This window comes from Passer domesticus, chromosome 5 (genome assembly GCF_036417665.1).
Source record: "Passer domesticus isolate bPasDom1 chromosome 5, bPasDom1.hap1, whole genome shotgun sequence".
NCBI lineage: Eukaryota > Metazoa > Chordata > Aves > Passeriformes > Passeridae > Passer > Passer domesticus.
The window spans coordinates 27,617,500-27,905,857 of record NC_087478.1 but is presented as its reverse complement, the minus strand read 5'-3'; the positions used below and the strand labels follow the sequence as shown (position 1 = coordinate 27,905,857).

Here is a 288,358-nt window from a genome sequence, read left to right as displayed (position 1 = left end):
TAGACCTGAGGAAATAAATTTATACATATCTACCTCTGAGGGCAGCAAAAAAAACCACAAAAAACCCCAGCTTAAACAGCTCTACAGATGTGGTTTTGATTCAAGCATATTTTCAGGCCAACAAAAATCGTGTGTTTAGTGAATAATCTATTTGTTGGAAATAAATGCCTAGAGCCAACTCTTTTCCTGCTGCTGAAATAAACAATTCCCCTTTTTCCCTGGGGTAGGATCACACCCACATGCTTTCAGGCTTCCTTCCTGAATTGCTTCCTCAGACAGCATCCATCTCTGATGAGAGAGGCCACACCTGAGAGTGGTATCTGTAAATATGCCAAGAAACACCCACTTCCACATCCACAGAGTGTCCCTTGTTGCACTCTGATCCCTAACCTGTGACCTGCCATGGTCTGTGCCAGCCACAGTTTGCAGCTCTCACTGCCTGTAAAGCTTCTGGACCAAACTTACGGGGCTAAAAGAAACCACAATCCCTGGAAACATCTTGCAGGAGTAACATGAAACAGCTATCATGACCACTTCTGCATGTTTGTTTTTTAAGATTAGGAAGTGCATTTTCAGAGGCCCAGCTACGCTCTTTTTGTGTTCTGCCTCTCTGAAGTCTGCTTAAGATTTCCTTACTAGGTGTCTTAATTTTTCAGCTTCCTAACTCACAAAATATGCAGCTACCCCATCTCAAATAGGAATTCTGAAAATTAATAAATGTGTATACCCTTTCCTATTCCCCAAAGATATTCCAGGAGCAGTGTTTTCTATGTAAAACTGTGAGATCTTTAGGGAAAACAAATAGAAATTGCAGAAACAGAATGAGTCCTGTGGACAAAAATTTAAAAAAATTTCCTTTATTGTGCTACTAAGATGTCAGATTAGCAAAATTTATTCTCTTTGATAGCAGCTGAGAAGCATTGGGACAACCAGGAACAACACCCTCTTCTTGAGGCTGTGGATGTAAATCACAGCAAACCTCAATGGATTTGCACCCATAACATCAGACTCTCATCCTCTTACAGCAAGTCAGTGCTAACAGATCATCCAGGACAGGGGTAAGGGATTTCTGCAGCAAATCACTCAGCATATGAATTTTCAGGGGGAGAAAGAGTTTAGTTCTCTGAAGTTAGTTTACATTTGTTGCTCCCTTAATTAAAGCAGGGTGTTATTTTCCCAGACTGAAGTGGATTAGAAATACAATGGCTTCAGTGAAAGCTGAGAATAACTTCTCTGTGATGCATTAGTAGGATGAAAGGTTTAGTAGGGGTGATTCTCAGAATTACTTTACACATGTAAGAGTAAAACATCAAAAACAGAAATTAAAAAATCTATTGCCCGATAGAAAATTATGTTCCCAAACATATTTTTCCCACAATGACAGTTAACCAAATACTGTATGACTTCCCACCCTTGGACGTAGAAAAGAAACAAAAATTCTCTAAGTTCTCCATGAGGACATTTTTTGCTGTTATTATTTTTTATTGCAGCAGAGAGAATAGTTTTGAAATGGTACTTTTTTCCCACAGAAAATAGCACTGTCTGAGGACCATCCTTGCTCTGGAAGTATCTGTAGCAGTACCTATAGAACATATGGCCAAACTTAAGACAACTTAGTGTAAAAGAAAAGTCAATTAAATGTTTAATTTGGCACTTGTGTCTAAAATAAATGCCATGGCTATGCTTCAGTGGAATATATACAGGAATTGGCTCAGAACAGCTTCTGTTAAGCAGCCACCTTTGCCAGGTTTAGTGACTCAATATTACTTATTTCCTGGCTAAGATTAACTTCTGATTTTATGGGCATTTTTTATTTCTCTTCTGTAATCAGCACAGATAAACAATTTCAATAACACAATCCTTTAGACCCTCCTCAGGCAAGACGACCACTTAAGAAAACTGATATTTTAGTGCAGTGGGGACTTAGTCCATGCTGATATAACACTGGTGCAAAGAGTAGAAGTTAAAATAATGGCTAATTGTATTCAGGAAAATAGGCTGGAAAGTAGGACATAGAATATTTTATATATTTATTTTCTACACTTCAACCCCATAAATACAAGGATTTGAACAAGGCTAGTGAGATGTAAAAGATTAATACCAATCCATCCTTGCTTGTGCAAATTTGAATGTGTTACTACACCAGTGTTTTCTGATGGCCAGGAAACAGATTCTGCAGGACAGCTTCCTTTTTGGTGGCTAGCAGGAAATAATAGAATATTTTTATTGCTGCTGTGTTAAAATCTGAGACACTCTAAGAGGGGAGCCAGACAAGAATGATCTTTTTCCCGTCTTTCCAATGTCTTTATTTCTAAGTTTACTATGACGTGACTGAAAACTCATTTCAATAATTTGTGAAAAGACTACTAGGACTGCAATTACAAGCAGTTTCATACTGAACAGAGATTTTTTTGAAAATCAAAATTAGATCAGCTGCCTGGGGAAATTTTCCACTATGTTATTTGTAACAGATTCAAGTTCTTCCTGTTAGTGCCTTCCCTAGTAAGGAGCCTTATTATTCTTAGGCTGGAATGTGCACAGAAAGAAAGGCACTTATTACAGAAGATATCTGGTTGATTCTCATTTTTAAAAGTGAATAGTTAAGTACTTTAATAGTCTCAGTCTCTCACGTTTGCAGCTGAGGTTGAACTGCTTTCTTACAGTGACTATTGAACCCCGCTTACTTTATGACCAGCAGTATGAAACAGACATCAGTCTTTTTTTCCATAGTGGCATGATGAGACGTATTAAAGCATATAATGTGGAGGAAAGTGAGTGAATATCCACTCATTATTGTTAGAGAGCAGATTTGAGTTTGCTTGCACAGAACATAAGCTCATTTTGAACACGTGGCTTCAGCTCTCCTCTTCAGCCATGCTGTGCTCTCCTTGTGCAGGAGATTAAGTGCCCATTTCATCTGCAATGCTTACACAAGGTGTTAAAGCCTTCCTGACAAAGAGATAAAGCCTTCTTTCAAACAGAATCATAGAATGGTTTGGGTGGGAAGGGACCCTAAAAATCATCTAGTTTCAACCTCTTGCCTTGGGTAGAGGCACCAGGAGCATATCAGTACCTCTCTTCCCCCTCCAAACTAGGTATTTTGCTCATACAGCCCTGAGCTCTTCCTTAGCTGGGCTTAGGAACCAGTCAGATGCTGCCATATTATCCTAGGACTTGCATAAAAAGACTCAGATTGTTTTGTATATCTCAAGCCTTTTTCTTCTCCTGCCTACTCTGTTCATCCAAATTTTAATCCCTTAATCCCCAAGCTCCTGACAGACCAGATCCAGATAGATTTTTACCTCTTCCAAGTCTTCCTGATCTCCCTTGGGCCTTTCCCACAGCAACCTCCCAACCTTCCCAGTTTGCTCAGCTAAGCTTGGAAAGAGCTTGCATCATGTCTTCTCCAAGCCCTGGTCTATCTTCAGCTGAGGAAGGAGTTTGTCTTAGAAAATCCTTATTGCATTTCCTATCAGGGCTTGCACACTTTGAGCTGCCTTCCAGGAAAAAAACAGCTACTGGTTGCTCAGTGGGTGTTTTTGTCCTCTTCTAGGACACATAGCCACAAGTTGCCCTCACTAGTCTGAGAATCATCTCAGTAAGGAAATTTAAAAGTGTATTATTCAAAAGCTGTGGCTAGAGCAGATTTTAATTCAGTTCAATTCATATTGCAATTTTAGGAAGCCTTGCAGAAACCTTATAGTGAGGTTCATGTCTTTTAGTTAATGAATTTGAAAGTTAGATATATGGTTTGGATTAGGACAAAACTCCTAGCCCTGTACTCCTTGGACAGTCACTGAGAGAAGCAGGCAACTCCTGATGGTGAGCCACTGCATGTGAAGAGAGGAGCCCAAAACTGGTCTCAAAAACTGCCTTTCCTCCATACATAATCTCAGGCACCAAAGGTGACTGGTAAGGATCTTGCAGAATAGTTTGGGAATATCCTTAGTTCATTGATACAAGTCCTCTGTGGTTTTCCTGTGTCATCACAGAAAGCAGACGTGGGAGTGGTCAAGTTAAGAGTAGATGTGAGTGCAGCCATTCCTGGGTAGGTTGAATTCTCCACGTTTCTGGCAGCAAGCCTGGCTGTAGTGCCAGGTGACAGGATGGCATCCCTAGCCAAGTGTGGCTAGCCAAGGAAAGCTGAGTGATGAGCCCATGTCAGGCCCTGGCAGAGCCCAGCTCTGCAAAGACACTTGGAGACATGAGCTGTGGTACACTTCTATGGAAACCAGATATTTAAATACAAAATTTTGTCCTAATTGAGGATCTGTCCAGAAATGTATTTCTAGGCATGAATGTAAAGAGAAGCAACACCACCTCTTATCAATCTATTGGTATCCCATGTTAATAGCTGCAGTGTTCATCAGCCTGCCTGAAATTGCCATCAGCAGCAAATCTGCACACACTGCATTTTTCACCTGCCTTAGTCAGGGACAGCACTGGTAATTTTCCACTTGCAGAGAGGAAACCAGACCCTAGAAAACAAGAAAATAATGGTACACAATCACACTTGAAATTTTCACAGACTTTGTCCACTCTTACTATAGACTAAAATGAGGACATGTTAAAAAATAATTTCTAAATTTTCACTGCATCCAGAATACTCATATACAATTCCTAGCATCTGCAATGGTCTGATTTTTGCATTTTCCTATTTTTGCCTCATAAATGCCTGTGCTATAAAAAAATGGTGGTATGCGCTTAACAGTAGACATAGTTTCAGTCTTTGGATCTGTATTAATCCTTTGAGTTTCTCTCTCACGGTTTATTATGTCATCCAGATTTCACTCTGAACCATCTACTCTTTTCCATATGTTCTTAGCAGGAAATGTGCATGAATTTAGAAACACAGCAAGACATATGATATTCAATAATAAGAACATTTTGAAGACACACAAAAGAAAAAATCCAAATGAAAGTTGTCTCTGGCTTCCACCCTCATTCAGTCAAACAAGATATCCAATATTCCTTAATTTGAAACTTTTAGTTACAGTAAAATATGTTTTGCTTTTCCTTTATTTAGCTGAGACTTTACTGTGGATAGAGACGTAGAGACTGTTGTCTTATGTTTACTCATATTTAAGTTTTGTAATAATATCTAATATCTAGAATCATACGAGGTTTTTCTTAAGTCTTATGCAGACAAAAGTAAACAATGTTTTAAAAGACAAGACTTCATATTTTAAAATTCAGTTAATATACGGCTATATGAGATGCTACAGCTTGGTTTAAGAATAACATTGCAGATGCTATATAAATATATATATCAAATAACATGATGTAACTGCCTGAAAAACTAAATGTTATACACATGTCATATCAACAAGAAAACTGTAAATGATGTACAGGTAATTGTCTCAACTCAGAAAAATTATTCCCATGTACATTTTTCCCATTAAGACTGAACTAAATAAACTGCCACAGACCTTGAGCATTCCTCTCTTGTGACCCTGTATCTAGAAAGGTCATAGAAGAGTAAGAAAACAAGAGTTTGCTACTGCAGGAAAAGCAAGAAAAACCTAGTCTCCAGAGCACTGAAGGTTCATGAAGCAGGGGTGAAGACAATGGAGAAGGGTGTGGAAAAAGCAGGACAGATCATGGAAGATATACAAACCAGAACTGCACACTGGGTCAACCAGGGATGTTCTGTAAGTCTATTTAGTCCCATAAAACTTGGTTAAAAACTGTTTATTTGATCTCCATAAGAAAAAAAATGCAACAGGAAATTACTGGGTTTTCTAGGGGAAAACACTCTTTTTTTTTTTCCTATTCTTTTTTGTTTATTTACTTGTATGCAATGTTTTATTTTATACCCTTCTTCTTCAATGTGACCGCTGTGTAGATTTATCCCCTCCAGAGATATCAGTCCAGGGACATAGTGCTAGCAGTGTGTTTTTGTCTTTGCTTGGTGGTGGTGGGTCTCCAGGCAGGCAAAAAATGCCCACTGAATGGGACAATCTGCTCCAGGGTGTCTGCAGGATTCAGAGTCTGAAGGGAACAGGGAGTCTGGGGCAGGAAGAGGGAATGGATCTTCTGCATTCTTCTCCTCTAACCCAAAGAAATAAGTGGGAATTAGTTTTTGTCGCATCATTTAAGGATTTACCATGGCCATTAATGGTGCTACAGCCCTTCAGCTTGTAGGGCCTGAAGTTAGCCTGGGTGTTGTCAGCAGTGTTGGGCTGCACATCCCATATCCACTTCAGTCCTAGCCCTGCCTGACATGCTGTCACCAATATGAGATCCACAGGTCAGCCTCCCCATAGGAGAGAAAACAGCCAAGGGTGAACACCTCTAGAGTCTGCTAAGAACACTAGAAGCAAAACTTAACTATTCAGGCTGGAGAAAGTAGAATTTAAAGTTATTTACAGAAAATTACAATAATTAATTAATATTTCACAGAATTATTTAAGGTAATTAGTAATTAAGGTTAAAATTTTTCACAGAAGGGGTAAAGGTATTGTTTAAGACCATACACAGACACTATTTATGAGTGGGATCAGCAGTTCCCAGACAGTCTTCTGCAGACAGTCTTTTGTGGGGCATGAATCAGCAGCAGGCAGCAGATTGGCTGTACCCTGTCACTGTTACAATGCTGCAATCTCATGAACCATGTTCTGAGTGCTCTGCCAGAGATTTTAAAAAGGTTTTTCTGTCACTTTCTTTCCTGATTTGAAGTGGGTTTAAGCCTCAGAAGGATGAGTCTCTGTTAGCTGCAAATCAGAACCACATTCACTATTCCAAAATATTTCTTTTTTTCCCCCTTTAATTAAATAAGTCTTATATTGCAGAGAAGATGGATTTCAAGTACATGCCTGTACAAAAACATGATGTGAGCTGAAACTCCTGCTCTGTAAAGTCATTTGGACTGTGGTATGTAGAAAATTCAATTTTTTTCTGTGGATACTTTTAGTATTGTAACTGTGTAGTCTATGTGCACCAGATCTGTAATTTTAAGCTAGCCATAGGCAAACATGGCAAGTCAGTACATGTATAAATCACTGGCTGTGACAGGTGTGGGCCATTGTAACAAATCTTCTATAACTTAAATTAGTCATAAATACATGCCTTTCACTAAGCAGGGTCTCATTCTTATAAAAAAGGTGACCATAGAAATCAATTGTGAGTTAATTTGGTATTTTAAAATGAAAGACATATGTGAAGCCAACAACATCCATTGGTGAATTCACCAAAACCATGTTTTTTTAATTGTTATTAAAAGAACAAAAGGTTTGCATCTCAGGGATGCAACCTCCTTTGTTAAACTTATTCGTTTGTTTGGGATTTTTTCTTTTCCTTTGCACAGGGAGAATTTAAAGTTCAACTATTGCTCCGCATATGTCCTGGCAAGGCTGCTGAGCAGCAAACACCCCCAAGTTCGGCCAGTGCTCCATTCCTCCGTTCCTCAGGGAGTTCTTGTTTCATGTGTTTTTCATTTTAAGTTCTGCCTCCTCAAATGCTATTTCCTCTCTTTCAGTTTTCACCAAGGTCAAAGAAATCTTTTAGCAAATAAAAAAAGTGAAGATCCAGTCATCTACTGGAATGGTGCCCATCCAGTGTCTAAACAATAAGTTAATAGGTTCATGGAGCAGTCCTCCCCACACTAAGTGTAGCGCAGCTGAAACCTTCATCTGAGCACTTCTTCACAGCTAAATAGAGTACTTCTCAAATAGAGGGCTCTTTTGTCTTTATTATGAACTGCAGAGAAATCAGTTTAGCAGAAATCACAGTTCCAGCAAACAAGACTCTCCCAAGGTTCTGAAGAACGTGGCAGAGCACAGACCTTCCCCATTGGCTTTTGCTCATCTGCAGGCCAGAGCTGCAGAGGCTCCTACATAGAGGAAAAATTATGGTAAGCTGTTGGAAAGCCCAGCTACTGAAAATATGTGTCACATTTTGATAACACTACATGAAAATCACAGAGATTAAGAGTCTATAGAACATATTCATCGTATGGTGTATATATTGGGAAAATTACTTCTAAAAAGAGAAAAATGTGATTTAATAATACTTGCTAACTGCTGCCAGATGCACTGCTGAAGCTGTCTGAAAGTCAAGAGTCACTAGCTAACAGGATTTGTTACAGGAGATACAGTATTCATGGGGATCATATGCCTCTGCAGAGACAAGAATGTATTTGGAGGTTGAGCTAGTCAAGCAATTAACAGCTACTGATATTTCTTAGAAATCTGGACTTACTTTTCATAAAAAGTAGGATTCAAGCTCATTCTAGTCTGTGGGAGACTCTACACCAAGCTGAGTGTCTGAGCTGTGCATGAAAGGAAAGGAAATCAGACCCAGAAGAGCTCTTCTAGACTGCTGCCTCTATCTCCTCCAAACACCTTGCTGTACCAGCTTACACAAACTAATAAGGTTCTGTCCTGAGAGCATTTTCAGCTTTACAGATGGATGTTCCAGAAACACAGAACTCTTCTGGTTAGAAACCTTCCTGCTGTCATTTGAAGTAATCTGTGTCACAAAATGGCACCCATGCTGATCTTTGCTGCAGGTTCCCCGCATGATACATCTGATCACATTTATGTTCTCCATGGGAACATCACATATTGTGTCATCTGGTAATCAAATGGTCCATTCCTAAGTCTTGTTTCATAGCTTCCTGCTTGGGGAAAAACTGTGAGTCCTAAAGTGCCTGACCTCACCTTTTGGGTTATTTAAATTCATCCTATTTCTATTATTTTAGTTCTGAAACTTATCCAATTCTTCCTGTACACTACACTCCTCCACATTCACACTACATATTGCATTATCAGAAAATTTCATGAGCACAGTACTACTTTTTCTGCCAAAGTTGTTAAAAATGTTAAATAGGATCAGTCCCTAGACACATCTTGGAAGAACTCCACTGGTAACTTCCTTTCAGTTTGGTATTTTTCCTTTCAACATGATCTTTCATTTTTTTTCCACCTCACAATTCTTCTGCTAATCCAAATTTTCTACAGCTTAATGAGCAATTTCCTATGCAGCACTGAGTCAAGCATTTTCCTGGTAACTGAGTTGTATCTCATTCTCTTAAAAATGAAAATAATTTTTCAGGTTATTCAGACATGATCTACTTTTGTAATTTCATTTCCATTTTTGCGTCCTTATTTGCTTATATCCAACATGTATTTTGAAATTTCACATATTTTTGAAGCCAGACCTGTGGTTGACGAGACTATTCTTCTTTTTTAGCTTAAATTAGATCCAACGCTTTCTTTTGCAAGGAAGAGCTTTCATCTCCAATAAACACATTCAAAATCTTTGTTAGCAGACTTGCAGTTTCTATAACCAGTTCTTTTTTCCAGGATGTGTCTCTGCTGCAAGCTGACTCAGTCACATTAATCTCTTCAGATTTTGGCGTCCACCTCAGATGTGGTTAATTCCATTTCCATTCACATATTCCCATTAGCAACACAGCCTTGTTTAACATCATCATCCCTGTTGAAATCTGAGCCAAGATATTCATCTTGGGGCCATATCTGCATTATCCTCAACTTCACCATCTTCGCTGAGCAGTGCTTATAAATCATCTTTTTGTTTGTGTGGCTAAAAAAATCTGTATTTGGTTTAGTTGTGTTTGAAAAATTCAACCAAGTTTGTCTTTTGGCAATTCTTATTTAATCCATACACCTCCTGACCTCTAAGACTTAATCCTGTTAGCTGAACATTACTCTCTTTTTCCATTCTATGTAGGATGTCTTCTTGTTCTGAATAGGTTATTTCTGAGCTGGATAATTATCCAACTAAGCCTAGATCCCTTCCCTTGATTTCAGTTGAGGCCCCAGAGAAAAGCTGCACCTTTTTCATTCAGAAATTCCAGGTCCCTATAACACTCAAGTTCATGGGTTTCCTAGTTCAGTGAACTGCATATTTGAAACTGAAAATGGTTGTTTCATTTTCAACTAGAACTATCTAGTTTTACCTGGTTTAAATTAGTCAAGTCAAAATGTCCAGATCTGGTACAACCAGTTCTTTTCCAGTGTCCAAAGATGTAATCCAAACTGCATCTAATTGAATGATCTTATCTGGTTTAAAGTTTACTTCCTTAAAAGACTATCAGCTATCCCAAATATTAAAGTCCGAAGCCAAATTTCTGGTAGTCCTTCCAACTGGAGTGGGTATGCAGAGACTTCTATCCAGAATCTGAGTTGGTATAAATCTGTGTTTCTCTGAGGAAACTAGTTGAGCTGCAAAAATTTAAGCACACTCTTTGTCATGACAAACCGGATCAGACACATGACAAACACAGCACACTTTGGTTTAAAGAGCTTCCTCATTCTCTGCGAGCTTTCACAACCCAGAAGGATTTTTTATGGCACCATTTATAAGCCTTATCCCCTACAGCATCAAATAAGGACACTCCTATCACTCCTGCTGCCATTGAAAAAGCATCTCACTAATTTATTGTCTTTCATTTGCTTGCAAAAGAAGCAAGGAAGTTTCATTAAGTAGGTGGGAGAAGCTCAAGGCCCTTTTCACACTCACATGTTTTCTCTTTGTTGCTGTTTGTACAGGTGCAGTGAAAAAGACTCAGAGGGCGTATTCATAAAGACAGGACTTGAGAAATGCCACTTTAAATTGTTTGAAATCAAAGGTTTTGGTAGCTCATAAACATAGAGCTGTTTTTTTTTTCCCTAGGACTCCAAATCTAAATATAAGGAGCTCCCTTCATGTACAAATACATTTCACATACACATAGAAATACCATTAACACAGTCTGTCCTTGTGGACTGTGGGAACAGGACTTTTTCATTTATGCTTACTGAGAATTTCAATACCCAAAAAAAAAAAAAAAAAAAAAAAAAAAGAGATTCTCACAATCAACCAGCTCATTTTGTATGTTGAAATAAAAGTATCCAATGAGGATGTCAGGAAGCCTGTACTCCATCCAAACTGACCCATTTAATGCGTGCTCTAAGCATACTTCCAGACTAGCATCTGGAAATCTTAAATGAACAGAGATAGACATAGACACCCTTACACTCTGGGAAATAATTAAAGTTGGAATAAGAGCACGTTTGTGGACCAGATCATCAGCTGGTATAAATCAGCACAGCTCCAGTCATTCCAAAAAAGTAATGCCAGTTTATGTTAAAGTGCTAGCTGGCTCCTGTAGCTTTCCTTTGTGATTAATTTCAGTGCAATCATTTGCTGGAACATGTTTTTGGACCAAGTTTCCTGAAGCATTACTTTTACAAATCTCTTGTGTGCTCTTGGACCACTGCCTGTAGCACGCCCTTCTGTATTAGGTCTGCTTTTCTCCAAACAGAAAGCTCAAGGTTTAGGATTTTTTTTTAAAGATATCTTAAAAATAAGATGAAACCCAAATTTATGCCAAGCAGTTACTTTATACTTATCACTTTTGGATCTTCTGTGAATCAATGGCATCTGATTTTTCATTCTTTGCCACTCTTCAATTAAATTTTCCCTAGGACAATTAATGTGGGTTCCATTCCCTGTGTACTGCAGAACCCCACTGGATTTAAGAGTGGAAATCCATCCCCATGGTAGTCCAGAAGCATCCACAGGCTGCTGTGAGGTGCCTCCAGTTGCTGATGCAGTTCTGCCCTGGCTGGCATCATTTCACACAAGGCTCTATAAGTGCCTGGCACTCAAGGAGCAACCACAACACAGGTCATCACAGCCAAAGCTCCTGCACCTTCCTTTTTGCCAACTGCTCTAGGAGGTCCGCAGAGAAGGAATCTTTTGCCATGGGAGTGTGTACAGGTGGCCCTGTCAGCTTTCCACTGATGTGTTAGACCTGCCAGATTTCCCTGCCTGAACCCAGCAGTGCTGATGAGTACCCTGCTGCCTGGACTTCAGGCACCACACCTGGCCCCCTGTCTGCCTTGGAAAAGCCTGCATCACCCAGCTTGGGGCACCGGAAGAGAGAAGCCACAGCACTGTCCTGTGGCTGGGGAAGTGCCACCATGAGAGGCTGTGCACTCAAAGCCCCTCACTGGAGCATACAGTTCCACCTTGCAGCCTCATCCCAAGCAGTCTGTGGTGAAATGCAGCCAGGTCTGCTCTCATGGCAAACAATCCCTGAAAAACCAGTCTAAGAGCAAGACTCACAGTTGTCATGCAGCTCCCCAGCCAGGGCTGGCACATTTTCTTTTTTATGTATTTACCACAGAAAAATAAAAAGGGGCAAAATACCTAAAATATTGCATGTTCATTCATACATTTCAGTTAAGCAGTCTTTGAAAAAACACAGACACTTGTGAGTTAACTCATCACAGTTTGTGTTCCCTTTACCTTCTTCCCCAGCTCTCTCATCTCTTCCTCCAGGCCAACCAGAACCTAGAAGCACATGAAGAAATGTAAGGAACCTATGTGTACAAGGTCATGAGTTTTTAAAGGCCATGGTAACTCTTAAAATATTTCACAACAGTGTCTCTCTCAGAATGTGGGAAGCCATTGCTCCTGCAGGAAGGAAGGCTCACAGTAGCGTTCAGGATGACGGCAGTAGTTCAGTTGTCCTTGGTCACCCACAGACAGCTCATATTCCCCATTACAAGGGATAAGTACAAGGCTGTACAGTCTACAAGTGTTCAAAGACACAAAAGACTTACTAAAAGCCTTTAAGTGTAGACAGAGACTCATTTCCTTCAGGGCACAGGACTAAATGCAGATATGTGCAGTCTTCTGATTATGAGAAACTGAGCTGACGCAATATTAAGGATGATGCCTCAAGAAATGAGCCAAAAGTGTACTTCCCCACACAACACCTACCAGAAGCACAAGATGTGATTTTCAGCTGTCAGAAAGACATGGAAGATTGTTCCTTCAGTGTTATCCATGCTTCCTCTATGACAGCAACTTGTAGAATTACTTTTTCTGGGTGCTCTGGGTTTGTGTTTCCAGGTCCTGATTTGCAGAAGTATTAAGTATTCATATAGAAATCTCCATCTGGAATATCCCAAATTTGACTAGATATGACCCTGAAAGACCTGATCTGATTTCAAAGTTGGGTATAACTTCAAAATTGGCCCTGCTTTAAGTAGGGGGGTGGATCAGATGGTGCCTTCTAACCAGAACTATTCTCAGACTTCAGCTGCCACTGCAGTCACTCGGAGCTCTGCCTTCAACAGACGGGCTCCAAAAAATCAGAGATTTTCTGCTCAGCACCCAAAATTATTTGGGACTTTTGAAAATATTGCATATAAACACCGCATCTATAAAATGGAGCAAATAACGCCAGCACAATTCATAAAGAAGGATTAAGGATTGCTTTTGAATCTCTCAGCTATTCTTTTGCAAGCATTACAAAAGACTGCAAGGAAATCAGGATTTACTGCTGAGACCAGGGCTGGGGTAATGTAAAGAGACAGAGCCCTTCATGGAACCGTGATTCTTAAACACAAGACTGAAAACTCATTTGTTAAACCCTGTCTGTTCAGGGTTGTTTCTCTGAAGCACGGCTTCTGTGCAGCAGGTAGTATGTCTCCATGGAATTGAAAACTGTAGCAGGCTTTCATTTTTTATTTTGTGCCCAACAGCATTTATCTTTTGAAAATTAAGTTTCAACAGGCCATTCCAATCGACTAGATACAATTTTACATCAATATTGAAACGGCTTTTTTTTTTTTTTTATTGCCCTGTTAAACTTCCAAGTATGAAAATGGAGGTCTGGATGCTTACAGCTACAGTAGCTGCCTTGAGTTTGAGTCAGAGTCAGTGACTAGTATTAACAGGGTACTATGGAAGCAGAAGGAAATGCTCTGGAGTGTAGACACATGTATGTATCTAAGTGAAATCTACTTCACTCAGCAATTAATCAGATGAAGAAGATGAAGTCTACTGAAGTAACTGAGATTTTGTTTAACACATTTCTCTTGGGTAACTACTACCAGTGATAGCAGAAATAAGCCTTCAAGACTAAAAATATAAAGCATCCCTATTATGAGTTTTACTTGAAGCTCAAAAATGAAAATGCTGTGAGAAGAAGGGAATGGGAGCCTAATACAAACATCCCTCTTTGCCTCTCTCTCTCTCCTAAATGCCATGTTGAGAAGAAGCACTTTCTTTCTCCGACACACAGAAATCTTTGTGCCTGACAGATAGAGCAGGAGATAAAAAGGATACAAAGCATCCAGCTTTCTAAAACTTACTTGGGTTGATGATTTAAATTACAAAGTTTGAAGAATTTGGCACTTAGCAAGCTTGAACTTTGCCCAGGCTTTTTTTTCCTCCTCAATAATAAGTTTAGAAAAATTTGAAAAAAGAAATATTTTCCCTGTAAGACAACAAATAAAGAACATCTGCACTTTGAATGAGTTTTTGGAATGAAAGGTTTTTCCCTTCCAGCGTGCTTCAGTGAAGGAAAAGTCTCACAGAGATTGAGCTGCCTGGTTTCATTGTAAGGCTGCTGGAAGAGACTGCTGGCAGGATTGACATTGCATTAACCACCAGGACCATGGGCCCTCCTACCCCACTCCACCATGAGACATACTGGCAATGGATCTGAGCAATATTGGTGTTATCTCAGTCCGGAGACCTTTAGGCAGGGTCTCGCCTAAACTGCAGGTGAAGTGAAACATTTCACTTCACTAATAAAATACACATTTCTCTGGCATTCAGACTGTCTGGGAGACAACTATTTCATGTATTGCAAACTCTGTTGCTAATACCTGAATTTAACAAACATGACTACAGAAAAGACAGACTTACTGAGGTATTTCGGTTTGTTAATATTCATAATACTATTTTAATGATAGAGATATATTATCAGATATGAATTTGTCGAACAGGGGCCTCAGTCTTATTTATGCTTCTTCCACAGGTGAAAATAGCATCAATACAAGAGGCATGCAGACCAAATTGATGCTGGGCTATGCTCCACATGAACTTTATTGGGCTTCCAGGGTAAAGAGAGAATAGTGCATCACAGTTCTATCACCTGGCACTTTTTAGCAACTGGTCCTTCCTGGTGCTTTATTTCAGCTGACTAAATTGCACTGCATCAGCTTGCAGAAATTTGAAGGCCTAGCATGATCAATTCTGTGCAAATTCTTTAAGCCTGTGCCAGTTTGCATGCTAAAAAGTTAAATACTCCCTTCAACATGATCACAATCTAACTGATTAGTTCCTGTCTTGTTTGATTGCATTCCCATTTTAACTCAAAATCAGACATAACAGCTAAGATGGGAACCATCAAATTACTTTTTAACCAGCCCCTGTTCATTTGGTTATCAACTTTGACTACAAAAGCAGTGACAGTCAAAGCTGTAAGACTCTGTATTGGTCTTCTTTATGAACAGGAAGAGCTGCTGAATTTGGCATCACCTCAATATCAACACTTGAATGAGAGATGAGATACCTTAAGTCCAAAGAAATGTTGTTTGCAAACAATAAGCAACAGTAAAAACAAAACTTTGAGCTCAGTCTATATATAGTTCTTCAATCCAGGTGGATTTTAAACCAATATTTGGCCTTGACACATATTCCCACAGAGTGATTGTGCAAGTATTACAGATTTTTACAATGTTTATATAAACAACATGAAATGTGAGATAAAGAACTTGATAATTACATATCACTTTTAAAGATACAAGTGAACTGTTTAAGTCTTTCAAATCAAAGTCATAATGGATTACAGTCAAAACAGAGATTTGTGGAATATGGAGTTTTATGGCTTCTAGATCTATTTTTAAATATTTTTAAAAATAAAGCATCCCATCATTAGTTCTTTCAATTACTGCATCACATAGTGTTTTTTACAGGCTCTAATTATATCTTAGACCAAAATTCAAAACACCTGCTCTTGTGGATTACACTAATTTCAGCCTTGAGTATTTTCATACAAAGAGCTATAATCAGAGAGAACCAAGTGATTTCCTATTCTCTGTACCACTCCTTCTCAGCAGTGTACAGCTAGAGATCTCTATTTCCTTCTTATTTTTTGTGCTATGATTATTACATCTTTTATTTTAAGATGACTTTTTATTGCTGAAAGATGTAGTATTTTTACTTTGATTTAAATCAGATGAAGCATTTAATGCAGATATTAGATTTTAAAATAACAGTAATTTTTATTTTAAATAGCAGATGAATAGCACAGCTTTCTTCTGTTAGTTCCCCTTTTCATTTCTATGTAGCTAATATAAATACTTTGTTCCTGGCTTTTAAGAAAATTGGTCTTCAAAAAACCTGTAATTTGAGTTCAGGGATTTAAATGGGAATACATATTTACTTGAAAGATAGTTTTTGATGTGCTTGGTTTGCTATCATTATTCATGCATTTCTCTACACTTTAAGGGTGTGAGCCAAAGTCCATGGAGCCAATGGGAAGACACACAGGTTTCTCTGGATTGTGGGTCAAGCTCTAAATGCTGTATGAAGAAAAGGAATGGTTGAAATGTCCATGGTAAAATAGGGATATCTTTAAAAGTACTTATTCTTTGATGAGCATAAATCAAGATCCAACCCTTTGCCCAGCTACACTGGTTTTAAGCTAATAGGACAACACTATAGGCCTCAATAGGACAATGAAGAGTAGGGTAGGGCACTGAATCAGGTGCACCACAGCCCTCCAAGGCCCTCCAGAACAACTCAGATACTCTAAATTTTATGCAATGATCTCTTTTCAAATAACACTGCCTGCTGAAGCTGTGGGGGTGGCCAGCAGTTCTGCACCAGAGCTGCTTATGTCATTCCTCCTCCATGCTGTGCTGGAACTTGCCACTTTGCTCTGATGCAGTGGGCAGGTTTCTGAAGGCCCATGAAAAGGCCCCTGGCTCTTGCTCCAGAGTATATTAATGCAATTTACCCAATTTCTGAAAAGATTGTTTTAAGTCTGATGCCATTATATCTATTGGCATCAGACTTAAAACAATCTTTTCAGAAATTGGGTACATTTACCCTCTATGCTCCTCACTGTGAGGAGCTGTGAAAGCATGCATTGGTATTTTGCTTCCCTTTTTCATGTCATGCATTAGAGACGTAAGGAAAGTAAGCTCTTTGTGGAAAAATTCAAGCCCTCCACATGATAAAATGCCATATGCCACTGGCATGCACCAAACCCCTCCAGTTTTTCCCAAACATTCAAAGAAATGTGCGCCTGAGTGTTGTACAGTGAGCTTTCCATCACTTGCAGACAGCTGTTCTGTTTTAAGATAAATAGTAACATGGGCCAGAGATATCCACTAGAATCTCACAGACAAGTCTAGTAACTCTGATTTACCATAAGGTCTTTGCTGCATTCAGGGTTTTCCAGTGGCACTTCCAGCTCTGTTCACATGCACAAAGCCAGCTCAGCTCTGTGACTGCTGCGGGAGAAGAACACCTTCCTGAATGGGCAAGAGGCATGCAAGGTTATGTGAAGGAACTGGGACAGCTCTGTGACATGGGCCCCACACTCCCCTGCCTCTGGGAGTCCCTCACCAGCTCACACAATTTAATTTAAACTGGTCTTATGAAGGGTAAGTTTGGATCAAGGACCAGATTTGTTTTCTGTTGTGCAGAGTTTCCAGTCTTGCAGGTATCTCAGGACAATTGAAGCTGGCTGGTAACCTCCTGCCAGCTGGCAGCAGGGCAGAGCCCAGCAGCCACCAGCACACAGAAACCCAGAAGGAGAAAAATAATTATCAGTGGCACCTTGAACAAAACAAGTAATGCAAATTTTTGCATAGAGCGCAGGGCTTTGTTTCACAAAGTCTCACCTCTGTGCATGAAACTTGATGTCTGCCTACAGGAGCTGAAAGACTGAGTCAACCATGCTGAGATTTAAGCCGGTGGTTCCAGAGAGTCTAGGTGTATCAGATGTGGTGCTTACATGACTAAACTACTTCTTCAGCTTTATTTAGCTGTGGCTACCGCCATCAAAATAAACCATATGTTGCAAATCTATTCATTATGCATTTGTGGTGGGTTGACCATGGCTGGAAGGCAAGTGCCCACTAAAATCACTCTATCATTTCCCTCCTCAGATGGACAGGGAAGACAAAATAGAGCAAAAGGCTCATAGGTCAAAATAATGAGAGGGAGACATCACTGACCAGTTACTGTTGCAAGCAAAACAGGCTTGACTTGGGAAAAATAAGTTTAAATTATTAACAATCAAACCAGAGTAGGGTAATGAGAAATAAATACTTAATAATCATCTTTTTATATATAAGTTAATAAAACTTAGAACACCTTCCCCTCACCCCTCTCTTCTTCCAGGCTCAACTTCACCCCCAAATTCTCTCCCTGTTCCTCCCCACTGGCTCCCTTCCCTGGGAGATGGGGAATGGGTTCTGTGGTCAGTTCATCACATGCTGTCTCTATTGCCCCTTCCTCCCCAGGCAAGAGCTCCTCAGACTCTTCCCCTGTTCCAGCTTGGGTCCCTCCCATGGGAGAAAATCCTCCATGAACTTCTTCAATGTGGGTCCTTCCCCATGGGCTTCAGTTCTTCAGGAACTACTAGAAGCTTCTCACAGAAGCCACCTCTCTACAAAAACATGTCCATGCAAACATAATACACGGTTCATGCTTCATTTCATGGGAAAGTCTTTTAAAAAACAAGACAAAACTGCCTTAATGTTTTAGCTAGACAGCTTAAAAAACACCAATTTTTTATTGTAGAAATTAAAATGAAACTGATGTTTATAATTTGGAATTTACTGCCACAAAGAAAGACTGCCTACCAACTAGTAACTGGAAACATTAGTAGATTAAAAAGATAACACAAAGGATATTAAAAGAAATAAATAAATCAAAGCTGTGCACAAGTAGTAACTGTCTTCTGTGTGACAGGAGTCCTTAGAGAGCAATACTGTGGCATTTTCCAGAATTAAATTGCATTATTATAAGAGCTTTAAATTAAGCTCCTGCCCGTGACCTTTAAACACGGTGATTGCCATTATGCCTGCTGAGGAGGTTGTGGAGGGTTTGGAAACCCTGTGTAAGATGGATGGGTTATAATACATAATCAACTATAGCTTCATTTAGCACAGCTGTTGAACAGAGGGTCTAACACCAGGTTATCACAGGGAGTGCCCTGTCTTTTCTTCCAGACAAATCAGTGTAAGCAGTGGGAGGCAGGCTTGTTAGTGCAATGGAAAACAACACAGGGTCTTCCTGATGAAAGAAGATGAGGAGTTTAACAGACATGCTCCTCCTTTAGAGAATGACAAGGAATAAAAAATTTTCCCCCAGCACTCATGCAGAACCACAGGTTGACTAAAAAAGCAACTGATGTGTAGCTTTGGTCTCAAAGTATTTCTCTAGGACAATCCAGAAAAAAAGCAGTCTAGAAGACAGTAAAACATAAAAAGCCAAATATGCTGTGGAAGTATGCTCACTTAGGTGAGATAAGACCTCATGCAATGCATACTTAAAATAAAAATACTAAAATATATTTTTTAAAAGTCAGTAAAATTTTTAAACAAAGGCACAGAGGTAAAAAAGAAATTTTCTTGCTCTCCATTACATTTTATTCCCAAGTGTACCTACTGACATTTATTCACCTATCTTATGCCTTTGTGCTGGTTTTATCACCAACAGGAAATTAAACTCCAAATAAGCCACTTACCTTCCTTCACTCCTTCTGGTAAGGAGAGATTGTGGGTTGAGGTAAGAATTTACTAAAAACACAAAGCAATGGAGTAAGGCACGCACAATAACAGCAGTATTAATAGCAAAAGTATACAAAAAGAGAAGGTGTTTTAACCACAAAAGGATGCTCACCCCTAGGAACAAAGCCAGGAGGGCAGTCACTCCCTGTAGGTCATGTCCATGTATTCCCAGACAAAGGCACTATGGTGACCCTTCCCATGTGTTGCCCACATGATCTTTGGGAAACAACGTCAGGAAGGCAGGGGAGCTCCTGCAGATAAGGTTTCCTGCCTCCCAGCCTGAAAACAATGAAAAATCATGACATGCCAGCTCCCCAGAAGCTGGTTGTCCAAGCAGGGGTTGTCAGCCACTCTGCTGGTGCCTCTGGTGTGCTTCTAATGAACTGGTCCTGTGGAGTCTCCCCAGGGGTTTTCCCACCACTCTGCTCTGCTCCTTTTGGCTCTGCTCAGCTGCACTGGGTTCAGTTTGACTGCTTTCCTGGGTTGGGGTGGCTCCCACCACCATTCCATTCTCTGCTGGCCGCCTCCCTGCTGGCACTACCAGTTCAGCACTATGGTCAATTTGCATTTTTGTCACTCTTCCATTCAGCTCCATGGCCCCTAGCCATGCTCCAGAGACAAATGGGAGGGGGGACAGAAGGATTGAGTCCTCAGGGGTTGATGTCAGTGCCTTCCCAATGGGAGGCAAAATGGCCAAATACAGGTGGGGGCACCTGGGTGTTCATCCTGAAACCATGTGCCCCTGTGAAAATGTGAGTGGTGCAGGATAACAGCCTGGTCATGTTTGCTCCACCCCTGCCTGCAGCCACAACAGCCTTACATCTTACACACCTCCATGTATAAAACCCTATCTTATGTGTTACAGAATTCTCTTCAAGAGCCAAAAAAGGGAAACACTTTGGAGAAATAAACAAGGCCCCAGTGCACTGTATTGTTATGAGAAGCCAGTTCTGTAAATGTGCTATACAACCTATCCCAAAGGCTGTTAGTTCTTATCATAGAAACCAAAGCTTTGGGTGAGTACAGGAAACAGAGATCTGAGAGGGGTTGACTTGTCTCATTAAAGTCCCAACTATTCTAGTGGCCCAGATAGGAGAGACAGCATCCTGACTTGTCTGACTCCCCAAAGAAGGAGTAAAGCAAGTCAAGGCACAAATAATCTGTTTTGTACTATTCACACTGAAAGCAAACTGCACGGACTGTAAAACCTCCTTCTGGCATGCAGAGAGCATTTTTCTGGAGTATCTGAGTCTTCAGGTGTGCTACCACTTATGCTCTGCTTCAGAAACCCCAGCTGTGGGTTCAGAGCACAGTGTCATGCCTGAAGACTTCCCCCTGTCCAGCTCTGCCAGTGCCCTTGTCCAGTCCCAGGCTCAGAATGACCCAGTCCTTGCTGTCAGTTTCGCTCATCAAACACAAGTGAACCTGAGCTCACAGGTTATTAAATACACCAAAAATTCTACTGATACCTCACATGTTGTGTCAAAGGCAGAAATTTAAGCATACAAGATGTGGCGTGGTGGCTGCTTTTGGTGTTTGTGTGACAGGTTTTCAACAGGCATAACCAGGACAATGTACTCCGCTGATAATATTGTGCATATTGTGTCAATAATAATTATTGTACATTTTTTATCAGTTCATTTTCTAACCAATCAAGTAAATGTAGACAAAACCTGAAGCATCACTTTCACACTTTAACACTATACTAGGCAAAAAATTCCAAATTGTTCACTGAGTCTTTTGACTAAAAAAAGTATGCACTCCAAATTCACATGGGCTACCATCCCACATAAGCTCTGCTTCCTACTTATCCAAGCTTCTTTGAAGGATGAAAACCAGACAGTGAAATAATGTGGGATTTCTGTGAATCTGGGTTTCTGTGAAGATTACAGAAATAGGAAATAAAAATAATAATATGTGAAGTTATACCTGTCAGTGGTCACATTGACAAAAAGGGATCTCAGGGATGGTTAAGCAGAAGATGCTTTCCCCAAACCCCTGAACCCCTGGTTGTCCTCTATGTGGCACATGATGGCACTCAAGATGATCTGCTCCATGATCTCCCCTGGCACTGAGGCTGACAGGTCTGTAGTTCCCTGGATCCTCCTTCTGACCCTTCTTGTAAATGGGCATCGCATTTGCCAACTTCAGTAACGTGGGATGTTTCCCAGTGACCAGAGCTGCTGGTGAGTGATTGGAAGTGGCCTGGTGAGCTCTTCTGTCAGCTCCCTCAGTACCCTTGGATGAATCCAACCCAGTCCCATGGACTTGTGAGGGTCTAAGTTGCTTAGCAGATACCTGACCATTCCCTCTTGGAATACAGGAACTCAGTGGCCAGATTAAGTTCTAGCCAGGCTTTGGCCCTTCTAGTTTTCCCCCTGCATGACTTCACAGATCCTTGTATATCCCTGATCATTCTGCCCCTTTCTCCAGAGGTTATTAACTCTTTTTTTCTCCCCGAGTTCCAGCCAAAGCTCTTGGTTCAGCCAGACCAGTCTTCTTCCCCATTGGCTCATCTTTCAACATATTTAGCATATTTTGTCTTCTGGTTTCTCACAGTTGAGGGAAAAAGTAAGTTTTTCTTTCCTATAAGAATTCACTATAGTATTGGTAACAACATGTATAAAACCCTATGCCAGTTTTGGCTGCTATCACTCTTTTCCTCTATGATCAGTCATGATCAGACAGAGATCTTGTGGTCATCTACTCCCAACCATATGGGATAACTTTCAGGAAACCTAGATATACTTTTTCCACCTATCCCACCGACCTCTGTTGGCCATAGAAGAATGAATTTGCTTCTGTAATGGTGTTCTGCTGGAAGAGTTCTGCACAGATTCTTCACTTCTCATTCCCCTATGGCTAACATTTTGTCACAGTATTTTTCTCTCACAGTCTTTTCTGGTTTAATTTTTTTTTCTAACTTTCTTGTTTTAATAATATTTCAATAGATATGTAAACTGACATATTAAACCTGAAGTCTGTTTAGTTGCATATCTAAGTCAAGCTTAAAGAAGAACACTGCAATCTTCTTCCTGCTCCTTTCTGCATCTCACAACAGCTTGCTTGATGTGCAGCCAAGTTTTATTTGTCTCTTGGGTTTTGTAGGTGAAGGTGGAGTACATTCCCCTTCAGTCACTGGACTGTTGTTAATTTCTCTGATGAACCAAAATTGTCCTAGCACTGGAATTAACACTTATACAGAGCTGCTTCTGTTCTTTGCGTGGGATGCAAGATTTTTTTTCTCTTTATGTTGCATCCATACGCAGTGCTTTCTTGTTCTGAGGAGGTTTGTCTTCCCTTTACACTGGGAGGAGGAAAAAAGTGCATAAAAAATACATCAGTCTTCCAAATCCTAAAACGTGTTCCCTTGGCCAACTTGGGTCAGAAGAAAAAAATATTTGGCAGTTTTATTCACCTTTCCAGAGCAAGAAAGCATGTACTTGTGTAGCAGAAGCAGTACTTGATATGCACTGCTATTAGTAACAGCACAAAGCAGCTTTGTAGGCATTCATATCCAAGTCAGCTACCCAACAGTTTCTCCTTGTAGACATCTGATTGAACTGAATGATTTATGCCTATCTGCTCTGAAAATCTGTACTATATTCTCATTGTCTGTTTTCCTCACACTCTTTTGGTGTTGCCTTTTTCTGTTCTTCCCATCACAATAGTCTACTTACAATATATTGATGTGCAGTCTTTTGTGAGTGTCCTGTCCATCCTTATTTGGATGTCCACTAGCTGATATCAAGTAATCAACAGATAGCCAATTGGGGAGAAAAGATCCCCTCTAGATGAGATTTCCAGATGAAAGTCATGAAGCTGAAGGGTCCTAAGTGTCTATAAAACTTGTGATGTTCCACAGAGAGTCATTTGAAATTCAGTTTATGATTCTGCTGAAGGTAACCCTAGGTTGGGGATCCAGCTGCTACTTTTGCTTCAGAGGACTGTGAACCAGCTTTGTGGGACAGTATACATATGAAGCCCAGCAGCTGTCTGCTGTCCTTTGGTGGGGTTGTCAGCCTCTGAGACATGCCCACACGGATAGTGGCAGTGGGTTTGGAGGATTCTGGAACGCCATCTAGATTCTTGGGCCTTGTGCACCTGATTTAGCACCTTAGAGGGGGATGTCTCCTGGCCTCCCACCCACCTACCCACCCTTTTTCATGACAGTAGACTAAGACTTCTGGGAATAAGTATACAGAAGTGTGTCTATCCCACTGGGGACATTAAGTCTGAAGTCCCAGAACTGAATGCATCCTGCATTTTTTGTTAACAATCAAATGTAGGAATTGCCAGGTCTTTAGGGCCTGCAAGAACAGATCCAAGCATCTACTGCTCCACCTCCCAATGTCATATGTGTTATCAGAATGCCCAGATCTACTTTGTCTCATCTCATTTAAATTCAGAAGCATTAGAAATTATCTTTTCCTTCATTGAGAAAAAAAAAAGACAAGGCACCTGCAGTTCAAGAAAGTTGTTTTTGGAAATAATTTATGTTTATGTCTCAAATATAAGGTTGAGATTTCAAATACTTTATCACTTTCCTATTTGTTATATCCTTATGTTATTTTCATAAGAAAGAAATTATCATTCTCCCATTGACAGTCAAGCTTCAAAGTGAACGGTATAAGACTTCATAGTCTGGATTTTGAGTACTTGAAGGCATACAGGTGGAAAAAGTGATGAAACAGTTTCACAGAAGGAAAAAAATCAAGAACTGATAATAAAAAACTACCATGTCTTCCTGGAAAAGTGCTAACTATTTGACTGCTGAAAGATGGCAATATACTAGAACAAAATATCACCATGGACTCCTGAATTTGACAACCTCTTCTCTTCTGATTTCTGTAGAAAATTATCACAAATGAGACACTGTTATGGATGAACCTTTGCTCTGTCTGGTAAAGCTGATCTTAAATCCCTGTGACTCCTTTACGCTGATGTCATGCTGAGGAACCACCACTGTACCACTATTAATTCAGTGCATTTACAGTGTCATAAAGCTGACCTAGTGAAATGCAGAATTAAGCCTGACAATGGCAGAACAGTAACTTTCTGAACTGAGTTTGTAGAGTGACTGTACATGTTTTTATATGGCAAATTTACAGGCCATAACTGTATGCTACCCCTCTTTTAGCGCAATACAACCTCTTCTTTGTAACTGCAGGAGCTCTTTAAGAATTTCCCTACAAAACAGAACTCATTTCTTGGTCAATGGTTGCAGATTATTTATTACTTACTTAAGAATAATTACCCCTGAACACAGTTAAATGTTTCTAGACTAAAAAGCAAAATAAATGTAGATTGAAAGCCATTATGCACAGATACAAAAGACTTTTTGTGAGTAAACGTTTCATACAGCCATCCAAAATAAATTGAAAGGGTCTGATCGAGAGACTTCAATCTGCACAAAACCCCTTATTCCTTTTGGGCTATTGCACTCCAGGAATTTTGGTAAGGAACAGTTTTGGGCAGATCTACCTTAAAGAGATATTTTGATCCAAAAACACAGGCATGAAATTGTCTTCCCTCTTCCTGTCTCATGTGAAAGCACTACCTGGAGGAAAGGAACAGTGCTGATTTTGAATAACCCAGCTTGGAGAGGTGCCAGGCCTTGAGCGGGCCTCAGTGCAGTGAGGACTTCCAAAGGCTGCTCTGCTGCCAGAAGTGCCAAAATGGATCAGCACATTGGCTTCAGCCAGAAATGGAGTCAAAGTAGCTCTTGTTACTTCTCTCCCGGGAGAGCTTTCAGAGGAATGCCTCAGAGGCTAGGGCTGAGGTTCCCAAGAACGGCCAGACTCATGCTGGGAAGGACTGGAGCATATCCATTTGCTAAATGCTCTATAAAGGATAATATTCTTTAGACACTTTTTGGATAAATCCCACTCCACTTCTGACTGAATGGTTACAGACAGCATCTCCTGAGTATGCTGCAAGTGACTGACACAGATACACATGGATTTTGTTTATTCTTGTCTGCCCTTGTTTTAAATTTTATACATGTCCTCTAGGCATGACTTTGATGCTGACTCTTCTAGGGAAATAAAACTGAATACATAAACAAAGAAGTTATACATACGTAAAGTAATAAAACATAAATCAAAGTGAGGCCATGTTTTGGGGGGGTTTTTTCTGGGTGTTTTTTTTTGGGGGGGGGTGTTGTTGGTTTGGAGGGGAGGTGGTGTTTGGTGTTTGCTTCTTTTTTTTTTTTTAATACCAAATACTTTAAGTAGCAAGATTCTGTTTCAATGGCTGTCTTGCCTTAGTTCTTGTCTAATTCAGTTTAAGGGGCTCTTAGTTCTGCATTATGACCTCCTCAGGAATTAAGTTACACTGTTAAATTTTATAACAGTAAAGTCAGAAAGCTAAGAGTTGTAAAACAGTTTCACAGCACCAGTATTTTGTCTTTTTCCCATGTGCATATTAAAACAAGAGGTCAGGTCTCTATCTGACCTGATGCTCCGGCCTCAGAGAGGTTTAATGTGTCACCTGCTGGTGTGACAAATCTCTCTCACATCCCTTTTCCTGATGTGCTCACACAGAAGGTGGTGGGTGGGAAGCTGTTCACGGACTTTTTTTTAATGTCTGTGCTTATGTTTTTCCTCCATTGCTGATTTTTGTGTACCAGGTGGGTGGCATTGGCTTTACAAGGCTCTTACCAAGGAGCAGCCAAGAGCACTTTGACTGTGGAAGTCAGATCTCATACTCCAGATCCCTGAAGAGTTGTGACACTACCAAGGATAGTGACACCTGTAAAACTCCCGAGCAAGTGCTGCTTACATTAGGGAGGTCTGCCTGCACACAATTTTATTTGCGCATCAAATTTTTCCAAAAGTCCAGAACATGTGATTCATTGACATATTTCTTGTGTTTCATCAATGCTTACCCCCATCCTTCCCCATAACTTCTCGGCTTTCACAAAATGGCTCTGGGTCACTCCTGTAGTGCTTGCTGACTTTTCTTTGAAGAGGGGGTGCCAGATTTCTTTGAAATAGTTGAGCACTATGTAGATGAGCTATAGAACAGCACATTCATCTGAAAAGCCCCACACTGACACTTTTTTTGACCTTACCTATGAATCCCAAGCAAATATAACAGCTAGACTTGACTGTATTCAAACCACATTTGTCCCGGTTACATCAAATCAGTTCAGAAGCTGGGCTGTAGTCTGGGATCACATGTATCCAAGGTATGATTTCCGCTTTTAAATGTCCAGAATTACTGGATTGATTATTTCCTGTGTTTTATTACATGTGTTCAGTAGCTAACATGAGACCTCTGACTGGGAAAACATCACAATGCAAAGGCTCTGCTGAAATAGCTCCCTGCCCACACATCTTTCTACAGCACTTCAGAATATGCACTTCCTGCACAAACTATAATTAGGCTCTTTCATTCTCCCTGCTGTAGCTATCAAAATGCTCATTATCTACTACAAAACTCTTGTATTATGCTGGTTTTTATAACCCTCTTGTTACTTCAGGATGCAAATAGAGATATTTTATGGACTTAGTTCTAACCAGGGAAATTCCAGGATTTCTTCACCATGACAATGGGACACAAGCATCAATCTAGCAACTTCACTATGGATCAGTGCAACTGCTAAAGGATTTGAGGCTGGCTTGCAGCCACAGACAACATCCACAGGACTACCTGCACCTCACCAAGCTGCACAGGCAGATGCTAAACTTGAGTCTAATTCAAAATATGTTGGACGGATTAATAGCCCTTGGCATCTCAATCAGGGAACAAGAAATGAAGAAGTAGGGAGGCAAGAGAAGCTTCTTTAGATATTGGTAGTTTGTCGTTTTGGTAAAAATTTCCACTAAAACCTGTGTCCTCCAGAGCTTCTGTCTCAGGACTGTGCTTTACTGTCAGAGAAAACATCTTGCAAACTCAAAAAGACCAGAGTTTAAGCCTGTCCTGCTTCTCTGAGTTACCACTTGCAGTTTCACACCTGATGAAACAGAAAGACGCAATGTCATTGTCTGCTGCATTATCATTAATTATCATTAGCCAGCTGCTGGAACTACACTGAGTGCTTGAGCAGCATGTTCCATCCACAGCTGAAAATGATCCAAAGGGTTTAAAAATGGGGTTTGAAATATTTGACTCAAACAGCTTTTGAAGGGGAGAGGAATTCTCAGACACAATATGGCTTTTAGTCTGATGTACAATGTTCCTGCTTATGGATATTTTCAAACTAAGGTGTGCCCTTTCACTGTTGCTAATCTGATCTAGAAAGTGCAAATTAGGCTGTAAGAAGGATAATAGGAATATACTCTGGAGAAACAGTATTTCAGTGCAGTATTGGATAATCTGGTGAAATATATTCAGCAATAGATAATCTGAAGCAATATATTATTTATAGAGATACATAAATCTCACATATTAATTATGACTAAATATTAGAAAGAAATCCTCTCATGACCCAGGCCTACAATAATGGAGCAGTTATAATTTCCATTTCAGCTAAGTCAAAGCAAAATCTTAAAATTACATTTTTTATCTATAAGCTGAACTTGCTTTGACTTTTCCCAGAGGACATGTGCAGTGTAGTTTGAACTTTTTATTTATCCCCAAACAGGATCAAACGTGTAAGGAATATGAATATGTTTAAAGTGCACAGTTAGGCAGAAATGCACTTCCTGTTTGAGCAAAGAGTTGAATAATTGTCTCTGGTTCAACAGCAAGTAGTCATTATATTGGAAGAAAGGTAACATGAGGAACATAGTTTCATCTAACTTTGAAGTGCTCTCAAGAAAGAGTCTGGTGGTAACAGGCCCAAAAATCAAGATAAAAGATCAAAGATGCATATGTAAGGTGTCAAAGCCTTAATTGCATAGCTGAATGTGCATGTAGACTGTGCTTCTTCCAAATTATTTTGCAGCTGTGTTCATTTTATACAAGTCATCTTAGACATAAGATCCTGTAAACAGTGTTTTGCTGCACATACACTGTTTTAAATAATGTTGATTTACCTAAGTACCACAGAGTGAAATGAGTTCATCTTGAGGGAGATATTGATAATGCACAGCAAATGAGTAGTCTAGTTCATTACAAATTCTCTTTTCATTTCCTCTGAACTCTGTCAGTCCTGAGATTTGTCCCTAATCATTAGGCACCTCTATCCTCATCATGCTTTGTTTCAAGCTATACAGAAAAGATTTGAAGCATGCAGTCTTACAGAATCACCACCCATTGTTTTATGCATTGCATCCTTTCCCCTCTATGGTCTATTGGCCATGGTTTGGGAAAAGCTGCCTTGTTTCCAACTTGAGTATAATTGTTGATTGCTAAAAGCATATCACTCTCCTTAACCTGTGACAGGCCCAACCATGCTTTTAAAACAGACTTTGAAAAATGGAAATGTCAGTGGCTGTTGGTGTGAAACAGAGGTGGTTAAAAATCAAAGAAAAAATAATTAAAACATATAAATAAGAAGACAAGAGGCAGCTTGAGATAAAGCAAACATCTCCCAGAGATGGGATTCCATCCTCAGGAAAGACCTCAGGAGTCAAACTCCAACTGGCTTGGAGCTGTAAATTGCTAACACATTTGTCTCAGAAGCATATCCATGCACTATTATGACAAATCTGTGTCATGATCTGTTCCTGGCATTCAGTGCTTGCTAGTTTCTACATAGCTGTCTAACATGAATGTATATGAGCAACATCAATCATATCAAATTATAAAGCAATATCTTCCTGTGTAAGGGTTGAAGCTTTTTTTATTTTATTCACAAGACCACGCAAAAGCCTGTCTAATTAAATCTTCTCCACTTTTCCTCTCTCAGAATCCAAAGATTTTTGTTATTGTTGTGGCGGACATTCATTTCTGCTGAAGACTGGATGACTTGAAACTTTGCCTAATACACAGCAAATGCTAAAACAGACGTTTTTAATTACTAGCACAAAGTCTACGGAGATATGTTTTGTAATGAGGAATGTGGTTAAACAGCAAAATAGTCCCATTTGCCTTTGCAGAAGACTGCTAACATTTAATTTTGACCTATCCTTATACTACAGTTCTGTTTTCTTTCTAAAAATTTACAGTTTCTTGCTAAGTCAGGGAAATACAAATGGACAAATGCTGCCCTGCCAAAGCAACACTGAAGCCAATGGATCTCTGCCTACTCATATCTACTCAGGATATTGCACAAACACATTTAAATTCCATTAGGTTAGTAACACATATCAACAAAAAAAAAAGGAAATATTATTATACTAATGCTATATCTTAAACACAGTGGGAAAGAACAATGGGCATTTAAGAAAAGGTCTTCTGTTCCCTGGATAGTTGCACATCAATAATTTCCTTATAATACCATGTTTTCTCTTATAGTGGTGGTGTTTAAAAAAATCAGTATGAAACAAAGGATAAACAAATTATTTGAAAAGTTTCTTAAAAGACCATTTAAGGTTAGACACTGTTATAGTAATGATGGATCAAATTCATGAAACCAAACTTCCATTGTATGCAGAAGGCATTGTGGGCCTTTATTTAAGTACTAATCTAGTTTTAAGGCACAGGTAGGAAAGGAAGGCAAAGAGGACCTATACCAGTCCTTGCTGCACATCAATGGAGGAACACTGTGATCTGTTAGCCCTTGCTAGGCAGAAATGACCACAAGAATAAAACCTGTCACTAATCTCACACCAAAATGTGCATTTAAGTCACATGCATTTCTCTGCAAAGGTTGTTTCTTCTCTCCACTGATTAAAAGAAGAGTGAAGAGTCATTAATTTTGATTTAGAAATCCAATTTTTAGACATATGAATCTGAGTTAGATGAGCTCCTGCCTATGGACCGTGGCACAGACAGCAGTTGTTGAAAAGTGCTTTGGCTCTCTTAGACCCCATCTGGCAGAGGTCACCAAGAAAGGTGATATAGAAAATATTTAACTCATCTAAGTGGAACAAAGATTGATGTAAGCTCAATTTTGCCTCATATCATTTAGAAAAAATACATAACAATATATAATAGAACTTTTAGGCTTTCAGCATTTAATGTATCTCAGATTTAGATCACCATCTAAGCCAACTATATGCTTAAGCAGACCTCTACCAAGCTTCCGCCTTTCTTTCTTTCTTTTCTTTCTTTCTTTCTTTCTTTCTTTCTTTCTTTCTTTCTTTCTTTCTTTCTTTCTTTCTTTCTTTCTTTCTTTCTTTCTTTCTTTCTTTCTTTCTTTCTTTCTTTCTTTCTTTCTTTCTTTCTTTCTTTCTTTCTTTCTTTCTTTCTTTCTTTCTTTCTTTCTTTCTTCTTTCTTTCTTTTCTTTCCCCCTGAAGTGATGTCTGAGAAGGAAAGACCAGATAGTGAAAATGAGAAGCATTTGAGTGAAAAATTGGAGAGTATGAAAATTGGAGGTTGGAGGAAAATAGAGGAATTTCAGTTTTATTTTGCCTACTTCTTACTTTACAGTACGTTTCAAACAGCTAATGTCTGAGAAAAAAAAATAACATCATTGCAACATTCAGAGACCATTAAGTCAGGCAAAAAAAGCTGAAATTCTGAAGAGAAGAAGAAAACATAATTCAATTCTTCAAAGCAATAGTTTCAAACAGAAAACCCTTCCTACATCTATAATCTGGCACCTATGAATTCAAGATGGAACAAGGCAAAAGCCATTGTCAAAATCTTGTTCCCAGTATAATGGACATTTTTTTTCTCAGAGCTGTAAACTCAGAAGGAGGTACCAAATTGAAAACAGAGCTATTGTCAGACAACAGTGCTTCCTGCTCCATGAGACATGGCTGCAGCTGTCTGTGAGCAAGTCTTTCAAAACTCAAGAAACCTGACAGCTTCAGAAATCAGACAGTTTTGCTAATGTGTTGCAGCTCTCTTTCTGAGGTATGCTAAATGATGCACTCAGTGGGTGAGGCTAGCTCTGTACAAGTCTCAGCACTCAGGAGATACCAGATAAACTTAGTTTTGCTCATATTACATATATGATATCTAAACCTGTATTTCATGCCTAATAATTCCATGCCATAATACATACTTTCTGTTTATGTGTGAGAATAAAGACTGCACACATATGTAGACACACTCTGTGTGTGTGTGCATGTGTGTGTGTCCATACACATATTTGCATACAATCTATCTGTGAATGCACAAATATCTCCAGATAACATCCAACAATAAGTATATATTTCTCCTCAGGAAGAGAAGCTGGCTAGAGTTGCCCACATACCACATTTACCATAGTTTTTACAATGGAGGCACTGAACTGAGCAGATGTATAGTAATCTAAAATAAAGAAAGAAGACAAATAATTTATGTGAAGCAGTAGCAAAAGATTTATGAAGTAATTTTCAGTAGCAGATGGTGACCCTTGTAGATCCCACCACAAGAGCAACAGAGGACAGTGGTGCTGTGGTTGGAGGGCACAGCAACATTGCCTGATCCCAACCTCTGCCAGAGCCCCAGGAGGCTGCAGTGCTGTGGGTGCACCTACAGGCTTGGGCTGTGGTCCCACCACCTCCAGCCACCCCCCTTTCAAACCAGAGTGAGACCAGGCTTCCCTGCTGGTCAGAAACCTGTCTGCAGGTACACCCCCCAGAGCTGCTCTCCAGGGCACAGTGCCTTGGAGCTTCCAGGCTTTTGGCTCTGGCAGAATCCAACCTACCTGCCTTGGAAAAGTGTGGCTGCTGTGTCTGTGCACTCTTAACAGGGCAGGGGGACTGGACTTCCAGGGGGACTGGACTTCCAGACTGAGGGAGGAAAGCTGTTCCTCTCCCTTTTGCAGGGGGAGTGAGCAGCAGGTGAAAAACTGATGGATACCCATAGATGGGCTAAAAGCCACAAGGCCCTGCATCCCTGCTTCCCTTGTCCCCACCAAAGGAAACCTAAGGAATTTATTGAGGTGTTCTTAGAGGGGTACACAGCCACGGCTGCTGCAAAACATACAGGTAGATATTTTTTCAGGATTAGTAACAGAACAGACTTTCACTGGTGACCTCAGATGCCAAAACAAATCTCAGGGCAAGAGTCCTCTTGCTGAGCTGTGCACACCATGGAGGTCCTCAGGCTTCCCTTCAAGACCCATTCCATGGGAGCTGCAGGTCAAAGCAAGCTCTTGCCTCTCCTCTGGCGACAGACTAGTCTCAGTTTCTTCAGCCTAAAGCAGTAGCACTAGTCAGTTCCCATGAAGATGACCTTATGTGAAGTCTGTGGCTCCTTTCTGATACTGCTGCTGGAGAATCCATTAGTGGCAATGCTATGGTCCTTGCAGAGGTTGACCAAAGCCCCCATACACTGGAGACCTCTTGGCATGGTTGGTTGGAAGCTCATGCGAGTGAGAGGGCTCCCATGAGCCACCATGCATTCCAGAAATCTGCTCTCACAGTGCACGGCTGTGGTAGGACATGGGGTGTGAGCTCCTGGGTCTCCCCACACCTGTACCTGGCATTGTTTTGGTATGCCAAGCTTGTAGTGCTCATGGTCTGGCCTCTACCATCTTTGAGCCTTCAACCAGAGGGACTAAGATAGGAGCACAAAACCCTAACTGTGCTCCCATGACAGTGTAGATAGAGCATCCAGGAGCTAGAAGGTGTTCACTTATGGTTGGAGACTCTGGGAACACAAAGAAGCAATTCATGGAAAATAAGGACAGAATTCCAAACCATGAAGTAAAATGCTTAAGACAATGTAAGAAGCCTGTCTGGGGTTATGTGTGCTATATGTGTCTTGGTTCTTCCTCTCTGATATGCTGACTGCTGCCCAGTGTGCTCTCTTTCTATCAAGGACAATTTTGACAAAGAGAAAATTATTGCTCCATAGTATTTGAAATGTTTTTTTTTAATTATTTTCCATTAGGAATGATGCTCTGTGTGTTATTTGGGGTCAGATTAGGGTCTGTAGACCTGTGAACTATGGCAGTGGCAGGGAGTTTAGGTAGAGGAGGCAGAAGGGGTAACTGCAGTGTCCTGAGCTGATTGCCACCAGCAGCATGAGGAGGGCACAACACAGCAGGCTGGTGCCTTGGTAGAAAAATACAGAGCTAAGTGGAAATGAAACAGCAGTGGTTCATCTGAGGGTTTGGAGAAGAGAGTCTTTAATAAGGCTAGTTAATCATGGGTTGGGAAATCCATCAGGCTTTCATCTAATCCTGATTGTACAGATCTCCTCTCTCACTTTCTACATCCTATGCACTGTAATCTGAACTTTCTGTGTCAAGTAACACATTCTTTACAAAATGAAATAACACGGTAATTCTCCTCCTAATTCGTGGTTTTCGTTTTAACACTCTGACTACCATAAGAAACAAGTAGAAAATGTTCACACTCCCACTTCACATATAGTATGCTTTTGCCTGCCAAAGCAACAGCAGCCCAAGGGTTAATTTTTTTACATTCTAAACATATGCATGCAACGAAATCTATCCTAGGGCTATGATTCATTTGATGAGTTCATAGGGATTGAAATGCTCTTGAATTCTAGCAGTTAAGCCTTTTTTGGGGCTTGCATGTTTAGCTGGTGAATATTTGTATTAAAATGCATTTTATGTTTTTTTCTTTATATAGCAGAGAATCTCTGCAAGAAATACACTGAAGCTTTATTCTTTTGATTAACTGATCTAGTCTTGTCTTGTATTCAGGCATGAGGAGCGAATTTCTGAATGCAGTGTACACCATTTGGGTCATTCTAAAAAGGGAAAAATTTCCTGAGAGTCAGACCTTTACATCCTTTCTTTGATTACATTCTCCCCACAATCAATGGAATAAGAACTGTTTGACATTAACCATCAGTTAGTGCTGATGTTAATTAATTCTGGTTTATAAATAATCAAGCTTGTGGGTGATGAAGTTTGGCTTTTTTGGGACTCCCAGCTGTTACCACAGTGAAAGACAAGATCTCTCACCAGTGCTTTCGTGTCCCTGCATTTCTCCTGAAGCACCTGCATTTCTCCTGAGGCACAGCTCTCTGCCTCCCAGCCTGCTGTGGTGCATGCTCCAGGGAAGTGGCTGCTGAGGGTGCCTGTCTGGTCAGTCTCCCCTCTGCCAAAATTCTTCCCAGTTGCCAAAGACAGAATGTCACACTACTCTCAAGCAGTTGTGGATGTGAAAAATGTGAAAGCCAAGACTTTGCTTCAGCTCCAGGAGCAGCTTTTAGAGCTGGCATAACTTTGGTAGATTCAAAACAAGACTGAAGAAAAGTTTGTGTCTTACTGCCAGAACATGTCTGGGAATTTACTTTGAGCTCTGGTAAACTTTTAAAGAAAATCACTGGACCTGGCAAGAGTTACCTTTGCTTAATGGACTGACAATGACCTTTAGCATCCCAAAATTATTCCTCTCCCTCAGAAAAAATCCAGGCTAACTCCCATCTACCAACCCCTGATCATGGGATGAAAATAATACAGTTCCCAGCAACTCTGTCCTGTTGTTTCTGTAAATTCTGACTACATCAGGCTGGCTTGGGGAGGGGGTGTTGGTGCAGTGAGGAAGGGAAGAACAAAATGTGGGCTACAGACTCAGGGCTGCTGCAGGAGCTGTATGCCCTGGTATACAGCAGAGAGGAGGATGCCCACATGCTGGTCCCATTTGTTCAGGAGTACTCTTGCAGGATTGATAGGAAATTATGACACACATGGATAGACTGTGGCTCTGGGAGACCAGGAAAAAGAAATAATTGCTTTAATTATCAGGTAGTAAAGAACATCTAACCCCTCCCAGCTGCATTAAATTTCTGTCCTCAGCTGTAGTCACACCTGGCTTGAAAGACATAGCAATGGGAACTGTGTAGGTCCCTTTGGACTGGACATCCTCTGTCTCAGTTTGCTGTGGGCCAGTGATTCCTGGTTTGCTGGACAGCCCCTGTAAGATAGGACCTTCCCAGGACTGTTGTCATCCATGTGCTGCTGCACAGCTATCCCAGTCATCAAACCTGCCCTGAGAAATGTGTCCATGTCTCTGAGTGCTCACAAGTGTCCCAGAATCCAGTGTTAGGATCACTGTACCCCGAGAAATGGAGCTGTGGGCTGAGCAGCCGGCCATTGAGTCTGAGTCAGAGGGAGATAAAAATGAGGAACAGCATGCATAGCCAACACTCTCAACTGACAGGAGAGCTGTAAAGAAAAATTACGTGATATTGATGACCAAGAGCAAACACGGAGGTATTCAGCTGAGGTGCTGTGGGCTCTCACCACCCCAAGAATCTTAATAAAACCCTGCCATGATAGAAGCAACTATTGAATACAACAGCAAAGTCTTCCTGTGCCTCTGTTCACAGACATTATAAACTGGCATGGCCCAAAGCATATTTCTGCAGGAAGTCACTATTGAAATGCAATCCCTCAACCAAAATACAAGTGTATGAAATGAGGGAGTTTATAAAACCCTCTTTGGTGCTGAAACACTTATCTACAACCTTTAATATGCACATTTTTAATTAAAGGCATTTTTCTATAGATTTCTAACACAGAACCAAACACTCTTATTTTGATTTAAAAACCACCACCTAGAAACTATTTTTGGTGTGTCTGGAAATAGTAACTTGATCAAGAATACACAGCACATGAATCCCATCAGCTTCCATTCAATTTAAGAATGTTCTAGAGTAGTTTTCAGAGTAGATTCAACAATGCCCAAATGTTGGAAACACTTGAGCAGAAACTCTGCTCCTAGTTTCCCTCTCATTATTTGGAATTATTCAGCATAAGTGTGTTTTAAGCTCCTGTTTGTAACATGGAGCTCTTAATAAATACATATTTTAAAAGACAAATATTTTAATTGCTGTGCAGGGGGTTATATTTCCCTGATATTCATCCTTCACTGAGGAAGGTTAACTCTGTACACTGGCTGTTCACAAATTGTTGTCAATCCATTAGCAATTTGGGGAAAAAATTATTTCAATTTTCACTTATGGCACTTTTTCCATACAGGAAAAGAATTTTGTAAATCAATGGCCTTCAGTGTTGTTTTATTTCAAAAAAAAGTGGCACACCATGAAAAACATCATAAAATAGTGCCAAAATATATTTTAATTTACTCAATAAAAGAAAATTGTGAAAGGTAAGGCATATGGCTATTACTTTTGTGAAAAAATAAAAAAAAAATAGAAAACTATTTTTTTGTTGCTTTTACTTAAGAATTTCCTGTAAGTCAGATTTATTCTATTCCTAGAATGTAGAATCAAGCAATGCATCTCGAGCACCTTAGCCAATCCAGCTAGGCCTTGAATGGCTACTCCTTTTTCTGGAATTGCCATTTTGAGAAGAAAGAAGTTCTGAGAAGGTAGGTAAGGTCACAAGTAACTAATAAAAATGAGCCAACACCTGGAAGCAATGATATACTTGATGGATCCATCATGATCTCTTTGCTGCCCAGTAAGAACATTCCCACACACCATTTTAGTGGCTGAATTCCTCAAATGAAAGGTTGTAAATTGCACAAGGTATTTAAAGATTCAGCTAGAAACCTTGAGAGATGACACCATTGTGTTATTTTCCCAAAAACCAAGTAAAATTATGAAGCTTCTGAATAAAAATCTGGTTTTAACTTTGCATTACCAGCCCTCTCAATCTTCTTCTTATCATGTCTGAAAACTCCTTTGTATGGCTGGAAATTCAAAGGAATGCTGAAGATTTTGTTATTGATATTGGAGAGAAGAGTGTGCTCCCTTCATGTGAAAGCTTATGAGTTTGAGAAATACCTTTACATCTTAAAAGATAAATGGAGGAGAAAGTAATGTAAAGTGAGAACGAACCATAATATCATTTTTCTGTGCCTGGAGGGTTAGATTTTTAGAAAAGAGTTTGTACTTTAATGGGTCTGATTTAAAATGAATCCATAAGAGGAAAAAAAATCACCTACATCTTCCAGCAAAATGGAATGGTTTATCATATGTGTACCAGGCAGTGCAATATGTTCTCACCTCCATTAACCACAAGAGATTTTCTTTGGAAAGTAGTTATCTATGTGGTTTTATATTGTTGTGTTGGGTTTTTTTAGTTGGTGTGAGAATATGAATAAAGCATTCATTTCCCTCACCTTTTTTCAAAGACTGTTTGTACTATTTGACTATCTCTCCTATTTCTTTCTAATACTTGACAAAATAATTATGCTGGTGGCTCTTTTGGCATCCAGATTGTGTATTTAGCTGCATTATAGTTGAATGCAGTTGGAATTAAAAGCCACCCTTCTCTCTGTACCACACATGTTAACAGTCATAGTAAGAGCTTGCTCTGAAACTGTTTATAGCCTGCACTAAGAAAGCAGACTGGGGAAAAACACAAACACAAAAGGGAGGAAGGAGTTCAGTCTTGTCAGGGTGTGTGGGAGACCTAGGGCCACTCTCTGATGCATAGCTGCCAGGCAGAACGCCATGATGCTCAAGGATTTGTAGCACTTTACTAACCCTGAAGAATGAAAAATACTACCACCAATAGAGATATTCTTCCATTGAAATCACTGAGTTCACACTGATTTCAGGTGGAATGGACTCTCCATCCAAAGAGTATCAGATATGGTCAGCACACAAAATTTCCAACCTCTCTCTGTGGATCTCCAAGGGACACGCTAACTTCCTTTTAAATGTGCATCAGTGCTTTATACAGACTTTGCAAAATTTTGACATCCCCTCCTTTTGTGAATGCCTGGGAAACCAGCCACACCTCTGGAGAATCTACTGGCAATTGGTGGAAAACGACACTATCCATGGTAGAAAGTGTCCATTGGCATAGCTAGTCTAGATACCTCAGGACTCTACATCCCGTCCAGCCATGTAATATCAGCAAGTTCCTGCTCCAGACATGCCTGGTAACAGCAGGCTGGTTTTGTCCCGTCATTGGCATTGTTGGAAGAGAGAGGGTGCAGGTCTCAGTGCTGGCTGCTGCCAAGGCTCACACCTTCATTGCAGGGCTTCTTCTCACAGGGGCTCTGCACCACGGGTAAGCAACATGAGGTAGTAAGGTCTGATCACCAAAAAAGCAATATACTATGCTCGATATTAACCACAGAGCCATGAAAGTATTCCTATTATCCATTTGTAATGGATTTTCAGAGCATGGGGCAGTTTAAAATGAAGGTAAGAGCTAATTACAGGCTGTGATAACACCCTGTGGAGGGGAACCAACCATTTGCCATGCTGAACCCAGGACCTGGTAGTAAGGTGAGGTGTTGCTTGTTTGCTCTCTGGAGTTGGGAAGAAATGGAAGGAAGGACTGTTGCCCAGCTTAGAAATATCACCTGCTAGGTGTTGAGAGAGAAGCAAGGAGGAGGAAAAAGGTTCTTTATCATTCTGCATCTGTAGTGATTTTGGTGTCCTTTGTGATCCATTTTTGTCTGTGGCTGTCAAGATAAAATGGGATGAATAAATCAGCAAACCCCTGTGATCTGTCTCTCCAGTTCTGGATGTTCTTGACACCTCAGCTGGAGACATACTTTGCTGTTCCATGTCACAAATATTCTTCATGTGTGTGGGGCCAATAAGCCACAAAACTGCTAAGGGATTTCTTCAAAATATCACTTACAAGAAGAGACATCAAACAAAGCTCGGAGTTTGTTTCCAAAAGTGCAGTCTTAATGAAATCCTTCTGCAGCATTCATGATATTTATTAGCTGCTATTTTCCAACCTATTTTGGAGGGTAATTATGTGGATAGCCTGCCACACGCCCCATTTTTTTGAAAAGGTGATGTACTTTGCAAGCCCTAAGCATTCCTGAAGACCAATGCAAAAAGCGAGTTCAGCAGAGCACTGCCCTCAGCTTAACTGGGCTGACAGAAACAGGGCAGGGTTGAAAAGGCCAGGAATGTCTCCAGAGGCTCTGAGAGGGAGTGTGGGGAGTGTCAGCAGCCTGGCGTTCCCCTGCAGCCCTGGAGCCCCTGGCTAGAGAGTCATGCCAGCTCAGTGGGAGTCAACAAAAGGGAAGTGGGATCCAGGGAGCAGACAATTTCCACAACATGTTCCCTGCCTAAACTGGTGGTGATAATTGTGCCAGAAAACAAAAATAATTAAAATACATCTTTGATTTCTGTTGTTATGGAGTTTATTCTTGCAATGCAGCCAATGGAAGGAAAAGAGCCAGTGAATGCACAGTTTTAATAGTGACTTAGTCCTTGTTGTGAAGGGCTTGGAACTTGTTATTGTGAAAGCCCCATGGGTCCCCAGTCCTGAGAGATGTGTACCAGATGTTAGAGCATCTTCCTGAGAAAACTAGTCCTTGCTGCAAACAACTGGCAGGGATGGGGGGGAGCAGGGACCTGCCGGGCCCTGCCTGCCATGGTTAGCATGGCAGAGTGAACAGCTTTCCATTTTTAAACACTTTCCTAAGCCGAATGAATTGTACAAAAAAACAAGTTTTTCCAACTTCTGTACATTATTCTAAATGTCAGAAATGCGATCCAAATGTTGTGGTGCTAATTGCCTGTAACCCATAAGGGAAATGAGCTTTCTCATTTAAATGTGCTTTCTCTGGGGCTAACAACACAGTCTTTCAAGTGACAGAAAAATAAGTACCTCTTACAAGAATCTGACTACTCAAATGATTTTCAGGCATCTCCTTGCCACAGTGCTCATGAGAGATGTGACTGCCCATGAATGGATTTGGATGACTTGAGGCTTTTTTTTTTCCCTAGGATTTTACATTCACAATATTTATTTCAACTGGGAAGGAAAAACAGTCCCCATGTTATATCAAATTGAAGTCCCAAGTGTGTGTCTTTGCCTGAGTTATTAACCCCTAGTAATGAAGGTTTGAATTGAGATATTAACTGCTGGAGGGGCAAATGAAGTTGCTTTAATAGGTCTAATTACTCTGCACCTGCAGTGAGCCTGGATGTGGCTGCAAGTCACCAGCAGCTGGGCTCCTGGAGTCTTATCAGTGTCAAGCAGCAGTTTCTGCAGCAGGGCTCACTCCAGGACCACAGCCAGGACCTCAAAGAGACATTTATCCAAAGGCAAAGCCATCACAGACAGAAGAGACCCAAGCACAGCCATGTGTGCTCAGCCCTGCTGAGGCTTTAGTCTTGCAGCTTTGATGCTGAAGGCCAACACAGCAGTGGCACGGCAGCAGCATGCTGCTTACAGCAGCACTTGGTCCATGCACAGCAGCTGTTGTCTTACCCAGGCATTATCAGCCTGATTTACATATTAATTGTAGAACCATGTTTAGTACTTTTATCTCGTCCTCCTATTTTTTTTTCTCTTTTCTTCCTAGAGCTGGGAAATATTTCAATCCATGAATAGTCAATTTTGAGATACAGGAAAAGAAATAGAAAGGGAAAAAGCCAAGATTTTTCATTTCAGTTTTGGAATTGACTGACATGTTAAGAAGATTGAGACTTTCTCTAACAAAAGCATCTGCATAAGACTTAGACTCTTTATTTGATCCTCTTGTGCTGTTTTGCTTTTACCAACTGACAGGTTAATCCAAGCATAAACAATTACATTATCATCCTGAAAATTATTTTCTATATAGTCGATATTCTTCTTTAAAGAGTGAAAATAAAAAGTGAATCCATAAGTCTTTGAATATTGAAAATAGTTTAATTGACTTAAAAGTATTCAGCCACCTCCAGAAAACAATCTCAAATGGACTAATTACTAATACACCATATGGAGGAAAAGCAGAGGTGTGGTGCAGTCTGTTGATGGATCAATTAGCACACAAGGCAGAGGATTGTGTCATCGTTGCTGTTACCATCAAAACAAAATCCTATTTTGCATGTGTCTGTAATATCATACAAATTATATTGTTGGGGTTTTTTTCCATTTGCACAGCAACTCCTTCAAAATTAGTATTTCAAAACACTTTAAAAACATTGAATTAGATTATCTCTGCCTTTACTTTATTCTCCACAGGTTAGAAAGGTGTAAATGACAACCTGGTGCAGCTGCTGTATAAAAGTAAATAATTTCTAGAGCAGCCAGTTTCTTCATACTGGCTGATAACTCCCAGCACTTTTACAAAGTAATGGAAAAACTGCTGAGAGTGAAGATGCTGTCTCTGTGGGTACAAACTGGTGAAGGGCTTTTACCTTCACAGCATAGGAGGGGGACCCCCCCAGGTGCCTACTATCTTCAGGACTTTAGCAAGGCACTGAGAAATTGCAGTGCAGTGCAAATCTCTCCACTGCTTTTATCAGTATAATACACATTGTGCTTTGAGGGGAAAGGTTAAAGTGTGAATTCTTTTACCCCCAAACATAATGTAACAAATTACAGCAAGCAGTTTATGCTGTTGCAATTAAGAGAAGTAGGTTCTAGTACCCTCTGTTTTTAGTCTTGGATCAAGCACCCATAAAGTTTCTGAGAAGGCTCCTAGAAAAAGCATATAGCTAAAATTTAAAATTAACAGGCTGCAGTTTAAACAGGAGAGAAAAAAATGTCACATTTTGAGAAGTAACTTGACAAAATTAACTGCTTTTAAATGTGGAAATTTCATCTCTTTGGTAATGCTTAGAAAATGCAGGAGCACAGCCGAGCTCAGCAACAGGGCTGCTGCTCTTCCTTTAAAAAGCTACTGCCCTAACTGGCTAATTTGATAACTGTAGGTCACCTGCATCATTCACATAATCCTCTTCTACCAAAATTGCAGGTGTCTGGGATTTCTGCATTAGGCACCCTAATACCCCAGTACTGAAGGAGGAGTCCATCCTCCATTTACACTGTGATGGGACCATTCTGTGGAGCAGCCACCTTTCCTTCTGTATATACACTTGACTGTGCAGGAGAAGGCTTGGTTCCTGATAGAGTGTCTGTGAAGGTGAACCATTTTGTCACACCCAAATACTCTATTTTATATGGGCTCTACTTGCGTACACAAGTCAACTTTTGAAAAGGTCACTGCTCTCCTAATAGAAGTGCTACATTTAATCAAATACTTTGACATCTCTTTTGTTCTTTAATGAGTCTGCTTTTCATGTTTTCACTCATGTTCTGCTAAGTAACATGGGAAAATGTGTCTTGTACACAATTACTGTTTTGTTCTTCCAGGTGTCATCTTACATGCATTTTAGCCAAGGAATCTGCTTTTCAGCTTTCTTACTTAGGGCCCAATCTAATCCTCCGCTTGCATTATCACTGAAAAAAAAGTTATCCATTTCTGAAAATTTAAATAGGGAAAGCAACACTGTAAGGACACTTTGCTCCTGGAAGGATTTGAGATCAGTATCCATCTAGCTGTTTCCACTGCTGTCCCTTTGTAATAATCTTTTGTGATTTTGAAGTTAAATCTCAGACAAAACCACTGTTTATTGAGTTCAAGTTATTTGAATGTGCCTAAGAAGTCTGGGCACCTCTGTCTGTAGGGTTCCTTTAGTTGCTTGGAAGCAATACAGATAGGAAAGCCAGGTTCCTAGCAATTGTCTCAAAATGAGTAAAAGTTAGACAAATCTCGAAACACTCAAAATCGTGCATTTCTTCTGAAAATCTAGGTCTAGCATTTTACATTCTTCTGAAGAGACTTAGACAGGAATCAGTTTGTCTCAAGATGTCAGTATAAAGATGACATAAGGTTTCATTCACCTTTCACCTACCTATACAAGCAAGACTTCCAGGAGGCTCTCTAGTGCCGAGGCTGTAGACAGAGGAACCCTCTCTTCCTGAAGTAACAGTACAACACAGCAGTGAAGGAAGGCCACTACTCTGGGTGCTTTTAGACATGCAATAATTATTGCAATGGAATATGCGTTGCTAATTCCCATTAAAATTACTACAGTAAATTTTAAGAGCAATCTAAAAATGACTGATGGCTTCCATTGTACCCAGAGAATGGGAGCTATCTGAGGCTTCGAGGTTACCTGCTACCAATGATAATCTTCCTGTGGAAAATTGTTTATTATTGGACTGTCTCTCTTTGTATGGTAGGCACAGTGCGGGAAAAGATACCTCACTCCTCTTGGACTGGCTCCCTGCCCAGCCTCCTCCTCCTCCTCCCACCATCCATGTGTCCAGGCACCCTTACAGGAACACTGCATAATGCTAAAACTTTTAGGGGAACCATATGTCTAGAAAATGAAGTGGGCTTGCAAAATGAGATGGTCTCCAGTCGGAGTTGGTTTTATTTAGAAATGCCTGAACACAGTGATTCTTGTATGAGTTCTATTGAGAAACTCTTGGCCAGGATGGAAATTGGACATGAGGAAAGATGATGTGAACACTCCTTGACTGCACATCCAGTCAGGGGTGAGAGCTGAAGTTACATGACTCTGTCCAAATGGGCCTTGCAGCCATGTGATGAAGTGCACACATTATGTCACATTTTATTCCTGTGCTGTGATAGGTTTCCCTCAAGTATGATTTCTCTTCTTGTCTTTTCTTATGCTGCACTTGGACAATATGGCATCAGTAATTTATACAGTGATTCCTTACTAAATTTTTGAAAATTCAAATATCTTTATTTTCTGTGAAAGGTGAAATTTGCATAAACCCAAGAGGCATTCAGTTAGGCTATCTATAGACTTCTAGCAGTTTGAGCAGTAGCTGCCCAGTAACACAGTTATTTATGAGCGGGGATCACTGAAAGTGTCACGAAAACAGGAGCCCCAAGCTCAACAATTCACTTTTGGGATGTCAATACTGTTTTTCAGTACACATCATTGGGTACCACTCCACCCACAGAAACATTATCCTTCAGAAACAGGAAAGAAAATAATCACTAAATAATTTCTTCTCAGTAGAAGAGCAGGTAAAAACTGAAACGGCAGTTCAGCAGAGAAATACTTCTACCTTTTGAAACTCCTACTACTGCACAGGAAACGCTGTAACTGTAAGACAAAACTCATTATTCAGGTATAATACCACCCACTCAAATCCATCCAGAAATGCTAATGGATTATCTGTATCAAGCAGACCTCAGCTTACACCAGGTACTGTTGCTCCACACCACTAACTTAGGCTGTACTGAAAGTCATTTATCCTCCCCCAGCTGGTGTAAAGCCAACATAAACTCCATGACAGTTCTGTATGGTGTGTTCTGGCTAATTTGACAGAAATGTGATCATGTGCCTGTTCTTGAGCCAGATCAAATTTGTCCTTCTGGGAGATCAGTCAGCACATAGCCCTCCAACTAATGGCAATGGAGCCACAGTGTGGGCACGAGCAGCACACAGGTTCCTGTGACTGAGGCTACTGGGGCTTGAACAGCATCCAACAAGCTCCCCAAACTCCCAGGCCCTCAAACCAGCTACTTTTCATTTCCTTATATTTGTTTTCTGCTACATACAGACTCATCTAAATCAAACAGGAACACAACACCATTGCATACCATGTTGCTTTTCTCCAAATATTGCTCTTTTTTGTGGAGAATTTGCAATGGTCTGTGCCATTTGAACTGACAACCCCAGCTCTCTAAGTCGTGGCACTTTTGTATAAAAGCAGGGGAATGTTCATCTGTAACATGTTAGTTAAAAGAGAAGGAAAAACCCAGACCTGATTTATTCAACATTTGCATACCATCACTCTCTGAACATGCCATTTTATGGTTTTCAGCAGTAGCTCTTGTGCTCTTTACTGTGTAAATGTGTTTAGCAAGGTCACAGCTGTTGTATCCTGCTTTGGGCTAAGAAGGCATTCTAAATTAACCAAGCTGTCTTCACATGAAATTGTAGTTTTATGTCCAGTTTGGTTGCAGTTGATACCAACTAACAAACAGTATACCTTTCATCATGTCAGGAAAGCAGCAATGTTTATCTCCTTGTGCCTGGTCTTGAAACTTTTTACAGATGTTGACTTCAAAAATGTAGCCAGATACAATCAATATCTCCATTGATGCCATTTAGATTTCTATACCTCGTACTTTCTCATTGAAATGTTCTTAAATATGTAAATTTTTCTCAAAGGCAGAAGGTTTGTAGAATACTCTTTTTTTTGTGATCTTTCCTTTTGAGTTATACCTTAAGAGTAAAATACCATATGGCAGACACACACACTGTGTAACAGAAAAATGAAATCCCACAGAAATTACATACTGTTTCCCACAGGCAACAGTTCTGCCTGTACTTCACATAACCAGTTTTATACAGCTATTTCCCTCTAAGACAGCTTACAAATTTTACTTAAAGGGGTGAATTCCTCTGACAATTGTACTAGAGTAAACCTAGAGCAATTTTCCTAAAGGCATTTAAATTACTTAAGAATTATGCTGGCATAACAAGGCTCTGAATGTGATCAATATATTGTTATTTGGTGCTTGTAATATGAAACCTGAAAAACATGGTTACCAAAATAGAATTTATCCTGAATTTGCTATCCATTCCAACATCAGTGCTCACAACATCAGCAAAGAACAACATCATTAAATGAAAACTATGTTAAATGTAACTTTCCTAAATTTAAAGTCACTGTGTGACTGAGGTACCGGGAACAAATTATGACAATATTGGATCTGAGGTAAATACAGGTTTTAGTACAGCCAAGCATAAAGCAAGAATTTAAAAAAACTAATTTCTTTTGATAGCATTTAGTTTCCAAAATGATCATAAATCATACATTGGTAATGTAACTTCATTTTTCAAAGAATAAACAAAATTACATGGTTTTTTTCTGCATTGAGGATGGTCTTTTAATTCCATATGTAGGAGACATGTAAGACATGAATGCAAGCTGAATTTCAACCATAATAGACTCTGCATGTTGCCACTCCAATGACCTTTTAATCCCTTGGAGTTTAACCATTTCCTAATGTCTCCTAACAGCCATGTTCTTGTTGGGAAAGCCCTTTCTAACTGATAACATCTAAACAAGCTCATACCTTAATTAGAAAAATTTTCCCATAAATATTTATGTTGCTGTGATTAGGCCATTTACTGAATCCAGCTACCCATTATGAGCTAAAATAGAGCGCCTTGTTTTGAGAAGCCTGGGGCATGACATAGTTTATACTACAGGACTTTAAGTTGTAAGTCATCTAATCAACTGTCTGACCCCTTGCCTCCAAAGTAGCCAGTAGTCATTCAGGGAAAATAACCTTCTGCTGAGCATAGCATCCTTCAGTCTGCATTTTTGTATGCTGGAAATAAATTGGATGCATATCTAGGCAATTACTTAACCATAGAAAGCCTCATGCAGCCCTCTTTTTTTGCTTCAACATTCAACATGAGAAAACTCTGAGAGAGAAAGTGGGCAATCTCTCTTTTCCAGGAGGAAATACAGAAAGTCACAGGAATACCAGAGGGGTACTTCCCCCGGAGCACAGTGCTCCTGCCTAATGAGACTGCCGTGCCTCACGGGGCTGGGGCACCGCGGCCAGCGCGGGTTGCGCCAGGCTGCCCGCTGTGCTGGGATGGCTCCCGTTAAGAGAGTGATGAGAGATTTAGGCAGCCTGTTCTCAGGGGCTCTCTGGCTCCTGAGGTGCAGGAAGCACTGGAATGGGGCAGTGCATGCAGTGCACGTTTGCCTAATTTAACTGAGTGTGGAGCCTGCAGGCATGCTGCCATTCTTTCAGTTGGCTAAGGCCATTGAGTGCTCAGACTGGGCTTCTGAATGAGGTTTTGGGCAACCTCCATGGGTCTGTACAAGGAAATTGAACTGTGCCTGTGAGCTGGAACCCACCCATCACACTGCTGATACCCCTCCCCGTCACACTTTTGGCTGTCTTGTTCTGTCACGCATTTCCAAGACAGTCCTGGCAACAAAATTTTCTAAAGCTGATTCCTGGGAGGAATTTTGTGCATGGTGCTCCCATTCTGGTGGCTGGGGAGACACAGAACAGACACGGCTGCTCCTGGCCAGCTGGCTCATGTGCGTGAGAGCACTGCTGTGAATGTTCCATTTACCAGCATTTCTGATGTCATTTGTGACATCTCATGTGCTAATTCCATGTCTAAGCAGAGACCCAAGAGTCCTTCCAGAATTCCAACTCCTTCAACATCAAATGGAAGAACATGTTTCTTTTCAAAGAGATTTTAAAATAAATTTTCACATTATTTATCAAAAATGTTGTTCGTTTTAGAAAGATAATCCCCAGATATTTGAGCCCAGCTTGGAGTAACATTTTTAAAATTATAAGACTCCTCATTTTTCTGCTTCCCACCACTTATGCTATCCTCATTTGGAAGGATACATTTCTAGAACTCATACCTATTTCAAAGCCAAAATTGTTTTCCTACCTCTTCCAGCTGCAGATTTCTGTCCTTCCATTTCCTTTCCCGGGATTCAATTAATTCACATGCAAAGTAAGAAAATTCTCCTTCCTCTACATGTTACCTTTACAGCCATAGTTACTAAAATCTATTTAAATTCTTTTTTAATCTAAATCTTTAATTTCATTTAAAATCACATCTACCTTGTTAATTGATCTGGGCACTTTAACACAGTGAATTTGAAACTGTTAACAAGTAAGGAAGTCTGAAAATAAAAGACATCATTAACAAATGTCCACTTAATGTATTTTCTTCTTGGTTACTCTATTTCCTCTCTTTACAAAAAAAAATCCCAAAACAAAATAAAACAAAAGAAACCAAACAAGCAAACAAAACTAAAATAAAAACCCAAACAAACAAAAACTAAAACTGACCAACAAAATAAAACAAAAAGAAACCCAAGCCAGCAATGGGATTTTCTGTGGTTTCAGTGTTTATTTATTTATTGTAAATAGACTCAAATTTAAGTTACATATTCTTAAAAGATGAAAGTACTTATATTTTAGTAGTATAATTTATTATCCTGGTTTGGATAACAATTTTTTTGTGTAAATGTGGCAATTTTTTTCTTTAGTGTCAATTCTAGACTTCCTAAATTGTTTCATGATTACCATATCATGATACTGACCTTGAAATAATAAGATTAGAAAAACAATCATTTGAAGTCTTCTTATGTCTAGTCTGGTTTCTGAAACATGAGGGGTCACATTTTTGAGATTTTTCTTTCCAACCACACCAAGAATTTTCTCCAACAAAAGATAAAAACAAATCTGAGGCACTCTGCTGTTTGAAAAAAATGACTGCGAACTGTTTCTTGAACAGCAACAAAAACAATCATGAGAGTCAGATTTAAAATCACAGAGGTTGGCTGCACTGATTTGCCTGAGCTGGGAGCCTTACTGCAGGCTTGACAATCATAAGCACCTACCAAATTCAGTTTTATTGATATGCAGAGATACTGAGCAGCACGAGCTCCCCTTGTCAACACTTAACAATGCCTTTAAAAATATTCTGTTTAAATAAACTGGGCACCATTACTCTTGTATGAAGGCCTGCTAAGACAGTAGAAGTGCTGCAAGTAAATTCTCTTTTAAGGCAGGAGTGAAAATGGGATGAATGCAAGTTATGTGAATTCTTTCTCTTCCATTTGCACTGTAATTGGTATTGATTATCAGCAGCTAAATCCCTTCCAAAATATATTTTCATTTCAAATTATGTTTCCTGCTCCTAATGGGATTTGTCAGATTTATTCTTTCCTCTCCAGGAAAGTTCCAGGTTCTGATGTGGATAAACAAAATAGTATTTGCTTGAAAATTCACAAGTCAGACTATTTTGTTATTTATAATTCTCTCCTGAACACTCTTTCTGTCTACCTAGCTCAACTCTCCTGTCACACCACTGTTGACTGCATGAGATGCTTGTAAATGTGTGTTACAAAGAGGATTTTAAAGCCTTTTACCCATATAATATTTCAAACTTCCTCAACCAAAACTATTTTCTCTATACTTCTTCCAAGATACTTATCATTCAGCCAGCAGTTTTCACCTCAGACTTGGCAGCAGGACCGTCTGTATCACCCAGCAAGCCATCAGCTTCTATTGCCCCAGCTTACTCTGGGAAGTCACTGATGGCCATCAGCAGCAGATGCCTATGACTCACTATTCCAGTCTTCAATAAACAATGAAAATGAGAAAACTGATGTTAAGCAGGCAAAAACCACTTACAGTCTCATTCAAGAAGATGTTTTTTGTAAGAGCAGTGAAACACATCTAGGGATTGAATAAGACAGAGCATCTACCATGTCGGCTATTTGTTCAGTTGAGGTATTGAGAAGAAACTTTCAATGGCAATTTTCAGCAACAGGACATTTTGCTGAAACAACCAGAAAATATTGCTCTGGCTGAAAAAGATGGTAGGAACTCAGCATACTTCAGCTGAGTGTACACTGGGGTTCTAGAGCAAAGACAGATGAAGACTAAATATGCCAAAAGATCAGTTTTTGGTAAGAAACCATACACATATGAGCAGAGGTTCCAGCAGTCAATTTGACAAAGGAGAGGAAGCATGAAGGGTTTCCTGAACTTCATCATATTTATGAGAGTCTATGGGGCTAGTTGAAATCAGCTGCAAAATCCTAGAGAAATGGGTCCTTCAAAATTCAAGCTCTTCACCCCTTCCAGTCAGGCCAGAAAAGCACTGTCAGGATTATCAAATTTCCAGGAAATATTTTAGCTTTTCTGTGTACATCAAATGGTTGAAGAACACTCAAAAAAATCTTTCATGCTGCTTAAAGTCTTTCACGCTTTTGTTTTTCAAACAAAAATATTCAAGAATGCTTTGGCTCAGATGTATAGAGTGTGATTTGGGGTACAGTCAGAGCTTGGCTTATGTCTGATTTTATCCAGCATTACCTTGCAGTGAAATTATATTCTGATTTTTTATTGTGGGCAACCTCCTTCCCTGAGGGCTAAATATATTTGTCTGAATGAAACTCCAGTGTCAAACACTTTGACAAACCCTGATTATAAGCTGGGCTCACAGGTCTCAGCAAGGTCCAGAAAGGTCTCTGTAGCCACGAGTCACCAGATGGGCAGCAAGCCATGCTGGCAGCCTAATTCAGATTCTATGTAATCCCAACAGGAGACTGATTTAGGAGGACCTGTTCTCTTCTGAATTGGGTGTTCACACACCAGGAAAGCAATCCCAAATGACACAATTCTTGTATTTGAAGACCCAGTATTTTTGTCCTCTGTGGTAAAGACTCTAACTGGCTGTGGCCTCAACAGGTGCTCCATTCTGTAAACCTCTGTAGCAGTCCCACACTGACCAAGAGACCAGTCCTTAGTTCTTCCATGTGTTAAGAGGACCAATTTGATGATTTTCCCCTTTGTCATCTGTGCATATCATGTGCTATCTTCTCTGTGGAATAGAAAAATGGAATGCCATCACCAAGTTCAGCACATTGTTGAAAACAGTGAATCATCTCCATGACATTTCACACATTCATGACTCTGAATAGTCACTGAATTTAAGCGCCAACTGTCCCAAACTCCTGTGGTACTAAAGCAGTGCAGCAGATCACATCTGTTAATCACCAGGGGCTCTGACATTTTAAAAGTAAATTGTTCATTCTCTCCATATGTAACTTAACTAAGCCCATTGGGAATTTCCTGGCTGACCATTTGAGACTACATGTACACAGGGTTAATTTCAGAAGGTTTGTATGATGATGCTTAGCAACAAGGACTCATTTTCACAATTATTTTTTTTCTGGTGATAACTGTGAGTTATCCCCCCCAAAGGGACTGGCTCTTTTTCAGTGCTGCAACTATAAAAGGAATGAAACAGGTGCAGAAGACCATGCTCCAGATTTGGCAGTGACAGCCATGAAGTCTAACAGCAGGAAATGAAAGGCAGTATTCCCACTGTATATTTTTTGGGTGCCAAGGCTGACATGAGAGTGTCATTACATGGAGAAAGACTTGAGATTTGACACTTGTAAGGTCCTTGCCCTATTTTATTTTCATTTGTGACACACAGAGAAGGGGTCAGAGTACTTTTCCTTGCAATTTCTTTTACAGTTATCTATGGATCAGTGTCTCAGTTTAGCCTACTCTTTGTCAACAAAGGGAATTTTTCTCTATTTCTGTTGTGCTGAAGGCCTCTGTGGTTCATCATGAGTGCTTTACTGCTGACGTTTCTGGCTGATCTGCTTCAACTTTCCAGAATTCTTGCCTGATAAAAGCCATGGCGATAGTCCAGCAGGAAAATTGTGTAGACATCACAAATTCATTGAAGAGCAATGAATTTTGCTATTTAGGACTATTTGTATCCCTGGCCTTCTGCAGGTAAGGAACCCACAAGAGATATCCCAGCCATGGACAGGATCTCCTCTGTCATCCCCTGAGCTTTTGCTGGTGACCAGATGAGCAGGCACTCATCCATTCCCAGGGAGATCCTGGACTGACACAGTATGGTCCGACTGCCGCACCAGGACCTTCTCATTTGGTACATGTCCTGCACAGCATTTCCAACAGCAAGGGGGAGCAGATGGAGGAAGAACAGGAAATGGAGCCTTGCTAAAGCTGCTACAGCCACCATTCTCTGCGTGGCTCTCACTTCCCTGTGAGTCTTAGAAGGAGAATGCTTGGACAAACTACTGGCAAAGTTTATTCCACTGGTCACAGTCAGCACAGGCTCTTGAGGGGAAAGTCCTGTGTGACAAACTTAGTTTCATTTTACAGCAAGGTTACCCACATAGTTGACCAGGAGATGTAATCTTTTTTATTTCAGTCAAGTTTTTGATATTCTCTCTCTCATTATTCTTCTAGACAAACTGGCACATAGCTGGTAGTTAACTAACGGAGTTCTGCAGGACTGCATTTTACAAGCAGTTTTCTTCAGCATTTTCGTAAACAACTTAGAGACAGAACCAAGTAAATTTGCTGATTATACTAAATTGCAAGGAGTTGTGGATCCCTTCAGGGGCAGCCTTCCTACCAAGCATGTGGAGTTCAGCAAGGGCAAGTGATGGATTCTGCACCTGGGACAAGACAACCCTGGATGTACAGATTGGGGAATGAGATGCTGGAAAGCAGAGCTGCCAAGAGGGACCTGGGAGTTCTGGCTGAGGAAAACCTGAATGTGAGTCAGCAGTGCCCTGGCAGCCACGAGGGCCAACCCTGTCCTGGGGTGCATCAGGCAGAGCATCACCAGCCAGGCAAGGGAGGGGCTTGTCCTGCTCTGCTCTGCACTGAGGCAGCCTCACCTTGAGTGTTGGGGGCAGTTCTGGGTGCCACAATATAAGAGGGGTGTTGAGCTGTTAGAGCCCAAAAAAGTGCTACAAAGATGGTGAAAGGCCTTGAAGGGAAGTCATACACAGAGCAGCTGAGGTCACTTGGTCTGTTTAGCCTGGAGAAGAGGAGCCCAAGGGGAGATCTCATTGCACTCTACAGCTCCTTCTCACAGGGAAGTAGAAGGGCAGACACTGTTCTCTTCCCTAGTGACCAGTGACAGAAACCAAGGGAATGGTGTAAAGTCATGTCAAGAGAGGTTTAGGTTGGGTATCAGGAAAAGGTTCCTCAGCCAGAGGATGGTTGGGCACTGGAACAGGACCCCAGGGAAGTGGCCACAGCACCAAGCTTGACAAGAGTTCAAGAAACATTTCAAAATTTCTCTTGGGCTCTTGGGGTTGTCAAGTGCAGGACCAGGAGCTAGACGTCATCGATCCTTGTGGATCCCTTCCAAGTCAGGATATTCTATGACTCTATGACTCAAAACCTCTGCCTGAGGCTTGCTGTGTAGTGAAATTGATACTTTCAAACAGTTTGATGCATAATGTCATATGTATAATCTCTTGGTTCCAGTCTCACTTTCTGCAATTGTCTCTGCTGCCAGCCAAGGTCTGCAGTCCTCAACAGCCCTTCCCAAAGAGCAGTATTTCCTTTATTCCCCCACTGTAGCTTAAGGACTCCTTTCCTCAGCAGCTCCTGGCATCCTAAGCTTAAAGGAGCTATTGTAGTTTTTTTTCTCAGAAATATTGGTGGATGCCTAACCTGGTGAGTGAAGGAAACCTGTAAAGGAGAGAAAAAAAAAAGGCTGAAAATTCATTTTGGGAGCAAGAATGCACAGCTATTTACAGAGGTTTCAATTACAGGGATGAGGTAGCCAGGATTGGTGTGCAGTCTCTAGGCTCAGCAGGTCTGTGCTTGGCTTTAAAGTGCTCCTTGTTTCCTGCCCTTGGATCATTGGGAGGCTGGCTGGAGGGCACCTGGCTGGCACGTGGAAAATGGATATGTCTATGTAGTGCATAGTCCAAAGAGGCTGTAAATAGCCCCTGGCTGCTCTCAGCAGCCTGTACCAACTCTCACAGTGCTCAGCTCTTGTCCCTCTGGCATGGCCACAGAGCGGGCTGGCTTCAGGAGCCCGGCAGTGCTCGGCTGCATGCCACACTGGCTGCCTCACCCCTCCTCCTCCTCCTACTTCTGCACACTGGCAGTTTGCAGCAGCTCTTTGAAAGCTGTCAACCTCCTTTCCCGCTTCCCTGTTTATACTGGATCATATTCACCATCCTCTTGGCTCTGGCAGGCAGTCATGTCACGGACAGTCTGGATTCACCCACAGGTGTTGTAACTCCGAGCACAGGGAAATGAAAGCAGTCTCTGTTCCCTTCATCTGTGGAGGGACAGGAGCTTCTCTTCCTGATTTTTAAGCCCTCTCTTCTAGCATGACTCCACCTTCCTGTTCACAGGGTAGGGATCTCTTATTCAGGAGGGGAAAAAAACTTCTATATTAATTGACATCCAAAAGAGAAGGACATGATGTGGGAGGAGAAGGTTGTGTGCTCATGGTGGTAAGAGCTATGTCTGTACCACCTGGGGTGTTTTTGAAAGATGAGGATAACATAGGAGCAAATATAATGAGGGATATCTGTTCTGTGGAAAGCCCAAGCTGAGCCTGGGACGAGTGCTGTTCAAGAACAGTGTCTGGTTGCCCTGTTATGGGAGGCTCTGGCTTTCTCATGCTGGATTAGATTGTTTTATTCCAGCTCATCAAACGTGTTTCTCTACCTAAGCAGCAGGAAGCCAAAAAGGCCTGGATGATGGAAAGCCAGAGCCAGTGAGGCACTGCAGGACAATGTTAAGAGAAAGCTGGGGCCAAAGTGTGAGACCACTAGGAGGTGTTATTGGTGGGGCCATGTCAGAGCTCTTGGCCCACCACAGGTTATTGTATCTTGAATGTAAGATTTCAAGACAGAGTGATTTAGCCCACCAAGAAGAGGTCTGAGCCCTGTGAGCCATCAAGTGAAAATGCATGTCTAGAGGAGATTCACACAATAAGATTCACACCTGCAGACTCTGAGGCACTGGGAGCCTGAGGGGTCTGCTGGAAAGACCTGAAAAGAGGGCCAAGACAGGCACAGTACAAGAATTGTGCAGCTAACTGGACAGGAAATGCATTTATACATTTTTAAATCCATCACTCAGATCTATAAAACCAAACCTCCAATCACGCAGCTGGTGGCGAGGGGGCACAGTCACAGCAGCAGAAAGCAGACAAGGACACAGCAAAGCTTTCAGGCATATTTGTCTTGATTTTACAGACCTGGGAGCAGACACACATCTGCTGACATGCCTGTTATATTTGGGAAAGAAGAACTCTGATCTCAGCCATGCATTCTGCAGAAGCTGAGAGAGATATGTCATGTGCAGGGAAATCTGCTTTGGCCTCCCCTCTGGAATGGACTGGGTGGAGGTCTCCTGAGCTGTCCCACTGCTTTCCTTCCCACCATGTCTCTCCACCACTCTCTGAGGGTATGTTTAGAAGACAGTGCTTTACTTTTTGGCACTGCTTATACTTGCTCATTCAGTGTAAATAACTGTATTAACTTTATAGGCAGCCCCGGTTTGAACTGACTGAGGTTCATGTAGCAAACTGGAACTATGCCAGGCCCACCAGAGCAGCGTCCTGTTACTGCAAGGTGGAGACTGAGCAGCTCTCAGGTTGGGAGGTCTTTCCAAATGAATGTGATCCCTCCTTGTTCTTACAGATTAGTTTTAACACTGACACAATGGCTGCCAAATACTGAATCTGCCAGAAATGTTAACAAAAGGCACTTTGATCTGGTTCACTTGCTCTCGTTAAGTATGTATTGTATTATTTTGCCTTCTTTGTGGTCAGAAGAAAAATGTTTTGCCCTTGCATATCACTTGTGTTCAATAATCTATGTAGTGTGTTACACAGGGCTTCTTGCTTTTCTCTGCTCCTTCATTTTGAGTTGCCTACTTTAGCAGTTGTTGCATGCTATACATTCGCTTAAATACTTTAGGAAGATTTTATATTTTTATATAAAAGACTGAGATTTGTGGATACGTGTTGACATTCTCATCTAAACAGCTGCAGAATTTATTTTTTATTATATGGGTAAAAACTACTTAAAAGTCAGTTTGAACTTTCATGCTAGTTATTAAGCTCTTGGCTTCATTTTTAACACAGCTCACATATCTCTTCTTGGCACAAAGTTTACATTTTTCTAACCACATATATTATATGTGAGCAAATAAGCTAATATTCAGTAATAAAATTATACGTTGACAATTATCTAGCAACATTATTTCTCACAACGCATTGACCTCACATTGCACTGTAACAAATACAGTATATAAGGCAAACACCGCAACTTACATCTTCAAACACAACAGAAGTTTATGAAAAATGTAATCCCCACTAGTCAATAAGGCAAAAAAAAGAAACTGTTGATGAGGAATTTTTGTGCCAAATCAAAGTGCTACATTTGTTTACATATAAAACTGAAGAATAAGATGAAACATGTTAAACCTTTTGCCACGAGGCATGGAGAATACTCTGATAGTTTAGCATGATAATACAATCAACAATTATACCAGAGGAGATTCAGATAAACTTGCAAAATGGAACAAATATGCATCATTATTGCTGTTTCTTGATATTCTAAAATCAGTGATTGTAGTTTTTGTATTTCAGAAACAACCACACCGAAAATATGTATTTTCAAAATGCAAAGAACATTCTGTTCTTAAAACAAATTGACTATTTGTGCTGTATATCACACTGTAGTTAATCAACTCTCAATCTCATTTTTGAGGCTAAAGTTCCAACATGTGATCAGGTAAAACAAAAATATATTGTCCTCTTCCTCCAAATTCTGGAAGTCAGAAAAAATGCATACACATTTATGCATAAGCATATTTTTCTTTTCACAAAGAGAATTTTTTTTGACACCTGGATTATTGAACTCCTAATGGAGTAATGTCACTGTGCCATTTCTAGGTGCTCAGTTTTTATTAGGAAGAGCTGGTATCTGCTTTCTTGTTTTCCTTCCCTACTAGTCACATGGGATAGTTTCATGAAGAGTCATGTTCCTTCTCCATGTCAAAAGGAGTATTTCTTTATGATGAGATTTATTATCGTGTTGACTAAGTATGAGGGTCAGCACATTGTTGAAAATTAGTAATCCTGACTCTGACATGACAAGAAATATATATTTTGGGCAGTGAACAAAATGCAATACAAAACTTAGCACAATTTAGGAAAATTTTGTAATTTCAGTCCATAAAACTGTTATGTAACCCACACTACACATTACCAAGTGCTCTTTGAAGCTATTGACCTGCAAAGCTGCTGCTCCAGTAAAATTGTGACATGATAGGTGCCCCTAAATTGGTGTCTCTTTCTGTAAATTTTAGGATCAACCAAACACCAGTTGACTAGGGCAAACCCCTTTGCCTCTGTGCAGTCCATATAATGGCAGATACATCTTTCGGACTTCAAGATTTTGGGCCATTTCAGTCTTATTATCTGCAGCATACATTCACGCAAAAACTTATCTGTCATCCATTGGATAGATGTATTGTTATTCTGTAGGTATAATTGCACTTTTTAAGACATTGCCACTGAGGATACAGAATTTCATGCAGATGCCTGTAATATTGGACTTGAACAGCACAGTTTAACATTTTAACAACAAAGTTTACCATTTCAGTGTCAATTCATTGTCTGAGAGATAAAATGACAGGACTTGGGAAGAATACTTATCTGTAAGGAATTCACCAGTAGAGTTATCTGGGACTACTCAGACCATGCACACTTGAGTATTGACCTCCATAGATACTGGTTTTTTGGCCTGCAGGTTGGGTTCTTGCTTGTTCTCAGTGATTCTCTCCAAAGCACTTTTGCAGTTCTCTGGCAATGACACTCATTAGCAACACCACTGTCCACCTACTCACTTCAGGTGCAAGGGTCAGTTACAACTAGCAGCAGCAGAAATTGACCTATCAGCACAGTGGGGAGGAAATAGAGGCAATAGAAGGGTAAGGGAACACACATTTTCCTCCCAAAAATCCTTCAAAACCCAGACACCTTTGAACAGTAATCTATAAATTTCCAGTATGTGTCACATAGTGTCTCTGTTCACGTTGTCAAAAACTCTCTGACAGCTGACAAAATTTAAAGCAAGTGGTAGATGCTGTGCACTACTTTTTCAAAACAACAAAGTGTGAAAATAATACCAGTGCAGGAATTAATTGGGGAAAAAGCCACTCTGCTGTTCTTGAACTCTGTTAAGTAAAATTTGAAAAAAAAAGAAAACCAAAATGTGGCTAGACACATTTAGTAACTAGAAACTACAGATAGATAACTCACAAATAGTTTTGTACAAACTCAGTCTCATTCAAGCATTTCTGGAAAGATTTTATAGTAAAGCTGAACTGGCATTGCCCTTTCTGCTGGTGGTCTCTGATGGAGTAGTAAACCTCTCACCCATCTGCTTTGGAGGGATTCATAGTGGGTACCACTCCAGAAAAATTCATGTGCTGCTTACAGATTGTTCCTGCTTTTAGCTTTCAACCATGCTGGTGTCCTGCAAGCTGACAGCTAAGGTCACCATTGTTCCATGGCAAATATTTAAGACCAATGTAATTTGTAATGTTCAGGTGACATCTAACTTTAATACTCTCTTTTGTGTACTGTCTTCCAAGAATAAAGTGGAGAATCTTCTGCAGGAGTATGCAGAAGCAACCTAAAAAAATCTGGTTTAAAATTTTTTAAGCTTCCTCAAGCAATTCCTGTTTACACACATACTGGGTGTTGTATGTGGGTTAACCCACAGAGTATCAAGAAGTGGCACAACAATCAGTTGTAACCCAATAGCTGAATGGTGCTTTAGGTAGTGTCCTGGGTGACAGGGAGGTACTTTGAGTTAATCTGCCAGAGGAAGACCAGCTGGGAGAAGAGGTGAAAACACTGAAAGAGGAGTAACTATGCCTCTTACTGAGTAAATACTATTGTGTTTACTGTATGAGCTCCTTTCTCGCTTCTTTATATCAAAAATTTTTGACAGGATGGTTGTTATTCTAAAACCAAGACCAGAAGATGTGGCTACAAGGAATTCAGGTAAAAATTGCTATAATTAAAAATGTCTGATTCTTAACATTTTAAAATGCTTTAATAATTTGGTCAGCTTTGATTCACAAAATCACAAAATAGGCTGAGTTGGAAGGGATCCACAAAGAACATTGAGTCTCTCTCCTGGTTCTGCACAGCACCATCCCCAAGAGTCACACCATGTGCCCAAGGGTATTGTTAGAACAGAGCCTAGAAACATCTACCACAGGCTGAATTTTAGATTGAAAGGATTCACCCATTTTTCAGAATGACATTAAGGTGAGAATGTTATTTTACCCAAGTTAAAAATAGCATTATTTATCCAAGAGGTTCCAATGTCTTACTGTTTTGGGGCAGGACTGTGAAATGTGTCAGGCTGTGTGTATGGGATCCTGTTTTAAAACTCTTCCTTAGTCATTCCTTGTGAAGTTTGCCCAAACTTGGTTTAAAGTATAAAATTGTGAAAGTTGACAGTTACCTCTGACAAGACATCACATGTTAGAGGCTGACACTTGCCTTTCCCCAAGAATTTCTGTCTGTTTACCATGCCCCATCATGGGGTGAAAAGGCACAAGAATCTATCCCTCTGGCACCCAAGGATGTGTCACCCATTGACTAAAACCACGTACAAGGAAACTCCTTTCCTGGGGGCCTCCAGCTCTCTGAAGGAGAAGGAAGAAGCTACATCATGTCAGAAGAGCTTGCAAGGAGTGCTGGGAGGAATGGGGAAGTGGTGGAGGGAACAGGGAGAGGTCAGGAACTGGAGAATGGGGTTCTATAGGAATGCAGGAGCATAGCACCTCCAAACTTCAAGTTGTGCTCAAGACCACTGAGCTGCTGCAGGCTCCAGTGTTGTGCACTTGGCTAATGGGATCTGATACAGCTCCTTCAATGCCCAGCCCTTGTGGAGCCTTATATCTGTTACCTTTGATAACTTAAGGAGCCAATACCATCACCTCCTGGTCTGAATGCCATCAATAGCTAAAAGGGAGCCAATAATTCAATTCCACTCACAGAACTGCTGCATCATGTACTGTATGTGTATGTACATGTTTACCTTTTAGTTTACAATTACATTAAAAGAAAACCTGTTTTAAATAAATTGAGACTGAGGGTTCACCTACGTAGATCTGTGCACTTGTGTAAGACACTGTGCTAAGACAAGTATAGTTTCTGTTTCCCAGTGTTGTTGGTTTCTCATTGCATCAGGAGAATGAAATGTGAAATAAGGGAAACACTTAAGACTTCCAATTAACTTTTGAAAGCTTGATGAGTGCTAAATATATCATGTGGAGCAGGAAATAGACCAACAGACCCAGAATTCATTGATGTGTTTGTTTTAGTCTTTTGTGTGTTTTCTAAAGATCCACTGATTGCTCTGCTATATTTATTTGAAAATGCTACAAAAGAGGAGGGAAAAGTGGATGCCACAGCAGAAAAATATATTTTCCCATAGTTGAGTGGGAAAATAAAATTATTATCATAAAGACATGCAGAATTTATGCATTAATTTTACAGTGAAAAAACTATTTAAGGAAAGCTGAAGCATAACACTTTTTAAAAATAGCTTGTGCATAATTAACTATTTCACCTAGATTGGTATTAAACACTTCTTGATTATGAAAATGGTAAGACTTTTTTCCTCAGATATTAATAAAATTTGAAATGTCAGCTTTAATCTCATTTCCATGAGGTGGTTAAAGAAATATAGAATAATATGAGAAATGTGCATCTCATTAAGAAGATTTTTGAAAGACCAGGGGATTTATTTCCGAACCACAGATATTCATTTTATGCATATGTAATTCTTCTGAGTAATACAGAATTAAACCTGTTCAATGCAGCTGGCAGAGGAATCAGTAATGGCAAACCAGGTATTTAACTGCTTAGTCTCCATTCAGCCTGTAGCTTAAGCTGCTGCATTTCTGATCCCACAAAAAGCAGTCAAGCAGGAGTGCACAGCTGAAGCTATTGCTCTGAGAAGATGTTGTACACATAGGCTCTGAAATCATGGATTGCAATCTATTGTGCAACGTTAAGAAGTACTTTCATTTAGCAGAAAATGGACTATTCCTCCTCTTGTCCCCATGAGTGGTGATTGACATCTATGGGTGCTGCCAGATATGTGAGATCTGAGGCTCTCTGATCAACAGCTCCAGGGCAACGCAACCAAACCAAACTTAAGGCTGATGGAAATCATCACAGTGGATGCAGAAAAAGCAAATGCAGAAGGTGCAGCTCAGCTGTGAATGTCATGTCCTGGCCCCAACTCAATGATCAAAGACATTCCAAAACAAGCACTAAGTTTCTGCAAGCTGCCAAAGAATTTGGGTGCAGTACTAAGGAAGAAGATGAAGAACAGATTATACATCAGTAGCAGCTACTCCCTAGTTTGATGAGGATGGATTTAAAAAAAAATAGCTAGATATATTTACAAGCCTATTACATGTTCATGAAGATCCTCAAGAACTGGGATATAAAATATATTGTGTTGTAGTTCTCCAAGTTACTCTTTAAAAAAAATATAGCAATCAGGGGTTATGGGCTGGAGTCAGAGAGTGATGAAAGAAATGGTGAAGTAAAAATGGAGATCAGAGACTAGACTAATCATGATACAAGGGTAGCTTTGAAATTGGGAATCTCCCGCTCTCAACCTAAAAATATATTGCCATATGGCTAGAAAGCCGCATTACAAGAATTAAAACTTTTGGCACCTCTTTCCTGCAATGACACCAGGAGGGAAGGGGACACAAACCTCACAAAGTGGCTTTCATGTTTGTCATGAACAAACATGGTTTTGAATAGCAAAACACAGTATGTGCATTTCACATAGGCCAGAGCTGTAACTTTGTCCATCCTCTCTCTGTGCCCACCTATCTCCTCGGCATGAAAACAAGCTATTAAAAAGAAAACAAGCTTTGCATGACTGGTTTGAAACAGCATCTGGTGTCTTGGAAACTGCTTCTTCAGCCAGTTCTCTTGGCTTCTTTGGAGATGCAGTGATGCTCAGCTGCAATATGGTTAGGCTTGCTTCCCAGATCGTATCTGCATTGGCCTGTGGAGCCTGGGCCTCTGAGTACTGCAAGTAGATGGAGAAACTGCTCAGAGCGTGTACGTGGCTGGAACAAACTCACGCCAGATGGCCATTCAAAATAGCAGTCAGGAGAAAAGTGTCACACAGAGCAGATGCAAGTCTCATCCTTGAGAAAAGTCCTCACAGCTGCCATTTTCCTCTGACTCATCTTCTAGACGAACTGTTTATTTCAATTGCAGCCGGTTTTGAGTCACAGATGCTGCATTTCAGACCAGTTCAATGGGGGTCCTTTGTGGCTGAGGTGAGGAGGGTACCTTAGGCAACTAAACTTTTTTGGTTAGTACATGCAAATTCTCAGCTTTCTCTTATTTTCAGTTTCACTGTTGATAGAACTGTGCGACAACTTCAGAAACGCTAATGCAAACGCAGACAAAAATGTACCAGACAGAGATTTCTAACAATGATAAATAGAACCCTCTTGATTTTAAGGAACATTGTATCAGCCTTTCATTAAACGAGAACTTTGGCTTTCAGTGCTGGATGATAAAAAGATATTTTAAACACAAAGTGTCTGAGATCTTTATAGATTTAATTATGTGAAGCAAAAAGTTCCTCTGAACACCTGCACCTGTATGAAATGTTCTTTGAGATTTACTGCTCTTGAAAAAGATTTTTTTTTTCCCTGATATCTCAAGCACTACCTTATTCAATACTTAAGCCACGATTTCTTTGTACTAAATCTGGATAGTACAATGTAATGACATGAAAGGTAAAAATAGACTTGGAGGAGGTTTTTCTAATTTTCTGCTAATTTCCCCAGCAAATTCTGAAAGGTTTGCATTCATTTCACCAAACACCAGTACTGTCTGCACTAAACATTTGGTCTATTTTGATCTTCTTTCAGTTCCCAAAATAAAAAGTTAAGGGTCTTTTATGAACATATTTCCTCCCCAGCTAGAAAACTTGTGAATGCAGCTCTGTCACTCCTCTTTCTAAGCTTAAGTCAACCTGAGCATGGAGGAACAAGTTTCAGCTCCCGCCTTAGGCTAACCTACAAAATTCTTAATATTTCCTTGCTCAAGAGGAACTCTGCCTCTATCCTTTCCTGCTGCTCTCCTGCCATTTATTCAATCAGATTCTCCCATTTATTGAGGCAGGAGATTTAATTTACCACTTTCTTATATCTCTTTTTTTTTCCTGCAAATAATGTCTTTATGCTACTCAGAATTGTGGGTTCGAGCCAGTACTGTTCAGTCAGTGGACCAATTCCAGCAATTTCCTTAGAATCCATTAAACCACAAGGAAGCTCAAAGGTATTTGCATTTCTTCAGAGATGCTGGGATCCCAAGATTTTCTAAGTTAATTATTCACCACATAGACTTTTCCACAGAGTCATAAAATAAACAAACAACAGATCAAGAAAGGTGGTTTCATAAAGCTTCAATAGCACATACAAGGACAAAACTCTTTGTCTCATTTTTTATTAATTTGATGTATTTTCCATGGCATTGGACCAAGTTATGCAACAAAAGGAAGACTGTCAGCATTTAAAATTTTGGACTACTGCATTGCCTTGATTCTTTGGCATAAATCAGTAAAACCTGCATGGTTTTCATACAAGGAGAAAACATCCTCCTTTTAGGTGATCAAACACTTTCTACCCAAGCTAGAAAGACAACAGCTGTTGTCCTAGTTGTGCCTGATTTGAGTGCCTGAAAAGTAGGATGTTGTCTACATATTTTCACAATGTCATTTATAAGGCATGTTTGTGGCTTGCTACCATATGAATTATGTGCTTTGACAGAAGAAACTAAATTTTTATACAAGACTTTGACAGAAATACTCAAAAAGCTTTTTTTTCTTTTTTGAAGCACAGGCTGAAGAAGTCAACTGCTTTGAAAAACTGAATAAATTCTGTCCCTACAGGTGCTTTGCTGCTCTCTAGAACAGAAATTCCAGGAGACTGTAAGAAAGTCCAGCTTCTTCCACCCACAGACAGTGGCTCTGCCATGGTTAAGTATTCTGTATTTCTGTTGAAAAATCAACTCTGTTTCATCTGGTTGGATGGAGTACAGTACATCAGCATATTCAGATGTCAGGATGTTTGGATTCTGTAAGGAGGCTCATCTGGAAGCAATGTATCTGTTTCAGTTCTTTGTATAAAAAATTTAATTCTAAATTTTCACAAAAGCCCTTTCCCTTAAAAGAGCTCATCTGCTCAAAATTAGGCATGTACTTGTTTGTCTTGCTGACTTGAGGCTATACAACATACAGACTTCTGATGCTAAGTAATTTGTATGCCTGCATAAATCAGTGGGCAGCCAACAGAGGACAGACTGGATTTAACAAATTCATATATGCATTCTTCTTTTATGGTCAAAAGATCATGGAAATAATCTCATATGTCATGCCTTTGAAAGTTCGTTCCTTCTTCTGTCATGTCTGGAAAATGCAATGAGTTATGATTATTTACAAGATTTTTAGTGAATTATTTACAATCCTCAGCAAAGAAAAAATGTGGACTTTGCTATCTTCTCCAGGATTTGGAATGAAGGCTACAAAGGTGACCACAGCCTGTAACAGTTCCTTCTCTCCTTCCACCCCTTTGAAAGATTTAAATGAGTGACGGCTGCATAATTCCTAAAGTTATAGTCCTGTAGGAGAGTTGGAGACTAACAAGAAAGCCATGTATCTTGTCTTAAGCAGCAGAAATTATTCTGAATAAAGAGAGATCCAGGTAGGCAACTGCACATTTCCAGCTCCCTCTGAGGAGTAAAATGGAGTGTGTTGAATGAGGATGCTCTTAGAAATATATCTTGTTGGTCTTTTTGAGTTATGGATGGACATTCACACTAAAAGCAGCTGAGCTATCTTGTCCTTTTAGCATACAGAACGAATTTTTCATATCTGTACAGAAAGTGTAAGCACGTATCCTTGCTGAATCACAGAACAAACCTGATTAATACAGTTACATATCCAGAATAGAGTACTTGCATAGATGTAAATAATGTAAATAATGTAATAGAGAAGAGGTAAAAAATAATAAATACGGCTTACTCCAGACTGGTAAATTCCTATTTCCAGCCCTGGTTTGCTTCCTTGCCACGCACCAAAGCTTATGGGCTATCTTCAGGGAAAGGAGATATACTTTGCTTGGTAAAGCACACACTGAGGGCTATTTTAGCAGCAATCATCAGCTTTGAGCAGACCATCCTGTAGCACACTGAGAGCCATGAAGTCCCAGGGGTTGAATCCAGTGTAGTTCCCTTGCAGAGTCTGGGGTGGCACAGGGAGGTTTTCAGAGGGACAGGGGGACTCGCCATCCCACCAAGGGGGAGACCGAGACCCCATGCAGGATAATGGCAGAGGGCAGGGTGCCTGAGCAGGGTGCACAGGCCCATGCTGGGCAGCAAGGGCTGCCAAGCACAGGGAGAGCAGCCACAAGCAGCCTCTGCCTTGGCAGCTACGGCAACACCAACGCAGCAGCGAGGTGGGTGAATGAACATATTGGCAGGATTTGTTAAAAAATGAATTGCCTCCAAGTGATTGCATGTATTATGCCAGACTCAGATGAGTTTTAAATCCTATTAAGCTTTTAAGTCATAATTCATTGCTATTTTCCACCTCATGTTCACTAATGGTGGAGACCATTCATGTGCATTTAAGGCTCTTCCAATAAAATGCATGCAAAACATTTAATTCTTGAATTACCTCTTAAAGCCAAAGGAGTAAGAAAGAGGCAGGATGTAGTGACCCTTTCTAATTTAGATGAGGGAAACAGAATTGTTGCTAAACCCAGAAATAACTGAAAACATCATAAGATTTATGAAAAAGACTCCATTTTCTTATACCAACCAGGATAAGAAAGGGCAAAATTTCATTGCATTTTCCTATCTACAGTGACGGACAGCCATATGAATTGAAAAAATGCAGCAAGTGAAAAATTCTTTCTTCCCCTTGGAGCCCCTTCCACATACGGTACAGGCTTTGTGTGACATTAATACGTTAATGCCTTTATGTGCCTCTGGTCATGAGCAAAATCTCTAACATGGCAGGCAGGAGAACATCTGAACTAGGCTGACATCTCACCAGACCACAGTATTTGAGTTTTATGAGTGTGAGTAGAACAGACAATCCCATCTACCCTTGCTTTAATAGTTTCCTTCAAGTCTGGGAAACTACAGAGAATGTAAACAGCAAGGTAATTAAAATGTGTATTACTTAATTCATTGCTATGTGTGGCTGAGAGTTTTTTGGATAAAGTATTTTTCCTTTAGGAAAAATTTGTACTTTGAAAAGAAAAACACATGTTGCAAAAATTATTTTTTCTCAAATTACTCCAAAGTCTATTTAAAAGACTATCAAAATTTTCAGTTTCAACATTATTAGGATAAAAATTCATATTTGGTTCAAACAATCTTTCAGAACTTCAAAGTATCTATAGCAGAAACTGTAAATGGGAGTCTGAATCTAAATGAAAAGTCTATAAATATTGAAATGTTTTAATTTACTCAAATCAAAATGTCTTCTTTAATAGACTGTTGGAATGAACATGTGTAAGAGTTTGATTTTTCATCCTCCTTCAAGCTAAAAACTTTTTTCAAATGTCAGCTTCCCCAAGAAAGATATAATTTCCTCATTGGTCCTATTTCTTGTGAATCTAAATTTAACAAGTGCACGATACACTGATTTCTGTCAGCAGATCACAGTGAGAATATACTGTGGTAGAAATTAACTCCATCTTCTTTTCTGAACTATCTTAAGCAGCTCTGTTAATATAATAGGCTTGTGGGCATATATTATACAGTGACATGAGGCCTAACCTTTCCCTTTCAAGCAGTTTCTCATTTCCTGACTTCAACAAACATAAGAGAATATCACATGGTGAAAGAATGCTGTGAAAAGTATATTGAATCATCTGGCAGTATTTAAACCATGAGATGACATTTTATTTTGCTTATTCTACATGGAAATTCCTAACATCAGCCCTTGCTTAAATACATCAGGCCAGGCTCTGCTGTTTCTTTTCAAACACTCTTTATTCTCCTCTTCTGCTTTTTGTTATATCTCTTTATCTTTTAGCTTGAATATTGATTTCTGTAGATCTCTAAAAGGAGATAAACACGCAAAGTCTGAGATTTTCTTTTTTTTTTTCCTGAAAAAATCTGAATACAGAATTATTTAACAAGATTTTTTTTCCCACCTCCCCTTTTCTGATTTCTCTGGACCTCTTTGGAGTCATGGGTATTCAATAGGGTGTTAACAGCAAGTGCTCAATGGCTGCCCTAATGCTTCAGGGATGCTCTAAGGGAACCTTCAATACTAAATGGTCAAAATAATGACATTTTATATGTTTAAATCAATTGATTTCTGGCAAAGTGGCTACTATGCTCCAAGGGCTCCATTTAAAAGCACGGTGCTTCTCAGCCCAGACTGCTCATACACCTAAAGCTGATCTTTCTCTAAGAGTTTTCTTGGAGATGGTCCAGAGTTCTCAACACCTTGAACAGCTGAAGCTCAAACACAGGGTTATTTCCCAGAAGAGGTAGCACTTAGTGAAGCTATAAAAGTAAGAATTCAGGAAAAAAAGGTATGTGGCATCATGAAAAGGAAAGAAAATTAACAAAGCACAATAAGACACCAATTGCATACCTCTAGAGACAAGTAAACAATGCATTACAGCCAGCAAGTAGCAACTGATTGGTGCCTTTGGAACCAAAGGGAAAAGGCTGTGCTGTTAGCAGGGAGGATCTTATAACACCACATATGTTTTTATGGATTTGAAATCCAAAAAGGGCTGTTAGATCTTCTGGTTAAACTTGCTTAATAACACAGGCCGTAAAAACTCACGCTCTTCCTTCCATTCAGTAATGACTTGTGTCCTGGCAAAAGCAGTCTGCCCCTCCCGGGAAACCTTAACCTGAAAACTTCAACAAGGGAAGAAGAATCTCTTGGCCCATACATTCTTCTTACAGCCCATCCATTCCAACAAAGGTTCACCAGCCCACCTGCACTCCAACAGCAACACTGTATTACCCAGAGAAATGAAATCTTGGGATTTCAATGGGGATCAATTGTGCAACCTTTGGTCCAAGTCCCTGCACTTCACGGCATCCCATGCCTTTTGATGGCTTTCACTTTGGCAAAGATTTTTTTTTCAGTGTCCGTGACATGTCACTCAGATCTTCCCTTCAAAGTGGTGTCTTCCTCCCTGATTTTTTCCCCTGCTTTTGCAGCCTTTCTGTGGTAACTTTTGGCATGTTTTGATCATTTGCACTGCACCTTATTTCCACCTAGACCATTTTCTTGGAGTCACTAAATGTCCCAATTTTCTGGGTTTTTTGGAGTTTTTTTCAGTTGCATTTCATTAGATCATATCTCCTTTCCAGATTGTTTCTAAGCCTTTCTTTTCTGTTGCGCAAGATTTCGTTTCCCTTCCCAAAAAGAAATTTCATATTTATAATAATGACACATTATTATAGATGACAGGCCATGGTTCATTGTTTGCTTTAGGTTTCCCCAAATGTGTCTTGGCTACTTGTCAGTGCAGGCACTGGCAGCAGCTCTCAGCTGGACAGGACAGTCCAGCAATGTGCTACATCGCTCTGGTGCACATGCTGCAGTTTAGGAAGACCAGGCCTGGCTGAAAATTAGGTTGTGGCAGCTACTGCACCTTCATTGTTATCTAGAGCAAGGTAGAGACATTTGAATGTCACAGAAAACTTCTGTATGTCTCAAACTGATTTCAAATTCTCCATGGTCACGAGGGAAATTACTGCCTACTTCAGCTGACTCCATGGAAGACATGGACTTTAGGGGCAGGCTTACTCAAGAAAAGGGAGAATATGAGATTATACTATTAGATATGGTATTAGAAAGGCTGGAGCACTGTGACCTTACTGTGCTCCTTTGAGCAGTTCCCAGAAAACTTGGGAATTGCTTCTCCATGTAAGAAAAAATACCTTTTTATGAGTGTAAGTGTTATGCCAGTCAATTTCCAATAAAACAAAAAAGGTCTCAGAGAAGAGGGCATAACCATATTTATCCTACGCTAGAGCTTTGCTGTAATAATATATGCAATCTTTCTGGAATTAGTTTTCTTTTTTTTCTTTTTTTTTTTCTTTTTTTGTGTTTTTTTGGGGTTTTTTTGTTTGTTTGTTTTTTGGGGTTGTTTTGTTTTGTTTTGTTTTGTTTTGTTTTGTTTTTTGTTTTTTGTTAATAGTAACATCGAAACCTATAAAAGACATGAACAGATTTCAGTTTCTTTCTGGGCAATATGAACTAGAATCCTCAAAATGCATTTGTTCCTCAGCTTATGAATAGCTTCTCCTAAGGTCCATAACAATGTTGAATTTTTGTTGTACAGGGATTCTGTTTATTCTTTTCTAGTAATACTTTGTTCTCTCCTATCACAACTGTACCTTAAAAAGTGTTCTGGTTTTTAGAGATACAGAGGTACTTGCAACTGAAGAGGAAAAGTCTCATGGTGACACCACAGAGGAAAATAGTTTTTAAAAAATTCCTTGGACTACAACACTGGTACCCATTCCACACAAAACCCTGGCATGGTACAGGCACATGTACCTCACTCCCCCTCCAAGACTGTGGTCAACCTATTCCGTGTTTTTGCGGTAGGGCAAATTCAGAATTTATTCCATTATTTAACTAATGTTGATGAGATCTGTGTATGCATAATATGAAATTGTAAGTGGCAAATAAAATAATGTTAGCAGCAAAAGAAGTCCAGGTCCCTGGAGAACGTTCATGAAAGTTGAACAAGAGGTTTCATTGTTCTTATGCAGCATCTATCAGAGTAAATACTAGGAAAAAGTCCTTCAGCTCTCAGAGAACAAATGCAGTTATTTTCAAAGGGCAAAAGGAAGAAAATATGGAGGGGAAGAAAATACATTTACTAGATTAATTCAAGACACAGTTAGATATTTTGGCTACAAAGAAGAAATGATCAGTCTCAAATCTCAATCTTCTCTGTTGCTCAGCTTTTATTGAGTTACACGGATGCCCCGCACTTTGCAGCAGTTACATTGTCTGCTTTAATCGTACAAAGAAAGTTGGAAACTTAGGTAACCCTGCCTGACTTCCAGTCATCCTAGTAACAGCCCAACAACAGCCATGCAGTGTCTGCGAAACATCCAGGAGATGCCAGACAAATTATCTCCAAGGTTTTTCCAAAACAAAAGAGAATCTTTAAAGACTTTTTATTATCCATAAACAGTTCTCAGACAGATAGCAATTTAAGGAAGACATGCAACTTCAAAAAGAGTGGAAATTCTGAATTCATGCCTAAAATTAAAATAACTTTTTAATAGCCTTGCCCTTAAAGAGGAATTAATGAATGTTCTTTCACATCTTTACATAAAGCCAGACTCTGGCAGATGTGAGATAGATTACTACACGCAACATAAACAATATTTGGTCTTTTATCCTGACAGCCAGGAGCGTGCATAGCTGTACTTGAACAAAAGACCATTTCTAGCTCAGCAGAGGATGTAAACAACCCCGGTCACTAGTTGCACTCCAGGAACCCAGAGGAATACCTGGGCAATGTTCCCACCAAACCCTGAAAGCCAAGCTAAGAGGGAGGCAAAGGGAAGCACAGCAGCATGCCTGGAGCAGGATTTGGCCTGAACAGCAGGATTCATGAGAATAGTTTGCTTTTGTGCAGGATGAGGACTGCCAGCCCCTGCCCAGCTGAGCTCTTCAAGCTGTAGCTAGGAGACTGCCTCCAACATGCTAAAAATATATCACCTGCACCATCAGCGACAGCCCGTTTGCAAGAGCCAGGGGTGACCTTGGATGGTGCTGGACCACCCTTCAGGAAAGCAGGGAGGCTGGCTGACAGCTCAGGCACTCGGCAGCAGAGTATGCTGGCCCACTCACAGTGCCCCACCTGGGCCAGGGCTGGCTGGGCTGGTCCCCCTCGTGCCACACGCACCGCTGCCCTCACACAGGCGCTGGCTGGTGGCACCCTGTCCTGCTGAGAGCCACCTCTCCTCCTGAACTCCAGGTCAAGGGGACAGGGAGACATCATGATCCCATGCACCCACCTGTCAGGAGGAGGAGTGTGAGGCAGGACCTAAGGCCTGTTCCTCATGGGGAGTGCAGAGGAGGGACACAAGACAATCAGAGGGATGGAACACCTCTCCTATGAAGACAGGTTGAGAGAGCTGGGATTGTTCAGCCTGGAGAAGACCCTGGGGAAATCTTTCAGAGGAGCTTTTCAGTACTGAACAGGGGCCTGTAAAAAAGATGGGGATACATGTTTTAGTAGGGCCTGTTGCCATAGGGCGTTGGGTAATGGTTTTAAACTAAAAGATAGTAGATTCAGACTAGACATAAGGGACAAATTTTTTATGGCAATGTACACTGGCTCACATTGCTCAGAGGGGAGGTGGTTGTCCCATCCCTGGAAACACTGAAGGTCAGGTTTGATGGAGCTCTGAGCAACCTGATCTTGTTCTAGATGTCCCTGTTCACTACGAAAGGGTTGGACTAGATGATATCTAAAGATCTCTGCACCCATTGAACAATTCTATGAAAATTCACTTGTTGGTGCCAACCAATATTTCCACAGAACCCTAGCTTTGCTCCTCATAAAGCCAGTCCCCAGTTCTCTTTGCTGAGCTCAGGGTCACCCGGGCTGAATACTGGGAGAGTACAGGGGACGTCCATCCCTGCCATCACCACCTCCAGCAGGCTTCAGGCAATACAGAATCTCTGTCCTTCCCCTAGTAGGCTAGAAACAGTGCCCTGGGGAGCCCTGGGGCAACCATACATCCTGTTTCCAGACAGTTTAAAATGTGGTTGAATAGGTGGTTGAAGCCGACATTTGTCTTCAAACTTGAGCAAAGCAGTATGGTGCTGGGAGTCAGACAATGTGTGGTCAGGAGTGGGAAGGTTGGTTCATCTGAGTCATCAGCTGGTGAGATGTACCTTGCTCACACAGAAAACACAGCTCTGGGGTGAAAACAGTGCTAAAATGTACAGCAGAAGAGAGAGGTCTTTTAATACCAATTATTTCCTGTAGCGCTCCCATGCACATTGTGCCAGGCAATGGAAAACCTAGAGTAAAAAATTATGAGATTCTCCAGAGAGATTTCACTCTCTCACATTTCTGCAGATATCTGTGGCTATTTCTAAATTCCCATGCACATACCAAGAACATACCTTTGCAACACAGGAATATTTGGTTTTGGGAACTGTGTTTTCATAGTTCAGCAGGAGCCTTGGGCAGGGAAGCTACAAGGAGCTCTGTGGGCCACAAGCACAAAGCTACCTTTGATAAACTGGATCTTGTGCATTTGCAGATTTATGATTAAACTTAGAAAAAATGTGATTTTCTTCAACTAGAAAAATCTATATCTCCTGGGTATCATTAGTATCTATGGAGATATTGCACAAAAACTATTCTAGTGTTGGTTTATGACATATTTGTTCAAAATAGCAGAGAAAACAAGCACCAATAGCAGTTTAGTTGCTTGGAAATTTATAGATTTAACTATATAATTTATAAATTTAATTACCACTCTGGCCACATGGATGCATAGAATCACAAATGCACCTTCCCTTCCTCCTGTCTGTCCTCATGATTTTCTTCTGTGCTTAATTCTCTCTTGTATGTATTAGTATCAATAATTCTTAACATGTTACCTTACAGTAATCAATGGAAGTTTAACATCAATCTTTTTCAGCATTTCAGGTATTGTTACACCCTGGCAGGAGTCTGGCAGAATTTGGGTGGGATCTGGGTCTGCAAGAGCAAAAAAAAAAAGTTTGCAAAGAAGGACTAGGTAATAGAACACCGGTTAATTATTTAAAAGATCACAGATTGCATAGATTTATTTGAGACAGAGCACTGAAACAAGGGAGAGGCCTATAAGGGTTGTCTTTCCCTTTTTATTTCCTCTAATATCCTGATGTCTTCAAGATGTTAATCATAATAACTTGTCTTATTAAAGTTACTGAAAATACAATAAAGGAAAAAAAGAGGGACCTGATACAGCAGGAATTACCAGAAGTTTGAAAAGCCTGCCTGTTTTCCCTTTGAAATCTTGCAGGCACATAGAGTGCTCAAACCTGTTCCCACAGCAGAGTTGTCATTCCCCATCCAGCAGTGGCTAACTTTATGATACTCCAGGTATGGCCCAGAGATTTTTATGAGTTTCACAAAATGTCTTTCAGAACCTGGAGACAAAACTTATAAAGAACAGAATAGCCCTTGTAGACAGTTTGGCAGACAGCAGCCACCCCAGACAACCACACGACTGTTTACAGTAAATGGTATCGCCTGTTAATCACGTATGCGCTTGTGTCAAGGCTGGAGACAGCAGCATCCTGAGTGCAGAACCTTCTGACTGCATCAGCTTTGTGGCTTGCTTCTCCCTACTAATAACCACCTGTTTAAATACTGTATTCAAATGCACTGAAAGGCACTACCTACCTCAGGCAAAGCTATGTTTGAAAACACCGCCACTTTTCTCAAAAACTAGGCGTGCCCTTGATCCTCCATATGAAATTATCCTTTAAAAGGTAGTTGAAAATGTTTATTTGTATTTGTATTTGGGAAAAATCCATAAGGAGTCTAAAAAGCACATTTGGATTTTATCTAGAAATCGAACTAGTTGTCACTTCCAGGCATTTTTTCCAGGGTGACAGCTACAGCTCATCCTGCCCTTACTGCAGTGTTGAATTCAGTAGTCCTGCTTGTGTGGTCCGGTTGACCAAGCTCAGCACAATTACAGAACCTGGAACTCAGCTCTGTGTTTGTGCAGCTTCTCAAGGTTTGTTCTCCAGCATTTTGGGGCTCAGGCGCTCTTCCAAGATGAGCTGTGAGTGCTAGCACCCTGTCCTTGTCGGGGAGGGTGGGAGGATGCTACCTGCACACTCCTGCAGGTGCACTTACCCAATGGGCCATGCACAGCTGCTGGCTCTGCCACCTCTACCACTGGTCTGGTTACAGGAATGTCAGAAAACCTGAAGGGTCACCCAACATTCTTGCACAAGTCTAACTGAGGAACACAGATGCAGAACAGCAGCTTCAGACGTGTACAGCAGCACTGTCTTTCATTCTTTTGTACACTCTTCATTCTTACCTGTGTACACATTAAAGTGTATTTTAATGCATAATCTTTGGAATAAGTATCAGTAAGACATATTAATTTATGGAAAACACAGTTTTTCATATATTGCTGACTCCTCCACTTTCTCACTCTTAAATTATTCACAGATACATATGTTTCTCACGGTCTTTTCTTTACTTTTTAATTTGAGCCCTTCCCATGCTGATGTCACTCCTGTTTTCTATTTCTCTTTCAGTGCTGTTCTCTGCTATCCAGCTGTAACACAAATCTTCCTCTTCCCAAATACTTTCAGAGCACTTTGTATTGTGGGTATGTTTGGGGGTTTTGTGTTTTTTCTCAACGTAGTCATTAGGAATCCTGAGTACTCTCTGAGCTTCCTTGGTAATGCTTATGAAAATCTCTGAAGCTGGTTGGGGTGGATCCATTCCAAGCAGTGGAAGAACTGCCTTTTCCCTCACTCTGAGATGGAAAACTCAACATACAGTGCAAAAGCAGTGACCCTTTCTGCAGCCGTATGCCCATAAGCAACACCTGCTTAAGGAACAAAAGGCAAGGGCTGATCCAATGCAATCCCTGAGCAGCTGGTCAATGCATTCGCTGTGAGTTCAGGGATTGAACACCCTGAGTAAATCACACTAATGTCTCCTGTGCAAACACTCTCCTTGTGAAGTTAAGCACAAAACCAGCTTTGCTTTGACAAGCAGTACATATATTTCCAGTGTAACTCCTAAAATGTATAGTCATCCATGCCTCAAATTAAGACTAAGTCTTTGAAGGACAAACATTTGAGTGACCACACTCTTAAAAAAATTAAATTAAAAAAAAAAATCAACAAACCAAACAAAAAATGAAAACAAGCAATAAAAAAAAGCCCCAAGCAGATCCCAAAGAAACGATAAACTAAAAACCATGCCAAACATTTGGGATTGGCAAGCATCCAAATGATGGTCTTGTTTACCTATATTAGATAACACAATATTCAAGACAACAATAAATACCTTGTATTACTAGTCCCCAATAAAAATCCACATTTCTCCTGGCAAGAGAGGCCCCATATCTATGTCTCTGGGAGGTGATGGAAAGAGGGATATATTACACACCATGACAGCCACAGCAAAGTGGTGTTGGCCATGACTGATTAGGAAAGGAACTGTGTAATTCTTATCTTGAATAACTTCTCTTATCTCACGTATATGTTGTTTCATCCCTGGAAAAAAAAAAAAATTGTGGAGTTTGGCAGATGGGCTAGAATGCAGTTGGCTATCCTACTTCAAACAGCTGCAATTTCTCGTGGTCTAATTTTAACTGAATCACAGTCTGCATTTGTAATTGAAACCAGTCATTTTACTTTTAGGATATCCTACACTGTCAGAACCGAACATCTGCTTTTATGACCTTCAAAATTATCTTCAAATCTATGTAAAGACCATCTTTTCCTGTGCCAGTAACCTTCCTTGTTACCATGTCTTTCCAGCAGAAACCGCTGGTTTCCAATGCACAGCCTTACTCAAAAATATCTCAAACAATACGTAGGTTTTTGATTCATATGGCTCTCTTTATTGCCAAATATTTGTATTACAAATCCATGCCATTTCATTAAAGGAATATGAGTGATTCAACAGGTTATCTCCAAGATCTGTCATATGAAAAATTAATTTATTAACTCCCCCATATTTTTTTGTGCTTTTCAGATACACAAGCCAAGTTTCAGCTCTCAAACTAGAGACGTGCCAAACATAATTTAAGTGTGATCGGTGGTATGTATACAAGAATTTACACTTTATTTTTTTCCACACTCTATTCATAACATTAAGTGGTTGACTTAAAAACTCATTTCATTGACGTTCAGTTTCTCACTGGCCATTTATAAGGAGGCTCCCTTGGCCTTCAAGTTGTTCACCTGGACTAAAGATGGCAGATGGCTCTGTTGATGTTTATGAAACACCAGTGTATGATTTGGATGTTCTTGTAAGTAGCATGACCCAAGTCATCAGCAGCTTTTGCCTACACAACAAGATATTCAAAATTAAGCATTCTTTGTTTACTTTTAATAGCAAAAACTGCAAAATGTGGGAAAAAAACCTCCTAAAATGCTCAAGTTGAAATTTGCAAGCTTAGCTGATTACTGTTTACTTTCTCTTGTTAACATGAAATTTAAGGCAAAGCAAGAGTATTCGCACACACAGTCCATGACAGCTTATATCTTTAAAATTATCCTTACCATTTTGGATTTATAGGTTATTTTTCAGGTATGGAATTTTCAAAGAGGGCAAGAAAAATAGAAAAGTAGCAAAAATAATATAAAATCAACCATTGGGTAATTAGAAATTCTGTTGAATTCATGCTAGTTAATTAAAGTTAATTAAAATTATGATAAAGACATTTAGCTGGCAAAGATTATTGTACGTTGATCTACACTATATTTCTGGACAGAACTGTTTTCAAATAAAGCTAATGGTATTTAAATTAAGAACTTGTAGAAGCAGCAGGGACTTGAGGAAAAACAGCACATTGAATTGTATTTTCCATTTGCACTTTTAATCACAGATTTCAGCAAACAGAGTCCATGTAGCGACAGTGATGTCACCCTGAGAAATTCTTATTAGAATTTAGAAAATCAGCAGCGCTTCAGTCAAAACACTTCAGTCAAAACGAAAATTGAAGTTTTACTTTGCTCACTACAGCAAGAAAGGGTTAGAAAAGCCCCAAGGAAAATGCATGTTTATTCATAAATCTAAATTATATGAACTGAAACAATTAAATGGTAGTTTAGAAGCACTAACTTCAAGCCAAAGTGCTACAATGGTGTTGCAGTGCAGATTCATTAGTTGGCACTAGGCTTTGAATAATTGTGTTGAGGGGCCAGCCTTCGTCAATTAAAAATGATGTATGTCCCTTTGTCTGAATTACCGCTTGTTTTAGGCACAATCCATCCATCCAGAGGGAAACTTATCCATCTAGCTTTTGACAAGAGTCTGTAATCTGATTGTTCAGCTTCAGACAGGAATGTTCAATAATTAAATAATAATTAAATGTGTATTGATTGGTATAACCTTGGCTACATTTGTTGACCTCTGCTGTGCTGTGGTTAAAGGTGGGAATGCCTTCTTATTCTTTTGGACATCTTTCACTCCCTGGGAGAGTGCTCTAATATCCTCTGCTACCTACTGCTGTCTTGATAATTGACATGGGTAAGGCTGCAATTAATGCTGAGTTTTTTCAGCAGATATTGGGAAGTTGGGATTAAAGTTTCTATCCAAACATTGCTGTCTTTCTACATGTCTATGTGGAGGGAAGGGCAGATAGTCTTACAGGTCTGGGTGTCACAGAACAAGCGGTGACACAAAAACGAATGGAGCATGAAATTAAATTTTAGAACTTGTGCAGTGTTTTCTACCACAGTGATAGTCAGGTAATGAAACTCCCCAGGTTCAAGATATCAAATGAATTCTACAACCCCACATATTTAGCCCTGGAACTCAGCCAAGTAATGATTAAACCTGCCAAAAGAAGATCCAGGAGAATGTATTTAGATTCAACAAACCATTCAGGGGTTTGAACATTTCAGACCTTGAAATAGACTGGAAATATCTTGTCCCAAAACAAAGAAGCTTCATTATTTACCAAAGACATAGGAAGTCTATTTGCTGAACAGAGAAAATTGTCCTCATCAGTGAAGGAGCCCGAAGAAGGCTTTTGGAACAAAGGAATGGGCACTCATTTCAAAGTTCACACAATAATTTTGACATTCTGGTTTGCATAAGTGAGACTGATAAGGACTTCTTTTTTCTTTCGTTAAAAAAACCAAAACACTTCCAAGAGCTTTTACTCATCTCTCACTTTTACACTCTTTATTTTCCAGATAGTAAGGGTGGCTGCATTTCAGAAGCAGAAAGTTTTTAATGTTTAAGTGGTCTTCTGTGAGAATATTCAATAAAACAGGAACTTTTCCATTTTGCTCAGTTCAGCTCAGGTAGCCTTTTGCAGGAAAGCTTCTAGCTCTGTGATCTATTCAGGCACCTTTCAATACACACACAACTTTCACTCTCTCTTGAACTTCTAATTTCTTTTATTTACATTTTACTAATGATAAACAGAACACTTGAAGACATCTTTATTTTTAAAAAAATTAAGACTAATGTAAAAAATGTAAAAGCAAAAAAATATAATGGAGCTGATGCAGGATAGAACAGAGTTTTCTTGAAATAGTCATCTTGTTCATATGAAAGTCTCAGGCTATATTTGTTTAATTCATTTGGACCAATGTTATCTCAAATAGTTTCAATGATACTTCAGCAGATAGTAAATCGGAACATTTCTCTTGATTCTCTTGTCTCACCACTTTCTTAGTCTGGTATTTATTCCGGCAACTGCAGTGATTAAATACACTCCTTGCCTAAAATCATGACACTGACATTTCATCCTTGTTTGTCATGACTGAAAAGTGTACCAATAAGAAGTAGATTTTAAAATAGTGGCTTTTTCACTTCTTGCAGTTTGCTGTACTGATGTAAAGCAATGCACAAATAACTTCTGATCTGGATTCCCTCATATGCCATATTTACTGTCACCAGCGGATTAGGTGCCAAAAAAAACTCAGTGAAATTTGTAGTATTTCAACACCACATAGCATGCATGTCAGGGAAATGAAAGGCCAGCGCATCCAGTGGTGCCACAGCTGAAAACGCCTTCTGTGGCACGCATTTCACTTCTCTGAAAGCCATGCCAACTGTTATAAAATGCTGAAACCCTTTTGTCAGATTTACCAAGCCATCCCCATTCAGCAGTGTTTTAGACAAGGGACACTATGAAAAAGGTAATAGAAATGCAGAGTTCTATACCAAACACAAGTGGCTAACTGTTGCCACTTCAGTTTCTTTTGTACCTCTCCTGACTTGTTCAACACACTAAGTACGCTGGCACTGCCCTGGATCTCTGAATGGATATATTCCAGACATTGATCTGAAAACCTAAAATTTGACAAAGAAGGTTTCAAAATGGCAAAATGCTCCAAGTGTTAGAGTTTGCATTTAGTTATGTGCTTGTTGAAACCTGGGGTTCAACATCTCCTTGTTAATACTAATTTGAGGAAGCCAGTGAGCCATCTGAATGATGCACAGTGTTCCCTTAACCTAGTGACAGTTTTTTACTCATCTGGGTACATGTTCATATGTGCATTTCTGGCAGATGTACTCAGAAGGGGCTGTCCAATAAATGAAACATGGGCTTTACAGTCTGTGCTCTTCAGAGGTGGAGCTGTGATTCCCTGAGGGATTACAGAGCAGTATCTTTGAGCAAGAGCCTCTGTCTAAAAGGATAAGGCTTCTGCAATAAAACATTTTAAAAGCAATAAAAGAAAATTTACAGTGGTGACATGATTGAGAAGTTCACTGGGAAAGGCGCAACTCTGCATGCCAGAAAGTGCAAGCAGGTCCACATGGCACAGCGCAGCAGCCGGGCTTTGCAGCAGGGATAAAGCCAGAGAAAGGAAGGGCGGTACCTCCCAGAGGTACTTTAAAATAAGATCCTCTGAGCTGCAGATTTGTCCAGGAAGAAGGAGGTTTGGATTGTATCACATCCAAGTCTGTTATTGCTTTAATCCCTCACTGTCAGGACCCCAGTTCTGGCCATCCCTTCCTGGACAAAGTGGTGCTTCAGGCCACTGCCACGCCCCTCACAGAACAGTGGGATTCAGCCTCACGTTGTAAATCAGCTCCCCAGGCAGCTCCCTTCGCAGGCGTGCCTTGGGAGAGAACAGGCCTGGCAGCTGCACTGCCCTTCAGGAGCTCACCCTGGTCTCCCTGCTGCCAAAGAATTGCATTTGCAACCATTAGTAGGGGAAGGACCTGGCATGGCTGGCAATGCCTGGGTCAAGGCTAATGGCTGCTCTCATTTCAGCCCTTGCTGAAGGCTGAGAGCCGCCACGATGGCACAGAGACCACTTATGTAAAGCAGAGGATATTTTGGGTCTTTGCAATTGCAATAGCCAGTCTCCTCAGGGCTGGCTCTTTTTTCCATTTGGCTTCAAGGTTTTGCTTACTTAAAGAGAATATTTCCTGTTGTGGAGTTGCTTCAGACAGGAATTCCCTCATTTTGCCTTATCTGTATCCAAGCTATAGGGAGGTGAAAGAAAGGGTCAGTCTGACATTTTTCAACACAAAACTTCTTGTTTTGATGACCTGTTCGCATTCTTTGCATATCCTTTGCCACCAGCACAATAATCTCTTCCATGTTGAGAATATGGACCCTCTGTGGAGACTGGCAGGCTTCACAATCACTTCTGAATTAAGCCTCCTGACACCCTTGCTAAGTAATGTTATCCTGTGTCTCTGGAGGAACATTAAACCAGAAAAAGATTAAATAACTTCTTCAAGGTCACATATCAAGTGTGTGACAAAGCTGGGAAAACAACTTAAATTATTGCAAGTCACCATCTTTGTCTTCATGAGCTTCCAGCTTTTGTTGTTACTGTTATTATATATACTGTTTATTACAGACAGTGTTACAGCAGGCACAGTTCACAATGAGGAGCACACACCATTGCTCCAAGTATTGTGAAGGTGAAAGGATGGTCTTGTCTTTAAGAGGCTGAAACCCAAAAGCAGACCTCTCAGTTGCTCATGTTGCTGGGATTCTCTCAAGGTACAACCTTGAAACTTTCACTGGACAGTCACTCAATATTTTAAAAATGCAGCTGTCTGTATAAGAAAAACCACATAGGTATCTTATGTAAGGGATATAGGGCTCCAGGAACATGAGTGGCACAGAATTTCAGTTTACCCCTTTTTCTGTCTTATATTGAAAAACATTTAAAGCAGACAGGATTTTTGGTCATTTCCTGCAAATGGAGCTGAGAGGAAAAGTTACTGATTGCACTGACTGACCTACAAGAAGCACACCCACAGCATGCTCAGAATTCAACTCAATAACATTCCCTGTACCAGTCAAGCCTGGCCTAACACCAGGATTACAATGTGTGGTGCTGCCAGGTTCAGGTCTGGCTGATTTTACAGACTGGCCACAGATTTCACTTTAGTTATGAAACAGCTTCCAAACTTCAGACGTGAATGCGATGTGTTGACTCGCTGCCAGGTATGTCATGCACAGGACAATAATGTCCAGGAAGTACAAGAATGTGGATTTATTTTTAAACTTATTTTTATTTAACACTCCTTAAATGCAACAGCAGTAAGTTTCTGCTTTTTCAATTCTTCCTTTTTTCTGAGCTACAGACTAAGTGATCAGACAATAAGTAACTCCAGGCACTGAATTTACAGGGAAATTGTTGCACTTTTCAGGTGGTTAGAGTCATTAACTCATACTTTATTACAGCAGCTGAGGCATGCAATAATCAGCCCCAAAAGTACTGCTCTTTGGGTCTTAATGCTCAATTAATTTTCTGGAATCCACATCAAGAAACAAAGGAATGAAACCACAATAAGAAGAAGCAAGGGAAGAGTTATTGTTTCCTTTATTCTTTAATTTCAGTCTTGGTTTATCAGAATTATAAATACTTCAACCAAACCCCATGCTGGTCAAGCCTCGCTGCCAGTCCAAATTGTTCTACTATTTCTGTTGACTCAAACAGGATTAATTGCAGAGGGCAGCCATGTGGATCAGACCAAAAGTCAATCTACTCCAGCCTGAGTCTCCAGAAGGGCTCAGAAGTGGATGCCCACACAGACAGGATAAGCAGAAAGTGGTGCTTTCTCTGGGATATTCCCAGTGTTTACCCTCCCTGTGAATGAGAGATGACTTTGTTCTGTCCAATATCCCTCATTAGACTTGTATTCCATGAATCTATCAAATCTTTTTTTGAACTGGTCTATAATATCATTATTCTGTGGCATGAAGACATATGAAATAACCTTTCAGGACACTCACCAAAAGATGAGTCCTTCATTTGTTCTGAATTTGGCAATTGCCATTTTTCTTTGACATCATGACTTTCCCTTCAGCTGTGTATTGCTGGGGCATAGCTGAGAAAAATAATGTTGTAGTCATCCAGCCTCCAAAGATCAATAGCATTCCTTCTTGAAAAGTAAGAAATGCTGTTTTCAGGGTAAGCATTATAAACGCTTATTTGCAAAAGGAAAATAAATAAAACAAAGGGCACCCAAGCATTTTGCACAGGCCTACAGAGGAGGTTTTATATCTGAAACACTTAACAGAAATCCTTTAGTGACAAGCTACACTTCAAAGCAGTGCAGGCATGAAGTTTCTGGACAAGGCTCAGAATCCTTTACTAGAACAGCTGTAGAGAAATGTTATCCAGGCAAGCTAAGGAAACAAATATGCAACCCTATATGCATGACCCAAGTGCAGTACTCCTGAATTTTCCTACTGCTTGCAAGGCCGCAGTGTGCCTTTCTGATTATCTAGTCTGATCACATGGCTATGAATCTAAAACAGTGCTACTGCCACCAAGCCCACATTTTCTTTTGGAGATAAAAATACATATGCTAATTGAGAATTTAAGAATGCTCTTGGGTGCCAGCAATCTTCCGTTGAGAGAGACGATGTTCTGTATTTTAAAAAAAGATTAGACAAAAAAATGTAAAATAAAAATTATTAAAACAAATGGAAAAGAATGAAAGACAACAGCATCAAATATCATTGCACAGTGGGAAGTGAATAAGGCAGGAAACAGGACATGATAATATCTATAGGAAAAAAAAGGTTAATGACAAAAAATATTTTAGCATAACTAAATCAAGAGTTCTTAACAATGGTTTTCGTACAGAGGGCAGGAGTACTGAAATATTTGTGGCCTTCTGGTTGGGAGAAAGACAGATTTATATATATGATAAAATATTTTGCATACCATTATAACCATTTCTAAAGAGGATGCTAAGCAGCAGATTCCAAATGAAGATTTAATAATAACAAAATCAGACCATTCCCATGTATGGATTTTAAAAGAGCCAGACAAGGATCTCTTTAGTATTCATCATTTCCAGTAAGTTTTGAAACACACAGTAAGTGCAGAGGATTAAAGGAAGCTGAGTTTGTGACAATACATTAGAAGTGTAAGCAGACATCCTGAGCAATTACGCTCCCAGCAGCCTGCTAGCAAAGGCAGTGGAATAGTTACTCTTGGTTTCTATTAATAACAAACTTTAAAAGGTAATAAAAGAAGTGCCAATCAACAAGCATTTATGAAAAACACATTTTACCAAGCTAACCGTGGAACATTTCCACAGGATTACACATTGGGTCACCTTTGGGTCACATTGGGTCACCTTTTACACATTCATAGGTAGCTTAATATCAGCCCCTGAGACAGACAGCCTGAGGACACAGTCCCTCCTAGGGAAAACACTGCACACTGGGGGAGCAGGGACCAGGGACAACGTGCAGAGGGACAAGGGCTCCTCAAACCCTGTTCTGTCAGTCAGAAGGATGTATGAATGGCCTACAAAAGCTGCTTAAAGATCATGAATAAAGCAAAAGGCCACCATTAGAGCTTGAGGTAGAAGAAAGCTCCATCTAGCATAGCACCAGGTCCCCATGTGTCCATCCCAAGCTGGGCGTGGTCTTCAATACAACTTTGTGAAAGGTATTGTGGGAAATTAATATTAAGATTATATTTGCAAATATGGTATCAGTTGCTCTAAGGTTTTTTGCTTGCTTTAGTTCAGCACATACAGCTGATATTTGCACATGGTTAACAAGATTGATTAAACCTATAAACTCTCCTTTTGACCAGCTATGAGAAAATGTTAGAGTTTGTGTATCCCACAGTGAACAGCAAGGAAGACTATTTAAAGAGATCCAGTCTAAGCAGTTTCTGAAAAATTAATTTAGCGAATACAGTGCCAAATAAATATATATACCTGGTTTTTTACACTGCCTGTGTGCATGAAATCTGAATAAACTGTGTTTATGTTGTAAAATTGAAAATTGCTTTTCATTTTCTGCTCAGTAGCAGATGACCAGTTCTAGCAAATTATTCACTTAATATGTTCTAAAGCATTCATTTGCTGTATTTATTCAACTCTTAGCTCATTGTTAGTTTTCTAACAAAATAGAGTCTTTTAAGTCTGGTTTTAAAATAAATCTTATTTCTCTAAAATGTGAAAATCCTTGCATATTTGCAGTGAAGTAAGCAATAGATATACCTTCACCATTTCCCTTCTTTCAGAAAGATTCATAATCTTTATGATATAATTATATATGAAAGAAGGAAAATTAAACTTCAGGTGGTCAGACTTATAAAAGTCTTATGCAATAAAATGGGCCTTATTTTAGCAAATACTTGTATTTTTAGATGTCTCTGGTGAAGCAAGTATTTCTCCTCCTTTAGTTCCTGGATGTTTTTTACATCCATATTACAGAATAAGGAGGATTTTGCACTGTTTAAGATGTGCAGAAGGAATGTATGTGACAGTCACTGGGCAGGGCTTGTCAGGTACACAGACAGGAGATTTAAGAGGCAAGGCAATGCAGCCTCAGCTGTTGATACCAATTGAGGAAGTATTAGCCTAAGAAAATGCAGGGCAATGAATCTATCAGCTGCTTCTGACACTCAGTTCCTCCCTCCATTTCCTGCTCACTCCCGCTCTGCTGACCTCCAAATCCCCTTGTTTCCTATCTTACTGATTTCTTTTTCAGCATCCTCAGCACTGTTATCTTCAAGCATTCTGTTGCTGTCCCTCCTTCCTTAATTTCTTTGTGTTGTTTCTAAGAGACCAGTTCTCAGTGAGAGCCTAATAACTATTCTGTAAAGTGGGAGGCAGCAAAGGGTGAATGACTATAAGATATTGATAATTTTTTTTTAAACCATTAAAAACTTACACGTTGGAAGGATTCCTGCAAATTCCCAAAGATAAGAATATCTTTACAACCACTTGGAATGAACTTTGCGGGAACAGCATTTTAGCAAAGCTTGAAGAAATAAACTGTGCTTAAAATGTAGATGGCTGAATTAATTTCTTTAGCTCTTTTAGTAGTTAAAATGGCTACTGAAAAAGTTCCGATTTTGGAAGCTTTTATAAAGTCAAATCTTATTCCATGGATATTTTGAGTAAGTCAAAATGGAACTGGCTAAAATGCTTTACATGTGAAAAAATTATGTTTTAAAATTTGGCCATTTTAAAGGCATAAATAACATAGAAATTAAATACCTGGTGAAATCTTCAGCCAATCTAAAACAAAGCTTAAATGGGGCACTGTTCAGCTACAAAACAAAATTAATCCAATATATGCCTGGCACTAACTACAACCACACTCTGTGTCGCTGAAATATAAAGAATTCTGCAGATTTAAAAAGGACACAATTTGACATAGTTTACTGCCATAGCAACTGATACCTAAACCTCATACACATGGAAGAGATCAGCTGAACTGTTTAGTTCTTTTCGTTTGAACAGTCATTGTCAGAGTTTCCCTCATTGCAAGGATTTGATTGGGCAGGGATGTCTCCCATTTTTATTCTTCTTTTCTTAAGCAGCAGCATAGAGACACATTGCTCCAAATGGGGCACTTGTGCTTACAAAGCCCAGAAATTCCAGCAGGAGTGTGAAATGATGGCTGCTTTGCAGTATTCTGGCACTGACAGTGCAAGATAGAAATATTGCTTTATTTTCTTAGGAGGATTTTGAGACTGTTTAACAGATAATGTTATTCCACCCTCTGGATAGTGCTTGATGAGCTCCCCCAAAAAAAAAGCATCATGTGCAGCCCACTTCCATCCATCATCAGTGCCCAAGTAAACCAGTCTGTCCCCAAATCTGGGTTACAAGCATCCCATCCCTCTACATCCTCTTTCTTCCCCCACACCAAAGCCTCGGGAAATACTTTGCAGCGTGCCTGGGTTGTAAATGTGGGCTCTGGGGCACAGCACAGCCCAGACGTGATGGACTGACAGGGCAGCTTCCTTTCAGCAGCCCCTACACTTGGGCACCCAGACAAATGTTGTGGCTGGGAAGCAGAAGAAAAGCTGTCTCTTAAAAAGGTGACTCAAACTTGTCTTGACCTTTCCTATAAATGGAAAGATAAACTGTTCACAGCTCAAGCTGTGGCTAGAGCAATGTATGCATTTTTTCAGTCTCATAGTGACAGTAAGTATTCAATCAGACTGATGCACCATTTTTACCCTTTTGTATCACATATTTGGTTTAGTTAAATGTCACAAACTTACTCTGAATTTTAGGAAACATTGCCACAGGAAAATAAGACATGTCACCCTTGCACCTGCTCTGACTAGCAACCCTGCTAATCTGGGATCCAGTCTCTGAAGGGGGAAAATACCAAACAAATGAGGGACAAAAGTGCAAGAACATTTTCTATTGCACCAAGATGTTTTCTTTTTCTCTGAAAGATTGGTGTTTAAAATTTCTCTTCAAGCGTCCCCACTAATAAATCCTTCTAGTCCCGTTTCTGTCCTTTTAGCACCTGAGTGCTAAGACCACAATGCAGCTGTGTCCACAAATTCATTCCCTGTCATGTGAAAAAGCACAGCCTCTTCTCAGCTTTAAACTTCTTGCTGCCTTAACATGAAGTGTCCTAATTACCTTGCCAGGTGCAGTCAGTCTTTCATACACAGCAGACACATTCCCTGTTTTCCCGTTCCTGAGTTAAATCCAGGACAAGCCATTTTGCAGCACCAAGGGCTGCCCAGAAGCACGAGCAGCAGCTTCTCAGCTGACCACAGTTCTGAGATGCCCCCAGTGCTGCTGCAACTTCTCTTCAAGAAGAGATGTCTCTAAAGTTTCCTCAAGGTCCATTTTCTCAACAGGAACCAGTCCTTTGTATGCACATGTTAGCCACAAAACAGGCAAGCAGCACAGCAGAAAGAAGGAGTTCAGCTTCTCCCCAGAAGAGAGAAAAGGCAATGCTCTGCAGCGTGTGGGACCCTGGGCTGAGCCTCCAAAATAGCCATTTCTCAGGCTCTGAGAGCACTGACTCAGGGTTCTCACAGGATATTCCTGAAAGAAGTATCCACTCACAACAAGAAAAACATTTGATAAATGGGTATTTTCCAAAGTAAAATTCTTTGCTGAGGATCCACTACTCCTCTCTTGAAATCGTACCAACATAATTTTAACCTGTTTAATACTGGACCATGCCATGTGGTATGAAAGTCACTACAGTCAGAGACCATTAGCTATCTGTGGCTGAAAATCAGGAGTGTATGAATAACATGAGGAATTTTTGCAATTTTTTACTTTGGGTTTAATTAGAGCTCCAAAACTCTACCTCCGTGATCAATGGCATTGGTAATTTGATTTAAATCTGGGCTGTACATATTTAAAATCTGAGGGTTTTTTTAAAATGAGTCATATAAATTTGAAAGAGACTTTTACCTAGCTTTTACTTCAAGTTTGAAAAAACATTCACAGAAAAAAGTTGGATTTTTCTTGTACCCTGATTGTCAATTGTTCTTTTTAAACATAAGACAATTTCCAAAAATAAGGTATTTCTCAAATGAGTGACAAGAGCAAGGGAGTGAAACAAGTTCAGCTTGCTGGCACTCGCTGCCAGCTGTCTGCTGTGCATGCTGACCAGTCACACTGAGTATCAACTATCAAAGGTTTTAAGCCATTTGTGGACAAATCCTGGATTTTGAACTGCAGACTAAGTGTCCTTTGTTCCTTTGCCCATGCTATAAGAAGTCCAGCAGTACTTAAAATCAGGTTTGCATAGAAAGTAGAAGAATCTCAATAAAAATATTTGTACATTTGTTTCTTATCACAGAAACAAATCTTTCTTAGTTTGATTCATAAGGAGCCATCTTCACAAATGCACCAGCTCCTGTTTCTGGGAAACCCCTATGGCATAAGTGCCAGTCATGTGAACTCCTGCCAGCACTAAGAAAGTTTCCAGAATTTTTCTCAGGTTGGTCCATAACTTTAAACCCAGGTTGTCTCATGGGCAGAGATCTTCTGGATGCTACACTCAGTCACAAAGTGTTTGTAGAAACTGCCTCTCCTTACTGTGGAAAGAGTGTGAGAGAGCCACTATGCTAAGAATGTACTGAATGTAAATCTTGATTCTTGTGGCTGTAATTTTGTGGCTGGAAAGGATGAAGAGGAACCATTAGCATGTGACCAGCTCTCCAGAGGCTATTGTCAAACGCCCTGGGAAACACTGCTTGGCAGCCCTGTAACCCTCAATAACTCCCAAATTCCCAGTTTTGCCAAAGAGCCTCATTTCAGAGCACTGCAAAAAGCTATGAGACATTCTTTTTTCATTTATGTATTTATGTGTTTTTCTAAATGTCGTTATTATTTTGGTTTATCTAGCCATGCAGTAGTACTGAACCAATGTTGTTTACTTAGTGCTGGCTATGGCTGCTGGTGGTTCTGAGTTGATGTGGTCAGGGCAGTCAGTCCCTAGAGTTCTCCAGTGAGGGCCTGTCTTCTGCTTTCTCTGTCTTTCTTCACTTACCATCAATGTGTATTCTACAGAGCCAAGCACAAGCCTACCTGCAGCATAGTCACAGCAGGTACGGTTCAGCCAGGAGTGACTTTGGTGGTTCTAAGACTGCCCATGTACTTCATAAGGGCTCAGGCCATCATCTGGGACTAGGGCAAGGAAGACAAAGCAGAGATGTCATCCTAGCTGGGTCTCAGGCGTGCAGCAGGGCCCCTGGGAGGAGGCTCCTGCCTGATCTCTGCTGCCATGAGAATGTGGGGCCACAGCTGCTGCAATGGTAGTGCCCCACAGCTGGGAACAGGAGCACATGAAGTGTGGATCATAAAAGTATTTCCTTTGACTGAGATGTCTAGAAAGCCTTGTGCAGGGAGAGGGTGAAGGAAGCTTCAAACTGTCATCCAGTCTCATTAAATTTGAGAGCAGGTGCAGACACATAGGAGGATGTCTGAGATAGCAACACTACCTGCTTGCCCTTCTTTTCTATGCTTCCCAAGCATACACTTTCAGCAGACAAGTAGCCCACATGGGCCTCTGGTTGAATTTGGTATGGCCACTGACACTGGCAGGAGAGAATGCCAGCTGTGGGAAGGTCTGCTGGGCAGCCCCTTGGTGCTCCATGTCCCTGTACTCTTCAGCCCTGCAGATCCTTGTGTTCCCTGCATGCTTTAGTTTCCTTTGAAAGGATCTCAGCTTTGGAGAGGCATGGACCACAACCTTCCAGCATGCTGCCAGGACACAGGGAGGGACTGTCCAGGAGTGGGTCTGTGAAGCACACCACAAAGAAGCTGTGGGATAGACACAGCTGCAGAAGCCAAGCAAATGATGTCAATAAAAGGAAGATCAGTTCCTGGTTCCTAAAATTACTTTCTTTCAGTTAATGTCAAACATATTGCCAAAGCATCTTACACAATTTCAATTATGCACTAAAAGAATCTGCATTGTGAAGTTAAAGTTTAATTATATTATCATTTACTCTGAGGAATGTTTGTGGTTTAATCACTGTTTATGTTTATTATCTTTTGGTTTACATTTTTTCCCAGATTAATAGATCATAAGATACACTGCATCAAGATTTCACATTAAGGCAAGATACTAGTTTAACATTATGTGGTAACTCTTTAAAAACCAAACAATTGTCAACCTCGTGCCACTGAAATAACTGTTTTTTCCAAATTCATGTTCCTGGAAATGATAGAAAGTCCTCATGGTGAGATGGCCAGTCAAATCACTAAACAAGGTCTGGGATCATCTCTGCTGCTGGTGTAACACTAATGACTCCATGCAGCTGTGACAACAGGGATTTTGGCCCTCCAAAAAACTGCTCACAGGATGTTCATTATTTGATCATATGGAACATACACATGCTGTGGACATGTAAGGTCCTTCAAATAATCCATCTCAGAAAAATTACTTTGGGAGATTGGATGCACACAGAAAGGATATATAAGGAAACTAAACTGTGTTAACCCTATGAATGTGGTCCCAAGTGGCTGCAGAGCCCTGCAGTGTAACCAGCAATTTCCATCCCAAACCAGCCATGTAATTACAGTCTAACTGCAGAACTAATGCTAATGTCACAGCAGTTCAACTGTGCTCTGAGTCCTGATCGTGCTGTCAGATACCAGGTGCCTTCCCAGAGTACCCAAAGGTCAGCCCTGGCCTATAAATGTTGGAGCACATAGAGAAGGTATTGCACAAGCTGGCATCCATGCATAAAGAAGGGTCAAGCAGCAGAAATTGGATCACCAGATAAGAGAGCCCTGCATTATCAGATCAAGATTTGGCTTATATAAATTTATCAATAATGTCAGTATCAATACTATCATTGTAGTAACTGTAGGAAAAGAATTGAAAATATCATGTAAAATTTGTGTAGTCACAATCCTTCACAATTTCCAAGTGGTGAGAAAATATTATAAAAGAGAGGAAGAGAATGAAGACATTTCTTTCACTCTTTCCTACCTAGCTTATTTGTGAAAGACTTTTGATTTTAGACTACTACGTAGGTAGGACAATCTCCCCAAGATATATTCAGACTACATGAACACCAGATTTCTCTTGAAGAAAATGTGTGTCATCCAGTGCACTCTCAAGCAGAGAAGAAAAATGCTGTGCAGTCAGGGAAAATGTATTATGATAAAATAATACACATACAGTACTGTACTGGAATAGATATATAATACACATACTGTACTGCACTGCATATATATTCATTCATGTGTACAAAAGTACACATATGAGTCTCTTCTTCTGTACTTTACCCTGTCCTATACCAACAAAAATATACATGAAGTTTTCTTGAGCTTTAATAGAGAGTGTGCATTTGTAAGGACTGCAGAATCTGGACATATTAGAAGTGGTAACAATAATGTCAGAGTTCATCCACATTCCTCAGATAAGTTACATGCTCAAACAATGTGCAGAGAGCTGTCATGTCTGCTACTACCTTACCAAAACCCACGTGGCTTGCTCAAATCTATAGAGTTAATTCATATTTCCTTTTTTAATTAAATGACAGATGTGTCCAGTATAAACCATGAATGTGTGTGCAGACTGTTAAACCACTCATAAATGCAGGCATTTCTGCAGTCACTAAATTGCTTGCAAATAAATTCTGATTTCATTCTAATGCATTCTGCATACTGAAGGTTCCAGCAAATATTTTCAGTGACAAAGTCTCAGCTGATGGGTGCTACTTGGCATTCACTGAGCACAGCTAGTAACCCAGTGTGTAGCCCTCACTTTGGTTGGATGAGAAGGAAGACTTTGTCAACAAGAAAATAAGAAAGAATGATTAATTCATTTCCCATATGAATTTTAAGGCATTCAGAAACATTCATTCTAAAATTCATGAGACTTCGGGGATTTATTCATACCAGGCAATTCATTTCAACTCATTTTTGTAGAGACAGACTTAGTGAATCACAGACCACTGACCAACTCAATAACTCAATTCTTTCATGACTTTTCAGTCAAATTTTTTCCTCTATTTTTTTCTATTTGATGAGACCTGTATACATATACATATACGTATATACACACACACACACATATATAAATCATGTCAGGGACAAGAAATACCAGAATGGTCATGTCCTTGGAAATTTGTAAGGGAGGGGATGCATTTGTGACCAACATTGCGGTTTTTTTAGGTACTCTGCACCCTGGGCTTTCCTAAATGGAAAGATGAACTTACAGGAGAATGAATCAGACCAAACTTTAGCCATCCAAAATGTAGACACCAGTTAGGCTGGTCAGCTGGGTGGTCCTTTGCATGCAAACAGAGGTAGCTCTTCCACAGTGCAAGTCAGCCAAGCAGACCCAGAAAGGGAGAAAACACTATCTGGATTATTTATCTCCATCTATGGGGAGATGGGACTGGGGGAGCAACTTAGGCATATAGCTTAGTGAGAAATTTAAGTTTCATGTACTTCAACACAAGTCAGATGAATCTCAGACTTTTGTCTGAGAAAATAGCCAAGTAAAGTAAGGAAGTCATAAGAGATTCAATTGGGTTTTTTATTACACTCTACAAAGCTTCATATAAATGTTGGCTAAGGCATTTCTCTATGCAGAACAATAACATGAACTGACATTGCTGGCTGCAGTTTTTTTCTCCTTTCATTCTGCAGAGGCTGAACATGGAAAACAAGTCACTGGGAGGGAGGGAAGCGTGAAAAATGTGTCTCTGTCTGCAACTGCAACCTTTTGCTTATTAATTCTCAAAGGACTCAGAATCTCATGGAAGTTTTAAAACCGACAAAGCTTAAATAAAAAGGCAAGTCTTAAAACTTTTAAGGTAATAAATCATAGTCTTAAGATTGGCCATTTTTTAGAATGTCAGTTAAGATGAAAGAGCATGAGAAGGAATAAAATATTTGGTCTTTTTAATTATTCTTTTTTCTAGTCATCATTCCTGTGTTTCTCTTTATTTTGCCTACAGAAAATCCATTTCTCTCTGTGTAACTTACAGTTACATTGCTTGGGGTTAAACCTTTCCACAGCTTTTTTGTATGGAATATAGAATAATTTTGGAATGGGCTGTTATCCTAATGTACCACACTGAAAAACTATCTCATCTTTATTTCCTATTAGACAGGAGAAAGATGCATCAGATCACACATCTGTTACTCAAATCAATCACACAAAGTACCATTCTATAAAAAATGCCTCTGTAACTGCAGAAAAAGACCACTTTGCAAGAGGTTGTAAAGTAGAAAACAGAAATACTAAAAAGACCCCAAATTAAGGATGTCACTGGGACTTTGTTACACGTCAGATCCAAAGAGCAATTGCATGCTATGCACGGAACTACCTGGATGCAGGCAACAGTAAAGCAAGACATGATGTTTCCTCTGTAGCTTATGCAATCAGGTCAAGACTACATAAATTTTTTTTTTTTTGTGTGCACTTGGGACTTAAAATTCAGTTTACTTGAGACAATAGGTCTGTGCACAGTGGGGGAAGAAGTCTCATCACCATGTCTTATGATGAGAAAACAAGTGAATAGGTGAAGTACTTGACCAGGAGGAATACAAGATTAATTAACTGAGAAACAGTGGATAGGGAGACTCTACTGAACTCTGGGAGGGTCAGCTGGAGATGGAAGGGCCAAAGCCACACCCTTGTCTTTGGAAAGCCCACTGCAGTGCCGAGCATGGAGGCACCATGCCACCAAAAAGGCAAGGAGTGAGAAGCAGCTTCAGGCAGGCCTGGCAGACTGGCCTCTCCAGGGAGTTAGGTCACATTTAGGGACCCTCTCTGCTCACTTGTCTGGGTCATGGTGTGAGAAACCAGACAGTTCACTCTGAAGAGGCAGTTGGCCTGTCCAACCTGCTGTCCTGCCTCCAGCTGTAAGGCGGTGGCCAGCAGCTGATGCCTGAGGAGGATTTGCAGAAGAGGGCAAGCCATAGAGCCATGCTTCCCCTGTTCCTGCCCCACCTTGTGATGTAATTGCTGCTGTCTTTGTGTCTGACAGCTCTTGATGGCTTTTCCTTCTGTGTTCCCCTCTAGCTTCATGAACAAAGCCAATCTCCTTCAGCAACAGGGATGTGTGTGCCCCTAAAGGGCCCGGCGGGTCCAGAGCGAGGGGCCAGCCGGCAGCCGTGTGGGACAGGCTTTCCAAAGGGCTCCCAGCAGCCAGGTGCCTCGGCTCCGCTCCAGCCTGACAGAGGTGCCGAAAATAGCCACACTCAGCCTGGCCTCTCAGCACTTTAATGCTTCTTTTATTGCTGAAGCAATAGCATGAAACATCTGAACAGTTTCAGAATGCAATCTAACACATTGTTTTGTTTGCAACTTTTTTAAATAAAATTACTAGGGTATAAAGGCACTCTGTGAATTATGCTGGCTTTCAAGTGCACTGGAATATGATGTTTGAATAAGAAAATTCAGAATAATAGTCTACTGTGTCAGATACCATGTTCACACAGTTAATATAGTGTTATCTTATGATCTGGGAGAGGACATTTCCAGAGCAGACAATCCTTGGTTTGTTTGTTTGGTTGTTTTAATTAATCTCCTTAACTCTGAGCTATGGCATAGATGTTACAAATGAAGCAGAGATGTTCCTTCAGCATGCTTCAGACATTCCATGGGGGTTCAGAAGACCCTCTCTCAGCAGCCACCTTCACAGGACACCAGAGGGACCAAGAGGGACTTGGTCCCTCTCATCACCCCTCCAGGAGCTCAAAGCACATGGTACAGCTACCCCAGGGAAAGTTGAATTTTTCAAAAGACTTCAGCTCCCACGAAAGCTGAGAGCATTTAAAGTTTCATCACCTCATTTAGCTGCCTACATGGGAACTGGTGGGTGCTGAACTCTTTGGAAACTCTTGTCCTGTGAAACGAGCCTCCAAGCATTTTACATCACAGCTGACAGTGTCAGTGTCGACTTCTACGTGTTGAGTAAGTAAGGTCCTGACATAATGCACTGTAATGACTCCCTGTGCAGCCCTTTAAGGCTTTTATGTAAAGACATACTTAGACGTCTTAATAGCTCAGAGTTGTTACTTTTACTGCTCATAGCTGTCTTACACATGTGGGTTTATAGATTGATTCACGTTAGTGTAGCTGCTAGGTGAACGTATTCACGTAAGCCTTGGAATTTTTCTTGGAAAATTCACCAAAGCTTTTCCCCCTCCCTGGGAAATAAATTATGTCCATTTGATGGAGTGCTTTCTCTGGTATTCCAAAGAGGCCATTGCTGCTGAGAGTTATTCAATCATCTGCCAAAAAATCAGTTGTGAACATATGCCTGTCTGTGTACCCACTAAGGTAAGAGTTTTACAGTCTGGTAAACTAAGAACAAGTCTACATTTAAGTCTCAGGTTCTTTAATTAATCATTCTTTCTTTTCAGTTTTGGAGAGGTTTCTTCATCTAACTCTTGAATTCATAAAAAAAGGAGTTTGTGTCTGGAGCTGTACGGTAACAAGAGAACCTTTAAATTTCATGTACATTTTAGACAACACGTGTACTTTACAAACACACTCCATGTGGCTGTGTTTAACAATCTAAAATATATCGCAATGAATGAACATTTAAGAGAAATCACGTAAAGGACAGGGTAGACCTCTGGATTAATCACTACAACTTTTGGGTGGTCCAGGATATGCTTGTAAAATTTTATACTAAGCAAATTTAATATTATGTAGAAAAATCATCTTTGCAGGATATTTCACCTCTGCATTCCTGTGTCTGCCTTTCTCCCTAGCAGAGCCAACATGGCCTCAGGCACTAACAGGGGTTCAGCTCCTGCGAGTGGAGCTGCTCTGCAGACCCTTCACGGCTCTAGGACTGACTGTGCAAACATGTATTTGTTGGTAGATGATGGATTTTTCCACTGGTACTTGCCAGACTGACAAACCAGACCAGCTCCTCTTCTTTCAAATGGATTCCTGATGCTTCTGAGACTTTGAGAAAGCCTGTATATTAATATGTTTGGCTTCATTTTTGGCAACGCAGACTCTCTGAACTCAACTCAGGATGAATGCTTTTTTCTCCCCTTAGCCTCTAGCAATATGTAAATAGGTGAAATCACCTCTTACATTTGAAAAATAATTAAAAAGTAGAATACTATCTAGCTAAATCTACTTTTTCAGATCTGGCATTTATTTCTTTCTTTGTTTACAAAAACTAGGTCACAGTATGCGTTCATTTCAAAGAAAAAAAATTTAAATACACTTTTCAAGCACAAATTAATGCTTCCCAATTATGCCTTCCTGTGGTGTTCAAAAAAGTTTTTTGAAACAACAAATTTAGCATAGCAGAAATGAAAAAATTTCTATTAAAAGAGAAAGACTATCATAATTTGCTGACTAAAGCTGTAAAGTTATCAGGTTAAAAGTAAAGTAAGGTTAAAAACAAAGTAATAAGGCTAGCTATCTCAAAGGATAGATTTATTGATTATGATCATAGTTATTACATCATTCACAGACAGTACTGGCTTGGCTACAAACATGGAGCTATTGAAGCAATCATAAATAAAAAAACACTGTCTGTGAACAAAGAATGAATAAGTGGAGAAAAAATGCTTTTCTCTAGAAGATTATGTTAATTGTCCTTAACAATTAACATAATTGTCCTTATGTTAATTGTTATAGATGTCTTCTATTCAAGCAAGAGAATAATCCAAAATCAAAACTTGCTTGCCACTGATATTAAACCTTCTGGACCTTCTTCAGCTGTAATGGCAAGAGAGGAAAGAAGAAGGCAAGGTCTTTGGCTCTCTCTTTGGTGAGCTTCACAGGTGTCAGAAGCTGCATGTTCAGCACTCCAGCACTCCCCTCATACCAGCATAACAGCACTGGGATGGTAGAAAACACAGTTTCCTCCTGATTGTTATTAATTTTCCAGTGATCCTAAAGTCACAGAATAATAGAATGGTTTGGGTTTGAACAGACCTTAAAGATCATCTAGTTCCTAACCCCCTGCAGGGACACCTTTCACTAGATTGGCTTGCTGGAAGCCACATTCAGCCTAACCTTGAACATTTCTAGGGTTAGGGCATCCACAGCTTCTCTGGGCAGCCTGTCCCAGTGCCTCACTACCCTCTAAATAATTTTTTTTCGTAGTATCTAACCTAAACCTTCTGCTTGAAGCCCTTCCCTCTTGCCCTATCCCTGCACAGCCTTGTAATGTATCTGGTCAGAGAAAAACCCTTGGTAGAGAGGTATGAGGAGAACTGTGTCCCTTACAACACTTGATACAGCTGCAGTTTCCCTCAGGGCCCAAGGAAGGGGAGCTGTGCTGATTGCTACCAGCAGAAGTTCTTGTCACCTTCAGGAAAACATGAGTTTATTCCCCGTTCAGCTGAGCTCTCTTGGCTGGATGCAAACAACGTGGTGAGAGGCAGTGACAGAACAAAGCACGCACACACCTCTGTTTGCTGCAGTCTGTGCACCAGCTCTCAGTTAACATCTGAAGGGAGGAGTGACTGAAGCAAGACATCAGCTCTGGCATTGCCTGTTGGTGGTCCTGCCAGAGTGAGTCTTCACCCAGGTGTGGGTCCAATGCAAAACAGCCCTGTGAGGGTCAAGGCTGCAGGGAAACTGGGGGAAAACTTGGCCAGGAGACCAAGACAGAAATTTGCACTGCTACTGCACATATTGGCTTGACTGCACGGATAAAAAGCTTGCACATACAAATAAGTTCATTAAAGCTTTTAATTCTCTCTCTCTAGCTTCAATCCCGTTGTCTTTTATCTGTCATGATTTGACCCCAGATGGTAACTCAGTTCAAGACAACCACTTGCTCAGCTCTCCCGCCCCCCTGGTGGAATAGGGAGGAAAATCATAGGAGGAAAAATAAAACACAAGTGTTGAGATAGGAACAGTTTAATAATAGAAACAAAGCAAAATAATATAATACTCATCATGGAAGTAGTAATAATAATTGCAATAAATGGGGGAGAGAGCTAAGCCCCAAGAAAAGCAAGTGATGCACAATCCAGTTACTCACCACCCACTGACTGAGGCCTGCCATATCACCAAGTAGCAACTGGCCCCTTCCAGCCAGCTCTCCCCAGTTTATAAACTGGAAATGCCATTCTGTGGCATGGCCAAGCTCCTTCCCAGTTTCTTGTGCATGGGAAACTGGAAAGTCCTTGACTCAGGGTGAGCACTACTTAGCAACAACCTAAACTTCATTGTGGTGTCAGCATTACTCTTACACTGAATCAAAAACAAAGCATTGTACCGGATACTAAGAAGAAAGTTAATTCTATCTCAGCTGAAACCAGGACAATATCACAAAAAAAAATAAAATTCAACTCAATATTAAAACAGTCTTTATTGCTCTGGCTAAGGAGGGTACTAAAAGAAGACAGGTGCTGAAAAAAACTGTTCCAGGCAACACCACTGGTAGCACAGATGCAATCAGTGAGGTTTTCACACGGGAAAACCTGCTCCTGACTATCTTCATTTTGAGACAGCTATCTAGCATTGTCATTTTCCAGCTCACATTCAACATGTAGCAGGACTAACAAGTCTCTAATCCACTGGCTGCAGAGAATACCTCTGAGTTTATGTCCACAGGCAACCACGTATTAATATAAGTACAAACAAAGCTGGTGTTCCTGGCCCCTATTGTTTAGAGCTGGCAGCAGAAATAAAGCAATAAAACTGTTAATAAACATTTTGAAATACCTACTCAGTCACAGCTAAACCAGACCTAAACTCAGTATTTTTTGGAAACAGGAAAGAAACAGACACTTCATTTCTGTGCCTCAGCTACACATGAGCACAGCCCATGTTTGTAAACCTGGCAGGCTCAAGCTCGTGGACCTTAAAGGTACAATAGCATGATGTGCAGAAAGCTGCTTCCATTCACCCTTTGCAATACCAAATTGTCTGTCTCCTTTTGGCTTGTTCCACAGTACACACAAAGAATGCTAACACAAAAATGCAAAATGCTTGGGACAGTGGTGGAGAGGTGAGAACCCAGAAGACTTTCCCCCTCAGCCTGGAAGATTTTTTTTCAGGAAAGTTAACTCTCTGAGAACTGACATAATTTAGGACCTATTCCAGCTGGAACTGCAGATTAAATTGTTTTCATCAAATATGGGGTGAACTGTATCAGGCTTCATTTAAGATGAGCTACAGATATTTATTTGGGCTTTGCCTCCCCTTTGCAATGGAATCATCCCTAGTAATTGCTCTCTAGAGGATCCAAGACCCACTGATCAAGGGACTGTACACAAAATAAAAAGACTGTCTAAGGGAGTTTAGTCTATCTAACATACAGAGAATCAGAGAATCAGCTGAATGCCAGCTGTATTTACTTAGCTGATTTTTTTCTATCTCAAATATACACAATTTGTGGAATTTATTTTAAGATTAGCTGAATATTGGTTAAAAATTTACCTAATAAATAAAATGGTTAAAATATATTACAAATACATTCATTCGCTGATTTTGTCCACTGGCTATTTAAAATAATAGAGTATGATTAAAAATTGTTTTGGTTAAACTGAAATATCAGTTGTCCCAACCATTAAAATGTCCTGGCTGTGCTCCTAGGTGATGACAGTACTATATTTAGTCACTGAGTACCACCAGCTGTCTTGCTAACAGAAGTCTGGCATTTTCCTTAATTGAGAGATGCAGTATGTGTGAAATGATACCACTCACACTCACTCATGATAATACTAGCATGACCTAGTTGAAAGCTTTTGATTTTTTTTTAAATTTTTTTTTTTTTGCTTCTTTGTTCAGAAGAATAACAGTTGGTTCAGTAAAATGTTAAAAACTGAAACCTATCCAAGGGGTTTATAAGGAATTCTCTGCAGATTATGATCTAGAAACCTCATTTTTCTGAGTCCCCTGGCAGAGAAGGGCAGGTGAGGGGGGTGAAATGGAAAATATAGCCTTCAACATTTGACAATTACCTTCCTGGTCACCCATACCTTGCAAGTCTGGGGGATGTTTTCTTAGGTTCTTTTCCCTGGCTGGACACTGGGCAAGAGATAGCTCAGAGTGTTACATTCTGGTGGACATTTCTGTCAGCCTTTACAAGCAGTGGTAGAGGTGGAGGTGGATGGTGCCTTTTGTTGCTGAATAGTCAGTCTGTCCCAAAAATGTACCTGTGTATTCTGATTTGAACTCCTAGTGCATAAATTTCAGATATGAGCCAGTGGTCCCTTTCCCCACTCTCACTCCAAGCTGCATTTCCCAGTAGGTAGGACAAACACCAGGTCAGAAACTAACTAAGTGCACTGCTTCCCAGGAGAGCTCCCTGGCACTGGGGGCTGCATGGTGGGTAACATGGGTCGTTTATTCTCTTGTGTTGAAATGCTTCCACTCATATTCATAAACAAACATCCACCGAAGGGGCAACTAAAAATCTGAAGTTACCCTTGTCAAATGACCTAATCATCAACTCAGAGAGATGTATACTATTTTTTTATCCAATAAGTATTTAAGTTTTCTTTTTTAAGTGGTCCAGGCATAGGAGAAAAGCCATGAGACCACTGCCTCAGCACACACAGCAGCTTAGCACTTGTGGTATTTTCTGAGTGGGTCAGCCTGAGGTTAAATTCCTGCTGTTGACCAGACAAAAAGGGAATTGGACCCAAGGTTTCCCACATATGATGTGAATGTCCAGCCTGGACTGGGATCTAGGGCACGGGAGGAAGGAACAGCTTTAATACCAGCTTCTCTGGATTACCTCATTCCTCTTGTGAATATGGCCCCTGGGTTATTTTTACAAAGTCTCAAAGTGGAACCAAATGATTCAAGGTGAATTAAATGTCGCAAGCAGCCCAGAACTGCTTTTTTTTTTTTTTTTTTTTTTTTCAGTAAAAATGTTCAAAAGCCTTGTCTGGGGGAGCAGTCAACTACAACAGTCAAAAAGGATGGAAGAATGGTTTTTGAGCAGGAAGCATCCTCATTTATTGTGCCTGCTCCTGAAGGGCCAGCTGGAGCTGGCGTGTGCAGCCAGCTATCCTTTTTGAGAGTGTGATGGTTTGTGAATGGGCAAAATAAATATCTAATAGTATTTGCAGGTACTGCATGACAGGTGAGGAAGGTGATCCTGAGCCGGAGATTCAGACAAGAATTCAGTTCCCAGCTGGGCACAGAATTTCTGCGCAACCTCAGGTGAGTTGTTTACTCCCTAGATGTGCAAATGTAAATTCTTGTACCTCTGTAGGTTTCTCTGCTCCAGTGGACCGGTTATACCAGCTGGAGTTCTTGGCACTGACACCTCATGGCCCTTGGTATAAAAAGGTGAATAATGCTTGCCTAGATCTTGAGATCAGAGACCATAGATAAAGTCACTGATGGGTCTCATGTGTGCCTATTGTGATGGGCTCATAAGGGTCTAAAAACCAGAATGAGTAAAACAAATAATATGGAAACACATTAACCAGCAATTTATTTTGTGCTGCCCAGCAACCTGCTGTGTACCAGTTCACACAGCGATCGTGGGCTTTTAAATCTTTAAACACAGGATGTTTTCCTGTTCTCACACTCGATGCTTCCTTCAAATGAGGAACTCCTAGTGCATATGGCAGATCAGCCATTCACATATTCATTATCCTGTGAAGTCACATTTTTCAGGAATGAAGTTGTGACTTTTTGCTTTAGAGGTGATTAAGAAGACAGCTGAACCCACACAGCTTAGCAAAACAATGTAGTTGGTCAGAATTTCTCACCATGTAGTAACTGTGAAACCTACTTGAAAATTGAGATTTTAATTAAAAATCAGTGCTCTTACCTGACATCACTGGAGGGTCACTGAGCAACACAAGAATGCAAATGAGTTCTGGCCTGCCTCAGCAGTGGTTAACAAGCCAAAGGAGATTATAAGCTTTCACAGAAAGAGCAAAGAGTGGAAGAGGAAATGTTCCATGTTTCCCAGCCTGTCAATAAGTAAAGATCATCAGATCTGTTTTCCTGCTTTTCTGTGCCACAGTTTTATCTGCCTGGGGAAAAATCTGGAAGGGATGAACAGGCTCTCAGTCACTGTTTAATTACTTTGCTTTTCACAAAATCATGAAACAGAAGTGTTTTGTTTTTCATCGCAATTCACAGCTTCTGCATACTAACTGCCTTCAGATTCCTGCAGAGAGCTAAATCTGGTGTGCAGGCTGCAGCAGGTAAACAAGGTATATCTTAATGAACTGCCAAGTAATAACATGGGGGAGCTTTTTAACATGGCTTTACTTTCATTACTCATGCTATACTCCATGAAGGTGCCTATAGCCTCTAAGCCCTGAAAAAACAGTGTTTGTCCCTGTGATTCGTGATGTAACATGACTAGGATGCACAAACCTGACCCCTAATTTAACACAGCTGAGTCACATGCCTTTACAAAAAGACTAGGTTACACGTTTTTTGATTGTGTTTTTGCTGGTTGGTTGGTTGGTTGGTTGTTTTCGGGGGGGTTTTGGCAAAAGAGGAAAAGTGAAAAAGTTGAAGATCTATATTTAATTAGCAAAGATGTTTGGTTTCAGGACTATGCCCAGCAGGGTGGCATTTAGTAACAGCACTGTCTTTTCTAAGAGGAGCTGCTCAGAATAGAAGCATCCAGTTCTACCTGCTTTACAAACATGATCTGAGAAATGGGTCCTTTCCAGAATATTTTAGGATCTCAAAATAAAAAGTGACAAGCTGGTGGAAGCAAAGAGGTCTTGGAAGGGACAGAGGTCAGGGAAAAAGGAAGGCCACGTGACAGGACAGTTTGGCTTACTGCAACTTGGGCACACACACAACACACTCTTTTAAGATGAGAAACATCAGTAAGCACCTCCATGAGCCAGCGCCTTGGCATGGTAATAAGGGGTCTTGAAAACCAACTTAAAGGACAAGACAGAATCCCATTATCATGGAATGGTTGGGGCTGAAAGGGATCTCAGTGGTTCCTCTGGTCCAATCCCCCATGCACAGGCAGGGACACCTAAAGCAGGTTGCTCAGGATCATATCCAGATAGCTTTTGAATATGCCCAAGGATGGAGACTCCACAATATCCCTGGGCAATCTGTGCCACTGCTCAGCCACCTTCACAGTGAAAAAGTGTTTTCTGATGTTCAGAGGAAACCTCCCATGTTTCGGTTTGTGCCCATTGCCTCTGGTCCTGTCCAGGCAACCAGCAATAAGTAGGATGTTCTCTAGGAAATGGTTTTCACTCATAGATTGCAAGGCTTCAGGTTTCTGTGCAAACAAAACATACAAAAATTTGGACATTCTTTCTCCAGTATCTCACTTCACAGCAAGTCAGGAGCTGCATGTTCCATTTGCAAATGCTTTGCTTCTTAGGATTTCTATCAGGTTGCCCATACTGCCACACTATTATTTCATATGCTTCAACATAATTGTTCTCCTTTCTAAATCAGCACCTTATTTTGCTCGAGAAATCTAAGCTTTCATTTTGAGCATATTAAAATCATTAGCATAATTAACATTAAAAGAAAATACCAGGTTGCCAATATAAGTTCTCTGATGTTGCAAATACTGTGAAAGCAACAGCTTTGTTATGTGACCTACACTCACTCATCTCAATGCAATATTAATAATGGAATATTAATTACAAGCAGAAGGCTACTTCTTAATTCAACATTTTAATCTATTTTAGGGGTCACAATTGTGAGAACATCACCAGCAGTAGCAGTTCTTATGGAAAGGTGCAACAGGCTGCTTGCTATTGTCATTGACACTTTAGATCTCAAGCATTTTTGCCAAGGCATAAATTACTTACTGGAAAGATAATATTCTCCAGATTCTGCACTAAAGGAATCTGCTGCATTCTATTCCCAAAAATCACAACCAGGTTAAAAAATCTCTGTCTCTCTCAACACAGTGGGTCTCCCAAGTCCATTTCCACACTGCATCCACAGTACAAAATTGGCCAAATGACCAATAACTAATTTAGCATTGATTGTGTTTTTTCAAGTTATGGTACTTAGCTCACTCCCATCCAGCTGCTTTCACCTGGCCTTGGATTATTTGCTGACTCACAATGGTCTGTTTCTTAATAAGAATTGTAAACGATTGCTAGCAACCAAAGTCGACCTCCACAGCAGAACATGTGTATTATGTTCTCGACACAGAAGCCAGATGTGCAATACCACATACTAATGGAGAAAAGTAGGGTTGTGGTTTTTTCTTCCCTTATGTTAAGAGCTAGCTTAAAAAAACACAAATATCTGATGGAATTTGCACAGGAACCTTCTGGAGCTGACAGGCCATCAGGAGTACTGCTTAGGCAATGTCCACACAAAGCCCACAAGGGTATGTCTGCAGCATCTGAACTTGCCTAATACACTTTAAGGACTTGAAAATATTTCAACACTTGAATACCTTTAAAGACCTGAATCTTAACACTGGAAGCTACATTTCTGAACGGTGCAATTTATGAGATGATTGTTGTCCAATTCAAAGGGCCACAAACTACAAAAGATTAAGGTTTTTGATGCCTTTGTGATCAGGAAAGAAAGCTTCAGGGTGAAGCAGCACATTATCATCTTCTAGTTACTAGAAGTTCTAGTTACTGTTGTCTTCCAGCTTCAAAACTCAGCTGTGAAGGGCCTCTGAATGGGAAATAGGGAAGTAGCAGAAAAAGTGGACGTGAAGAAAAAATTATTGTTTGGCAAGGTCCTCCATCCCATCAGAAATTGGACAGCTGAATGTAATGAATGATGCCAGAAATTGCTTTGAGCCTGCATCTTTGCCAAACACAGTGACTGTGCAAAGAGACCAGCCCCTTTTCTGTGAGGTGTAGATTTACAGAGACTCATTTAACACATCTTAATGACCACGTCTGGCAACTCTTGCAGGGAAGCCAAGGTTGGAAGTTCTGTGTGAATCTGAGAATGTTAATGCCTCTCTAACCAAAAGTAGTTTTTACAAGTGGGCTTCTTCCCTTTTCCATATTCTGCCATGAGGAGAAAACAGGCCATTTTCAAGCTAGGCATTTTTTCTGGCTTTGCTCTTTCTTGACTAAGGTATGCACAAATGGGCAAGGAAAGCATAATAAATCACATGACAGATTAGTCTCAATAACTGAAGCAGAAATCAGAAAAAATAAATAAGTAAATAAATAAATCTGAAAATACAGAAGGATCCATCTATAAAAGTGTATGTCTCTTTTGCATTGTTCATTTTTCACTTCCATACATAAATTGCATTGGGACATCTTCAATATTTTCCATGCCCATTTATCTTATGATATTTTCCTGTTCTTGCCTCTTTTTTCCTCTCTGAGACTTTTCTAGCACTGTGGTTGGAGAGTGCAGCTGGGATACAGCTGTGTACTGTCCAGCTTTGATGAGCTATAAATGTTTTCCCTTGTGCTAACGTTGTGGCATTCCCTACTGCTTTGGTTTCTTAAATGCTGATGCTTAAAAGGCAGATTTGAAAACCCCAAAACTGCTCTTTTTAGTCAGCTCTCCCTTTGTATCAGCAGTTTTTAATTAAAAAGTACCATACTAGAAGACCAAAAGATCATTAAAGGTGCACTCGTGTGTCCAAGAATAGCAACACACTGCAGGCGTTGTTCCCTCAGTTCAAAATGGACTGGTCAGTCCCCTCATTGATTAGCAATTGTGCTAAATGTCATATAAAAGCCTGACCCTAACACTGCTAATACCTATGGTCAGCCAAATAAATTCTTTCAAACTTTCACAGTGGAAAAAACTTTCTATTTTATGATTTTATAACCCTGTCATTAGCAATCTTTGAAACAGCATTCCACCCCCAGGTTGCATTCTGTGGTTATGAACTTCATTTGATCACTGCCCCATCAATTTGACATTAACTGCTACAATTTACAACTGCTCTGGCTTTCCCTCTATTATTGCCGTACCTCTGCAAGTGCAAAAAGCTGCTGCCCAGGGGAAGTCTGAAAGAATGCAATGTCTTGTTAAAACCTGAAAGGGCAACAGGGGTGGGGGAGCAGCCTCCTAGAAGAGAAAAACCAAAGGTTGATAATGAATAATGCTTCATTCTCCGCTGTGAACATGGGTGACCTGGCATGTAGACCACAGCAAAGTAGTGAATAATTCACCGAGAGAGTCCCAGACCTCCTGGTAGACCACAGCATTGCTTTGTCTCACAAATATGTTCTCCCACAGAACAGGGCTCAACAGGATGTTTCAGTCTACAAATGTTTAAACAAAGGCGGGTGTGACAGGGTGTACAGGGGGAGCACCACGGGTGTTTCTCCACTAGGGATTGTTAACTCCCTAGGCCCTGAGCATTGGGGCATGGAGAGAAGAATGGCTTTGGTGGAGATGAAGCACACGGCTCAATTCCTAGCCCAGACAAGAAACCAGTTGCACTCTCAAAGAGGGATATTTAAGCAGCATCAACTGTCTGAGCTGAAGAAACAGGAGCATGGGCATTTTGAGCAGCAGCTGGAATCCAGGCTGATTTCCTGACCTTTGTGCTCATAAAAGGAAAATCATCCAAAGGAACCATTGGGGCTGGAATATGGTTCCAGTTTCCATGTGAGTTTCTTTCTTTGATTTTGTGGGTTTCTCAGCCTCAGACAGGCCAGGTTTGTTTCTGGTTTAGTTTGCAAATGTTCGTGTTGCTGAACACTATTCAGTTCCTGCCTCCTTCTATCTCTGAGCCCAAGGCTGTGAATGTGGGCCTGGATCCTGGGGGCTGTACTGGGGGCAGCAGAGTGGTGCAAAAACCCCTAAATCCCAGCTCTGTTCTGGGCTGCTGATGTGTTTGGGAGCAAAGCTAGCAGGTACTTTTTGTTAACTTGGATATCAAACTGTTTATAGAAGCTAACATTTTCACAATTTAAGCCATTTCTCTAGCTTTTCCATCTTTGTAGCCAGAAATAGTCTTAGGCTGATCTTATGGAATATCTGAAGTTTAAATTGTTTGATCTGATGGGGCTACTGAGTGAGTCACTTCTACATCCATATCCTCTCATGTTACCTTACTTACACTAAAAAAGACCATTTGCTTTAATTGTGGTCATTTCCTGCATATAAGATAGTTAATGTCTAGCCTGTGCTTTTTTTCTCTTATCCTGACACACTGAGATATTCCCAGGCTCTGGGATTTGCCAGAGTATCAAGCAGCTATTCCTACGTTCTTCCTCCTGATTATCCTCCCATGTTACACAACCTTCTATAGCTCTTTTTTCTAACATACCATGCAGCACCTTATTCTCTCACATGGTGAAGGATATGTCTGGTCTGGCAGCTCATGTGACAGCAGGAGGATGTCCAGACGCTGAAACTCCAGTTTGGAATCATGTGCTTTAGGCTTGGGAAGGAAGCAGAGGACACAAGTGCCAGTGACCTGGTGGCTGCTGTACCTGCCTCAGGAAGTCACTGACAGAAGAAATACTTCAGGTTGTCACCATGCTTCAGAAATGAGCAGGGTGCAATGGTCAGTGCATGGGCAAGGAATGCAGGGACCAACTGCAGGACTCTCATACTGTGCATGGAGCCTCCAAAGGAAGGAACTCATGTTTTGTGTGGGATGTCTTTCAGTGCCCTTCCCTCTTGGCACTTTTTCTTCAGCCTGACTGATTCTCACTATGACTCAGCTCCACTCAGCATCACACCACAGAGGAAAAGAGACACTGCTCTTGTGTCAAAAAGCCTTCTGACTTTTCTCTTTACGGATCACAGGCTGGGAAAAGTGTGAGAACTCATTCTGAAGATCACCTTTCCAATCCATGCAGTTCTGCTCATGCTTGCAGTCTCTTTACTGGAATGCTCAGAGTAACCTGGTTTAACAACTAATGAGAGAATTATTTAAATTGTTTTTCAAAATAGCTGATTTTCTCTCTATACTCCAGATCTGTATAAAATTTCATTTTTATAAATGAAGCCATCCTAGTGTGACTGCAGAAAGATGACTATTCCACCTTCTTGATGGTGCTTTTAACTCTCAGATCAGACTGGCTCTTTTCCTACTCGGCAAAGCCATAAATGCTCTGTAATAGCTGATATACTTGTTGAAGATTCTCTGAATTATTTAGTCACCATTTTGACTGGTTCAAATGTTTTTAAGGAGCTACACCTAATGTTTACAAGCTGCCAGTGTAATCTTTTTCTTTTTCCAACTATCAAATTCATAAGGTCTCTTGCAAATTAGCTCATGGAACACCACTTTCTTAGTGTCTTTTCCATTATTCCCATCTATTATATACTACTCTCAAGCTGAGAAGAAACTTTAAAAGCACACAACTAAAGAACCTTTGTTTATTATTTGGAAAAGTTTGGATGTATTTCCTTTGGCCAGATTTTACTGGCTATGACTGGAGAACTAAATGTTCCTGTGGTTTCCAGTAAATAAGCTTTAAAATACAATTTTCTGACTTGTGGATAAAGCAGAAAACAAAGCTGTTGGTATCAAATGAGCCCTCATATTTTTCCAATTGATGGATGCCTGGCAACTTCTATGAGAATATTATCTGAGAACAGACCTACTTATTGTTCAGCTTCCTACAGCAGGACTGCAGATGGGATCCTGCCCCTCGCTGTCTCCTGTTTTCCTGCTTTCTGGAGGGGCTGGTTTGGCTTCTGGGTCCAGGGGAGCCTGGAGCACTTTCAGCCTCTGAGAAGTCACTCAAGGCCTCGGGGGGGTGAAGGGGGCTGATGAGTCCATCATTTTCAAGGATGGCTTAGACAATCTGAACGCACCAGAGAGGTAAGAGAGCTGCAATCTCATTTCAAGTCACTGCACAATACCTCCTGCAGATTTTAATAGGTGTCCCACGTTGTTCAAGAGAAACCATTACCTGCACAGCACAGCTCCAGTGGTTGCTACACTATTTCAATCTGCTTCTTTATCGAGGTGCTGCCCCTGCCATGTGGGCATCGCTCGCTGTTACCAACCTGTTAATGAGACTTTATGTACTGCCAGTACAGATCAGGCCCTGTTCCCATGGTGCACACTGTGAAGAGCTTTCCTTCTCCAATTACCCCTCGGAAACAGGACAGACAGAACCTAACCTTTTGCCCTATAAAAATTGCATGTTGCTCTGAAAGTCAAAATGCAAATTATTCATTAATTTTGTAACCATGTCTAAGGGAAGAGAAAAATAGTAGGTAAAATTGGAGTCTTCTATTTTTACTCCTGTGTCTGGCTGATTACATGTCATTCTTCTCACACAAAACTAAATATCTTAAATGCAAATAGCCAGAGGTTGTTGTACGTTTTTTGCCCTTTCCACAGCTGTTCATTACAGAGCTCAACAGCAGCTGACAGCAGGTGAATGTGTGGATGATGGGCCATGGATATATTCTGTTAAATAGAATGAATAAACCATTAAATGATCTTGTTTCTTGATATGCCTAAATGCAAGCTGCACCTTCAAGCAAGCAACATTAAATTCAGTATAGCAAATCCTTCTTGTATTTTGCAGCACATCAGTCATGCAAATTTTATGCTATAATCTTTTAAGCAATTATAACCTCCATTTATTTTTAATGATATAGTGTATCCTTTTGCTTTTAGTTCTAGACAATTGAAATAAGAATGCATGAACCTGGAATAATAGACTGCCTATATCTGGTTCATTTAGTAATCTATATTTGGTGATTTATATAACTTGTTTGACCTGGGTAGAAATGAGTGACAATGTATCTTCACTTTTTGAGAATCAGTATCTTTGAAATTCACTAATATGTTAATTTAGCTGTATGTCTGTATGCCATTGCTGTCGTAGGAATTGAGAATGATTGGGAGTGTTATTTTAGAGGGAATGAATATTGCATGTATATTATATATATGCATGTATACAAAGTAGACATAAATTGTACATTTTAGGTATAAGGAATTAAAATAAGAAAAATTATATAATTACTCCCAAATCATCGTCTCAAAAAAAAAAAATAACCACAAAGTTTTAACCACTTTTTGATATAAAAATCAGATGCTAGATTTGGAAGTGTCTCTCTTCAATGAAAGGCTTATATTTTTAATATAAATATTACTTCAGATGTAGGTCTGCTCTCCATTTGCTCAAGAAGGGATTTGTTTTGCCGTGGCTCTGGGAATGAAGGACCTCCAATTCTTTCCATGACACACCATCCACACAGGCATGACCCTCCTCAAGCCCAAAGGCAATTAGTTGACCCAATCCACAAGAGCATGGATTTTTGAGAGGTCAGATATATCAGAGCATTCTTCTGTATGAGGAAAAATTAAGAGGGAGAAGTATAGGACCAGACTGGGCTGGTGACTTCATCTGAGGGATGGTGTCACTGCACAGTTATTACTCCACCTCCAGGTGCGAGGCTTGGGGAAAAAAGTGGCCAAAGACCATTAAAATGTTAACTTCCCCTGCTCCTGTGCCTTCTTGCTTAGTCTCCCCACCTTGCTTACACAGTGGAGCTTTTGTCTGGATTCTAAAAGCTGAGAAGCCTCTCACCTTCAGAGACCAGCCCTGCATTATCCTCTCTGGGAAATACAGGAGGACATTTGTCTTGCATTAGTAACACCGGTATCTGTAAGACTTGCATGAGTGGTGTGCCAAACGGGATGGACAGCACAAGCAAGCAGTTCCAACAGCACTAACGGCCAGGTGGAGGAGGTGGTATTTGATACAATTAGGAGTTCTCACAGTCCTTCCTTGTATACAAGCAGAAAACAGTGGGAATTTCTTCTCCTTCCATTCAGTAAAGCTCAGGTAGAGCAGGATTTACTAACTATAGGGCATATGATTTACAAGCTTTAGTGAACTTGAGGTATGTTATCCTGACAACCCACAAGAGAGTCAGACTCGATCCCTCCATAGCCCTCCATTGTATTTTGTGTGGAATTAGGTTGCTTTGTACAGATGGCCTAACGCTGTTTCTTTGCAGCCAGTTGTGGACTAAAAGCAGGAGAGATATTTAGTTAAGTTTAATCATTTGTTTTCTGCCAGCTTTTGAAAACGTGTTGTGTGCTCTATATTTGGAGGTTAGAAAATTCCTCTCTAACCAGCTTCCAGGGAACATTTTTCCTGTCATGCTGCTGCCGTTTGGCCACAATTTTGACTTGATGTGCTTTCACAGACAGCTGTATCATTTCTCTTAAACACTGGAAATCCATGAAAAGGTGTGATGCAGTTATCTGCAAAACTGTCACATGTTTAGAGGAGTGGGTTTTGCCACTAGCAGAATTAAAGAAGCCTGGCAACAGAAGCATATAAAATATGGTAATAAGAAGATAAGATGACAAAGAGAAAAAAAAAAAAAGTTACATGTAGGCTACAAAAAATGTAAACTGGATAAAGATTTATATATTAAAAAATACTTTACTAACATTTAGAGAAGTTTCATAATAATGAAAAGCAGATACAAAACTGTCTAGCTATGTACAATACTACAGATTTGTGCATGTAAAACTATCGTAAAAAAATGAACATTGAAATAAACCCAGATGAGCAGACCAGAAAACAAAGAGCAGCCCTGTCAGCATACCAAGTTGCAGTAAGATTAATATGTGCTGCAAATGTTGTTCCCAATGTATCTCTCTGCTCTCATCCATCATCTCCTTCCATGAAGCCAACATGAGCTTGTGGCCTTTTTGCTGCCTGAGGCAACCTGGTGTATATGTTCTTGGGAGTAAATATAGACTATTTGTCCAGTCCTCAAACCAACAGTACTCACACAGTTGTTAGCCAACAGGACATTTTTCTGTCCCTTTACTGAGAATATCCAGGCTTTCTCCTGTTCTCATATTCATCCGAACTATGCTATGCTACTAAAAAAAAATGGTATTTCAGAGTCCCACACTAAAATTGGTGTGAAAAGCTGGTCACTTCTAGAGTCAGGAAGTATTTAGACACTTATTTTAAAACTCTGAAAGGCATCATATTAACTACAGAAGAAGCCTAAGTGTCTAGCTCAAGCTAGACACCCACTTGTGCATGGTTAACATTAAGTGAATTTGGTGCTCAGAAAGATGCATCCAAATCCACTGCACATGCAAATAGCTGCTATAGTCCAGCTGAGCCAGTCCATAGCCTAAATACTCATTGGACCAACACCTGAAAACCACCAGAGGCTCACCAGAAGTTTCTTCTTTCTCTCTGGCACACACTGGCTGTGCTTTGAAATTAGCTCAGATTAACTTTCTCCCTTCTTTTTAATAAGAACAGTAACTCACGGTGTTACTATGATACTTTTACAAGCCCTTACATACAGCCTTAGCACCAGCTCCCAATTCCCTTGTCTGTGTATACAGAGCCCATAGTATGCCCCATGTTCACAGCAGAGATGAGGGAAAAGTGGGAATTCTCAGAGCCCTCTCAGAGTCCCCGTGTGGTGCCATCTTTTCCCTCCCTCCCCAGATTTCCTCTGGTGTCATCTCTGATGTCATTACTAGCACAGAGTTAGGCTAACACACATCTCATAGGAATGTTGTGGGTGTTAATTAATAAATGCTCATAAAATGCTTGGAAACCTTCAGGCTGAAAAATGTAAAATAAGTTTCTTAGAAATATTGTTCTTATTTTCTGTATCCAGATACTATGTCTCTTGAGGTCTCTGCAATCTGAAAGTAGGTCAAAACTTGGCTCTTAATAAGTTGAATTGGGAACTCTTAAATTTTCCTCCAGACACAATTTTGTACTACTTAAATTAAGAAATATGAGGCTTGCTTCTCTGTGCCTAAATTCTGCTATACAAAAGCTGAGGACAGCAATGATGAGACCAGAAGATGTGCTCCTCACACCCAGCCAAGGTGCATTTGCAAGCCAAATGTTGACCTCAAAGTGTCAAACAACCCCATGCTAACACACACCTTGGTTTCTATGGACTTACAGGTTTTTATGTTTTGGCTCCCCCTTAAAGTGTCATCCATGCAATGTATAATTTAGATCATGAAATGCTTCCTTTTGATAAGCCCAGTGGTTGCACACGTTTGTTTCATGTCATTTGAGCAGGCAGAACATGGGCTGTTGAAATTCTCTGTATGTACCAACTGGAATGGTGTTAACCCCTACAAGAAATACATGGCATTGCTCTTTTCTTTTCCATTCTGTAGGAACAGACACAGCTGAGACGCAGGGTGTTTCCTGAGGTTAATGATAACCTGAGGTTAATGGTTTCTGGCTGAACTTTAGGCCCTTGGCTTCCCCTAACCTGTCATTAATCCCCAGGAAATGCCTGAAACCAAGCGTATTATTTAAATCTGGCAGCAATTAATTTATCTCTGGACCTTACAGATGCTCATATTAAATTAAAAAGGGAATGATTTATGTAGAGCACCAATAATGTCCAGATCTAGGCAAAGATAGATGTCATCCTTAATATTTAAAATTCAGATTTCCTTTTTCACTGAGTCCTTGACTATCAGCTGTATTAAAGGTTTTTATTTAATTATTCTATCAAATAGGATCTTTTCCTTAATTATTCCTTTTAAAAAACACTTTATCTTGTATATTGTACCAGCTGCATCAAGATTTTATCTCTTTTCCTCTTTGGGAGTGTTTCATGAACATTGTTCACTGTTGCTTTGAATCAGAAACTAAATGTATTTTTAGCAACTTAGTTTAAAAAGAAGCAATCAGAAGAAATGCAGTGGCATATGTAAGAAACAAGAATTATCCTCCCCCTCAGCAGCAGATCTTTAAGTCTCAGACAAAATAACAGCTGTGGTCTTATTTCTACATATTAAGAAGATAGGCCAAAAACACAGTATAAGGTTGTTGGTTTCTGCAGAGCCAGAAGGTAAAGCTGTGCATTGGTTTCTATTCTGTTTATCTCTGGCTTTTAGGCTGAGGCTGCCAGCAGTGTGCACACTCTCTGTTAAGGCTTCTGAAGCCTTCCCAGAGCTCTCAGTGATGTGGTTTGGCAATAGGTACCACTAAATCACCGTCACAGGCGTCAGTGCAGTTGGCTCCGTAATTGCAAACAACAGCCATAAATCCATTGAAACTAATCCATGTACCAACTGAAATAAAATCCTTAATCTCATCTCCTTTCTGTTTTTCAGCTCTCACTTTCAAGTCTTATCACAGTATAGCGCCATTAGCTCTACAGATGAAATGGGGTCTTCCAGACTCCTTAAAATCTGAAATTCTGCTGTAAAAACAGCTTAAGAAAAATGGACCTTCTGAGTTAAAGGTGAACTGCAAGGGAACAGAAATCAAAGCTGTGGAATTTTTTCCTTCTTTGCAGAGAATTCATTCAGTAATATGTTTCATGAAAAAATGGTTCTTGAAAAACCACAGTTTACATTTTAATATTTCTGTAAACTGATTAAACCAATTCCCTACAGAAGAATTACTGCCTGCATTGCAGTATGAGCTCTACTGATACATAGGATTACTCTACTCTTAGAGAATAAGGGGAGCAATCTCACATGTTTATATGTGGTCACACATCTGGCTTTGTGCAGCATTAGTACTCCCTTTCCTGAAATCAATCTCTGCTGAATATTTTTTCCTTAACAGCCTCTTCTCACATGTTGGTTCTGCTGCCTCTCAGCAGTTTCTTGTACAACCCACCCGTGGAGAAGAAGACAGGGCAGGTGCAGTGGTTGTGTTATTCTTGCCAAGGAGGGTCTCAGCCTCAGCACTGCCTTCCCTAGAGCAGCTCCTACCCCTGGTAACACCAGACTGTGTGTGTAGAGAGATGTAGTGTAAATGTACAACCTACACTGCTGTACACGTGCAACCATCAATACTGCTGTGAACATTTTTGTGGGAAATGGGAGACAGACTTCAGCCTTCTCCACTAACATGTGGCTCCTTCATGTTTGACGAAAATTATCTTTCTCAAGTTTCAGTTCAGAAAGTCTTTCTTAACCTCCTCTTTTTTACAAGCTCATGGCAGAACATCAGCATCTCTTTTTGTTACAATATTTTTCTTAATTTTGAAAATACCACCATATGTGTTCCAGCTACAGGTGTTGCCCTGTTTCATAATAACTAATTAAAAATATATGTACTGCAAGATCATTTTCCAATGGCTAAGAAGGGATTACAGAGATATGTCTATAAAATATTAGTCAGGGAAGACAAGGGCAGTTTATGTCACAGCTGTCCTGCCCCATTCCTGCAGTCATGTACAGCATCCATTTCTTCCAGCATGCAATCGAGCAGCTATGCAACTTCACTCAGTGCACTGGAGTGTCCTGTTCCAGCTGGTAGAAGCAATTTTGGACTTTTTCCCTTGGAGCAATCAAAACATTTTAACCATAACAAAATAACTGAAGTTTCCACAAATTTTAATGAGCTAAAGCAAACATATTTCAAGTGTTCCTCTAAACACTTAGGATCCAATCTGTATCCTACATAATTTAGGAAGGATTTGCTATGCCCTTTACTAAACTTTGGAGTGGAAGACAGAATGTGTTATCATGCACACTTTGTGGAGATCTTTGTGGCAAGACTCATACTTGGTAATGTTTACATGCTGCTTGGCAAATAAATGCTGTTTCAAGGAAAAAGAAGCCAGCTATCAATATACAGCCACATTTCTTATGGTTTCCTGATTTTCTGCCTTTTGGTATATCTAAATCCTCTAAATTTGAGCTACTAAATCAGCATTTTTTATGTTCAGATATAATTAAGACTGTTCACAGGACACAGATTCCATTTTTGCTCAAAATTTCAAGGTTTCAGAATTTGTTTTCACTATTCAGAGGAATGAAAATAAACCCCTCAAACACTTTTGCAAATGGAAATTGTTATAAAATGTATGTTTCTGGACATAAAACCTGATCTTTTCAGCTCAAGTTCTTTCTCCTTTGGCTGTAAGTGACAAGGGAACCCCAGGCAAAAACATTCTCAAGAAATGTTTGTCAAAACTGATATGTTGATACAACATTTTGGCTTTCATGAAGTGGCATATTTCACTCCACTGAAAATATTCTGACCAGCTCCAGATGGGACTGACTTATTTAAGCTAAGAAAATGATTCATTGTGAGAGTCTGAATAACCCAATAAAATAATAATGCATAGTGGAGTCCAAATAAGCCAATAAAATAACAGAATAAAGTAGTATTCTTTAAATCAACATCATTGGATCTGAACCCTTGACTTTATGTCTGAGATAAACTCATAAAATATAAACAGATTTAAATAGTAGAAACTATGTTTATGTCCATCTAATACAGACTACTGGATAATATTGGCCTTTTCTCTTAGAATCCTGAAGCCATAGGAAAACAAGGTCTGAATGCAACTTTCTCTGTGCTGAAGAAGTAATACACAGAGAAGACATCTGAGAAAGATGTGTGAAACCTGTTTCTAGAGTTTTTTATTAGAGGAGAGTCTAAAACTTACCCAGATAGTTATTCCTTTATTATTAGGACATGATGATAATTGAAAATGTTTTCCTACAACATAACCTACATTCTCCTGATGAAACCTCAGATAACTAGTTTAAGCAAAAGTTTAGAGGATCATCAATCCACTTAGAGGATAATCAATAATTGCAGTAGTTCCAGCTCTATTTCGAATATAGTAAAACTTCACATGGTCCTGACTTGTAATTCATTTCTCTTAAGTAAATGAAATATTTCTTTAAGAGTTTCCCAACTAGCTGTGTTTTCCGCATTTTTTAACTTTTTGAAGAGAAAATCAGTAAATTTTATGCATGGATTTCTGAATCATCTTCATATTATTAATTTCAATACATAACCATATATTCAAGTATTTGAGTAATATTTTCTACATTAGCTTCAGCTACATCACATTTAGTAAGGGGCCTCAACCTCCTTTTCAATAAGAGAAAGGTAGTCGAATTGTCCACCAGTTCACCACTCACACTGTTGTAATGATGTCTGGGTTTAAGTGGGGCTCTGACTCCCAGAATATGCCATGAAAGCCCTGACACAGCCACCAGATGCAGAACATGTAGGGTGGCTGACTTCTCACGAACTTCCCACTTATCAGGGATTGGAAATCCCTGCCTGAGCTAGAGCTTTGAGTATCGGCCGTGGAATTTCCCGAGCCATCTGACAAAGTGCAGGCATCACATCAATAGCCCCTGCCAAGCCATAGCAGGGATCCAAATACCTTTCCCTCTTAGTGTGTCAAGAAGATTGGTGTGCTATCAGCCCGAGCTAGAATTAAATCACAGAGATGGTTTCGCTGTGAACAGGAAAGCGGGGATAAATAATAATTTGCTTTGTTTTCAAAACCAGAGAAGACCAGGACTTGCTACATTGATTTTCAAGGAAAATGTGACTGCCAAAGCAAGGCTCTACCACTGTCCATCAAAGAAGATAACTTTAAAAATCAATTTGGGATGTTTGCCTAATTAATATAATCGCAGTATCTATTTGATCCAGAATTAAGGCAATAGGGAACAAAGCCTGATTCTTAGTCTTGTGTCTTGGGAACAGGCTGCCCAAGCCCACATAGACTGGAAAATCTAACTTGCACTGTTTTCCTTTCAAGAAAATTCCTGGGGCAAATGGAAACATATGAGGTTTTATATAAGGTCATTAAATTGTCATGCTTTGTCCTTTGATTTAATTAAAATCTTCTTAGTTATTCAGACTTCTGTGCTGCAAGCTGAAATGTAAATGAATGATAAGATGAATGGTTTAATATAGCATCTACAGCTCTGTATTTCTTCCTACCTGAGAAGTTAAAATTTGATAATATATTTCTAACTCCACACAATCATCACTTCCCAGTGCTCAGAGTAAGTGCTTGTGTTAGAAAACTAGACAATATATTTTATAGTTTCTATATTACAAATACTGCCAAAAAAGTGATCTTCTCTTTTTTCTATCCAGCAAATGTTTAAAATTCTGTGAAGTTCAAGGAACTGAACAACATCCTAGAGACTATTTTGATGTTTTCTTATTTTGACTGAATAAGTACGCAATTGAAATTATATAGATCATAATTCAATATCTTCCTTTTTTACTCCTTTGTTGAATAGGAAAAGCACTTATTCCCATGCCTATAATCTATTTTTTAATATACCACTAATGATTTATTATAGATGTCTCTCAGGAAGAAGAATGAGCTTCTTCTGCATTCTTCTGATGACTTCAGTGATATAATTAGATATTTTATTTTATTCTCACTGATACCACTAAGTTCTAAAATCTAAGAAAAATGTGTATTCCTTGATACCACTGGAAACATTCAACACAGATGTTTGTATTCTGCATAATTGCATTGTCCATACGTATTCTGTTTTAAAAATCTCTGCTTAGTGTAGATGGCAAACTACTCAATTACTTTCAGAGTATTTTGCTCTTCTAGACATAACATCTGCAATTCAATTAAATGTTTCATCTATTTTATTCCTGTCATTCCAGGGTATAGACCTTGATTCTGTTAATCCAGTGTTGACGCTTGTTGTGGAAAGGACATTTTGAAACAATGCAACACTTAACAAATGAGAAGAAAACAGAGTTGTGACTTAGAAAAAGCTACTATGGGATCAGATCAGTGATTGCTTCATAACCACAGCTTTTCCCTGGCAGGCAATTAGAGAAGATCATATATGCTGGATTGCTCAGAGGGCACTAAAATGCTTAGTTTCTGTTCCAGCTTCGACCAAGAAAACAACAGTTCTACAGATTAAAATTCTGTGAACAGTCTCTGTTCTTCACCTGCTTCTTAGATAATTTTGTAATAATTTCTGCAAAAACAAGTCATAACGTTCAAGTGGGGGAGTTGCAGGAAGAGAACTCACATGGATTGCTGTGGACTAGATCAACACTAGACAACCTGCAAAAACGGTAAACGTGTCTATAGATAGGATAAGAAATGCCTACTGCTCCCAGATAAACTTGCAGGCTATTCTGCATAGCACTGACTTTTGTAAGACCTTGTCATTTTGTTATCTGAGCACATCTAAACATTATTGGGTGAAAGCATTAATACCTGTTGCATTTTCTTTCATTCTCTGTCATATCTTCCTTGCAGGGGCAGTAGAGGACATTTATCTGTTTAGGCCCATTCACTTATTTTGTGTTTTGTGCGAGCCCAGTTACTTTGGAAAGCCTCCAAGGAGTCTGTCCACTGTCTCCAAGGAGGTCCCTCTGCTCCACGAGGTCACACTGAGCTGTGTGGCTGCCACTCACCACTCCTCTGGGACAGCCTGGGGGTGTCACCCCACGGCTGATGGAGAGTGCAGGGGAGGGTAGGGCACAGGTGGCAGTCCCAGGGCCTCTCCTGTGGGAAGTTTCCCAGTGCTTCTCTGCTCACCAGCTCTGAGCTGCTGCTTGCTCTCTTCCCTGCAGACCTCAACCACTTCCTTTTTGAGGTATCTCAAAGGCTGACTCCAAACACTGGGCTCTGCCTTATATCAAGAAGACTAAATTTTGGAACTCACTCTCTGTGTATCTGCCCACACCCAGGCTCCCTCACCAAGCTAAACTTGGACATAGAGTGGATTTGAAGAGTTCTGCACCCCAAAATTGTGTCCTTTGTTTGGAGTATGTGCACTTTTCCCAGCCTTATCTTTGTCCTTCTCCTCGTTTACATCATGCTTTTACTTGCTAGACCAGTGCACTTTATGCTCAATCTACAAATAACCAAACAGCACACAGAGGAGACAGCTTATGACAATAGCATCAAGTGTTGATACTCAGGGATTATTACTTTATAATAGAAGCTAGAACAAATTGTTTTTTGTGAAAGGAAGTCTGCTTTCTCAAATGCATGCAGTTTATATAACAGTCAGAAAATGGCCAGTTCAGCAGATTTTATACACATAAATATTATATGTAATATTTTATGTATAAATGTTCCAAGTTTACTCCAGTGTAAAGCTTTCCTTTAAAGAGTAATTCTCACCCCATAATTCACTTTTATGATTTTCTTAGGGCTTTAAGTGTAAAAGCTCAATCTGGTTTTGTTTTATCCTTCCTTAAAAAAAAAAGAAAAAAGAAAAAAAAAAGCACAGAACAAGTTAATTTTTACATTCAATCTGCCAAAGACATGTTGTCACATATGAAGATATGAAGCTAAACATGTCACTTTTGCAAACACATGCATACACACATGTGCACATCCAGATACACAATGACTTTTTAAGACTTAATGACAATAGAAATAGTTTCATGTGGAAAAAGGGAGGCCCTGACCGGAGCCGTTGACTGCAGCAGGCTGTGCTCATTCTTGGGCTCCTCTCCAAACCTCCCTCCAGCCCTCCTGTTTCACATCTAGTGTAAAGATATTTCTCTCCCCCAGACAGTTTCTCACAAATCTGAAACTTGGGCTTTCTGCCAGATGCTGGATCTTAGGCTGAGTCCTTTGCTTTGCTGCGACCCTTTCCATGTCCTGTCCCTTGCCTTTGGTCTCAGAGAGCTGCAGCAGACTGCAACATTCAAGTTCTTTGTTCCTTCTCTTTCTCTCCTGCCCTGTATGGACAGAGAGTACTGATTCCTGCTCAGCCAGGGGCACACATTCTCAGGTGTTTTAATATGACCTCAAAAGAGAGAATTTGCTGAAACTAACTGAGGAAATCACATGTGTTTGGGCTGGAGTGCTATCAGTTTTGAGCCACTATGGCTTCATGAGGGGAAAGTCCTGCTTATCAAGCCTGTTTTCCTTTTAAGACAAGGTAACTCACGTAACAGATCAAGGGAAACTAGATGATGTAATCTTTTTGGATTTCAGCGATGTTTTTGATGGTGTCTCTCACAAGATCCTTCTAACAAAATGTGTAGCTGAATAAACACATCATGTCATGGGTGAACAACTGGCTCACAGGTTGGGCACAAAGGGTTTAGAGAGACCCCAACAAATGAGAGGGCTGGGCAATCACCAAAGGTATGAAGTTCAACAAGGAAAGTGCCAGATTCTGCACCTGGGCAGCTCTGGATGTACGGACAGACTGGGGAATGGGAGACTGAGACTGAGACTGAGACTGAGACTGAGACTGAGACTGAGACTGAGACTGAGAAACAATGCCATGGAAAGGGACCTGGGGTGCTGGTGGAGGAAAAGTTGAATTTGAGTCAGCAGTGCCTTGGGTCCCCAGGGAAGCAGTCACAGCACTAAACCTGACAGAGTCCAAGAAGCATTGGAACTACACTCTGAGGCACATAGTGTGATTTTTGGGAGTGGTGCTGTGAAGAGCCAGGAGTTGGACTCGATGATCCTTGTGGGTCCCTTCCAACTCAGCTCATTCTGTGATTCTGTGATTCGTCAAAGTCAAGGATGCGTCTGCAGGGGTGTCTGCTTTTTCAATCTCCCTCTTTCTTTGACAGCAGTTCAACTTTCAGACATACCATGTAACCACACTCTTTTTGCACCAAAATATTCTATTTTAGACAGAAATTATGTCCAGTATATTCTAGGATCTAAATTATAACTGCCAGAATTACAAAACCAAAGCCATGCATGGTTTGTATTACCAGAACTGATTCCCTTAGGATCTGAAGTCCTAATACATTTCCTCCCCACGTAGACTGTGCTGTACTCAGGAGCTGCAAGGATTCCCTTTGCATTGCACTTCATATTTTAACACTTTTTAACTCAGGTACTTGCTGCATGGAAATGCTTTTACCATGAGGATGCCCTAAAAAAGTGTTTAAATCCCCTGCTCGTCCACACAGGGGTTACAGCACAAGTAATGGCAGAAGACACTCCACCACTGCTTCCTGAGCCACTACTATCTTATTTCCATGGCAATTTCATAGGGATGATGCTTAGTGAAGTAATACTATGGGATCAGACACTATTGTGGTCCCAAAGGTTTATGGCATAGCACATGGAGCAACTTACAGGATTCCTGCTGCTCTAGAGCAGCTTACAGTTTTTGGTGTGACTATTCCTCTGTTATTTACCATTGTTCTTAACAACCACATTTGTAGAGGTGGGTGCAGTTGTGTAGAAGTCCATTTTCTAAGATAACAGATTTTTCCAGTCAAAGGAGGTACATCCAGCTCACCGGGGCAGTCATTCAGACTGACCACCAGAAATGAGAAATAAGAATTGGTCTCACAGGATTGCAGAGGATACCTCAAAACATTTACAGTCGTGATTGTCCATGGTGCTCATACACTGGTTTACTTTTCAAGTGAAAAAATTATGCTAGCCAAGGCAAAAGACAGGTGCAGTCTCAGAGATAGTTTACTCCAGGAACTACTGCTCACTGTGACAAGCATGGTTCCCAGCAAGCCATGTGGTACATGCTCACACACAGGCTTGCAACTGATACTCTCAGTATCAGTATTCTCATAAAAACACCAGTCTGCAACATTACCTCATGTTTCATGCACCTTACACTGAAAAATTACTAGCAAAAATACATACACGTCTTACAGTCACAGAGATGCTCAGCAGCTCTGTATAGAGAAACTTCCTCAAAAGGGTGCAGGGGAGATTGCTCTGTCTCTGCTGTTTAGGCACTGTTTGGTTTGTTAGGCACTATTCTTGCTGTACTGGAAGTCTTTCCTTGGAACACTTCAATTACTCATTTAACAAGTTTTGCATAACTGCTGCATGAGGCGAGTGTGATCCTGTAAAGGGAAACATACAAAGAGCACAGCAAAGGAAGGAAACTAAGTTTGCACAAGCATCTTAAATTTGGCATTTCCTGCCTAATGAGTGACTTCAGTGTACATTTTGTATTGTGTTTTGCTGTGAAAATTCCCATCCTCATTGTAAGGTTATTTCTCCACTACAGATCACAGAAAGCTTGATTTGAAGTGCTCCAAAATGGGAGCTCACCATCCTTACATCTTTAACTCTTTTTGGATCCAAGCCAGAATTGACTAGTTTAATGTGTCACCATAACAACTGCTGAGCACTTCAGTTTAAGCATTTTTTCTCTACTCTTTTGTTCAAAGAACCAGTGGCTGAGCCATAGATTTCACACTCTTATTCTGAAACAGGCTCAAGCAGACCAAGAAAATAATTTTCAACTGTTTGTCCTTGACACACAATAGACCACAGGCCTAATGTTTTCTTGGCCCCAAGGGGTAAAGCCATTGAAGAGCAAACTTTAAATGAACGCATTATTATTGTTTTGTGATCAGAAGAAATTCATACTTCTGACAAAATGTTGGTTTTTATTTAGTTACCATTTTTAAAATATTTAATTTCCATTCCTAGCAAATCTCGAATCAACATAAATAAATATATCTAAGCAACAGATTTCACATATCAGTACATTCAAGCAGATTTATTTTTTTTTAGGAGCACACCAACATATCTTTTCAGATGAGCTTTAAAATGTTGGTTTCTTTACAAAAAATTCCTTTACTGGAATCAAATACTGGAAAATGCTTGATAACAAAAACTTTACCTAAAATAGTTCATTGTAGTTAAAGTAACAGACATGTTTCATCTCTGAAGCATTTAAACTTAGCAAGATTCTTAGTTTTAGAAATATTTTTAAGAATGCATCTGTTAAATAACCAAGATTTTGTCATATATTAAAAAAAAATGAAAATAATAATGAAGTTCCATTACAGATTTCCCACAGAACCCTCTTTGCTTTAGTCACCTGTTGGGGCTGCAGACAGCAGACACCGAAACACATGTGGAGACCAAGCTTCTACTTGCTTCTGCAGCTCAGTTATTGAACTATGAAAACAATGTTGGAGCAATGTGAAGAAAAAATGTCTCAAGTACACATGATGCAATACAATTTGGAAGAGGTTTCCAGCTTTGTCAGATATAAACATCAGGATTAATTTAATGAAGGAGGCAGCTCTGCCACAGCCATAGTGCTATGCACACGCGAATAGCTGCACGTGTCAGAAGGCTGGGATGCAAGACAAAGCATTGGCCAATATCAAACAAAAGCAAATGTGTATCACACCCTTGTTTTTTACACCACTCCTTTTGAGCAGCATAACAGGAATACTTTTTCATTTTCATGTTAGAGATGTCCCTGGTGGTATAAAAAAGCCAGAATAACATCCTGAGTGCTGGAATCTTAAAGCACTGCTGATGCCTTTGAAAGCTTGTTTACACCAATTCAAATATCAGGTGTAGCTATCAGTCAGTGTACTTCTTAAAGATGCTCTCTAGCACGCTGGGACTGGGTAAGATGTAGACCAGCTCAAGGCAAATCCTTCTGTGGTCTTTCTACAGATGGGACAGCAGCTGAACACCTGTAGGAAAGATTACAGACAGATGTCTTCAAAGACTCAAAAAAAGAAGAGCATTAAGGAAAACAAGGTCCTGTGAATTCAGGAAACTATATTTGGATCACCACAGTCACCAGAGCACTGCAGAAGTCAGACTAATTTGTCATCTAGAAAGCCACAAAAGCTAGATCTGTCAAATAAATGTGAACCTCCACCAGCTCCTATCCTGTTTCAAGGCTAGAAACAGCATTTGATTAAGTAGCTGAGAAAATAAATTAATTTAAAAGGAATAAAGCAGCTTGCAAGATCATAGCAGTGTTCTATCCCTAAACTATGTAGATCTAGGTTTTATTTACACACATGTGGATCATTCATTGCCATTTTTCAGGGTTAGGACACAAAGTTAAAAAAAACCACACACACAGTAATTTATGTATTCACAAGCATTTTCTCAGACAGACAAATTTTCTCAAGTATTGACTTTGAAAAAGCAAATGGATTTCTAGAGTATGTTATGATGCTTTGATGGTGAACCTAAACTCACTTTCAGTATAAATGTTATCTTGTGGCTACACTGCTCAGACAGAGGTCTGTGATTGTGCCGGTAGCAATCATTTAACCTCCACACCTTGATATGATTGCCTACTGAATCACTGAGAAGAAAGCTCACAAGTTATTATTCTGAAAAACAGATTTAGTGGCAATTCAATAGAAAATATTTAATCTCAAATGCAGTTCTCTTGTAAATTAGTTGAAAATATAGGACAATCTTGTCTGGCTGAGGCAGAGATTAAATCATCAGGAACGTATTGAAGTACGCTCTACAGATCTTTAGAAATTCTGGCAAGATTTCCATAGAGTCAATAGATTGTTATCTTCTCCATAACTAAGCAGGATGAAACAATGCAAGGAAAAGCAATCCAACTTCAAAAGAGGATGCTCTAGATACTCTTTTCTAACAATCTAACTACAAATTCCTGCCCTGCACCTGATTCCCTACTCATAAAATAGTTTCCCTCATTGCACAGGATGTTATGAAGCTGTCCACACTAAACAGTGTGATTGATTCAGTATTACAATAATGGGGTAATCCAAAAGCCTAAAATAAACAACAGTAAAGAAGATTAATTCTATGAACTTCATTCTTCCATGAGAAGGAGAAAGTTCTCAAGGAAGAATTGCTATTAATTGGGATCAGAGGGCGAAACACCCTGCTTTTGAGGGGAAAAATACATGGCTGGAGCTATATATGCATTGTTTGCCCTCAGTGTGCCAAGGACCATTCACTACTCAATGCCCTCAGGCCATGGTCCATATTCATCAGAAAAACCATAAATCACAATCCAGACTAAACACCTTCCACAGCTGCTGAAAGACAAATTCAGCATCTTGTAGGTTATTGTTGATGTTTGTGATGTAGTTAGTATGCAGGGAAACACAAGGTATAATAGGGAATTTTTTTTTACTGTGCCCTATTCCCACAACCTTCTTCACATTTTCTTTCAATCCCAGGCATGCATTTCTTTCATTATGGAAAATATATGCTTAATTTAAGGCGCAAAACTGAAATGCTGCTTACAGTAATGCTTTCTTGAGTCTTATTAACTTATGAACTTTTGGTGGATTGCCCAGCACTCAGAGCAGCTTTTCTGTTATTTTCCAAGCTACATCAAAGTGTTTGTCTCGGGCCTGAGGGTTTTTTATAATTTTTTGTGAGGGAAAGTCTCAAGAATAATTTTCTGATATTAGTCATGTCAGCTATAACTGCATTTCTCTCTTTATTCTAAGCTTAGCAGTCCCTGTACACTTAACACAGAGGGAAACATTACTCCAATTCTTGACAAGTGATGTACAGGTTACCTGATGTGTTATTCCTTCTAGAAGCTTTGGGAGTCAGAAGAGGGCCTCATCCACACAGTGGGAATCTGTACCCAACACTGTTTCTGTTTCAATGACTCAGGATATTACACAAGAGTCTCAGCAGACTCCAGGTGGACTGCAAGGCATTCACCAAGTACACCACAAGTTTTGCTTACAATGGCACCTATCACATACACTACATCTGCACGTACAGTACATCCACATCCATGGTACAAATCCAAATAATGGTCTTTAGCTAGCAGCATTCACAGCTAAAGATGCATCATGGACAATATGGATTATTCATGTGTGCATGCTTGGACAGTGACAGACTTCCTTACTTTCCTATAAAGCCCCTTTGTATAAACAGTACTTTTTGAACTGAGCTACACTAAATGAGACCTGCAAAGAAAACACATTGCTGATGGGATGTGAAAGGCTTAAATTAGTGTATCTTACAGACTACAACCTCTACTTCAGCATATAGTGGACAATATTTAGGTGATTAATATCCATATGTTTCCTGAACCATGCAGGGCAAAATTCATTTAATAACAATCTCTGACCTGTGAAAAGAGTCACAAGCTTCCGCTGATGCCTGAAGAAGCAGCAGCAGTGTCAGCCAGTCAGAGATGCAGGAGCATCAGCAAGCCCCCCTGCTTGGAGCAGATGCAGCAGGACCACCATGCACACAGCTGAGCAGCACAAAGGTCTGTGCTCAGGTCCAGCCCCTGCTCACACCCAGAGCTAGCAGCCCATGTATATTTGGCCACTGTATTTTGCCTCACCAGTTTCTGGAAAGCTTGAGAGCAGGATAGCAGATTTTAATTATTTCTAGTTTTTATCCTTTTCCCTGCTGGAAGCAAAGCTCTTTTGTGTTATTCTTTTCAGATGCCTTGCATGGCTACTGATACAGTAACTTCAAGCCACAGCAGCACATAACGATGCCAGGAGTCCTGAACATTTATTGTCTCAGCAGGACACTGAAAACCAAACATGGCAAACCAGCAGTTCTCCTTTCAGCAAACAAATGTCCTGAATTTGCTTCCCAGGGATCAGAGCTTCTCATCCTCCAGTGTCGGCTTCTTACAGAAGAAAACTACTTACATCTGTAAACTCCAGAGATCTGCTTGACTAGAAGTGGTCCTTAAGAGCAACCTGGAGTGGACCTAAGTCCACAACATGATTGCTTTATGTTGCTATGTGAGATAAAGTCACAGTAACCTTCTAATACAACTCCAATGTTAGGGGCAAATTTGTGTTAGCAATAATCACTACGGGCATGGATCTGCAAAGAGCAGCCAGGCTTGCTCTTTAATACATACACAAAATAGACACAGACATATGCTTGAGAGGAGTCCAGAAAGAAAAAAATGGTATCATGTCTTGCTTGTTTTTTCCCAGTGGAGCAGGGAGTGTGGGGATTAATCAATAAGTCTGCAGTGTGGATGATGAGAAGACCTCTGCTCCCGTGGAACAGGGAGAGACCCAGCCAGAGTGTGCAGCCTGTGCTGGGGCAGCTGCATGCCCCTCTCCCGTGCTGCCCTGAAACCTGCACAAGAGAATCCACAGGTGTCATCCCATGAGCCTCCCTGATGTGCCAGGCCATTTGCTCATGGAAGGAGGAGCTGAGATGAGCTGCTCCTGACTTTTCCCCAGGCTGAGCCTCCTGCACAATGCTCAACAGCAGCACAACAGCAAATCAGTCCTCTCAGCTCTGACACTACCCAGACTGCGTAAGCTTTACGTTTCAGGCTGAGCTTTGCAGTTTACAGACAGTTCTTTCAGTATGTGCTGGGTGATTTCATGCTATGTGATGTGTATTGTAATTCACTATATGTTCCCCTTCTCACTGCAGCTTCAAAGAAACAAACTTCTTATTTAAAAAATAATTAATTCATTTGGGGCTACAGGCAACCTTAAGTGACCCCAAAGGCAGAGACAGGTAACAAACACAAGACCTAACCTTGGGCATGTTAATGTTGAGTTTTGCTGGGAATTTTGTCAGAGCTGGGATAAGAGGAACTGGCTGTAAAGAATTTCTGGAAGCACAACTCCCAGAAAATGGAACCTACTGAACTTTTCCTAATTAGCAATCAGGCTCCTTTCATTCATCTGAATAACAAACATCAGCAAGAGAGGGAGGGGAAAATCCACACTGATGCTTTACATCAATTAATTCCAACAGAATGTCAGAGTTTTTATATTATAAAACCTCCTATATAATTATACCTCTTGCAGTTGTTTGTTAGGTATGTAGTTATCCCTTTTTTCCTGTATCACTTGTTTCATTTCTTTCAAAATTTTAGCTGTTATTAAATAGTTCTCTTTTTTTTTCTTTTTATTTCTTTTTTTTTTCTCCTTTTTTTTCTTTTTTAATGTGACACTTCTTTGGTTCTGTTAGCCATATTTCATTGCTAACATTGATCTAACATCAGCAGTAATGCACAACTAGACTCTGGTCTCCTTACTCACAACAGCCAAAAGTTGTGTGAACCTCTGCTGACTTCAGTGTAACCTCTTGTGTGAGTATCTGTTCTTCAGTGGAAGAGCTTCACAATCTGGCATGTGTTGGCCACTGGCACACTGACACTTCTGAGTTCAGCCAGCTTTCAAAAAGATAGTGACATCGTTATTCTGTCATTGATTTAAATCTTGACAGTCTTGTAAATAAGCACAGGTAAAAGAAAAATATTCCTGTTAGCCTCATTTTATAGATTAGAAAAGTGTACAGAGGGATGGTGCACCACATCTAAGCCTTGCTTTATAGGTATTTCAAAAATAAGATGGAAAGTGACTGCAGCACCCAGTACTGTGGCTTATGGACCATAAGACAGATTGTCAGGAGACTACTGTCTGCAGCTCCTGGGTTCATGCCTTCTGAGGCCAGGATGGAATCCAGACCTAAGTTGTTCCTATCTATTATTTGTGTATTTATAGGGTGTCAGTCGCTGAAGTACTGAAATGCCAGACTTGCCCAAGGCCACAGACTCAGCATCCAACTGGAATTCAGATCTCAGGAATTCCTCTCTCCCATTCCCATGCTCTGTTGCCTCCTCTGTGCCACATAAAATTAAAAATAAAACTCAGGCCACTTTTATCTCCAGGAGTATTTGATTTCATACAATAGATATAAGAACACCATCACTGCTCCAGAAAATGTTTATCCATTTTGGCTACAGTTCTATAGGAATTTTATGATGCAAAGAGCAGTGCTGTAATCACATAAATTAGGACACTTATTTCAGTATTGTGATAATAAGCCAATGTCATTCCCCCTGCTTGGAGTGAACATGAAGGAGTAAGAGAAACAATAGTGATAGAAAATAGATGTTAACATTCAGCCATATCTCCAGTGTGCTCAGCAAAGTGCTTGCTCATTGTCTTAATTCACTTTCATGTCCTTTTTTGCCCTGTTCAAGACCAAAAAAAAATGCAACTTGGGAAAACAGTGGGACAGTGCAAGAAAGCAACAGCTGCTTTTTAAAAATTATTTTGTTGCCTGAACTTTTTTCCCCTAGTAATAAAAAACATATTATGAGCAGGGAAGGTGACATTTTATACAAATTTTGCAAACTATAGGGACTAGTGTACTTCAAATCTAAATCTGCTGAGGAATCTAGGGAAGTTAACTCCTTTATTCTCTTCTTGCCTAAATGAAGTTAAATCAAAGAGAACAGAACAGGACTCACCTAATGAAGCATATCTGACTGTATCTGAGTAAGTTATCCATGTTCCCTTTACTGTTAACAGAAAGGAACAGGCAACTCAGCTAAGGAAGGCCAGGTAAATCTTACGCTATTTCTTTTTCTTCAGTAGTTACATGGGAAGTTTGTTGGCACCTTAAACATGGCTAAAGTTCTATGACACAAATCCCAGACTGTGTGACCACTGTTTGATCAGCTTCATCCTTATTGTTTCTGGGTGATGAACAGTTTAACACAAAGCATGAGCTGTAGAGCCATTTATTTCATCTCCTTGAAATAAACATTGTAATTTATCATTTCCCTGTTCTCTCTGAATGACTCAATGGTAAGGGCCCAACATGTTAGGTACCACTGAACTACAACTTCTCTTTAGTAAATAAGAAACAAGTGCCAGAGACTTGAGCTCACAGAGCTGCTCTGCCCTCCTGTCTTTTAACTTCTCTCTCTGTTCTTCTCTCTCACCTAAGCTCTCATCACCATCTACAGTTTTTAGCAGCTGGTGCCCATGATAAAGCAGGTCAGCTGCTGAAATTCTTCAGATAGCTTTTGACAGTCAATTTGGATCAACAGTCTAAAGGAACAGTGCATTTCTAAAAGCCACACTTATTTTATACACAAGTGCAAATGGCTAATGTTCAAATATGTCAAATGGCTCAGGATTAAGTGTACTGGAAAGTATGAATTTAATTTCCTCTGTTTAAGAATTAGGAGAGAAGCTTGTTTTTAAATTTCCCAGTTGCAAAATAGTAATTTAATTTTATTTCAGAGTTGTTCTCTATGAGGTGTGGTGGTTGGTACCATATACAGCATTAATTCCAAAATAAGCTTAAGCACACAGAGTTTTAAGCAAGCAAGTAGCCCTCACGAAGTAAATAAATTAATATTACACCATCTTTCAGTAGTCAAGACCTGAAAGCCTAAAAAAATCATTTCTATTTTCATCCCCACAGGAAAAGCAGTAGGAAAACATTTATTTTTTTAAAGCCTATTCATGCAGTAACTCATGGCTTGACTTTGGACTGTGGCATTGTCTTGATAAACGTTCCTTCCAAGATACCGCTTAGTTTACTCCAGACCAGGCAGAAAGTGAGCAAGGAAGAAGATTGACACGGGGTAGTGTTTGGGGCCAGATTACCCAGAGGCAGAAAGTGGTGGGCAGCCTTCCTTGGGACCCTGTTCCAGTGACATAGTGTGTCTTTTCATTAGAGAAAAACTGCTTTCAAAGGCATCATAGCAACTCCTGAAGGACGCTCTGACATTCAATATGGGACAGAGAGTTACTGTTTAACACTGAAATACTGTTTATTAGATAAACATTACATTTAAGTAGCAAGAAAACACATGAAACCATTGCAAAAGTTAATGTATTTTCTTTGCTTCATGTTATTTTTCTTGAAGAAAGAGTTTAGTATTGAAGAAAAGGTTCAAAAAGCAACAGTAGTATAAACCAAAATTTACTTGCTCAGTAGTACTGTATATTCGCCAAATTGCTCCATCACTGGTTTCAATGTTTACTCCTGAATAAAAGAGTTTTTTTCACAACTCAAGGATCTTCTCAGTGGTGCAGGAAGAAAGTAAAAACTTCTCCGTGTGTGACAACAATCTGCTCGCACAGCGATGCGTGTCATCTTACATGCAACCTTTCAGGCTAAATTCTGCTCTTAATTATACTTGATTCATGCTGTAGGCTTGCATACTTTTACAGGAATTTAAGACAGAGATCTCTTGCACGACTATTATGAGTACAGCTCTGCTCCTATGCTAATCTTACTTCACCCATCTCAACCAAGTTTCTCCTGATTTATATTCATTTACCAGAGATCAAGTTCAAGCATGAAAATCATCAGGAAGTTATAAACTTTTATTCAAAATAAAAATATCTTTTCTCATTAATCAGGAAAGGCTATGGAAAAAGTAAAGAAGTAACTTTACATTTTGTTGATAAGTGAGAACATTTGTCCAAGTACTACATCCCCCTTTAAAGAAAAATAACATGTGCTAAAGCTTTAAAAGGAGTCCAAACAGAGGATTAATTGAGGAGATTGATTTCAATTCTCCCCACCCTAGTTTAATAGGCTTTTTCTCAACTGGATTTTGGTCTTTTACACCACTTATCCTAAACAGCAGTAAGGAAGAAATCTGGAAATTGATTTATTGTGAGGATTTTCCATTGAACTCAATGGGCATTCTGTGTTGCCTTGCTTCTTCCTTTTTGTGGGGTTTTGGTTTTGGTTTGGTGGGGCGGGGGGGCATTGCCTACTTTCTATCTAATATCAGTCTGTTAGGGTTTATACTTTTCATCTACTAGTATAATATATCTTCCTCTGACATTGAACACTAAAGACTTGGACCATGTATTTTAAGAATGAACATTTCATGCTGGTATTTTACTGCAATACCAGCTCTTATTTTCAGGTTGCTTGGAATTGAGAACTTACTGATACACTGCTGTGCTTTAGAACTGCTGTGTTAGCTGAGGAGAGTAGAGTTAGGTCAAACCCGAGAACAAAATATCTCCCGTAACAAATGTAGCATTTGACCAAAGACCAAATCCTGGTTTGGTTTTGGGTCATAAAGGTGCAAGCCCTTCATCAATCAAGTTCTTTTTTGAACTGATCTTATTCCAGGACATTAACTCTTAAGAGCCCCAGGAGCCAAAACAGAGAGGAAATTACTCCTTTTAACAGAGGATGCTCTTGTAACTGCAGCACCACGACGCACCGACAAAGGCGGCTGTGTCCGCGTTCCAGGAGCCAGAGCTCGGGGCAGCTCTGCCTGGGGACCTCCACTGGCTCGTGGCCGTATTTCGGGTGGGGACACGTACTCAGAGGAAGCTGTTTCTCCTTGTTGCTCTACCCTCCTGCTGTTGGAATCTCTGGCACCGAGCAGTGCGATCAGCTTTACTGCAGCTCTGCTGGCAGGTTTGGTGCGCTCCGGTGTAACTGCGAGCAGTCAGGCACGCCAGGCCAGAGCCTTGGCTGCGCTCACAGACCACACACCAGCAGGCTTAGCCTTACAGCAGCCAGCAACAGCTCAGGCTGCTCAGAAACCAGGAGGTGAGTGCTCCTGGATTTTTAACAGCACAGCTTTTAATTGTGAAAATGTTCTTCCAGGTTTATTTAAGCCACAAGAGATCAGAATGGCTGGCAGGGGATCAGCTCCCCAGAACGGTATTCAAGGCCAGCTTGGATGGGGGTTTTAGCAACCTGGCCTAGTGGATGGTGTTTCTGCCCATGGCAGGGGGGCTGGAACTAGATGAACTTTAAGGTCCTTTCCAACCCAAACCATTCTGTGATTCTATGAAGAGTATCCCAGGCACACCTCTTTCTCTTTAGGAACAGATATGTCCATACCATGGCCAGAAATTGCTGACTCTGTGATGCAAAGCACATGATCTGGCTCCTGTACTACATTTCTTGTCAAAGCTGTACCTAGAATTTATGCAACTCTGGTGATTTTTTCCCCCTCTGTTCTGTTTTAGATCAGGCTGAGAATACATCTGAGTATTTAGAGATTTTTAATATTGTTTTTTTCTGGCTAAACAGATGTAATGTTTTATTATTTTCCCACACTTCAGGCTTTCCAAAATGTACTGCTCTTATAAGTATAAATGTTGTAGGGGAGGGGAGAAAATGGGTAATTATATCTTCTATCCTTTCTTATTGAAGCTGTGTTGGAAGAGAGGGAGAGACTGAGAAAAAAGGAGAAAAAAATTTATTGCAGACATTTCTCAGCTGAATGTCTTCCAGCTAAGCTTCCTCTCCCAAATTTTGTGATTTTTGAAGATGTGTATAAGATATACACAAGGACGTAAAGGTGGGGGGTGTTTTGCAGTTCAAGAAAATAATGTTTCCAGTCTAACTCAAACACCAGGGGGGAAAAGTGTGCTCAGTGATAACTCCCAGAACTACATCTACATTGTGATTGTATAGAGATTTTTAAATGTCTGGCCTGTCTACAGAAACCAGCTGGGGGAAAAAAAACCCTATTACTACAGGAACCTGAAGGAGAGCACAATTAGTGGATGTTCTCACTTGCTCTCCAAACACTATAGCATGTGCTTCTTTCCCCAGGACATACATTAGTGATCTCAAAGGAGCATTTGCCTTTCACATTATACCCTGGAGCTTTGAATCAGTATTTGCCAACGCCTGTCAGCCTCAAGTACTTAAAAGTCGTGAGTCCTACCCTAGGCCAATGTATGATGATCTCCCAAATATGTGGATGCTTTTTCCTGACTCTTTCATTTTTCATTAAAAAGTTCAGATCTTATTTTTAGATCATATCTTTCCTTTCCAGATATCCATGTAGTGCTTACAGCACTGCCAGATCCAAAATATTGAGAATATTGAGAAGTACTTTTGGAAGTTCTTTACAAGACTCCCACTTGGGAGCCATAGCTGTAGTCAGCTCACCATGGCTTTGTTTGGGCGTTGTGTCTCCCTCACTTCCACACAAATTCAGGGACATTCATTCCCACATCTACAACTTAACTTTCCAAGCAGCTCAACTCAGAGAGCAAAAGCAGGCACACACCCTCCAGTTACAGATCAGTTCGGCCCCCAGACTCACATCTGTTTCTTGACCTAGCATCACCCCTGCTCCTTTTGCAGCACTGGAGGCTCCACATCTCATGGGGTCAGTCTAGGGAGGGCTTTGTCCCTTCCCATCCTTTTTGGTCTGAAGAGGGAGATGCCTTCTTCTGAGATAGTAAGTTGAGGAGGGAGTGGAGAGCAAGGCCCACAGTCCTTCTGAGCTGCTATGTCTTTTCCTCTTTTTCTTCTCTTCTGTGGGGTTAATTTGGAATTCTCCTTCTTACACATTCCTACAGAAAATGTTGCCTGCTCATGCACAAGTTGGAAGGAGTTCTGTTGGCTGTCCCCAGCAGCCCTGCTGTTTCCCTGTGGCTGCAGGGGACATGGCAGAAGCAGCAGAGTGAGGACTGCAAAGCATGCAAGGACTGCAACCTGTCACTCACACGCCTGGCACCTCAGTGTGTGCTGCACGTGCTCTTAATACCGAGTCCTAACATGGGACAGGGTTATTCCTTCCCTCCTGCTCCTTGAGAGTCCCAGTCAAGCTGGTTACATTCAACCACACTTGCAGGAGAGATGAGATATTATGTCTAAAGCTGCTTTCCAGTGACTTCTTTTATTTCTTCAACTAGAAAATTCCTGGGACTCCATAAAATATCCAGTTTATCACATTTCTTAATAATTTTAGTGACCAAGCTGTACTTAAACACTCAGCTATCAGTTACACTCACTGTTCAACACTTCAGTAGGAAAATTGGCTAATCAATCACCCACCTGAGAGGCAAGCTTCAGGTTTGCCCTCAGTTTCTGAGGCAGGTTTTTGCAGTTCTTAATAGAAATTGTCATTATACTGTGACATAATGACAATTGTCATTATACCATTCAGTTATAAGCAGCTGTTGGAGTTACCACAGTACTAGTGAGAAAATTAGGAAATCCTAATGCAAAACAATGATTTTTCACCCTCCATATAGGCATGCAGCATGCATTAAATTCATTGAATGGAAAATACAGAATGACATGGGTGTTAAGAGTTAAGATAAACCCCAGGGTTCATATGGAAGATCATGTATATCATGGGAATTCAGGTTTGAAATTAATGTTAGCTTTGGGTTTGAAGTAAATATGAGGTTAGATTTTTCATATTTTCCAGTGTATCCTCTTCCTCTACATTTATTTTGTGGTGATCAATTTGCTTTCTGAAACTCCAGCGCTGCATAGGTAAGAAAGAAGAATGGTTAGCTGTTTATGGGTATAAATTCTACCTAATCAATGTAATGAAGCACAATGAATACTTCCACACAACAGTATCTTTAAAAATAGGTTCAGCCTACCAAGTAAGACTGAAGAGGAAATATCTGAGGAAGAGTGTTGTAGCATCCTGAATTCTTATACTTTAGTATCTGGGAAGTTATGCAAAACATGTAGGCAGGGGAGGTTCCCATAAGATTTAGAGCAAAGAATATGGAAAATATGAAATCAGATTGAAACACTCAGCAGAATTAGGAAGCCTAGCAATCTAGAGACAGCTGCCTGGAAAATGGCAGGGAGAGAAAATAGTGAAGAAGATTTTCTATTAAATATGAGTAATGGTTTAAAAGTTTGCTACTGCTGAATTGAGTAGCAACAGGAAAAGATAGGATGTTGTTGAGAAACTCAGTAGGCTCTGGTTACTCTTTCTGTGTTGGAGGTTGTTCTTTATATATTTTCTTCAATCACATGGTCCTAAGAACTGGATTAACAGCCTGACATCTTTCATTACTACTATACTTGTCAAAGGAATTGTATTCAAGTTATTTACATATTTTCATCTTTGGAACTCCTCTTTAAGGACCCCTGTGTGACTTGGATCTTGCATGCAGGACATGAAGGCTTGCATGCATCTCAAGAGTTTCAGGGGAGAAGGGGAGAGCCATGGAGAGCAGAGCTCTCTGCCATACTGATATAGAAGACGAATCAGTCAAAGGAATCAAGTGAAGTGCAACACCTCCAACAATATCCACAATGGACTGATTTTGATGATTGTGTCAAGATTTAGCTCCACTGTTTGATATTTCCCTTCTTGAATGTATTTACTAGCACACTCTCTCACTCTCCACTACACTTCTGCAAGCCTGCTGCATTGAAGTATCATTTTGCACGCTGATAGTAACTCAGCCTCTCAAAGGCACAAAGTCAACTTTTTCCATTTGAATAAGGAGGGGAGACAGGTAAAGAAAGCAATGTCAGCAAATTTCTAGCAGTGAAGAGAGTAGTACAGTCTCTACTAGATTCTGTTTTCCAGGCAAAATTCTGCTTTCAGAGTAAAACAGTTTTCACTGACCTCAGCAGAAGTCATGGGTGAGTATCTGAGGGTGGAGTTTGTCCCCTTGACATTTTTGTGAATCAAGGAGAGAGAAACTAGTTGTTCCAGGATTTCCAGGTCCAACTAGTGTACCAAATATATCTATTACTTCATACATATTTTTTATGCATTTACCCTCACAGTATCCTGTGCCTCGTATTTCACTTTTGTTTGGGAAACAAAACAAAACAAAAAAGGAGGACATTTCTCTTGCAATACATTTCTGTGAATAACACATCAGACTCTAAAGAGGTCATAAATTTTGCATATAGGAGTCACATGGATAAAAAACCTCTGTGGTTGATAAAACCTTTTGTGGACATAGTGTTGCACTCCTCATTTTTGAATGCTGTCTTCCTGAAGATGAACCTGTTAAACAAGCACCCTGGCCTAAAAAAGGGAAAAAGGGAGGGAAAAGCCCTTCACTGATGCTGTCAAAGCTGTATCACCACCCAAGAACCCTGTGTCCTGTTTATCCAGTATGGTTTTCAAGTAATTCTTCTGCAAGGTAGGAGACATTCACTTTAGCCCTGAAGCAGTGAATGGAAGAGAAACAAGGTAGTCAAGTCTCAGGTTGCTGTTCTGGTAACTAGACTGATGTATGAAAGATGGGAATCACACTCTCCACCAACTATCATGTGAATCTGAGCCTGAACTTCTTAAAATTGGCATGCACTCTCTTGATTTTTCAAGCCAGGATCACCTTTTAGGAAGTACCAATACAGGTACAAATTTTCAAAAGAGAGGGCTCTCCTCACTGTCATGGCCTTGTCTGCAGTGTCTTTGAACAAGTCTTAACTTCAAAAGTATATTCATTAGAAAAGAAAATGAATGCAATTTCTTCTCTCCCCTTCTTAAAATCTGTTTTCATTTTGTGTGTGTATTAGCTACATTTTGTGTGTGTATTAGCTACATTAGCATTTTGAGCAAGGGGTCAGTGAGATTTTGCCATTTTGCCAGTGAGGTTTGACACAGCTTTGGCAAGTACTGACTAATCCTGACACATTTGCCACTGATTACATTTCAAGTTTAGCCACTGAATCAAAGAATAGGAACTTTATAAGGTATCTTTGTGAGTGAGCAAATTTCTGAGATTAGTACAATGAGAAGAATGAAAGGGATCCAAGCTAACAGGCACAAGAAAATACTCTTTTTTAAATATGAAGGAAATGTACTGAAAGATTTTACAGAAGGTTTTTATTCTGTATTTCTGGTACCAAATTTTAAGCACATTGGCTCAAAAGCTTTCCTTTGATGCAAATAAACAGTACAAAATAAAATTATGCTGTATTACAGAAAAACTCAAAACAATCTTTTGGGTTCAAATTGAAAAAGGAGAAATTTAGGTTAGTACATGCAAAAATTTTTTATGGTGAGGGTGGTGAGACACAGGTTGCCCATCCCTATAAGTGTTCAAGACCAGGTTAGATGGGGCATTGAGCAACCTGGTCTAGTGGGATATGTCCCTGCCCGTGGTAGGAGGAGTGGAACTGGATGCCTTTGAAGTTTCTTCCAACCCAAACCATGCTATGATTCCATAATCTGAAGAGTACAGTCAGTCCTGAGAAATTTTCTTCCCAATTAGCATAAAACTGGCCAAGTAATTCAGTGTGAGTTTGCCAAATCCTGCTTTGCTGACTTCTTTGTTTTGACTTTCTGGAGTTCCCATTATAGCACATTTAACTATGTAAGAGGCAAGCAAAGAAATATAAGGCATATTTAACTGATAGATCAGGTGGCTTGACATATTTTCACATCAGCCTTGACAGATAGATAGGCAGAGCCTGAGAAAATTACACCTCCAATGAACAAGGATCCCTTTTTATATCCAGTACCTCAGTATATTTAATTGTTGATGCCTCAGAAAGGCGACTAATAAACAATGAACCTTACAGGATGGAGAATGAAAAAAGTACAAAAATTTGGCAACTGTCCCCTGTGACTGGATCTAGAGAGAAACTTGGTGTTAAAGGGAGCTGTCATGGCCATAGCAAATTGTGTTGTGACACTCCATGGAAAAGAAGAAAACTGAAACACAGATCAGTGCTTAATTATCAAAAACTGTGGCAAAGAAAACAAGCATTCAAATTCTGTAAACATTTCTGATTTTCAGAAATGCTGCCCACTCATTAGTTTCTTTCCCTTCTGTTGGATTTCTGGCTCTTACCCATCTCCAAAGTGCATCCTTTGAGTAAATTACTCATGGCTTTTATGTTTCTGTGAACTCCCATGTTACCAAGTTTTAGAACTCAAATGTTTTCCAAAAATGCATTTCAAAAAAATTTCAAATTGCTAAAGGAAGCAGAAGCCTAAATTTGTCAATATACACACCAACAGCATAGTGTCTTCAGCCAGTGAGTAAATAAAAATAATGTCATTTTGCCTGATACACAGGAATACAAATCATTTGAATAAAGAACATCAAATTCAAAAGATATACATTTAAAACACAGAAAGTAGATTTGTTGCATAGTTTCAATAATATAAATCTGAGGATTTTTTATTTTGTTTTAGGTCTGTTTTTTTCACACACAGTTATTTTCCAAAGTAAATTTCAACAAATTTTGAAAATAATTGATTTGTTGATATCTAAAGACACAATAAAATGTATTTTGTCTAAAAGAGAGGAGAGAGAAAAGAAATAGCTCTGATGACATTACCATTTCTGCCTCACTGCACAGGTCTAGCTAAAATGCTATTTAAATTTGATTGAATTCTGTTTATCCTTTTCATTTTCCAAACCAATGGCCATTTAGTCAAAGGAATACATTTGTCCATGTGCATGTATGTTACCTGCACACTCTGCATTTATGGCTCTGAACTGATTGTTATAATGCATGTCACTGAGGCAAAAAGACCTTAAAAACTGTGAGACAGCTCATATTTAAACCATAGTCCTAATCACAACAGAAAGTGCATTCCCAGTACATGAATTTCAAATCACCTACCTAAATATTTGTGCTCTGTGTATTACTGCACTCATCCTATCACCATCAAAATAATGCCATGTGAGGTTATTATTTGCAACTAATAGCTGCATTCACTTCCATAGCCTGAATAATGATTACTTCCAGGCAGCAGTTCATCTGTGGTGTTAAAATATCCCCCAACTTTACCAATCCTTCTGAAGTATTTCTCTTTTAATTTGCAACACAAACATAATCTGGCACATTAGTGACCTCCCAATTTACTTCTTTGGGTGGAAGAAGATTCATTCCTTTCACTTTTAGCATGACGGTCAAAAAGCCCTGAATACTTGAAGAAAGTTTTGACGTGTGGGGACTGCTGTCAAGGTCAGACTTCACCTCACCTGAGTCCAGCTGACTGACAAGTTATTTCATTAACAGCGGTTATGGTTAAGACTAATGATGAGGTTTTTATTGTTTCTTGGAGAATCTTTTTCTAGGTATGTTACATGACTGAAGACAAAAGGGTACTTTCCATTGATTTAAATGTCCAGCAAGTCAGGTCCTTTTTTCATGGAAAAAACAGATCAGTTAGTACATTTAAAAATCCATGCAACTTGTAAAACTAAATCCTTACAGCAAAGCAAATCCATGTTCATTTTTGGCACTTAGAATAAAAAACACAAATTAGGCTAAAGATAAATTTAGCACGGGAATTAAATGTTTAATTTGTTTTAAAGAATGTGCTTTATGTTTTGTAACTGTTGCATTGGTCACATAATAATGGAGGAAATTAAAATCTATAATAAGAACATGATGCTTGCATTAGACAGAAGTAATGCATGGGGAAAAATAGAAAATATTTCAGGCATCAAATGTCATCTCTGTCCCCATACATGAATAGGCTCTTTCAAATTACACTTTTGTACAATCATTACTCAGTGCCTCAATCAGGCTACTCACATTTTAATTTCAATTTGATTTAATTGCAAGAATTGTAATTTCAAAAGAAATTATCAGTACAGAATCCAGTAGTGTTTTATCTTAATTACAGATTATTCTTCATGTCATCTATTCTTCTCTAAGAATGATGAATAATTGATTACAAGATTTACCACAATTATTTGATGAAAAATCAATGGTATTCAATCAATTTGTTTAGCGATTGCACTTTGCAATTTACATTTAAGTAAAAGATTAAGATCTCTGCATAGTTAAATAACGAAATATGTTTAAATAATGTTAAAACCGTAACACAATGAAACAAAAGTTAATCAAGTTAGGGTTGTGATTTACACTTTTGCCATTACAGAGAAGGAAAAGGACAAATAGTGTGGTATATTATCCCTAACTTCCAACACCCTGGCTTCCCCAACTGCCATTTTTAAGCAAATTGAATGTACTAAGAACAAAAAGATACTTAAAATAATTACTGTTATTTATCTAAAATAGTATTTATTGCCTTCTGTGAAACAGTTTTGGTTTTTTTCTGTGTATCACTTCCAAAACTGCATCAATCTTAAGAAAGGGTTAATCATCAAGTGTCTTACTGCATGGGGGATCAGACATGACCTCTCAAAGATATTTTATCTCTCAAATGGGGGACAACAGAAGGTTGTTGGTGTCTCCTGTTCAAACAGAAACACCTCCATGCAATGAAACAGCCACATGCTCTTGGGGAAGATGCTGTGAAAAATCCCCTGTAGTATCATGCAGGTAGGAGACGTGGGACTGGGAAACAGATATGCGAAGAACCACTGGGTTTCTGAGTGTTCTTTTGGAACTAGAGAAATGCAGGGAATTCTGCCATTGTTTCTTGAATGCAGCCAGATTCATCTGAGACCACTCAGAAGGCAGAGTACAATGATCCATGGCTGGAACAGTTACAGAAATGTTGGGATGTTTTCCAGGAGCTGCTCCAAAGTGTCACTGCAGCTCACAGGACTGACTCCAGCTCTGGCAGAAGGGAGCAGATCACTGCAGCAGATCTTGGAAACAGGACTGGCATTACTTATATGTATTGTAAACTAAATGTTGCTCTTTTCATCTCAGTGAAATTGCCCATTTTTTCCTAGTGCACATGAAATAACTAGGCTAGAAGAACTAATGGAATAGTCTGTGATCAAAGGCAGGGCATGAAGCCTTCATAAAAGGATAACAGTTTAGTCCAGGAACGACATAAAGAGTTAAATATTCAGGGAAGATGCCAGTGAAAGAAATCCATAAGAAAAGTTTTTTATCTGGCCATGTAAGGATTCAGCTGACTTTTAAACGGAGATTAGGCAGGACTCTGCAGCTGAAAAAGTTATGGAGCCATAGGATAAGGCCAAGACAAACAAAACAGACAAAAATCAGCAGAAAGAATCTTATACATATAAAATGAAGGACTATTGCAAAAATAAATCAAAAAAGGAGCTACAGTAAACTCGAACAATTCTTGAACTGGAAAGCCTGAGAAGTCATTCCCTCTCCAAAATGCAAGCATGCACTCCAGCTTTGTCCTGACCATGTGGCAGGATGCAAATTCTTCCCTCCTTGCATGCTTCATCCAGGTTTCCATGGGAAAATAAATCAAACCTGGGCACTGTGATGGCACTCATAGTACTCCTCACTCTATCCCTGCTGTGACTCATCAGTGACCAGGTTTCCAACAAAACCTGCAAAATCATACAAGCACTCGGAATGTTTGGTGTAGATTTTTAGGCTCATGCAGATACAGGAGACAAAAGTGGTACACCTGACAAAGTTAAGGGGAAAACAACCATCTTAATGTCATTTGAAAACTCATTATTAAGACTGGGGGTTTTTAAAACCCAGTTCTATACAATTTATAAAGAGCATATTGCTGGGTACAATCCAAAGAAAAGAGCTGGGTTTATAAGAACCAGCATTTGAAAGCTTATGCCTAATTGCTTTGGCCAGTCCACATTACTTGATTCCAGTGAAAGTGTCCCAAAACCACCAAAACACCTAACGGAGAGTTTTAACAAGCTGGTCTTGTAAATATTAATAATTGAAGTGCTTCCATGCAGGTTTATATCTGAAAAACTCTGCATAAAGATTAACTAAGCCTCATATGACCCATGTGGTGTAAGACAGTTTTATTCTCTGCACACAAACAGGGAAACTGAGGCATTCCTACTGCTGCTTAAAGGCACATATAGGAAAGGAATGGCCATTGTATCCATTATGAACTCCCTTCCTGAAGAAAGACTAAGTAATAAAAACAGAAAGTAAAAATCCAATGTACAGTGTTATAGAAAGCAAGCAGCAGAAATTAAAGTACTGTTTCTCCCCCAAAATCCCCAAATGAAGCTAGACTATGTTTCACACCGTAGGAAAAAAGCTAAACCAAAACAAAACAGTACAACTGAACCTTGCACAAAACTCAAATCTTGTCCCAGGTTTAACAAAAATGTTGTTTTAATACATAGTAAACACAGACCTGTATGGGGTGGCTGAAAGTCAATGTAAAGACTGCCATGTTTCACTTAAAACTCTCCATCTCTGGACATGGCCTTTGTCTACTCCTCATTCTTAACTGGCTTAAGTAATCAGACAACATGGTCAGACCTGTGTTGGCTGAATCCAGCAGCTCTGGATCACAGGATCGGGTTTGGAAGGCACCTCTGAGGGCCCTCTGGTCCAGCCACCTCTTCCAGGCCAGCCTCAAGGCTACATCAGTGCTAGATTACATGTTTGGTACACAGGGAGCTACTCTTGTTTGCTTACCTGCAGTTGCAGCTGCAACTCTGTATGCACGGTTTCCATACGTAAACATGGGATACTATAAAGATAATTAGAAATATTTAAAGTATTCACTGGAAGAGGTAGGATTGGAAAAGAAAGTCTGATGGATTGCTCTAGGCATTTTCTTCCAGGGTACCTGTATGAATCTGTACAGACACTTTCCTCCTACTTCAAAATCACAGAAAAACGTCTCATACTTCACATTTTTAAATTTTAACCTCCTGCAAAGTGGGCCAAAAACTGCATTCCTCACATGAAATTAATGATAACTGTCAGCAATACTTTCTGCAGAAAAATTCTAAATATAGAACATATTTTAGAAAACATTTTTCATTAAATGGGCAACAGTCTCATGGAATTTGGGGTTTTTACTATGTTGCAGTAGCAAAGGTGGGACTCAAGACCCTTTTAAATTTGCTCATCAGCAGTTTTGGTTTGTTTTGTTTTTGTTGCATAGATATTTTTGAAATATTTAACAGAAGTTTAACATATACAAATATATATTGTAATTCTGGGCCTTTTTTATGTGTAAGCTTTTCTTATACCCTCTTGCAACCTACTTCAGTGGCAGACAAGACCCCATCCTCAAATTATCCACGCTTCAAGTGAATGAAAAGTGCATGCAATTAAAACCTGTGAACAGTATCTGAGGAGAGAATGCAACAAAAGCACAAAACAGCCAAGAAGCTCCCCAAAAAAAGAGAAAAAAAAAGATGGAAATATTATTGTCCCTTCCTCACTAATTGCATTTGCAGGTTGTAATTTTTTGTCTTTCCTGCTGTTTGCAGTTAGGTGTGTTTTCTCTTGGACACAAACAAAGTCTGGTAGGTCCAAAGAGAAAACTGTCTGGACTGTTTTAGGATTACAGTTGGCAACTTGGACATGCTCTATTTCTGTCCATGCTATGAAAAAACAGAGCAGGTTATAACACTTTTTAAACAGCCATGCTGGATTTGCATTGCAGCCTTGGCTGTAGAATGGGTAAATTGCATTACTGTAGCAAACTTCCCAGGCTTCCCATATGGTTAAGCAGAAACTAGGAGTTTATAGCTTAATTAGAGGCACTTGTAAGTGAGGATCAGATAAACAGATATACAACTTAAAAGAGTGCATTGGCCATAAATTCTTTCATTCCAGATTCAGATCTGCTAATATATGACTTCAAACACCTTTGACAAGGTTATTTAAAAGCCAAGCAATCTTATTTCCTATGTCTTTGGAACATGAAGTGGGAAGAAGTAAATTACAGAAATCATGCAGTGCTGCCAGCAGAGCCTAAATGTATTTAGATCTTTGTGATAAGTGATAGAGAAATGCTTGAATAGGTGGCTGGGAAGAACACAAGACAAGGGACAAACAGCTGTAAGGCAGCAGATGGCTCCTTTGCCATCTTTATCACCCTATTCCCTTCACAATTAATTTTACAATATTATTATATAGTGTTATTCTTATATTCTATATTTTACAATATATTTTTTTCACACTCCTGTTTCATCCTCTGTTTTTTTCTTAAATTGGAGGAGAAATGCAAATTCATTCTGATGGAAAGAGTGAGAGAGGCTGACTCTTCTGAGGTTTCCCCTGTCTGTACAAGTGTCTATTCTTTTTTTTTTAAACTTCAATGATGCAATTTGGAAATATTTATTTTCAGACTTGGTTAATATTTAAAAGGAATTGAAAAATTAACATTTAGAAAATTGAAAAATTAAAAGAGCACCAGGGTTTGAATTGCAGTTGAAACTTGTAAGGTGATAAGTAGTTTTAACACTTTTGACTGTAGCAAAGTTGTAGCCTATGGCTGTAGTCTGAAGCTGTTTCCTGTCGGTTTTTATTTTTTCAGATGGAGAAAGATGATTTTGACCAGACTGGAATATAGATAAACTTATTCTGCTAAGAGAGGAAAACCGAATCTACTTCAAAACACCAAGGGAAAATTCTCCTTTTCATTTCCTCATGTAATTCCTTGTTTCAAGAATCGAGACAATGCCAGAGGCACAGCTTAATACAAAAACAACTTTTGAGGCTCCAAACATACTTTTTTCACCAAGCGGGGAGCGTTTGTGACTGCCTAGAAGTCACTCTGGCAAAATTATTCTCACCTTCCAATTTGCACCTATAGAAGAAATACAACATCGAGTTAAATGCCATGTGACTCATCCTTTGATGTTTCCATAGAGGGTTTAAAGACTAAGACCACTAGAGAACCGGGCGCTCAATGCACGTTCCTTAAAGAGTGTTGTTAGGTGCGAGCAACAGGATCAAGGGCTGCAGATTCCAGCAGTTTAACAGATACCAAAAGTGCCCGTAACGTCAAAAGGAAAGGGATTTGTTCGTGTGCCTGGCTACTTCAGCGTCCCTTTAATGCCGGCCCCTTCGCTTTGCCGTCTCCTTAGCGCTGAGCCCGGGGCTGCTCTGCTTTGGGGCGCGCCCAGCCCCGCGGGCGGCTGCGGGCCCGCACCGCGCTCCCTGCGGCAGTGCCCGGCTGAGCCACGGCCAGCACCGCGGGCCGCAGACCCAGCCGGAACGGGCTCCGTCTGCACATCCCTCTGCCCACAGCAGCGGCAGGAGTTGTCATTAACTTTCCCGTCCCGCTCCCTGGATGAAAGCTGGCGGCTTCAGAGCTCCGTCTGAGCGAGGGAAAGGGAGCGCAGGAGCCGCCCGTGCCCGCCCGCCCGCTCGCTCGCTCGCCGAACAGGCTCAGCCGCGCTCCCCTCACGCTCCCCGCGCCCCGCCGGCCGCGCCCCCCGCGCGCCGCCGCCGGGCCCCGCCCCGAGCCCCGCCCCGCCGGGCCCCGCGCGCCGCCGGCCGCCCTGCGATTGGCGGGCGCGGCGGGCGGCAGCCAATGGGCGCGGCGGAGCGCGGCCGGCGCCGTCCCGGGCGCGGAGCGGCCGAGCCCCATTAGGGCGGGGAGCGCGCCGGGGCTCGGGCAGTCGCGGCGGGGCGGCCGAGGAGGCTCCGGGCGGTCCCTCCGCGGCGCTGCCGGAGATGCGCGTCTCCCGCCGGCGCTGACTCCGTGGGACAGAGCCGGGTATCCGCCTCCCCCGTCGTCTGTGTGACGGACCACACCGCCTCCCGGGAATACGTTGCCGTGGTCCGGCCGCGCTGCGGGGAGGGTAAGTGGAGGCTCCACGGGATGACGAGTGACGGACAGCCTGCGGCGGAGCGCCCGGCGGGCTTGGTGGAGCGCCCTCCGCAGCTGGCACCGTGCCGCCGGCGGCGGAGCGCTTCCCGCGGTGCGGCGGGGGTCCTGCGCCCTGCCCGGGGCTGGCATCGCCCGGGCGCGCCGGTGAGGAGCCGCCCGAGCCCGGAGCCGGCGCTCGGCAGCGCCGCTGGCGCCGCGCCGTCCTGCGCGGAGTTGTCGGACGGGACTGCGGGCTCGGGAGAGCGGGGGAAGCGCTGGGGAGCGCGGGGTGTCCCGCCGAGCTCCGCAGCCGCTGTCGGGGGAAGGTGTCGGGGAAGGGGTCGCGGCGCCGCCGCCGTGCCGGCTCGGTGCCCCGGCGGAGAGAGCGGCGCGCCGCGGTCGCCGGTCTGGGTGAGGGTCCAGATGTGGGAGCTCAGCTGTTGCCTGTCAGTGCGTGGCAACTGGCCCCTTCCAGGCAGCCTCCGCCCTCTCCCTTATCCTGAGCGAAGCGTCCGCCTCTGGGCGCTCTCCTGCCCCGAGCGGGGACCCTGGCGAGGTGGAAAGCTCGGTCTGCCATCCCGGCGGCGTCTTCAGCGCTGTCCGCTCTGACTGGGGGGTGGTCCCCACACCCACCCCTGCAGCCGCGGACCTCGCTCAAGTATGTGTTTGTGCTTTCCGTGCTTGACGAAGAGAGCTCTGGAAGGGCGATGGATTGTCCGCGAGCCCCTTCTCCCAGAATATTTGTGCCCACCGCGGGATTTCAAACTCCAGCAGCCACCATTTATCAGTCGGCTGGGCTGGGCTCGGTCCAGACGCCTTCGCTGTGGTCCGAGCCCGCGGCGGCTGGGTCTGGCCTTTGACAGGAATGTCTCGCTGTACCCCAGCGGGGGTGGCCCGGGAAGGGCGCATGAAGCACCCCAGTACCGCTGTTTCTGAATGCTGTCAGCTGGAGGGCGAGGAAACGCAGCGGGGGGTATTTTACAGGCTCGCTGAGAAATGTTTATACAGCGAAATTTAATGGTTAACAATGCATATTCCCAACATGCTAAAACCTATAAAAAGGCATAAATAAATTACTAGCGTTATTGTTGCGAAATTCCCTGTGATCATTGTTTAGCTGGTAACTGAGATCTTTAAACTACATGTTTTGCACGGCAAACTCTAGAGTAAGTACTGAGATTTTTCTAGTAGGATGGGGTTTTCCCCCCTTCAGCTGTAGTTCTTACTATTCCTAGGGAGAATTAAGGTAATTTGTATTATTTCTTTGCAAGACAGGTATATCACAATGGCTAGGTTTTCATCTCAAGACGTGAGTAGATCAGAATGAGCTTGGACTGGGAGGGGAAAGGAAAGGAGATGGAGCGAGCCGTTACTCTGGTGCAGTGACAGATCCTTTCATTTCTGCCTGCAGAGCCCCGGATGAGCAGGGCTGGTGCAGTTCTGCCAACAGCACAGTTAATTGTGTCCTGTAAATCAAGGTCCATGGAGCTGCTCTCTTTCTGTACAACAAAAGGTCTTGTAATGAGTAAGCCCAGGTCAGTCATATAAAAATTTTAACATCAACTGGGCAAGGTGTGTGTGTAAGGACCTTACAGGGTTAATAGCTAAACTATTAAGATTGGAGTCAGATGTGGGTAAAAGCAACAGGAGAGTCTGGTTTTTCCTAATATCCTGTAGTATGATAACTCTGAAAAAGGTAATTGTTTAAAAAAAATCTGTTTCAATTTAAGATTTATTAAGCAAGGAGAAACTTACATAAACATAAGAATCCCTTTCTTGTTTGGAAAGGCAAGAAATGGCTAGAAATGTCATCTGAACTTAAAGACTACAAACTATGTGTGGATTTTCGTGTATATGTGCAAGAATGTTATTAATCTCATTTTCAGATGGCTTATTCTATGTTTTGGAGGGTCTGGAGTGTTTAACTCAGACCTTTGGCAAAATGGCTTCTGTGCTTTTAGGTTTTGTTTTTTTTCCATAGCAAATGAGTTATTTCTAGCATTTAATAAGACTTTAAAATACAGGAGCAAATGAAAGCAAGTGCCTTCCAAAGAAGGAGAAATTGAGGGGGTGGGAGGGGGGAGTCAAGTTTTACTTACATATGTTATGAGTTGGGAATGTAAATTTGTGTATAAGGAGAAGATCTGAAGAATGACTTGGCACACTAATGACCTGGCTTTTTGGAACTTCAAGAGTTTGGTCTGTCTCCCCCTATGGTTATAATAAGAGATTAAATGCGTTTGGCATATTTAATTAATTAGCATATGAAAATAGGATGTCTTTTACTTTGTCATTGTTTTCCTGTGAAACTTTTCTATGCTAATGATTGTCTGCATTTTACAGAGTAATTTGCTTTGCTTCATATTATGCTTTTGCAGATTGGTTTGACCCTTTCTAATGCTGAAAGCCTTTGTATCGTGGCCTAAAAGTCCTTCCCTTTTGTCATATGAATCTTGCGTAATAAACACGTTGTCAATTACTGCTGTACACAGCTTCTGACAGGGCAGACTGAAAGTTGCTCTTGAATTGAAAGCCTCTGTTTGCTTGGGTGCAATGTCTTATGCATTCCAGAACTAATTGGACGTGCAGTGATGAATTTCATTTAAAAGAAACAAACAAGCTGGGTTGTGTTTCTGTTTTCTGTGACTACATTACCTTAAAGTAAAGCGATCCCTGCTGCTGGGTTATAAAAGCATGTTCTGAAACATTACTTTTTATTCTTTAAATGTTGAGAAAGATCACTTGTATTTCTGGGAAAACTGTTGCACGATACAATATTGCACTAAGAATGCTGGATTGAGATGGTTCCCTAGTCCCCAAGTGGTTTATATCAATATTCAGTTTACCCCCTGTATTAAGGCTTAAACTTCAGTTTGGCCAGCACTGGTTTTTGCTTATGCTGTTTAAACAGAAGTAAACTTGAGGTTAGCTCTAGCCATTAGTATATGCTTGGTGTAAGCCATACAAGCTTAGGTCCTGCTCCTGGAAATGTTTACAGAAATGAGTAGCTTTTACTTGTGTGCTTAAATTGTTTGGATTAGGAGTTGTATAATGGGAAGAACCAGCTTGGAAGGACACAGCACAGCTATTGCTCATCTTTTCCTCCTCCCACCTTATGGCTGAAGAATGATGGCAAGAAACATGTTTTTCAAGTAATTGCACACTGAAGTCGTGGCATTTCTGGCAGAAATTCCCAGATAGACTATCAGATCAGTTTGCCAAAATGACATGCTTTTTTTCAGAAACAGCGCTTTGGCTGCTGGTTCATTGACAAAGGATATTTCCAGCTACTGAAGAAAATTTCACAGGTGGTCTGCTACAACTCTTCCTCTTTGTATTTTACTTATTTATAATATTCACAAAATACATTTTATATTTATAGAAGAACTAAAAGAGCATTTGGCTTCTCAGCAACAAACTGATAATATTCCTAAAGCATATTCTTGTGCAAGGAGGTTTTTTTAAATGTACAAAATGAGTGAAGTACTCATATACAAGAGGTAAGAGCCAACACAAACATTTTTAGTATTTTTAAAAGGTCTGTAAATGACAGCTTTTTGCTAGTTTACCTTTTCTTGGAACCCTGCCTGGAAGGCTTCTTAAAAGTTCTTAAATATAGCCATAAGGTTGGTGAGTTGCTTTTCAAGATCATTCTGAACCTATCAAGCCCAATGTTTTGCTAGCTAGTAAACCTGGGGTAGACAGTCTCTCAGGTAGACCTTTCCTTTCCAGTGGATTACACATCAACAAATGCCAGAACTGTGTTATTTCAGTTGTTCTGTACCAAAGTCGTGTACTCCTATCTAAAGTCTGTGTTTGAAGCATTGATTTATAGCACCTGATAGCTCTTGCTGTTCTGTCTTGTGTACTTCTCTCCTTCATTTTCTCTCTTGCCCTCTGTCCCCTCCTTAAGATGTAAGAGTATTATGGAGTGTGCTTGTAGGTTTGTATCTGTAACAGATATAATAAGTTTTGTTCAGTTTCCCCCCTTTTATCTAAGGACAGATTCTGCAGTTTGCAATTACCATCCTTGACTTTAGTAAGAATTTTTTTAAAATGTTTCCAGTTACACTCAATATTAGCTTTGTGGAGTGGTTGCATGCCAAAAAAGCATTTTCAGCTGCAATCCAAATACTGAAATATAATTGCTTGCCTTTAATAATAATAAACAAAATAATTTTGTTTCCTGTGATGTTTTTATAACCACCTTTTTGAGCTTGTTGCCTTCTAATCTTGCATCAAATAACCCCAGACTTAATATTGCACGATTCCAGAACTAGCTTCTCTGTCGGCAGCATGCCAGATCCTGTCTAATGTCTGTGTTAATGTGGTGTATATGAAAACAGACTTCTCTGTGGATTGGAACACTGATTTGTATAATTGCAGTGGCATGATTAAAAATCTGCATGTCAGTATCATGATGCTTATAATAAAACCTACAGATTTTTTTTTAAGCAGGGTGATGTTAGTCCCTTAAATTTTCTTTGAGAGTCTTCCTTGTCCAAACATCTTCATTTCTGAATATGTTTGAGTGTTTAAGAAAGAAAATAAGAACATGTATGCAGTTACAAATATAATAGTGTAGGTCTTGGATTGTGCTGCATGGTAGGACTGCACCCTCTTGTTCTGTAGGGAAGCTGCATCTTCTCTCACTAGTCTTAAAAAGACTGATACAAAAGATTTGTCTCTGAATCTTTAAATGTACCTAGACAAGTGTCTCAAAATTCCTCAAAGCACATATTCCTCCTGTATTCCTGTGATCCCTGCTGGAGCCATGTAAGCCACCTCTGAGACAGGCGCTGTAATTGTTCGGCTTTGCCCGTTTTGCTGTCCCTGGTCTCGTCATTAGCCAAGTGCACTCCTGTGACAGTGGTGGTGCTGGCTCAGCAGGAGGCTCTGCCGGGACACCCAGGCGCTCTTGCTCAACCCGTTGAGCGCTTGGGCTTGGCGGACGCTGCCCTCACCCATGGCCCATTTCAGTAGCAGCAGAGACACACAATAACCACGGCAGAAATTGAAAGCCACCTTGTGCTTTCAGGTGTGGATCAACTTGTCTAACAGCAGTAAAACCTGACTTGTTTTCAAGTGTGTTAAAAATTAGTGCATGATTAGTGAAGATAGTTTTTAAGGATCTCTTTTTGTAATCAAGCGTTAATCACCCAGAAGTTCAGAACTGTTTATGTAAAGAAATTGCATGTGTTTGTGTGCATACTTTAGGATTAATATATTTTTACTTTATTTCAGACTCTTTGCAGGAATTGGTATTTTCATATAAAAATTAAAGCTTCACATGGAGAGATGACTATTAAAAGTATGAATATTTATATACTTTAAAATGAATTGTATGGAGGCGCTAAAGAAATGTCTGAACCTTGAATATTTGCATCTCTATATACAAACTGCTAAATAAATTATGCTAGGTCTAGGACCTCACTGGTGAATTGCAGATGTCTTTTGTAAAAGTATACATATGGCTTTCCAAGAGCTTTGAACTGTTTCCTCATGCTTTGCTCATCAGAAAGATGGTATGGATAACTTCATTGTGAGAGGGCATTTTTCCAGTCTTGTTTGCAACGCATAGTGGATCTGTGTGGTAAATATTGAGTTTTCATTCATCCTTGGGCTGAAATGAGCTCATTCTGTGCATATGGAATATGAGAAGAACATATACAAAGGATATGTTTATATTTAATAAAATTAATAGTATAAAGCAAGTGTAGAGAAACTTACAAGCCTAAACAGCTTGGCAGGCCAATAGCCAGCGAATGTCTTCGAATGTAGCGAATGTCTACATGCCAAACATGTAGAAAGCAGACCAAGCTCTCATCTGTTATGAGGTACCAAAAAACTTCCAGCTTCATGAGGATGTTGTTTACCCAGGATGCAGCTTTATTCTGTTCTCTTAGCAGCTCAGTGTAGGTTTGGATTTCAGCAGGTATCTGGGAGGTACCAGTACTATTCAGGAGAAATGTGACTCCCTAAAAAAACCAAAGCAGCTGTGTTACAGCAGCTCTCCACAGAGAAATCCCAGAGTGTGGGTCCTCTTATACAGGGTATTGGCCACTCTTTGGGAGGCCCTGGGGGGGGAAGCAGTGTACCAGAGTAAGTCTGGAGAGAATGTCTGTCGGGTAAGAGGGATGCCTCTATTGCTGTTGTGCTCAACCATGAGCTGCCAAAAAGCTGTAGAAGCGCTCTCAGCAAAGGATACTGCAAAGAAGGTTACTGAGCTTGATGGTTTCTTTAGCTGTCTGTGAACCCAGTAAATGTCAGGCTTTACACCCGACCTTTCATACAGCCCATCTGCTTGGACAGTATTTGCTGGGGGTTTCAGATGGTGTGAAGCTGAAGTTCAGTGGTCTAGGCTAACAACTCATTTTGTTATCAATATATGATTTCCCAGTCACATAAAACTGTTGATTTCCTGTAGGAACAGCTTGCATGTTTTTAGAGTAGCTGCTAATATACTGAAATTGAACGATGCATTTATTTGATTGAACTGAAGTGACCATAGTGACAAACAGGCACCTGTTTCATTGTTGCAGATTTATTGTTTCTCAGATTTCCTCACAAAATGTCCCCCAACATTCAGAGCTCTATTGTCTAGTTCTCAATCTGCGACCTTTTAGACTGTAATTTTGGAAGATTGCTTTTTTAATATCTGTCTCGTATTGTGCTGTGGCTGTTCATAAACATTTCTTACCGATCAGTGGATGTCTTATTAGCCTGGAGCTGATGCTGTCAAGAGGTACTGACAATATGATGGCTCTTTCACAAAGATATACTTGGTGGATTTATTCTAGGAAGTGGGGTGATACCAGGATCGTGTTCATTTAAGGCTTGGTTTGGTTTGGTTTTGTTTTTTTTAAACTTTGATGCATAAGCCAGTGTTCAACATCTAAATGCTAGGACTAAACAAAGTTGGGTATTCAAGGACATGTATTTGTTCGCTTCTGAGGGCCTCTGGAAGGAGGCTTATGCTTTGAAAGAACATGACTCATGAAGATCAGCAGGTGCACCTTCAATTATGCAATATTTTTTCTGCAGGTAGAAGTCATCCTCCTTTGTGCAATTCTCTGCATTTACCTTCATCCTGCTTTGTTGTGTACTAAAACAGCTGATCTCTAATGCAATTTTGAGTAGATAATCTAGACTTGTTTTTAAAAGGAAACTGTTGGCACGTTTACTGCTGGAGTGCTGGGGGATGACTTAAAATCTGCTCTGAGGTGTAACAGGGGTTGTGCACATGGGTGAAAGTTGGGAAAAAGCATTTCCAAACAGTTACAGTAATATTCTCTCGGTGTTGGACTCTGAATAAATATGAATTACTTCAATCTTGCATTTCTATGGTATATAAAACAACTAATTAAGTCTATATTCCCTCTGTAAAATACTCAAACTGTTTCCCTTGCACTGTCACATAGTTGTGTAGGCACACCTCAAGTGGAGATACAGAGATAGTTTGAAAATACTTAGGGGTTTTCTTTCTTCTTTGTTTTAAGTGAGCTTCCCCAAATCAGCCCAATCAGTACAGAACAGTACAAGGATTATGTTTGTGCACAGTGGGTTGGTGAAAGAGGAGCTTCCTAACCACATGCTGCTACCAAGGGAAAAAAAAAAAGAAAAGCCTAAAAATCTACTATGAAGCTGTAGCTTCTGTTCTGCTATACCTCCAAACCATGAAGGGATTTTGTCACCTACGTCATGCACAGGACTTTGACTTGAGTTCCAGTCTGAAGTGTTACGCTTTCTAACCACTGTAATATTTGTTGTGCAGATGATCCTGAAGAGTTTTGGAAGATCATCTGCTTGGGCTTGGGTATAAATGATCATTGGGCTCTGTTTCTAGTGATGGAAATAGGTCAGATCTCCACTTTCTTGGAATGGGAAGTCCATGTCTTCCACAGACAAAATGGTGTGCTCCTCATTTTATAGAGTAACTGTAGGAAAATACAAATCAATGATATCTGAAAAAAAATGCAACAGTTCTCTCTAAACATTTTTTTTTAGAAGCCTGTTTACTGACTGGCCTTCTGGCTTACTAATATCAGTCCCAAGTCTTGGAAAAAAAAAAAAAAAGAAAAAAAAGATAAACAACAAAACCCCTAGGTAAGCTGCAAGTTCTCTTCTTCCCATCCCCCAGCTAGAGCCTCTTTGCCTGCCTTTGCTTGTGTACTCTATCGGTTTCACAGTTCATATACTTATGTTTTTTTAAAATCTCCCCCTGCACTCTGGTGGGAAACATGTCTGCTGTTTCCTTTCAAGCACACAAGGCTTGATTCTCCTCTCACAATGGCATAAATTGTGAAGAACTCCACTTGAAATCAATGGATGTAAAGACATGTAAAATGGGGTGAGAGAAGAGCCCAGCCTCTGGTTTCTATTTTTAAATGAGTCTGGTTAACCTAAAATTGTTCAATGTGCCACTGTGACTTTAGTTTGTAGATATCAGTTACTATGCTTGTTACTTTTTGTACATAATGTTTCATTTTCATATATAATACATCACAGCTAGTACCCCTAATCAGGATGCACATGTCTTTAATTTAATACCTTGGTCTATTTTGGTACATAATAAGTAAGATGTATGGTAAAGTACTTACCTTACTAGAGTCAGATCTGCAAAAAGTCTGAGGTATAGCTGTATTCCTGTGCAGGCCCCAAAGGAAAGAAGGCTGGATTGGCTCTATCTCTACAACTTAAACTTTGTGGTTTTCTCTTGCTTCAGTAGTTCTAATCTGTGAATCTTGTTCCTCATTATCCAGGTTCAAAATACTAATTCTGTATAAACAATACTTTCTCAGTTACTGTTGTTTTTTCTGTGCTTGTGATGTGTTCAGCTCCATTCTTATTTTGTACATGCTTAAGAACTTATTATAACTTTAAATTTTCTGTGAACAGTGAAGTACTTTGCAAGAAGCCTGGAATATCCACACACTATTTTTTCTATTGCCCAAGTTTTGGTGGTTGTTCACATTTGTTTATTTTTTGGCAATGGATTATGGTCCTTAATTACCATCAGTAGTCAAATAACTGAATGAGATTATACAGCAGTGCTGTAAAAACTGTTCATGGTAGCTGTGATCTGTACATGTGTGGATATCTTTGAGAACAGTCACCTCATTCATTAACCAGTGCAACAGACTCCAACTTTTAGTTTTTGAAATTAATGCAACCTTCTCTACCTAACTGAAACATTGCTTTGACTGCCTCTTTCTATAGTTTAAAAAATGCCCATGAAATAGTTGGCTCTTGTAATGTATTCAGACTTGGAGTAAATTTATTGGCGTATTTGAATTTATTTTTTTTTCTGCTTGAATAGCAAATCATGGGTGTCCACAAAAGAGTCTTTTAAATCTGGAGTACACTTAGTATATCCCTTAAATTTTATCTCCAATTTTATTATGATGAGGGTAAAACCCCTGTAGTGTTTACCTGTTTTAGTCATTGAGCTTTCCCCTTTCATTTTAGTACACCAGCCCCCAAAAAGTCAAGAGGTTGCCTAGCTAGTTATGTGGTGGCCTTGTGTATCAAGGACAGCAGATGTCACAGAAATTTGCTGTGCTGTAGTGGTTGGAGTGATGCAGATCTCAACATTCAGTGTGGCTTTGCAGGCACAGAAGTGATGTGGAACTGGCTTCTGATGCCTTGACTACAGTTATTAACTCCAGTAGTGAATTATTCCTTGTCTCTGATAGGTTTTACATGACTTACCACAGGGAAAATGGTTTATCATAGTGAGTTCATTGTTGCTTTAACTATGGCTTTTTTGAAGTGCAGCTGTCAGACAGTGAGGTGGCATGGTGGAGACCAAGAAGTGGTGTGACTGCTGCTGTGGTCATGAGTAGTGGTGCTTGTCTACATCTGATGTGTGGAGTGGTGGGGGCAGAGAAAGGTGTTTGATAGGGATTTGTGTGCTTGTCAATTCAGTATGCTTTTCCTAGCTGGGAACTGGGTACTTCTCAGCTTTGTTAGATGGAGCCATCCTTGTTGTGAAGTAGGGAACTGACAGCCTTCCAAGTGCAGAGATGTGCAGGTGATCTTCCTGATGGCCGGCTTTACTCATGTTTATTCTTATGGTTCTAAGACTCATTCTGTCTTACCATTTGGGGGGAATTTTAAAGCTCTTCTGAAAGTCAATTGTGGAGGCTGCAACGCATGTCTGCTCATGCGTTCTGTTCATGTCTGGAACAGAAACTACTTTTGGTAGTATTTTGAAAGCATAAGGTTTGGTGTACAAAAGTAATTTCTGGTACAAGGGAAACAAAAGATGATGTGGTTAAAATGTGAGACTCTGTAGGAAAATTAGTCTTTAATACAGATTGGTATATACAGCAAGCTTGCAGAAAGACTGAAATCTTATGATGCACCTTATCAGGTTTATGGATGAAGTGGCTTCTATTGGAAAAGATATGGGAATAGAAGAGCATGCTTCTGGCTGTCATTAGTTGTGGTGGTTAACAACAAATCAAAGATAATAGCATGTAATCAAGTTGATGACTTAAAGGCTCTGAAGATACTTAGAACTTTCTGCCTGTTGTGAAACTGGTGATGTTTCTCCATTTCTCAGGAAATGGAGGTAGTTTTGAGGATCCAGAACTTGAATCTGTTTCTAGGTATTTTTGGAGAGTTGTCACCACAAAAAAACAGAGCTGCTGGTGCAATGCATCTTCAAGACAGAAATCTGGTCTGGAAGCAGCAATAAGCCCAGGGTAAATATTAGAAATCAGTCCTTCTTGTAAATAATTCCAGAGCCATTTGCTTGCAGTCTTGATTTGTAAGTAAGTACGCTAAAAGCTATGACTCCTGTGTAGTTCACAACCTATTCCAGCCATCTTTGAAAGCTATCTTTTTTCACAGAGAAGCACTCTGACAAAAGGCCTCAGGTGGGTGCTTGGCCCATGTCTTTTGTGGTAGAAAACAAAAATGTATGGGATCAGAAGTCTGAGTAGATTAATCCTTCTATTCAGTGACAGGTCCATGTCATTATATACACAATAATAAAGTGTTTAATTCTCTTTAAGAATATTCTTATGTTAAGGAAAAAAGTGTGTGTGATGGGGAAGTAAAGCAATACTTTAAATAATGCCAGCAGGCTCTGAGTTTTTATCTGTGTCCTGTTTAAGGAAAGTAAAAATGACTGAAAATTGGTATGCTGTGGAAGGCTGCATAGAAAATATATATTTCTTGACATCGTTCCCAAAGTACTATTTAAAGACAGTTTTGTAACACTGGTGTCTTAGCAGCATTCTGGTAGCCTCAGTTTTCTTTCCCGTGGAACAGTTCCAGCTCTCACTTTCAAATTAGCCTGTTGTGTGATACCTTATGAAACAAAGTAAATATCAGGAGGACACGCTGCAACACTTATGTCTAAATTTGACCCCGGTATGCACACAGCTTGGTACAGCTATGAATTTTGTCCTTAAGAAACATTTTGGAAAACATCTGATCATGCGTGTACATGCTGCACTGTACCACCATGGATGTACACCAGGCACACCTATATAAGATCCACATCTCCAAAGCTGAAATGTTTGTGTAGCTGTTAGGTGAACGCTGAAAGGGGCTTTATCAGCATGGAGGGCAGAGATAACAGCCTGAGGTGTACATGGTTATCAAGTCAGTGCTGTGACAGCTTTCTGCAGTAAAAAATGCTTGAGAAAAGTCACTGTGAAAATGTGTGATGAAACTTACCAGGAATTAACGTACAGTCCTGGGCATTTTCACTTAAAAGCTAAAATATGGGGCTTAGGTTCTACCTACACTTCTGGCTCTGCAAAGAAAACCACACTGCTGTGACAGTGCCTGCCTTGCCCCTCTTGCAGCTGGTAATTCCAGGGAAAAGTAGGGTGTTGCAGCTGGGAGGGTCAGGCAAACACCAAGTACAGGCTCAAAGATGGCAGCAGATGTTCTAGTTAACTGGTGGGCTGTGGAAGGCTCAGCTGTTGGGTTTAGGGCTCTGGCTGCTATTAATGCCCAGTGTGGGCCTCACAGTTCTGGTGGAAAAAAGGCTACGTGCCTTTTTTCTCTTTGCCGGGGGAGGTGCAGTGGAGTTGCAGCCATGGAGTTGGTGTGACATGTGATGGTGGCCTAATGTAGAGCTGAACAAAAAGTTGCTGAATTGTCATAGAATGGTTTGGGTTGGGAGGGACCTTAAAAATCGGCTAGTTCCAAACCCCTGCCATGGGACAGGGACATCTCCCACTACACCAGCTGCTCAAAGGCCCCTCCAAGCAGGCCTGGAACACTTCTGGGGATGAGGCATCCACAGCTTTTCTGGGCAACTTGTTCTGGTGTCTCACTAACTTCTCAATAATGGCTTTCTTCCTAATACATAATCCAAAGCTACTCTTGTTCATTACAAATCCAATACCCCTTGTCCTATCACTGCGTGCCCTTGTAGAAAGTCTCTTCCAGCTTTCTTGTAGGCACTGGAAAGCTGCTGTAAGGTTTCCCTCAAGGCTTCTCTGTTCCAGGCTGAACAACCCCAGCACTCTCAGCCTGTCTTTACAGAAGAGGTGCTCCAATGCTAGATGCAGCATTCCAGGTGGGTCTCACCAGTAGAGGGGCAGAATCCCCTCCCTCAGCCTGCTGCTCATGCTGCTTTCCTGCAGCCCAGGACACTTCTGGCTTTCTGGGCTGCAAGTGCCCACTGCCAGGTCATGTTGAGCTTCTCAACACACCCAAGACCTCTTCAGGCCTGCTCTCAGTCCGTTCTCTGCCCAGCTGTACTCGTGCTTGGGATTTCCCTGTCCCAGGACCTTGCACTTGGCCTTGTGGAGCTTCATGAGGTTTGCCCAGACCGACCCCTCAATGCTGTGAAGGTCCCTCCGGGTGTCAGCCCTTCCCTCCCGCGCCTTCCCTCAGCGCGGGGCGGCGCCGGCGCTCGGCTGGGCCCCGCCCGCGCCCGCCAGATGGCGCCCGTGCGCCGGGCCGGGCCGGGCCCGATCCCGGTGCTGGGCCCGGTGAATCCCGTGCGCCGGGCCGGGCCCGATCCCGGTGCTGGTCCCGGTGAATCCCGTGCGCCGGGCCGGGCCCGATGCCGGTGCTGATCCCGGTGAATCCCGTGCGCCGGGCCGGGCCCGATGCCGGTGCTGGTCCCGGGGGAGCGCCGTGCGCCGGGCCGGGCCCGATGCCGGGTGAATCCCGGGGGAGCGCCGTGCGCCGGGCCGGGCCCGATCCCGGTGCTGATCCCGTGCCGGCTGATCCCGGGGAATGATGTTAAGCAGCCTTGCCGGGTGGAGTGATGGAGGTCGCTCGTGCTTTTCTGTCTGTGCTTGTGGCGCTGGGAGCGCATCTGCCTGGCTGTGTTTTCAAGGCTGAAACTATTTCGAGGGCTGGTTCGCAGGGACGTCAAAAGCAAAGCTGTTGAATTTCTCTCAAATTGCTTTGTGTGAGTGATGTCTAAATGGTTTTGAAGGACTGGGAGCAACCTGTCCATGCAGAAAACCCAGAGAACTGGCTATTTTTTCTGTGCCTCTGCTTGCTTTGTCTCTGTTAATTTGCCATTGTTCAAAATTATACCGAAACCCAAAGGAGAAGGAAGGGAGCAAGCCTGAAGGCCCCAGCCCATTCACTAAAAGATCTGCATAGATGTTCATCTTTTGGCGTGACATCTTGCTTCGTGTTTTCTGTCAGGAGGAGGTGGACATGCCTTTGTAGGCAGAGCTGGAGAGCAGGGATGTAGCGCCCCGGGTTCCCCCAGCTGGCTGGAGGGTAGGGCAGGAGCCCGTCGGGCTGTGGCACTCCGTGCTTGGAGAGCGAGCTCTTCCTCACCCTGTTTTCTGTCCCCAGAAGAGCCTCCGGCAGGATAAGGATGTGTGGTGCAGCTCCATAAGTGTGCAAATGGTCTGAGCACATAGGTGGAGGCAGGAGCCTTCTCACAGCCACTCCACAAACACCAGACAACAAGAAATTCAAGCGCTTTGATGTGGTTCTCTAGGCCCTGGTAAGCTGCCCAAACTAGTTTAACCAGGCCCAGAGGCAGAAGAGGTAGGAAGAAATGGGCTCTGCTGAATAGCCAAAGGAGTGCTTCCTTATCAGCCTCATTCCTGGGGAGCTTTTGCACTGAAGTGAGCCTGTCCCAAAGGTGCAGGAGTGAGATAGGCCTGCCTGAGACTCAAGGAGAATTGTATTTTTTTATTAATTATGAGGAGGGCATCTGGGGTCAGTAACTGTTGGTTCTCCTTTTGAAGGCAGGTGCTAAATTCAAGTCTGCAGAGTAATCCTGCTTGGGATGCAGGCTGTGACTGTCACCACATCCCACTAATGACCTTCGGAGGTCACTCAGACTTCAGATGACCTCAGGAGGTCGCTGAGATGTCAGATGGACTGGGCCTTCTAACAACAGTGTCCATATCTTTCCATGGATGCAGGGTGACCCTCAAATAAGGAAGGGATGTGACTCACCTGGCAAACAAGAAAAGCTGACAGCCTGTGCAGCCTGCAGCCAGATTTGTGGATCAAAGCTGTCAAGGACCCTGAGCTGTGTGTGTGGTGGCCCCTCCACCTCAATTAAGCTAGTCTAACAGCAGAAGAATGGATGGAATATTCATTATTGAGAATTTTCTACAGAAGAGAAAGGGGGAGAAATTGCTGGCACTGCAGAGCTTGGGCATCTGGCCAACTTGACCAAAATATTCTTTAAAACAAGATGGTGGTTTCTCAAAAATTTAGGCATGTGGTTTGAGAGTTTTCAGCTAAATCCTTGTAAGCATTATCCTGTTAACATAAACTGTTCGTAGTTTTATAGACTTTCTGATGGGGCTGTGAAACAGAGGTGCTAATAGTGAATCACCTGAATGGCAGGTGTTGAAGCCATTCTCAAATAGACCAGTAGCCTTTTTTTGCCTTTTTTTTTTCCCCTCTAATCTTCTGCAAATACTGATTAGTGCCACAGCAAACAAGACCTGTCTCCTTTGTCCCCATCTTCCCACAGGAGAAAGAAAACATTCTTTCAGGAGTGGTGGATTTGGATTTTTGGTGGTTTTTTTTTTTCTCATTTTGATTCCTTGATTCCAGTCTTGGGAAAGGAAGCCCTTGGTGGTAAATAATTGTGTTAGGAACTAGCAGGATAAACTTAAATGTAAAAGCCTTGTTCAGCAATTCATTACTTAATTGTACAGTGGATTTTCTCAGCACTGCTTCCTGGTAATCATCCAAATCCTTCAGCTCTGATACCTGTAAACAATTAGCATTCTCCCACATGGCACACAAACACTTTATCAGTGTTTAACAGGATATTTGTGTGTGGCAGCAGTTTAACCTCCTTAAGGAGTCTTCCTGTCTCCCTTCTGCCTTTCTCTTCCATGGTCTTTCCTCCCACTTACTGGTGTATTCAATTTATATACAGATTCTAAATACAGCTGTTTATATGTGATTCTGCTGTCTTCTCTGTCCTAGGAGCTGTAATTGCACAAAAAATTGTCAGGTTTTAATTGTACATCTCTAATCGACTTCTAATGTTCACACCTGCTTTTCAGTTTGTTACAGGGGTAAGCTGCTGATGGGAACATGATGTTCCCCTCTCATATTGGAAAAAATGAAGTGGCTCTTGGGACTTCTGTGAGGTTCCTTTTATTGCTGTTCTGCTCTTGGGTTTGAGCAGATTACTACTTGCTGCTTGCCTCTGGACTGGCCAAAAGCACAATACGTGGAAGCAAGAGTTACTATGAAATGTACATTCCCCAGGATGTAGCTTGGCCACTGGGTGACATGGAGTTAGACCTGTGGTGCTGAACCTCTTATATGGTGTTAAAATGGACTGAAAATCAACATGTAATGAAAGACTCTTAAAAGTACATTTCTGAATCACAGGACATACTGATATGGAATACGTACAAATGAGAAAAGTCTGGGAACTACTTCTTACCCACTGGTGAAGGGTAAGTAAGTCAGAACAACCCCCAGCTGAACAGTAAAAGTGGCTGATTCCTCTGTGCTTCTACAAAATGGAAGGGGTCCTATACAGCAGCTTTCTTTGAGCAAAGCTTTGCCCAGCCCTGGCGCTAGTTTTAATGCGTGATGATGAGGCATGAAACTTGCTATGGAAAAGTTCTCTGTGCTGCACTACTGCTTTGGAAAAGAACCAAGCCCCAAATTTGTGGATGTTGTTGCATTAGCTTCCAGTTTTCATGAGGTAATGCACAGCCTGAATGATGTGTTTACAAAGAAGAACTTCTTAAATGTACTGAAGCAGAATCGAAACAATGTAGTGGCATCTGAGATGTCTTTGGACATCAGCTGCAGTTGAAGCCCTTCAGGTTTCGATGCTTGTAATTTTCTTGGTCTTCAGCAACCTGTGCAAGAAACTGACTTCAAGGATCAAAGTTACCCATATTTTACATCACAAGGCTGTGAATAACTAGCTAGCAATTTACCCATCAACAATATTTATTTGTCAATAAACATCTTCAGAACAAGGGAGAAATGGAACTAGCTTTTTTTTAACAGCTGTTTTGTTCTTATAATGACTGAGGTTTCTTAATAATGATGCTTTGCATTTAAAAGTAGAGATACTTTTATTTGGAACTTGGAATATGTAAGTCTTACTGCAAGAACTACCTGTATGTTTTGTCTGACTGACCATTTCTTATTAATTACAAAGCTAGAAGTAGATTGGGTTGATAAGGCATAACCCTGAAGCTGCTTCCTGTACATGATCCTTAGTGTTTTCTGAATTCTTTTCTTATCACATCTAATCATGTCTGGCATCATGACACATGCCTTCAGGGGATGACAGTCTCTGGTCCTGTGGGATTTTTGTTTAAGTCTTCTGGTGTAAATTTTAGAAAGCTTCTGTTGACTAGGTAACACTTTCAGCTTGTGGATAGCATGCTGTCTATACCCTGGCATGTAAGGACCAGTACAGGAATACAAAACATTGACATCACAGGCAACAGTCTGAAGTTGATATTCCATGGTTCAATGTTTGTGCTGTGACCAGGGCAAGCTAAGATTTGGCAGGATTGTTAGCTCAAGGAAAGCCTAGTGAAGTAAATAAATGTTCAGTGTTGCTTCAGTGTTAAAAAAATCCCTCTAAAAGGTACACAGTTCATGCTCTTCACTGAGGCTTCCAAATATCAAGAAATTTCTTTAAATAAGACCAAATGCACTGAAAAACAAGCGCAGGGTGGTTTTGGTTTTTTTCTGGAAACTCAAGTAAGTTCACTGAAGGGCTGATATTTCATCAGTGAGTACTGCTGGTAGCTGTCTCCACAGAGCACCTCTTTGCATCATCAAACCACTCCTTTAGTGAAAACCTGCAGTATCTCCTATCCCTTACTGTAGAAAGTATAGCTCTGTGCCACTACCTGGGGGTTTTTTGTAGTTTTGGTTTTATTTTAATAGGACTGAATTCATTTGATGGACCTAGTTCATGAGTTTCTCTTGTAAAGCCACCATGTGGTGCATCAAGGCAGCACCTGAACAAAATGCTTCACAGAAGTATGTAGTATCACTGGAGAACCTAGCTAATAAAGCAGAATGAGCATCTAAACACTGAAAAAGACCATCCTCTGTATCATGTCTAGCTCACGTTTTCTTAACTTTTCTAAGCTGATGTTTCTTGAAGGCAGCTCTTGGGCAAATTCATCCTGTATAAAAATAATCACTTGCCAATCCTGTATTGCTGCTGTCAGGTCTTTGGAAGCTGCTCCCTTCTGACCAAAACAATGTTTAATCAACCATGTGTACACAAATGAGGCAAAAGAATGTCATTTTTAAAAAATCCATTGTTTTTCCTAAAGTGTTCATACACAATTTAGAGTTAATGCTTAAGCTGTATCTGTTCATCTGACTTGGTCAATAAAATGTTACTGCACTATTGCTATGGAATGCTTTTAATTATTGGAGTAGAGTGACATCTGACAAGTATAGGTTACTTTGGCAGATTTACAGAAGATTTTGTTTATTCCATCCAAAGCACATTTGTTCATCTGTACTTTAAATGTTAAAGAATTGAGAATGTCAAGTTATTTGTTCTTATCAGTTGAGTCTGTCAGGAGGACATTTAGAAAATTAAACTTCTTATATAACAAGTCTCATTTCCATTTAAAGTATTGCATGTGTTCTTTCCTATTACTGGTTAACTTGGTCCATGCGTGGGTCTACTCTTCTCCCACTCAGTGTCTTGAGTCCTGGATGATTAGAGTGGTGAATACAGAAGAAAAATGGTACTCAGGGGAGCACAGGAAGAATGTAAGAGGTAAAGAATCTGGAGAGACAGAGAAAGGAAACTAATTACCATATCTATTTTTCAAACAGTTCCTCCTTTCATTTGAATAATAAGAAGCTTACAGTGACCCACTACTGCTGGTAATGAAATGGCAGTATAGCTCTAACCTGAGTGGGAGTTCTTCACTTCAAAGGATAACTTAAGTAGGGTGTTGTACTGATCAGGAGACAAAGTTATTGTATGAACAGTGCATGCACATCTCTACCATCTACTAGTTTGCTTACAAAAGCAAATACAAGGGCATCATGCTCAGAAACATTAAAAATTCTTTTTAATGGAGAATGACAGTGCTGTAGTGCTTGAAGTAGGTTCTCACCAAACTAAAGTAGCCACCACATTAGGTAGGAGAGTGTAATCACATTTGTAAAACATCAGTCTTCACACCCATAGACCACTGGAAAACTCAAGATTAGACACCTAGATTTACTTTACCATTCACACTTATTTGTGTAGGTCAAATGAATGCAGATCCTATGAGAGAGCTGATGTAGTTAATGTGTTACCCATGTAGGAGAAAATACAAGTGTACAATTTGCTAAAGTCATTGTGGTTGGAAATGACCTCTGAAGGTCAGTTGACCTAATCTTTCAAAGCAGGGTCAGCTGAATTCAGACCACACTGTGTCAGTGCAGCATTTGGATTTCTGCAGCATGCAGCAGGTCTCTTAATAAACCAGTATTTCTATGAATTGTATCTTTGTAAATTAGAATGCCTTTAGTAAATTACACGTTCCAGCTGGAAGAATGGGGATAATAGAAAAATGCAGGTTTTTCCCTGTGTGTACAGTTACTCTTTGAAGCTGCAGTACTGCATCATGATCAGTTGCAGAGTGTGTTGACCTGTTTGACTGGCTTCCTTCATTCCTGGATGCCTGGTTGCTGAAGTAGCTTCAGGGTGACTTAGTGGCACTTGAGTTACTATATCCTCCAGTGCTGTTAGATGGGATTAAGATTCAAGTAAGCACTAAGTCGCTTTTCTTTTGAAAATACCTTGTAAAATACTAATTTTGAAGCTGTGTTCATTAAATGTAGGCTTTGTGTTGCTGTTTAGAGATGTGATATAAGCAACAGGCATTTGGGCTTTGTCACGTTAAAGCATCTTGCTTGTTATGTAGGACAGCAGACCCTACTCATTCATGGCCTATGGATGGTCAGGAATTTGTTCCTGAAATGTTTACAAGACCTTCAGGAAATTCTTCAGAAACAGCTGCTTGTGAGTATCAGTCCAGGGGAATTCTGGAGGAATACATAAATAAAAGGCAATTAAAATTTTCATCTTTTAAATCTGCATCATATGAAATAAGGTTGAGAAACTGGTCATTCTGGATGAGTAGCAATCTTGCAGCTGAACTTGAACCTCTTGAGTTTGTTTTGTTTTCGTATTCAGTATGTTTGCATCATGCTCCCTTGCAAGTACCTGAAGTTGCATGTTTGTACCCTTTCAGACAACATTTTTATGAGTGTAGATTCCTTCCAGGTAATTCAGTAGTAAAGGGAAAGTGTGATAAGTCATAGTTATGCTTAAAGAACAACTCTGAATTTTTGGATGCCCAAAGCTCTGTTTAGTGATTTAGTGGAAATTTGATTTGGGTTGTGGAGGCTGTCCTTTCATTCCTATTGGTTTTCTGGGCATCTGAGGATGTTTAGGGAACTGTTCAAGGTATCTGAGCATGACAAGCCTATTGCCGGTGGGTGCTGGTGGCACTGGTAGGTGAGTTGGCCATGCAGGAAAAGCATGTCCTGCTAAGGAACTCCACTGCTCTGCGCTGATGCTCAGATTCACACTCTAAAGGGACCAGTAACATAAAAACCCCCATTCAGGGGTTTTTATGTTACTGTCTAGCATGTCAGTCTGTTGCTGTTCAGACAGTGTTCTGTGTAAGTAAAATTTCATTATTCTTTCTGTAAGCTGTTAATCATTCTTAATTCTGTTTGTATAAAGTATTCAGATACTTCAGCCATAGATGTTCATACATTATACTCTAAACCTCCAGTTGTCTTTGCTAACACAAACAGCTAATTCCTACCCAACAGAAATCTGTCTTGTGTTCTTCCTTGCTGACCCCACTGTGCAATTGCAAGAGAAAAGTTCAGGGTGTCCTGCTGAATGTGAAAGTGAAATCACTCAACATGGATACAGCAATAATGATTTGAGAACAGCAAAGGGAAAAGTGGTCACGGGGGGCCTGGTTCCACTGGCTTAGAGCACTATTAGATAAGTGCTGCTGTGGTCTGCCTCTCCCCTTGTAGTGGCATTCATGGTTGTCTAACCTCCTGCTGAACTAGTTTAAAAAACCAAATCAGTGGGGAATTTAACTTTTTTTTTTTGCAGCATTATTTTTCTGCTTGTTTGAATTTCTGCGCAGTTCCACCATGCAATCAACTGAGTGCCAGTGCTAACACAGAGCCTGTAGTCAGTAAGGAGGAAGAAGGCAGAGTCCATGCCACACCCCAAACATAAATGGGTTAGAGTTCTGTTCTAACAGTCCCCAGTTATGTAGTTCTTGTGCATCTTGCTTTGCCTTGTTCTTCAGCTGAACCTACTTCTCTCCTACAGCCCCATTTATGTGACTCACTTTTATGGCTTCATTAATAGTGAAAGGTTCCTGAGAAATGTTGGCATGTGCTAAAATAGTTGGGAATGTTACTACGCGTGATTACTGCTCTTGGTGGTGCAAAGATTATTTGGGATTGGAGCTCTTTGCCTGCCATTTCTGCATCAGCATGGCTGGTCACCCCTGGCCTCTTTGCCAAAAATTATTGCCCCTCCCCAATAGCAGTGGTAGAGTGTAGGGTGGGTTGAGGAGGTTTCAGTCTAACCGAGGAGTAGAATCACAGGTCTAAATCCAAATGGTAGGTAAAGAGTACATGCTATGGGGAAAAAGAAATGTGTATCATTTGGACCAGGATGAGGACATTAATTAGAAAAGCTGAGGTCTCCTATATGACAGACTTTTAAAAAACATTTTTTCTATAGATAAAATCTGAAAATATTTATCCCTAGGACTTTTTTTTTTTAAATTTTGTGATAGACTGTGAGATGGAATTAATTCCAATTAAAAACAAACAAACAAAAGTTTGTATGCAACTAATTGTGTTTAGTTCTTAGTTTACCATCCAATCTTCTGATTCTTTCTCTAGGTTACTGCAACTTATTTTGGTTTGTGGTATTTGGTTGGTGTTTTGGTGTGGGATTTTTGGTTTGGTTTTTAAGTGCCAGGAAAAGACTCCAAAACTTGAGTTCACATTTTTCAAATGAAAGGGTTTGTGTGTATCACAATTAGTGATCTTCATGCTGATAAGGAGAGCAGTGGTAAGAGATTAAAGAATACTTTTCAGTAATTGTCAACCTCTAAAAATTTCTGGAACTTGCCAGATCTTGAATGCTAACTTTACTCTGCCACGTAATTATGCCGTATGCTTTTGTAAAATCTCCTCATTTTCTGTTCTTAGTTTGATTATTTGGTCTCCATTGCACCCATGAATGCAAACTCGGGTCTGGTGCTTATAAACAGCTGCTTGTAAATGTCAGGTGTACAAAGGAGAAAAAGGAAAAGGCTTAACAAAAAGCCAAACAAACAAAAACAAACAAAAACCCCAAACAAAGCCACCAAACATTTTTAATGCATTCCTACTGTGTGTTCACTTCTCTGTTTTTAATGAGGACTTCTGAGATCCCATATTTAAGGGCTGGTAGAGTAGTGCTGTGCCAGATTGTGTGATGCTTCCTTATTAAGTTTTCCATCAGTAAATGGATCTTGGTGTTGCCAGAGGAAAGTTCCTTGAAGAGGGGGCATCTTATAGAGTATTAATTAACTGTTATTTAAAAGATAGTGCTCTAAGATGAATGTCTACTTTTATAGATATCTGAATAAAATATTGTCTTGGTAGATCAGCTTTGTGATTTAATGGTTAAGTTATCAAAAATAATCACACAGTTAATCAACATATTTTTAAATTTTGATCAAAACTAAATCTTTTAAATATTAATATATTGTTGCAGAGAGCAAACTTTTGATTGTAGTCTGTTATTGTGAGTCTCAAAAATTGGTAATGATAAACTTCACAAATTTTTGAACTAAAGAGTGATTAAGCTTGATCCATGCAAGTTGTGGCTATGAAATATTTGTCAAAAATGGTTGGTTCATTATGTTCTAGTCCTAGGGAAGGGGAATCCTGGACGCAGCTGTGTGCTAAGTAGGCCACATCATGCTTTAGCAAAGAAGCCAAGAATACAATGTACAGAAACAAGTTCATTTGAGGTGATACCTATAGTTAAGTGATAAATTGATGTTAAAACTCTACATTGCCAGCAATCTGTGCTGTTCGTACTGTGGTTAAATTTTCTTGTGCATTCTTGTAAATGTAGATCTTAGAAGAAAATAAAAAGTCACCAGATCAATTAATGCAATTTTAAAAACACTAGAACAAGCCATGCATCTTCACACAGCCCTGAACTGCTATATGATCTCTTTGGTTACACTATGTGCAGAAAGGCTGGATGTTTAAAAAAAAATATTGGACAAAAGATAGCAGGCAAGGAGTGGAAAATAAAGTTGTCAGATCCTCCAGCTGCAGTAAAAAGCAAACTCAAATGCTAGTTGCTGAGGTTTCTACAGCACTTGGCTAATAATGCATTATCTTGCTGTTTTCTTGACTTTGAGCAGCTATTGTGCTAAAGTGTGGGTCCCGGCTGTCAAAGTCTTTCCCACTTTCTGTGTCCAGGAATGGCTGGAGCTCTGAGAGAACAGATTGTCTGGCTCTTTTTTTTCTTTTAGCCAACCTTGTTTCCAATCTGGTCTGAATGCAATCAGTTATCTGTAGATAGCAAGCAGTGACTGGCTATGAATAATGTCTGTGTTACTTAGAGGTGACATCTGTGACTTGCCAGACTGCCTACGTGAAATGCCTCCAATGATCTCGCTGTTGCTCATGCACCCACGTAGGAGGAGACAGCAGCCTCAGTGCAGGACCAGAGTGCTCTGCTTCACTTTGTTGACCTAGGTCATGCACTGCTCTAGCCCGAGATCCCAAATCCTGGTGTATATGATCCACTTTAAAATGGCATCAAGGCTGGAGCAGGGCCACGTGCTACTCCTGTTGCTGATGGCTGTGCCCTCTTCTGCTGTTGTACAAGTGGTAGTACACAGGAAAACCAGGAGTTCAGAAACCCTGTGTCCTGACACTTCTTCAGAACATTTCCTTTTCTGAAAGAGCTTATGTGTTGAGCTTGAGTCATGAGGATTTTACAGGGAAAGTAGAATTTTCACTTCAAGGGTCAAAACAAAAATCTTTTGAAAGTGATAATATGGACAGTAGATCAGCCTAGTGGTGGCTGAAGAATCTATTTTAAGAGACTTTTGAGCTTCATCTGCCTCTGAGAAGGGAACAGAAGGATATTTGCTCAACTGTAATTAAAACTAGGATCTAAAAGGCTCTAGTTCCTCTGAGGTGTAGGTGTACCTAGTGCAGTATAAAATAAAGTCTGATTCAAAGTTGCTAACTGCTTGCACTTAGAGCCTAGAGAAGATACTGATCACAGATTGCTCTCACTGCCATGACAAGTTCTTTATCCCACTATATTTCATGATCACTTCAGCCTAGTGATCATGGCATCTTTCCCTGCCTGCCCTGAAGTGTGTGCAGCATTTGTACTGTTTATGTTTACAGGCGGGTCAGTGTTTGCAACCATTCAGAAGAGATGGAAATACCCTTTTTAGGAGGGAAGAAAACTAACAAGGACAGTTAATTGAACAAAATCCACTTATTTATCAGTAACCTCTCACATCTGTTAGCTATCCTGTGTGTTGATTTAACAAGGAATGTAGAGATACACTTAAGTGCAGAAGAAGGCTTGTTTGCCATGCTTACATCTTTATTCTTGGTTGGTACAAAGAGGAAAATTATTCTCACATATAAACTGTAGTATGTTGTGCAGAGAACGTAGGTGCAGGTTTGGAAAGAATTCTAATAGTGAATGCTGTCTTAGGAGCAATAATTACATTGCTTTGAATAATTATATTCAGCTTTGAAACCTATTGAAGCAAATGACTGAATGCTGTCTCAAGATGGTATTATTTTGAGTTGGACTTGATGATTGTTGTGGCTCACTACAGGATGTTCTATGATTTTTTAAAAGTCAAATCCACATCACAAGATACTTAGAAACTCAATTGGGGTTAAACTCATCAACACTAAGTAAAGATTTTTTTTTTATCTTTTTATCTCAGTTCCTGTTGAGTTGGGTGTAATTAAAATACCTTATGGTTTGGGTCATGTTAACTTAATCCTGAACAAGATCCCCAAAGCATAACTATTACTTGTTTGTGTCAATTGATGGTGAGAAGGTTACTGAGTTTAGTTATGCCTAAGGAAATCAGTCAGGGTTGCAGGTTAGCATGCCTCTCAGTTCTGACCAAGTTTGTGTGTGATTTATCTCCTGATCCCTGGGTGTTTTTTGGCACTTCTGTTATGGACAAATGAATAAAGCTTTGCTGCTGTGTCAGTATTTCTCAAGCCAGGTTTTGGGCTTGCTGTTAACTTTATATCCATACTCTCCAAAAGCCTAGTAGCAAACAGGATGGGTTGTTCTCCATCATCTATGCAGTTATTAACTGGTTGATTTGAGGAACTATGATTTGCTGATGGTCAAGACTGTCCTTTGAAACCAACCCTTGAATCTGCACACAGGTCTTCTCTTGCAGCGGATGAATAACTTGTTCACACATGTTAAGGTGTGTATTTACAGAAGTTCTGTTTCCTGTCTAGCCAGGAGATGGCTCTGTCTAGCCATTCCTAAAGCACATCAAGATTTCTGAAGCTAGAGATCATTAGTATTCCTTGGGAGACGTGTATTTAAAAATTGGCATTTTATGCATCTGTTTCATGAGTTGCAGGATAACTGCAGGGAAAAACTGGAATGGGAAGGAATTCTGAACAGAATTACAGTAAGAAAAATGGATGTATACTGACATGCTTGCCTGTAATTGGAGATCTGTTTGTAGAAGGTCAAGATAAAGGCTTTACAATAACCAGAACCTGGCTAAAAAAGCCTGGAAAGCAGTCACAGCATTGGCTGGTTGCTGCAAACACAGTCTTTGGGCTGAAGTGTAAGCAGCTGTGAAGCATGGTTTTCTTATTTCTTTACAAGTGTTGTTATACCTAGTAACTGCTTCCACTGATCTTAAAATAAAATAAAATAATATTGGTACATGCTGAATGGCCTCATGCTGTTAAGCCACTGATATTTCAGCCCATGTCAGTCACAGGAAGAAATGGGAGGGCTACTGACACAATCTTTGGTACTTAGTGGTCTAGTACAATATTGGGGGACCCAAGAGGTGTGAATAAACACAGACTATTTTACTAAATTGCAACACCAAGGCAAATACTTGGGAACACCCATCAAGAGCAGTTGTTCTCTGTCTGCTGCAAAAAGGGAGGAAAGCACATGTTGAGAGTTTTGTGTGCTGCACTGAGGGAAATACCATGTGAAGGAGGTGTTATGTGTATGTAGATTTTATAGTTAAAGAACTCAGCTAAAAGAGCAGATGCAGTCTGAACATGAATTATATTTTTGACCTATTAATGCAGTGGTGAGGATCATAATTAATATTTTTGTATAATCTAAATGTGCACAAGTGAATCCTTGATGCTCTAGGTCATGTGAAGTAACTACTGAGTATCTTATTTACTGATGTAGCTTCTTAGGCCAAAGAGAACAGAAGAGAACAGAGTGTTTTTCTCATGGGCAGTAGGTTATTAACAGTTGTTTTCTTCCTGAAGTCATATTAAAACTGGGTACTTGGGTAGTATAAAGCTGTTTATTGTTCTTGTGGTGTCTTCTCGGTTGCATGGCAAATGACTTGCTAAATTTAGACACACAGTGATAAATCTGTAGAGTATTCACCAAGCATAGATCTCTTTAGGTAGAAGATTTTAGTCTCATTTACTCTCTACCGGTAACAAATGTTGCTATGACTTTACATAAGCAAATATTACTGAAAAAGGAGGAAACTGCATTTTCCAGCTAGTAAATATTAGAAAGTTCAACATTATTATTGTCCCAACTTCTAGACAGCTGGACTTCTCTGTGGGTTTCACTACGGTTGCTTTTGTTCCCATATTTGCTTTTCTTTTTCCCCAGTGGTTTTGTGGAACTGAGTAGCTTTTGGGCATACAAGGCTGACTTCTTTGGATGTGTTGTTGTTGGGGTTTCTTTACCTGATATTTAAATATCTGTATAATAATACTCAAGTATTTCTGACCAGTTATAAAATCTGTATGGCTGAATGGTCTTGTATAAATATTTTGCAGTATGACAACATATGAAGAGCTAATCAGTAGGGGGAGCTGTGTGGAAGATCAGTGGTTTTTTACTTTCTGGGGTCCAAGTTCTGCAAGGCAAGACTAGACTATTTTAAAAGGTTTGGAGAGCTGGCCGATTTGCTGTAAAATACCACTGACTCTTTACTTGAGACACTGGTGTAAACGGATCTAAATGCTTTTCTATACAAATAAGTATAACTGCAATTATCCTTTTTCCGACGTTTATGAAGCCAGAGGCTGATCATAGGAAGGTTAATTTTGAGATGCAGCACATATGCTGTACATATTTTGAGCAACAAGTTGCAAAAGAGAATGAAAAGCACTGAGTTTTTAACCCCTTGAGTATCTGTGGGGCTCCTCTGTACAGGGAACATCTTTGTCTTAATTTTTCAGAGCTTTCAGATTTACAATTGTATGAATACTTTCCCACTAAGAAAAGTACTTGATTTTTCCTCCACCCTCTTTAATCCTTGTACTTTTTATAGCTCTATAGGAGGATGGTTTGACAGCTGCCTCATGAGCAGCTGAGTTATCTTTATTACCACTCTCTTGAAGGGTGGAATAGGCAGGTGGGGAATGAATATTTACTACAATTGTGTAAGGAGAAGTTATTCCAAACTCTTGGCACATCTAAAATCAAGAGGATCTAGAAAGCAGACTTGAGCTTTTTGTGATCCTTTGATTTACTTCTTCTAAGTCTTCTTAATCTATGAGAATTAATTTGGGGCTTTTAGTGCAGCACTGTGAAATAGAAGGTTCGCATTAGTAAGCTCATCATTTCTGATGCACAACAGCTGGTTGTTGAACATGTAATTTTGCAAAACTTAATGTAAGACTTAAGAAATTTAAGTGATTTAAGAAAGAAGCTTTTCCTTGTAACTTGTGCATGCATGTAATTAGTAGGTTTAAACTTTTCCATCTGAATGATTGTTCTTTTGCATTACATAAGTCTTCAAGAACAGGTTTAATTACCTAATTAAAGCTATAGTTATTATTTCCTGTGGAACATTTTCATTACTAATAAAATCTGAGGTGAAGTATCTAATGTTGGAGGAGAAGGTTTGTTCTGAGATTTTACAGCCATTTATGCTGGTGTAACTTAGTAAATGTTTCCATATGAAACCCTAAGGAGTGGGAACACTTATTTACATATATCCACCCACAGGAGCAATTCCTCTAAAGGTAGCCTGCAGAAGACATTTTTGAGGATGCTCTCAAGCCACCTTTGCTTTGTACCTCGAAGTAGGAGGCATAGAAATTGTTGCAGTTAAGTGGTATATATTCTTTAAATAATTGTTTCTTGTACATGTGTTGGATTAGTTACCTACATCTTGATGGAGTGGTGGTCAGCTTCTCCACGGCATGTGTTTTTGAAGGTTTGCAAGGTACAGGACAAAAAATGGAATTTCTTCAGAATTTACATCCCTGAAGTATTAGAAGGTGTTAAATTAGTTATTTAATGACTAAAAATAAATTCTCCATTTAATACATCAGATTTTTCTTTGTGATGAGAAAACATTGGAGAAAATACCTACTTAGACTTTCTCTAAGTCCTGGATTCTCAAAATGTTGATATTTTGAATTAAATGTTGAAAGCTGAAGAAGATTGGCTGAATTCTTATTTAGTTCTTCAGATTTTATTCTTTTCAAGAAGACATTTTATGTGAGAAAATACTTTCTTCTCCATCCCTCAACTGTCAGGAAAATGCAAGCCAAAACCTGTATTTTTTTCAGCTGTTTTTTCAACACAAGCATCAAAAAGCAGATAATCCCGTGTGTATGGCAATGGCTCAAGAACTAATACTTGTACAATCCACCTGAGTTTTCTGTTAGCCCAGACCTAAAGCTTTAGTGTGAAAATTATTTGCAAGTAAGAAAAACTTACTTGGAAAAGGACACTTTAATGATCCAAGTCCACAGACTGCTTTTGTGGAGGAAGCCACGTTCTCCTTTCTACAGGAAAGAAAGTGAAACAGATGGACCAAGTGGTTTGGCAGAAGCAGAAAGTTTTATTGTTGGAAAGGATTAGAGTTTAGGAATTTTGGTTTAGTGGCTTGCACACACCCTTCTGACTAAGTACTTATTAATTTTTTTAATAAGGATGTGGTTTGAGAAGCTGAATTTCTTGAGGGGTTTTGTTGAGAGGTAGGGGAGATAGTCTTTCTTGACAATTTAGTTCATATGTGCTTAATGCTGTGCACTGGAAATGCAGCACAGACAAGGCTCCAGAAGATAAGCTCCAGAAATGTCTCTCTTGCTGGGGAGAAGAATATCCATGATTTGTTTGCCCTAGTGAAGTGAAATGTGTTCACAGATACGTGCTTGCATTCAGGCTTTGCAGTGACTGGAAGAGTTCTGGTGAAACAAGCCAGATTTTCATGCCACTTGAACAAGTTTGAGCCTCTTATGGGACTGACAGTGAGAGAGGGTAACCTATTTCTTCTCTGTTGGTGAAGCTTTATGAAATATATGTTCTGTGGATGGTTCTTGTTCCCAGCAGATTTCTTTCTCCTTCAGCGGTGCATGTCTGGCCCAGGGCCCTGGAGTGCAGCAGATCAGGTGGATGGAAGAGATGTATCACCTGGATGTTAGGCTAGCACTTTAGGAAAAGCAGCCATGGCTTTACACAAAATACAGCATAGCTATTCAGGCTCTAGCCATAGACTGAAATGAAGGAAAAAATCCCCAGCAATTTCAGGCTTGTTAAGCTTGTTGGGGATTTCAAGTTATTTCGGGGCAAATGCTTCTTGTACCCACACAAATAATTAAGAAAGTACTGAAGTCAGTTTGCATTAATTACTCTGGAAACAAATTTTACTGAATACAAAATGAATAATTCCACTATGAGATAGATGGAGGTACTTCTTAGAATAAACTACTTTGCATCTTTTAGCTGCGTGCTCTTTAAATTGTGCCATTACTTGCTTGTATCAACCTGTCTACTGTTGTGTCCTTAAGTGCTCTGGAATCATCTTGCTTGCTTATAGCCTTGGCTGTGTGTGTATACATACGTATACACACATGTAGTGTGTATCTTGTTTGTAAGTAGAACTAGAGCCTGCAGCCCAGCCTGTCTTTGTTGTAGCTCACAGTCCCTGTGCTCTGCCTCCCTTGTCTTGGTTCAAGATCTTTCCCTCCCTGCCCTTCAGAGTCCTGTCCTGAGAATAGCAACCAAACTGCTGAGAGACAGAGAGAGTGTCTGGATCAGTACTGCTGTGAAGTTGTCAAAACTGAGATGGCCCTGGGGAGAGAAATCCCAAGGCTTGTATTGCAACACAATAATGTCATAAGACAGATGATGGGGCAGGTCCTCCCTTTTGGCAAGCAGACTACCATGGATATTTTTTGCCATCAGAAAAATAGTTGAAACCTGAGGTTACCTTAAGATCTTAAGCAGAAAAAAAATCTGATGCAAAATTCACTTGTAGTGCTGGGCAACCGTTATTCCTGGAGAGAGGAATGAGCAGGAGATGCTGGGCTTGAGTGTAAGGCAGACTGCATTCTGCACTGAGCAGATCATCCCCTCTAGCCATGGTTTACTGTGGCTTTCTGGCTTGCTCTTCTGAAAACTCTGCCTTTTCAGGAAAGGTGGCTCTGCACCAGCAGTGGCCTTGCTGCAAGGGCAGCCTCTGGAAGTGCAGATGCTGTTACTGAGCCTGCTCCTGCTGTCCCTTTCCTCTTCCCTGAGATCTCCTGGCACTGCTGCAGCCTGGTGGACCAAGATCCAGTCTCAAACAGCCTCCAGTGCATGGTCAAGTCTCTCATCCCGGTACTTTTCTTTCCCTATAAGCAATTCCAGTGATTTATGTGGCTTAACAGAAATTGTCTTCTGTCTGTCCTTCCCTTCCCTGCTCTGCACAGCAGTGCCTTGTGTTTTGGCCTAAGGCTATGGGCCTCCTAAGCAGCTTTCCTCCCAGTTTCTGGGTCCCAGCTCAATCTGCTGCATTGGTGTTGGCCATTTCCCAATATTGCCAGTGCTGACTCTGCTGCTTATTTATCCCATTGGGGGTTGTTAAAATAAAGCTTCAGTCTAATTTTTAGGCTGTTTGGTAGATGAATGCTGTTTGTACCTAAGCTGTCATAGTTTCACTGATATTTAGAGATTTAACTGAAAGTAACAATCCTTTCTACATTCTGTCAAGTATCTGAAACTCACCCTTAAACAGCTTTGCACTTAGAACATTTCTCTTTGGAATGTTTTTTCCCTTGATGAGCATCTGTTTCCAGATCCAGACTGTTGGTCTTAGCTCTCCTGTTCACCTGAATCACTCCTTCTGCTCCTGGGTATCACAGCTCCTTGTTAGGATGGGGGATGAGGATGGGGAAAGAGATTGGTTCTTAAATCTCTTCCCATCCTTCAGCTGGCAGGAAGATGGTGATTCATCCTGTCAGCTTTCACTTGGAGCATTTCTAGGCCCCAGATGTGTGTTCTCAGCATTCCCAGATTGGCTCTACTTCCTTGGAAGCAGAAGCTGTGGGGGAATGCAAGAGACTTCCAATTTTAGCAGCACAAGAGCCATGCAAATGCAGCTATATCATTGCTGGGCCAAGCTGGATATCCAGCTGCACTGCATCATGTGGCTTTATGAGCCTGTGTCTCCACCAGCTCATGGGTCTCTGTTTCTGATCTGTTCCTTGGTGTCGGCACGCACGTCTGTGCAGATGTGTGAGCTCAGGGCTCCGGCCCCAGACTGCTGTAATTCTTTATCTTACCATTTCGAGCACTGGCTCTTGAGCTGTGATTGGCAGGCAGCCCAGCAGCCATATGGCAAAGGGCATGTTGCCCAGTGCTGAATTCTCTTCGCTGACTCCATTTGGAGTCATATCTAAGTTCTGAACCCTCCAGACTTCTGGATGAGCTAGCCTGTTCTTGCACTTTGAAGCACCCTCACCGGAAACAAGTGGGCAACTGTGATAGCTAAAATACAAAAGAGGATTTTAAGCCTTTTGCTTACCAACCCCCTGAAATTAACTCTCCAGCAAGATTTTTCTTAGGGAGGTGTGCTTAGAATGTGATAAGCAACATGAGCAAACCCAAAAGGGTGATGAAGGAGTGACTTGAGACATAATAGCATTAAGGAAGAGATCAGATCTTCTAGATCAGTAGTAACTATTTCAGAAAACCTAGTCCATCAGTTTCTGATAAAACTTTACATACTGAAACTTGCTTACATTGGCTCCCAGGGCTGTCCTGGGTTGCTTACACTGTGTGTTACACTCTAAAGTTAGGCATGTGGTATTTTTGATAAATGCTTATTCCTGTATCTTGGTCTAATGAAGAGATGTTTCAGGATAAGCTGAATGTTGCAAAACCTTATTTCAGTGTTTATTTTTCCTCAAATCATGTTGCAAAATGACAGGTTGCACAGCAGCAGGGTTGTCAAGGGAAGCCATCTAGATATTAACTGATTAAATTTTAACTAAGCTTTTCATGATAGAGCTGTTTTGTCAGTCAGGTCCCTGCTTATGTATGCATTTAAAGAGTGGCATTAAATTGACTGTTCTCCTTGAGTTAAAACTTACACAGTCATTTTAGCCTGCTGTCCCATGGTTTTCTAATATAAAATTTGCAAAAATCAATGCAGAATGGCATGATGATTATACCCACTGTAAATTAGTTGTTTTAAATAAATGTGTGTTATATAGGTAGTAGAAATTCATGCCTCATTGCTAAACTTGAAATCTTAACTCTAGCTTTTTTATTCCTGTAAAGCCTACTAAATGTTGTTAGATACCTGAATATTGCCGATCATTTTTCATTAATACTAGCTTCAGAATTCTTCTAAAGGGAGAAATTAATAAGCTGCATGTAATTACTAACAGATTAAAATGGCTGGATGGTCCCTGGCAACCACTGGAGTAATAAAATTCTTCCCTGGTCGCAGGTTTAGAGCATCATCTGTCAGAGTGCTGTACATGACTTGATGTTGAAATGCTTTCTATTTCAGCATGAACACCTAAAGCAATGTGTTTACAGAGGCTCAAAGAGTTATCTGTACAGATGCTCAAGTTTTGAGGTCTAAAGAAAGTGGGCATCTTCAGGGAAGGGACTACTGGTGTACATGCTGGTTGTGTAACCATACCGGTACACACCTGGAAAACTCAGGAACAACTGCTTGGTTTTAACTTTTGAGAGAATCTTTTCTGAATGTATTTCTGAAAGCATAGAGCTTGCTAGCATAAATATTTAAAACATCTATACTAAATTCCTCCAATTTGTCTTCTTCACTGAAAAGCAGGTTCTTCTTGAAAAGAATGCTCCTCCTAGAGAGAAGGCGAGTACTAAACGTTTGTAGATAAAAGACCATGTAAGAGATCAGAGAACTGTGTGTTTTGCTTCTGTGACTAATTGAAAGGTGATGCATTAGAAGGGAGGTGGGAGGCAGAGGACAAAAGAGAGGAAGAGAGAGACTAAAGTGTGCAAGTGACAACCACAAGCTGTACTGCTTTGCTGCGGTGGGCATGGAGGGAGAGGGCACATCAATGTACTTTAGCTGACATGGAATAAAGCCGTGGGACAAAACTGTTTGTAACTTGTGTGTTATCACACCTCAGCCTGTCAGCCATGGAGGTTAGGGTTTTATTTTGCTTTGGTCAGTTTTACTAAAACTACAGTGTTGCCCTGTGTTGTGGTTGTGCACTGCGAGGTGTCATGTGTTGGCATAAACTGCTCTTGCAGCTTTGTTGCTGGGATAGGTGGAAAGTATGTGAGTCTGATGTAGTGACCTTAGTGGGATGTGATAATATAATAGCTTTCATTTGCATGTGTTCTTTGTAATCATGCTTGCAAAAGCTGATATGGGACATCCAAGGGAAAGGGCTTTTTCCCATTAGAAGGGAAGTACAGTAACTGGAAAAGCGGTAATTCCCTCAGTGAAGATTGAATCTAATCCATATCTGAGTTTAAACTGTTTTTGAGAATTAAAACTTAATTTAGTCAGGGTTTGTTTGTGCTATCAACAGGTATATTTTAGAGGAGATGACCTTGGTTTGCTGTGGGTCACTATGTTTACTCCTATGTGTAAATTGTGGCCTGTTGATCAGACAGGAAACATTTTGGGTTGAGAGCTTCCTGTCATGTCCTCATTCATGTGAAAATGAAGTTTCTTGCTGTTACAATCCTTTCTGGCACATCTTCTTACCTGCATCAGAAGGGTTGCAAGCTAACAGGTTGAAGGAACTGCACTGCAGACATCCAGAATAGACTGCAGTGCTCTTTGCAAAGGATGCTGCTGTATCCAGGCAGATGGTTGGCCTAAAAAAACAGGGCTGAGACTCTGGGCTGTTGCTCCAAAGAAAGTAGAGAGAGAGTTAAGTGAAAAGGAATTTTTAAAAGATGAATGATGTGCATACTTCTTGTGCTCAGGGCAGCAGACCTTTACTTAAAACATATGGTTTATGTGTGACGGAAGGTCACACTGCAGGAAGATCAAATACTGGGAAAGGTCTGAAGCAAGTCATCCAAGATCTAGATAAAGGTATGTGCATCCAGTGCTGATGCAAACTGGCAGATGTGGGATGACCACATATGCACCTTAACAAGCATGACCTATATTACATGATCCTGTGATAATTAGAGAGTGACCATGCTGACTGTGCTGTGTCCTCACCTTATAGCAAGCTAAAAAACAAACAAACCTCATGTCCCTTTAATCATCCAAGGGAGTTCCGGCTGTCCTGCCTATACAGCCTGCTTAAAGTGAATCCAGGTTGGTGTGTCCGACATCAGATAATCAACAGATCTGCTCTTGCAAGTGTCCACTCCTCTAAGTCCTCCTCAGTAATACTCCTGTCTGCATATTTACTCCCGTGGGAAGGAAAATTGCAGGTTTGTGGGATATACACAAGTCCTACTGGACCTGCTGCAGCAGATTCGTTGAACCTTATCTTGTGGTAGCCCTGTTTCTCTCTTGGCCAGGTATGGGCTTCTCTGTACCCAGGAGAAGAAGGGGACCTGCTTTGGGTGTGGAGGCATGTGATGGATTTGCTGCATTTCACGTGACTTATTTTATTACCTGTTTTTCATTTGCTTAGTAAGGACTCTGACCTCTACATGAAAAAGTCTGTTGGATAGTGATGGCATAGAGAACTTGGCAAAATCAAAGCATTTACAACATCTGTATCTTTGAAGTGCCTCTTTAATAGTGCCATTGTCATGCCAGTTGGAGGCAACACTTCTCTTTGCAATTGAAAGGCTCAGCAGAACTAGCTGATAAGCACTGGTGCCCTGCTGGGAAATTGACCCTTTGAACTGGGAAGAATCTCTGCAGATAAGCAAGTAATGGAATTTTTATCAGGTCTTGCTTTTTATTGTAGCTTGTTTAGGGTTGTCAGGCTTTCTATGTAGCAAAAGTGTTTTCTCTCTAGTCTAGTAGGTGAGGGGGTAATGTAATATTCACAAGCTAAGATGCTCCTTCCAGGCTTGGAAGGGATAGTCATGTCACAGAACAGAAAAGAAACAATGAGAGTATAACTTAAATAACAAACATATGTTGATTTAAGAGCCAAACTTGCTGAGCATCCTAACTCCCAAGGGAAAGGAGAAGAGTTTTGAGGATACGCTTAGGATCTTCATAGAACAAATGTAAAGTTTTTTCACTGTTTTCTCTCTCTTTTTTTTTAAAGCCAGGAAGTTTATTTAACAAACTTCAGTTTTAATTTTGCAATAGAAATAAACTAAATTAAATAAATTCCTCTACACTAAACCTCATAGAAACATTTGTTTCAACGACATAATAATGCTTGAAAGCAAAGCACTGTTAAACACTGAGCTTTTTTGTGTGAGTGAGAATCTGCTTTCATTTAAAATAGGGATCGAGCTTTTCAAGTCTTTTCTTTCTGAGCCATAAAACTGAACCATTAGACTTCTTGTCTCAAATCCCAGTAACAAAAAAGCAATAAGAAGGAAACTAAAATTCAGACTTTACCTGAATTTTGAGTCATGTTGTGTCCCTGTCCTGAACTGTTGATATTTCCAGTTTGACCATTCCAGGAGAGCACAGTGTGAGTTGTGGCAGGGCTGCTGTGGTCTGTGGGAGTGTTTCGTGGGTTTTGCATGTTCTGAACTGGGACGTTGCACAATCTGTTTAGAAAAGCAGCCATTTCTTGGAGCCCGCACATCCCATACAGATGGTTTGAGTTGTGAAGTTTGAGACAATAGCAGAGAAGATATGACTCTATTAAAGATGTCAATTTGAACAAATCCATCTCGTGGATGAGATCAGAAGAAAGCTCTAAGGGAGGATACAGCAAAGCAATGTAGGAAGCTGCTGCCATTGCAGTGGGGGACGGGAAGTGTTGCTCTGAGTACAAATTAATCAAGTTCAGGCTGACATTCCTTCGTGTCAGGTTTCCCCTTTGGTCTCCACAAGACACTGCTGCAGTGGAAAACCTTTCTCTCCAAGTAGTTTTATGCCACTTAATTGCTCTTTAAAATGTGCTTTATTCCTTGCTAATGATGTAGCACTGCTGTGCTATATTAATGAATTTGTAGTTTAAAGAAGGGGGGCAGGGGCTCACATATGGCAAATACATACTTTAGTTCTGGTAAGCACATGATTTTGAAGATAAACAAAGCTGTTTCCTTGTCCTCAGCATGTACTTTTTTTGTTTTGCTGATAATGAGAAAAAATTAACAGTGTTAAACTTGATTGAAAACAGCAGTATCTTCTGAAATTAATGTCTGTGTGAATGACACTGAAAGTCCCTCTGCTTTTTTGCATTTACTCTAGGGTTCTTTTTTAAGTGTAATATGCATTAAAAAATCATCCAAACTCAAAAAAGGAGTCTCAAATTTCTCCAATTTTGTTTTCAGTCTAGTAACAATGGTCTCTCTGCATTTGCTTCTCAAATGTATATAGCTAAAAGCTCTTTTTATTAAAAATTGATTCTATCAAAAAGTTTCCAAATGATGGAAGAGTTTCTGAAAGTATTTTATAACTTAGATGTTTTGCATTGAAGTTTATAACTACTTCCAGCACTCAGGCTGGAGTAAATCATAGTTCCAAAATTTATTTTTTTAAGGGCGTGTTTAAAAGACGTGTAGATGCAGCACTGGGGGACATGGTTTAGTGGTGGACTTGGCAGTCTTAAGTTAACGGTTGGACTTGATGATTTTAAAGGTATTTTCCAATCTAAATGATTCTGTTATTCTAAGGAAACTTATGTAAGCCTAAAACTTGTGGGAAGGCAGCAGTTACACAGCAGTTACTATTCCACATTTTAACCACGTTTATTAAAGTCAGTGGAAGACTTCTCAAAAGCCAACACTGGGCAACCTATCTGGGCAGTGTTTCATTTAGCAGTAACTGGTCCTCTGACGCTGAGACAGATGCTGGACTGTCCAAATCCATTGCCCTTGCCCATAGTTTCCCTGCAGTGTGCACTGCAGCACACATGTGCCCTTTTCACAGGCATTGCTTTTTGGTGGATTGTCTTTTTTCGCATTCAGCATGTGTGAAATACTCATCAGGGAGCTGAGGGGGGCTGTTGCATGTGTTGGGGTACTGCATTAAAGTATGGGCTCAAAGACTTGTTTAGGGGGGGCTGTGGAGGGAGGATGGAGAAACCCAAGCCCAGCCCTTTCCTGGCCCACATGGCAGGAGCACTCCGTGGCCTTTCCTGTATCCCACTCACCGTGCCCAGTAGTGCCAGTTACTCAAACTACCCCGTGAAGTGTACCAGCAGTGAAAGGGTGTGAGTGACTGCAGCCTGGGGCTCGAACTTGGGCCCTGTTGCTGTTTAATTTGCCAGTGCAGAGCTGGTTGGAGTGTTCTTTCCTTTAAAGGAGGGCCAAGGTACTCTAGGTGCCGGGTTTTGGGGTCCAGAGGGTATTTGACACTGCAGCTGCACCAAAAGTTCATGGCTTGTGTCTCACTGGTCCTCCCAGACCATGCTGTGATGTGAGTGTTCTCCAGAGCCTCCAGTGCCTCCTGGGCTGGGCGCTGAAGGCTCTCAGCACTGTTCTCAGCAGGGACACAGCGGGACCTGCTCACCCCATCTGCCCCTGGGGGTTTCCTGTGTGGTGATTGTCTGCCTCCAGGGAGACAGTAGGGTCAGGAGTGCCCAGAACATCCCTCTGCACCAACAAGATACAGGTGCAGTTAGTTTATTCTGCATATGTGGTACATGAGAACTTAATTGAAGGTGTGAAAAGGGGAGCTGGGTTGAAGAAATTATATGATGGGTACCCTTACTGAGACTGAACTGTGATCAGTGGTTTGTCCAGAAAAAAAATTTGGCACTGCTGCCTTGCAGAGGTAGCATCATCTCTATCTGTTTACTGAAGTATTCTAGCAGCAAGTCTCATTGAATTTATTGGGAAGGAGGCAGGTGCCATGAAAAATAGGAACTAGTTTATAAAGATCTCTGGCATAACTCAGTGCATAAGATAACACCCCTTTCAAGACAAAGCCCAGCCTCTGAAGTGCCTTCTCTCTGCCAAATCTGAAAAATGTCTTTGTGCCCTTGAGTTGTGGGAGGAAAAAAGAAGAGAGCATGCAGTTTGGGGTCATCCTGTGATTTTTTTTTTCTCTCCTTTTTCTTTTGAAATAGAAAAGTGACCTTAGCTGTTTCCATGGACTGAGCTGTAGATGTAAATTTTTTTAACCCCTTGTTATTTATGCTGTGATGTTCTCCTTCAAATTGACTGTATTGTGAACAGCACAGTGGATTATTTTATGTTTCTTCATAATTCTGATTAATGATGTCTGATTTCTTCTAACACCTCTCACATGAGGGTTTTAGCTCTGATCTTTGAAGCAGACATACACCTGTGGTGGCAATTAGATAAACTCCAGGGACTGAACTGGTGTGCTCCCCCCAGAGGGTTTTGCCTCAGGATCCATAACCAAGAGATCTCCATGCAGATCAAAACATGTTATTTAGCTTGAAAAGTGGATTCTGGTGCTGCATTGTCTTCTAGATAAAAGATGTGCATGATGAAACCTTTACTAATCAAAGGGCAAAGTTCCTGTCATTCAGAACAAGCCAAGGTAACTGTTGCCAGTGTTTCATGTACTCTCCTTTGCAGGTGGGTTGAGGCAGAAATGTATCCAACACTCTTGTATTGTTACCCCTTATGGTGAAAAATGTTTTCTTGTAACATAACCAGAGTTTGAACAGTGTGACATTAATTTCTCCTTTGTTGTGAAAAGCTTTTCTTTGCCTTCATTTAACTGCATCAAAGTAGCAAAATGTTGGTGATACAGTGATGTGCTATTTTACAGTATTGTCAAAGCAGCATTCAAATAAGTAATGAATCTGTGCAAGAAAAGGGTGGTATCAGCCCATCTTTCGGATGAGGACAGCTGATAAAGAATGCCAGTGGTGTATTAGTAGTTACAGGATGTCAATGCTTACCCTGACCTGTATTTGAGGAGTTGGGTTTGTATAGGGCACTCTGTTTTCTTAGCTGTTGTGTCTTTCTTTAAATGTTCTGTGTGGGTCTAATGGTACAGAAAGTTCATTCTGTGTCATCAGTCAGAATTGCAAGGGTAATACATAAGTATCTTCCTGCAAAATGTGACAAGATACTACTATTTGGCAGTGGGTACAGTTGGTGCTGCTTAGGATAACTGAGAAAATGTACAGCTCTGCCTCAGGTAGCCAGCATTGTCCCAAAACGAATGCCCACTGTTCAAGGGATTCAGTCTTTCCCAGGACAACCCATGTGTTTAATTATTGCCTTGGTGCTCAGAGCAAAGGCTGGCTTTCTAAGCCGTGGGGTTTGCTTTGGGTTCTCATTAAACGTTGTATGCTGTAGTGTGACACACAATATGCCCTGCAGTGTGTCATGTGCTATGATGCTAATCAACATTCAATACCAAAGGAGGAGAGCAGCTGCTCCACAGTCAGCATGTCTGAACAGTCCTGCACTCAGCAGGGTATCACTTAATTCTCACTAATGGATAAAAAACTGGCCTCATAACACTTGTGTAAATGAGGCTAATGATCAGGGAAAAAATGCAAACTAGTTTTCATTTATTCATAGAGATGTGTAATTAGAGGTAATAGCTGGATCCAAAAACTTGCTCTCCAGCGTTTATTTGTTGATAATACAAAATGGGAATGACTTGCTCCACTGTTTCTCTCTTGTGAAGTTATTAACTTCACACAGGACTTGAAATACATATGCTCTTAAATTCTCATTGAGAGACTTACAAGACTTAATGGGAAAAAGCTACAGATAATTGCATCTTGTAAACTTACCTCAGTCATTTTCAGTGTGGTAACGGATCTCTATTGTAAATCCACTGCTGGCAGGACCAGCATATTGCTTCAGGTTTTTGACCTTTTTCCATTGGCTCCACTGCCTTCTGTAGATTAGAGAAATCAAGAGGCTTCAACTTGTCCATTGCAGTGATGCCAGCTGAGTAATAAGGTCATAATTATGTACAAAAGTCTTATTTTAGCATCTAAGCCGGAGAGTACTAACTGCCCTCTTCCATTTCCCAGCATTGTTCATTTTCCTCATTCAGGAAGTCTGATATTCCCCTCACAGGTGTGTTGTCCCAGTGGCACTGCTGATGGAACTTGATCATACATGTCTTGAAGGATCAATCAGTCACATTGTGACATAGTCCAATGGTATCAAGCAGAAGTTGATCTACCTGGAATTTTAATAAGTCATCATCCTGTTGGGTTTGCTAAGAAGTGCTGAGTGTGTGCTTCTCACCCTGCTCTACGTGCTGGTTTGGACTGTGCAGATTTCTCCAAGTGTAATCTTACCTGTGTGATGTGCAGGGAAGTAAATCCAGCCTTAATCTAATTTACAGGAGGAAGCTGAGGCTCTATGGTCCTAGCACAGAGCCAGTCTAGGTTTGTGAGCATTCCGTATTTTCTGTGGCTTCATGTTGTGCAAACTAGCTACATAAAATTCCACCAGAGTGGGTTTCATTCCTGCTAAGCAGGCCCCTCTACACACATTTGCATGGTTACTAAGTCTTGAAAAATTTTAGGTTTTTTGATCTGATTGAGGAAGGACATTCTTAATCCAGCTGTATAATGGCACCATGTTGGTTGTCAGTATTTTCCATTCTTGATTTGTCAATTTCTTAATGAAACTGTAGTTAACTAGATGGTCATTTCAAGCCTTTTTTCTTTTTTTCTTTTCTTTGATGGGCCCATTAGGCACATCTATTAAGTTCCTCTTTCTGTGCATGGAGTTTATGGCAGCAGTCTGAAGGTCAGTGTGGGATATCTGCTGATGAAAGCAAATAATCCGAACCTAAAAAGTTATTCTTGCCCCAATCCCCACCCTGCTCTTTGTTGGAAAAAGTGGTTCTTGCTATAAAACTTAGTGGGAGATTCAGAGTACCTTCAGAAGACTGGGGTTCTTGTTATCAGGTGGAAATAAAGTCCAGGTCTGCTGTCAATTGCATTTACAAAAACAGTATTATTATCACTGAATTATCACTGACTCATTAGCTCTGCATATCAGAGAAGCATTATGAAGGAGTACCACTGAAGAGAAAGTAGCTGCTGACTGAGGAGGGAGGGATGTGTGTGTAACACAAAAATCCAAAGATTATGTTAAGCTGGAGAATGATGGCCATTGTGAAACATTGATTCTCATCTTTCCACTGCTTACTGATTGTCTGAGAGTTGATCTTGTCCTAGCAATAATTTTTGTAGACAAGAAAGCAACTTGGGAAAATATGCAATTATAAAAGGACTAAATTGTTGAAAACTTAAAATAATACTGAACATATATTAACATTCTCAGGACTTATTTAAATAGACTCCATATGTGATGAGTACCATTTTCCAGACCTGTAAAAATGCCATGTCTTGACAAATCACCTGTCATACATATCTGAAGGCATATCAAGCAGCTCTCATATTCACAGGTTTTACTTAACAAAAACCTGGTTTGTTGAAAATTGAGTTCATATTGCTATCTCAAACATATGCTTTCAAAACCTATTTAAAAATAATAAAATATTATGTAGTGGAAGAGTCGGATGCTTTTCTCCTGTCTCCTGCTGAAAGTGGTTGAACTTTTTTCAGAAATTAATCTTGAACTGTCTTTGTGCAAGTGGCCTGACACTTGACTAGATTAGCTCAGCCTCTGCTATTGGAACTGGTAGCAGTGGTGAAATGGTTGGCTTTATAGTGGCTGAATATAAATATATTCTAATATTCAAAAAAATGGGGGTAAAAGTTGTGAATTCTAGAAGCATGCATTGCCTATGGCCATAGATTGCATTAGCACTTGTTCACTTCCATTGAATTCTGGTACTCTTTCAAAGCTAGACGTTATTATTTCAAGGCTCCGCACCCAAAGGAATTCATCCTCCTGGGCAAGCTGCTAAGAAAAGCCAGGACGTGCTGGCAAGCCCAGGTGGGTGTAGCTTAAAGCTCTGCCAACTGAGTGTCAGGTGTCAGGTATTGTCACGCAGTTGCTGTTTCAGCAGCTGACTGTACCATGAGGGCTTAGGCATCAATGGATGTTGCACAAAGGTCAAGTTACCAGCTGAGTGTCTTAAAACAATTTCATTCGTTTGCTTCATACATAAGGATTTTCAGTACCATAAATAATCAAAAATATTTTGCTCCTAAAGTATCCTTATATATTCTTAAGAGTCTACAAACATTTCTGTAAACACAGATAAGGAAATACATATGTGTTGGAGGCTCCAGAATTTTCTATAACAGTGTCATGTTGATGAGATGAATCTTGATATTTAGGGGATTTAAACTGATTTTCCCTGTTGTAGTTACAACTAATTATCTTGCCAGTTGGTGTGGAAAGGATAATGACTGCTAGCTAAAAAAACATAATTAACTGGATTTCTATTTGAATATTTGTTTAACTACAATCTTCAATATTATCCTACCTAACAAGCAGGCATAACTTGCATCTTGAACAGACACTGCCTGCCCACATGGCCTTTATATTCCAGTGCATGGAGATGAAGAGAAGGAAAGGAGTACTTTCATGTTTCCAACTACCCGATCCTAAGCATCTAGCTCTGTGGAGAAGGGAATACTATTTCATAGTATCATCATAGAATGACTTGGGTTGGAAGGAACCTTAAAGATCATCTAGTTCCAACCCCCCCGCTACGGGCAGGAACAACTTCCACTAGACCAGGCTGCTGGAAGCCCCCTCCAGCCTGGCCTTGAGCACTCCCAGGAATGGGGTATATCAAGCCATTGCAGCTTTTGGTGTGCCACTGTCCAGCCAATTCCTTATCCTTTCAATGCCTGTGGATGGTGGCTCTGCTAGGTCTGAGGTTTTTATTGAACTAGCACTTCTTGCCTAATATTTCTCCTCAGTTTACGCCTGAGCATCCATAATCACAAGGGTATATATAATCACCTAGGAAAGTGCTCTTGAAGCCATCTTCCTGACTGCCTTTTGATGTGGTTTGGATGTGTCAGTGTAGCTATGATAGCTAGCTCCTGACCAGGAGTGGGACCATCCCTCTTGGTGTTCCTCCCTTGCCATTCCTAACACCAACAATTGGGCTCAACTCATCCTGCAATAAACCAGTTCTGGGAGCTAAACCAGCAGAGGAAAACTAATCATGCTTAGAGGGGGGTGGGGAAAAAGAAAAAGAAAATTTTAGAAAGAAAGAAAGAAGCAAAAGGAGAAGGGAGGAAAAAAATGTAGCCTCCAGATAAGCATTCTTCACTCTGTTAAGCAGAAAGCCTCTTTGGGTTTCCCAGAAAATGTGCTCAGTCATCCCATTGCCCTCCACTCCCCAGGAAAAGAAACAGCAAGCTTCAACCATCTGTGTTTACCTCACAACTTATTTTGTCATATAGAGTTAGATTCATATTAGTGGGGTGAAGTTTGTACTAAGGGCAAAAGCCCCTAAACACTGATTTTTATTTGTCCAGGCCTGTAAATGGGGCATGATTTGGTGCCCATTTTGGAGTAGTGGGCTACATTACAGTGCTTCCATTGGGAAAAAAGAGGTTAGATTTTTTTTTTTACCAAAATGCCAACATATGGAGTTTCATAGTGCATTTAAGAAAGACATAGGAGTGAAACCTTCATGGCTGTCATTGAAAGATCATCCATATTTAGGTGGATAACTTTTTCTTGTATTCTATTTTTTCTCCTTCCTTTTTTTTTTTTTAATTTCATGGTTGGAGAGAATAAGAGGAAGGGGGACATATGAGTATCATTTCTATTTTAAGGCAACACACTGCAAAACTGTGTGTCAGTTCTGGAGTCAGGGTGTCATTTGGGTGCTGCCTAGCCCTCTCCAAACCTTCTTAAGTGTGAGGAAGAAGAAACCTTATACAAACTACAGTATACTTATACACTACAGTAACAATAGTGGCACACTGGACAGAAGAGCAGCGAACCTCTGGTGAGGTAGGAGCCTGCCCAGCTGTTTTTTTGCTGAGCAGAAAGTGAGTCTGAGTGTTCCCAGGCTCACCTGGCTCAGACAATTATTTAGCCATTGATCTTTTTATGCAAAATACTAAAATATTTATCATATTTTGATTATGCCTTTTGGTAGAATTTCATGGTCTTCAGTCTTGGCAGCTCATAAATCAGGTACCGTCTCTTGCAGCTGCCGTTCTAAGGAAAGTTAATAAAGGTGTAATGCATGTCATTATCCACCTGACATTTCTGCATCCTTCTTGCATCACTGTCTGCCTTGAGGTTGACCTGTGACATTAATTTGGTAAAATAAACTAATAGTTAATCTAAGTGTTGTCCTCTCCCTTGTGTTTGTAGTGTTCTGTGCACATAGCTTGTGGAAAATGGCAGGGTAGAACTGTGCAGGATACCTATTTCACTGGTTGCTGGATTTCCCTCCTGCAGATTTCAAGCAAGAGGAGGTTATCACAAACCTTTGCATATCTGATCTTTGCCTTTAATCTCAGTTCTGTTTTCTCTGGGTATAATCCTGCAGGAGCAGTGGTAATCCTCCATGTCGAATTTTGCCTTCACTAAAGTCAATCACTTGTGGTTTTTTGTAAGTTTAGGCTATTGAAAAGCATTGCCAGCAACAGGGAAGAGTGAGTGTAACTGAAGCATCACTCACACAACAAAACTGCACTCACAAAGGGTTTTAAATTTGTTTCCATATACTAGCTCAAATATTTATTTTAATTATTAGTTTATAATATTACTAATGTATTATATTTTTATTATTATTATATTTTTAGCTTCTTTACATAGGTGCCAGCTCCTGAGTTAAATGTCCCTTTGTCTGCATGTATGAATGTTGACCACAGTAGAAGATCCACAGAGTTCATACCATTCCATTTTTTAATCTAAATAAATTTTCGAACCAATTCAGATAAATTGTGAGGATTTCTTTGGAGGCAAGGCCTGGGATCAGAGCTTGACACAGAGAAGATGACATCATTCACCATCCATACAGGCTTTGGCACAATTCTTGACTGAAATTCCCTCAATAAGCAAACAGTGCATTAGCACGGGCTCTGCAACACCTTCCCTTTGCATAATGGTGTTTGTGCTGGGTGTTATTAAAAACCCAGGCAGTGATTCCACCTGTGTCAGCCCCTGCTACTGGCAAAGCATTGCAGGCACGCTTTGTTGCTGCAATGCCCTTTGTTGTGCCTTGTGCAGCCTGGGAACAGGGCAGTGACTATCCAGGGGTGCTGGTGTGGTAGGGGACCCCACTGGCACCCCACAGCTGGTGGGTGCAGTGGTGCTGTGGGCACCTGGGTGTTTACCTGTGCCCTGTGTGACTGTGGGCTGCGTGGAGCCAATTAAGATAAAATCAAGATTGCTGTCTTCAGAGGAGCCTGTGGGGTTAAGAGTTTCCAGATACAGCAACAGACCTGTTGGTTCAGGAGCAAGTCCTGGCCCGATCTGACAAGGAAGGGCATTTTAATGAAATTTTAATTCTTTGCTGCTGAAGCAAAGTAGGATCATGGTTTTAGACAATGTGTTGGTCTTCAACTCTGAGAACATTAAGGAAAGGAAATAAAATAAACATCTCTTAGTCAAGCATTCCCAACACGCAGCAGCTTATGCCAGCCAGTCCTCAGGCCATTTATAGTTGGTGTAACTCTCCAAAGCAAGCAGTAGGCACTGTTTCCCATCTTGGTACCTGATTGCTTGATGCTTCAGCAGATCTATGTACCATTGGAGGTGAAAATAAAAATGAGCTATTATTATTATTAGTTTAGTGCTACTTGATTGTCTTCTGATCTGTTACCTGATGTTAATATTTTCATTGGGTGTATTGACTTACTGAGGCAGGCAGAGGGAGGGCAGGCTGTTAGAATGGCAGGGAATGCAGCAAAGAGAAGAGTGGAAACCAAGCACCATCATGCAATCACAAACCCTTGCTGGACAGAAGTCATCTCATTCTTATATTTTTAACTTGCTGCATTTCACATGCATGCTTCCTTTTAATCCCCATATCTCTTTACCGCATATCATCTCTTGTGTTTTACATGTATGTCTCCTACAGAGGTTCTTTTTTTCAGATTTTAAATGTTATCTAAATGTTATTTTTAAACATTATTTAAAGATTGGCAAAGAGTCAGACTTTGGAGCCTTGAGAAGTCATGAGATGTTGCCTCCACACCCTTTCTCTGCAACCTCAAAAAAGCGAATAAGGAAGACGCCAGTCAGGGGCACAGTTGAGAGGCCTCAGTACGTTGGTAACACCCCTGCTTTGCCTCTGCTCCCAGCAGCACAGAGTGATCTGCTGTTGGTGCCAAACTCCCCATCTGGGGGCAGGAGGAAGCAGGGTTGAACAGGGAGAAGTTTCACCTATGGCTATGGGCGTGGAGTGGCACGGAGAGGGATGGCCTTTGCCTGGTGGCCCATGGAGGTCCTTCAAGCTTTGCTTCAAGGATGTGCCATGTGTGAGGTGTCTCCTAGTGACTGCAGATAGTGTTAAAATTGTGCAAACTGTTCCTGTCTATGAAGGCATACTTCCACACTTATAACCTGGGAGAGGAGACCTAGGATGGGTTTGGCAAGATGTTTAAGTATCTAGAGGTGCAGGTAGATGTCCATGGGGGTTTCTGAATACACCAAGGCAAACAAAGTAAAGTGCTCTTGGAGTCAGGCCATTTTTGCACACCAGCAAAGTAAGTGTGTGCAAATAGCCAATTTTTCCAGAAGAGAGAGGGAGAAAGGCTGGCACTTCCATCTCCACAACAGTCCAGCCTCACAGGAACCACTTATGGTTTTTCCTTGTGCTAACACTGGCAAGCCTAGGGAATTAGACCAGCATTCTTCAGTGATTTCCAGTAGATCATCTCAGATCATGATGAAACTGCTTCCCTTATTCTGGTCTCTCTGCTCCCTTGGGGCACAGACCCAGGGCCACTGGGTGTGGGAAGGACCTTGGTGCTGTAAATGCATCCTAGAGTTCCCGGTGCTGTAGCCTTCAGGCAGGACCATACATGGTCAGGTCATTATCCCTAAAATTCCTGAGGGCATACCTGCCTTCGTCAGACATTGCTTTGATTTGTGCATAACCACTGCTTGGGGAGCAGTTGTAATTCCTGCTCTGTGGACTCCTGTGCTGTCAGATATATGGAAAACTGTTCCTGCTTTATTTGAAAATACAAAACCTGGCTTATTTTGGAGAGTTTTCTCATTGATTTCTCTGAAACAATTATTATCAAGATTTTTTGTTGTTGTTTTTGTTCTAGTTTCCATTCACTTTGCTGCATGCTTTCACCTTTCTTAGCTGAATTGTAACTTTTTATTTTAAATGAACACACGAGATGATACTTAATTAAAAGTCTTGGGATGGAGGTGGTGATCATTAAAGGGTGATGATGTAGGTGGTGAACTCCTCTGTTTATCCGCAGAACTAATCAGGCTTGAGAGGTGGGTGTTGTGCCACTGTCCTACCTGGAGAAGCTGCCTCTGAAGCACAAGAGGTTAATTTGTTTTCCGCTGCTTGGTCTCTCTTCTGTGACTGCCAACAAAGGTAGCAATTACCAGTGTCATCTGAGGGGATGTTCCCTGATCTGGCTAATTTGGAACTGGGAAACCACACTGACAAATTTCTTACAGGCCAGACACTATCCCTGACCTGGTCAGTAGTACAAGAAAGTTGTTATCTAGACTAAATTTGTGCTGATACCTTATGGCAAAAGGTTCCATATCCATTGCAGGTCCCTTGAAGCATTTGGTTGTTTGAAGGATCAGCTCTACCCAGACGCAGTGGAGAATGTGGGATGTGTTGTAAAGGGCGAGTCAGTTTGTGCCTGTCTTTTTAGCTTTCATTATTTTTTTAAGGCAACTTCTGTGGCATAGTTTGCACTTCACATAACGAGTATGTATGCTGTCATATTTGTTGTGTGAAAATAAAGAAGAAATCATAGCAACACATTTGTTCTTGTGGAAGCAGCCGAAATCAAAGGAGGCAGTTCAGGAATGACTTTCACAATTTGCAAATGCCTAAGGGGAGTTATGATAGCTGTTTCTTTAGCCTAACGTTCAAGGATACCATAAAATCAAGTGTTTGAGCACAGAAACACAGCAATCTGAGATTTTATAAAAAGAAAAAGGAAAAATAACATACTGTAAAATAATTGACTACCTGAAATAATTTAAAAGGGTTTTAGATGGATTTAACAGAAGTTGTAGTGGGTTTTTCATTGCTCGTACTTTTAAATCAAGAAAAAATGTTTTGTTCATGCAGAGAGGAAATGTAGGAAAATCTCATTACCACATTAGTTCAAACTAGATCACAATGGTTGCTTTTGGCCTGGTAGTGTATAAGTGCATTGTCCAGAACAATACAGTAGTTTCTGTGCTCAAGTCACAAAAGTTCAGGAAAAAAATAAGAGCCATGTAGCCAACCATCTCTGTACAGCCTCCCCTCCGACACTTCAGTGTCAAGGAATGCGTTAGCAAAATGGGGAACAGCTTGATTTTCCAGCAAAGTAAGTGAAAATGTCTTTTTTGGCTTCGGTAGACTCTTGGTCATGAAACTTCGCAAACTTATCTGCAGCCATCGAGCTGGTTGTGCTGCAGAAGTTCCCAAAGGAGATTCTCATTTTTGCAATTTGCTCTGCAGAGGTGTTGAGCCCTCAGTGTAGGGAGCTGCTGAGAAAATGTCAGCCACTTCTGGAAAAGGAGTAGACAATATATGCAAATTGTTGGTATTTATTCAGTCATGTAGTGGTGGAGAATAAACATTATTCCTGACATTTCCATTTTTGATTAATGATGAATGGAGCTGGCAGATGTTCAGCTGGCCGCCAGATGGGGTCTGCTGAGTCCAACAAACAGAATAGGAACAGTCTGGATCTGGTAAAGCCAGCACAGACAAAAGCTCTGACAAAATCTCTAGTTCATCCAAGCGATACGCCAATTTTGACCTCAAAACGACTAAGCTGTTTAAGAATGGAGGTAGTACAACCAGCGAAACTGCTTATGGAAGTGAAATGGGGTGTGGAAGGATGGGAGCTGGTTAGTTTGCTGGAGTTTAGCAGGTTTTTTTTCCTGCCGCAGGAGCCACAGACTGCGGCTTTGATTCCCTGTGGCTGGAGCTGCGCGGGCCCTCGTGCATTTACCCGCGGTCACGGGTGTAATGGTTGTGTCTCTGGGCACATCTCCTCGGCCCGTGGTGGGAATGGACTGCGTGTGGCGTCGTTAGCCCGGGATGGGCCGTGCCTCCCGGGATCAGATAGCCCGGCGTTGGTCCTGGTCCCTCGGCCGGCCGGTCTGGCTGCTAGCGATGGGGAATCATCCCACGGGAGGAGCTGTGGAGGCTTCTCCCGGCTCGCCATCAGCCGAGGGTCGGGGCAGCCCGCGGGGAGCGGGTGCCAGTGCTGAGGACAGGGACGCTGCTCCGAGCACCGCATCCCGCCCCTGTTCCCGTCAGGACCGGCTTCCTTCGGCGCACTGCGGGCAAAGCCATTCAAATGTACAGAAGTGAATTTAAACCCATGCAAATTCGGTTCCTGGGGGAGGCGATAAGCGTCTGCGAAGCGCCCCGTGGCAGTCCCGGGCGGGTGAGCCGGCCCCGGCTGCGGGCGCTCGGCGGGGAGCGAGGCGCGGGAGCGGGGCTGGCTCGGCGTGCCCCTCGCAGCGGTGGGGTCGTGTGTGCTGACCCCCAGATGCAGCGCGAATAAATTCCCTTTGATAATGACTTCCCCAGGGAGACAAAGAGCGGGAGGGAAGAGGAAATTTGACCGCGCTGTTCACGGTTACATTGGCGGTGCCGGGGGGAGCCGTCCGCCTGCCTTTGAAGCCGCAGCACCCGCCTCTCGGGGCTTTTTATGCCTACGGGGCTGGGGGAAGTGGTAAAAGCGGGGGCTGGCAGCCTCTCAGAAAATGCCCCGGTGCTGCTACTCTGTGCGTAAGCTGGGGCTCGGACGCCTCTTTCCCACCTGGAATGTGCCAAGGGAGGCAGTGATGGACGGCTGCTCTCTGCGATCCTCGCCTTCAGATAGGGTTTATTATTTTTATTATTCATGTACAGAGACCTAGAACAAATGTTTTCCCGTCCTGAACCGAGTCCTTCCCGTCCGGGTGCGCGGGGCGGCGGGGGCCGGGCCGGGCCGGGTCAGCCCGGGGCGGCCGGAGCGCGTCCAGGGTGGGGTGGGAAATCTATTTCGGGCGTAAACACGAACAAAAGCACTGCGGCCAAACTGTGTGTCCGTCTGTCCCGAGCGCGGAATTTATTGCTTCTGCAGGCGCTCGTTCCTCTGGGTGGGTAGGCGGCCGGGACGGCGACCCTTCCTGCCTCGGGGGCGGTGGCAGGAGTCGCTCCCCCTTCCCACACTCCTTCCCCCGCCTTGGGCAGCACTTCGAAGGAAGATCGCTGGTGGGAGCGATTCCTCCCGCCGCCGGGCGGAGGAGCGGTGAGGGGCGCGGGGGTGTCCCGGGGTCGGCGGGAGGCGGCCGGTGCCGCTCCGGTGCCGGTGCCGCTCCGGTGCCGGTGCCGCTCCGGTGCCGCTCGGGGCGGAGCACCGGGGCGCTGCTCCCGGCCCGCCGCCCCGCGGGAGGGGTCGGGGGCGGCGCAGGGATCTGTCCCGCTGCGCTCCCAGCAGGCAGGACGGGGAAAGGAAGCGCTGGCGGCGCCCGGCAGGGACAGGGCTGGAGCAGCCCCCGCCGCCCCTTGCTCGGCGGGGCCGTGCCTGGCGCTGGGCGCTCCCCCGGGCCGGCCGGGCTCGGGAGCGGGTCCGGGAGTGCGGCTCCGCGCAGCCCCGAGCGAAGCTGCCGCGGCGCGGGGTCGGGTCTGCAGCCGGCGTCGCCTCTCCGGCGCCGCCTCTCCGGCTCCGCCGGCACCTGGCCGCTGTTCGGTGCCGCACAGAGGTAAATTGCGGTGACTCGCATCCGCTCTCCCCCGCGGCGGCTCCCCCGGAGCGGCAGCGCAGGCGGGCGGGTGCCCGACGCTGCCGGCGCCTTTGCGCATCCCGCTCCAGAGCGGGGGGACCCGGGGGACTGGGGGCTCCTCTGGCCCACCTTAACGTCTCTGAAAGTTGGTCAGGATGGAAAACCTCCCACCTGTCCTTCAGGGATCTCTGCCTGCTGAGGAAGGGACCCTCCCGGCTCCTCCGAGGTGGGGGCGCGGGGCTGTCAGGGTGCACGGGGCTTGGGCGCGGAATTTTTTTACTTTTCTATTTTTTTACAATTCCTGTCTTGTGACTTATTGAACGCTTTCTTCAAGTGTTTTCTCTGGAAACTTGTCTCAAATGAGGGCTGTGAGCCCTAACAAAGAAGGGTGTTGTTCGACAGCCAACAGGTGATGGGGTGAAACCTGAGTATATGTGTACATTGGAGTAAAGTCTGGCTGCTGTTTAAAATAGAATTTTAAAAATCAATGGGAGACTGTAAAAGGCAAGATTTCCTTCTTTCTAAATCTGTACACCCTTTTAAGGAGAGAGGGGGGAGCGTCCGTGAGAATACCTCTTTCTCGGCTGGAGGTTTGGGTCTTGCCTCACTGCAGTGTGTGCTTGAGTTTCCATCAGCGATGCGCAGAGCCAAGGATAACACGGGCAAATCAGATGTGTTGGCATGGGGCGATGCTTTGTCACGGGGTTTCCTCCTTTTGCTAAATGCAGGTAGCCTGCCTTTGCAGTGTGGCTCGTCAAAAGAAAATACCGTGAGAAGGATCGTCTGACTTCCAGCTGGAAAAGTGGTCTTGGCGCTAGGATGCTAGAGGAAGAAAGTAGTTAACTCCTCTGTTGGTCCTTGTATACTGGCTAAAGAAAAGGAAAACAGTTCTAGGGTCCATCTAGAATGAATGTCTTTTGAATAAACAAGTAGACTGGCTCTATTCCTTCCCGACTGCTCTGGGTAGTTCATTACTCAAAAGGACCCAGCAGCTGTGTGCTGGTGCTGATACAGATTCTCCTTATCAGTTCTGGATCCGGATTTCCCACACAGAGAGCTATAGAGCTCACCCAGCTATGTTATTTGTACTGTAGCTAGGGTACGGGACTTCCTGATCATGTGCATAATGCACATTGGAAGTAGGCTTTGAATTATTAATAGTTACTTTATGGCCGTTTATTGTTGTTATATTGTGCCCTTCCTCTTCTAATGTAGTTATCTTGCACCAGAGATTAAATAAGCAGGTGAATGGGCTGACCACGCTAATCTTGAGTCGTTGAGCTTTCATTGTGAATGGATGCGTGTGATATGCATCTTGTATCCCCTATAGCCTTGTTAACAAGCCTTCTAACAAAAAAGTTGTTAAAACAATTTGCCCTGCAGGACAGAGTAAAACAGCAGGGGGTGGGCAAGGAGATGTTTGTCTAACTTTGCTTACAAATCGTGACCTCTTCTATCTGGTCAGGGGGAACATAATCAGTGAGCTGGAAATCCTAGCATGGGGGTAACCTTCATATGGACTTCAGCAACAGCTTTGTTCTAAGTTTGATATCCCAGTATTTTGTGTACCCATAACTTTGTAATTAGGAGTGTAGTTTGTCTTTGCCTCTAAGGAATTTGTCATATGACTGTTTTAATTCATCAGTGGAAAAAACACAGTAATTGCTTTTCTTTTCAAATCAAATTTAGCTGTGTAACTCAATTATGTTATTCATAGTTGTCAACCTGCCAGTGAAAAACCTCTTTGTAGGCTATAAAGCCTTTTTTGAGAGGCAGTATTTGAACAGAGCTGAAACCTCAAAATGTTCCATGGTGTTTAGGAAAGCAAAGCAAAACAACACATCCTTGCTGTGTTTTGTAGGTGTCATGGCAGGAGTAGAAAGACCACCTTTCTGGTCATCCCTTGGAAAGCACTTATTTTTTCAGCTGTTGTTTATATTCATTTGAATCCTCCTTAGAATGTAATCATTTTAAACAGATCACTTTGAAGGATCAGTGAGGCTGGGGGGCAGGGAGGAAGAACCCTGTAGTTTTAAAATGCAAACCAAATTACACTTGAACAGGAGAGGAAGAAGACTCCTAAACAAGCAATTGCTAAAATAGTTCTTCAGATAGCCTGCTGTTAAGATAGGCTGGATTAGAAACCTTCTTCTCTGCAACCCCACAGTATTTATGATGTGGCTTTATTTATATGGGGTGTGTTGTCAATCATTTTATAGCCAGCTTCACATTCATGCTATAGGAGCATTTTTCTCTTAAAGTGAATTATGTCCTTTGAGCTGTCTTAATCTCGGTTTGTTGAGGTTTGTGGACCTTGCTTTGAACATTTCTAATCACCTTACCTGGGGAGGAGAACCCTCACTGTAAAGTTGCATTTTACATTTGGAAGTAAGATGTATTTTTCTTTTATTGTCTATCAGCCAAACTTTTATACTGCCCTGTATGACTGGAAACTGGACCTGCGGCTCTGTGGTTTCCTCTTGTTGGAGCTGGTGTGTGTGCGTTCTGAAATGGATGTGTCAGAGGAGGCCCAGGCAGGGCCTGTCTCTGCAGAAAAGCAGCCTTGTCTCTCTCTTACCAGTGCCTTGTCTTCCTTAGGAATTAGGCAACACTCCCACACTTCTGTACCTTTGCTGTGCTTAGGATCCTGACGTTGCCCAGTGCTGCTTTGTTCCTTGTGGGAGTAGTACGTAGCCTCAGTGCTCAAAATACTCAGAAAAGTTAATAAGTCATCATGCATTCAGATTTTGTGTTGTTTCCTTGTCTTTCAAGAGAAGTTGGAGATGTTAATCTTGGTCTTGTGGAGAGAGAGGGTTTTGAACAATCAGTATGAAGCAATTGCTGAGTCCCTTGGTGTGCTTGTGAGTGTTGGGTATTGTGAGAACAAGGCAGGAGTACACTCTGCTCAAGTGCCCAGGCACTGCCAGAGCTGAACCTGTCTCTTTGCCTAAATTATGTTTCAAATCTGCTTCCTGTGGGATGTGGTTGAGGTTGTGCTGCCTAATGGAATATTGTCAAATATGTTTAACCTACTGACTCCTTTTTTTCCTGGGATATTGGGCAGAAGTCAGTTCTTGAAAAGGGACCATTTGACCAATGTTCTTGCGATGCCCTAAGAATTTGAAATAGCAGCTGAGGTGTCAGTGAGTGGCACATTATTGCAAATCAGGCATCTGCCCCTTTCTAAAAGGAAATGGTAAAATAGTTCATCTGCTGCTAAGGTCATCTTGGAAGGAATTCACCTTCTCAATATTCCTAGTGACTTTATATTTAAGAATTACTTGGATATAGATGATGTGACACAAGCTGCCAAACTGAGCATCCCTATCCATCAGCAACAGTGAACACTGCTGCCTTTTTTTTCCTAGAATGATTTCCTAACTGCATCACGTTATTCCCCTGTCCCTCCTTCCTTGCATCCCAGTTTTATGCAAGCAATAGCAAAAGCATACTTGATGCATGACTTTACTTCCACCTGTAAGTGGGAAGGGAAAACAGTTCTCTATTTCTTGTCTTATCATTTGCCTCTGAGAGCAACTAATTCAAGGGATACAGTAGGAAGGCTGTCTTTCTGCTTTACATATATAGGATTGAGTTTTTAGGATTGAGTTTGGTTATACTTACCTTCCTTGAGAAAGACTGTAATATGGTGATGTTAAACTCAGAAGCTGTTGTGCTAACCTTTAGCTGCTCAACTTGAGGAAGATTTCAGACTTGTGCCTGACAGCTCACCAGCTTTCCAGAAATAGCCCATTCTCAGAGGGGAAGTTGGCAGGTTTGCTTGCCCCATCAAATATTAAATTAATCTTCTATTACAGTGGAGCTATGAAGTGTCTTGGCATCTTAGCAGTGCACCAAAAATAGTGTGTATGTTTTTGAACCAGAAGTTTTTGAAGTAAAGTTAAACAACTTCATTTTTTGGAGCACTAGCCCAGTGGAAGAGTTAAGTGATCCCACCTCTTTTTATGCGCTGTGGGAATGTATAGACATATTGAAAATAGGGCTAGATAAGACTATATACTGGATATTATAATTTCTCTGAGTTTGTAGCTTTTGGATGCATATGCCCACTTTTTATGGAGCAGGTTTGGGTTTATGTGCTGAGTTATCAGAACCTGGTACTAACCAGTGCCTCATGCTTGGAGGAGAAACTCCTGTTGAGTAACCAGCAGAGTATTTGGGTAAGCAGTCTTAAATCTTCCACCTGTGATCTAGGAGCAATTATTTTCTCCAAAACAGTGGTGATGAGACTGGAAATGTAATGTAGGACCCACCAGAAGTTTTTAGATTGCTTTTCTTGTTAGACCCACCAGCAAGGTTTATTAAAGGAGATCAAAATTTTCTACAGCTCGGATGTAGCACTGACAAAATTGGATCTGTGTTTAGATGAACAGGTGAAAGAATGTCCTGAAAGAGGGAAGGCACCGCTCACACGTAACATTGTACTGTAAGAGCAAGCTTCTCCCTGCCCCAAGAGGCCAGGATATCTGTTGTGTTAGGACAAATCCTCTGTGCTTTTGGTTATCTGTATTTCACTGAAATGCCTCATCTGAATTTCCTAAGAACTTCTGCTAGAATTAATGCAAGACATATATCTTGTTACGCTTTTTACTGCAGACTGCTTCAGATCTTGGTGGGAGCCGTCTTTGCCAGTTGTGACTCAAAACAATCCCACTGATATTAAGCTTTGCAGGCTTCATGAATCAACAAAATCATCTCCCTGTAGGGTTTTAAATTGACAGAACAATCATTATGCATTTTACAGACTAATCTGGCATAATTGGATTTCAGATATTTAACATGACCAACGCCCTTCCGCTCCCATACAGCCTTACCAAAGTTCTCAGAGGAATCCAGCAGATGCTCTTGCTCTGTGCCTGCCTTGTGAACAACAGGATGCTACTTGCACAACCATCTTACCCCAATAATTTCTTTAGTTTTTGACAAGTGGTTGCCATGTCTTTTGTTTTACTAGGTTAGTGGCTGTAATGACTTCAGGAAGAGCTTGTGTCATTCTTGTTAGCACCTGCTCAATGAGTCTTTCCTAGAGTTACCTAAATATATATATATCCTGTGATGTGAAACAAGCAGAACTGTAAAAGGTGACAAGTGTTAATACTGAAATATATTGTGGTTGCCAAAAGTGGTAATCTGTGTCTAGGTTTCTGGGATTTTTTTTCTTCAATAGTTTTATTTTCATAACTTTTTTGAGCACTTTTGAATTGCTTGTAGCAAGTTGTGATGAAGCATCACTAATTTATTGTTCGGGCAACACAAAGAATGCTAAACTGTTGTAAGATCATTTACACTGATAATTAGTTGTTCATGTTCAACTCTATTAAAGCTGTATTAATCTTTTTCTCCAGATCACTGCTTGATGAGCTGCAGCTGAAATATTTAACACTTCACACTTATGCCATTGGAGATGGAGCCCAAAGCCAATAACCTCATTTTTGGGTGTCAGCGAAGCTCAACCTCTGACGATGACTCTGGCTGTGCCTTGGAGGAATATGCCTGGGTCCCCCCAGGCCTCAGACCAGAGCAGGTACCAACCATGTTTCAGCATTTTAAAAATAAGCCTTGTAAGGATGGTCTGAGAGAGTGATATGCTGCCTCTGTAGGTCTAATTAAATTCTTAGAGTGTATAAAACTTTAATTCCTGTAGAACTTTTCACTTCTTTTGTGTTTCCTGTCCAATGGGGCTCTGTGTAGGGAGCTTAAAGGTCTCAGCCCTGAGGAGTTTTATGTTCCAAAAAAGTTCCCAGTCAAGCTTTTCCAAAAAGTATATGCTGCAGAGGTATGTATTGCTGAGTAAAAGCAGCATGGAAGCTTGCTTTCTTTTTGAAAGAAGTTATTAGGTTAAATTAAAGCTGATGGCATACCTCATGACATTGTGCTCCGTGGTCAAGTATTCCACTGCACTTGCATGACTCTTTAAATAATTAGGCATTTGACATCTAGAATATGGATGGTACGGCAGCGCATATAAATGAAAGTGTTCAGTCACTGTGACAGGTAATAATGTATTTCACGCTTGTTTAAATAGTTGTATGGCTGCCATTTGTTCATGCCAGGATTCCTCTTGCGTGGTGTCTGGAGCTGACACTTGTGCCTTGGTTGGGCTGTCCTCTCCCCTCTTTTCAGTCTTTTTTTGTGTCACATCACATGGCAGTGGGAATATAAGTGAAAGTATTGATGACCAAGTTGCTGTGGGAGACCAGAATGAACTGCTCATGGTATTGATGATATTGCAACTGTGCTGATGCTGTGTACTCAGTAATATTCAGAACTCAAGACTTCAGTGTTAAATGGCCAGGCTGGCTTTGCAACATCTGCTAAAGGAGGCAGAGCGATCCTGGCAAGCTTATACAGTCCATATTTTTAAAAAGTGCAGAAGATGTCTCTTTTTTGCAATGCAGAGATTTTCTTAATAATGAGTATATAACAAGTCAGCAGGAATTGCAAATAACAGGCTATTTTTAGGGCAACTCTTTTTATCACTTACTTAAGCATCTATAAGAATCCTGATGAATCAGACCTTAAGGCAAACAGTGAGCTAACATTTTGCCAGAACAATTAAATGCCCTAAAATAGCCCCATAATCCCAGCTAGCCCAAACTCACCAAAGATGGGAGGATTTTTCCCCCCGAAGGGTTTCTTATTTTGAGAACAGTGCAATAAACTTGAGAAAAGGGCATAAGCTATTTTAAAGGTTCACTTCTTGCTGCATGTTATCTTCTCCTGGAGCATCCTGAAATATAGTCAGTAGCAAGTAGGCTTATAGTAGACTTCAGTTCTTTAGATTTTGGTTAAATGAAGAGCAAGTCATGTTTTGTACTACCTGTCTCTCATAATTTTGATTGCTTCCTGACTTAAGTGACTGATTAATGCCTTTTTTTTCATCTGTCTTGCACAGTAACAAGCTGTTGACCTGAGCATTATTTAAATCTATGGCAAGTAATATTTTTGCCAATAGTCAGCTCTTACAGCCCCAGGCCTCGTGACAAGCTGGAAACTGCATAGGAAAAACAATAAATCTGTAGCTGTTCCACAAAAATATTTTTTGCCATTGGGCTTTGTCATAGTGTTCATTACAGCTTTCCTGTCATAATATTCTTCTGAAAAAAAAAAAAAAAAGAGTGAAGACTGATGCAAAAACGTTCATCCTGTGAAAATTTCCTGGTTAATTTGCATTTGATTGAAATGTGGCTGGATCCAGCCTCCTCCCAAGGGAAGGATGTTTCCACCTTCTTACCAAAGCCCACATGGAAGCAATGAAAGCTGATGCTGTGGGTGAACCTGATCAGCAGGAGACTACAAAACAGCTTTTGTCTCAACAATGTGTAAAATGCAGAGAGCAAATTAAATTTGTTTATATAGTGGCTGTTTTCTGGAAAGCTTCGTGCCTTGTGTGGTAAATTGCAGAGGGAAACTTAGAATTTCCATGGAGTTGTTGACCAGCCCTGAAGGGGGTGGGAATAATGAGAACATTAAATGTGCATAATTTATGATACCCCCCTAATTGTCACTGCAAATTGCATTCCAGAAAAGCAATTCAGCAGCTGGGTGCTAGTTTTATCAGAGAATTCAGGTTTGCTGAGCTGGTTCATCTGGCTCTTGTATTTTCAGCACAAACCCTGTCACAGTCTAATGTAGCGTGACCTCTTCTTCCTTAGTAAATGAGACCTGAGATAAAAGAGTAGCCAAAGGACACTGGCCGTGCTTGGGCCTGTGTGTCTCTGGGTCTGAACTCTGCATTTCTCCTGGTCAGGTCCAGCTGTATTTTGCCTGCTTGCCAGAGGAGAAGGTTCCTTACGTTAACAGCCCTGGAGAGAAACACCGGATTAAACAACTTCTCTATCAGCTGCCACCCCACGACAACGAGGTAAATGCAGAATTTAGGATGAACTGTCAGGACTTGGGTCTCCCTAGCAGCTTTTCCGTGGAGAATTACCTGCCTGTGTATTTATTACAAGCCTAAACCATGGCCTGCAGTGGCATCTGAGCTATAAAGCAGCACGGTGTGTACACTGAGTCCATTGTTCAGCTGTCCGCTTGGCTTGTGTGCAGATAAGAGCTGTCTGGAAGGACACTGCCTTTGCTTGTTAGGCAGGCTGGTGTCACTGCAATAAACTTAACACAAGTTGGTTTTATAGTGTTTGCAGCCACCCACCAATTACCAGGAACCTACAAATTCCTGGAATTGCATTGTGGCGCACAAAAAGGATGCTTTGTGATAGTAAAAGGTTTGCATCTCAGTTATGCAGTGTAATTTGGAGTAGAAGTGGAAATAACAAACAAGCTCTTTGTAAGGAAAGGGGCGGGGGTGTCAGTACTTAAAGTCTTGTGTATATTGCAACACTTAGTCGTGGGCACTTAACCATAAATCTAAAGGACAATATTATGGCTGATTTAGGTTCATTCCGTTATTTTAGTTTAGCAGCAGACTTTGGGCTAGCTTCTGAAAATCTTTCTTTTGCCTAAACAACTCCTCAGTTTAGCATGGTGGGTTTTTTCCTGTAATGAAAAAAAAAATCTCTCTCCATACTATTTTTGTGTTATGCCATATTACCTAAATATTAAGATGGTAGAGAAGGCAAGCAGAAAAAGTTTAATTATAATTGGCAGCAGGCCTGATGAATTCCTCGCATATATGCACTTACTTACTCATCTGTTCCATTAGAAGCTCAGTCTCTAATGTAAGTTCTCCTGTGTTTTCACTGGAAGGTGAGATACTGCCAGTCGTTAAGTGAAGAGGAAAAGAAGGAGCTGCAGATGTTCAGCTCCCAGCGCAAAAAGGAGGCACTGGGACGAGGCACTATTAAACTACTCTCCAGAGCAGTGATGCATGCTGTTTGTGAGCAGGTAACGTACTGGTGCCATAGGCTAGCTACAGGGCTGAATAATGTAAAACTATGGTCGGTATCTCAATATTAAAATTTAAACTTACCTCTGTCTATGTTTGAAAACAACAACAAAAGATTATTTTGATGAAGCTGCATGGAAGACGAAAGAAGGTAGTGCTTGCTTAAGCAAAATACAACCTTTGATACTACCGGGAATGAACTGAGTCTTTGATATATTTCCTACTCAAAAAAACCCCAAAACAAACCTAATGCTGACTCATATTAAATTAAAAGCAGACATATGCTTTAAAACATTATTTTGTATAAAATAAACTTATATTCGCAGAAGGTTCATTGAGATGCAATTCATCTAGACCAAAACTGATATTTTTTTTTCCTATTGTCAGAATTTTGGAATAAAATCTCATATTGGGCTTTGTGTTTTAACTTAGTTTAAATGCAAGAAGCTAGTAGTTTTAGATGGCAAGTGTGTTCACTTTCTGGTGTGTTTGTTCCCAGTGCGGTACAAAAGTCAACGGCGGTGAAGTTGCAGTTTTTGCCTCAAGAGCTGGGCCTGGTGTGTGCTGGCATCCCTCCTGTTTTGTGTGCTTCACATGCAACGAGCTTCTTGTTGACCTTATCTACTTCTACCAAGATGGAAAAATTCACTGTGGCAGACACCACGCTGAGCTTCTCAAACCTCGATGTTCAGCCTGCGATGAGGTAAATAATAATTCACGTTTTACAGCCAAGCTGCACTCCTATTGTTCAGCTGACAAACTGCATCACTTCAGAAATTCCTAACTCCAGATTCAGTCACTTAAGAAGACAGGATTCTGCTGCAGCAATGTGTTTGAAAGCTGAGGGATATTTAATTTCTTGTCAAACTGAAAATATTACAAGCAATAAGATAGTATTTAGAAAGCAAACACTTGCTTGTATTTAGAAAGAACATTCTCAAATATTACAAAATACTATCCTTATAGAAACTTCTGTAATAGTTGAGTTCCAAGGTGAGGTTCCTTTTTTTTTTTTGGCTTTAGAATGTACTGTTTTTCTTTCTTTTTATTTCTGTTGTGGGAGATTGTTGTTTCTATCTTTGTATTCAAAAGGGAGCAAAATGAAAATAAATTTTGTGTGTGAACTGCAGAGTTAGGATATTTTATATGCTCTAACTCCCAAGGTAAGGTTTAGGCCACTTAACTAAAAGTATCCTTTTTTTCCCTGAAAAGATAATTTTTGCTGATGAGTGCACAGAAGCTGAAGGTCGCCACTGGCACATGAAACACTTCTGTTGCCTCGAGTGTGAGACAATCCTGGGTGGACAGAGGTACATCATGAAGGATGGGCGGCCGTTCTGCTGTAACTGTTTTGAATCTCTCTATGCAGAATACTGTGAGACCTGTGGCGAACACATTGGTAAGTGTGTCCTTTTTAAGCATTAAACATACAAATTAAGGGAAAGCCAATTTATGAAATTATTTCACATTCCTGAAGTATGAATTCTGCAAGTAATTTTTAGAGAGACCCAGAGCATTGCTTTTTCTCTCTTTCCAGGTGTTGACCATGCTCAGATGACCTATGATGGACAGCACTGGCATGCCACAGAAACTTGCTTTTCTTGTGCTCAGTGCAAGACCTCTTTGCTTGGCTGCCCTTTCCTTCCAAAGCAAGGGCAGATTTACTGTTCAAAAACCTGCAGCCTGGGAGAGGATGTTCATGCCTCCGACTCTTCTGATTCTGCGTTTCAGTCTGCTCGATCCAGGGATTCCAGGAGGAGTGTCCGCATGGGAAAAAGCAGCCGCTCAGCCGACCAGTGCCGCCAGTCTCTGCTCCTGTCGCCAGCCCTCAATTACAAATTTCCTGGCCTTTCAGACAATGCTGATGACACTCTTTCTCGTAAGCTGGATGATTTAAGCCTTTCAAGGGAAGAGGCAGGCTTTGTTAATGAAGACTTCTGGAAAGGAAGAGTAGAGCAAGAAATGCCTGAAGACCCTGAAGAATGGGCTGAACATGAAGACTACATGACCCAACTTCTTCTGAAGTTTGGTGATAAAAGCCTCTTCCAGCAACCCACTGAAGTAGACATTAGATCAAGTGAACACTGGATTTCTGATAGCATGGTCAAGAGCAAGTTGGACTTGAAAAAAAATAATCCAAGCCTAGCAAGTAAGAAATATCAATCAGACATGTACTGGGCCCAGTCACAAGATGGTTTGGGAGACTCTGCATATGGCAGCCACCCAGGCCCTGCCAGCAGCAGGAAAATCCAGGAGCTGGACATGGAACACGGGGCCTCAGGATACAAACACGACCAAGCACCATGGTATGGAGGTTCACTCGAATGCTTGTCTGACCTGAAACAGCAAGAACAAAGTGTTCGAGACTCAATGGATTCCTTGGCTTTGTCTAACATAACAGGTAATGTGGAAATCAGTTACTGGTTTTGATGGGAAGGTCAACAGAAGCATGTGTGTTGGAGTATTTTGTAGGAAATTTTTTCATTTTAGTGATTTCTAAAAAGCTTTAGTATCAAGAGATGCATGTAAAGTAGGCAACAGCTTTTATCAAGCCCATAATCTTGTACAGGATATGTTTCTGTTGCTTAAATCCTATTAGATTTTGCTCCTTTTAAATTCTCTTTTTTTTGCTTTAAGCAGTGATGTTAAACAGAATAAGAACAGTCTTCAACTACACATTTATTATATACAAACTGCTGCTTTAAGTAATTTACTATTTTTCCATACCTTATGTATAAGAAGTTGCATTATATATTAGGATGATATTAAAGATGATCTACAAATCACTTTAGATAACTTCCTGATTTGCTTGTAAAAATATGTAGAAAAACTTTGAAAGGATGGTAAACTTCATAGCCTTAGGCAATTAGGTTTATGAGATTTTTCCACACTGACTAAAGGGAAACTGATAATGCACTGTTGTGAATCTCCTTGTCAAACATAACCTTATCCCCCAAAGGGATAAAGTGTGCATGAACCTTCCTTCCCTATTTTTGTCCAAAAACCCAGACCTGGCAGTTAAGACCCATTTGAAAAGTGGTCCAATCATGGTCTCTTTTCCTTCCCTCCTGTATCCCGAATTACGGCAGCTACTTGTCTAGCTGAGGCCCAGCCACAGGCTGGCTGCATTGGCCAAGCAGCAGTGAAGGAACTGAGGAGGGGAGCTTGGTTCAGGGGGCACAGGAGGAGGAGGAACTGGAGGTATTGCACTTGGGACCATCACAGGGCACATGATACTTTTGATGATTTTTTGAGAGGAAGGATCCTTCTTTGCAAGGCAGTGAGCTTGGCTTCCCTGTTGCAACAGCTGGAACATTAATTTGGCAACACTAGAAATGTGAAATTTTAGCCTTAAGAATGGCAAGCATAAACTGCAGAATAATTTTAAGTAATCCTTTTTTCTTAAAAGGCATACCTGTATGTATGTTTCAAAATTCTCGACCCATTGAACTTCTGCTCTTAATGTCCTCATGACAGCTAATTCCTTGGTCATCAGCGTTAATAGTTAAATGTTTTAAATCAAAACAAAGTTTATTGTGCTATGAAGGGAGTGGTTTTGGTAATAGTTCACAAAAACACTTGGTGACAAGAAATGTTTCATATTTTGTTATAATACTTGTCTCTTTGGTACTCCTCTCATTTTCTTCTTCCTCCTTTCTCCATTTCCACCACAGGGGCTTCAATGGATGGAGAAGGCAAGCCACGGCCATCTCTCTACTCTTTGCAAACTTTCCAAGAACTAGAGGTGGAGGACTGTGAGAAGATGAGCAACATGGGAACTCTGAATTCTTCAATGCTCCATCGGAGCACCGAGTCCTTGAAGAGCCTGAGCTCAGAGTTGTGTCAGGAAAAAGCATTGCCAGAGGAAAAGCCAGTGCATGTGCCTGTACTGAGACGATCTAAATCCCAGTCTAGACCACAACAAGTGAAGTTCTCAGATGATGTTATTGATAATGGAAGTTATGAGAATCTTGAAATACGTCAGCCTCCCATGAGTGAAAGGACTCGCAGGCGTGTTTACCATTTTGAAGAGCGTGGAAGTCGGCCTTCTCACCATCGCAGAAGAAGTAGGAAGTCTCGTTCAGATAATGCACTTAATTTGGCTGCAGAAAGAAGATGCTCTCCAAGAGAGAGATTCCGTTATTACTCCCCTCAGGATCATGAAAAATTTATTCAGAATAGAAGCTCACGTGAGCTTCGTGCCTATATTCAAAATGCAGAGCTGTATGGACAATATGCCCATACCAGGTCTGACTATGCACTGCGGAATCAGGTGGTTGATAAGTTCTTTGGATTGTATGGTGAGGAAGATGACTCCTGGTGTTCGACTTCATCCTCATCATCTGATTCTGAAGAGGAAGGATATTTTCTAGGACAGCCAATTCCACAGCCACGGTCATTGAGATATCCATACTATACAGATGATCTTTCTGGTCCAACTACTGCGTTATCCAGTTCTCAGTTTGGACAAAGGACAACCAAATCAAAGAAGAAGAGGGGACACAAGGGAAAAAATTGTATTATATCTTAATTAATTACTAGTATTTCTTAATTGGGAGGACCAGTCAATTCTGTAGCTACAGTTTGAACCACATCTTTTTTATATTAATAATTGTACTTAGGCAAATTGCTGAAGTTCATAATGCTTTGCCACTGTAAATGATAACCGTGCCAGAGTTTACATTGTAAAAGTAACATTCAGAAATGTCACCACGCCAAATGATCTGCTCAGATACTGCTAGGTTTACATACTGTGTTTCAGCTGTCAAAATACTGTTACTGCAGTTCTTAATACAGAGTTTTTGTAGATGTTTTATTTTATGCTCACTATTCACCTACACTGAATTATCTGAGAGAGAGGATTCAACAAAGATGAATAAATAAAAATGTCAGTCCTGTGCTGTAGGTATAGACACACAGGGTGATGTCTTCTTCCTCTTGCTGCCAAGAAAAAGAAGGCTCTATACTGTGCCCTTTCTTCATGGATAAAGCTCACTCTTCCTTGCTCAAGTTTCCATACAAAAACTGGATTCTTTTTATCTGGGAAAATGCTCCTTAAGAAAGCAAAAATCATAATGTGGGAGCTGAAATGCTTGAAGCTTTGATGTATCCTAAAACAGCAGTGAATGTTTTGTACATTTAACTTTCATGGTTTTTCCTCTACAATTTTTTGAGAAAGTGTGAGGTGGCTGGTTTTGGTTTGGGGTTTTTTTCATGCCTGTTTAAAGGAAGATATTAATTTAGCTTCTGGAATTGGACTTAGCTGCCAATGAGCGGTGATGTTTTTTCTGCCATGGCCCCCACCCCTCAGCAGTGAGAGAGGTACCACTGCTGGAGTCCTTTGCTCAGGCATGTAACCCCATTTAAGTCAATGGATCTACTTACATAACAAATATTTTCATACAGGCTTAAAGGATTAGGCTCCAGAATTGTGTCTTTTCACATGCATTATCCAGGTTTTAAAATGTATTAGCTGCAATTCTAAGTCAAAAAGGTTGATATTTATAATGTAGTATTTCATAGGCTTAAATGTATTCATAATTTAACAGTGCAAATACTAATGTACATATTGTACAGTTAAAATTTTAAAATCTGAATATTTTTATATCCCTGAATTTGAAGAAGTTTGTTACAATATCAAACTAGATTTGTTAGGGGTTTAACAGCAGTGTTATGGATGAAATATTGCTTGTATTTTAGTCAGGGGGTTTAAGTTGAAAAATGTTCAGTGCAAAACAGCTTAATTTTGTCTACTAGGTATTAAAAGCTCTATATGCATGGTGGGGCTATGTAAATACTCTCTAAGGCCCTCTTAATCTTGCAAGTATTATTTATGGGTCAAGCAAAATGTAAACTATATAAATGTAAAAACCACACAAGCTTGGAATATATCATTACAACCAGTATGCAACTCCTGTGGACGTGGATTTTTTTATTACTGTTCTCCCTCCTTCCCCAAAAATAATTTCTGAAGTTTGCTTACCTAAAGGAAGAGAGATACTGAGTGGTTCTAGAAGGCAAGCTGGCAAAAACTATAAAGTAGGAGGTAATCACAGTAGGTGCCTTAAACTCCAGACATGGAGCAGGAGCTATTTAAAGTTATAATAAACTTCTTCCACTGCTTTAAATAAAGGGCAAGAATTTCTTAACTGTAATATCCACTAATGAAGATAGTTCCATTTCACGGGCTTTTTTTGGTAAGAAGTGTCTATTGTTTCATTTAATTCCTTTCTTCAGGTGGTCAGAAAGCCAATGGCTGTAGCATTTACTAAGCTTGCCCTTCTTGAGGATAGAAAAGTATGGAAACAAAAGCAGCTAGAAGTAAAGGAGGGAATGAACATGAGCACTAGTTTGCACCAAATCAGGCTATTAGTAAGGGTAATCAGACAAGCAGTTAATTGCTTGTATTTTTCAGGGTAAAATGAGCAGCAGATCCTTTCCTCCCAGAGGTGGTGCTCACCACATAAGTCACTTTCCTAGTACACACAGTCTTGTGGAGGTGAAAGCTGATCAAAGCCATGCCTGGGTGCCTGGTGGGGTGCTTCCACCTGGCTGCTGCGGGGCTCAGGCAGCTTACCCAGCAGCCATGTGCCTGCTGGGCTCAAGCATGCTACAGCCACCACACTGCAGGGCTACGGGGCTGGAGATGCTGACTTGTTCATAACCTCCTCCAGGATGCTCCAATAATGATTAGGACCTTCCATTCTCACCTGCATTTCCAAAAATGGGAAACCAGCATCCTCAGAAACAAAATGCTGTGCCACTACTGCTGTGTCACATGTTGGAGACACGGAGAAATGTCTCCACAAGTAATTCCTCTGATGCCACACCATCTCCTGACATGCAGCAGATGTACTCTCCCAAACTGTAGTTAGTACCTTATGGAATATCAGTTCTCCTAGATTGTTAACGGCTTCTTAACACTTTTTTTGTTTTTAAAGATGACTGTATGACTCTATTTTTTAAGCTTGACATACATAATATCTTACTATTTTTGACAACCTCTTATGAGAAATGTTTCTAATTGATTTCCCTACCTTGAAGAAAATGATATAGGATATAGTGTCTGTGACCAGAGACAGTCACAAAAGCTCTAAAGTGTGGTTAGTGTTATTGGAAGTATTACCTATATTCCTAGTGGAGCATATACCCTGGCAGGCACCTAAGCATGACACAGCTCCTTACTCACTACCCCCCAGTGGGATGGAGGAGAGAAAAATGGAAAACTCATGGGCTGAGCTGAAGACCATTTAATAGAGAAAAACAAACTCCAAACAGAAAACCCTGAAGTGATACAAAAAAACTCACCAGCTCAGCATTAGCCAAGTAATACCCAGCCTGTCCTTGAACAGCAGCAGCCCTGGCAAACTCTTGCCCCTATCCCTAGTTTTATATGCCAAGCATGATGCCCTATCACCTGTGGGCAGTTGGGATCAGCTGTCCTGATTGTATTGCCTCCCAGCATCTTGTGCACTCCCACCCTCCTCACTGGTGGGGTGGGCTGAGAGGCAGAAAAGGCCTTGACTCTGGGTAAGCTCTGCTCAGCAACAGCTGAAACATCCCAGTGTTATCACCATGTTTCCAGGAAAAACCTGAAGCACTGCACCAGCCTTTATGAAGAACATTTAACTCCATCCCAGCCACACCCAGTACAACCTTCATGACAGTAAAAAATACCAAGGTAAAACTATCCTCATCAAAACTGAAAATCTTGCAGACAAGAGGGTGACAAAGATTTGGTCCTTCTCCGATACCTGGCATTATCTCTTTTCCTATCAACAGTGGTTTTGTTGCTGATTTTCACCTTTACTGCTCACATTGTCACTCAAAGCTGCCAACTCGCCCAAGTGAGGTTACAGAAGTAACCACTTCAGTCTCAGCAGACAGCACTAAATTTCCATACTCCTTCAATTTCCACCTTCTTTTTAATTAAAAGGGTATCCGCAACACTAATAAGTGCTAGGAGTAATTTCTGTTTTCAGGAGCTCTGAAGGTGACAAATTAAATTCCTCCATCACAGCATGTTTCCTTCCCCCAGTGCTCTTCCTACAGCTTTCCAGAGCCCCACTGAGGCTGACCACTGGACCAGGGACATTTTTTTTTTTACATTACATGAAACTAATCCAAAATACATATTTGTAAAGCAAACAAGAATAAAAGCCATATTTCTTCCTTAAGTTAAAGGACTTCCATATTATATTTTACTTACACCAACTGAAAGCTTACATCACAAAAGGTTAAATGCAAGCATTCAACACAATGCCAAGTATTAGATGGAAAATCAGTTACTCATCACTTACAAATGTGAATTAAACCTTTCACAGAAATAGCACTTACAAAAAACTCAAAAAACTCCCTAGTTCACATGTAAAGTTTAATACATTTTAAAAAACATCAGATTAAGCAAATGATTAGGCATAGTGAATGGGGTTACCTCAGGCTGGCAGCTGGTCACCAGTGGGACTCCACAGGGCTCTTCAATGGAGATAGACAAGTCAAATGTCTATTGAGTGAGTTTGCTAATGATACTAAATTGAGAGGAGCTGTGGACTCTCTCAAGAGGAGAGAAGTCCTGCAGAGAGATCTGAACAGACCAAGGAGCTGGGAGGCAATGACCAGCTGCATGAAGTTTAACAAGGGCAAGAGCCACATTCACCACCTGGGACAGGATAGTCCTGATTTTCTGTAAAATTTAGGGAATGAGGAGTTGGATAGCAGCCCTGCAGAAAGAGACTTGGAGGACCCCATTGATGGTAACTTATACTCAAACCAGCAGTGCCCTGGCAGCCAGGAGGGCCAACCCTGTCCTGGGGTGCATCAGGCACTGAATGGCAGCTGGGCAAGGGAGGGCATTGTCCTGCTCTGCACTGGGGCAGCCTCACCTCCAGTGCTGGCGGCAGTTCTGGCTGCCACAATATAAGGATATAAATCTATTTGTGTGCCCAGAGTAGGGTGATCAAGGTGGTGAAAGGAGGACCCTGGATGAGAATGAGGGGTGACCTCACTGCATTCTACAGGTTCCTCAGGGTGGGCAGCAGAGGGGCAGGCAATGAATTCTCTCTGGTATCCCGTGACAGGACTCAAGGAAATGGAATGAATCTGCATGAGGGGAAGTTCAGATTAGACATGAGAGGATGGTTAGTCACTGGAACAGGATCCCCAGGGAAGTGGTACAGCCCCAAGCCCCCCAGAGTTCAAGGAGCATCTGGACAATGCTCATAGTGGTTCAGTGAGGAGCAGGGAGATGCACTCAACCAACACTACAGGTCCCTTCCAACCGGAGATATTCTATGATTCTATGAGTGTAAACTTAGGCCTTACTTTACAGAAAAACTTGGATACTTGTATAATAATAAACTTAATCAGGCTTCTAACAAAGGAAACTCCTAACAAACTGTACAGTAACAATGGCAATTTTTAATAAAAAATATATTACACACAATTTTATTTATTTTTTCCATTAGCATTTCTAACCCAAAGTAGAAACTCAGATGTAACATCCTGAAGGCTCTCAGTCCTGTAGGCAAGTAGTGAAGTGCTGTAGTTATGCTTCTGCATCAGAGAAGACTGTGACTGATCTCAGTAAATCAGGTTGTTGCCTGAAGGAGTAGATCAGGTCTCACTACTATATCACAACAGCCTGCCTCTCTTCTCTCTCCCTCCCCAAATTGGCATCCTGTAGGATCCATGAGCTGATTCCCACTCACTGTGCAGCCCACACAATCCCAGATGCTAACAAAGGTAGTTGCAATGTGAACTCTTAGAAAACAAAAGCCAACTGCAATGTGAACTCTTAGAAAACAATGTGAACTCTTAGAATACAAAAGCCAATTGCAAAACTTCCCCTTACTGACATGAGAACTAACCAGGCATCTCAGGAATCTGATGCAATACATATTTAATATACCATATCAAGATTTGCATGTGTAAGATGCTGTGATACATACAGTACCTTGTATATGCCAAATCATTGCTGCTTTGTGTTTCTGCACACCATACTGATGAAATCTGGAAATTTGGTTTAATAACCAAATGAGTTTGGTTATTAATCCTTTTACAGAGTTTCACATGTTCAAAATGCAAATGTATACAAAACAATCATGCTTATACTTACCTCCTTGTGATTATGACTCACATTATCACTTTCCTAAAATGTTCATAAAAAAACCAGTACCTTAATAAATGTATTCATCAGGATTCCACCACATCCTAAATATTTTTTCACTGGGAACCTCTTGGCTTTCCTCAACCACTGTTCCCAAACTGCAAGTTGTTCTATCAGGTCAAAAGTGGGGCCAGACACTAACCAGAATCACCTAGGTTTGAAGTGATAGTGAAAACAAGGACATAGGGATAAACTTTGTGTTCCACCTAATTGAAAGCAACCTGGTGTCTTAGGTTGCAATGAAGATGTCACCACAAGTATGTATTCTATCACCATCTGTTGAAACCAGGTGGAGCAGTGTTCTTTATCTCTTCCATGACCCATCCCTCATAACTCTGGGGGGATATCCTGTTAATGGGCCAGCTGTTAAACCAGGTGGGGCAGTTTTCTTTATCTCTTCCAGGACCCATCCTCAGTCCAGGGAGAGGTCTTCTGTTAATGGGCCATTGAGTCTCACTGCATGACTGAAAATGACATCATCTCATTGTGAGATGTTCCACCCAGGGGGAGGAGCCAAGCATTCCTACCTCGATAAAAATCTGATATTTGGAATACCAGAGAAGCCTTTTCCCACTGGATTTCCAGAGAAAGACCAGGCCCATCTACACCACAACTGGACCTTCAGAGGAAATCTACACCCTTCTACAAGATCACTGCTTCAACAGAACCACACCTGTCACTGCAGAAGCACTGCAGCCCCCATTAAATCAGACTGCTACCAACACACTGACTAACAGGGTGTCAGGTTGTATTCTGACTGTCAGTGCTGTTTTGTATTACTGCATTTTTATTTTAATTTTCCTAGTAAAGAACTGTTACTCCTATTCCCATATCTTTGCCTGAAAGTCCCTTAATTTCAAAATTATAATAATTCAGAGGGAGGGGGTTTACATTCTCCATTTCAACAGGGGCTCCTGCCTTCCTTAGCAGACACCTGTCTTTTCAAACCAAGACACCTGGATTTACTGGAGAGATGGTCCTGCTCACTTTCCTTGTCCATCCTTGACACCCCAATTCCGCTCCTTCTCCAAGTTGGAAATAAAGATTACACACAGCCTCCTTATTGTTAAAACTGATGGATGAAAAGGCTTGAGAAGTTATAAGTGGGGAGAGCAACAGAGTAGGAAAAGTGACCTTTCCCTGCTCAGTGGCTGCCTACAGCTACATTCTGTACAGTGTAGTTAAAAGCAGAGCAAACAGTAACAAAAAATGGAATCCATCCTCCATAATACTGCTTACTAGTAATGAGTCATGATATGGAAAACACCAAAATTTAAAAGGCATTTTGTAGAACCCGCAATTAGAACAAAAACACAGCACTTTCCACATCAAGTAGTTAATTACTCTGGCAGTCAGAGACTAGAGATAAACCCAAGTGTAATTTTACAGAATTCATCTTATTTTTTGAATTAAACCAGAATAAATAATTTAAATCATAATTGTGACCAATTTTGTAAGTTTTCCCTTCGTATAGTATGTATGATGACAAGACATATTTGTGCATAACTTGAGGAATGAGAGGGGCTTCATGAAATTTTAATAAAAAATACAATGTTTCAAGTTACACTTGTAAGCATCAAAACATAAGTGTACAGACATCAGACGGATCATTTTTTCCAAGGTAACTGTGTAAGGTTTTAAAAATAGTTCGTTGCTTTACAGCATTTTTGAAAAGAACATCCTTTCAAAGGAATATGTCAACAAGAACAGGTAGGATGAATACAATCATGGAGACCACAGTGGACAAGGGAACAGTCACCTGAGCTATTAGAAAGGAGCACAGGCCTTGGGTTCAAATCTCGAACAAAAGTTCCTCTTTCCCCACAAAAAGCAGATTTATGTACTATGGCAGACACGATGCAGAGGATCTAAAAGCATATTTTTGTCCTTAGTATGAGCCCTCTTTGAAGGACTCTGATACATCTTGGTTGGCAGCATCGTACTGAGCAATGAAATGTTTGAGTTCTTCAATGCATCTCTCACCTATTTCATGCAAATTCTGCCTCAGGGCAAACTGAATGGACTTCTCTAATGATGGATCTTTATCAATTAGCATCTTCACTACCATGCCAAAGGTTTCACAGTCTTGTCTGTAGACCTAGAAACAACACATTTTAGAAAATTATTAACTGCAAAAGTCATTACATTAACACACCAACAGCACTTATGGAGTTAGATCCAAATGTAACAAAAGATATTGGATTTTACACGAATTTCAGCCATAAAACTTACTGACCATTTCCTCTCTTCTGACCTGTGCTAATAAAAATGTAACTAGCTCAGCACTATCTGGATACCAAAAATAACTTTTATATGGTGAAATAGCATAATAGAGAAATGAAATTCCCCTTGCAGAAATATTTAATAAACAACAATAAAGCAAAGTACAAATGCTAAACCAGATTTTCTTTTCATTACAATATATTTAAAATAACCATGAAATGTCTAGCAATTTCAATCTTCATACAAAGCACCAATAATTTCATTTGTGATCCTTCCTAATACTTTAACTATAAGTTGCATTTAAATAATTTCATCAAATTTTGTTTGTTGGATATCTCTTTCTTATAGAACTCCTTCACAAAGAAGACTTTAATTTGTTTGGATGCTTTTAGTCACTAAGGATTAAAGAAGTCCTGGCAGTGGTTTACCTGAACCCATCTGACCTTCTCCCACAAAGGATGGAGAGTTTGCAAGTCAGTCAAGCACCACATTTGAGGTGAACTAACTCTTCATTATCTCTGCAACTGTTTTTCAGCAACAAACATATGACCATACTCTTATGCAATTTCCAAAGCAAGTCAGTGACATTGAATTTTTTTTTCCAAATTCCAGCTAAGTTTATTCATCTGAACACCCAGCAAAAAAGGAACTTGTCAAAGTATTCCAACTGCCAGATGCAGCTCATTTTCAAACCTCTTAGGCCAATTTCCATTTTAGAAAATACGTCTTTTTTTGAGGAAAAAAGCTAAAATGTTGATATTCTTCCAAGTATGATTATCTTTTGGTATTGTCTTAGAACTTTTTCACAGAGATGTGCCACTCTTTCCTTCACATTTATCTGTATTGTGGACAGAAATCATACAACTGTATTTAAGCAATTCCCCTTTACTAAAAATGAAAGAAAAAGCCAAACAAAGCACACCCACCCTAAGAACCCATTCTTAAGAACCAGTCTGAGGTCAGGTCATGCATCTTCATGTCAGAAAAATAGCAAAAAATCCCAACATTCTGTACAAAACTAAACTATTCTTAGAAACACAACAATTATCATGATACCTTTGATGAAGACAATTCTTAAATGCTTAATAGCATAGTCTAGGAAAACAGTTTAAGATCATACCCACTTTTCAAACACTGGTTGGCAAATAAAAGAGAACCTTTTGGAAGGAACTAATCTTCAGTGGAAAGTAACAGAAAAGAAGAGTGTAGCCCAAACCAAACTTGAGCCAAACATTTTTGAGTGTGGAAATGCACATGGCATTTTTTTCAGAGAGGGGTTTGTTTCCTGCTTTGTAGTTCTTTGGCAGTAAAATAACAGCACAAAAGCCAGACTCTCAGAGCTCATGCAAGTTAAAACATGGTACTTTGTAAAAAACTTCAAACAGAGAAAAATCTGTGTTACTTTTTTCTCTCTTCCCAAAGAAGAAGCTCAGAAAGAGCTGCATGGGGAGGCACACAAAGCTACCCCTGGAGGAAATGCTCTCCTTTTCATGGGTCTGCAAACTAAAGGCAAATAGTGCTACCTGCTACTTCGCCCACACACCACAAAGAACTAGCCCAGATGAAATTCTCTGACTCTTAGCATATAAATACTAGCTTGATCTAAGCACATTTTTCTTCCAAACTTTCACAAAAAAAGATTTGGAAGAGAATCAAGAGAGCCCTTGTCATCGCTGAATCTGAAGTCAGAAATCACTTTGCTGTCACAATCTGGAAACTAAACACCTTCACCTAAGAGATTAATGTTTTCAATTCTTTGTGACAAAAGACTTTTTGAAAAATAGAATTTACCTAAATTAGGGGAAGAGGGCAAAGGTGGAGCAGGAAGGCACTTTAACAACAGAAAACAAAGGAAACAGCTCAGCTCCTCTAACAATAATTGAGCAATTTTCTCTCAACAAGCTTTCTGCCCCAGCTGCTAATTCTGATCCTCCTGGTACAATCTGCCTCCATCCCAATTGTGCTGATAAATCTGTTTGTATAGCTGCAATGTAAATTGCATCACTGAGATGTTCCCTTTTAAAATTACTTCCCCCCCTCCATTAATGTAATTCAGTGATTCAATTCTAAAACCAGATGCATCAGCACAAATGAAAGAACTGTGAGCCGTGGTCTTAAAGTGAAAACTTCACAAAATAGTTTATATCTGAAGTCAAGGCACAACTACCAACTTTCAGAGATATGTTACTATGCTTTACAAAAGGAAATGGAGATTATAAATTACAAGAATATCAATATAGAATATGTTAATTAATTACAGTTTAATGGTACAATCAACTACTTCAAAAATTTGTAAAAACACTGAAAGCTCTTGAAACAAAAGGGATTGGTGGCATGACATTAATATCTATCTTTAGAGAGCACAAAAGGAGGCTATTTCTGACAAATGAGATTGTGATGCTTGAAGAAGAAAGAAAACTGCAGAAAAGATTCCAACCATGCAAAAAGAGATCTCTGTTGGAGAAAAATACTAGAACTTATGACCCAACAACATAGGAAAATAACCCTATCTTTAAAATTCCAGCTGATATTGATTTTGAGCTCAGACCATGGAAAGCTCATCTGTAAACATCTGGTACTAAAACCTGAAAATGATTCCATGTGTGGAGAAAGAAGAAATAACATTTTTAAAATGAAAAACAAGAAAGGGAATGATACCAATGACATTATTATTCTGTCTGACATATAAATCAGATAATCCTGAAAACAGCTAGAGCCACAGGGTGATTATTACCATGGCCCTAGCATACATTCATCCTCTTACCTAAGCTACAGCACCAGCATCATGGAAAGAGCGTGTAAAACTTTAGTAAGCAGATGAAGAAGAAGTAGAAACAGCTGTTCTACTTCCAAATATGTAAATATAATTTTATATACACACACTGTATATATCTGTATATATATAGATATATGCACTCTTGCTTCTCCTATCCATGGCAACTATTTAAGCTGAATTCAAGCTCTTTGAAGTGTTTTCCAAAATCAACACATCTGGCATCTGTGAGGTCACAGGATCATGAATATGCATACTTTTATATTATTCTCAAGGAATTTTAGAATGTTACATGATAGAGACATAGAGGCTCTGGCTGAGATCAGCCCTTTGCCGTGCCATTCTCCGTGTGAGAACTTGATGCAAATACAAAGTTGTGATGCACCTGCAATATATTAGTGAACACACCTCATTTATTTGAGAAAGCTAAACCAAAATTTGCACTCAGAACTGTTTAAATATAGCTAGAAGACATTTACTTCCAGACCTAGTTAGAGCAATGGAGATGTCAGTTGCCCAGGTTGGAGGCAATCAAGACCTAGAATCTCCAGGCAGAATTAAACTTTTGAGAACTCCCTCATCTACATCTATGCCAAGTTTTCACAGTGAACTTCAAAGTGCCATCAGCAGTGTCTTGAATTACAATGTATGACACTGACATGGAAAAAATTATGGATACCAAACACTCTCTTCTTCCAGCTCAGCTGTGGAATGTTCACCTCTGAACAGGAAGAAAGAGGGCCAGAAGGAAGCACATGGGGACTGCTCATGTCTTTGACTGCTACATCCCTCTTTCAGTGATAATCTAAACATGGTCTTCGCTTAAACAGAAGAATGAATAGCTTTGCTGATGGGTGAAATTATACACGGCTAGGGAATACCTTGATAACAAACCTACTACTCACTGACAAAGTCCATATAATTTTCTGACTAGCACAGCACCATGTTTTTCTTGGAAACTGTTCCAGAGCTGCAGGTTGTGCAAAAGAGCTGTTGGACAATATAAACAGTAATGACAAAGCAAATTAGAACTTAGGATGTCCTCCCCTGCAAATAACTACAGGCTACAAGAATCGTAAGAGCAATCTTGATCTCAAAATCTTGAATACCTGGCCAGCTTTATTTCAACAGCAAAACCAAATAATGGTATTCAAAGGGGATGAGGACAAGCCTTATTTCAACCCATGCACCAAGTTTCCCTAGCTTAGCTCTACAGTCTGTGCAAAGAAGTCTTTTTAACTTCTCAAGGTTACTCAGAACAGCTAAAATCACAGTATCTATTCTAAACAGGCTTTGAGGAAAAGGGAAACGAGAGAAATTCTCTGATAATTGGAATGACTCTCTGGAAGACTGGTCCCACCAGGATACAAAAGTTAGCCTCTGTATCTCTCATGTCCACAGCTTGTAGAAAGTAGAACTGAGTAGCAAATGGCAGATGCAAATTTCTCCTGATTCAGAAAGGACTCAAATGAATCTCCACTTCTCATTTCTGGGAGAACTATTCTAATGGATGTACTTTATTTTATATGCAGGTATTAAAACACTTTCCTCTCCAAATACGGTTTTGAATGACTATGACACCGTGGCACTTTTTTTGAGTGCTCTTGGAGTCATGCACACGTGAAAGCATCTTCAATAGAATTCATCCAGAGACTTGCATATGCCAGGCTTGAGCAGCTATATGCAGGAGATGGGCAAACCCCGGTGCAGAAGGGGGTAATTTCTACTCACAGAGACAAGCAGGACCAGCAAACACGATAAAGACCACGTCCATTAGGTGGATATGATGATTTAGCAAGTGAAATTGATACCCATGATTTAATCTGTGATTTCCAACATCTTGATCTTTTTCCACACAACCTTTCCTGGGGTTTTTTTTTAGTATTTTTAGCATTCCATACATTTCAAGATTCATCTAACACTCTCTCGCCTCCACCAGAACTCCTTCAGAGCAACACGACGCGAGTCTAGACTCTGAGCAGCTCTGCACCATATGCACACAGCCCACCATCAGCGCCTGTGAGTCAGTTCTCATCTTCACAGATGCCTGTTCTCAGCTCCTCATCCAAAGGCCAAAGACCCCCAAGGCTCAGTTACCACAGGGGAAGGAGCTAGGGTTGTGGCTCAGAAACCACGCTAAATAGCCTGCAACCTTTAGATACTAACTCTTTGAGAAGACCCAACATGCCCAGCAATCGCAATTTTGCATCTGTGATTCACGCAAGTCCTCATTTAATATATTATCTTTCAGAAGACAGCAGCTTTTCAGTTACTGAGGGCATATTTCCCACAAGTATCAAATACTCCATGCAAGGAGGAAAGAAGCAACATGATTCTTGGTAGTTGTTTGATTTCTCACTGAAAGGCAGAGCATCAACATGCAGAGCACAAGTACAGCACCAGTCTGAAAGCCATACCATGTCCATTCCAGACACTCCATGAGCAAACTGCTGGAAATTTCCCTCACTTCAATGATGCCCCAGGGGCCCCCTACACCAGACAGAGATAACAGCTTTTGTTCCCTCACCTAAACTATGATAGCTGGTTTGGTATAGCCCTCTGGTGGTATAAACCAGCTTATTTCCCCTCCTCAGCAGAACTAAAATAAGTCTGACAAGCCAGCCTTCTATTAACCAAGCCACATCTGTGCTAGGTTTTCCTAGCATGGGTGAGAGGTATAATTTTTCATGGGTATAATATTTCATGGGTACCTCATGGGTATGAGGTATAATTTTTCTTCTACTCCTAAGAACAACACTGATTTTTTTTTGTAATGTAGACCTAACTCTAACCTGAATGAATATGCAGTCAAATTTGCATTTTAATTGTGCATGTAAGCTTAAGCAAATTGGAAAACTACTAAACATTGAATTGCCACTATCACAGCTTTTTCTTTGTTAATGGCATCTTTTAAAAGGAATTATTCTCTCCCCAAATATCTTCTTTTTCAGTTATTTATGCATTATCTTGTAATTTTTTCCAACTGCGTAATTTAGATTTCATTAACTTACCCAAAACTTACTCTTCCAAACTTCAATAAGTTAATCCTCTACTAAAAGAGTACATAGAAATTTTCATCACTGCAGTGGCAATGTAATTGTACTGTTATGTTTATGAGTACAAAATATAAGTTTACAGCTCCACAGTGCAAAGAATGCTCAGAACTGTCATTAAACCACTTGCAGACAATTTTCATGATCAAGACATTTAAAACTGATTTTCAACCAAGATGAACTATTTTTTATGGTTACAAAAAACTAAATTGACTTCGAACATATTCAATGCTTGGTTATGATAGTATACAGTTTACAATGGCATACAATTTTTAACTATAAAATATCAAGACATGAACTCTATTCCTTTCTTAAAAACTAATTTTGCCCTGTATCTATGTAATATTTTCTGCACCCATTAATCAATGTGTTTATAGACCAATTAGATACTCGTTGAAATGCAAACTGGGGGAAACAAGTTATTTAATCTATTATGTAATAAAGAACAATTTCATGTCATTTTGCTTCTTATTGAATATATGCAAATTATTACAGTTATTTGCACTTAAATGCAATTCTGCCTCCCTTTCCAATGAAACTCTCAAGTTCCTTTTTAGGAACTTTAATAGATTTAATCAACTTTCAGAAATAACGCCCACCATTTTTGGCATCTAAATATCTGACTGAAAAGTCTCCTGGAAGCCCCTTGTGTGGAAGAGATGTTGATAGAGCCCTCGCTTTAAAAGAGATAGGAATTCAGGTTTGAACTCCACTTTCCCCTCAAGGACCAGTATTGGCAGCACACGGGGGCAGCAGGTGGGCAAAGCGCCCAGGGGAGGGTGCTGGGAACCACAGTGCTTCTGTTCAGCTCATCTACAGCACTTCACTTCTAGGTCACAGCATCACTCATCCCTGTCACTAAACTAATCTGATACAGGACATGCAGCCTGAAACAACGCCACCACGAGGCTTCCCCTTCATTTAAAAGCAGAATTCTACTATGGAAAGTGCTCTGTAAAACTGAGGGGTGGGTGTTTGTGTCAACAGTGACCAACTCTGCTGAGTTTACAAACACATTTTCAAGGCTGAAAATCAAGAGCTGGCTTGGGTCCTGAGACACTCAACTCCCTTCTTCTTCCCTTCACCATCCAAACAAAATGTTACACCTTCTCGTGACTTTGCTCAGTGCTTATAGAGCAATCTAAAAATTAACATACAGCTTTTGTATGACACTGTTGAGGAGACCTAAAGAATAACGTAATTAAAAAGCAATAAAAAGTGAAGTCCCTCAGCAAGTGCAGTACCTGTTTACAGCTGTGGTTACCCAAGGGCAGGTCTGTAGAGCAAGGCTGTTATAATTCAGAACAGTCATAGCAAAACTTGGTACTCTTTAGAAAAGATAGCCATCATTTATGAAAGCTTACAAATTCCAAGTAGTTACTCATTGCTTTAAAACTACTATACACAAGTTTTCAACAAGGAGAGAGAATTTATATAAAATATATTGCTAGGAAATCCATGTGTTTGCTTTACTATTTTTTTAATACTATGGTGGAGGACTTGACACAAATGTTTAAATGAACAAGAATTGGTACACAACAGAAATGTACATGATTATACACTTCATTTAATGTTACATTTTGGCAAGAACAAGTCTATTATTACTTCTTCAAGAAATGTCTTGCTTAGTCAAGCAGAAGTAGCTCCCATGTGGGAGAGCAAGGACTATTATGTTACATGGTTTTACTGGAGATTATTCTTTACTAAACCAATCAGACCACATAATAACAGCATTTTAACACCAACTACAGGCCCTTGGAGACCAGTTTGTGTGTGGCCTTGATTTCATAGGCTTCTTTACAACAGATGTGTTGGATGAGGGTAGAGTTATTTCATACATTAACTTGTGCGTTCCTTAGGTAAAACAGCAGTGCAAGTGTAAATTCTGCCTCTTCTTATAGAAAGTGCATGCCTTGTGCAAGGAGATGATAAATATGAAATCAATAAACCCATTGCAATTACAATTGATCAGTTTCTCACTGGAAGAACTGATGACCTCTTGAAGATGTGTCAATGACATCTTTGCAGCTCATGTATGAGAATACCCAGCTGTGTTTAAGAATGCCATGGCACAAACAACTGTGCAGCCAAGTCCAAAAGTTGTAAAAGGGTGACTATTCATATATCTAATAATTTCTCTTTGTCATATAATAATATGCAAACACAGAAACTGTATTTTTGTAGGAGCATAAATGAAAACAAAATCCTAAAAACCCTGCTCTCCAACAGATGCCAGGAAACTCCCATTAGTTGAAATACACCAGTTTAGGATTAAACAGGAAATAATCAGCTTTATGCCAAAGGAAGGGCCTCACCCTACAACTTTTTATTTATAAAATACTGAATTGATGGAAAGCCACTTCCTAAATCTGATCCACAGTAAAGTTATTGCTCCATCCAAAACAGGAAGGGTGAAGTTTATCTGCAAAAGACTCTACGTTAATTGTCGTGTTAAAAATGCTTTAAATAATTTTCAGTTACGTCCACTGACCACAAAGGAAAATGATATTCATTTAAGCTTCAGCAGAATGGGCTGTATATTAACAGCAACAATAAAATGACAAACCAATCTCTCTTCTCATAAAGCCAGACAAATATTTTGTATTAAATGTACAGCAATTCAAAATCCACATAGATTGACTGTGTTGAAGTCAAGATCAAAAATGATGCATTTGATTTTACCCAAAACTGACTTGTGATGACTTAGTTTTCCCTCAACAAAAGTCATCCCACTTTCAATTTCAACAAATATCCTCAGCTACAAATATTCTCAGATTCAACAACATTTTGTATTAAGTGGGCTCATTTTTGTTAATGGGCAATACAGCATTTTATCCTGAGGTGTGGATTGCCTGTATTTTCTCCAATTGCACAATGAAAATAAGCAATAATAAAAAACAAACAAAAAACCAACAAACCTTTCTTTCCCATTAAGAGCAGCTCTGAGCAGATTAGTTGCACAATTAACTGGCAGCAGCATTGCTAATATAAATTCAAAGTTGGTGCATCTATGAGTTTAAGAAGCAGTCCTTACAAGAGAAGATTTCCTCCCCATCACTATATAAAGAGCAACTTGAAGTTTTTCTTTAATGTTTAAAAAATGCTAAAGCAAGTATGAAATTGTATGCCAAAGAGTAGGTTTTTTCATCATATATGCAGCATAAAGAAAATACTACACAAACGTAAACTACTGTGTGTAATGGACAGCTTCTCAGAAAAGAGAAGCAACAGCTGCAAGAAGAAAAACAATTACTTCGATTACCAACATTTTATGGCTTAGTTTATGTTAAACCTTACTGCTTCTGAAGGTTTAGAATTACTTCACACATTCTATTAGCCTCACAAATCAGTTTTATTAGTGCCTCAATAACTAATCAAATTTTTTTTCAAATCCAAGTCACTGTCCTGCCTTTACCCTTGAAATAGTCACTCATTTAATTTAAGTACTCATTTAAAATCTAAAACAGAATAAACAACAAAGTAAATTATTTTGGAATACTACTCTATTTTTTTCTTAGCTTGTGCAGAGATCTATTTTTCCACATGCAGCTGTGCCAGCTGAAAAGGCTATTCCCCCTTCCCAGCTGTCAGCATCCCTATGCCAGAAACCATCACCCCACTTGTTTGTGTGAGCCAGTAATATACAGGACTACTCCTAAAATGAATTCTTAGGCAAAACCAGTCAGATTAGGTCACATGCTAGGACATCAGTTGGGCTGCAGGGAGGAATCACCTATCCTGGGTGAGAAAGTGATGAGCAGCTATGGATGACATCTAAAGAGGATGTGTATCTATAGCTTTACACTAGTAAGTCCACCTTGAGCTCATCTGGAAACATTCAAAGAACTTCCACCTAACCCAGACAAAGCACATGGGATCTGTGTTTAAATGTTTGCATATCTTAGTATGTAACTTCAGTCAAATACAAAATATATACAGAAACAGAACGTGAAGCTGGCACAATGGCTGGAGCTGGAGCAGGTAAGAGAACCTGTATGATGAAGCCTCATTTCTGATTCTAAATATGTTCATTCCTTCTGTGTTTCTAGTATTCAACACAAAAACTCTCTCCTTCTAAATCTGTTCCCACAATTCTAGTTATTTTCTCATTGATTTGGAAGCAAAAATCTGATCCAAAACTTGGTAAAAACAGAAAGCATGTCTCTCCCTAAAGAGAAAGCCACAAGAAGTAGAGATTGTTTTTTATGGTTAGTAAATCATATGTTTTAGGGCAGCTATTACCAACTGTGGTTCCAAGTGAATGTAGTACAAATTCAGCATTTACTGAGTGGATGTACCACTAACAGTATCCCATGGTACTTGGAATTAATTATTCAGTAAGTTTGGGTTACAGTCATAAGTAATACTGAAGCACCACAGTGATTAGCTGGTTCAAAAGAGCTTGGAAATAATTTGTCTTTTTCATCATGAAAAACAAACCCATTTTGTACTTAAAACCATCTTCTAAGAACACTGGCTCTCTACAGTCTCTTTTCAAGCTTTCCTTAATGAGATAGTTATGCAATGCTGCAGCATTTCAGCACAAGAACTGTTACCTATCAAACTCGTTCAAGGAATGTCTTGTGCCCTGTTCAATCCAGTGTCACTGAACATTTTCCAGAAGTTGTCTGATGGGGTGGGTGAATTGACAGAGGACAGATTGGGAGCAAACTTGGCAAGATACACAAACACACTCGTGACTTTTTGAAGTGCTTGCTTGTCTTGGGATTCTGGCATACACTGAAAAGCTTTGATTCTTTTTGAGTCTGGCTTCAATCTGTTCTTACAAAAAAAGAGAAGAAACTGGGATCATCAAATACTGTTCTGTACTGGGGTTTGTTTTTGAGAGCTTTAGCTCTGTGTTGTTCAGACAGCTTAAAGCAGCTTTCTGTGATGCCTGACACCTACAAATTTTGGTAGCAGCATGATGCAACAAATCCACTAAGTCAAAAAGTAACAGAGATATTTCCAATACTCAGGAGATAAAACTCAGAATCACAGAATGATTAAGGATGACCTTTAAAATTGAGTACAGCTGTAAATATAACAGTGCAAAGTATACCACTAAACCTTGTTCCTAAGCGCCACATCTACACATCTTTCAAATACCAGCATGAATAGTGATTCCACCACTCTACTGGGCACCCTGTTCCAATGTCTGCAACTGTTTTGGTGAATTCTTCCAAATATCAAACCCTCCCCTGGTGCAACTTGGGGCCATTTCCTCTTGTCCTGTCACTTACTACCTGTGAGAAGAGACTGATCCCCACTTGGCTACAATCTCCTTCCAGGCAGTTGTAGAGTGATAAGGTCCCTCCTGAGCCTCCTTTTCTCCAGGATAAACACCCCAGCTTGCTCAGCTGCTCCTCATAAGAATTGACTTTCAGCCCCTTTACCAGGTCTATTGCCCTTCTCCAGACAAGCTCCAGCTCCTCAATGTCCTTCTTGTAGTGAGGGACCCAGAACTGGACACAGGATTTGCCTCACCAGTGCCCAGTACAGGAGGACAGTCACTGCCCTGGTCCTGCAGACACACTAATGCTGACACAAGGATACAAGCAGTCTAGGCTCAGTCTTCTTGGATTTACTTCATGAAATATCCTATCTACTCCAACTATAAACAGGGAGGCTGATTATGGTAACAGTACTTGTTTACTGGTAACAACAGTTTAACATCATGTAAATTAACAACAAGTCAATGAAAAAAAAATGGCTAGAACAAACTAGTGGCTGCCCTCAAACTCTGTCAGCTTCCTGCAGGTTACAGATTTGATGAGTATCACCAGCAGCATTATTAATTATGGCCACTTCACAGATACAGCAAATTCTGCCTCTGGCCAATACTCTAATGTGTAGAACTTCGGTTTAGTAAATCACACGTGCAACTGAAGGTAAGGGGGACTTGTTTAACTAAACACTTAATCAAGTTTCAAATTACCACCACCGTGTTATGATTTGAAGGGACCCCCAAATAATTAGAAAATCTGTCTAAAATCTGCAACGATACTTTGCCATTTTAACCTTACCTTTAGACAGACATTGGGTATAGCGTGAATAGTCTAAAATAACAGACTTTACAGTGACACCAACTAAGTAATTTCAAGTCAAACAGCTAAAATTGTGGGAAAGAGTAAGGTAATAAGGAGGTAATACAAAAGAAGATCTAATCTAGATAATGAAATTGGAAACCACTGAACTACAAATGAAAATATTCACTGAATAAAATGTACTGTTACAACACAAACTTTTTATGCCTAATCTCTGAACAGAATATAGCTGCTGCTGATAAGGTCTACTGATGCCGGATTGATACAGTGTGTTTTGGATGAGAACAGCATGGAAAGAGAGCAGTGAAGTCTCTTCTGATAAGCAGAACCAAACAGTTTACTGCCTAAGATAAAGACAGGTTGCTAAAGGTCAAACACTTTATTGCAATAGCCAAAAGAAACAGTACCATACCATTTACCTTTTAACCTTGCATCATACAAAACTATCAAGTACTCTCAAAGATACAGAATACACAGAGGTTATTCATATAAACATATCCTGAAAAAACAAGGCATTCCTTCCTATACACAGCCTTCCAGAACCTACAACACACAAAAACCACCCCCAAAAATACCAAAAAAACCCCACAAACAATTAAAAAAAAACCCAACTAAACACAAACAATTCAAAAAAACCAAGACCAAAAAAAACCTGAAAAGCTCAAGCTAATAAAGACTGAACTATACTGTCTGGAATCAGATTTAAATTAGGAAAAATACTTAATTATTTAGAACAGAGCAAGCTAAATTAAATAAAAAACAACAATGAAAATGAATGAAGTCCAGTGGGCTTGTTGTTCCTTCAAATCACATAAAGGTATAAAGATTGCAAACTTTCTGGTTTTAAATCAGCTGGTGCGGAATTTTGCTATTTCAAGGTTAAGTGTACACAAAGAATTTATTTACCTACCAAACAAATAATTATTTAATTTATTTATGTATTTAAGAGTACCATGGACTTTGTAAAATAATAACAGCATCTGTTCAAGGGAAAAGAAGTTGCCTTCTCTAGGGTAAGTCAACAGCCTACACTCTTGATGAAGAAAACACAACAAACACTTTCCATTTGTTGGCTGCAATGCACCTAAACCTGATTTTAGAACTATTGCTTAGTTATAACAATCAGTTTACTCTCTTTATATTGCTTTAACTTAATATTAATTTTTTTCACTTGTTTACCTCTTTTCTTTGTTCTCCTTAGTTCATCAGTGCTCAGCAAATTGCACTGTGGACAAAGCCAAATCACTCTTGCTGCTCCAAAGACCCTGCAGTTGGCCAGTAAATACCTAAGAAAGGAAGCACTACTATCTCTGACTACCTTCACTCCTCCCAGAATTTCATCTGAGTCCTCTCCTTCCCCATAGCAAGTCTTCACTCAAGCTCTCATATAACCCTAGTACTCTGAAAAATAAAAAAATCATTGAAAAATATTTAAAGTCAATTTAATTATGTTAACATTTTTGCATTACCTCATGACAGAAATGCATTTACATTTCCTGCATTTCTACTAAAAAGGAAATTATAAGCAAAAGGTATGTTCCATAACTGCATGGAAACATTATCTAAAGAAAGGAAACACTGCCCACTGTATATACTATGTCCATATGCACACATATTCTTTCAGAGCTTTAATGTGATATATAACACAGCAGCTTTAAGGAATAGAGCAAAAAACTAAAGTAAAAACTTGCTTACTAGTCACACCTACCTGCTGAGTGATACATAGTGAAATTAATTGCAAACATACCAATGGAAGTTTCTATCTTTGCGTCCATAAAACCTTACCTGACACCAGACACTGAGTATTCATACTCAGGTAACATGCTAAATGTCCTTGCCCCTTTTAAAATCTTAGTTGATCCACAACAGATAAAACGAAGCTCAGCACTTTATCCCCAACAGATCCCCGCATATCTCAATATAACTCCTCAGCAATATGCACATATGTTTTGTTAGGAATACTTAGAACAACCTTTACAGTAGATTAAATACTTCTCTTTGGGATCACTGCTCTGGCTGCTTACTGTGACACGAGTAACACCCACACGTATTTAAAAGCTTCAGAGCCAGCTCAATATAATGAAACATGCTTTTCAGGGTACCAAACGTCCATCCTGCTTAAAGTAGAAAGGAACACTCCTGAAGTACAGGGTTTTTTAGTAACTTATCTGGGTCATGAGACACCAGATAATTACTTGCTTATCTCTGTTTCTGATTTTAGCAAAAACATGGTTGCAAGAAATCTCCTTCCATATCGACATAAGAAAAAGGAACAACTGTACAGTGAGCTGTAATGATGCCGAAGAGTAAATTTGACAAAAAGTATGAAAAGCATTAAAAAAATTGTCAGAGCATTTTTGAGTTATGGCTAGACCTACACTTGGGTAAGCAGATTAATAATTTAATAAAATACTCATTTTTACATTAAGTTACATAACATTTACATCTAAGTTGATGACAAATACAGTAAACTGAACCAAACAGAACAACAGCAGTGAATGGCATATTTATCAAATTTTTTAGTAAGCAATTCCAGGTACTTGATGCAGGAACGCTGCATTTCCTGCCTTACAATTGTAGCTTCCTGCAGACGCCTCGAGGGCAGCCAGAGAGGAAGAGACCAAGCTGGAAGCACCTGACTGCTCCCCACTTGTTTCTGGCACCAGAAATAGCAGCAGGTTTTCTTGTATGATGTAGCGTCTCCACCCTCCAGCCAGGGAGAAACTCCACTGCATTTGCCCATGGGCTTTAGAGCTTCTGTGGAATTAATTCCCATCTCCACCCATGTTCCCCATCTCATTCCTTCCCCCCACCCTCTTGGCTGCAGTTCCTGATCTTGGCAAAAATCTCTTTTTTTTTTTCAACTGAGAGTCCAGTCCCACCCTTGTTCATTGCTTCCCACACTCAGTTACTAACCCTACCTCTCCTGTCACCATAAATCCTTTCATCTCTTCCAGATATCCTCCACCCTCTGATTCCGAGGTCACCTCATTCCTCAGCTAGAAATAATCCCAAGAACTTAGGGGCCAGCTTGCTTTACAATAAATCTAAGTCTGGCTCCAACAGGCCAGGTGAAAGGGGCTGTGCTGAGGGTGTTTAATGATGCACTAGTGCTTCCAAGTGACTTAATTCTCAAAAATATGTAGAACCAACCCTGTCAATGTTAGAAGATGGTGAGTTGTCTTAAAGGAAGATGACAGTTCTGGTCATGGCAGCTTCATAAACTGAACAAAAACTTCTTCAAATTTTATCTTGCCTAGGATAAGAATAAACAGTTACTGTGCAAATACCACCAAAGACTACAGCTTTCTATAAATTTCTGCCTGATGATTAAACTGCTGTGTCCAAAGCAGTACTTTCAGGATACTGAATGTTCAGAGACAGTAGTGGCTTGACACACAGCACAGGGTGGCTACTCTCTTGTAGCAGCAGGCACATTTAAGGAAGCACACTGTGCTTAAGAGAACTACTTAAGTAAGTGTCTGCAAATTCTCCTTCCTTTTTCTTGATCTGATTCATGGTCAAGCCTCACAAAGACTACTGTGCCAGCAGAGGGACCAATACAAAACACGGACTAAATTCCTCAAACCATGGTGGCCACCAAACTCTTTGTAACGTGCAGCTGAAGTCTGCACTGCTACAGGTTGGTTTTGACTGCAGCACTTGCTTAAGGGGCTTCTTGATGTATAATGGGATGCAATCATAATACAGTCTCCACTGGAACTCGTACAGTTTCTGTTACTGCCTATTTTCATAACGCTTGTAACAACTAATCATCTTGGTTTATGCCTAAATTGAATTTAGTTGAAATCAGACAATAGAGTCAAAAGATACACGGCACAGATACTGAGATTGCATAAGAAAGTTTCTCCAGGAAGCCAAGTGAAGAAGAAACATAATAAAATGGGCAAATTTCCAGCTGGAGATGATCACTGAAAAGCTTGTGTCAGCATATCCTAATCTATTTAAGATTTTGTGTTTAAAAATGCTTAAGTGGATTTTTTTTTAAATTTAGGTAGTATGTTAAAAAAAAAAGTTAATACATAAATTATTTACTATACAAAGGTGGTGAACTGCTTGTGAGGTGTGTAGTTGTGGTCAAGTAAGCACACAGTACCCCGGTAAGTAGAATATTTTATGCTGTAATGAAACCAAGTATTTAAGCTATTGGGAGTAAGTAGAAGGGGAAAGATTGCTAACAAACAAATCAAACCTTGAAGAAACAGTATCAAACCCATGTATTACAGGTTATTAGTGTCATTCAGAGCAGTATTTGAAGTTCAGTAGTGCAGAAAATTAATGTATGAACACTACTTCTCAAGAAGCGTGAGACAGTAAAGAATCAGGAACAGCCCATGACCCACTCAATCTTCTCAGTATTCACTTTCTGTATTTTTTTTTCAAGTGAGGCTGACTCTATTTGCCTTTCCAAGTCAAAGTAGAATGGTAAAACAGGCACACCATGAACTTTGTCCTGTGGGGAATCCTGGCCCTTGTTTTTATGCCATATTTTGTAAAGCATGCCACTGTGACATCCATACAAGTGTATGTCCAGACAACCACCAAAGACTCAAGTCACCACACCAACGTAAATAAGAGTCAAACAAAACAGGAAAGTGATCTTTTGTGGGTCAGCAATAAATGGTGATGTGCATTAGTCATTTATACCCCAAGATAAAAATCTAATGCTTTCATAATCTTAAAGAAGCAGCACATGCATACGCAACTTATGCAACTATAGATTTTTCCCATATAATTTGGAAATTAAACTGTAGAAAAGTTCCCTATTCTGATGCCTTTTAAAACTGTAATATTACCCTGTATTTTAAAGGTCAGAGAAAATGAATAGGCATAATTTACCCATCTTTAAAACATACTGAGTTTAACCTACTCAATGGAACAGCCGCCCAAAGAAAGCGGACATCAAGGCCAGGTGAGACACTGAGATACAGCACATCAATTTAAGAACCAGGTGACAAACACAACTTGCCAGCAAAGTGTCTTTGGTCATAGATGATCCTATACTTATACATGTGTCAGTGTTGTATATAAATGAAATTACAAATGGGTTATTGGATTAAACTACAAGCACCAGGAAAGCTGTCATCTACAAAAGAAGCTTCTGTTGTATAAAGAACAGTCTGTAAAAAAAGACACACAAAACTCCATGAAACTGTAGACTCACACTTCAGCAGACTTTCCCTACCTACAGGTTTTGTGTATGACACTCTTCTGTTGCTGTCTATTTCAACCTCCTGAGGCCTGAACGTACTTGTCAGTGCAGGAGAAATGGAAACCAGCTTCCATGTCAAACATCAAGTCCTTCCTGTCACCAACCCTCTTGCCACTACCACTCGTTTGCCACTTTCCATGGGTTTTTACAAGTCTGCTCAGTTACCACCATCCCATCGTCACATAGGGTTTAATGGAACTTTCCCTCATGACACTGTGCTCTGCATGCCCTATATGTATCTTGGTTTAAGCACCACTTGGACTCCTGAATCCTCTCTTTCAGAAGATATACATAATTAGTGTTTTGAGGGTGGGGGGGAGTAGAGGTGCTAGACATCTATTCTGGATAGACATCAGTTTCTGGATCTAATTACTAGGCACATGGGACTGATTCTGTTCTTATTCTGCTTCAATCCAGGAAGCAGCAAGTTTCCCTAGTTACAATGCTGAAGAGACAGTAGGTTGTAAGAATAAATTTAATCCTCAGTGCATTGAGCCTACTAAGAGATATTTTTACATTTAATCCTTAAAACAGTTCAAAAATAAAAAAGTCACTGCTAACCTACTTTTTATATCCACCAATACCCTTCTGTTAAAACAAGAATAAGCTGGGTACCAAGTTGGAGAGAAGGATCTATCCTCTGAATTAAATCCAAGTTATTAAAACCAACAACAAAAGCCCACCATCAAAAAAACCCCAAAAACCCCAAGAAACCAACCCAAAACAAACAAGCAAAAAGATCTAACCCACAAAAACAATAACCCTCACCCCCACAGGAACTATTGCCTTTATCAAGGCTTAGACGATTCATTTCTGGTTTTATCCTTCATCATTCCCAGGAGGTTTGCCAGTGTCAATTCTGCTTATCCTTCCAAGCATCTCAACTTTTGACAGTTCTTTCAGTAGGCAATTTCTCAAAATTAATTCCTAATTGTATATCAAGGCCCACACATTTTTAGTGAGTTTCTTCTATTTCTAACACCTTTTCCAATCCTGTTGACACTCATCATCTCTTGAAACTAATCTTTCTTCTTTCCAGCCCACTCATTATTATAGTTTCCATGTTTTTCATCCTGTTTTTCCTCTTCAGGTTTCTCATAACAGAACCAGAAATTTCAAGTCAAACTTTCAAAATTTCAAGTCAATCACTATCAGCTTTTGATTGAAAAAATGCTATTTAATAAATAATAAATAACTCCTTAGATTTTCACTATTTTCACCAAGAAGTCAATCTTGTCTTTCAGATTTGAACAACATTTTTTCACATTTATTTTGGTTTCGACTAAGTCCAGCAATTTAGTCAAGTACCTAATTACTAGCCCTCTCCCATTTAAGTCTTCCAGAGATCTGCCACCAAATTGGTAGGTGGTAACACCTGTAACAACGCCCTTTAAGAATGTCTGTAAGCAAACAATCCTCTGACATCTTGCAGTCTGCAGGCTGCTTGATCAGGCAATGAAGTGCCACTACATCAAAAACTCTACATTTGTCAATGGGTTGAATAGCCAGCATTTGGTAACTTCTAAATAATGTGATCAGCATTATTTTGGCCTAAACCGTTTACATGAAAAAACATAAGGCAAACACAATCTTCAATAAATGGTGGTGAGAGCTAAAGGTGAGCTACATTTAATTCAATCCCCTCTAAGAAATACCCCACTGTTACTGGATAAATGCATACGTTTCTGGTATTAAATTCTCTTAAAAGTATTTCCCTATGAGCACTGCATATTAAATAACACTCACTTTTTATCAGCTTTCCAATGAAAAAAGCTGCTGGCAAAAATCTGCAATGTGGTAATATAATTCCTTATTAAACCATACCTTCAGGTGCTGAGCAAAATGAGTTGCACTGCTTTTGCATATGCAGCAGTTTGTAATTACGAACATGGCAGTGCACACCAAATAACCCATTAATGTCCATAGAAAGGGAATAGAACACAGCTGAACAAATGGAAAGTGCAGGATTACAACTTCTATAGCACGGTGGCCCAAACACAAGAAAAGGAAAGTAGTTAAAGTGTTCATATCCTTTTATTACTGCACGAGCGACCCCCAACGAAGGGAAGAGAGAATGATGCATCTGACTCCATCATCAGAAGGCTAAATAATGACTTTATTGTTCTATACTGTATACATTATATCTAAAGTGAATCTGCCTTGCACTCACCCTTGCTCACAACTGCACAGAACTGCACTCATCTCTTGACACTCCCGTGACTGTCTCGTCACAGTCCAGACTCACACACACACTTAGCCCTGACAGGCCAAGGGAACAAAGCATCCTCACTTTGGGTAAACAATTTCCATATTGCATTCCACTTCAGCACAACAAACGAGATAAGAATTATGTTTTCCTTCTTCTCTGCTTGTCTCACAGCTTCTCTCTGTTCAGACAGCATGTGAACACTACAGCCTTTTACAAGTATCCTGCTTTAAATAAATGCATTCGTAAGGAGAATAAAAGATACAATGAAGAAACTGACCAAAACCTTTTAGATTCTCCTTCTTGTAGTTTCACAAACATGAAAACAAAAATTTCCAGCAAATAGGTCATATTTGCAAAATTGAAGGACTCCAGCACAAAAAAAACCCCAAACCAACGAAAAAACAGAAAACAATAACAACCCCTTAAGACAAGTATGAAATATAGACATCAAATAAACATTACAATGTGACTGATTTGATTTTGTAATGGTAAAAAGGAAGTCTAGAATAAATACTAAAAGATAGAAAAATAGCAGGTCGGAATTAATATGAAAGAGGTGTCTAAGAATATGTAGAAATAAATAAATCACTTGACTTTTATACATAAGGAGAGGGATACTGATACAAGGAAACAAATAAACCACATAGGCAGATGATACAATTAAGTAAAAGAGTTATCATCAATTTTTCTGAGAAGCTTAAGGCAAAATAAAACCTGACACACATGTTTTCCTGATTAGGAAAAAATGAATTAACACACTTAATTACAACTTACATTTAAGTAAAATAAACATAAGCTCAGAGGAGGCATGCTGTGTAGTACTATGCTACCAACCAAATTAGACTGATGATGATGAGCCCATCGTTAAGGCCTTGTCACTGTGTATTAAGTACAGAAGGTTTGAAGGACAGCAGCAAAGCCAGGCAGGAGTGATAATCTACAGCTTCCCCATCTTCACTCTCATCTGGCCTCTTACTCTTGTCTGGTCTATTCCTGTCAGATACAAAGCATGTCTGACCTCATCCACAACCAGAAATAATCCTTTAATGTGTTTTTAGCTACTGTTCCAGCTCCTTCAGCTTCACTTAGCTCACCTACTTCTTAACTTATATTTTAATTAGGGGATTTTTTCTAAGCTAGATAATTTTGCCTGAAATGAGCAACAGCACAAGCAGATCAACAAGCTAATCAAAGGAAACTAACCAGTTTCCCTTGCTCAGCTGAAGTGAGCTTCTAAAAAAAAAAGATACCTCCAAGGCCAGCTCTGACATCCTCCTTCACCCCTTCCTGGACTCCCATTACTCCAATTTATTAATTTACTTATTTTACCAAAACTGCTACAACTTAAGACACTTAAGTTCACAGCCAAGCCTTACAAAACTTTTCCAATGCATTTACCATGAGCTTATCCCTAGACATAGATGTAGAAGCTACTTAATGTTTACATCCTCTTTCATCTTTATCCTGTTAAAGAACTATAAAATAGTTTTGCCTGAAGCAAAACAAAACTAGCAAAGGACACAAGAGGGGTTGGGGGCAGTGAGGAAGGCATACAGTAAACTCCCATACACTACACAAACTGTAGCTATTTTATTATGACAGAAATGTCTGTATAATTTTAGTCATGTTTTGTTGATATTAAAACCAAAAATTTTAACAAAGTCCTTTCAGTGTAAAATATCACTTTGTGAGAGGTCAGTCTTCTCTCAGAGCAGCATCTCCGGAGAACAGTCCCATTAACAAGTGTTAAGTACACACAAGCACAATTCAGCTGCTGCTATATAGATCTTACCAGAACAAGAGCTATGACAGAAGGGAAACAGGAAACACCTCTTCTTTAGAAAGATCTCTGATTTTCAGCATCTTCCAGCAACAAGGCAATCCCATTAGGACAACAGCTCATTAATACTATTGAGAACTCTTAACAAGCAATATCAATTTAGAATGTCAGCTAAAGAAGCAATTAAACTAAATGTTTAAACATTAAAAAATATTGTTCTGTTGAACATTTAAAAACATTGGTGAACTGAAAGCATACAGTCAGCCATTAAGAATAAAAAAGCATTCATTAATGTATTCATTCCTGTACTTAATTAATTCCTTAGATGCCAGAAATCTGTGGTACTAGCCAAATTGAGACAAACTCAGAGGTTTAAATTTTTTTTACATTTTCAAGGAGGGTACGTGGTAAAATTGCATTTCGTGAAATTTGTCTTCAGAAAATAACAGATTTTCAGACGTAATACATGTCACCCCAACCTGAATATGCAACATGTAAGAAAAGTGGACACATAATAATGGACTAATTAACACAGTGTTACAGACTTGATGTCTAGACAAGATAAGACATTTCAAGAATCCCTGCTACCCGTGCTCATGAAGGAAGAACAAAGAGATAGCCTTTTGTGCAACACTGATGCTGAATAGCTCCAATCATGAATTTAACACCAGGGACACATTTGTCATCACTTCCGAAAAAAACCACCACACTTCAGCACATTACATGCTAAAAGCATAAGCTGATCCTTAACTACATAAAACCAGAAACTAAACAACTCCAAAATCTTAACTTAAAGCGTAATGAATGTCATTAAATGCAAAGATATTTAAAAAGTGCACGAAATGGTTACATTAGCAAACTATACACATACATTGATCCTGACATGCAGATGCAAAATTCACTACAATGCTGTTTACGAGTAACCAGACCAATCGTTTAAGCATCTGTTTAATGGGGCTCTACTTCACCCAGCTCAGGCGGGGTGCTCAGACAACATTTAACACCTTATTTCAAAACCGTAAAAGCAAAGAAAAGAGGGAAATGCATGTTCAAAGATCTAAGGAAACACCTAACTTCAAAAAAAACCCCAACCAAATAATCAAAAAACATCCCAACCCAGAAAGTTAATTATCTCAGTTTTCTATTAAAAAACAAAAAAAAAAAAAAACCAACCAAAAAAAAAAAAAAAACCCACACCAAAACTCTCCAGAGCTTTTTATTAAGGAGAGAACATGAAAAAACATATAATGGGATATATTAAAATATGAGACACACACATTAATGTTGCACAATTTCCGCTCCATGCAGAAGAACAAAGATTGAAAAGACTGCGCCTGGATTGAAGGGAAACATTTCCACAGTACCTGCCACACAGAAGTGCCAGAAAAAACCCTATTCTTCCAACCATGAAGTGTCAGAGCCAGGGCGTTCTAGGAAATCAACCCTTCCCTGAGAGCAGCAGAGCCCACTCCCAGTGGGGCAGGTCCCAAAAGCAGGGGACCACAACAAGGAGATGGGATTCTGCACTTCAAGAATGCAGACAGAAAGTTGTCAAGAGAAGAAGTGAGCAGAAAGCGTGTCCTTGGTGGAAAGAAACCATGTTCTGGAATGTGATGGCAGCTGAGTTCAAGACAGAGAGCTCAAGACACTGGAAGAGGCTGCCCAGGGAAACAGCGGAGCCTCCTTCACTTTAAATAGGCAGGGCTCAGTTTGACAGAGCCCTGAACGCCCTGATCTAAGGCCCTGTTTTGAGGAGATGGGCTGGGGTAAGTCCTATGCCCTAGGTGTTTCCACAAGAATGTCACTATGCCTGTTGTTTCAAAGATGAGACAAAAATGCCCAGGATCTGCAGTCCCTGTTCAGAAATGTTTTCAAGCATCTGTGCATCTGCAACCATACCCCTCCTTTCCAAGTAATATTGGCACACTTCAAATGAAATATATACTTCAAAGTTTTTCTAGTTTGGGAGCGACACAGATAATTCTTGGCTCTGTTTAAACAGTGTCTGGATTTTTCCAAGCCTTTATCCGTGAGCAGAACTTCTAGTTTCCTCTCTTTATGTCAGCTTCAGTTAATATTTGCAAAGCAACTGCAGACTCCTAAAAGACAGACACTATATAGCAAACAGCAACTAGCCCTTGGTTTGACACATTTTGCCCTGTCATCATCAGCACACAAAGAAATTCATTTTTCTTCAAATGACATGATTTAGCATGAATGTTTGCAGTAAGTCCCACTTCAAATAAATAACATACAACTTTTTTCTTGATGAGCCAGGGTGATCACTTACAATCATGCTTCATTTAAAATTCTGAAACTAGCAATTGTGTTATTGTAGCTTAGAGAAAAGGCAGAGGCAACTTTACAAAAGAGTGATAGGAGCGATACGCAAGATACTGCCATGGACTCATTTAAAACAGAACACCTGTATGAATATTTCATTCAATTGCTCAAGGGATATTTTTGATTGTTTTTCTTAAGAGAAAAAACAGACTAGATCACAAGCTGCCACCTCCCTCCTGCCCAAGGCATCAGGCTGCCTGTTTCTCTGCTGCACAGCAATGGATTTGCTCATTGCGACACCGTGCATGTTCTGTCAGCACAGTTTTTTGCCTCTGGGTTTTCCCAGAGGAAATAGTACCATCCTATGAAGTACATATTTGGAAAATTTTGCTCCTTTTCCAGGTTAGAGCTTTGGAGACAAATGGATATGGAGAGGGCAAAGCAAAGAAGGCTTTATCAGGAGTGTGGAACAGTCAAGAAACACTTGGCAATCAGGCTGAGAATAAATACAAACCAAAAAGCAAACAACATTCAATCTGGTGCTCCGAGAGAAAGAAAAATTTAGGAGACAGAAGTAGAAGTAGTTCAATGGGTCAAACCTCACTTTTTCAAACATTAGCTGGGCCCTCACCAATTCTTTAACACATACCCAGTGGTACATGCCCTGACGTCATTTCTTGCTTATTTTAAATATCTAAATAAGTGTCCAGTGCATACTGAAAAACAACCTCTTGAAAATCTTGCTTTGCAGAAGGATTACAGCTTCACCATTCTTGCAGCATAAGTCTTTGCAATAAGCATTTTGTTTTAGCAATCCTCCCACAAAATTACATTCCAGAAATACTACATTAAACACTTGAATGAAATTTAACTGCAAAGAAGTCCATCGAGCCAAATAATTTTTCTGCTATTACTTGAGTCTTCAACACAAACAATCAGAAATAAATTACAAAAAAGTTTTATAAATGTACAAGCTTACAGTTCACTTCATAGATTTAAATGTTAATTTAAATTTACTTTTAGATGCTGAGAACTCAAAGTAAACAGGTTAGTATAAAAATTTTTACAGACTGATTCCATACATAGTACGAAGATTCACAGTATTTTATCACGATGACTCATTATGATAGTCATGATTATGAAAATCAACAGGTCTACCCCAACATTTTTTTTAAACCCAGAAAATTTAATTGCAGATCCAGAAGTTAATTTTAAGTATTTATGTGAAAAATATGTAGATAATCATTAAAAATTAAGACTGGAAAATTAAGTAAATATCTTGTCTAATTCTTAAAAAGTTCACAGTTCCTGGATTATAAGAAAATAAGCATCTTGTTCAATTCAGTAAAATACTTCTAGCATCATTCTAGAATCTTATTTAAATTCTGCAGAAGCTGATAGCTTCAATATTCAAATGAACAACAGAAGAAACTCGTTATATAAAATCCAAATCTAAGTTACTCCTCAGGCTTTTCTGAACTAAGTTCCTAATAGGTCCATTTTATAGAACATAATCTAGATTTCCCTAGAATTAAGTGCAAACTACCAAACACAGTAGGATTAGATCATATGGAAAACAATATTTGGGTTTTATGACCAAATTTTCATCTGTTTTCACTATAACTCTGTCCTTGAGCCTAGGGAAATTTAACCATATGTTCACTAGCATGAGGCTAATTAATCACAACAGCTATTTTTAAAAAATCTTTTCCTAGCCTGTGTATTTTTTTCCAGTTTGTAATTTTTAAAAAGTTCTAAGTTTATGCATCTGGTACTAGCTCTTTTAGGCCATCTGTGACTCTGTGATCAGGCACAGAGGGATAAACCAACTGCATCATGGCTCTCACAGCTACAGCACACTCTGCTAAAACTCCATCCCAGGGAAAGCTGTGCCCACCATGAACATGATTAGGCAAAGTCAATATTAAGAGAAGGAAAAAAAAAACCAAACCCCCAAAACCAATAGACTAGATATCTGATTTTCAAGTGTCAATAAAAAGGAACAGTGCTGCAGCCCAGGAAATGGCCCTCACAGGCAGCTGAACAAAGGCCACTAGAATTAAGAGTCTGTCATTGTCTTAGCTGAGCTTGCAAAACAGCAGTTGTTGTATCTAAGTTGCAGAAAACTACCATTAATTTCCATGTGCAAATAAGTGCCATGGCTCTTCGGAATTAAACTGTTGGAGATGATACCACATCATCTTGAAAAATCAAATTACATTCATATTGCACTCCAAGGAGGAGGAAAAAATAAATCAAGGTAATTTTAGCAGAGCAAACCATTACTGCATTAGCGACAAAATGCCAAGAATACTCACCTGTTCAATCTCCTTTGTCTTAGTTGCAATTGCTTTTGAACGACCTAGAAGCTGGCTGTCCTCGTATAATTCCGTATTATCCGTCAGATTTGCCTCTGTTTCCTCTGCTTGCTCAATGTATAATGGAGCTGAAGACCCAGCCTTAAAAAAAACAAACAAATCCAGTTTTCAGAGAAAAATAACAATCACAGTATGATGAAAAAACCCCAAAAGCCCAAACACAGTCATCAGAGATATGAGTTTGCTCATCACGACTATTATTAAAGTGTTATTGTTACAGTCTTCACAGATACAGAAATACAGATTTTAAACAGGTAGAAAACACGACACGATAAAACCCCCTGTGACACAGCCTTATCTGTGTAAAGGCAATGATGTAGATTACCTCTACCAGCCCATCCACTGAGAAGAAATTTGTGTATGTGGTATTTGTAACACCAGAAAGCAAGAAAAATCCCCAATGAAAACGTGACTAGTCTTCTGGGAAAGGACAAAAGTAACAAAAGCAAAGGTACAGAGGCATCAACAAAATAAAAATGCTGTCAGGGAGAACTCTTGAAGCATTCAGGGCCACAGGTCTATTATTATTATTGCAAAAACTCGCATAGCAAAAGCAAACGTGATTTGAAGATTTCTCCCTCTAGAACAGAAATTAAGACAGTATTCCTACTCCAAAGAAAACACATGCTACCCCCAAGGAGTTTATACAGAAAATATAACAGTTCTGTTTTACAGCATTATTTAAATCAAATATTATAGCACAAATTTATAATTCTTTTTTTTTAAATAGGATTTGAAAATTGAAGATGATGAAAACTAGTTTCTATTATTAAAAAGCAAAGGTAAAGAATCTTAAGACTTAATTAACATGAAAGGGAAAAGCATTAGACACGAAAAGGAAGTAAAAAGGTTAAGTGGTCCTGTGAACATCTGCTCTAACCTTAGCAGCAACACAAACCATTCAGATTGAATCCCAAATCCCAGTGAAGAGTAAAATGCCTGAGAGTAAGTGAAAGCTGCTAAAAAGTTCAGTGCAACACAAAGTTCAAGTATTAAGCACTATGTGAGATAAACAGGAAAAAGGTAAGAATTCTTGCAATTCATATGTGACAGCCTACTAACCAAGGTAAGAAGTCCTTTGTTCTAAGACTCAGAATGAGATGCCTCACCTCCTTCATTAGCATTTCTACAGCCCACCTTCTCAGTCAATAAATCATCTCAGACTGCACCACAACCAACTACAACTGCTTCACTTGGATTCCATATGTTTAATCTTTTTGCCACTGCAATTTTCTCTGAGGTGTGGAGGATGCTTTAAACAACTCTTCTCCATGTGGCCCACTCTGTTCTTTCTTTCCTTCCTTCCATTACCTTTCCCTCATCAAGAACCACAGTGATATTTCTCTGCTGAACCTCTCAGAAATGTCCATGCATCTGTTCTCCCTCATATGGTATTCATCCTTGGATCAGCTGTTGCTTTTTCTTCACTCTAACACTTCCTCCCCTTTTTTATTTTTTTTTAATTGCTTTTTTCAGTTTATGTATCTACCTAGATCTTCCTGACCACTATTGAGAGCTGCTCATGCATTCACCCATTACATCAATGGACAGGACTTGAAAGTTCAAATAAATATGGATTCAGTGAGTTTATTTTTCTAACCTAGCCCTTATATTCTACAAGTGGAAATGTGACACTTCCCAAGACACATCCGTTTTCCCTAAAATTATTTTAAAACAAATTAAAAAACCAAACCCATTAATTGGAAAGGTTAAGACATGACTTTGTGAAGTAGATACTATTTTTCTTTTTTTAAGAATTTTTAGATTTCTAAAGTTGAAATAAAGTGAAAGTTAAAGAAAAAAGTATCACAAAATTGAAACAGATTATTTTAGATAACATAATATTTGGGTTGTTTTAAATGACAAATACATTTTCCACTAACATAACAGAACCCAAAAAAGACATCTTATTCAAGAGCAGTATAACAAATTACTGAGAAGGGCTATCTCACTTCAATATAGCCAGGAGAGTAATACAAGAAGGGGTGAAAACAAAAGGAAATAAACTGGGAAATAATTAACTTTGATTAATAATGAAATAAGGGTTCTGGGGAAAATAAAAAATATACCCACTGCAGTAACAAGGTAAGGTTTATTTTTAATATAATGGAGGACTGCTTTCTGAAAAAGAATACATGACATGGTAGGCTGGCACAGCTTGAAGTGGAACTCAACAAACCAGAGATTCTCTCCTTAAGTCTTATGTTTTACACGTACACTCGTGTTTTGACTCGGAAGTCCTCTCCTAATTTTAAGGAGTTCAGTGGGCACACAGACCTACACTACTACAAGAGCTCCTTGGAGAGCACTTGGGAAAGCTAAAACTTCATTGTGTCAGTCATAGCTCAACATCATGCAAATTATACTAACAAAATGTGCTGTGGCCTTGTGTATTTTTTCAAAATAAATAAATCTCAAGGTTTTAATCTTCCTCTCACTCCCTTTCAACAAATATTTAACAGCATAGGCAGAAAAATTCAGGATTAAGTTACAAAATGTGCCTTTATGAAGAGTACAGAAAAACAAGAGCCTATTGTTGCAACACTTGGAAGTAAGTGGATTAATAATCCTATCTTACATCATACTCTGTTATTTCAGGTAAATTGCTTTCCTCGGCCTTCTCTGACTGTTCAGCTGCCCACTTGCTTGCAGCTTCTGCAAGTTCCTTCTCTGATAGTCTGTTGCTCTTCTCCAGGGCCTGTACAAAAATATTATAGTTAAGGTTTAACATTAAATACACGTACACAGGGCAAAAATCTTCAAAATGAAAATAATTAGTTATTCTGATCCCTTAAAATAGGAAAAAAGAAAGTTGAAATTATTTCATTTGCTGTCAAATTCTCTGTCATAAAGACACCACCTTTATCTGAATGCAGAAGAAGAGTGCAACCCAATGTTGCAATAGGAATCCCTGTTTTCTATAACTGCAAATTACAGAATTACAACCAGTGAACTCAGAGGTGACAAAGATTAATATGGAGGGATATGAAGAGGGCACTTAGAAGAAAGCAGTAACATAATTCATAGAAAATCTCACACAACCTGCTGTATTTCCACAAGCCATAAAAGGAATTAACTAATATATATTGGAATACAGAAAAAATCTGTTTAATTTAGTCTGACAAAATTTAATTCTATAGGTTGAATGCTATAAATAGGTATTAAATCCTGAGTGAATTTTATGGGATAAAGTAATGGTATTTGCACAGGTACACTTCTGAAGAGACAGAACAGGAATATATTTTACAGTTGAAAGCAGCAGCTGTTCAGGCTGCAAACTTGCAAGAAACAGCCAACCTAATAGATCTCATTAAAAAAACTTCAACTGCTGCCCCCTCACCCCCAAAAAACCAGAAATGTCTCTTTTTTGCTATTTTTTTTTCTCATCAATAACATAGAAAAGCAAAAGGCTGTCACACTGCTCAGCAGCTGTCCCTGTCTCACACATCCGCCTTCTGCTCTATTTTGTATACAGCCTCCAAGGCTTACAGTCCATACAGCTAATAAAGAACAACACAGAAGAGTTCATGCTATAGTCAAAGAGGTGGCTAAGATCAGGTAACATCAACAGGTATTGATTCACATGCATGAATATGCAAAATATAATTATAGATAAAAATACCTTTTTAGATCTGCAAATAGATACTACAGTGAAAAGAAGTATTGCTATGGAAACATATACCTTTGTAAGAATTTCAAAGCTAAATTATAACTTAGAGCATTGAAAATTATCTCCTGTAATCACTAATATATAGCATATAAGTGATTTCTCCAGCCTTGATAAATTGTAAGACCCTGGCTCTGGAGATGCTCATGTTTTGCCAAGAGTACTTCTGAGTTAGTGAAGCACTTGGGTAACCTAACTGCTCAGTGCAATTCCAGCCAAGAGGCTGATTCCAAAAAGCTCCACTGACACAGGGCAGTTACACTATAAGCAGATTTGGGGACTGAAGTGGAAAGTTAATAAACAGTCATAGAAGTATTTCCATTTCTGCAACTGATGCATACTCAATAAATACTTATGCTCTCTGGGCAAATGACTTCCATCAAACAAAGTTTCATTTTGCATAGCCTATATTAAGTGGATATTCACTGCCAGCACATACTTGCAAACTGATGGCAAAAAACCAATACAGCATAGATCAGACCTGACTGAAGAAGAAAGCAGAACATTTACAGAGCTCAAGCTCACATTACATATTAACACAAGAGCAAAAGATTTTGCAATGCCTCCTTGTTCTCAAAGGTGTGTATTAAGTAAGGATTTGATACTAAGCTGCAGTGTGCTGAGTCTAAAAACTCAGTAGTAAACTAATTATAAAGTATATTTTACAATCCAAATCAGTGTAACTTGTGCATAATGCTTTTATCTTATTTTCCCTATTTACATCACTGAAAATTCATCAGTTGCCTTCCCCTTTAAGGACAATGGCAATCAGCTGGCACAGCAGTTCTAAAAGCAATGTGTAAGAGATAAGCACTTAAAATGACATGGCACAACCAAAGCCTGGGGTTTTTCCCCACTGAATACTTGGCAGGTGTGTCTGTGTCAAAATGAGAGGTAATACTAACATACTCACAATGACACAGAATTCTAAGAACAAGTCCTATTCCTAATGTAAGGAATAGGAAGTAATACCATAAGGAATATGCACTTTAACAGGCGTATGCAGTATCTCCTTCCAGCTGGGGAAAAAATCCAGCAATGAACAATCTAAACCAGTGTGAAGTACTCAAAAAGAAAATTCACCTTTGATGAAGGTACTGCTGTGGACCCTGAAGGTGATGCGTCTCTTGATGTTTTCAGTGACTGAACTGTCCTCTCTTTACCTACAATTAAGGAAAAAAATAATGACTGACAAATTAAAGATATATATTGCAAATATGTTTACTGACTTAGAAAAATGGCAGTGAAATTTTTTCACATCAGACATGAAACTTATCACCCTCAACAACTACCTGAGAGGGGGTTGTAGCAAGATGGGAATTGAACTCTTCTCCCAGGCAACTACTGACAAGAGGAAATAGGCTCAAGCTGGGCCAGGGAAGGCTCAGGCTGGACACCAGGAAGAATCTTTTCACTGAAAGAGTGGCTAAGCTTGGAACAGCTGTTCAGGGAGGTGGTGCAGCCACTATCCCTGGAGGCATTCAAGAAACGACAGGACACGCCATTTAGTTGCTTTAGTGTCTAGTTGATAGGGTGGTGTTAGGTCAAAGGTTGGACTCCATCTTGGAGGTCTTTTCCAACCTTAATGATGCTATAAAATCTACATACTCCATCATCTGACAAATACTGGCAACATTTTCTCCTCTTCCCAAGGAGATAAATGATACAGCTGTGTAATTTCACACATTAAAGAAAACCCACTGACCTTTTTTCCATCATTAACTGAAAGGGTGTATCTGTATGATACCACTAAATGATGTGATTTCACTTTTTAATATTCCTGCAATAATAGAAACAGTTGAAATATTACACACCAGTCAATCACTCAAGGTAACTGGGTAGTGCATGAACTAGTTTAGCAGGCCACAGTATGTTGAAAAGACCTGCCATGGGAAACGGTCCTGTATTGTATCAACCACAGAGTAGATGCTTCTTGTAATATTGCTTTCTTTCTTATATAAGTTAAAATTGGCCAAATGTCAAATCAAATTCACAGTGCTAATCACAATCTGTGCACAGCTTTGCCACAGACCAGTTACAGGCAGCCCACAGCAACAGAACTGGTTGCAATGTAAACTACTGGTTTCCAAATTGTGGTTCACAGATTACATCTAAGAGATCTGCAAAAGGTAAGTACAAAAAGCAAACATGCTGTCAGTAGGCCTAAATTAACCAGATTATTCACGCTGACTTGGAAACAGTTGACTGATCACAAATAAGCCAAGGTAATGTAAGCTTACTTTGGCTTCCATTAAATTTTTATATATACAATTAATAAAAGGATTAATTTAAAAAGCTATTGAAGTGTTAAGAAAATTGGGATAGAAATTATTTTTGTAGAATTATAAATGGGATTGTTCATTATGACTTTAAATATGGTTTTAATTTAATGAGTCAAAGCAACAAAGCACAGAACATCTCCTTTGTTACCACTAACCAACACAAGTTTTGCTCCTGTGATACCTGCTTCTCAGCCCCACAGGCAAGCCACCTCCTTCTAAATTCATGGACTACTCTAACTCTGCCTCCCACATGGCTCCTTTGTCAGACTTGATTCTTTAAAGATTATTATCAGTTGAATGGATTATATGTTTGCACCTGAACAGATGAAATTAATTGATACAAATGGCAGAAAATTATTCAAAGTTAAACAAAGTGAAAAACCACCATTTAATTAGAATACATTATTAGGCCATTTTTTTCAGAATGTGTGTGGCTATTTTGAGCCCCAAAGCCCAACCTGTAAAATTAAACATCCCATCCTGCTCCTCTCCATGCTCTCCCATCACAGATGAATGCTTGCCCTTTCCATTAGCCCTTTCCCTCCCTCTACCAAGCTTCTTCGTGTCCCCACAGTTTTCTTTGTTTAAATTCTGTATTTATCCTAATGTATGAAGGGCTGTAGAGCATGGGATATTTCTTCTTTAGTGGAAGTGATGTGGCCAAACCTATTGAGATAGCATGATTTTAAACAGCATTATAATATTTTAGAAGGATGTCATATTGCAAATTCCACATGAAATAGTATATACCCTGCATGTTGGAAATCCATTTAAATGTACTGCTGACATATATGAGATGTGCCACCTGATGTTCCTTTTAAATGTGCAATACGTGAGCTTATCTAAGGCAAATCACATTCAATAATTATTCTAAAAAGTATTATTTAAACAATTCACACCTTGTAAATAGGTGTTTTAATTCGGTCATCTCAAGAGACATTTTAGTAGTTCTCCTTTCCAGGGAAAGGAAGAAAGAAATAGTCCAGTGTACAACTCAGCTGGTGTCTTAAAACTTACCTAAAGGCAACTGGGAAAGGTATTAAACCATGCAAGCAGGAGAAAATATCAAAAACCAAGCTCCTATCTACTTCTACATCACTACCTCCACTATTGTCTGAGTAATTCTAACCATATAGTATATGGTTAGAATATATATTATCAAAATCAGCTCAAAATTTTTAAAAAAGCATGAAACATCCCAAAATTTTGTATGATTTCTCACAACATTGTTTTCCTGTCCCTAGCAATTACAAGCTGCACACCTACAAGACTTCTAGAAAATTAATTATCTTATTTTTTTTCTTCCTCCCCTACACTTAGAGGAATTTATGTTCACTAAGTATTGATACAAAATGTCGAAAGCACTGTAATGCCCAAATAGAAAGACCATCTCTACTCTGTAAGGAGTGAAATTATTCCTCAATATTTAAACAATGTTAACAAAACTACAAAGATCTTTTTTGGCAAGAAGTGCTACATAATGGTTCAGTGTCATTCTGGAAATACAATGTGCCTTCTCAGTGAGTGAAAAAAAAATCTAATTAACTTTTAAAAAGCTGCCAAAATGAACAGTAGGTTTGCATAGTTCACTAGAAAGCCTTTGCAGAATGGGAAATCAAATTGGATTAATTTACATAAGCTGTACAAGCAGAATGGCTAAGATTGTAGTATACTAAAAAAAGCAATTTCTCCCCCCCCCCCCAAATATAATTTAAATATGAAACCTCAAATATTTTCAAAATAGATGATTCATCAGACTTCTGGGAAACATTAAGAGCCAAGCTTTTAAAAGTCAGAATAGACTCAACTGAGATATGCTTCACATTTCTTTGAGGAGAGAAAGATCTGAGAGGTTTTGACATTGAAATGTAATTGCTAAAAAACAATCTGTTTCAAAAGTCTAGCAAAATTTGGAGAAAATGAAACAAGCAGAAGTATGTTCTTTCATTTCTCCATTTTTTTAATCCCTTTTTGCATTTTATTCCACTTGCAGGAAGAAATGTCTTCATCTCCTGTAGATGAAGCAAAGTTTCTTGTCAGGAAATCGAATGAAGCACATAAAGAAGCAAGAGGAGCTGATGCTAAAAATATAAAATACTAGAAAAAGCTGTGCAACTGAAACTCCTACAGCCAGTCTAGACCTGATACCAAAATAACATCTACAATCTCCCACATGAAATACATAAGGGAACAGAGAGTCCAATGAAGCAACCAGAGCAGACACCACACAGCACAAAATGTCAGCTTTTCTAATTTGAAAAAGAGCATGTAAGGAAAAAAGGCTTATACAGTGAGCTGCCGTTTCACCTCACAAACCAGTTCCCATCATTAACCCAGCATTACCTTGCTGAGAAGAAACATTTCTTTTATGTAAAGATGACATATTTCTGCTATGCTGGTGGTAAGGATAGGCTTTGCTTCTTTCAGGAGAGTAGCTCCTGCTGCTGACACTAGAGCCAGATCTGCTGTGCGGAGAATCCCTGCGGCTCCCTGGCGATTCCCTGAAGAAAGGAGAGTCCCTCTTGTGAGGGGATCGATCTCTCCCATAATGAGAAGAATAGAAGCTTTTCCTTCTGAAGCCATCTCTGACGTCCCTTGGAAGACAACAGAAAATTATAAGTAACTTGTTTATCCTTCCAATGTTTACGGAACAGTACAATGGCAACAGTTCATGCCTAGTAAACACCAACAGGTTAATGTCAAACACATCCAAGCTCTTCAGTGTTTTTAAGACTACTAGGCGAGGAATAAAAAACAAGTAAAAGAAGTAAAAAAAGAAAAAAGTATTTTTTTCAGATTTCATTACTAGAAGCTAATTCCTTTCTCTTTCTTGATAAAACAGCTAAAATGTAAGAAAAAGACATTGACAAAATGAGAACTCACACAATTTTGTCCAGATTCAGTACATTTACACCCTGGCAATTAAGCCTTAATTTACAATAGCTAAAAAGAAATATGCAAATATTGCTTACATTATTTGGCGTTTTTCAGCTATGTTTTTCTCGTATTTTCAAGGGCCTATATTCTTCATTTGATTTCACATACCCTGCTGCACAAAATATCACTGGCAGATTTCAGCTTATAACCAGCAAAGACAAAAAGAAATCTGCAGAATAACTATTCTCTCACCTATGAATCCACCCAAGGTCAACTGTTGAATGAAAATATGAAGACTAATATCTCCTAAATATGTTTCTCACAGCACACAATATTAATTTTGAACTTTAATGTAAAATGTCACAAAACCAACTGATTTAAAACGGTATTTTAATAAACACCAAAACTTTCTACTAAATTTAAATATTGTTACTCCAGACCACAGCACAAATGTGTTGGTTATTTGTAAATTATATTAATGTACATGTATGTATAAAGGTGAAAAAGCACCCTAGTATAATTTCAAACTTTTCCTTAGGAATCTCAGAGCTAAAAGACATACAAGCCAACTGAATCTAGACTTGTCACTTTTGCCTTGGTCAGAAGATGCATTGGTAAGAGTAGCAAGTACTTCTCAGCTTCTCCATAGAAATCTCCAAGATTTCATAGCATTTCTAGTAAATCAGAATGCATCTTCTCTCCTATTTCACATCAGAATCCAGTATTTTAAAGAGAGGAATGCCTCTCAAAGATCTGGTGGTCTCACTGAGCACAAAATAGCTATAGCTAATTTTATGTCAGTGGAGAAGAAAAGATGTACAATTCCTACAGCATGTCACAGGCCCATATTTGTGACAGATGACAAAGGATTTCTGTGTTCCAAAGGTGTCTTGGACTCCAGAAGCTTCACAGGCAGCACCACAAAACAAAACCCCTGCGACACTGATGTGTTTACACAGTGCAGGTTTACTTCTTGCATGGAAAGCACATCTTCATCATATGTATGAACATTTTATGCAGCAACAGACAGGAAGTGTAAGTTCAGGCTTGAGGAACACTAGATTAACCCTGCACTGAGCTACTTTTTCTAGCTAAGTGGGGGATTATTTATTTGTTAAAGAACATATTGATCAAATATTTATCAGGAATGACAGGCACAGCCACTTTTTCTTGCATTTCCTTCTTAATCGCTCTCTTTAAACAACGTTACTTATTTTTAAAGCCCAAGCTTTCTGGCAGACAAGTACACCACTTTTATATGTAAAACACACTTTTACAACCACGTTATTAAACCCTTGTATACAGAACAGTTTATTATGCTAATGTTTACGAAGCCCCAGCTATTGCACATGTTTAATAAATGCTCTAATATCCACGTAAGAATTTTCAAAATTGTAATTGAAACACTTTTAACCAGGAAAACATTTGAAAGCCACATTCTGCAATAATATTATGGACCCTAAAATAGACTCTCATTTTCAATTTTCAAATTTTTATTTCATCACTGCATGTCAATTCTTAACTAGACCATATCTCATACAGAACATTCATGCCATTTACTATATTAAGTCTGCTTGGGACAGCATAGCAACAGCATAGCATTTCTGATGTTTTCCATTAATGTAACACACTGAACAGAACAAAGTAAGCATTGTTTTACAGTTATTTTTTTCCTTAAATACTTAACCTAACATACACCTGCAATTTGGTAATGAAGGCCCCAATTCAGCAAAGCAGTTAAGCACATGCTTCAGATTCCAACACATACTCAAAAGGTTTATTGAGCAGGGACAATATTTAATAGAGATGCAAAATAGACTTTAAAATAGAGCTACTGCCCTTCACAACAAATACAGAATTAATCCCTTTTATATAGCATCCCTCGAGTCTTTGTATTTTGTGTTCATAATTCACACTTAATCCTAAAAGCACAATTTTGTTCTCTCAGCAGTGTTGCAACAGGAAGCAGTATCCTTGTTAACCTCGATGAAACTTTACTATGAAGTGCTCACTAAAGCTGACAGTCTTGGAGGAGTTTCTGAAATGTTACAAAAACAGCCATATTGTGATATACCATTCACCAAAGGCAGCTGGGGGAAGAGCTCCAGCCTGACAGCTACTTCAGCTCACCATCAGTTCCAATTTCCTCAAGGACATAACACAACTACAGACCAGACAAAGGTAGGACTTCCTGCACAACAGAGAGCCAAGAGAACACAACACTGAGGAGATTTCCAGTTGCCCACAGAACAGAAACTGAACAGTGGTATAGCTTAAGCGCTGTGAAACAAAGATTAGCACAAACCAGTGTGTCAGGTTTATCTCTTAAGAGTACTTAGAGGTAAAATTAAATCACTTCCTGCATGTGAAATGCCCAGGAATAGGGAGGTACTTGGGTACATGAAGCACATCACATGCAATAAAGGAAAAAGCTTTACTGTAAGAAGACTCTTAGATCACTCATTGAGTTTTAGCTACTGGGTAACAGCCTACAATACTTCATGCTCACTATTCTCTGGGACTTCTATATAGTGCTACATTCAACTTTTCAACTAGGACATTAATCTACATCGTGGTCCAGCCATAATGAACATAACTCTCATTTTTGACACTGAGCTGAACACTGGCAACAAACCAGCATATTGTATGGAATAGAAACAGGAGGGTCTTCCAGTAATTCACAAGTGAGTGCTGCCTATAACCTAGATTAAAAAATCAGAGATATTTTTGTGATCCCTTCCATCTGAGAAAGATTACTGCTATTGTCAAAGGGATTAAACACACCATTTACAGGCTTGTGCTTAATTACTAACGTTACCAAGAAGTAACTCTCACACTTCTATAACTTCAATTTATAAATAAATTGAAAAAACCATAAATAGCTTCTGCAACACCAGACTTCAGTGCAAAGTGATAAAACAGTCAAGATCTGAACTGAATCCTTAACTGAAAATACTTTTTCTGCCTCATAACGCAGATGCAAGGGGGGAGGGGGAGGAAAAGTTAAACTAAAATTGCTTTTGCATGCCTTTTCAGGACATTGCAAGAGCTACCAACATGAATCAGATGATGTAGAAAATATTTAATAAAATACTCCCCCAGCCTCTAAAAGAAGAGGCAAGAACACCTCCACTTTTAACATCTTCAAAGTAAATGTAGGTGGTGCAAGATTCCAGCCACCCCTCTCCCAGAACTCGTTCCATTTCTTTCTAAAGTACACAGTACACGGTTGTGCAACAAACCAACAACTTACTCAGGCTCTGCTTTGGAGATTTGCTATAATCTCTTGTTATTGCCCAAAGATCCTTATGCAGATTTATTATAAGCTGAAATAATACAGTGAATTACACCATCATAGATAGAAGGAATTGCATCTGATTTCAATGGCTTTCATTTGAAATGACAATACAATTTCTTATTGACAATTGGTTTTCAACATTTTATGAGTAAGCAAGTAACTAGAGCACTTGTGGTATCTGCATTTTGCTCCAAATGAAATTAACATAATTAGGACCTGCCAGTGTAATCTTATTAACAGCTTTCTGCATGAAGGCAAAAGGAAACGGGCATTGTGAAACACTGTTTCAAGAAGAAAAGGATACCCAGAAATATCAAATGTGCTAAAAAAATAATTTGAAAATATATAAATGTTTCATAATTTTTATGCTGCATGCAGTACTTTTGAAGTTATCATAAGCAAATCTTTGTCCACCTCAGTCAGTATGAAAGCTACTCAAATCCTCTCTCCTTGCCACCACCTCAGGATGTCATAACAGGTCAGAGAATAAAAAATAAGACAGTATGAATATTATAGCAACATTGGAGAGAAATACTTCTATGTCCTTTAATTGAATAGTAAAGCTATGCACTGCAATGGCCTTGGAGATCCCACCCCACCGCTCCTTCTTAGTGCCCGTCTCCTTTTCACTGCCATTGATAATGTACCATTAGACTTGCTGCAAGATCAGCCTACATAATAAAAGTATATTCAAACTAAAACCCTCTATTATGTGACAGGGAGAAATTATGGTCAATCACAGATAAGGACAGAGAAACAAAGCAACAAAGAGTCCAGAAAAACACAGATTTAAGTACCAAAGAATTAAGAACAAACAGCTTTAGGCAACTCTGCAGAATAAAGACAAAATGTGTTATTTAGACAAATTAAGATCAAATTAGACAAAATAACTGCATTCAAATGCAATTGACCTTGGTTTTTCTTCTTTCTAAAAACAAGGGCTTAGTAAGACCCCCCAATTTCTTTAAAATAGAAAACAAAACATAGGTCTTACATTCCAGAGGGAGTATTTGCTTTAAATGATGGACCAAACTACAATTTCTAGAAACAGCTACATTTACAATTGCCCTTTGAGCAGCCTACCACCCCACAAGACTAAAGCAGTTCAGACAACTAGCTCAGGGACCTAGCTCATAAACCTCTCCCATTTTATGACTCTATGCAGTAGCTGCTAAATAAATTCCTAATCAAACTTAATTCAAAATGGAAACAACTGAAATCTTCTATCTCAATATAAGCTTAAAAATTGGAAAAGAGCCAGGAAGCACAATATAGTACTTTACATACTTTTGTTTTTCCTAATGCCCTAAAAGATGAGAGGAACAGGTGAACATTTTATCTTCTAGAAAAAGTTCTAATGGACAAAGATTCCTAAGTTGGTACTTGCACTTTTACTGTTGTCCTGCCTCAGGCAGAGACCAGCACACAGAAGAAACATTTAAAACGTTTCCTTGAAGTACCAAAGCACATTGATATCCCCCAAAAGTGTCTTTCCTTTGAGGGCTTTGAATTTACTTCACACTTTGTACATGGCAAGCAATTTAATGTAGACAAGCACTTGTCTTATATACACACTAAGCCCCAGAGAGAAATATTTTTGCACTTTATTTTAGGGACATAAGTGAATTTTATGTTCAGCAAGCTATTACTTTTTCCCCAAAAGCTATCTTTAAAACCCTTCCATAGAAGAATCCAGAAACCATGAAATAGCTGCTGGAAGAGCACTTAAGCTTTTCATCAGTGTGCTGCAGAATGCCATGAGTTCATTGGCAAAAGAACACAAGTAGTGCTAGGATATTTAATTCATTGTGGTGGGCTAGCACACAGAACCAACTACGTGAAACGTACAAACACCTGAAACAGAACCAGGGAGAGGGGAAGGACCACAATGGCTCCTGCTTAGATAGTTAAAACTGCTGTGGAAACATACTTTTACTGTAGGGAAATCAGTCTCTTTACTGCATTTGTGACTTTTAATAATTAGAGTAAATAAAAGAGGTTCCTTGACAGAATTCTACAGCAGCTGAAGTTAGAATCAATAAGCTTCAAAGAAGTAATAGTCCCTTTTTTCCCCTAAAAGTAACATACATATCTAGCAATACTGGCTGTGAGTAGGCTGGATGGGGCATCTGAAGATGTCTCTCTTCCTGCAGGGGTTGGCAAGACAACCTTTGAAGGTACCTTCCAACTCAAACCATTCTATTATTCTGTAAGTCAATACATTGAAACATTTTTTCCATTTTACTTCCAAGTTTCATAATCATGCTCTCAAGCATCATTTTCAAAAATAATCAGGCACACTAGGCTAGATAAGTTATGACTTAATTTAACATATGCAACTGTCAAAAGTCAGACCTCAGAAAACAAAGACATTCACTCAACTGGCTGGCCCAACCCTGCTGCATGCAATGACATCAATATTCAGTTTCACTTAGACAAAGGCATTTATTGTCAGCTCATAAACAAGTTCTACAGAGCTTCATATACAAAGGAAAAAACCTTTAAGGTTATGCAAATACATATCATGAACTAATGTCAAGACTAAGAATAATTTGTTACCACGCAAAAATAGTATGATCTTTTTAAAAATAATACCAACAGCATGAGATCATGGAATTGCTTTATTGATGGACTTTTCCTCAGATGTAGATCATAACACCTTAAACACAAGAAAATGACACATCAAAAATTTTCTCTTTGAAGCAAAATGTTTAACAAAAGGCTGCCTAAATTATCAGGAACATTAAACTTTTTCCTCTCCTCTCCTGTATCCTAATATTCCCACCCCCTCTCAATGGGAATTGAATCTAAAATGTTTAGTATATTCAAAATAAACAAACAAGTCCTTGGAACCTAACAGATGATGAATAAGAATTTACCTTCCCAAGGGAAATTATGTCAAAGTCCTCTGTGACAATACACCTCAACATGAGAAAGCCATGACTACATTCATCAGTCCAATTCACTGGCTTGGAGATTGTTTAGTTTGATGCCATCTTAACAGAAGCTGTCTGCACTCAAAGGGAGACTCCCTTCTCTTTCCCTCCCCCACTCTCTCAGAAACTAGCTGTTTTTCAATGAAGTAGTTAGGAAACTTTTCCAGAATAAGCAAGTGCTACCCATGGGAGTTTGCCTCATTATTTCCTAATCCAGCAGTAACTTACTAGTTTTGATACCATCTATAGTGCTAACTATAAGACTGGACCAGGAGAGCTCATTTTTCAAAGACTTCCTTTAAGAAATACATTAATCAAGGCCTTATGCTGTAAAGGTACATAATCTTATCTTTAGGCACATTATCCTATCGTACATTGTAAACAGATGAGCTCCTTACACTTCATTAGCATTATGTAAACAACATTTATTAGAAGGAAATAATAATTTTCCCAAGATGTGACTAAGTTTTAAACAATGAATCAATGTTAATACAAAATTTAACTGACTTTGCACAGACTACTGAATTTTTCCTTAGAGGTGTACCACAACATATCAACACCTGTAGTAAACAGGTGTCTCGCCTGTTAGCTCCTGTTAAAAAATATAATGATGACATCAATTTCATATGACAATTTGAAACCTTACAAAACTACAGTGGGAAACAGTTGCACACACAAAAAGCCACAAATCCTTAAAATGTAACACACCTTTGGATCAAAAGCAAGTCAAATAAACATGATAGCAGTTGAGAATTGACATGATGAGAACTTCTGGGGTTTGTTTTTTTACCAAATTTGGTGTGTTTGCTGTAATTTTGTCAAATAAATACTTACAAGTCAATTTACTACCTGGCCATTCCTTATTCAACAACAATTTTTAAGAATATAAAAATATTCATTGCAAAGTTTATAAATCTGTCTTTATCCCTTCTCAATGCCTCAGAATCACAGCAGAGAAGGTGTATTTAAATGTAACTGAAACATTTAAAAGTACCAAAATATAACAAATACCATACACACAGAATCAGACTGAAAATACCTATTATAATTACGCTTTTCAAAAACAAACTCACCCAATTTTCTCTTAGGGCTTTTAGAGAAGTTAAATCCAAGATTTAGTACCATTACACTTTCATATAACAGGCAGCTCTAGCGTATGAAGCTGTTTATTTAGAAGCTCAGCAGAAAAAAAAAAAAAATCAGTTAGCAGGAAGTTCTGCTAATTTGATAGTTTAAACTCCTTTCTCTCATCCTGAGATGGAAACTGCATAACCAATTGGAATTCTGCAAGATCCTCTAAAAGGAACAAAACTATCAGTAAGCAATTTCTGAAAACAAACTTTTTTAGCATCAGATAGATAAATTTTGCAAAGAAAATAAAACAGCATTCAATAAACATCACAGTCAATTGTTACACAAAAAAAATATTTAAAATATTACTCTCTCAGCAACTAAAACTAGCTGCCAGTGAAAGCAACATTCACCTTCCAATTTAGCCACACAATTAGCTAAAACATGCAAAAACATCCCAGTTGAAAATAAGAGCAATTTCTACCTCCTCCCTATACTTTTACGTTATAAGATGGTGGTACAAAAATTCTACAATTGAAACCCTGATACTAGTCTCTCCTTTTCCCCCCATTCTCAAGTGACAAACATTTCAGACATGGAATGACAGCAGTCTTGCTTTGAATGAGGTTTCCAGAATAATTCTAGATATATGCACACAGGGTCCATATGAGCAGAGCAGAAACTCAGTTTGACATAAAATTCCTAGTAAGAAAACAGGCAGTGTTCACATAGTCTCTGAGTTCCAAGTTAAACAGAAGAAAGATTCATCACAACAATAAAACCAAAGTTGTCCAAACTGAAACTTTTTAACTTTCAGTTGACCTGCACTGGTGGACGTTTCTGATTGCTCTTGATTATACTCAGTCTTCCGTACAGGACATTTTTAAAATGCCATGTGAATGCATGAGAAGATTTGAGTTCTTAAAATTCACTCAAAATAAAAACTTATAGACCTACAGAACCCAAATTGCTAGCATACAGTAAGATATATTTAACTCTGACTGAGTAATCACAGTCAAATTATAGAACATAAATCTGTTTGAAAACAAATTGGTTGTCCCAAGCACAAAAGAGCTACAGCCAGCAGTGCAGAAAACAGTTCCTAAAGAAAATGTAGCAACTACTGAATCAGTAAGACTGCTGCATAAAACATGAACTGAATATGAAGTCATTAAATATTTAGTGTAAACCAGAATCAACTTTTCAGTTGTATATTACCTATTATCTTGTTCCAAAAGGTTCTCATTTTCCCCCTCCACCCTCCAAAATATCATAAGCCAAGATAAACTAATTTAGCTAGCAGCTTAACACAATGGGTTTTCTGAGCAAAAGATTTCAACAGACAAGTTCTTGCCTGGAGTTGTAGACAGGTATAACGAATCTACCACAATGATCTATTATAAGGAAACTGTAATTTTGTATATGAATAAACAAGCTATTCTACCCAGACATGTGAATACCTGAGAGGTTCAATGTTCTGGCAGAGATTCTATTTATTTATTAAAAGAAAAAGGCATGTGCTAATGAGTACGATTACAACTCTGCTTATCAATCTCTGTCAAAAGCAAGACCATTTTCTTTGGGTGACTGCCATATTTATTTCCCTCCACACATGTTTTTTAATAAAGAATGAGGTTCTTGTATGATGTCCCTTAAGAGCTGTCAAATATTGCAACGAAACAGCAGACTTATGTACATTTAAAGCACCATCTCATAAATCCCTTTGGCTAAGTTTATCTTCTATAAGCAAGACAGATCAGTTTACATTACAAGAAAGTTTAAATCCAAATCCTAAAGGCCTCACAGAATATAATATATTGCTTTAAAGTATTATACTATTTAAACATGTTCACTATTTCATTAATTAAAGAAAACACAGAGGGAGGAGAAAAAAAAAAACAAGAAATAACTGCCCCCTGTAACTCAAAGGCGATTGCATAGTGACAATGTAAAGGCCTATGACATGTCTGGACTTTCAATATTAAATGCTGCTTTATTCAGAGAAGAATCAGTGACCCTTAACTTCCATCTGGAGACTCTCTCATCAAAAGTTTTCATTTCAAATAACCATTCTAACCAAAGTACAATTTTCATCTCAATGCATGATCTTCGGACCGCAACCCTACAACATCCTGTCATCACTTTGTGCACTTACAAGGGGTTAATTGCTAAATAGAAGGGTAGCTCAAGCAGAGACCAAAAAGCCAAGATTGCTGAGCTTCTATCCCCCACTTTGCAACCAATTTATTCCATGGCCTGCAGAGAACCCATTCTCACTGTGAAGGTGCATGCATCTAGAAAAACCAAGGTATATTACACTTTACCACCCTAAAGTGGTAATTGCAAGTTTAATGTTCAGAAAACCACTTTTTTTACCCAAATAAAAGACAATAAGCCACTGATTTAAAATACTTCCAAAACAAAACATAGAACTGACTGATGAATCTCAATTGTTCACAGATCACAAACTGTTAACAATTAAGTTTCTACATTTTGCTAGCCAGTTTTCTCTCATTTGTAGCACCAAAATTACTTCAGTATTTCCATTTATTACAAAGTATTTCCTAAGCACTCCAGAAAATAAGTAGATCTGGTTTTGATGGACAAATGCATTAGAATTAAAGACAGGACTGCTAAAACTACTTCCTAATTTCACTTAGAACGTGTGAGAAAAACCCAACACACAAACAAAACAACATACATAGTAGCAATAAGTTTCCTCCATTAGCAAAGGAAAAATTATTCATATGTGCAGCTGAAGAGGGGATATTAATGTCCTGTGTAAGCCACGTCTCAGGAGTCTACTTTTTACTTATTCTACAAATACGGCAACCCTTATTTTACAAAAATCTGGGCCTCAGATAATTCTAAGGATCAAATTTAATGCATATGTAGCTGGGATTTACAAGTGCGTCATTTTGTAATTTCTCTTTGAAGATGAGTCTTACCCATCTTAACTTGCCAAGTTTCGTATATTTCACATCTTGTAAACTCAGTTTGGTTGGTTTAAAAAAAAAAGAATGAAGTAATGCTCTGTGCACTTAAAAGGATTAAAATTTGGCATGACTAAAGTGAACAGCAGCTAACAATCTTCTAAAGCATTTCACACTGAAAAGTTCATCTGACCTTATAAAAATGAACTTGTATGCAAAACCCATTGCTATGAGGCCCATAGGGAAGTACTGCACAACTAGAATCCTTCAACATATAACAGCACAGTTCCCTGCAACTTTTTAAAAAATCTGATGTGCATGAGTGCTTTGCAGAAATGAGCGTATATTCACTAAAGACAAGCACTAACATAGCTCCAGAAATTATCAACATCTGTACAAGATAAATGTACAAAGAAGTCACATCTTAATTGATCTCTACTCCTTTGAATTGCTAAGTCTCACAATTCTCATAGCATCAGCAACCAAGACATAAAGGTGTGCAGAAAGTTTCCTCCAAATTATGATGTACAATTCTTTATATATGCCAACCACACTTGGACCAAAAGGCACTTGAAAGCAAGCTAAAACAAAATTCACATCAGCTCCTAGAGTTCAGAATTCCTTAGGTGACAACAGGAGAGAAAGAGCTGAGAACTCATTTTGAAATCTATGCCCCGCACATCCTCTGAATTCCTTTATTTTTTACATATAAAACTGTTGCTACATTTCTCTTCATAGAGAAAAGCAAGGCACAATTCTTCCCAGGAATATTTCTGGGTTTCACATTCTCTGAACAAGAGAGAAAGAAAACACAATGCTCATGTCACTTGTTGTGCCTGTGTTGTGCCAAAGTAGAATGCAATATGGAGATTGTTTACCCAGAGTGAGGATGTTATGCTCCCTTGGCCTGTTAGGGCCAAGAGTGTGTATGTGTTGGACTGTCATCTGACAGTCAGGGAGAGTCAGGAGATGTGTGCACAACTGCACAGAGCTGCCCTGAGTAAATGCATGGCAGAGTCCGTTTAGATATAATGTATGTAATATAGTATAATAAAGTAATTAATTATGGAGTCAGATGCATAATTTTCTCTCCCTCTCCAATGTCAGGATGCCTTGCTTCAATATAAAATATGTATCTTTGCCATAAAAAAGTCACAGTCAGGATGACAGATGTTCACTAAACATAGCATAAAACAGGGCTAACAAGCCTCAAAAAGCATGTGGAAGGAAGGGTAGTGCTCCACTCAGTGCCAGACATGATAATGTCTACCACGTAAATGACAACTGCTTGGAAACTGGAGCAAAATCCTATAAAGAGGGAGGCAAGAAAAAAAAGACAGTAAGCCAAGTGCTAGAACCTCTGCAATCCTCTTGTCACTCATGGAGAACTGCTGCTGGTCATTAGACACATCACAGCTGAAGCCACAGCTCTACAAACGGTAAGTAGGCAAGCATGTCCTATTTTTAAGGAAAAGGCAAGAAGCTTAAAAAAAAACCCCAACAAAATAGCACTGAAGAAACAAGAGGAAAAAAATAGAAAAGATGCCTAACTGCTGGTTTCTTCAATTGCAAAGTTAAAGAGAATTACAGAATGATAGAACATAAGGATTTGGAAGGCACCCACAAGGATCACTGAAGTCCAACTCCTGGCCCTGCACAGGACATCCCCAAGAGTCACACCCTGTGCCTGAGAACATCGTCCAACACTGCTTGCACTCTGTCAGGCTGGTGCTGTGACCACTTCCCTGGGGAGCCTGTTCCAGTGCCCAAACACCCTCTGGATGAGAAACCTTTTCCTGATATCCAACATAAACCTCCCCTGACACAACTTCAGGCCATTCCCTCAAGTCCTGTCACCACAGAGCAAGTTGCAGACTGCAATGAGGTCTCCCCTCAATCTCCTCTTCCCCAGGCTGAACAGACCAAGTGACCTCAGCTGCTCCATAATGCTTCTCCTCAAGGCCCTTCACCATCTTGGTTACCCTCCTTTGGACACTTCCTAATGGATTAATATTTTTCTCATATTGTGGTGCCCAAAACCGCACACAAGACTCACTTAAGGACATTTGATATTGCAGATAAGCAGCATTTTACTTTGGGAGAATTTCAAGTAATGTTTTTCAGCACTCTAAATCAAGATAGGGGGAAGAAATATACACAGGGTAAGAGATGAGAAAGTACTTTCTGACAGGTATGTTTTCAAAAACCAAAACAGGAAAATATGAACAATGAATACTCAAAGGGAAATGCTAACATCATATTGTCAACTTCTTACAGCACATTTTTAGCTGCTGATTACAATTTTAAAAATAACAAAGAAAGCTATTATTTCTGTTAATAAATGAACTGCTATTGCTATTAAGAATTTAAAGTCACCATACTAACTATGAAAACCCATTAACCATAAAAGTCTCTTGATTGTCTAGCTTTTAACTATCCTAACTCTATAATTTTTTTTTTTTAAAAATCCTTCTGGATAAAATCATCTTAAACCTCTTCCTATTTCCTCAAAGAAAAAGAATTATGTGTACTCCAAAGAATTCACCTAAAATAAATTGAAGCATATCCAAAAAGAAGGCATTTTTGCACAAAATAACTTTTTAATATCATGTTTTGTGGAAAAAATGTCTTTGAAATAGAAAGTAATTAGCATTTTCACCACTAGAGACAACATATACCATGAAATGTACTTTGATTTCCTCCTTGAGATACACTACATTGCTCAATAGTGAGCAATATACAAAGAATTGTAATTAGGTTTATTACAAATATGGAACACTACAAATGTTTAGCAGTCTGATCACAAGACTTTACTTTCAAGATTATTTACTATGCTTATATAACAAATCAGTAGGATTTCATTCAATTCCAAATATATTTGAACCATGGATGCTCTTCCAGAGCATTATTGAGGTTGTGTAACAGCTATATAGCCTGAACTATATCATATATATTCAAATAGTACAATCATATACCACACAACACATTTATAAAACCTTCAACAAAATGAGCTGACATTCTAACCTCACTTTTTTAAACCTTATTTTGAAAGGAAGAAATCAGGATGCATTTAAGACAATCTTTTTGACCACTGGGTGCCACTCTTGTTCTGTGTACAATAAACTGCCTGACACTAACTCAGTCTTCCCAGTCTTCTTGGTTTTTTCCTCAGCTTTAAACAACCCTAGTTGTTCTAAATTCAGAGGAGAAGATGGAAAAACTTTTACACAATTTTTTATTAAGCACTCCTTTTCAAAATATTTTATTATTTCTTCTAGCCCCAAGAATGCAATTCTGAAAGAAGTCTATTGTACAAAGACCCTTATGACATATGAAGGACTTCCTTTATGATGAGGTTATAGAATATTCCATCCATGTTATGTCTAAATCATCCCACTCAGTGTAATAGATATCTACTGCAACTCCCTGTATGGATATTGCCATTAACAGCATCATACTGAGTTTACAACACCACACGTCTAAGGCTTGCCCTGTCTGAGCTTTTTCTGACCTGTTTGCAGTCTTTTTTTTTAACTTGCTGCTGGTTTAACAGCAATTTTTCCAACTGGCCAGGTGTCTATAGCTAACTTGGTTTACTTCTGTGGATCTTTGTATGGTACAACTATAGTTTTACATATGTAGCAGTAACACGGAGTTATTCTATGATATTATGATTAACACCATGAAGCAATATCTACAAATACAGGCTGGTATAATAGACATCTCAAGAGTGGAAATGCAGGATGTGGCATACAAAAGCACTGCCATCAGATGACATTCTCAGATCAGACTGCTAATATTTCATCTATACTAACAATCAATTCTTGTCTAAATATTTAAGGTGACTTTCATCCTTGTCCATAAATTTTGAGTTTAACACTATCCTGTGCACTTTATTTGCTAACTCAAAAAATCCATATCAAACATCATTGCAGGCATATGTATATTACAGCCCTATGATTTACTACTAGTCCTTAAATGGGAACCTGAGGTAAAGACTAAGAAGGGTTCATAGAAATTAGTATTACACATGATGGAAATATATACTCATCAGTTCAGCTGAGAAAACAGGGAGCTCAGAAGAACACTGTGGTGAACTTCATAATCCCATTATCTATCCCCTCAACCTTTAAAATGCCACAGGCATCATTATATTGTAGCCCTAATGGACTGCAGCTGCAGAATCAAATAATAGAACAAAGAATTCTCTGAAATCGTGTAAGAAGTTTGACTGATCAAAGATGCATTAAATTACTTACACTTCCAGGTTACCATTGTAATAATGTTATCATGATGCCTCCTATCCTTATTAAACCAGAGACTTTCATGTCATGTAATTTCTTTAATTTCTATTTCAAACAATACAACTAAAACCCATTTTTCCACTATTGTCTTTTACTTCAACAGATGTCCTTTCCCAGTTACTTCACTGGTCTGCTCTACCAGCTGTTTTGGCAACCAAGTAAAATGCCCTAAATATTCACAGCCTATGCACGGCACTACCAGAATCAAAAAATACCTGTATTCAGGTCTTGTAGGGTGATCATCCCTTGCCCATCTGTATCCTGATTCATCCTGCAAAACATAACATGCAAAACAACTGCATGACACGCATCTCAATGTCAGATGTCAAGTACAGATAGCTGCCAAATTGTACTTAATTACTGCAAAACCAAAGCATTTAATGAGCTAAAAAATATTAACCCTTGCAACAAATATATTCTCAATTTATTCACTTATCCATTTACTTTTTATTTTCTTCCTCTGTCAATATTGAAGACAGCAACTTTGCAGTGCTATACCAAACACAAGCTACAGATGTTTCCAAAGCATATATATATGCTCTGACTTAAAGAACACTTTTATCTTCGAAATATAAATTACCACCAACACCTTGAAAGTACAGAATTTCAAACAGCTGGCTTGCAGGGGGCAACAATAAGGACCTTTCCAGTATTTCAATTACTTACTATTCAAGCCTTAATGAGAAAATAAACATCATAAACATGAGAGAAGAATCACCTTACGTACACCTCGGTGTGGAGGGCCACTTCTTCGGTCGTGGGCAAAACTACGGCCCTCGTTATAGCCTCTGTACTCAGCGTGACCGTAATCGTCATAGCGACTGTAATTCCCGTCCCCGGGCCTCTCAAGCAGGGGTGGCTTCTTGGGCACAATGTTTACTATTCTGTGGTAATCACCCTAAACCACAAAACAAACAAAACTGCTTTTAACAGCTGAAAATCCGTAATGCATAAACAAAAGCAGAACCAAGTTACTTCTAAATATGGGACTTAAAAGAGGAAATTGCACAGGGAAACAGCAAACATTAAACATCATGCCAGTCTGACAGTGGAATAACTTATTAAATCGAATTGGACACTACTCATATTTAATCCTTAGGCATTAGAAGTTTAATTATAGAAGGAAATTTTTGAACATTATTTAATTGTCTTTTGAAAATTTATAAGCAGTAGCATTAGCTACTTTCTGAGCATCGGTTAGCTACATGTATTTCCCAGATTTTTACATTATCTTTAGAATGCAACAAAGCAAGTTACACCTGTAATGCCTGCAAAAAAAAGAGTCCATTTGAAAATACTAACAATTTTTCTTATGTCCATAACATCCTCCGTATTGCAGAGACTGTATTTAAGATAGACCTTCCTTCACAGCCTGATAAACACACTGAATACAATGCAGTAGGTGATCTGAAGATTCAAGTGATAGAATTTTAACACTCTTGGTTTTTCTTTTAGTGCAAATTTCAAGCAGCTTTTTGCTAAAACACAAATTTAATTTATTTCCTTCAAATAGCATGTCATATACCATTTGTCAACTAAAGAAATTCTTTGTTTATTAAGTACAAATTGCACAGCTGCAAAAGATGCAAATTCAATTTTACTAGAACTAAGTTTTATACAAGTCAATTGCAAATAAAAAGGGAATGAAAACATGAATGCAAGATTTTGTATTTTAAATCTTCTTCCTTTAGCAAAACAATTTTTAATGGGCCTTAAACAAAAGCTACTAATGCAGAGACTTAAGTTAGAATGCGCAATTTGGTGGGAAGGGAAGGGGGAAAGACACTCAAGCTATTTTTTTTAACAGTAAGAAGTCACAATCTAATGCACTGATAGTTTCTGCAGAAAAATACATTGCATTCACAAACTGCTAAATACTGTCATGCAAAAAAAAAAAAAAAAGAGTTGGTTCTGATTTCAGAGACCACCCAACAAACAGACTAGAGGGCAATCTAAAGCCAGCCTACAGCCATACAGGTGCAAAGTGGAGACTACACACACAGTCACAATGCTTGATCTACTCTTACCTCATCGAACATCCTCCACATGTAATTTTTTTTTGTTTGGCGTCTTACAAAGATGTGCTGTGCAGCTTAAATAAAACTGCTCTCTGCTTTAACCTCACCCAGAAGACCCCACCACGTAACTATACTGACACACAGAAGAACAGTTACGCCAAAACTCAATGAGTATCCTACTCACACAATTATTCCAAGTGCTTGCAATTTCACATTCTTTAACAGTAACTGTGTTTCTGCTACAATCTACACTTGACATGCAATTAGCACCCAGTTTAGAAGAGGACACATCTCTTGCTTTCTTCAAAGATACTTCATTCTGTATCATTGGGACATCTCGTTTCCAACCTACTAACCTAGCAGCAAACACTAAGCACATTAACAGATTGAACAAATTAACTCCATTTCACTTGTCGAATCAAAATTAAGTAAAACTTCTACACGTGGACATAAATACAATAGCACAGGCTTACAAGGACAGAAAGTGCCTTCCAACTATTCTGAATCTGCAGAGCTGTATGAGAAGGAACTTCATATCCATCTTTCAGTATGGCAGAGACACCATATCTTGGTTTGCCCAGCTACTGGGGGCGTTGTTTTGGTACAGATAGGTAATATGAATTCTGATGAGTGTACTCTGCTACTCCCTTCAACCCCAGTTCCAAACTCATGTCATAAAAAGCTAGCATTGAACTATCTAGTTAACACTTGCATCAAAATGAGTGCATCACATCTTTTAGACTATAAATTTTCATAATGCCTAATCACACATTGTTCTCTGTACAGCCTGAAATGTCAATGATGCAATGATTAAATTAAATTGGCAATGTGTTAGTCAAACGACTGAAAAAACATCAGTGAAAATACATTCTGCTTTTCCTCTTGTCCTATCTTGATAAGCATTTTGGAGGAGGCAGCTAAACATCCTGTGAAAATCAATCCGATTTGCTGAAAATGAAGAAGTGTTACTGTTGCCTGTCACAGTAACAAAAATGTCACAGAACAGCCAACCACTAAAAAACTACTCAATAAAGAAGCCTATGTAATTAATTGCATAGAGTAACCACAAGTCTCCAACGAGATAAACTGAGAACAAAACAGAGGGAACCCAGAAGATGCACTAAATCAGCTATGGTATTATTTCAACATTTACCATAAGTAAAAGTGAAGTCAGTTAAGAGGAACTGGGTCATGAAATTTTATTTTGCACATTACACAGGATGTAAATAGAAATACCGAAAAGTATTCTTAAAATTCTATTTACCGGATAACACCTCCAAAGATAAAGCTACAACCTGTTTTATTTATTGTTGGAGACTTCACACAGAGCGAAAAAAAATTGCCCAACTCTGTGGGACAGAGAATTCCTAAAAGCATTCTGAAGTTGTTCTATAGCACAGCTTCTGCATTTGCTTTTACAAGCATACCATACGTACATAACACACCACAAAAGACTCTGTATCTACAAAGCAGATTTCTGTTGCCACTCTCCTTGTCAAGTGTTTCCTTTACAGAACTCCAAAGCACAACTTTAGCAAAGATGTACTTTTAACACTTGTTAAAAACATCTTCTCCTATACTTTAAACATTATAAAAAAAGCTTTGTGGGTGACAAGAACAATCATGAAGGAAGTTCCTTTACCACATCAAGTTACTATATTAACATATAGCAAAATATAACATTAGTATGGCCTCTTGTTTCCCAGAAGTCATTAAAAATCCTGTGCTTAATAACACAAAGAATTACAGCAAAAAATCAGTTTACCAAAATACAAACACTCTAAAACACTTCCAACAGATTTGTGAAAACTGAAAAAAAAAAGAAACCAATACTTAATTCAGTAGGCAGCTTATTATTTCTGTGTGGATGCAAGTACCATATTGCTGTCTTCAAGGAACAGGGGAAAAATTAACTTGGGATATACTAGGAACTTACACAGGTACATAAATCCATCCCCTATGGTACAGGTCACTGTATAAAGGTACAGTATAATGTTACAATGCTACGGATACAATGCTTACTACACACTTACATCACCATGAATCCTTGGAGGCAGACGTTCTCTCGGAACTCTTTCATAGTCGTATCGCCCTTCAGACCACATCTCATCTCTTCGATAGGCCACTTAAGACAATGAAAACACAATTAGTGAAAATCAGACTCATTATGAACAGACAAAAGGACAGTGAGCAGAAAAATAAAGGTTCCAGGATTTCTCCCAATACCATGTATTATGCACAAGCCCTGTACATAGACTTCTTATTATTAGCCCTTTAAAATATGGAAAGCATGTCATGTACTTGGAGCAAAAATAACTCGCAGTATGGGCAAGAACATGGAACTGCAAATTAGTCCAGTACAATCAGTAAAATTACAGGACTTAGAGATACTATAAAAGACTCTATTGAAATATATGCATATTGCAAATACTAGATGTACAGACAAATGCATACACACATACCTTAAAGCAATTTTAATAATGTTCTGCTAAAAATACTGGAACTTTAAAAAAAGTAACTCAACATCTATTTAGTAGATTAAATAATTTCCACTTTTTAATAAAATATAAATTTGAATTATTTAATCAACTCAACTGTCTGTAAAGAGATCAAAAAGCAGCACTTAATTTCTTAGTACAAAGCCCCACATTTTGATTTCATGCATACAATACATTCTTCACATGCAGGTACTTCCTGTTTTAAATTGGGAGCCAACAGAACAAAAAAATACCTCTTTTCAGAGGAAAGTGACTTTATAAGCAGAGTTAGTCATTAAAGACAGGTGGAAATAAATCATCATCCTAAGAGATTCTAGTCATGCTGTGCTAGACAACACAGACGTGAGGAGTTCAAACCTTTCTGCTGATTATAAAGGTGACAAATTATCTACTATACAACACTGAAACTAGATATGCAACTGCTAGAATTATGTTTTTCATTCACAGTAGTAGCTCTAGCTGTTAAAAACAGTCAATACGGAAAAGTAACAGCAGGTCATGTTCAGAAGGAGAAATACATAATGTTACCTACTTGCACAAAGTAAAAATATTTTACTGGAAATAGACTTCTGAGGCTATATAAAATTACTGATTGTACAGATGCTAAGAATCAACATAAAAGAGTTTATTAACTGTAAACAGAGGTAGCACTAATTATGATAAACACTTCTGCAAAATATAACCAACACTCATGTACTTACTTTCCTGTCAGTTTTAGCAACTCTGCTTCTGAAGATCCATTCACCTACCTACAAAAAAAGGAACTGAGGTTAGCAAAAAATACAAATATCATCATAAGTATATGTTTTTCTGTTAAGTAAACCAGACAGGTACAATCTAAAGGTTTTAACTGCCTGTACCCTGTGGTCTGTCTTTGTAAAGAAAATAAGATTCATCATAAGTTGCATGTGATGAGAAGTTAATTAAAAGCTTGATCTAACACTTTTCTTTTGTTAAAAGAGAGTGAATAAAGAAGCTCTTTCCTCCACTACAAGATGCATCTATGTTCAGAGATTTTGACCCTAGCATTGGTTCAAACGAACTAGATTATCTTCTTAAAATTATAGTCCCATTTTATAACAGACTTGACCTTAAGTTTATTCTTAAGGTGTAGCAAATGCTGACTAAGCCAACCATCTGATCCCAGTTTTGGTAAGGACAAAAGTGAGAGGATCCCCTGTCCCTGCCCTCTCCAGTAAGCTCCACATGAGAGTTACTAATTCTGAAACCACTGCTCATATTGCTGCATTGGATAGTCAGGTGCATCATCAGAAGCACCTTCCTGGCACTTGCACCGTAACTGCCTCGACTTCTCTTTATTTTGTACTTCACTGACCTTTTCCACAGCCTTAAAAATGCACACCAGGGCTATGTGTGTATGAACAGCTCTTAGGCCTATCCCATGCCCTCCTTCCCACATTACCAAGAGGATGCTCTATCTGCTCTTAGCTGTCCCCACTGTCCTCTTTTCTTTGTGCTCAGAAAGACACTTGAACATTTCTGTGTTTTTCTGTACCAGGAGGGACAGAATTAGCTACAGCAAGACAAAATCATTATGCTGAAAAGGCATCATGTGCTCTGCCCTAAAACACTTCACTGCTGGTCCCTCATGCCCAGCCCTTACCACTCCTTGTGTCTACACCTGCCCACAGCTGGGAAGCACCTGGAGTGGCCACAGCACCCACTCCCTCCCCTGCCCATCCACAGCCCACCCACCTCTCACACAAACAGAGATTTAGGAACTTGATGGCAAACCCGCAGTTTTTTAGACAAATAGCAAAATACCAGAAGCTGAATTCTTCTGAGGAGGTTTTCAAGTGGGCTGCTTTTTTTCCCATTTGGACAAATACAGTAGTATCTGTCCTTTTGCCTGCAGAACTTATTGAAACTGCTAACTGAACACAATGTTCAAAAAGCAACACATCTCAGCTAAGTGCTACTGAGGCTGAGGGCAAACTTACACTTCACGCTGCTTTATCAGTCAAACCACCTCCAACATCCCAACACACATCACTGGCAGCAGGCACCAACACTCACATACACACCCCATTATTTTATCAGGAAGCAAGGCTGATAAAAACACTCCCTTTTGTTATCACTGCCAGACCTCACTGAAATGAGCAAGAATTAAGACCAGTATTTCAACAAAAACAGAAGCTGGGAAAAGGTAGAGATACACTATCACAAAAGTCAACAGACTGACAAAAATATACACTAGACAACAAACAACTATGCAGGTGGAAGAAAAATCTCATCTGCATTTAAAAGAATGAAATTAAGAAAGTTAATCAGGCAGAATCAACCATCAAGTACATTGGTTAAAATGCTGGTAAGGTAAACAAGTAGAAGACCAATTTTATGCAGAAGACAAAACAGACAAATTTTAGCTGAGAACAATGAGATAAAATAAGGATCTATTTGAAAATACCAAAAGAAAAAAATGCTTGAATGGAAGAAAATGCAATTCCCAGCATCTTGAGCACTTTTTATCTGTTTCTATAGAAAAAGAAAACAATCCATTTCTTAACTGATGTGACCTGATGCAGCTTTAATAACAACCATGGACAGTTTAAACTCTTAGGATCAATATCAGAAGATTCCATTAACAAAGACTCAAGAGTTCAAATCTCAAATTTGTTATGCTGTATTGAGATTCATCTGTTCTCTCAGTAGGAACAGAGATGTTGTAAAAGAAAGAATGAGAAAAACCTGGTTTCACACCAAATACTATTGCTCATTCTGATTAACTATTTTCTATTAGCATATACAAAAACAAACTCAAACAGTTGATGTTTATTATGATATAGCATCACTTGCTATATTAATTTAAACAATCTCTTCCTATTTTTTATCAGAGGTGACTATTTTACCTAAAGCAAAGTCTTCTCTCAAATAAACACTTTCTGTAAGTACAGAGATCATTCTATGAACTCAATACAAGCTGCTCTATTGTAGCCAGCCACCAAGAATAGCTTTACTCCAATTAGCACTATGTTTTGCTCTAATATAGGTTTTTCCATCAGGCAGGCTACACAGGTCTCTTAAGATTTTTTGCACCTTCGTGATGCACTTGCAAAAGCTCTCCAGTACTTTGAAACATTTCTACACAATTCTTGTCTGCTTACACTTACTTGAGACATCAATTTTCACCAAGGCTGCAAATATCTGCTTTTCCAGGATTTGTAATTTTCTAGCATGCGCTATCATCCTTCTGCAGAATCTACATTTTTGTTTTCAACACTTACAGCTTCCTAATCCAGATGGCTACATCTTGCCATATGTGAACAAAGCAAATGCAGAGACAGGCAGCTGGAGTGCCTCCCATGCCACTGGGATATACCTGCTTTTATCATGTTACTTTGCTAAGCAGCAGACTGACAAATGTGAGCCAATTTTGTCTATTGTCTCTACTTTGGAGAGCTCTCAAAAAAGCTCAAATGCTTTTGTACAAGATGTTGGAGAGATGTAACTTATTAGCTATATCACTATAAAACTTGCAATGATTCCTGCTGTGAGGATATAAAGACAGACAAAAAATATTATCTTCCAACAATTAGACTCTGTATTTGATAATCTTCAAAGACTTCCCAGTATCTCTTACCTAGACAGAAGGCAAGGCAGATAAAAATGGGTTTGAGGGAGAAAGTTACTTTCTCATCTTCCCCTCATACTCGGGACAGGTAGAACACACTAAATAGACACAGTCCTACCAGAAAAATTAAAAAGCACAAGTGTGAGAGCAGAGAGAAAAATGCAACACACCAGGAAATAAAATGAGAGAGGCACTAAGAAAAACCAGAGATTTAAAGACAATCTGTCTCTGCCTAATAGCAAACATTAGGCTGTAAAAGTTTCAAAAGCATTTAGAAGTATGACTGCAACAACCTAGGGATATTCACCTAGATACCAAGAGGTTTTCTTCCAACCTTCCTCAACCCAGTCACAATGATTTTGACTTAAAACAGCATGTGTAAACAGAATATAATTAATAGCAGCAGCATTCCAATGAGGATTGACAATCCCACCAGTTCCACTTCCTCACTATACTCTTCTAATATGTCACTGGGACAAAAGCAATGGGAACAATGCATTGGGGGCTATATTAATAGAATGACTGATATATTAGCACTTATATAACTGCAGTCTGACCACCTGAAGTTACTGACCTGCCCATCATCAGTGTCAGTGCCATGAAAAGCATATTCTACCAGGCTCTGATGTGACCGCTCCAGCAGCAATGTCACTGCAAACAACTGCATGGATCACCACTGCTCCTGTGGCTGTCCATCCTGCAGCACAAACACCCTGACAACAAAATATGGCACCTTTCCATACTGCTGCCATAACCAGACAAAACCACAATGCTCTCAAAAATCACTCTTGAAAGTACCAACCAACCCACAGCACTTCACCCAGGGCAAATCACTGTATCAAACTGTCCTCACTGGCTGGGCGGGTTTCCACATCTTTTTGTTACTTCTGACTGCCTTTGTTCCCTTGAAGTCACAGATAAAGAATTTATAGACTATCCTTGAAAGCCCTAATGGAGAGGAAAGAGCCCACTTAACGAGTATGAGTGAGAATAAAGAACCATGACTTGAGATGCTTAAATACTAGTAAGGACTTAAAATATTACAGCATACTGTGTTGTTAAACTAACCACAGATTTATTCTGAAAGACTTATTCTAGTGCTTCTTAGGAAATGAGCTGAGTGACACACTCATGTCTTATTTACCCCTCTGGAAACAATAAGGATACTGATCCTGCATCAACACACCCACCACACCATCAATGACAGTGTTTACAATGGGATCTATACAGCCTCCAAACACCCTTTAGGAATTACTGTTTAAAACTACTCTCAGATGTGTGTACAAGGAGGACGTGCCTTCCCTCCATAACAAATATACAAATTAAACTGCGAATCCAAGTCTTCTGCCCCCCATGGCTTTCAAAGAGGATTAAATGACGAGGCTCACAAGCCACCTCGGGCGCTACCGCAGCCTGCCCGCGGAGCGCGTCCTTCCCGCCGCCTCGCGGGCAGCGGGGCTCGGAGCCCGCCGCCTCGGCTGCCCCGGACACTCCTCGAGGCTGCCGCTTCCCCGGGCGGGCGCTCCGCGACCCCCGGGCACGTGTTCGCGGAGCGGGCAGGAGGGCGGCCCCGGGACGCTCCGCAAGAAGCCGAGCGCGTCCCACCGCAGCCGCAGGCTCGGCTCCGGCCCCGCTGGTTCCGCGCAGGACGGCGGCCAGCCCCCGCTCCCGGCCCCGCCGCTCACCCGTTTCCCGCTCCCGCTGCGCGGCCGCCCCGCGGCAGCCCCGCACGTCCGCCGCCGCTTCCGGCGCTCCCGGGCCGTCGGCGGAAAGCCGCGCCCGCCGCCGCCCATTGGCCGCAGCCGCGCCGGGAGCTGCGCGTCGGCGGAAGCGCGACGGGCCGGGCGGCGGTGCCTGGGGAGGCGGCCGGGTGTTCCGGGAGCTCCGTCCCGCCGGGACCGCGCCCGCGCCTCTCCGGGCCGCGACGCGCCATGGGCTCCCGCACGGGCTGAGCCCCGCCGTGACGGGTACGCCGGGCGGGGGCACCGCGGGTGTCGCGAACGCTCCTTCACAGCTCGCTGGCTTCGGGCCTTCGGGAACAGGAAGGGACGGAGTAAGCGGCTGGCCGGGGCCGCGCTGTGATATTATGGCCAAGGGTGTTGTTAATACGGTGTGTGGAAGATCCTGAGCAGTGTGTGGTCCTGGTGCTTTAATGTGGCCTTGCTCGCGCTGAGCTCTGGAATAGATTGCGTGTCTCGTGACTTGAGGAGGCAGGGCCGTCACGGGGTGAGTTACCCTGGTCTGCCCCGCCCGGGTGAAGCTCTGCGTGAGACCCGGTGCCATTGCACCACGCAGCTCTTCTCCCATCTTGGCTGTGATGAGAATCCCTTTAGAAGGACACTGTTAGAAAAGCTTTTATGGGCTTTCCCTTTGGAGCATGGGGGAAATGGTAGCATAGAAATTATGAACTTCTGAGGGCCCTGGGTCTCTCCAAGTGGAGGCAAAAGAAGACAGCCCAGGCCTCCAGAGCACTCCTTACTTCTGTAGGTATTGCACATTTGTTGTCGAGTAAAGCACTTACTGCTGTATTGTCTTCAGTCACAATAAAGCCTCAGCAAATGCCGATTAGTACTGGGGATGAAAATGGAATCCTATCTTTGTATCTGTCTGAGACGAAGTTCTACTGATTTTGCCCAAGGTCGATGTGACACCTATGTGTAATCTGGAAAGGGACCATGTATAAATTATATGTGTTTGATAGATAGTCCAGGCTGATGGTCTGGTTGCCCACTCTTACTGTCCCTAAGCTTTTGTAGTTAGGTCAGTACGTAAAAGTGTTTTGGTTCAAACCACAGATCCTTTTTATGTTCTGCTTTGGCTTGAGCAGATTGTATTCTTTCTGTGCTATCCTTATTTTCCAGCTCTTGATCCTGTTTAATATTTGCTTGGTACTATTTAAGTATGAGATAAAACAGATTATTCTCTTACAGCTTGTTCCGTGCCCCTTGTGCAGGGCAGAATTGTAGCAAGTGGTTGATACCCTTGTCAGGCACCAGGGAGAACATGAGTTTGGTTTCATCCTTTACCAGACACTTCATTATTAGCCTGAGCCAAACTCCTGCCACAAGTAATGGTTTGTTGATTTGGGTCTAAACTCTGTTGACACTATTAAATCAGGAAGAAAATACTGTGTTTTAAGGATCAAGATAGAAACACTCTAATTTGCCTGAGTGGGAGTGTCTTGAGAAACTTGCTCACAAATCATTTGTACATACTTCAATTGATTAAATCATAGATATGACATTGCAAACATACAAGTTTGTGCTTTTAAGTTGAAATACCAAAGTTAACTCATGAAAGTATAAGTAGATTTAAGCTCCACTTGATGATTCAGAGGCATCTGAACTGTTTTAGTGGTGTCCTCATGTGTGCTGGGATAGAGTAGAAAAGCCAGTTACAGAAATTAGTCATTGTCTTTCTGTGATATCCCCAATACTAATGACAGATGCTGCATTAAGCATATTGGATTGAAGCAAAACATATTCCTGTACCTGATCTATTTTTCAGGAGACTTAATCATTGCTGACAGATGGCTCTTGTCAAAAAATGGCTTCTTTTAGTTCAAGTTGTTAGAAAAGACAAAAAAAATTGAATTCAAGAAGACACTATAATGAGACATAACTCTGTTGTCAAAGTTAGTATGTGAAAGTGATAAATGAAGAAGGCATTAATATAACAGAGAGGCCATTACATTAATGGGAATTGTGTGCAATTCTGCAGAGGTATTGTAAAGGCTTTTAGCCAATGCTTTAAAGTTAAGTAATGAAGATAATACCTTGAAGATCAAGAAAGCCCCAGAAAAGCATCCAGGATAAAATAGTAATATTTTGATTTCTTGAAAAGTTCTAGCAGGATATAGCCTTGAAGCCAGGCTGTACCTGACTTTCACTTGAGTCTCCTGCAGCAAGAAAAAAGCTGAGATATTGTTTTTTGGTTCATTTGGAGATTTTTGTGAGGGAAGAGGATTTTTTTTTCTTGTCAGCTGAGCAGAGAGACTGGTAATTATGGAGGAATAATTTGATGAAAATCTTAAATTAATATTGGATATTTCTATGAAGTTAGAAAATTCCTGAAGTAGCAGGACTCTCAGCCTTGTAATGATGAGCCTCCAGATGACATGTCTTATCTGGGGACTTAGCTTAAAGCTGGAACAGGCATTTTTTTACTCCTCCAACTAGAAAACTTTGTTATAATAAATGGTGATAACCATACAGTTGCTGTACTCCCTCTTGTATTAAAGTTGTGACTGAATAGTGGGTCAGACATTAAAAATAAGCAGTACTTGCACAACTGTCCTAAACAATACAAATTGCTAAGAATATTGGGCAGCTGGAGCAGCAAAATTGTTAAGCCCAAATTTGTCCAGGGGAGTAGAAACAACGTTCAGCCTCAGCTGTCTGGCAGCCAGTGCTGTCAGGGTGCAACTCTTTCAGCTTCTGGAAAAAGCAGTGTGCAGCTGAAAATGGTGAGTCTCTAGGCTGCTTTCATTAATAATTTCCTAACAACTGAGCTGTTAGGCCAGTAGTAATCTCCACATGATGTGTCACCTTCTCTGTGGAGGTTTGCACTGTGGCATATGCAGGCTGACTGCTCTCCAGTCATGCTGTTTTCCCTGGGGCCTGCCCGTTAAAATGGGGGCTGCTTTGGCCTGCTGTTGCAAGGTGCTCCAGCTTCTCCTGCCTTTTAGGCTGAGTGAAATTGTTGTATTCAGATACTTGAGGTTCACCTCCAGTGTTTTCTTGTCCACTGCTGCAATGTATTAGCACTGGCAATATAGCATAGTGCAGTGTTGAGATTGCTCTTCCTGAATCCTTCTATCCGCTGTACCTCTGGATAACTGCACTTCAGTTATCCCTTCACATGGCATGTTGCCAAGCCAGTCTGGTTAGGCTTGTCAAGGATACTAATGCCAAGCAGAAAGGAATTTGGGATAATGAATCCAGTCTGCCTAACACCAGATGCAATGTGTGGCCTTTATTACAAATTTATTCTGTTTTCATTTGCTTAACCTTTGTGTTGCCATTTTTGCTCATGCCAAAAAACAGTCTCTGAACATGAAAAACCTCAAAATTGAATCACTTGGAAACTGCCACTCAAATGAATTGTGATACAGTAAGCATGTCAGGAAAGAGAATCAAAGCACTTGGATAATCAGTGTCTACTGGGAATATCAGGCCTTCAGATAACTAAGTCATGAAATGCCAGAAAGTATCAGCCGGATTAGAGTGTGATATTAGTTACTTTTGTTGGCACTTGGCCAAGCAATCTGTTCAGACTGGCTACCCAAGAAGTCCCCTAAGAAACTGTAATATGGCAGATGCTGATTTTAATACTTTAGGGTTTTTATCCCTTCATCAGCTTTTGTCTGCATTTTTAAAATGAATCAGTCTTGCTGAAGAAGTGGCTTGATCCTCAGTTGGAAATTGGCTAGGGGTGCCAGGAAGCAGTAATAAGGCTGTAGGAAAATGGACAAGGAGGTAGAAATTGGACTGTGTAGGGAGTGAGTTTGCTGTACTGTTTGGTGTGGCCTTTCATAAGGGGTATGTTTTGATCTGAAGTTTTACTCGCTTAGCTCTTGGTCTGAACCATGACTACAGAATGGATCAAAGAGAATGTTTTGCACAGACTTTACATGACTAAAAGTCTTGGGAAATGTCTAAATGTGAAGAAAAACATTAGCTTGTAATTTTCAAGTTAGTTCAGTTACTCTTCAGCTAGCATTAGATTATATGTATGGGTTTATAACAGTATTTTTAATTGATTAATTGTTTCCAGACATATTCAGTTTCAAGAGCATAGAAAAGATTGGAAATTAAAATGGAAAGACTGGAAATTTTCCTGCTTCCTACCAGGAGAAATCTTCCTAGTCAGAAGGAGGAAGGGGAGTGCTTCTACAGAGATGCTGCTCTATGGTCAGCTTTGGACTCTTGTGGTTGTAGAGGAGTGCAGAAACTTGAGCCATAGTTAAGAGAGGAAATTAAAGCATGCCACTCAAGCATCATGCTACATTGACTTAAAAATGTGTTTATCTCCCTCCTCACAATAATTAGGACTCTGCTTTAGGGAAACATTTTTTCCCCCCCGAATCAATTGTATTTTATTGTATGTTGAATGCAGTGAACTGATACTTACATAAAGAATCAGGTCATGCTGGTACTGGTACAAAGGTCAGTGATTTGACACATTGGCCATAATGTTTAATAAATGGACATTGCTTGTTTCTTTTGGCCCCAACCTTTCCAATTGCACAGATCAGCAGAGAATTATTGTAAGTACACTAACTTGTCAGTTTTTTCTTTACTACAAATTGACTCACATACAACAAAAATATGTTTGGATCCAGGAGAGGAGGAAGGAATGTATCTCTTCTGTAGTCCATGAAGGCAAACACTAATTTTCATGTAAAATGATGCAAGGGAAATGAAAGCTATGCTCTCCTGCAACTTTATCATGGCTGTCTGAGCTTGGTTTGAAATAAAATTGAAAGTCTTGAAACTATTTTTATAATTGATGTCTTTGTTCAATACAGTTTAACTCTTCTCTCTTTTTCCTTTCATCAGAAAAATGAGTGGTGGGTTGGCACCAAGCAAAAGCACAGTGTATGTGTCCAATTTACCCTTTGCTTTGACTAACAATGATCTGTACAGGGTAAGTTTTAAGAGATGCATTGTTTAGATTAAACTTGTTGACAACAAGTTGGACTGTAAAATCAATACTGGTATATAAGTTTGTTATGATAAATTTATTGCTAGTGAAATGCAATTGTCTGTTGGTAAATACTTTTGTTTTGTTTTATATTTCAGATATTTTCAAAGTATGGGAAAGTTGTCAAGTAAGTGACCTGATATAGCCTTCTATTTTCATATCTCTCATTTTAAATATTTTATGTCTTTCCTTCACTTGAAAGTCTTGAGCTTTCTGTAATTAAAGTGTGAATGTGGAACTGAATTGAAATTCTGTTCATTTTTAATAAAGTATAAATTTAATTTGACAACTGAAAGTTCTTGCAGTTACATACATAATACAAGAATATTTGTGTTTGGGATAGGTTTTGCAAATCATTTCTTAAGAGCAAATTGTTACATACCCTCAGTGCTTTCTCTGAAATAGTTGAAACTGTTCTTCTAGAATTATTCCCCTTTCCTTCAGCACTGTGGGGCACAGTGGGTAAATGTGAAAGTGGGAGCTTCCTATGTGAACTAGATGTCACAGTTCCCACATCTGCAGTGGTAAATTCTGATTCTAGAGGGGCTGATTATTGTGGCTACTTAGTATTTTACCTAAAGCTAGATGTAAGTATGTGGGGTATTCATGAACAGTATATGTGAATATCTGCCTCTGTGTTCAAATGCTAGAAAGAAAAGCCACAGTAAGGAACTGACTAGTTTGTTTCTTTTTTTTTAATTGGTCACGATGAGGAGACTCAAGTCTTCAGTTTTTAATCCTAAACCAGCAAGTATCTTGTCTAATTTCTAGAGCTGTTGCAATACCCTGTGAGATACAGAGATTCAAAGTTTATGAAGTCTCAGAAGTGTGTTTCAGGTGACAAATAACCAGAAAAGCAAATCTATCCTGACTCTTATGACTTCAGCTGAGTTTGTTCAGTAAGAAATAAGACTTTCTATGGCTCCGAAAAGTTCCTGACTTTTTAAAGATTTGTCACAGTTGATTCTTTCAATTCTTGTGTAAATAACTGGTATGGTCAATATCCTGATTAGAAGCATGACAGTCATACCAGGCTTCCATTGGAATTCTTCACAGAGTAGCTTAGCAGAAAAATTAATACAATAATTTTCAAGTCAGTTTTATTGACACTTGAACTTAATGCATGGATTTGGACATGGCCTGTGCAAGAGGCTTTGGTAGTAAACCTGTTCAAATTTTTTATGCATGCATTTGGGGAAATTTGAGCTTTCTTTACTGTCTTTTTATTTCATAAACTTTTTACCATGTGGGTCATCCATTATTTATACAGGTTGTATGGTAGGCCTTCTGTATTGAGCTGGGGTTTGGTTTTTTTGGTTACTTCTCATAATTTTGGCTTGCCCTGTGGCTGACCCTTGTCCTGCCTATGGTGGATATAGGGAGGAGTGTATTCCCTACTTTTTTACCTGTACTTTGATTTTATGTACATGCAGCATGACATTCTGGTTCTCACTGTTGGTGTTTTGTTAGGTTTTTTTCAGGACTAAATACAACTGATATTAAGATTGAAAGAATTGAGGCTGTGTGGGTTTCAGCATAGAGATACCTGGGCCCTGTCTTGTAAATTTTTATTTTCGGGTTTTGTTTTACTGTTTCTAGATTTTCATGAACTCTTCAATGTGCTATTGAAGCTTTTGATTTCAGTGTTAGACTGAAGATTTAACTTTGTATGTCATGTGAAGTAACACATGCATCCATGATCTTTGGATTTCAGTTGGAGGTATTTGTAGAACAGTACTGCATATGGGTCGTGTTTCCTGTTGTGAACCTGTTTAGCTGATTAGTCCTACACGAACATAGATTTCTCAGTCTGGAGGCATTTCACACTGTGCTTTTCATCAATAATAGCAGTGGTAAAATTGTTCATGAATTTTCCTTTCACCTCCAGTATATGTACTTCCCTCCAGTTAGGTTGCTTGTAAATCTAAAGGTTATGTTCTCTGTTCTTCAAGTCACCCAAGGGAATTAAGAGTGATACTGGTCCCAGAAAGACCACATGCTTGTGAAAAATCATCTCCACTCTAAATACATGGCCAAGTTAGCTGCTCCTTTGAATTTCTGTTTAATGAGTATTTTTATTATTAAATATACTTTAACTCTTTTGCTGTGTAACAAAGGAAAGATCCCCCTCAGATCTTTAAGGAATAAAATATCTCTGAAGTAATTTTAATATGGTTCACTAAAATCAATAATGTGGTTATATATTTCCAGAGTTACCATTATGAAAGACAAAGACAGAAAAAGCAAAGGAGTTGCCTTTATTTTGTTTTTGGATAAAGAATCTGCACAAAACTGTTCTCGGGCACTTAATAACAAACAGGTAAGTCGTGGAAAGTTTTTATGGCAGGAGGATTGGGCTTTCAGTCCCAAAACATTTACCTTTTCTTTCCAATTTTCTGTAGTTGTTTGGAAGAGTAATAAAAGCAAGTATTGCCATTGATAATGGAAGAGCAGCAGAATTCATTCGCAGGCGTAACTACTTTGATAAGTCTAAGTGTTACGAATGTGGGGTGAGTAAAACCAAAAATGCAGAGAAATGCACAAAGGTTGTGGGTTGAGATAACAACTTAATAATTGAAATAATATTAAATAGTAGTAGTAGTACATGGTAATGAAAGTAACAGGAGGGAAAAACCCAAGAAAGATAAGTGATGCACATGAAAACTATTGTAATGATGGCCTCCTGTTCTTTGCTTCAAAGTACCTGCCTTTGCTATATCTTTGGATGGTCGTGATTTAGCTGGCAGTGAAATAAATACAGGAAACAACTGTTTTATACAAAGTGACTTTTCAGTTTTAATTAATTCCTGACTTTTCCTGAACATAGTAACGTAGGACAATGCTATTTGGACAGTATTTAATGTCCAATACAAACTTGATTTATATTCATAACGCTTATTACAGCAAAAATGTCACCTCACTCCTGTGTCTTAAGTTGTTAATGCCGAGGTTTCTATCTTGTTTTGAATATAAACCATGTGCAGTGCATTCAGTTATTGTAACACACAAAAAAGTCTACCGTGCTTGTAGCTTGTTCTCAGTTTGCAGTTAAACATGCATATCACCACTAATCTCTTCATTTCCATGGCAAGCCTAGAGAAGAGTTTGTCTTCTGTGTGCTAATTCAGCATTCCATTTATCTTACTAATTGCTCCCATTTTTTCCCCCATGAACTTCCCTCATGATACGTTTTAACGTATTGTTGTTTGTAATGGCTTCTGTTGAGCAATATTTCTTTTTCTCAAAGGAAGCAGGACACTTAAGTTATGCTTGTCCTAAAAATATGCTGGGGGAGCGGGAGCCACCAAAAAAAAAAGAAAAGAAGAAGAAAAAGAAAATAGTGGAGCCAGAAGAAATGTATGTATATTGAGTTACATGTTACTACTTTTTTTTAGGAAGCTTTTTCATACTAAACATTTAAATTAAAGATCTGTATTTTTTTTCTCTCTCCCTGCACAATGAAGTGAGGAGGAAGAAGAAAGTGAAGAGGAAGGTGAAGACCCTGCTCTAGATAGCCTCAGCCAAGCCATAGCTTTTCAGGTACAAAATTGAAGCATGGCATATTTATAATAATTTTTTTAATTCAACTCCCTTTGTTAGCTGCTTTTTGAAAGCTCTGATATACATGCATAGGTCTGTCTGCTCTACAGCACTTAGTGGGCTCTGGTTTGGTAGCAGTAATTGGTAACTATACTTGGCTTCTTTACATTGCTGGCATGTTGAGTGGAATTTTGTTTGGATTTCTTGCTCTTTCACTATTGCTGTATTTGTGTGTTGCAGCCTTTTTTTTTTTTCCTTCAAGCTCCTTTGGTATTTTTTGTATCATCACTGCTGTGATAGTCTGCTAGGTTTTTGCCCACAGATCCCTCTCTACTTTTGCTATAGAGGAGACAAAAAGCCAGTCGTGTACAAGTGACCAGCACATCCTCTGTCCTCACTGGAACGTCCTTGAACATTTATTACTGGGACACTTCCTTTGCCTAATACAGACCATCACATTCTCTGATAGACCTCATGTCCCAAAACATACTGAATGCAAATGTTTTTTATGTAGCTAGTTTATCTAACATCTGTATTACTGTATTTATTACTTCTTTATTTCTACACCCTTTTGCTTCATGAAACAGAACAAGCCTGACCTGATATTCAAATTTCTTGGCTCCCTGGGCAGCATTGTTGCCTGTGTGCCTATGCCCCCCAAAAAAACCCTCAAGAGTTAATAACTTCGTTCTGAATGTGACTGTAATGAGTGCAGGACTTTTACATGATGTAGTCAAAAAAGGTGATTCACATATTTTCACTGATTCTTTCCCCAAAAACTCCACAATTGGAAATAAAACCTATAAAGCCAGGAAACATTCTCATTTCTATTGATGCCTCACTATCACCATCCAAAGATTTTTAACTGGTAAAAATAGGAAGCATGTATTTAAACTATTAGTTGAATAACTTTCAGTAATAATCCCCAAAGGCACTCATTATGTGAATGAATGACTGCAAAGGACAATGGATAGAAGACTTATTAGCAGAACAAAGCTGATTCAATAACATCAGTTTAAAACATGAGGCATTTTTTGCTTTAGATCTCAGCTAAAGAGATCTGCTTAGATTTTTCGCTTTAGATCTCTATATTTTTTGAAGTTTGCCATGGGCAAAATTCCTCTTTTTGAGAATACACGATGGTCTAGGCGGCTGCTGTGGTGTAGAAGACAGCTTATATGTGAGAACTACTTTCAGAAATGTTTCCTAGTGTTTTAATCACACAGTTTATCTGGAAATAAACCCTTGTAATTCTTTAATTTATCTAAGAATTCAGTGCATATTAAGAATTAGCATTGTTACTTGTAGTGCACCTGAATTTTTATTAATCCCAGCTAATACTTTTCTTTTCTTCGTTATAGCAAGCCAAAATTGAGGAAGAACAACAAAGATGGACACAGACTGCAGGGGAAACTTCTTCAATTTCAGATGATTCCAAACGTCCACGGATTAAGAAAAGTGCTTATTTCAGTGATGAGGAAGAACTTAGTGACTGAAATAATACTGTTCTAAATGCACATGTAAGATATATATAGTGTACATTTGTAAAGTGCTACAAAGTAATCTGTAATACAGGTTTGTCTTGGTGTTGAAGACATTGAAAATCATAGGGTTTTTTTATTCTGTCCCCTGATTCTCCCATCTTTTTATATCTGTGTCTCAAAACCTTACCTTTCAAGGCAACTTTTTAAGAAAATGATGTAATTATACACTTAAATTCAGAAAAGTGTCTGTGAGAATGCATCCTGCAGTTAATGTCTAGACCCAAGTCCTAGCAGTGAAATGTTTCATGAGAGAATTTCCCAAGGCTTTTTTCCTAAGAGGAGTTCCTCTTAGGATGACTGTTAACATCACTGATGCTTTATGTATTGTTCTGTTTGGAAGCAGTGCTTTAGTAGTACTTCAGTAGATTATGAAACTTTCCTCTGCATGGGGTTGAATTTCAGCTTTAGGCATTGTCTTTTTACTCTTCATGCAGTACTATAATAAATTATTGTTACATCAACAGTGTTTCTCATGACTGCAGTTTGAGTGCCTAACAGTATTTCAGGGTTATCCGCAGAGTCTTAAATACACTTGGATCTAACCTGCATCACATCTGAACCTGTTGGCAAAATCCAAAAGGCAGAGTTTCCTACATGCCTAAAAACCAGCTTTCATGTGTACTTGGAACCGTCATGGTCTCTTAGCAAAGTGTGTTGCCACATATTTTGCACATAAGCTTTTCAGACTTTCTGTATCCTTAGATCTCTCTAGGATGCTAGGCATGTTGTCCTGTAGCTGTGATCATTCCCAAAACCACAGACACATGGTGATAGTGGTACCCATTTTATATTGGCTTCACTTTTAGGAAGCACAAGATAAAATACATTCACAATTTTATACTTTGAATAAGAGATGAGCTGGCCTCTTTCTATTTTCAGTTCTTCCTGTTTGCTCATCAGGACTTGATTTTCTTCCAAATATAGAAAATGTAAATCCAAGTATACCATTATGTATTCTTAATTAATACCAATTTACATTCAAATATGTAACTGGGTGCAAAGCAAAGAAACATGCACGTACACCCTCTAAGCTAATATAAAGTAGTGACATTCAGAACATCATTCTGGTGTCTTAAACACAAGAATTCAGAGACAAGAATGAAGTAATTCAAGTTTTTTCTGTGCAAGCTCCTCACGTCATCAGAATAGGAAGGATTATTGGGCTCTAGAAACAGGAAGATGTTGGACTCAGTAATCCAAGAAATGTTTTTAAGACTGATTGACTTTTTGCTGAAAGTACTATATATTAAATCTGAAGCTTCCTTCACTGAATTTCAGGAAGATCTCTTAATAGTGAATAGCTGAGAGCTAAACTGCCAGGCATATTGTTAATAAATTAAAATCACTCTACATCATGTATGTGTGCAATAATGAAGCTTGAGGAGTTCTGAACTCTACTAAGGAAGAAGGTAATGCCAGCATGCTTTTCTTCAAATGTTAGGTTAGGGCTCAATGGCAGTCCAAAAAAAAAGATAAAAAGGCAAAATAAAAAGACTATGCCACTATGTAAAATCAGCATTAGTCTTCTTCTCAAATACCATATTCAATGCTGTTTTTTAAAAAAGATAGAAAACTAGAATTTGACAGAGGACCCATTTAACTTGGTCCCTGACTTTGGTTTGGAAATATTTGATAGCTTGTAAGAATTAAGATTTCAGTGAAGTGATTAGACATCAAGCTTCCAACTTTTATTTCATTACACCATGTAATGCAGTAGTGGAACTCATTGCCATGAGACTTTTTTCAGGGTCATGGGGGCAAAAGGATTTGACTTACATGTGGAACATGATATTTTTAAATGTTAAAGTCTCTGCTCAGAAATATTCTCAAATAAAAAACAAACCTGACATTGTTCTGACCTAATACAGTACCTTATCCAGAGTTCCAGTAGCTCAAGCAAATTGATGTATCTTTCTAGTCTGCTGCTTCTGCCTCACTGCTTTCCCCATAGGGTTTGGTTTTGTCAGCATGAAGCAGTAGCTCAGTCCAGACTATTACAACTGACCCAGTGTTGTTCCTCTATGCTCTTTTGTTCCA

At 39.9% G+C, this 288,358-nt stretch overlaps 3 protein-coding genes and 2 long non-coding RNA genes across 13 annotated transcripts; 3 read left to right on the top strand and 2 right to left on the bottom strand.

The window, feature by feature from the left end:
- The first annotated feature begins 72,497 nt into the window (after positions 1–72,497).
- Positions 72,498–77,053, top strand: LOC135301300 (uncharacterized). The gene is made up of 4 exons (XR_010363043.1): positions 72,498–73,401; positions 73,937–74,010; positions 75,393–75,458; positions 76,249–77,053. It is a non-coding gene; the product is annotated as an uncharacterized LOC135301300 (long non-coding RNA).
- Positions 77,054–144,951: 67,898 nt separating this feature from the next.
- Positions 144,952–210,827, top strand: PRICKLE1 (prickle planar cell polarity protein 1). Of its 6 annotated transcripts, none has more exons than XM_064422462.1 (8): positions 144,952–145,220; positions 201,413–201,591; positions 203,818–203,931; positions 204,774–204,911; positions 205,412–205,615; positions 206,125–206,311; positions 206,450–207,313; positions 208,587–210,827. In XM_064422462.1, the coding sequence occupies exons 2-8, from the start codon at positions 201,460–201,462 to the stop codon at positions 209,441–209,443; spliced, it is 2,496 nt and encodes an 831-aa protein (XP_064278532.1). In that variant the 5' UTR covers positions 144,952–145,220; positions 201,413–201,459; the 3' UTR covers positions 209,444–210,827. The 6 variants fall into 6 exon arrangements, with proteins under 6 accessions (XP_064278532.1, XP_064278536.1, XP_064278535.1 ...); XM_064422466.1 differs by lacking the exon at positions 144,952–145,220 and adding an exon at positions 146,637–146,763; XM_064422465.1 differs by lacking the exon at positions 144,952–145,220 and adding an exon at positions 183,599–183,780.
- LOC135301914 (uncharacterized) lies at positions 151,757–158,099 on the bottom strand. The gene is made up of 2 exons (XR_010363652.1): positions 153,829–158,099; positions 151,757–153,165 (listed from the first exon to the last, which is right to left on the bottom strand). It is a non-coding gene; the product is annotated as an uncharacterized LOC135301914 (long non-coding RNA).
- Positions 210,828–214,309: 3,482 nt separating the features above from the next.
- Positions 214,310–276,315, bottom strand: PPHLN1 (periphilin 1). 2 transcript variants are annotated; one of them, XM_064422469.1, is made up of 10 exons: positions 276,218–276,314; positions 271,642–271,689; positions 270,476–270,567; positions 267,143–267,322; positions 266,640–266,695; positions 251,349–251,599; positions 247,807–247,886; positions 245,635–245,754; positions 242,997–243,137; positions 214,310–217,175 (listed from the first exon to the last, which is right to left on the bottom strand). In XM_064422469.1, coding segments are annotated over exons 2-10 (1,131 nt in total). In that variant the 5' UTR covers positions 271,643–271,689; positions 276,218–276,314; the 3' UTR covers positions 214,310–216,965. The 2 variants fall into 2 exon arrangements, with proteins under 2 accessions (XP_064278539.1, XP_064278540.1); XM_064422470.1 differs by lacking the exon at positions 214,310–217,175 and adding an exon at positions 230,542–230,574 and having other exon boundaries at positions 276,218–276,315.
- A 53-nt stretch (positions 276,316–276,368) lies between these two features.
- Positions 276,369–286,782, top strand: ZCRB1 (zinc finger CCHC-type and RNA binding motif containing 1). Of its 3 annotated transcripts, none has more exons than XM_064422471.1 (8): positions 276,369–276,499; positions 281,093–281,180; positions 281,336–281,364; positions 283,449–283,557; positions 283,640–283,747; positions 284,485–284,594; positions 284,702–284,777; positions 286,139–286,782. In XM_064422471.1, the coding sequence occupies exons 2-8, from the start codon at positions 281,097–281,099 to the stop codon at positions 286,271–286,273; spliced, it is 651 nt and encodes a 216-aa protein (XP_064278541.1). In that variant the 5' UTR covers positions 276,369–276,499; positions 281,093–281,096; the 3' UTR covers positions 286,274–286,782. The 3 variants fall into 3 exon arrangements, with proteins under 3 accessions (XP_064278541.1, XP_064278543.1, XP_064278542.1); XM_064422473.1 differs by having other exon boundaries at positions 276,401–276,499; positions 281,093–281,131; XM_064422472.1 differs by lacking the exons at positions 276,369–276,499; positions 281,093–281,180; positions 281,336–281,364 and adding an exon at positions 282,009–282,136.
- The last annotated feature ends 1,576 nt before the right edge of the window (positions 286,783–288,358 follow it).

Bases quoted from the DNA above. Each gene is read 5' to 3' on its own strand.
- PRICKLE1 (XM_064422462.1), top strand. From the start codon at position 201,460: ATGCCATTGGAGATGGAGCCCAAAGCCAATAACCTCATTTTTGGGTGT. The intron at 203,932-204,773 runs GTAAATGCAGAA...TTTCACTGGAAG, and splicing joins TGCCACCCCACGACAACGAG to GTGAGATACTGCCAGTCGTT. The intron at 206,312-206,449 runs GTAAGTGTGTCC...CTCTCTTTCCAG, and splicing joins GACCTGTGGCGAACACATTG to GTGTTGACCATGCTCAGATG.
- PPHLN1 (XM_064422469.1), bottom strand. The intron at 251,600-266,639 runs GTATTTTTTGAT...TTGTCTTCCAAG, and splicing joins CCTACAAGACCTGAATACAG to GGACGTCAGAGATGGCTTCA. The intron at 243,138-245,634 runs GTAAGATAGGAT...GTTTTTTTTAAG, and splicing joins CTGAAATAACAGAGTATGAT to GCTGGGTCTTCAGCTCCATT.
- ZCRB1 (XM_064422471.1), top strand. From the start codon at position 281,097: ATGAGTGGTGGGTTGGCACCAAGCAAAAGCACAGTGTATGTGTCCAAT. The intron at 283,748-284,484 runs GTGAGTAAAACC...TTTTTCTCAAAG, and splicing joins CTAAGTGTTACGAATGTGGG to GAAGCAGGACACTTAAGTTA. The intron at 284,595-284,701 runs GTATGTATATTG...TGCACAATGAAG, and splicing joins ATAGTGGAGCCAGAAGAAAT to TGAGGAGGAAGAAGAAAGTG.